The sequence below is a fragment of the Callorhinchus milii genome, unplaced genomic scaffold (assembly GCF_018977255.1).
Source record: "Callorhinchus milii isolate IMCB2004 unplaced genomic scaffold, IMCB_Cmil_1.0 Scaffold4, whole genome shotgun sequence".
NCBI lineage: Eukaryota > Metazoa > Chordata > Chondrichthyes > Chimaeriformes > Callorhinchidae > Callorhinchus > Callorhinchus milii.
In genome coordinates, this window is record NW_024704745.1 from 13,022,784 (window position 1) to 13,311,141 (window position 288,358).

The following is a 288,358-nucleotide window of genomic DNA, read 5'->3' on the forward strand; positions in this document are numbered from 1 at the left end:
GAAAACTAAACACTTGTTCACAGCAGGCCTGTGAAGACATTGTGGACTGAAGAATCGTTCTTTTAACAGCACACCAAGGTTAAGCATTTCCGCATTGCATTCGCACAATGATAACCCTTTAGCGTCAGTTTCAGCCTTCAAATTGTGGCAATGTTTTCTTTTACGTGATTATGTATACAGTGATGTTGTGAGGAATATCGTTCTGAGTTACAATCAGAGGAACACACAGAGAAATTGTTTCAGAACCTAAAGCGAGCTTACGATAATAATAATCCTTGTGTTTGATATAGCACTTTATTACATCTCAAAGCACTTCATGGGACATACTGTAAAGTGGTGTTACTGATTGTGAGTATTTTGTGGGCAATGAAATAAACATTAATAAATCCACAGATTTTAAGTTTGCTGCAGGAATGCCGAGGTCACTGTCAAAGCATTAAAGTGACAAAGGTCTTGTTGTTCACAAGATCATAAGATTGGCCTGGTTGAAGAAGGCCCTTTGGCTCATCCGATCTCATCCCTCCAGCACACCCACCCTACCATCCCTCCATCACTCCAGCCAGCTGCTGTTTAAATGAGTCCAATGTCCTGGTATCTAACACCTTTCCTGGCAACCTGTACCACTTGTTGATTATAAAGAAAAAAAATGCTGTTTTCAACTCTAAACCTATTTCCTCTTGTTCTACTGCCATGATACATCCTGAAGTTATGATCTGGCTTTACTTTTCCAATCCCGTTTCGAATCATTGAAGAATGAGCACGAAACGTGAAAGAGCCCATCCATCCATTCATCCATTAGGGTCAGCTCTTTTCATAAACTATTACAAATGGTGCCCTATTGTGGACCCCACCCCACCCTTTCTTTCTCTCTCCTGAGGAGAATCTCTGCACAGGAAACCCCTTGATCCCCAAGTATAATTTAGCAAAATCTCAGGCTATTCATCCATCCTCACATCTCTACTGCTCAGCCCTGGCCTCCTGCTCTCCCCTGCCCTTGTGCCCCTGGAGCACCAAACCCACTCTCCCGAGTCTGCACTAAACCCTGTACCTTTCAGTACTGTTCCCTAGCGCATGCTTATCCGGTTCTTTATTGAAGGAGTTAATTGAACCAGCACCAGTGGCTGTTGCTGAGAGCCTGTCCCACGTGTGCACTCTACTCTGGGAGGGAAAGAATTTCTTCTTATCCCTAGTCCTGCTTGGGACTCTTTTGTTTTAAATCTTTGCACTTTACAGTAAATCCCGTGGAATGCTTTGAAATGTGAAATGCACTGTATCAAATTCAAGAATTATTAAACGGCTTTTTGTGGGACACTGCTGTGTGCAATTGGCTACCGCGTTTCACCCACAAAATATACAGTCAGTTAACTTTACAATATATTCTGCAAAGTGCTTTGAAACGTATCGACAACACAACAATGCTATATCAAATGCGAGGATTATTATTATTATAATAATATTATTATATATCTATGGGCAAACTTGTTTTTCAGGAAGTTTGGCACTTATCGCATTTCACTCACATCTCCGCATTCCCAGAACTGTTTCACCTTTCCAAACTACATACTGGTATGAAAATGAGTTTCTAACTGGTTTGATGCTTGGCCTACCAACTGAGAGAACAGCAGCCAGTACAAGCAAGAGAGTAACTCCCCAGGAAGCTGCACAGTGAAAGGAGAGAGGATGTTGCTTTGTCTTTTTTGTTACTCCAGTTACTAACTCGATTTTCCCCTCTGCCAAGCAGTTTATTCTCATAAGCATTTCTTCTGACTCTGCTGATGTTGCCTCAACATAACAAAGTTATAAGTTACACGACAAGTCTGTCAGGTACTCGATGTACACTGTGCCAGCAAGTGTCCGTCAAATTTCAATGCAATTAGCAAGATCCAGCGTGGAAGTTAGACTCGGGATGTTCGTCTACAAGAACCTAACCCTTCTCAGAGCAAAAATACTCAATATTGCAACAATGCAGTAAAAATAATATATAGTAAATAAAATTTCAATGGCATTTGTATGTCTCTACAGGTTCGACCCCCAACTATCCTTCCTCCTCCACATCCGGTCCCTCACCAGCACCGCTTTCTTCCACCTCCAATGCATCGCCCGTCTCCGCCATTACCTCTCTCCGAAAGCCGCTGAAACCCTGGTCCATGCATTTGCCACTTCTCGGCTGGACTATTCAAATGCCCTCCTCGCCGGTCTCCCTTCACTACCATTCATAAAATCCAGGTCATACAAAACTCTGCTCCCGTATTCTTACCCGCACCAAACTCCGCTCCCCGATTACCCCATTCCTTGCCAGACAGCACTGGCTGCCTGTCCCAGAGAGGATCGACTTCAAGATCCTCACCCTTGTGTTCAAATCCCTCCACTCCTCTGCACCCCCCTACCTCTTTGACCTCCTCTATCCTCACAACAGTGTCCGTTGCCTTCGCTCCACAGGTCTGGCCTCCTCTTTGTCCCTCGAGTCTTCCACTCCACCATCGGCGGCTGTGTCTTCAGCCATTATGCCCAGAGGCTCTGGAACTCCCTTCCTCACTCCCTTCGCCTCGTGCCCTCTCTTCCTATTTTCAGGTCTCGGCTGAAGACCTTTCTTTTCAACCGCGCCTTTGGTCACCTTCCTCCCCCTCCCGCTAGCTCGACCCCGGGATCCATTACTGTGAAGCGCTCTGAGATGCCATCTAGCATGGGGCGCTATATAAATCCAAGTTGTTGTTGCTGTAGAAGCATTCTCACATTCTCTGAGTCAGAAGGTTGTGGGTTCAAGACTTGAAATCACATAGTTTGAGCTGACACTCCAATGCAGAGCTGGGGTGTGTGACACACTGTTGTAAGTGCCATCCTTCAGATGAAACATCAAACCAAGGTCCCGTCTACCTGTTCAGGTGGATGTTAAAGATCCCATGGCACTATTTGAAAAGAGAAGGGAATTTCTTCTAGTTTGCTGGCCAACAATTGAAATTGGTCCTTCACTTGATGGCAGTTTGTGGGACATTGGTGTAATGTTATCGGTAATGGGCCAGAACATCTGTTAATTCTTGTGTAGAACACTAGAGGACACCCCCTGTTACCTCACTGCACTTCACTTTTAATGAAATGTCAGCTTTAAATACAGTAAACCCTGGCTGAATGCACTCCAGGCATCCAGAATTCGAACCTAGCCGGATTTGGCCCGAAACTATTTTTTTAAAACTCTACGGAATAACACACATGTAGACTCCCCCACTTCCTATCATGCGCCTCCATCTCACTGTCCTTGCTGGCCTTCAGTGGCAATGGATATCCACTTTGACTTAGTTCCGTGTGCAGAAGATGACTTAGTCGCTATCTTCTGCTAGCAGGATTCAAACAATTACAATCACAGTGCCGGTATTTACCAGACTTTTTTGTCACTGATAAAAGCCGGCACCAAATAAAAAGCTGGTAAGTGCCAGTTTTGTAATTACACATAGCCGGAAATTCAGTCTCAGCATTCCAGATCATGCCCAACACCACCACCATTTCCCCAGCCCAATCCCCCCTCACTCCCCCCACCTGCATTAGTCCGCTAGCCGGGCTTTAAGTGCAAGTGCATTACATTTTTCAGATAGGCATTTACTTTTTGTGTAAAATAAGAAATTGTAATGTCAATTTTGTGGTATTTCTAAAATAATTTCTAAACTAATTAAATTGATTTGTTAAGTATGAAATCAAAGTGCAGACTCCTAGGCAGTGTGACAGTTCATCACACACATTATCCTGCCTGGGTACACCCACTGCCCTCAGTAGACTGATGGGGAAAACTTCCATTGAACATTATACATAGTAATGGGTAACTAAAATGGGAAATCGAAATAGTGGCCGCATTGGCAAAGGCAATGCAGTGAATGTAACACTCATTGGAATTCCCCCCCCCTCCAAGTTGGAGCAGTGTTCCTGCGAGTCAATGTCATGGATTTCTGAATCTTTTAAATTAAAGAAATCTGTTAAGAATAAAGAAACATGCAGAATTGAATATGAATATTATACAGTGTGAAAGTAACACATTAAATCTTTTTTCTATAAAAGATTAATACAATTCCTTAAATCGTCAGCTAGGCAACTCATTGAGGGATTTGTAAAGTATTTCTAGGTTCAGGAGCGGTTTATAGAAGAGGGGAATTCGAGAGGGAGAAAGCCTTCAGTCACCTTTCTTCACATGTGAGAAATTGTTACCATGTTATTTCTAGTTAGAATAAATATTTAAGCTGCCATGCATTGAGTTTTCTATGGAGTGAATAAGTTGACCTTACAATAGGGACATGCGGTAGAATCTTGTTGGATGTAAAAATAAATAAATATTCCTCGCATTTTGGTATAGTGCCTTTTACATCAGAAGGATGTCCCAAAATGTTTCACAGGATTTATTGTGGAGTGACTGCATATTTGTAGGCAGCCCAATTTTGTACAGCTATGTCCAAAAAGGTTGAATAAAATCTTAAAAATCAACTCATTTCGATTTTGACAAGTCAGGGAGAGGCCCTTGTTTGAAGTGATAGTTTTAACCAAAACAAATGACAGGTTGCAAAAATAGATTACCCATGTGAAGTGGGTTTGTTTTGCACAGCAAATCGCAATAAAAATAGCTCTGATATATTAATATGGTGAAGCCATTTTCCACTGTGTAAGGAAAAACTTCCACAGTAAATGATATCATAGGTTAGAGCACTCGCTTTGCAAGTGAGAGACCTGAGTTCAATTCCAGGCAGAGGGCGAAACCTTGGGCAAGTTTCCTTACTCCACACAGAGCCTAATAATAATCCCTCCAAACCAAAAACAATAATAAATTGGTCATTTTCAATCTACGACTGTTTGTGGGACATTGCTGTGCGCAATTGGCTGCCGCGTTCACCCACAAATGTACAGTCAATTCACTTTACAGTGTGTTCTGTGAAGCGCTTTGGGACGTCCTCCTGACGTGAAAAGCTCTATATCAAATGCAAGGATTATTATTATTATTATTATCATAGCTGCCCTAATGCATCAAAATAGAGCAACGATTCCCGTGTAGCAAGACGTTCCCAGGAATTTGATTTTCTGAGAATTGCATTTGCACAGAGTCTAGTTTTAGAATTACTAAATATCTCCTGAATATTTCATGTCTGATTCCTCACTTATAGGGAGAGAGGGGAAGAGTCTAATTTGTTGCCACATTCATAAGTAGGAACAGAAAACAGTCAGTTTTGAGTTTCAGAGATGGATGTGTAATATAGCATAAGGATGTCACAATCATAATAATAATTTTTCTGGAGATAATAATTACTTCAAAAACAAGTTGGTCACTTCAATCTACAACTGTTTGTGAGACACTGCTGTGCACAATTGGCTGTTGAGTTTCACCCACAAAATATACAGTCAATTCACTTTACATTCTGTTCTGTGAAGCGCTTTGAGACGTCCTGAAGATGTAATAAGGTGCTATATCAAATGCAAGGATTATTATTATTATTGTGTTTTTTAAAGAGTTGCAGATACATAACTAAGTAATCTTTAGGCAGAAGCTTTTTCTATGAAAAGCTCAACTTTTAAAATGTTCAAAAATATTATTGCTTCAATGATGAGAGTGGACCTATTTTGCTGTCCACAAGTGTTCCAGTTCAGCTTGTTCAGTGCCACTAATGGCTCAGTCTGCGTACTGAACCAAACTGACCAGAAGGTCATAGGATTGATCATGTCCCCTGCATCAGTAAGAGTGCTTTTCACAATGGGAGGACATCTCAAAACGCTTCACAGGACACACTGTAAAGTGTATTGACTGTGTATTTTGTAGGCAATCACTAAAGATAGATAGATAAACACACCCAGTGGCATTGATGTTTTTTCTTCTGAAATAACACTGTGCTAAATGATGAATATCACTCAATTTGATTAGGAAACTGGCAGACATTATCTCCCACTGTGACCATCATTGGTTTGGTTTGGCTTGGCATGCAGAGAATTCCAAAGTTTAGAGAAATATACTTTTTTGTTGTAATTTTATACTTCACTGAAACTCATGTTCCATGAATGTCACACTAGGCAGATTTCCTTTTGTACATTATATATTATTTTCTCTTTCTTTTCCCAGCATTTCATTCATGTTTCCAGCCACATGTCAATTTGGACTTGAGCCCTGTGCCTCGGATTGCTGCTTTTTCTAGTTGGGTCTGTTTTTTTTATATATCTTTCTCTTCCAATGGATGTCAGTCAAGGATTATTGGTCTTGAATATAAAGTTTGGATTTCATTATTTTTATGGTCTTCAAAATGAAACAGGATAAAGTTAGGAAAAAGAAACAATTTTTTATATAAGCTCCTTATCGTATGAAATGTCAAGAGGAGCTTCACAGTGAATTACTATCAAATGTAGTGACTGTTTTTGTAGGATAACACAGCAACCATTTGTGCCAGAATGATCCCGCAAACAGCCGTGATCATTTTATACATTTTCCCCATGTATCCAATATCCTTGCATGTGTGAGGAACAAGGGTGTTGATGGGTGGGAAGAGGAGGGTTTGGAGCCTCATGTAGAATATAAACACCAGAATGGTTGAGTTGGGCCAAGTGGCCTATTTTGGTGCTGTATTGTTTAATTTCGCCAGGACACCAGGAGAAACTTCCTTCTCTTTTCCAACAGTGTCATGAATCTTTTAACATCCACCTGAAGACGTAGGCTGAAAAGCAGGCTCAGTTTGACGTTTACCTGTATAATCCAGATTGAGATCCAGTTGATGGAATAAAAGTCATCTCAATCCGTATTTCCGTGCAGGTACCATCCAGTTCTGAATCTTCTTAATTTCAGTGGACCAAAATCGTATTTGTGTATATAGGCACTAAGGGTAAGTATAGTGAAATGTGGGGCCCGATTCTCCAGCAAGCATCAGCCTGTGAAACCATTTTGTTTCAAAATATAATATTGTGCTGCAGTATGGAAACTTTGGAAGCCGCTTATTTTAAGGCCTGCAGAAAACTGATTCCTGAATAAAGCATAAATGTAATAGGTTTCCTCCCTTCTGAGATCTTTAATTTTAAGGAAAAATTATCTTATTAGGTGGAATTTCAGGCTTCATTTACAGAAAATTCTACTAGTGAGGTCTAGTTGAGGTCTGATTTCCATCTCTTCCCTTGTGTTCTGCTTGTATTTAACTAACCAGCCTCCTCTTTAAATGTCTAAATATCCTAAATGTAATCTAGATAACCAAAAGTCTAAGGGGAAATACATGTAATTTGCTGTGATAGTAATCACATAATTCTCATTGCTCTGCTCTTTTCCTCCATAATATTTTTTGTTTAAGTGTTTATCTAAATCATTAAGTGCTGCCATGCACTTGTTTTCAACAGCCATTTTTGCAAAGCATTCCATATTCTAACAACTCACTGTGTAAAATAAATTCTTCAAACCTCCCTTCTCTTTCTTTCTTTCTGGTGATGATTCTAAATTTATGGCCTTGATCCAGACTTGCTGATCATTTGTCAATAAATTGAATTTTCTCTAGGTTTTTTCCTATCAAAACAATCCAGAATTGTTCTAACCTCCCCCATCCCTTCTTTTCCTCTGGTGATAATTCTCAATTTAACTCCCGTTGTTACTGATCCATCTATCAGTGGAAATAGCTCAGTAAACCTCGTTTAGATCCACCCTCAACCTTCACTGCTTCAGGGAAAACATTTGGTCTGAATCATCTTCACACTGAATAAACTGTACTGTATACACGTCCTCAGTAGCTTTTTATAAACGGTGGGCTTTCAAAGCAAAGCTTCCAGATAAGTCTATTTTACAAGTTTGATACCTTTTTATTATTTAAAGGAAACCATGAAGGGTCTTGGAAGAGGCTCATTCAATAGTGAGCATGAGTCCACTTTATCTTACTCAAACACAGTGCCTGGACATTAGACAAACACACACGCTTATGTCTGTGAGGTGAGGTGCTGGGCCGTGTCATTGCCTGGTGCCTGGTAACTCAACCTGGGGCAGAATTTTCTTTCATTGCTTGAATATCGCTCATCAAGACATCTGGTTCTAGAGTCAATATAGCCTAATGCAGCCCAACCTTTGACCTCTATGAAGCACACTTGCGCTTCCTGGATCCTGGGCTTGACAACTGCGGAATTTTTGTGTGAGTTGGAGGGGGAGCATTTGCAAAGGCGTTTTTAATATAACCTAAATAATGATTCACCAGAGTTGTACAACTTCGGGAGCAAAAATGCAATCAACATTCTTTCACAGCACTGTATTTACAATAGACATATAATAATAATAATCCTTGCATTTGATATAGCGCTTTTCACGTCGGGAGGATGTCCCAAAGTGCTTCACAGAACACACTGTAAAGTGAATTGACTGTATATTTGTGGGCGAATGCGGCAGCCAATTGCACACAGCAATGTCCCACAAACTGTCGTAGATTGAAAATGACCAATTCATTATTGTTTTTGGTTTTGGAGGGATTATTATTAGGCATGTGGAGTAAGGAAACTTGCCCAAGGTTTCGCCCTGCCTGGAATTGAACCCAGGTGTCTCGCTTGTAAAGCGAGTGCTCTAACCACTGAGCTACAGGACTCCTCATAAAGAGGAAGTATCTATTTGATGGAATACTAGATACACTCAAAACATTACTGCCTCCCTCTTACCCGATACACAGCCCGCCTAGGTCTAAGGTCTAAGAATACCATGTTTATTCACATTTTATTATGAAATAATCCCTGCATTTGATTTAGCATCTTAACATATTGGAGAGACTTCCCAAAGCACTGCACAGAAGTTACTATGAAATGCAATGACTATGTATTTGTAGGTGAATGCAACAGCCAATTTGCGCATGGCAATGTCCCACAAACAACAATGACCAAATTTATTTGATGGGGATGGTTGGTCAGGACACTGGAAGAATCAACCTTTACCTTTAAGATATTGCCATGGCATCTTTAACATCCACCTGAACAGGCAGATGGGACCTCGGTTTGGCATTGCATCAGAAGGAAGGCACCTCCAGCAAAGCAGCATACCCCCAACACTGCACCGGAGCATCAGGATGGACTATACAAATTAATATTCCCGATGCAGGGCTTGAACTCACAAGCTTCTGTCTCAGAGGTGAGAGTGTTATCAACAAAGCTAGGCTAACAACTTTATTTGTTGAATAAAGCACAAAAAAATGCTGAATGAGTTCTTATTATTGCTGAAATCTCCCATGAACATGCACTATTCTTGATCAAATCTAAAATGGACAAGTGAACCCAGATCAATCCTTGAGTTAGATGATCCTGAATCAGTTTAAAAATGTACACCAGTCGTTTTCTCTTTCCTACATACTCATGTTTTTCCATTTCTGGTAGTTGCTTGTAATTCTGTAGCAATCTAATACCTTGAGTTATTCGCTTTGATTTACAGTGTAATAATGAAGCGGCTGTTCAGATATGACTGCAAATTGTATAATAAGGGAGAGGAGTCTTATTTTGTCTGAGGATGAGGGAGGATAAGCACCACATTTCTCCTTAATGGAAACACTTATCTTGAATCACAAGACACTCCAACGATAAAGATATCTGGTGTATTCTGTAAAAACATCAACTAATGAGGTGTGTAGACACATTTTACCAATCTTAAAAGAATATAGCAAACACTATCAATTACAGTATCAACTACCAATTTATAGTACCTAATAGCAAAAACTATTAACTATCTGCATCTTTAACAAAGAAACATGACTTACAATATACTTGTAGGCCAAAAGATGCACAACTGAATGAACAAATTCTGAACCAAGCATTCCTCCCACCCACCCCCTTCAAAAAAAAATCTGCATCAATACAGGTAGCAATAGAATAGTAGTAATTGACATTAGGCAGTAGAAAGTACCCAGAGAAAAAAGGGCTGAGGAAATTGCATATTTAATGCTGATAAACTACCGTGCGATCAAATAATAATAAATAATAATCCTTGCTCTTGATATAACACCTTATCATATCTTTGGGACAACTCAAAACACTTCACAGAATATACTGTAAAGTGAATTGACTGTATATTTTGTGGGTGAAACACCTACCATGAGCAAGGGACATAAGACTGTCAGAATCTTAAGGCCCTTTATGCACAGCTAAGATTTCTCATTTCTATAGACAGTAACATGTGAATGTTTGGACACAAATTTCGGTTCAGTCAATAACTGCAGGAATTACAGACAGAGGAAATGATGGGCTCCCAAAAGACAAATATGAACCTAATTCTAAGAGAAATAGAAGTGCCATTGTGAGCAGTAACATCTGTCACATGTCTACTATACTGGTATATTTACGCTTCCTTAAAAGAATAATAAATGATCCTTGAGTTTCCTATGATGCTCACATTTCCAAAACCTTAACAGGCAATTGTTCATCTTACAGAACCTCTGTCAATGCAGTTGCTCCCAGGCCTGCACTAGAGGTACAGCCTGAATCACATATATGGGATTTGAATCCACAACCTTCTGACCCAGAAACAAAATTGGTACCAACTGAGCCATTCTGGTGCTTTTATTTGACCATACGTAATATCTGTGGACAGTGGTCCTCCATTTCGCCATACATGGATTTCTAGGTAGATTCCATGCAGAATGGATTACATTTTGTCAGTCTGTTGACCATGTCATCTACTTGCACATTGAAAGTATATACAAAACCATGCATCGGTAGCACTTTCTTGTTAAGGAAATCCTGCTGAGAAATACTGTGTTGTTCGTGTTATATGAGTGTCCTTATTGTTTTTCATGACATTTATCTTATGTCTTCTTACGGTTAGTTAGCATAATATAGTATATTTCCCATTACCCTAGATATGACATGTGTGTACGTTATTCATGTGATGTGCTTTGCAATGTAATATACTGATGCACCACAGCACCTCCACATTGCACATAGTATTGATGATCCAACTCTTGTTGGAACAATAGGAATTTGTGAGAGACTGGTTGGAACCTCTGCTTTAAAAAGCTGAGGCCTAACCAGCTGAGTCTAGTTAGGCCTCAGCTAGAGTACTGAGTTCAGTTCTGGGCAACATACTTTAGGAAGGATGTCAAGGATTAGAGAGGGTGCAAAAGAGATTCACTAGGATGGTACCAGGAATGAGGGACTTAAGTTTTCGGGAGAGCCTAGAGAAGCTAGGATTATTCTCCTTGGAGCAGAGAAGGTTAAGAGGAGACTTGATAGAAGTTTTCAAAATTATGAGGGGATTCGATTGGGTGAACAAGGATAAACTATTTCCACTGGCGGATGGGTCAGTAACCCGAGGACACCGATTTAAAATAGTTGTTAAAAGAAACAGAGGGGAGATGAGAAGAAATTTTATCACACAGCGAGTTAGAATGCATTGCCTGAAATGGTGGTGGAAGCTGATTCGATAACAACTTTTAAGAGAGAAGTAGATAATTGTTTGGGGAGAACAAGTTTGCAGGGCTATGGGGAGAGAGCGGGGGATTGGGATTGATTTGGATAGCTCTTTTAATAGAGCCAGTACAGACATGATGGGCCGAATGGCCTCCTTCAGTGCTATATAATTAATTCTATGATTCTATGAAAAGGCTCAGCGTAACAATCATTGGGATAACTAAATGCTCTAAATCCACCATGACAGTCAGGTGACTAGAGAGTTTTCTCAAGTCTGTCTAATCATTGTGGCACTTGGCATCTACTGTGTGCTAGCCTGAGAAACAGTCTTATGAAACATAGAAGAACTGATTTGTGACAGGATTAGTAGAAGCAGTGTGGCTAAAGTGGACACGCTTAAGTAGACAGTCACAGATCCAACCAAACATGCCTCTCAAGGGACCAGATACCCAGCCCTGCACAGGTCCCCTTTTGCCTCCAGTTCATTAGGGGTATGAAATTGGCCAGTTGTGAGCCTCATAAAAATAATTTAGATTAGGTTCCCAACCTGTGCTTTTTTTACAGTTCACCTTTTTTACACTGTCTCTTCAGTACTCTTCATTGTCTTCTGCCCCATGTTCTCCTTTTTTCTCAATCTCCATTTCATTCTAGAGCTGGTTTCTTGTCTGACTTTGGCCTTTTCCTGGCTGGATTGTGAAGGTGCTAGAGGTACATGTAGACATTTGCTTCTCCAGCTGTTCTCCTTCTCTGTCTCGGTCATTCTTTACATGCTGCCTAAATGACCAGGTGGCTGGGAATCACATCTGCTGTGCTTTGTTCTGTAGTACAACTACATCATGTGGGCAGAGTGCAATACTTGTGATATAGTGCTCCCTGGATAAGTAACTGGAACAATATTACATTTGATGTATACTCATATGCTGAATTTATTGAACTAATACTGAACCAAACAGGTAGCGCCTGTTCAGAGAACAATGGAAATTATTAACAGTCTCATAGTTGGAGCCAGTGACTGATTAACTCACAATTTGCGCTTTGATTTCTATTGTGAATGTTGTGAGTTAAACCCCAAAGCATGGGTGGGATCCGAATGTTTGTTAATACAATTCCCCATTTTGCACATTTGCCTACAAAATACACAGTCAGTGCAGTTTACAGTAAATTCTGTGAAGCAGTTTGAGACATCCTCCCAACGTGAAAGATGTTATATGTATGGAGGGACAGAATTTCATTCAACAGGCTTTTTCAACACTGTCTAGTACTGAAGCATATTTTAATCCTAGGTTTTAATCATTTTTCTCTACTATTTATCTCTCCCTCACTTTCATAATCTCTTTCCCATGTTTATCTCTTTGTTCTGCATTTGTACTCCTATTCTAGCTCTTATTATTCCTACTATTCCCTTTTCCCTGGTGCTCTCCTATTTCTTTCCTGTCTCTAGTGCTACTAAAGCCATAACATCCCAGACACGCTGTTTTAAGGCAGAGACAAATCAGCTTCAGCAAAGCATAGTAGCACCCAGAGCATCCTGTAAAAATAAACCAATCTTGCAGGAACGAAAAAAGTAAATGACACCACAGCACAGGGTCAGTGACCACTTTTGACAACTTGTGGAATGGAGCCCCACAGCATAGCCTCTGACCTGAACTCTAAACCAGTTTGAAAAAAAAGCTGCCAACAATGCACGTTGCAGTCATTCATCAGCTAACCAGGGGTGAGGAAACGGATAGAAAGATGAACAGGCAAGCAAGCTACTGGCAACGAACACTGCAGCCATAGGTGATCAACCATAGCACAAAGCTATACATTAGCAGATGGACTGTCTTTAATGCACACTGCAGAACAATGGGATCTAAAACATTGTGCCTTCCAATCGGATTACTTCATATAAAGAATCCGGATGGAGGAACCTCTTCGAGCAACCAGAAAAACATCACTACACATCTCGCTAATTATCGTAACTCCTCTTTGAGTGTTCGCCCACAAATATACAGTCAATTCACTTTACAGTGTGTTCTGTGAAGCGCTTTGGGACGTCCTCCCGACGTGAAAAGCGCTATATCAAGTGCAAGGATTATTATTATTAGATTGTGCCGGTGGCACTTCCAATGATTCAGTGTGCAGTACGTCTAGATTCATTGATTAAGCAACCTCAATTGAAAATTGCCACATATTAAATGCATTGGCTTTCAAGCACAGAGACTGAGGGAACAGATGTACCAATATTTGGATGGGCTGAATGCCAGCACCAAATACTACATGGATCAACTGGAAATCTTGGAGTACGGCTGAACAAACAAACAAAAAGACTTGGAACATCCAGAGAAAGAAATATAGACATTTCTTGCTATCCATAATCTCAAAGGATAGGTAAACCACATTCACCAGAGCTGCAAGTGTTTGGCTCTGTTGGTATCACTTTTGCATCTGAGTCAGGAGGTTGTAGGTTCAACTCCCCATGTTGAGACTTTAAACGCATAGACTACAACAACAACAACAACAAGTCGCATTAATATAGCGCCCTTCACGTGGGGTAGAGTCACTGAGCTCTTTAGGCTAGACTAACATTAGTATTAGGGCTGTGCACTGTCAGACATGCACAATGCAATTTTTTTGGATGAGATGTTAAAGCTGAGGTACTGTCTGCCTTTCGAGGTGGATACGAAAAATCCAATGCCAACATTTGAAAAACAAAGTTTCATTTGGCTACATTTACCTACATATACACACACCATCATGTTACTTGATAGCAATAACTGTGAGGTTCTTTGAGAAGTGTCAATTTTGTAGACGCTATATCAAATTCAAGGTTTATTATTTTTGCATAATGTGATACATTGGTGGCCTATGAAGTATAGGCGGAATTCAGTAAGATTGGCAGGGAATTCAGAATGACCAGTTATAGTGCCATTTTGTAGCAACTGTTGTGTCAGTGGGCCAGGAAACTAAATGTTCTTGAGTTTGAAGCATCTGTTATTTTTTTATTGAAGTTATCAACCTGGCAAGGCTCTGATGGATAGTAACATACGATCAAATAGGAGAAGAAAACACTATTTCAGTGCATCTGGCCAGTCCTAAAGTAAAAAAGAATCCTAAACAAGTCAGTTTACCCTAGTTTATCTTAATGCTTTTGTTGTTGTCTTTACAATGTAGCTATTTAATTCCCTTTTCAATTTGCTGACGCATTCTGCCTCCGTCTCTCTGGATCATTCATTCCACATATTTGCCACTCTCTGTAAATTTATTAAATTCTGTACACCTTGCCAGCTTCTGAGCTGGAGTTAATGTGCCTTTGTAGATTGTTTTGAGATCAAGTTGAACATATTGCAGGAAACACAACAGCAACACATGTAGAACCACAAGCTTAAAACACTAATGGATCTGCCAACACCAAAAACATAGCTAGACATCTTCAATGACCTATTTAACTACTAGCCCATCGGTGTATGTTGCATCTACCCATTACCAATAGGTAACTGCCCAAAAAACAAAAGACCTTCTGATGATGACCGGTAAAAATCAATCCCATTACATTCTCCGGACAAAGTCCATCCCACTGTAATTTGTTATTGGTCACAATATATAAGGGTGTGTTTTTTTAGAGACTAGCTATTGGAGAGGAGATTGCCAACTTAGACATTCCATAATGACGCAGTACATCATAGTATTCGGAACGTAAACCCACTTTAGAAAGTGGTTAGTGCTGAGCATGAGACTGAGAGATACTTCCTTAATGTAATGCTGGTAGGATTGAACTAGTAACTGAGACCTAGTGTTATGCATATTCACTTGTCTTCTTAGAATAGGAATATTACAAATGGGATGTTGTCTATAGCAGAATTCATTTGCAGTTAAAACTGAAACACGCCAAGCTCCTGCAATGAATACACAAGATATACAAAATTGTGTGCAAAATGTCTAATAGCTGTGTGTGTAGGCAAACACAACAGCCAATTTAGGCACAATAGTGTCCAACAATTGATTGTCTGCAAATAAGTTTACCCGACTTGCCTATAGTCACTACACTTGACAACAATTACCTCTAAAGCACTTTGAGACATAATAGGAGGCTGTATCACATATGCAAGGATTATTATTATGATGCTGATTTTTGTTGTAAATGCATATTGACTGGGCTGGGCTGCCCATCAGCAATCGTCACATCTGAGAGAAGCATTGCCTCATGAGAACCAGCACATTAAGCAGTTTTTGTTATTGTTTCAGTAGTACCTGGATAAGGCTGATGATCTACAAGTAGCTTGAGTAATTCCAGTGCTGAGAATACAGATGGAATTCAGAACTCAACACAGCCCCCAAAAAGTTCAGTTAAGCTGCCACGCGTCCTTTATAACTTTTGAAGAGCTGACAGTAACATGTTATAACTTAAAATCTGGGCTTCTGGCGGAATTTTCGACAACTTGCGTTTCCCATTCCTCGTCTGAAACCTGACAACAGCCATTAGTAATTTCACTCAGCACTCAGGCCTATTGGATTCAGCTGTTTACGCTAATTACTCAACATCCCCGAAGTGCCCTCCTCATAGCTCAGCTTTCACTTAATGATTAGTTTCTTGACTATATCCGTCAACAGCGAGCGGACGTGGAAACCACAGAGCTGGAGGAGAGTCAGGTCAGGCCCTGAGACAGGGAACAGATTCAAAACAAAACCAGAGCAACACAATGGAGATACTGTATGATTAGCAGTCTCAGCAAGGTTTCCATCCTGACAATCTAATCCCAGTTGCGTCAATGTGTGGCATCACTTTGTACAATGTGTGACGCGATAATCTCAGTCCTGTCACTGGTGTATTCTTGTCAATTGCTTCAGTGGTGCAGCTCATTTAACATTAAATGATCCTTGGGAAATACATTTTGCAAAGATTGCATATATGATACAGAAAGGCTTTTGAATAACACTAATACATACACATCTCACTGAAATTTGTACGTCAAATATTTATCAATAGTCGTCAGCACTGTATATAATATTCATACCAAAGTTACACCCATTTGCTTCCGCCTTCTGCCGTACTTAAAAAAGCCACACGATTGATTGTTGCTATTTGTCTTCCTCTAAGATTTATGGTTAAGATAAACTCCAACAGCAACTTGCTATGGTGTACTGCAACAACAATTTCATATTTCCATTTGCCTTTCGCGTAATAGTATGGACCAGTGTTGGCGCGTAATAAAATCGCACTCTTTCTTTTGCGCAATTAAACAGACATTGTTTTGTGGCCTTTCTAACATAAGCCAAATTGCTGTTTTAGTCTGACATTCAGATATATATAGGCAGGTGGATAGGAAGGCCTGCACTCACTTTCTAGTAGATGTTGGGCTATTTTGCAGTGGATTCTGGCTGAAGAGGAAGGAGGTTAGGAGAGCTGATTGTCTATTCTGGCTGACGGTTAGTCATTAACCCGAGGACAAGTCCCTGATATGGAGACTACCTATTGAAGGTTATACTGTGTCATGTCTCTGGTGCACTGAAGGCAATTTGGGAAGTCAATACAAAAATATTGCCAGGTGAGGGGTGTGGTGTTGGAAAGAAAAAGAGCACGCAAATTTAGCAAAACGAGCTGAGGTCATGAGGTTAAGTGCTTATTCTCCAACCAAACTTTAGCAGGATATTTGCAAGTTTTTAAAAAATGTTATGGCTCCAAGGTTTCTTGGGATGTGGTAATGGGCATTTATTTACTTTTTATTTACATTTTTTCCGGCTCCCCTTTAGCTCCTCTGCTATCGGCCCCAGCTGCCATGTTGCTTCCTTCAAAGGAAAGGGTGATAAATGATACACTTCTGTGTAGGAGAGCCTCTCTCTGCCCTGAGGTGAAGCACTCAGCTATTCAATGCTCTGGGCAGGAACTGGTGAACTCTTTCTAACAAATGCAAGAGTGTTGAAATGTTAATCAAAGGCTACAACTGAAACTCACATACTGAATACAATATTATTCCAACAGCCTAAATTATGCTTTTGATTTTAATATCAGAACCCCCAACCTCCCCATCCTACTTTGTGTTTCACAAAACTACCAATACAACAAGTATCCCATCTCCATCTGGTTCAACTATTTTTTTAAAAGTACATTGTTTTAATATAATCAACTCAGTCTGCTGATTGTGTAGCCTGACTCAGTTGGTAGCACTCTCACCTCTAAGTCAGAAGGTTGTGGGTTCTAATCCCATGTTGGGACTTTAAACTCAGTCCAGGCTGACACATCAATGCAGTACTGGGGGGGGGATTGCATCACTGGAGGTGCTGTCTTTGAATGAACCAAGGGAGTTTCACCCAGTATCTTGCCAACAAGCACCCAAATAAAATTGGTTATTCACTTCAAGGTTGTTTGTCAGACATTGCTGTGTACAAATTGGCTGCCGTATTCACCTATAAATACACACTTTAAAGTAAAATCCTGTGAAGTTCTTTCACAGTGTGATAAGGCACTATATCAAATGCAAAGATTATTATTGTTGTTGGCATATCTGACTATTTAAAGCAGCTTTATTCCCTTTCTGTCACTCCAGACTGTCTTCACTCTTTTTGACTACAGTGTTTTACACGTTTCTTCTTCATGTCATTTTATTTTTGCACTAATTGTATCTAAATATAACAGTCCCTGGTTACAGGCCTGCAGGCAGCAGCTTGGATATACACAGCAGCAATTAGTCCCTATGGGGGCCAGTTGTTAAGAAATATTGTCAACAGAGGATAAAGTTAACACAGATTACACTGATTAATTACATGGGTTGAAAGTAGCGTGGAACTCCATTTAAAGGAGCTGTGTTGTTGTCCATCTTGCACTGATGAAAAAAATTGAGCAATGTCTTGGAACTGTAATGCTACACAGGGCAAAATTTTCACAACTCACTGGAGATTCAGATGAAGAAGATCCTTTGGCCCATTCACCTTTTACTCTCAGAATATCAATCATACCCAATTGCAAGATCAAGCTGTTTCTTAAATGAGTCCAGTGTCCTGGCCTCAAAAGCTGTTTTTTACACTGATGGCCGACGTGGTGACTTCCCAGTCATGGCCATGCTTTTGGGAGGTACTGAGAGCCACTGGGTGAATCAACCTCGGCCACTGTGCATGACTCATGTGCTGGCACCTCATGCACATCTGACTGACCCCATGAGAACTATTAAGGAAGCTTGTCACTTAGACCACACATTACAATTACAGTATTGTACAACAAGAAAGGTCATAGTTTGAGAACTGCTAAAGAATCTTCATTTGCCCAGATTGATGAGATGGGATTGTATTGATACAGATGCGCAGGCGGTTATGGGGATTTACTGAAGCACTCCCTGTCCCATCGTGTCTTTTCCACCACAGCTGGTCAACCCCATCTGTCAACAAAACTATTGCAGTCTGCTGTCTGGTCTGAGAACCAAGAGTCCTTGAACTGGAGCTCAGTGCATTGCATCTTCCTTTCCATAATAAAACCACACAGCCTGCATCTGACATAGGAATGGAATGGCGCTCAGTGCCGAACACTTGATCTGTCCTCAGTAACACGAAATAAATTCTATCCATTTACAATACGTAAGGTTTGTGTCCTCCTGATCCATTGCTGGATAAAGACCGGGTAACTCCAGTCACGTGAAATGTACAACCTTTGAGACTGTGGGTAACCGTGGCCATCATCTCTTATTGATCTACAGCACCTGGTCCACCAACGCACCTTTTGCCACAACTTTGATAAAAATTAAAAGGAGCATTGCGTCTGTGCAACAGAAAGTATACACTATGTGATGCAAATAACAAACAGCTGTCACTGAGTCCAAGGCAGCAATTCAATCTCAGGCTTAGGCTGACATGTGCAAAGGTAGCCAGTCTTTGATGTTGCGATTTATGTTGCACTCGGTCTGTTTGAGCGAATAGCTGCTCTGTGGCTCACTAGAAGCCATCTATTAATCCTGCAAAAGGTGGTATGGTGTTTCTTCTGATTTTTAAAGCAGAATAAAAATGGATCAAATCATTAATATATGATGAAGTTAAGCATTTAAATAAGTCTACAATATACACAGCCACTATGCTTTACAGTAAATCCTGCAAAGTGTTGCTTGATACAATCTCCTGAAGCAAATAAGCGCTATACTAAATACAAAGATTACTGTTAATTTAAATAAATGAATTAAATGTTTGGTACAAGAAATGATGGATAAGATTTGACATGCATAATACTCGATCACTACAATTTACAGTGTAACCTGAGAAGTGTTTTGACACATCCTTCCGATGTAAACCAAATGTGAGGATTATTATTATAAATGTAAAGTAATCCAAAAGGAACAGGGACCAAGTGCACACAGCGGATCGATGTTCATTAGTAAAGATGGAGAAGTTGGAGGACTTAGTTGTGAATATTGATTATTCTCTGATAACATTCAATCAATACAAAGCTGTTATCACCTAACTTTAGCATTGGGAAACAATGCAAAGTTATCATAACCACAGGTTTATAATAATATAATCCTTGCATTTGATAGAGGGTTGTTCACATCTTCTAGACGTCTCGAAGTGCTTCACAGAATATACTGTAAAGTATATTTGTGGGCGAAACACAGCAGCCAATTGCGCACAACAGTGTCCCACAAACAGTTGTGGATTGAAGTGACCAATTTTATTATTTTTTAAGGGTTGCCCTGAACTTAAAGCAGATGCAATTGGCACAGATGAAGGAGTAAAAGCATAAGGGAAACAGAGAACCAAATGAGAGATTATTGATTTGGCCCCAGGTCAGTAAGATGTTAATGCTGGAACCTTCAAACTTAAAGCAGTTGTGTGGTCTGTGTTTCCTCTGGTTACCCTGACATCCATTTAGAATTAAGTAATGACTGCTACTGCATATAAGCAATCACATACAAGACATCAGTGAAACACTTCTCTTCAATCACTCCTGTGAACGGTTGGCACATCTTTGTGAAAGTATTTCAGAGCCAAGCATGCAAAGCGATTGGTATCAAAGGAAAAATGTGGCATGTGATATTATCATCAATGATGATTATCACTTTGGCCAAAATACAGAAAATAACTTATCATTAGACTTGGGGACTGGGTGGGGGAAAATCATTCCCTCAACACAATGCCAACTATGGACTGTTTTTAACTGCATTTTTGGTCCATGTGGTAAGCACAATGGTGATAATATCATATGCCATGATTTCCTCTCATGATAATAATAACATAATAATGATCCTTGCATTTGACATAGCTCCTTATCATATTTTCTAGACAATAACAACAAGATTACATTTGTATAGCGCCTTTCACGTCGGGAGGACGTCCCTAGGCGCTGGACAATATACAGCATTTCAGACCCGAGCTGGGGTCAAGGGGGGAGAAGGGGGTGGCCGATAGCATGGTCGAAGAGGAGAGTCTTGAGGCAGGACTTGAAGGAAGCTAAGGAGGGGGCGAGGCAGAGTGATTGGGGAATGGAATTCCAGAGGTTGGGGGCAGAGTGGCTGAAGGCTCTCCCTCCAGTGGTGGGGCGGGTGGGTCAGGGGACATGGAGCTGGCTGAGCGGAGGGAGTGGGCGGGTTGGTAGGGGTTAAGAGGTTGCAGAGGTAGGGTGGGGTGAGGCCATGGAGGGCTTTGTAGATGAGGACCAAGATCTTGAACTGGATCCTCTGAAGGAGAGGGAGCCAATGGAGTCAGATTATCTGCAGCCTGTGGAGGGAGGAGTTGGGAAGGCCGACAAGCAGGGCATTTGCATAGTTACGGAGGTGAGGGAAGGCATGAACAAGAGTTTCAGCGGCCTGAGGGGTGAGGTAGTGGTGGAGTCAGGCGATGTTACGGAGGTGAGGGAAGGCAGAACGGGTCATGGCTTGAATGTGGGGGGGACAAGACATTTGAGGGTCTAACAAGACACCCAGGTTCCTGACTGGTTTGGTGAGTTGAAGTGTGCAACCATGGAGGTTGATGCTGCCAAAGTCTGAGGTGCTGAGGCGCTGGCGCGAGCCAATCAGGAAGGCCTCAGTCTTGTTCACATTCAACTGTAGGAAATTTGCCCTCATCCAGGACTTGATGTCTGACAGGCAGTCTGTCAGTGCGGGGGTTGGAGGAGAAACCAATAGCGGCAACAAAGTGCAGACGATGAGAGAGATAGGATTCGATCCAGGCAAGGGCAGGTCTGCGAAGATTAAATAAAGAGGAGAGGTGGTGTATGAGGATGGAGTGGTCAACAGTGTCGAAGGCGGCAGAGAGGTCGAAGAGGACAAGGAGGCAGAAGGAGCCCTGATCACAGATGTTCAGAATGTCATTAGTGATTTTGACCGGGGCTGTTTCCGTGCTGTGGGCAGCGCGGAAGCCGAATTGGAGGGGTTCAAAGAGGGAATGGCAAGAAAGAAAGGAGCGGAGCTGGGACTCAACGACTCATTCCAGGACCTTGGAGAAGAATGGGAGGTAAGAGATGGAGCGGTAGCTGGAAAGAAGGGATGGGTCCAGGGAAGGATTTTTCAAGATGGGGGTGATGATGGCTGTTTTTAGGGGGGTGGGAACTGAACCAGTGGACAAGGAGAGGTTGATGACTTCGGACAGGAGAGGGTGGGGATGGGATCAAGGGAGCAGATGGTGGGTTTAAGTTTGCGGACAGTCGTGGTGAGGGAGGAGGGAGAGATAGGGTCGAAGGAATATAGGGCGTCTCTCAGTGCTTCACAGAATATACTGTTAAGTGGATTGACTGTATATTTTTGCGGGCGAAACGCGGCAGCCAATTGCACACAGCAGTGTCCCACAAACAGTTCATCGATTAAGTAACCAAATTAGTATTATTATTCCTTTTATGTTTTTTGTTTTTTGAAGGGATTATTACCCCCGGAAAAGTGATCTGCCAATTAACTAAGCTGGGTTCCTACTTATTGCTACATTAACAGAGGTATGTAGAGTAAGGAAACATGGCCAATGTTTCACCCTGCCAGGAATCGAACCCAAGTCCTCTTGCTTGCTAGGTGAGTGCTCTATGATGAAGCCTGGTGCTAGCAACTTCTCTCTGATGTTATCAAATTCTTTGCCTACCAGCTTTGGACCTATAACTTTATTCAAAAACTCCTGTGGAGATATGTGTGTGTGGGTGGGTGGGCGAGTGTGTGAATGTGTGTGGTGGGGGGTGGGTGGGATGAGTGAGTGTGTGTCTGTGACTGTAACTTTGGATGAGTGGCTGGGTGTGGATACGTATGTGTGTGTGGACGGGCATGTAATTGGGTGTTGATTTGTGAGTGAGGCTGTGGGTATTGTGAGTGAGGGTGTAGGTATTGTGGGTGTATGTGTGCAGGGAATGGTGTGGATGGGTATGTGTAGGGGATGGGTATGGATGGGTGTGTGGGGGTGGGAGTATGTGTGTAGGTTTGGGTGTGGACAGGTGAGTGTGTGTGGATGGATAAGTGTAGATGGGTGAGTTTGTGTGTGAGTGTGTGTGAGTGTGGGAGGCTGAGTGTGTGTGGGTGAGTGTGTGGGTGAGTGTATAGGCGTGAGTGTGTGTGGGTGTACTTGTGTGTGTGGGTTTGGATGAGTGCGGGTGTTTTGAAAGGAAACTCTCCAAGAGAAAGAGTGCAACAACTATGACCTTCAGCTACCCAAATGCTCCCTGATTTATCAAGATGGCATCTCCCGGGCTCAGCAGTATCAGCAGGTGGCAGCTTACAGAGATCTCACAGCTGCTGTCAATTGCTGAACAGACAAACTCTCGCTTTCACATTCTACTCCAGCTGTAACCTCAGCACAGCCATCGAGCTGCCTTGAGTCGGGGCAATCCAAACCCAATACCCGGAATTCAAGGAACGATAGCGTTACAGCAACATGGCCACTTCGAGCCACAGGAATTTACATCCATTGGTGCTAGAGGCGATATTTTCGATTGTGTTTATGTGTTGGCGCCCTGGTGTGAAGGGTTTCCTATCAACTGCATATTAATCTTGTCAACATTTTCTGCTGGTAATTTATGGTCTCATCAGCTTTGTTTTTTAAGAGTCCAACTCAATGTCACTTGAACTGGCACCAGAGAGCACCGTCGCACTAAACCTTTGCACCCTGAATGGCCATCTGAAATTTCACACATTCAAATTATATTTAAACTCCGCATGACAACTTTGAGACTGTGGAAGACCTACAGACATCTGAATTGTCAATTACAACAAGCTGCCATTTAAAAGTTAACCTCCCTCCCCATGATCGTTCTGCTATCCTGAAATGTCAGCCAAAAAGACAGCAACGTAGAAAGATTAGAATCAGTCACAGGTCTGGTATAATCGAGTCACACTGACACATCGGAAACCATGGAAGAGATCTTGAAATACGTCCGACTTAAGGTTATATTTCTCCGAAGAATGTTCTATAAATGCCAGGTGTTTCTTTAATTAGGCACATGCAATGATCAGCAGCAAGGTTTAGACTGGAAAGGAGAGGGTGAAACATTGCGAGGAATAAATGCAGCCTTTTACAACACAAAGCCAGCCTTGGGAACTCACTCCATTGGTTTCATCTGTGTTTTTTTTAATACTGGGGTCTAACTTCCGTTATTTCTTAGACTGAGGAATCTCCGTTGAGCTTCCTTGTTTGACCTCTCACCTCATTTATTTTCTCTTATTTGCTTTCTATCGGTTGCCCTTAAACAATCCTCATTTATTATTATTATTTTGATTTGCCTAGTTCGTGTTTTTTTCTGCTGTGAAATATTTTCTTCCATTCTTTTATTTTATTTCTTGTAACTTGCTCACTCGTTCATTCAGGTTTCTATCCTCTCTTCTGTTTAACTGCAGCGGGAGAAGGAATGAAATCTTAGTATGCCAGCTCTTGGCCCACTTTCCGGGGATACAGTGGTAAATCTAAAAGTGAAACACAAAAAGATTTTACCATGATTGATAAAATGTTGGGAAATCCTTCCATGAACAACAGGATGTTTACAGAAACCAATTAAAACAAGACTCCGTTCATTCAGAATTCAAGCACGTTCATGATCATGGAATAATAGAAAGATATCAGGAGTTATCCTTACAGTTCTGTAAACTTTCTCATAACTTGTTAAGAGATATTCTATCTCTTATCTCTTGTCGCATCTCTATTATCTATCTGTCTCTCTAATATTCTATCTCTTATTGCTGGCTAAAACCAACAAATGTGATCTCAACATATTTGAGTTACTGCAGGCCAATAAAGAGGTTTACAGATGTTGAAGTACAAGCGCTCCAAGCCACTGTCCAGCATGAAGGGTGCTATATTGTTGTTATTGTTACTTTACCTGAAGCCAATAAATATTCAGAAAGAATTGTTTGCTCACTGTGTTGGAGGGAATGTTCTCCAGTTCACAGGTGCATTTGTGATCGGGGCTTGTGGTTCCCAGGTTAAAATCTCCTAACTGACCACAATGAACCAGCTTCTACATTCAGTAAGAGATAAGAGATAGAATAAAAGAAATGCGACAAGAGATAAGAGATAGACTATGTACAATCAGTTCTTCACTTTGAGACCAGCAATATGGATGACATTAGTATTCTCCAAGCCTGCACATTCCTAGTGTCCCTGTGTGACTTGATAGCAGATTTTTTTCAAAAACACAAACTTTAAAGTGCTGAAACAATGCAACAACACTATTACATGAGAGCACCACCTGTAATAATAACAATCCTTATATTTTATACAATGCCTTAACACATCATCAAACCATTCAATCCCTAATTTTCTGATTTGGGAGAAAGTGCTACCAACTGAGCCAGCCTGACACTTAATCCTAATCCTGATCCTTCATTCTTTCCCCATCACATTCCATGCTTTCTCCCAGGTACTGTATTCCCTTTTAATAACAATCTAAAACCATAGGGCCGACCATAGTCTACGCAATCAAATTTGTATGGTGTGGATTGGTTTCCAACCCAGTTGGCTGGTTCAGCAATTCGGCTGATTTCCCCACTTTGATATCCTCTCAGCTTTGCTGCCACACAGAGCTTCCAGGAAAGACGGAAGGTGTTTCCCTGCCATACAGCTGTCACCATCTTCAACTTGTTGTGGTTTTAAAAATATACTGAACCATTTGACAAGGCCTGCAATGGGAGAATGGTGTCTCTTTAACTGGTGATAAACTCCAGCCTGTCTTAATGTGTTGCCGTCCATCTCTTCAATAAGTCTGACTTGGCTAACACCTGGAGCTGGAAGCATTTACATCGCCTTTCAGTAAAGATGTGCAAATCCTTTTCTACCACAAGTGTGTCTGCTGCTCCTGTTAAGTGTTTTCTCAAGTATTTTGAGAAGGGAAATGTTGTTCTCATCACAAATAGTGCATTTGATATTGTGTCTATAACATCAAAATGTCTCAAAAATGCTTCACGGGTAATTTCAGTCAATCACAATGATTGTTTATTTGTAGGGGAATGCGTTATGAAGAGAATAACCAATTTTTCTGGGTGATTGTTGGCAGGCCACCAGAAGAAACTCCCTTCTCTTTTTGAGATAGTGTCACAAGATCTTTAATGTCCACCTGAACAAGCAGACTGAATCTTGGTTTAACGTCTCATCCAACGGATGACAATGCAGAGTTGCTCCAGCATTGCACTGGAGTGTCAACCCAGGCTTGAACTTCTAACCCAGAGGTAAGATTGCTAACAACTGAACTATGCCCCTATCCTGAAAATTGACAGCAGTTGAATACTGCAGTGTTGCACTGTTGAACTGAGGATTACTCCAGAAATCAAGTTGTCCTGCAGTATCCAAAGCTCAAGGCTCAGCCCATTCTTGCTCATGTATCAACAATGGTCAGTTGTGTGAAGGTATCGGAGGGCAACCAGCGATTGTGGAGAACATTAAAAATATAATAGGAAGTACTAAATTTACATATGAAAAAGTTCTATGAAGAAATACTGCAAAATAGACAATAATTAATGATAAAGCATGCATCTGATGAAGTGTCATGTATCTAAATGGAATTGCTATTGCCACTTAACCAAATGCAGCACTTAATCTGTGTCAGGAATGCCCATTGTTCTTTTGCAAGCCCCATTCTTCTGCAAGCCATTGCTTTTTAAAACCTTAAGCTCCCTCTCGTCCCTGCTGAAACTCCATGTGCCAGCAAGTCGTCTGCTCAACAGCCACCACTGGAGACTCAAATCAACAGAAGGGAAAGATTGTTTCCTTAGATCCAGATCCCAGATTGTGTGAGGTAAAGCCACCAGGAAACCTGACAATCATGTTTGTTTGAACAGTTTCTGTCAATTCACAAAGAGTATTTAGTGTTACACCAGTGAAAGCTAAATCTTCACTGATACCTCAGCCACAGCATCGAAAGTAAAGTGAAAGTCTTGAGTGTTATGGGGAGGTGGGGGAGGGTTATGTCCATGTGTTTGTGTTCGATGAGGCAGGATTACTGGCACCAGAGCTCGGGAAATACTGTCTCATCTTGATTCCCAATTGTGTACTCTACAAAGACAGGGGAGAGGGGGGAATTAACTACTAAAGCCGAGGATATTAACTAAACTAAAATAATAAGAATACCAGGACTCATCATTACCAGGGGAAAATAGGGAAAAAACACTTCCCACGGTTGTAAAACAAAATCTGATGGATTGCACGAAAATTGGATTGTATACTGAAAACTGGGAATACTGTAGTTGAAAAATGAGGCTATCCACCAATATTGAAAGGTGATTTTTGTCATGTAACAAATATTCTCAGCAAAATATAGCTTTTAGCTCACGAATAAAAAACAGCTATAATAAAACATATCCTCTATAGATGATTGTGATGTAAACCATTCACTTCCATTTGCAGCGTTCATTCATACGAGAGCTCATACTCATGTCCATGTTACACAGCACAGCTGTCTTTTCAGAAAGTGAATAAGGTGTCCTGGCCAACAATCCCCCAAATAAAATTGGTTATTCACGTCATGGCTGCTGCATTTGCCTACAATTACACAGTCACAAGCATTTTGAGACACCTCAACAACATGATAGGGGTTATATAAAAGGATTCTTATTATTAAGTTCCGCATTATCCATCACCTCACTCCTTCCCTTGCCTCCTTCAAGGTCCGTCTTAAGACCTTCCTCTTTGACCTTATCTTCACCCCCACCCTTCAGCCTCCACCACTCTCACATCGAATCCCCAGCTCAGGTGCAAACCCTCGACTCCAGTGCCTTGGGATGCCCTCCCTGAGAGGCACTATACAAACGCAATTTTTTTGCTCGTAAAAGATTTATAATTATGGGAATATGCTTTGCAAACTACTGTCCAGAAGTAATCATGTACTAGCTCGTGTCATCCTAGCAGGGTTTGTATACATGTCTCAATATATCTGCTTGGGAGGAAGGGAAGGAAACAAGAGAGAAGGATTACAAAACTTTGCATTTGGTATAGTGCCTTATTGCATAGTCGAGACATTTCAAAGTGCTTCACAGGATATACAGTAAATATTGTATATTTTGTGGGTGAAACACAGCAGCCAATTTTGACAAAGCAGTATCCCACAAACAGTCATGGAGTGAGTGACCAATTTTATTTGGGGGATTTTTTATTGGCCAGGATGCTAGGAAAAACTCCCTTCTCTTTTCAAATAGTGCCATGGGATCTTTAACATCCACCGGAACAGGCAGATGGGACCTTGGTTTAATGTCTCATCCGAAGGACGAAACCAATAACATCTCTCCTGCTTTTCTCCGTGCCCCCTTCCCCCTCCCCCTCTCGACTTTGGTGCAAGGAATTTGCTGAAACCATTAGGGCTTTGTTTTTGCTGACCACGATCTTTGCCTTTCAGTCTAACCACATGGATCACCAACGCAGCTCAATCAGAGTGCGATTTATCATGTCTCATTTCATATCGGTCACCCCCCCCACCCCCATGAGTGGAGAACAACAGCCACAGCTCGAGGTTTGCTCTCTGTGCACCACCAGTCACCAAGGTATATTTTGTTCACATGCCAGTGATGATCCATTTAATGCTTCTTCAATTTCAGATTCATTTATAACTTTGTCCTTCAGCGATTTGACAGACACCATCTTGTGCAGCGGTCTGAAGGCAGCAAAAAAAACTGTAATGAAAAAAAATTGATTTAACATCTCTCCAGTCTTTAATAATAATAAGATTCCTTGCATTTGATATAGCGCCTTATTTCGTCTTTGAGGCATCTCAAAGCACTTCACAGAATACACTGTAAAGTGAATTGACTGTATATTTGTGGGCCAAACGCGGCAGCCAATTGCACACAGCAGTGTCCCACAAACAGTCGTGGATTGAGTGACCAATTTATTATTTTTTTGAAGGAATTATTACCCCCGGAAAAGTGATCCGCCAATCGACTAACATCCAGGTTCCTGCTTACTGCCAGGTAAACAGTGGCGTGTAGAGTAAAGAAACTTGCCCAAAGCTTTGCCCTGCTGGGAATCGAACCCAGGACTTTCACTTGTGAGATGAGTGCTCTAATCACTGAGCTATAGGACTCTTTTGCTTTTATTTGCAAAAGAATTTGCATTTTTGAGCCACCTCAAAAAGCTCAGTAAGTAATTGCGGTGAAGTAAAGTGGCTGTTCTGGTATAATCTACAGTAAAGATCCTTTAATTAAAATGACATGCATTAGGAAGGAATAATTAAGAACACAAATGCCTAGTTTAGAGTGAAATAACTGTGATGTCTCAGTGGACGCATAAACCACCAGTACTCTATACGGTGAACATGTTTATTACATATAATGTGTTTTTGTTCGTTCACCAACTAATTAAAACCCTAAATCCAGTCCATATGTGTGTACAGGTGTCAGGCTGCCTCAGTTAGTAGCACTCTTTTCTTTCAGTTTAAAGCCTGTGAATTCAAGCAGCACTTTGGAACTGTAAGATTATGGTCTACCTTGTCACTCCAATGCGTTACATTGTGAGAGGCATTATCCTTGGAAGTGATGTTAAACCAAGCTCCTGTCACTTCATTCAGGTGAATGTTAAAGATTGTGTTTTTTTTAAAAAAGTAAAGGGAGTTTCTCCCAGAGTCCTAGCCAATGAACCCTACGGATACAATAGGTCATTCACTTCACGCCTGTCTGTGGGACGTTGTTGTGCGCAAATTGGCTGTCGCTTTCACCTGCAGAATACACAGTCACTACACTTTACAGACGCTTTGAGATGTCATAGATTCCATATTAATATAATTATTATTGTAATTTTTTTTACATAAATCCTATAACAAATTTTATATTTGATCTCTCCTGCTTGGAAGGTGTTGCACCCTTGCATTCTTAAGTGTGACTTACAAAAATTCTGGGAAAATAGGAACTTAAAAATAATTCTGTTGACATGCAATTTGACTGCTTTCATGGCATTTCTGAGTAGCTACCTGTAGCCTAGAAGGGTGCAGAGTGCCCCCTTGAGGCAAATGTTCTGCACTTCTGTTTGGGTGTGTTGAGTTCCTATAAGTTTATCTAACAAGAAATATAGGGTTAAATGATCCCAGTAACCTATTTGCCTGAGAGAGATGATTTTTTTCTTTTATCGATGAAAATATTCTCCCTTCTCTTCTCTCTGAACCCTGTGATATCTTCAAGAGTTAGGAGCGTGCCCAAGTTTTTATTTTTTGGTTGTGGGGGGAGGGGGGAATAATCCTAACGGCAGGGGTTGGGAGGAGAGAAAAGGGATTTAACTTGGAGTCTGACAAATATGGAAACTTCTTGCCATGTTTAGGAGTGTCCATTTCTGGCTGTTGTGAATTCACAGGGAGGAGAGTGGGTGGTAAGGCACTGGGACATGGCTCACCACTTGCCTGTGCCCAGAGAACAGTGTTATTGATCGGCAGAAGGAGAGGTGTTAAGGAGCCAATTAGTGAGCACTGGATAGTGCTACAAAAAACACCAGCCAAATAGTGCTATGTCCCAGTATGAGATTACCTGGTAAGAAAGGCACTGGTAAATGTTTCACTACTTGATGAGTGCAAGTTTGAGCTCTCACTAGATGACAAGCCAGAACTAGGAACTCCACCAAAGAAATACTGTGAGCAAGACAGAACACAAAGTGTGCAAGCTCAGTACCACCATTGTCCAAAACCACAGCTAAGACACGCAATACAACTCATCGAACCTAGTTGTTCAGTGCCCTGCTCACAAACACACACTCCAGGTAATGCCTTCCAGCAGCTATCACCCTTTGTCATTTTTCAGACAAACATCCGCATTCCCAGCTCTCAATACAGTAAACGCTTGATAACTCAAACGTGTCACTACCACTTAAGTCATCGTGCTGTCAATATCTCAGCCGCATTTATTTATGCATTTATATATGCATTTATGCCTAACGCACCCCTCCTGAGTCCTTTTCCTTTGCCGATGAGTTATCAGGACTTTACTGTACCATTATACATAGGTCTAACCAGTGCCTACTGTTTTCCTTTAGCCATCAGGTAAATGTGGGCTAACCAAACAAACCAGAAACCTACCTACCCCTTCTGCTTTTTATATAATAATAATCCTTACATTTGACATAGCACTTTTCAACCAGGAGGATATCTAAAAGCACTTCACGGGATATATTGTAAAGTGTGGTGGCTGCATGTTTTAGAGGCAAGCACGGCAGCTAATTGGCAACTTGCAATTTCCCCAAAACAGCCATGAAGTGAATGACTTACAGCATTTTATTAGGGAGAATATGGGCCAGGACACCAAAAGAACTTCCCGTCTCTTTTTGCCCACACAATACAGTCAATCCACTTTATCGTATATCCTGCAAAGTGCTTTGAGAGGTCTGGACAATGTGATTCGGAGCAAAATCAAATGCCACAATTTCTATTGTTAATAATAGAGTGTTCACCTGAATAGGCAAACGGGGCATTGGTTTACTGTCTCATCTGAAAGACAGCACCTCTGATAATGCACACCCTTAGCACTGCATTTGGAATTTCGGTATGGACTATATGAGCTCAAAGTCCGGACATGGGGTTTGAATCCAAAGCCTTTTGCCTCAGAGGCAAGAGTGCTACACACTGAGCCAGTCTGACATGCATGTTGTGATTTGACCTGTTTTGAACAAGTTTTCTTTCCTCCTTCTCACCTTCTCTCTTCCACACCCCCTCCTTTCCCCGTTTCCCCCACCACACACCCCTCCCCCCCCACACACACACACACGCACACACAGACACACACACGCACGCTGCTTTCAATAAAAATGTCCTTTTTTAGCAGACTATCAGGTGTCTGTTTGTTTGAAAGTGCTTGCTCACTTTGGCACTAATTGCTAATTATAACAGGACAGGGAAAGGAGAGTGCCCTAAAAAAGTGAAACCCGATCTCCAGAGATTTGCAGCTCAGATGGAAGATTGATCTGTGACAGTCGACAGCTGACAGGAACACACAGTGCCTGGCTCACAGCTGCTTTTTCTGAAATGCCTGGCTTTTTCCACAGTGCCAGTGTGAAGGGCAATCAGAAGAACTCAGGAAATAATATGGCGTGCCGACAACACATACCATAATTAATTGGGAAACTGGGATAGTCTACAACGAGATCCTGGGATTCGAGTCCGCACCCGTAGGATTTGCATGGATGTTAAATTTAGGAAAGGCAGTAGCAGGGAGGTATAGGGGCCTGCCACTTCACAGCCCAATTATACAGGCCAGGCTCATGCCAACACTCTGCGGCGCAGAGGATATCAAATTTCAGCGTTGTAAATGGCTTTATATATAAAAAAGAGCACAACGAAAGGCACCTCTATACTCTTAAAATTGTTCACTGTGGTTTTGTTAATTATAATTCAGTTTATTGCTTGCACTGTGATTTTAAGTCCCTAGACATTTTTTATGTGTGTACATGTGTGTGTGTGTGGTGTGTCAAAAAGCAGACTGAACTGTTAGGTGTCGGGCAATGCACACAAATATAGAATTAACGTTACTGTGTTGAAAACTAGAATTCACAGAGATTGATTAAGATAATAAGATGTTAATAGAATACAATACTAAAATTACATTTGTGTAGCACCTTTCACGTCGGGGGGACATCCCAAGGATCTGCACATACACAAATGCATTGTACATACTGTATATGGTTGGGATGAGGAGGGGTTGGGAAGAACACTGAAGCAGCAGACAGAGATCATTGCCCTTGCAGGATAATTTTCTCATACACATTGAAATTCCCTGAATGCATTACAAAATGATTGTTAACTGAGATCTCTGACAGCCAGAGAACCTCACACTGTCTGCAAATCCAGTCTTAGTCCCCAAGCACCACGCCACTTACTAATCCTCCCTCATCGTGAACAGTGAAGTGGTGTGCCATATATTTTTATTAGCGATAAAAATGCCACAGTGGTCCCCCAATAACAATTAAAAATAACTTGCGTACCGACCATTAAAAGTACTCGTATATTGCCCGCTGAAACCAACCTAATTGGAAAATCATGGTCAGTTAAATTGTGCGGATCTAACATTATTTTATGTGTCTGGCGGATTACTATGGACCAAGAGCCAACTGGTGAAGTCCCCAGACAAAATAAGATACCATCACAGTTAACAGCAGGGTAATTGCCAGGCTAGGATCACCCTATTCATTAAGGTTCTGGTGATGGGACATGTATGTAACTCCACGTTTTATATTTCATTATTTCAGCTCCGCTGGTCTGCCAGGCTGGCTGGTCTCATGGTCAAATAGTCAGTTAAATAACAATAATCCTTGTATTTGATATAGCGCCTTATCATGTCATTAAAACGTCTCAAAGCACTTCACAGAATGTATTGTAAAGTGGATTGATTGTGTATTTTCTATTTACGTGGATTTCTGAGCTTGATCTTATACCACGTGACACAATTATAGAATCTATTACTAAACTTCTCGTCTTTCATCCCATTTCTTTTCAACAGGAGTATTTCAAAACTTTAAAAAACTTAATAATAATAAACCATCAATTTCCCACAGTTTGGAAGACATCCTAAAGCACTTCATAGGATATACTGTAAACAATAGTGATTATAATAATAATCCTTGCATTTGATATAGTGTCTTATCACATCTCAAAGTGCTTCACAGAATATACTATAAAGCGAATTGACTGTATTTTGTGACCGAAACACAGCAGCCAATTGCACACAACATTGTTCCACAAACAGTCGTGGATTGAGTGACAAATTATTTTTTTTTTTGAAGGAATTATTATCCCCGGAAAAGCAATCCGACAATCGACTAACAAACCGGGTTCCTACTTACTGCTAGGTAAACAGAGGCATGCGGAATAAGGAAACTTGCCCAGTGTTTTGCCCTTACGGGAATCGAACCCAGGTCTCTCACTGCACATTGTTAAATTTGCATTTACAGGTTGCAACCAAGAATGTGATCCTGATATCCTCCTGACTCTCAGGATTTGAGGAGAAGTGACACTTGCTTAATGCACTTACAAAACACACAGTATATCTTTACAGTATAAAACTTTATATACTTTATATGCAGTATATACTTTACAGTATATCGTGTAAAGCCCTTTGAGACATACTCCTGATGTAAAGGATGTTATACCAAATGCAAAGATTTATTATTATTATTATCATTATTAATAATGAGTGCTTTGGGACATCCTCCCGACGTGAAAGGCGCTCTAAAAATGTAATTTTGCTGTTGTATTATAATTGTCATGATATTATTAACATCGTGGTGTTATATTAATATATTACAAGATTACTGTAATGTCATGATATTATTATCAGCATCATGTGAACATTTTCAAGCACATGCCCTTTGGGTACACAAACTACATGTTCAAGGTTACATTTCACTGCACTGATTAATGAGTGGATCTTTTCTGCAATTCACAGCGCCATCGAGGGGCTGCCGGCTAACATGGCAGCAGCAGGGAAATGTTTGAACTCCAGTATTTAATAGAAAACATTGCTCCATTTAATCCAGTATTTGATAGGAAACATTGTTACATTTCTCACACTGCACGTATGTCTGAATGTGCAAATGTGACCGGAGGTGTTTATAAATATGTATGCATTCATCTACAAAATAAGTGCTTTGATACATCCCCCTGGCGTATACCAAATGCAAGGATTTTTTACGTGTGTGAAAATACTGTATGTATGTATTTGTGTTTGTGTGTGTGTACAGCAATTTGTGTTAATATAGAACTGTTTTAACATATGTGTTTATTTGCTGAATAGATACACAAAATAATAATTCACAAGAGTTTGTGGTCTCACTCACAATCAATATTAATAATAATACTTGCATTTGATATAGCATCTTATCATGTCTTCGAGACGTCTCAAAGCGCATAACAGAATATTCCGTAAAGTGAATTGACTGTATGCTTTGTGGGTGAAATGTGGTAGCCAATTGCGTACAGCTCCCACAAATAGTCATGAATTGAATGACCGAATTATTATTTCCTTGAAGGGAATATTACCCTCGGAAGAGCAATCTGACAATCACTAACAACCGGGTTCCTACTTACTGCTAGGTAAACAGAGGTGTATGGAGCGAGAAAACTTGCCTACAGTTTCATCCTGCCAGGAATTGAACCCAGATCCTCTCGCTTGCGAGGCAAGTGCTCTAACCAATTCGGTACAGGACTCCACATAAGTGGGTGTTAAAGCACAGTAATTCCAAAATGAAATTCACACGGGATTCGTGAACACTGAATCGAGTCAATAACCAGACGTCTAACCCACTGACCTCCAGGAATTCTACGTCTGGTCTTTTGCAAATTCAGTTCACATCCAGGTCCTGACTTTTAAATCCCAATAAGTATTTGCTGGGTTTAGGGAGAGAGCGGGAGAGGAAAGCATTTTTATAGCACCTCATATATCTAAACGTCTCAAAGTGCTTTTATAGCAATTAATGTTAAGTGTAGTGATTTTTGTGGTAGACAAACGTGGAGGTCATTTTGTGCACAGCAACATCAAACAAACGATTGTGAGGTGAATGACCAATTAATCTGGAAGAATGCTGACCGGGATAAACTCCCTTCTCTTTTGCAAATGGAAGCTTGGAGTTTTTAATGTCTAGCTTCACTGGCACATGGGATCTCAGTCTTTAACGTCAGATTCAAAAGATGGCAACTCTGACAATGCAGCATTCCCCAGGACTCCACTGACATGTCAACCTGGATTATGAGATCATATTCTTCCATGGTGTTTAAACGCACAATCTTCTGAGCAGGAGGTAAAAGTGCGACTGCTACCTGAAGCAAGCTGACAAGTATAACAGTACAGCACAGGTGTACAAAATAATATTTTGCGAGAGTTCAGGATCTCATTCATTTACAACATGTTAATAATTTGGTCCATAATATGTTGAATTAATAAATTTTGAACGATGTTGGGAATCAGAAGTGTCTTGTGTCACCCTGTGGGAACACCATTCTGATCTACTCCTGATCCTTTATAAAAATCCAGGTTTTAGATATCAATAAGATTGAATTCATTGGTGGGGGGGAAGGAGTCGGGAAAGGATTCCATAACATCTTAATCGCTAAAAATAACAATCTTTTGGTAGAATTGGAAAAGATCCTTGATTTTAAGTGATCAGGGAATGATTAAGCCCCAATATAATGTCATGCAGTGGGTCAATAAGAGCATCACCAACTCTCCTGACACCTCAATAACTTTTATTATTAAACAGCTCAACCAACGGCAGTGGATCACAGCGACAGAGCCAAAAATACAATACAATTTATGTTTACATAGCGCCTTTCACACAGAAGTACATCTCAAAGTGCTTTACAGTCCCTGACAAGCACACAAATTTGGTGTGGGAGCCAAGGTAGTGTGGGGAGGGGAAAGACAGATAGTATGGTCAAACAGATTATTTTGAGATGTGCCTTGAAAGAAGGGAAGCAGGATAGAGATTTAGGGAAAAGGTCTAAGGAGACAAGTGTCTTAACAAAAGCACAGTCTGCCTTTTCATGCACAGAGAGTTTGATGGGACAGGAAGATGGCATTAATACTCTTGAGTACCCACCGAATTATCAATCTCACAAAGAATCGTAGCGTTTTATTGAAACATAAGAAGGCCTCACTGTGCTTCTGCCAGATCTGTAAGAACCCTACTCCCTTGCCTTTCCGCTATATCCCTTTTATTTATTTTTATTTTCAGATATTTGCCTAACTTTTAAAAGCTTTTACGAATTTTGCTTCAACCATTGTTTTTGGTAGGACATTTGGATGGTTGGTCTGGTAAAGTATCACACCGTACCCAGTCAGGGTTCCTCTCCTGCGGTTGGGAGGGTGAAGGCACACTGTAATCTGCAGCAATCCTTGCCTCACCTGCCCTGAGAAATACTTGATGTGGATAACGCAGCCAACAGCTTCCTCTCACAGTTAGCTGTAGCGACTTTGATGGTGTTAGAGTTATAATTAAGAGTTCAGTAGCAAGTGGAATTTCACCACCACCCACCCACACCCCGCCCTCCAACTCCCACGGTGCCTGAAATGGGAAGTGTTCCATTCCCCACCGCTCACATCCTTCACATTGATGAGCACGACTTCATCAAAACGAAATGCTGCTTTATTACAAAGGGTTTAACAGATCTAATTTAGCGCATTACAAGCTCTTAAACGATCGCTATTGGCTTACATTTTGCTTCGCCCTGACCACCAATGGTAGCAATTAACTTTCCAGCGTGTTTGATCCTGGAATATAGGACCTCAAGCTGATTAAAGCCCTCATTTACACCTTGTGCTTCAATCAGCTCTCTGTTGACTAGACCAGACTAAAACAGCCTGGAATGTTCCTTTAAAATAAAGTGTTTCTTTTTATTTTTGGATGGTTGAATAAAATCCAAGACCCATTCTAAAAAAAACCACCTTAATGCCTGAGCAATTGGAATGAAGAACATATTTGAGATGTTTAAAAACTCCATATAAAAAAGATCAAAAGATCAAGGACGTTCTGAAAATAAATACAGTTATTTTCAGCGGAGGGGCAGGAAAGTGTAACTTCTAACACAAATCTCACAGTAGCTACTTGCAGACTCTGATGATTCGGGGAGTGGATAGGTAAAGAGGGAAGTTGGGTGGCATGGGGCTGGGAGTAGGTGGGGGTGGAGGTTGCAGTCTTGAATGTTATGGCCTCAGTTCTTTCACTCACCACCTGTGCACAGACGTGGCATTTTCCGATCAGTAGCGGAGTGATTCACAGGGGCAGGAAGTCCATTTGCCCAATCAGCGTACAGACACAATAGACATTTAACACCTTCGCAATGAGCCTCTTAACACCTCCAATATGCCAGGCAGCTGCTAATCCAAAAGTGCTGATCAGAAAAACTGTACCCCTGATTTTGTTTTGGTCAGCTGGTTGTCTGGCACGTGCAGAAACCCATCACCGTGCTTAAGAGTATCCAAACCAAACTGAGATTTCCAAGCATCCCAATTACACATGGAAATTCCAGCGATAGATTCTTGGAATGGAATGCGCACTCCCTGGAGGGACAGATCCTGTTTACCCAATTCCAGAAACTTCCAAGTCCAGGTTGGCAAGAGCCAAAGCTTGGGGACCCCAGAGTGTGTGTTGGGGTAACCGCTGGTGTCTCACCAGCTAAAACTGCATAGCTTGCCATTCAGATTGCTATCTGGCAAGCTTTCCCACTGCCTGTCCAGCTAGGACTACCAAACCCGCTAGGGCTTTGGCTTACAGGGTTAACAGGAGCTGAGTGGGATGACGCCCTGCCCCCAGTGACTGGTCTGTTCCGGGCAGATACTTAGAGTGCAAGGCAGAAGAGCTGCTGCTGAGGAAGGGCCAAAAGAATAACAAAATTTAATTTATAAAGAGCCTTTCTCATCAGGAGGCCATGATTGTGAAAGCAATCTTCAGGGACAGAGGAAGGTAGATGCCTGTCACTACACATGGCAGTCTGGGAAGACATAAAAAAAGCACCTGAACATTGGACAGGTTCTGACAGGTTTGAATGAGTAAAAAAAATTTACTGGTGGTTGTGCAGCTTACCAGTACAAAGCTGGTATATTTCACAATACGTTGTCCATCCAAGGCCACCCTACCTGTTGGGGCTTTAATTCACAGGGCTAAGAACATGCATTCACCTCTTAGCAAATTTTATATGTACATTAAATTTTACTCACAATCCTAGCAGCCTGGTTGTTAAGATGAAGAAAGCCTTTTGGCTTACTTTTTATTCTTTCAAACATCCAGCCCAGTTGTATTCCTATTACAGAATCCAACTGCTTCTTGAATGAATCCAGTGTCTGGACTGTACTGTCCTTTGATGAGCTGTTCAAGTAAAGACTCGTCCAACTGTTCTGATGGCTTAGGGCAGTCCCCAAGGGAGGTGCACATGCGTAGACTCCAACCAAGGGCAAGATCTTGGTACGATGGCCCTCACAGTCAACTATCTTCCCTGACCTTCACCGTCAAACCTCACACATGTATAATAACTACTTATGCAAGCACCCCATGTGATAGTCCTGTAAGTGGGAAAATGAGTCTTTTGGGGAGAGGGGGAAATGTTGCAAAAAAAAATAGGTGAAATTAAAAAATAGTGGCTTATCAGTTTCATCACCTGCAAAGGAAAGTGTCGCTCCTTTGTACAAATCCACTTACCAATGCAAGGTATAATAGACATACACATACTCAGTATTGCCAAACATTATAAAAACAAAATATGTGTATTTTGTGGGTGAATACAGCAGCCAATTTCCACACAAGCAAGATCACACAAATAGCCATGAAGTGAATGACCAATTTGATTTGAAGGATTGTTGGCTGGGACACCAGGTGAAACTCCCTTCTCTTTTCAAATAGTTTTATAGAATTTGGACCAGCAGGAAGGGCCTTGATTTAATGTCTCATGTGAACGACATAGTTTTAGACCGTTTTTTTTAATCAGACATATTACCATATAATCCTCCAATACTCGTATTCCTCAATGTATTTTGAGGGATGAGTTTCAATATATTTTGAAACACATTCTTTGCAGGAACTCACATTTTATCTTGGTAATCCATCAAGATTGCTGACAAACCATGTACTGTACTCATTGGAATTCAATAACATCCTCCCGATGTTTCCAAATAACTTGGATATATAGACAACAAAATTCCAATTCTTCCTGTTCCGGAGTCACAACATCCTGACTTAGGCACAGAGCAAATGTGTGAGTGTCTTCTGGAAGCAGCCAGCTGCAAGAGACCAAGTGTTTTGTATTGACTTACTATCCTCCACACAAGTCCTTTTTTTCCCATCAGCTGGGTGTCTGACACATGTGGAAACTCATCACTGTGCTTAAGGATATCCTGATCAAACCAAACGTTCCACATATATACGCCATCTACACCTGGAAATCTCCCTGTGTTTGGAATGGAATGCGCACTCTCTCAAACAAGAGTACACCCTGCAATCCTATTTCTGGAGAGTATTAGGCACAGGCAAGAGAAAGGACTTGGGGATCCCAGAGCCTATGTTGAGAACTCTAGCGTTTAACCAACTAAAACCACGTTGTTTGCCTTTGAAAACACTGGGTGGTAAGCTTCACCCTACTTGACCAGCTAGGACTACCCTACCTGCTAGGACTTTGGCTTGTAGGGTTACCTGAAGCTGAGTGGGAAGAGTCCTTGTTTCCAATGACAGCTCCCCTGCCCCCCCTTCCACACACACCCGCACCCCAACCCCAGTTCTGCCAAGAATACTGCAGACCCACATGGCTCAGGAACTGGATTACTGAGCCTGCCCAGAGGGCTGACTTGATTCTGATATTCCGTTGGCAAAAACATGTACTTGGAGCCAGCACAGCTTACTTTCCCAACTCCCTACCACTCCCAAAAGGAGGATAGACACCACTGTGTCATATGCAGTTTCTTCGAATCAGTCAGCAGTGATGTAATGATCTATGATTGACGTGACATTGCTTCACTTGCCCCATATCCACTTGGAGAGAGACCAGGGATGTGAGTGGCCATTTTGTTCCTTCCTTTTAGTATTCATTTTCTCCCTTAATGGAGCCTCACGATTCAAAACATGCCCGTTTTGTCACATACCAACACGTACAGTATAGCAAAATTCACTCAACTCGTAAATAGAGACTTTGTTTTCTTAAAACAAACAAAAATCCGTCACTGTTCGAAGAGTTTTGGACTAAAATGACGGAGCCAGCTTCGACTGTCGATGGGCTTCCTAGCTATCTGAGACGAACACTAGTGGAAAAATTTGTTAATGATCAAAGGACAGCGCTGCAAGCGAGGCTGCTTTCTTCATTGAACATGTGTAAAACAAATTCTTTACTTTGGCAACCTCCTCCCTTTTTCTTCTCACTCAGCCAAGATGCTGTCTGCTTCAGCTTGACTGTAGCCGGCCTCTGAATGAGGCCTGTGAAAGGGTTGCACCTGCCTAGACCTGCGTGGCTCTAAACAGCAGGTAACCGGAATGATGTCATGTCCTTTCTCCCCAATTGCCTGGTGAATACGAGTTGTAGCATTGGTCTTGTGGGAGATATTGAGAAAAGAAACAGCCCCATAGCCAAAGAAGAGGTTTTATTTTACAACCACATGAATCGTGATTATATATATTAAAAAAGCCGCATTTTGAATTTTTATTGGATGACCAATATTGTGTGGGGTCTGTGTCACGTATTCACACGCTGTGCCTTGCAACGTTCAAATAGGAGCTCGAGGGAGACGGACAAGCTACGCAGGAGGCTGCAGAGGGCAGTGTGGAGATACATTTTACCCACCGCTGCCATGCTTATTGCAGCGTTAGTATCCCCCACATGAGCCGGTAACTGGAACGACTCCAGTACAGTTGTATCAGAATCCAATACAAAATTACATTTGTGGATTGTGGTACAACTGTACTGGAGTCCTCCCACCCCCACACACACAGACACGCACACACTCAAATGTTAATGACAGAAAAGAGTCAAATCATCACTTTCTTGTATCACATACAGTTGGTAGGACTCCTGTGTCTGAGTCAGAAGGCTGTGGATGATGCCCCACGTTGGGACACTGAGCTCATTGTCCAGGCTGACAAATACAAGGACTCTTAAGTATCCATCCATTGGCTACAGTGAACCACACCTCCCCCCCACCACCGCTTGGGTCCAAATCCCTGACTGTCCAGCGCCTCGGGACATCCTCCCGACGTGAGGTGCTATACAAATGTAATGTGTTGTGGTTGCATACATGTCCCCTCTTGGTCCTCATATAAGTAGCTTTTTTCAAAGAGACAAGCCTCCTGTTAAACCAACTTCAATTCACAGGACAAATTTGCTGCAGCTCTTCTTCCCTTTACTGTGCCCTTGTTTCTCAGTTGGGTATATAGCACAGGCAGAACACCCATCACTATGCTTAACAGTATCCAAACCAGACTGAGAGTTCCACGTATACATGGAAATTTCTCTTTCTGGAAGTGGAGCGTACACTCTCCCCAGAGGGGAGCACTTTGTGTTTACATAATCCCTATGTGTATTCAGCACAGGTTGGCAAGACCCAAGGCTTAAGGACCCCAGTGTGTGCCCTGGGGTACTGTTGGGAGTTTAGCCAACTAAAAGCACCAAGACAGCTTGCCTTTGTGAACAGTGTGTGGCATACTGGGATGAGAGCAGTAATGACTTAGTGAATTTAGAGAAAGAGTGTATGTGTAATGTGCGGAAAGTATTGCAACTAAATGGTGGGGAAGGTGGAAGAGGGTTCAAAATTATGCTATAAACTGTAACTATTAAAGTGAATTATCATTATCTGAACTCCCGTATAGATATCAATTCCTTTGCAACCTAGTTCCTAACCTCTGAAACTCCCTCCCTGCTGTGAAATGGGATGTTTGCGTGTTTGTGTGCGGACATGGCGGGGAGAAGGGTGGGAGGGAATTAGGCACTGAATTGTCTTTCTCAGGGAAAAACATTTTGGGGTGGGGGGGGTGGTGTCAACTGGGTGTATGACACATGCAGAAACCCATCAAGAATATCCAGACATTCCATGCATCCCACGGAAATCCCAGAGATACCTCGGTTGTTGGAAAAGGAAAGCACACTCTGCTTACCTAATTCCAGAAAGTATTAGGCACTAGACTGGGAAGAGCCGAGGCTTGGGGTCCCCAGCGTGAGAGTTGGGGTAACTGCTGGAGCCGAATCAACTAAAACCGCAAAACTTGCCATTGATAATAAAGATAGTAATAATCCTTGCATTTGACATAGCGCCTTATCGCGCTTTCCAGTCGTCGCAAACGCTTCACAGGACGCGCTGTAAAGTGAATTGACCGCACATTTTGTGGGCGAGACACGGCAGCCGCTCGCTCACAGCAGCGTCCCCACAAACAGTCATGGATTGAAGTGACCAACAACAACAACAACAAGATTCCATTTATTGAGCGCCTTTCACGTCGGGAGGACGTCCCAAGGCGCTGGACAGTTGGGTCAGGACCCGAGCATAGGGGGGAAATGGTCAGGGTGAGGGGAGGGAAGGGAGGGAGTGAGGAGGGGAAATGATCAGGGTGAGGAGGGAAGGAGGGAGCGAGGAGGGGGAAATGGTCAGGGTGAGGGGAGGGAAGGGAGGGAGCGAGGAGGGGTAGAGAGTCGAGAGGGGAGCTGAAGGCACGGTCGAAGAGAAAGGTCTGGAGACCGGACTTGAAGGAGGAAAGGGAGGAGGCGGCGAAGGCACTGAAGGGGTTGGTACCCCCCCCCCCCCACCCCACCCCACCTCCACGCCCCACCCCCCCCCTCCCCCTCACCCCGGAAACACAGAATCCAACCCGGGGTCTCTCGCACGCGAGGCGAGCGCTCGAACCAATACTCTACGCTTAGAGAGCGCCACATCTTGTTGTCCGGGAAGCTTTCCCCAAGGTGGATGGAAGGACATTGATTGCATTGCGGTGCCATTGTGGTGCCAGTGCTGCTCTCCTGAGGGGTTGGGGGGGGGAGGGTGGGGGGGGGGGGGGGGGGGCGCTGGGCTGATCAACTCCAAGCTCCTCCGCCGGGGGGCGCTGTCCGTGGAGCAGGAGGACGGTGGAGCCAAACCACCCGCTGCCGTCTCGACCACAGTTCCTGGTTACCGGACGCCATGGCCGTTGCCAGGGAACCGTTGCCCGGGACATCGATGTCAACTAAACGGAGCGAGTGCGACGAGGGGAGAGGAGCCGGAGAGAAAGGTGGGTAGGAACCTCCCCCCCCACCCCCCCCCCCCCCCACACACACACACAGAGACCCCCCCCCCCACACACACACACAGAGACCCCCCCACACACACACACAGAGACCCCCCTCCCCACCCACACACATCCCCCCCCCCCACACACACACACAGAGACCCCCCCCACACACACACACACACAGACCCCCCCCCCCACACACACACACAGCGACCCCCCCCCCACACACACACACACATCCCCCCCCCCCCCACACACACACACCCCCCCACACACACACACACCCCCCCCCCCCCCACACACACACACACCCACACACACACCCACACACACACACACACAGAGACCCCCCCCACACACACACACACACATCCCCCCCCCCCCCACACACACACACCCCCCCACACACACACACACACACAGAGACCCCCCCCCACACACACACACACACAGACCCCCCTCCCCACCCACACACGCACGCACGCACACACTGAAAGAGACCCCACACACATACACACATACTGAGAGACGCCCCCCCCCACACACACACACAGATCCCCCCCACACACACATACAGAGACCCCCCTACACACACACACACACAGAGACCCCCCCCCACACACACACACAGACCCCCCCCACACACATACAGGACCCCCCCCCACACACACACACAGACCCCCCCCCACACACACACACTCAGAGACCCCCCCGGCACACACACACACACAGACCCCCCCCACACACACACACACTGAGAGACCCCCAACCCCGCACACACACACTGAGAGACCCCCACCTCACCCCCACAGACACACACATAGTGAGAAACCACCCCCCCACACACACAAACACTGAGAGACCCCCCCCCCCACATACACACACACACATTGAAAGACCACTCCCCGATACACACACACTGAGAGACCCCCCCACACACCCAGAGAAACCCCCCCACACACACACCCACTGAGAGACCACCCTCCCCACCCACCCCCTCAATACACACACAGACCCCCCCCACACACACACAGAGACCCCCCCCCCACACATACACAGAGACCCCACTCCCCACCCACCCACACACGCACGCACGCACACACTGAGAGAGACCCCACACACATACACACATACTGAGAGACCCCCACCCCACACACACATGCAGAGATCCTCCCACACACACACACAGACCCCCCCCCCCCCCCCCACACACACACACAGAGACCCACACACACACAGAGACCCCCACACACACACTCAGAGACCCCCCCCCCTCCCCGGCACACACACACACACAGACCCTCCCACACATACACTGAGCGACCCCCCAACCCCGCACACACACTGAGAGACCACCCCAACCCCCCCCACAAACACTGAGAGACCCCCCACCCCCACAGACACACACATAGTGAGAGACCACCCCCCCACACACACAAACACTGAGAGATCCCCCCCCCCACATACACACACACACACATTGAAAGACCACTCCCCGATACACACACACTGAGAGACCCCCCCACACACACCCAGAGAAACCCCCCACACACACACACACTGAGAGACCACCCTCCCCACCCACCCACCCCACACACACACAGACCCCCCCACACACACACAGAGACCCCCCCCACACACACACAGAGACCCCCTCCCACACACACACACATACTAAGAGACCCAGAGATCCAGAGGGAGCCACACACTGACCCAGAGAGAGGGCGACCACACACTGACCCACAGAGAGAGACACACACACAAACACTGACCCAGAGAGAAGGAAAAGCCTCTCAGATCCCACCCTTTGGAACTCCATCTCACAGTACCTTTGGTCACCCTCCGACACCTACCCTCCCTACCCTCCAAGCCCTCCTGATCTCAACTCCCAGCTTGGGTTCAAATCCCTAACTGTTCAGTGCCTTGGGACGTCCTCCCGACATGAAAGGCGCTATACAAATGTAATTTGCTGTTCTTGTTACTTCGACGAACAAAAAACTGATCAACCACAGCAGCAGCAACAACAACTTGCATTTTTGCACCTGTCATGAGGCGTAGCATCTCAGAATGCTTAACACTGGCGGAGAGAGGCGAGAGGTGACTTTAGGCATGGTCAAAGAGGAAGGTCTTAAGGTGTGATCTGAAGATAGGCAAGGAGAGAGCAAGGCAGAGGGATTGAAAACAAATTGTAGATGTAGATTGACATCTGGTGGCAAAGTTTAGGAACATTTCTTGGAGTTTATGCATCAGACAGAAGAGCAAATGAGATTCTTAAATTAAAGAGGCAATTTCACCATCAAGTCTGTTTTTAAACATTGTATAATTACAGTTTTACTTGAAATACCTTTATTTTGGGTCAGCTCAAATCAGTTAGCAGAGCGCTTACTTCACTTTTGAGTCTGAAGATTATGGATTCCAGGGGACTTGAGCTCATATTCATAGTGACACTCCAGGACAGTAATAGGGGAGTGCTGTACGTTAAACATCTGTCTGTTGAGGTGGACTTTAAGGATCTCAAGAAACTATTCAACAAAGAGAAGGAACTTTCTCCTGGCATCATGGCCAAAAATCATTGAGATTAATTCATCATTCATTTCCTGACTTTGTCCTATCTTGCTGTGTGCAAATTGTCTGACATGTTTGCCTATAATCACACGATCAACGCACTTTGGCAGCAATTCCCTATGAAACACATTAAGATGTTGCAATATTATAGATGCTATATCCAACACAATAATTATTATAATTCCTTCCCTTGCCTCTTTCAAGGTCTGCCTCAAGACCTTCCTCTTTGACCACACTTTCAGCCAGCTTTGCTCTTACCCTCCACCCCCTCGCTCCCACCCCGAGCTCAGGTGTGAACCTTGCATTGTCCAGCAGCTTGGGATATCCTCCCAATTTGAACGGCACTATATACAGGTAAATGTAAATTTGGATTGTATTGTATATCGTTATGCCAGGTTATGCTGCTGGAAATGAAGTAATATCACTTTCAACACCAAAGTAATTGGGAGCAGAAGCCTGATGTATACATTGTGTTCCCAATTATATTGGCTAGGGTTGAGAACGATTCTGCTCATTCACACGTATAATCATCTCTGTACTACAAACAGAGCACTTCCTTGACTTCAATCTGCATTGTGAAATCTCAGGTAGGTTACATTGAATGAAAACATTGCAAAGGGACAAACTCTAATAACAACAACAACAACAAGATTGCATTTATAGAGCGCCTTTCATGTCGGGAGGATGTCCCAAGGCGCTGGACAGTTGGGTAAAGACCCGAGCAGGGGGGAAATGGTCAGGGTGAGGGGAGGGAAGGGAGGGAGCGAGGAGGGGGTAGAGAGTCGAAAAGGGAGCTGAAGGCACGGTCAAAGAGAAAGGTCTTGAGACCGGCCTTGAAGGAGGAAAGGGAGGAGGCGGCGAAGGCACTGGGGGATGGAGTTCCACAGCCTAGGGGCTGAGAGGCTGAAGGCCCGGGCACCGATGGTAGGGCGGTTGGGGCGGGGGATGTGGAGCAGACCGGAGCCAGAGGAACGGAGGCTATGGGCAGGTAAGTAGGGGGTTAGTAGGTCGGAGAGGTAGGAGGGAGCAAGGCCGTGAATTGCCTTGTAGGTGAGGATGAGGATCTTGAATTTGATCCTCTGGGGGATGGGGAGCCAGTGGAGGCGAGCGAGGGTGGGAGTGATGTGGTCGAAGCCTGGTGCGGGACAGTACACGAGCTGCAGAGTTCTGAATGACCTGCAGCTTGTGGAGGGAGGTGCCGGGAAGGCCGGCGAGGAGAGAGTTCCCATAGTCCAGCCTTGAGGTGACAAAGGCGTGGACCAGGGTTTCAGCAGCGTGAGGGGTGAGGTAGTGCCGTAGTCTGGCGATGTTCCGGAGGTGATGGAAGGCGGTGCCAGTTGTGGCGCGGATATGAGGGAGAAAGGACAGCTCAGGGTCGAACAGAACCCCGAGGTTCCTGACTGGCTTTGAGAGGTGGAGAGTGCAGCCTTGGATGCTGATGGTGTCAGCGCCTGAGGTGCGGAGGCGCTGACATGAGCCAATCAGGAGGGCCTCGGTTTTTCGCACGTTGAGCTGAAGAAAGTTGTCTCTCGTCCAGGACTCGATGTCGGACAGGCAGCTGTCAGGACATCGGTGGTCGTGGAGTTGAGGGTAGAGGAGGAAAGGTAGAGTTGGGTGTCATCCGCATACATGTGGAAGTTAACCCCATGTCTGTGGATGATGTCACCAAGGGGGAGCATATAGAGGGTGAAGAGGAGGGGACCGAGCCAGAGCCCTGAGGGACACCGCACGAGACAGTGCGGGGGCTGGAGGAAAAGCCGTTTGTGGAAACAAAATGAAGGCGGTGGGAGAGGTACGACCGAAACCACTCAAGAATAGGGCCTTGAAGGTTTAAGTGGGAGGACAAGCGGTGGAGGAGGATAGTGTGGTCAACCGTATCGAATGCTGCCGATAGGTCGAGGAGGACGAGGAGGCAAAGGGAACCCTGGTTGCAGGTGGTCAAGATGTCATTGGTGACCTTGACCAGGGCGGTTTCTGTGCTATGGGCAGCACGGAAACCCGACTAAAGGGGTTCGAATAATGCATGGGTATCCAGAGAGGCTCTAAAGCCTCTCTGAATACATTGGGAAACTTTAACTCTTCAATATTTAGGGTGTTATTGAAATGTATTAGCTGCATAGAGAAGGGGGGAAAATTATGTATCATCCCCTGAGTTGCTTGTTAACTCACTGCACTGTTCCTTTCACCCCTAGATTGCCCCACATAAGGAGAACTACACTGTCACAGGTCACATGGAAGCATAAGAAGACAACAACAACAATAAACAATAAAAAGACATGCCCGCAAAGAAGTTAAAATCTGCTACTTCATCTAAGGCACCACCAAGCTCCAAAGGTTGGGAACCAGGGCTGTTGGCAGCTCAGTTTGAAGAGGTAAATTCAAAATTAATTCTTCAATTACAAAACACTAGTGCATTCTAATATTGTTAGTGATGTTATCACATCATTCATTCAGCACAAATAGTTATAAAAAGGCATCTGTTGAATAGGCAATTGTAAGTAGTTCTAATTGGGTTTCACCAAGGAAGTAGGACTACTAAAATAGTTTCCTTGGCATCTCACACATGCATCATTTGTCCAATCATAAAAGGTGGCATTTGTAGAGGATCTCATGGACTGAATTTCTCTGCATGTGGGATACAGCTTGGAAACAACAGATTTACACAAGGAAAAACAAAACACAAAATACTGCAGATACTAGAAATATGAAAACAAAAACAGAAGTCGCTGGGAACACTCAGGGAACACTAGATGCTGCCTGATTTGCTGAGTGTTCCCAGTGACTTCTGTTTGTTTTCAGATTTACACAAGGGACATTTTGTGAGAAATTAGATGAAAATGGTGATCACATTTCCAACTTAATTTGGATTCTTTAATATATTTTGTCTGGTGCTGCAGGAACAATGGAATGCAGCTGTCTACTTTGTTGTTGGTGAGAGACAAGAAGATGAAATCTTTACTGAATCTCTGTCCACTGCAATCCGAGTTCCACAGCGCAAGCTCTTCAGTGTCATTTCTTGGGAAGAAATGATGGTGCAGGTATGTGCATACACCTCTACGATATATAGAGTTAGAATGGAATAGTTAGAATATTGTGTCCAATGTTGCTCACCCCACTTTAGGAAAGACGTCACCATGATAGAGGGGGTTCAGCTGAGATTTATTTCCATGTGTTTACTTAATTAAATTATAAATGTCGTAAACAATTCTGTTTCAACAGCTGCCTACGGTAGCTCATTTCAGATCCTAATAACTGTTTGTGAATATTTATACATATATTTATAAAATATATAGAAATGTAAAGGGGAAAAAAATACGAATGCAAAAATCCAACATCATTGAAAAGGGACAGCATTAACTTGACAACAATTGATATATTTGAACATGTTACCTTTGTAGATCAATGCACTTGGAAACCCCAAAAAGTCGGATGAGATTCCTCTGTTTTATGAGGTAAACATTTCCACCTACCTCTGCAATTCTTAACATTATTCACTCTTCAAATTAGACTGGTGTCAACCTCGCTCAGTTGGAAGCTCTCTTGCCTCTGAGTCAGAAGGTCAAGTCCCACATCGGGACCTTGAACTCAGATTCTAGGTTGTCACTTTATTGGATGCACTGAATTGTTGGAGATGCCATCCTTCAGATGAGATGTTAAAACGAGGTCCCATCTGCCAGTTCTGGTGGACATTAAAGATCCAATGGCACTATTTGAAAAGAGATGAGAGTTCATCCCAGTGTCCTGGCCAAAAAAGTACCTACAGAATACTCAGGCACCACATTTTAGAGTAAATCCTGTGAAGTGCTTTGAGCGTCTTCCCAAATGCACACTTTTTTGTCAGATTTTTTTTTACTCTTTTGAGTGACTTTTATGAACTATGACTTGTTAGATATTAATTCCTTACTATCTTTGCTTTATGGGAATTTCAGATCACAGAAGCAGCAAGAGCAATACTGAGTAAAGACGAGGAGCTTCCACTACCACTGATTGGGAAACTGCTCAAGTTCCATCTACTGTGGATCAAACAGAAAGATATGCAAAGGAGAGAAAATGAAAGGAGAGTAAGTTAGTTGAGATTTCAGTAGCTCCTATGATTTCTTTTATGTGTGTTGCAAAGATCCTCAATTAATCAATTAATTGTCATGGAAAATTGTTTTACACAAATAAAATTCTAGTTAAATAACTGGAACTACCATTCATTCTTTATTTCTTTCATTCAAAATTTCTAGAATTTTGTATTTATTAAATAAATATATATTTTAAGAATACACTGTACAATTGATCGCAATGTGACTGGTACGGTTTTGTAGAATGTTGTACAAAAGCTTTTTATTGAATTTAAGCTGTATTTATTTCACTTCCCTTGTTCTCTTGCTCCAGGAAATGGAAGAAAAGGATGAACCAAAAGGGTCAAGTGCTGGAAGCAAGAAGAAGGGAGAGAGGAAAATTTCAAGCAAAGGGAAAGGCAAGGCAAAGAAAACTCCAGAACCTCCTCCCTTTAAATTGAACACAAAGCTGAAAAAAGAGACGAAGAAGAAGTTATATTGAAATATATTGGTAAGTTTAAATTTGTATTTTCTTGCAAGCCTGAGAAGACAGCAGCGCAGGTACATCACTGATATGAAACTAAACACTTTGAAGTATAGGGTTCTTCATGCTGAGGGTGCGACTCATTGATCCTCATCTTCAATTATCCGAGGATATTTATTTAATCATCTCCCAATGTCGCTCTTTCATCATAGGTTTCCCAGCAAAAACGTGCTTGACACTGTTGGCAACCTGTAATGAAAAGAATCAGAATTTCCCTAGCCCCCTTTTGGCATCAGGTCTCCCTTCTGTAACTGGAATGAAAAGGAAGTGGTGCTGGTAGACACAGTATGCGGATGTATGATGTAGGATTGCCAGTTTATATATTTCAGAGTTCAAACCTGGTTCAAAAACAATGGCTAACAGATATGCAGGGGGGTTTTATAAATGAAATTTTAAAATAGCTTTAGAGGTACAAAATTCCAGATGTATTCTGTGGTTGCAATTTTGTCCCTGTTTTAAAAGTGTGGAGAATTCAATATTTTATTTTGTGTAAATTGGAATGGGAATACAGGATTACAAATGCTCGGTTCCCAACAAGACTATCTTCCGCTAGATAAGGATAAGATTCTTGGCAGCCTGGGTAAAGAGGAAGTAATGGAGACGAGCAATTTTTGTGGTGGTGAGGGAAAACCGAGCAAGTGAGAGTCTGGATGTAGAGCTTGAAGGACTGTTGGGGATTGAACAAGACACAGAAGTTCTGCATAGGTTACTTGAGGCAGAGCAGCATTAAATGTTGTCTTAGAGAAACATACGTCTAGAATACTGTGCTCTGTTACTTGAAGGAATGTAACTGACAGAGATAAAACAATTAATAAAGTTGGCAAAGACTGTAACATTAAAATTTGCTTTGCTTTAACAATAGATGATGAACCTGATGATGGTCCACAACACTACATCATTATCATTGGCTTCCACCAGCTTCAGCTGCTATTTATCTTGGCAGAGCTCGGAATTAATATCACTGCTATAATAAAGATCTCTTCTGAGAGCTCTGAAGTTCTTCCAAAACAGGACTCTGTACTTGAATCAGATGCTTTTTATGAAGGTATATTAGCTAGTCTTATTAATAAAGAAAACCATAGAGCACTTAATCTAATGGATAATCCAATGTACATACGTAATTGTTGATGGCTTTCTCTTAATAAGGATAATTCTATAAACCGAACAATTGTTTAATATGCATATCATATGATTTTGAATACCCTCTTTGCTATAAGTATAGAAAGCTTTTACTGTGCTGCTTTTTCATTTGTCACCCACCCATACATTCAATTGCCCATCTATCCACAATTATTGCCTGTCGCTTCTATAATGTACAGGCCAACTCATCAAAGGCAGACTCCATGGGTGAATTCTTCTCACCAAATACTGAGTTTGTTCAAAAAATGGAGATGCTGGAACCAAAAGTCTGCCTGACTTGTGTCCATAAACATTGATTTATGAGATCAATAACTTGAAGAGGCAAGGATCTATAATTGTGACCCAACTTTTGTGTTTTTAAGGAATAAAATTCTTTTAAGTGGCACTTTTTTGTGTGTATGTACATGCTTGTCCTTAAACACTTACCAACTAAATACCTTAGTTTTGTTTAGATTGCAAACAGATATCACTTCACTTTCTCTTGTGTTTTTACAGATGATTATCCTTATTCTAATAATACTTTGTCATTGAAAATCCCCTTCCATTTTTAGGGGATGATTTAAGCCAAATTTAACTAAAAGGTTTGTCAAAACCTAGATCGAAGTGTACTTCAGGATAAAACGAAACAAAGGCCTATCTTAGACTATTCCTTCAAAATGTGTTCCCGGGGCATTTCATTTTATATCTGTTAACATTTAAAAGAGATTGTTGGCTTTCCAATCAGTGTTGGATTTTTTAATCTGATTTTCATTCTTGACAATGAGATACAATGTTTAAGCACTCAGCTCCAGCCTCCTGCCCACATCTTTTTCGGCCACTCAATCCATGACTGTTTATGGGATCCTGCTATGCGCAATTGGCTGTCGCTTTTCGCCCACAAGTTATACAGTCAAATCATTTTATAGTATATTCTATGAAGCGCTTTACGACATCTGGAAGATGTGATTAGGCGCTATATCAAATGCAAGGATTACTATCTTTCATCCCACTCACCTTCCTCTCTCTCATGTGATTCTGCGCTGAACACACTGTCTCTCAGCTCCTGAGCCACTTAGATAATTGCAGTATTTACAGACTTTTGTTTATTTACAAAACATGAGATCAGTTGTAATTCTTTATAAAATTCTTAATAATTTTATCCCTACAGTCATAATCTAGCAATTAAAATATAATAAATGTAATGTAATAAACACAGAATGTATTCAGACCCAAACTTATCTGTACCCTATTTTTACAGTCAGCTTCAATGCCCAGTTCTAGAAACTGAGCACTGAGGTTTTCATCAGGATGCTGGCAATCGCAGCGTGCTAATTATTTAAAAGGTCTTAATTTATTTTAAATCTTTGGTTTACAGCTAATGACGCAGAGGTGCAGCAGAGGGAAGCAGAGAAGCTGAAGAAGGAGAAAGTCACCAATGACCTGAATATTTTCTGGAAGTATCTTGAGCCTGTTTTGAATAATGACAAACATGAATTCAAGCTGTTTGATGTAGCCAGACTGCAATATACAGTAAAGGAATCCATTTCCCCACAAGACTGGACCAATAATGAAATGATGGTCAGTTTTAACCCAAGACTTTAGTGAAAACTTTAACTCTTCTAGATCTATGAATTATGAATTATGAAAAAATCTGTAACAAATTAATGATGTAACCAGGCCTCAATGCTTTTTCTTAACTCAGATAAGCCTGAAAATGGAAGGCATTGTGATGTGGTAGTAAAGTGTTTAACACTGGTGATCCTTGAATTGGGTACACTGGGATTCATACATTTATCTGTCTATATACTTATCTGTGATACTGGCTCTTCATGACAGGCAGTTGTTAATCTAAAAGAGTGAAATCCAAATATAGTGAAAATGGCATGAGAAAGAAATGAAAAGATTTTAGGATAATAATAATCTTTACATTTGATATAGCATCTACTCACATTATTGAGACATCTGTTTTTAGTGGATATGCCGTGTATTTTGTAGGAGACTACATTGCTATTGTGAACACCATTCATTAGCTACTTGCTAATGGGATGAGATATCATAGGTAAACAATTTGAGAATGTAAATTCCACCAATGTGCCATATCTGCGCTTGAAGCACATATTCCGTGTGTCAGCCTGGCTCAGATGGTAGCTCTCTTGCCCCTGAGGTAAAAGATTGTGGGACCAAGCCCCACGTCAAGTGTTGAACCCATATAGCCTATGCTGATACTCCAATGCGGGATGGGGATGTGCTGCATTGTCAGAGGTGCTGCCTTCAGGATACAACATAAAACTGAGGTTCCGTCTACCTGTCCAGGTGGACATTAAACATCCCATGGCATGACAGTATTCAAAAAGAGAAGAGAGTTTCTTGTGGTGTCATGGCCAACAATCCCCCAAATAAAATTGGTCACTCACTCCATGTTAGAGCACTCGCTTTGCAAGCAAGAGACCTGAGTTCAATTCCAGGCAGGGCGAAACCTTGGGCAAGTTTCCTTACTCCATACGCCTTATAATAATCCCTCCAAAACAAAAAATAATAATAAAAAAATTGGTCATTTTCAATCTACGACTGTTTGTGGGACATTGCTGTGCGCAATTGGCTGCCGCGTTCGCCCACAAATATACAGTCAATTCACTTTACATTGTGTTCTGGGAAGCGCTTTGGGACATCCTCCCGACGTGAAAAGCGCTATATCAAATGCAAGGATTATTATTATTATTCTGTGAAGCGCCTTGGGACATCTAGAAGACGTGAAAAGCGCTATATCAAAATGCAAGGATTATTATTATTATTATTATTTTTATTTGTTGGACATTGCTATGTGCAAATTGGCTGCCGTGATCATCACAAAACACACACAGCCACAAGATACACACAGCTTCATCACTTTACAGTATATCCTGTGAAGCGCTTTGAGATATTTCGCTGACGTGATAAAGCGCTATATCAAACGTAAGGATTGTTATTATGTTATTTGCATGGCATCTAATGTACTGCTATTCTGAACCATGACTGCTGTCAAATGGAAATACTTCATCCACAGAACCATCAATGTGAAAGATCACAATGTTCACCAAAATAAAAATCATTTACAAGCAAGATAAACCAGCTACAACCATTGTTTGTTGCTCCAACGTACATCAGGTGGTTCTGAGCATTAAACATGTGTGTCAACTGGAGTAAAGAGCACTGAGCAGTAGAATAGCTTTTTCTTCCAAGTGATAATGGCAAGCACATGAAGGTCAGGCGTAACATGGGCCAGGTACAACATGCTTGTTATGTTTCTTTAAGTATGTACAGCAGTCTCATAAAAGCATGATCAATTGCAGCAGGATGGTATTTCCATTTCAATAAATTTAACCTTATTGCCCTGTGAATTAAGGTCAACTATATCCTCACACGTATATTTCTGAGGACTGTGTTATTTCTTTCCTGGCAGTTGGAATTTGCCACTCTGCTATTTGAAGACATTGCCTGTCTGATTTATGACTGCATAGATTGGAAACGACAGTATCTAAACTACATAAACAATATGCAGATGTGTGCTGTACCAGAAGCCTTCAAAACCGAGCAGGTAAAGCAACAAATTCTACATTGTGATTTTCTACAAAGATATTTCATTAACATGATAACATTGTGACTAAAAACAAAAACTTTATGGTCTATTTTTAAGCTTTATGTTTCACTGAAACAAATAATCTGAATAAAATGAAATGTGAAAACACCCAAAACTAAATTGAGTGAAACGTTTCAATTCCAGGAAAGATTATGGGGTAATGAGAAGCTGTATTATCTGGAGAAATTATGCTGTGATATGCCCATTTTTATTAACATGTAAGATTGATTTTATTCAGAACATGACCTAATTAATAAGTAAATAATCTTTACCTTGGAAACATAAACATCTTAAAGTGCTTCCTAGGAAATTGTTGTAAAATGTAGTCACTTAGAATTTTACGCAAATGCAAGAACCAATTTGCACATAGCAATCCCACAAACAACCATAAAGCGAATGATCAATTTATCTGGAGCACTTTTGGTCAGGCCACTGGGAGGAAACTCCCTTTTGTATTTAAATAGTGCTGTAGGATATTTAACACCCTTCCAGAGTACATCACCTCTGAAAATGCAGAACTTTCCAGTACAGCATTCAGATTGAGATTGGTAGAGCATACTTACATGCTTCTGACCTTTAAGTTTTTGTGTTTGAATCTCTGCAATAGGTGCTCGAACAGCAGATCCAGCCTGTCAAGAAGAAGACCCCACCATCAGGACAAGTAGTAGGACAACCAGTTCATACTGAACAAGGTAGCTGATTTGTAAAATTACACTACATATCATTACAATGTCTTTAATATTTCATGTGCAACTTGCCATTCATTCTCTTGCAATCCCATTCTGAACTGAAGTTCAATCTTGTATCCTGCTGTGGATTTAATCAAATTGCTGTTTTTTCTGTCTGTGGAGGACGACAGAAACATGAGATGACATTCCAGTGAAAATGTCAACATAGGCCTCAATCTAAGCACATTAAAACAACAACAACAACAACAACAAGATTGCATTTATAGAGCGCCTTTCACGTCGGGAGGACGTCCCAACATGAAGTGTGCTTTTTGGATCTGAGAGAGGTGGATGAGGAGTAAATATGACTTGTAGTACTTAAGGGCATTTTAAATTCAGATTGCAGACTAACTTTGGATAGTTTAACTGACTAGCTAAATATAAAGTGTAATTGATATTAAGAAGTGCATCAAAGAGAATGTACTAAGTTGAATGCTGCCCCCTGAAGCACGAGTACCCAGCTTGCTCAGTGTAGTACAGCTGGCACCATTGTACTTTACTGCCTTTAATCTCACGGATTTACCTATATTTGTGAACAATAATCAACACTTGATCTTTATCTTTAGAGGAAGGGGAGTTGAAGGCAGAAAGTAAACATGTTATATATTGTCAGTAACTTAATATTGGAAAACCCAAACTGGTATTTGATGTAGGAATGGAGCCTGTGAACGAAATTGTCCGTTAAATGGCAAATATCTGTGTTTGCCTACAGAAATACGCAGTCACTAGGCTTTACAATAAATCCTGTGATGATGTACTCCCAACATAAAATAATAGTATAATAATCTTTGCATTTGATATAGCGCCTTAGCATCGAAATGGCTTCAATGTGCTTTATAGGATATGCTGTAAGGTGGTTTTACTATATATTTTGTGGCCAAAACGCACCAGGCAGTTGCGCACAGCAATGTCCCAGAAACAGGCATGGAGTGAGTGAACCACTTTTATTTAGGTGTTTGTTGGCCAGAACACTGGGAGTGTCAGCTTAGACGATATGATTTCAAGTCCCAACGTGGAACTTAGTTCAGTTCAGGAAGGTGCCTCAAATGACAGCCTTCTCAATCCACAACCCTTTGTGGGACACTACTTTGCGCAATTGGCTGCCACGTTTCGACCACAAATTATACGGTCAATTCACTTTACAGTATATTCTGTGAAGCGCTTTGAGATGTCTCGAAGACATGATAAGGCGCTATCTCAAATCTATATCAAATGCAAGGATTATTATTATTATCTGAGTTGTGATCAAGAGGAAGCAGCACTTCACATGGAGGACATCAGAATTCTGTCGTCAGGCATTCTACTGACAGTAGCATCATCATAATATGTCTTTTACCAATACTATTGCAGCACACACCTCCGTTCTTTAAATTATTGATGAGTTTGGTGTCAGAATTCCAAAGCATACATTCTCTGCTTTATGCTGTCTTCCACTTATACATATTTCTTTTCAATGAGCAATGCATCCGTTTCATTCACATCAACTGTGAAATTTTATTGGTTCTTTTTTTTCATAGAACCTACTCCTGCTGAGGTGGATATGAGATACTACAATGATCTGATGAACGTTGTGCCCCTGGAAAGCCTCTCAGTACCTTTAATATTACACTGTATCCTGGAACAGGTTTGTATATCTTTGTCTGTCCTGTAATAAACTGACAGCCCAGTCCCCAACCACAATACTATCTTTTGATGTACTAAATACTGTTTACCATCATATTATTGGTATATTGTTAGAATATTGCTGTGGGAATATTAGAATAACCAATCTCTTGCTAAGGTTTTTTCTAAGAGCTTGCCACTACTAAGACCAAACGAAAGGGCCCTAATATCATGGGATGAATTTCAAACACTTTTTATAAATACTGATTGTTTTCTGGATATACACAGGTCATTGCATCAGAAGAAAATAGAACTCCTCCAAGTGAGTTTATTCCTGAACCACGAGAAGATGGACTAAACGCCAACATAGTTGATCATATCATCTCAGTTGTGCTCAAACTGTCTGTGTCTGAGAAGGAAAAAAAGGTACTTAAAGTCCTTGTTACACCAAAGGACAGATCGACAACATTAAATGCATGATTACATCTGAAAAATTTATGCATTTATCCAATCAAAATGTATGCTAACATAAGTCTAAATGCACAGAGAAAGCCAAAATATATAAACTGTTCATAAAGTTTAGACACACTGCATGTTGAGAGATGCGAAAAGTTGAATAATAATAACAATGCTTACATTTGGTAAGGTACAGCTCCTTTCACATCGGGAGGATGTCTCAAAGTGCTTCACAGAATATAGTTTAAAGTTTAGTGGCTGTGTGTTTTGTGGACGAACAGGTTGATATGCAGATAGCCATTTGTAAGGCTATCTGCAAATGCAGAAGGTTACTGGATAGCCATTTGTAAGTTATGAGACTGTGAATCAAAACAAAGAGCTTCAAATGATACAAAAGGTTTAGGATGTGATACATGGTATTAGATTGTGATACTCCATGTAGCAATACTTATAGAATGCATTCTGATCATATCCACTTATATCGCCATATCCAGTTTTCCAACCACATCATCAAAGTATGATTATACCTATCTATTATTACCTACCACTTAAAGCATCACCTGTTAGGATGCTGCCTAATTTTTGGATGAATCTTTTGATCAGAGTTGACAGTTTTCAGAATGGAATAGTTTTCCACTTTTGTGACTGTGAAATTCATCTTCCACTAAATGTAGAAACATTGTGCACATTCATATGGCATGAGATTTTCCCTTTAGAAGTGCACATTTGGGTCTAATTCACAGTATGTCTTCACAGATTTTTTAAGAAGGAATGTTAGGTTAGTGAAGCCTGGCAAAGACAGGAGTGATGGGCATACAAACACTTAGTGCAGGTAAGGTTGCGGCAGACACATTTTGGATGAGTTGAGGTTTGTTGGTACAACTGGGGAGGACATTGGAGAAATCAATTCTTAAAACAGGTCATCCTGATTCAAATGCAACATTAATTTACAATTATTTTTTTTTGCACACAGAAAATGATTGAGGATTTGGAAGACCCCAGACATAAAAAAGAGAATGAGTTAAACCAAGAGAGTGAGTTGCGCAAACATTCACCATCAAAGGAAGATATCAAGTCACAAAATTCAAGTCTGCTAAAGGTAATAATGATTTGTATTGTGTTTGGATAGCAGGTACCAGGAACTCCCTTCCGAATTTCCTGGTGAGCAACACAGCCCCCCCATCTTTCTACCCACAGTTCGAACCCACATCCTTACTCATTGAGCGATGGTTCTACCAGATGAAAGTTCAGACCTATAGCAGCAACTGCTTACCTCTTTGCATATCACTCAAGTGGATACAAAACAAAAGCAAAATACTGCAGATGCGGGAAATCTAAAACAAAAGCAGAAGTCACTGGAAACACTCAGCAGGTCAGGTAGCATCTATGGAGAAAGGAAAGTGAGTCAACGTTTCGGATCCTGAAACGTTGACTCTTTTCTCCAAAGATGCTGCCTGACCTGCTGAGTGTTTCCAGCGACTTCTGTTTTCGTTTCAAAGTGGATACTAAGGCCTAGATATCTGATATTTCATATTTGAAATAGTTGGGAATAGAGATATTTCAAATATGTAATTTTTACAATAACAACTTGAATTATTCTAGTTCCCTTCAGGCAGAGTAACATCACAGAAAGCTTCTAAGTGGCAAAAGTGAGTCAATATGAATGTAACTTTAGGGGGGAAATGGATTGTTACATGATAATTATCATCAGGATAATTATCACACCATGCCATATTCTGGGTCTGTAGATGTCCCAGTGGATAATTGCTGCAGGAGGAATCTCTACCTTTTCATTTACATTGTTCAAATGCTATAGCTACTAAGCTTCCTGCAGCTATTAGGCCAGCAAACAGATCCTTAGGTTCTACCTCAGGAAAGGCCCCTCTTTTCATTGGCAATTCAGGGAATATTAGTTGCGTAGTTATGATCACTGAAATAATGGACTGAGATGGGCAGTGAGGTGGACTGTTGCCACTCTTAATATACCGTACAAATGTAGATATGGATATGCCAGAAAACATGATCTGATCCACTAAGTATTCATACTATTATCCTCCTTGTCCCACTTTGCAGTATCAAGGACATTTTGCAATGTGATTTGAACCCAAGGGTAAGCATTTTGGGAGGAAATTGAGTTGAACACCAACCCCAGTAGCACTTCGGATGGACTGCTGTGCAGCGATTGTCTCTTTAATCACATTAAAAACAAAAACTTTGTTTCATTGTTGTGCATAAGTCACAGAATGTCAAAATTGTGAGCTTTGGCATTCTGTGACTTATGCACAACAATGAAATGATGTTTTTGTAGTTATGATTACTGAAGGCACAGTGGAAGATAAAGGTCTTTAGATGGAACCTGAAGGAGGCAAGAGAGGGTGTGAGGTGGAGGGATTTCGGGATAGAGTTCCAGAGTGTGGTGGCAGAAATGCTGAATGCCCAACCACCGATGGTGGAGCTGGAAGTGCGGGGGACCTGAAGCAGGCCGGTGTCCCCAAGTGGAAGGAGCGAACAGACTGATATGGGGTTAGTAGGTCGGAGAGGTAGGGGGAGCAAGAACGTGGAGGGCTTTGAAGGTGAGAACAAAGGTTTTTTACTCGATTTCTCTGAGGGATGGGGAGCCGGTGAAACCGGGCAAGAACGGGGGTGATTAGTTTTGCGGAAGCTGGTGCAGGAGAGGACACGAGCTGCAGAGTTTTGAATAATCTGCAGCTTGTGGAGGGAGGAGTTCGGAAGTCCAGTGAGCAGGCAATTGGCGTAGTCAAGCCAGGACATAATGGAAGCGTGGATCAGTGCCTCGGTGGCCTGTGGTAAGGCAATTACGGTGGCAAGCAATGTTGCGGAGGTGGGGAAATGTGGAACGGGTCACGGCACCAATGTGGGGTTTGAAGGATAGCTGGGGGTTGAAAAGGACACCAGGGTTTCTATCCATGAATAGTAATAATGTCAGTGGCTGAGGTGCGGAGGCCCTGACGGGAGTCTCACAAGAGGGCCTCTGTCTTGCCAACATTGAGCTGGAGGAAATTGGCTCTCATGCAGGACTTAGTTTCACTAATTTTCAGGCCACTTGCAAAGTTGCTCAGAGAGGGTTGTATAACTGGCACTTTATTGAGAGCCCTATGCAGCATGGGAGAAGTGCAATGCAACGAGAATTTCAAACACTTTTCTATTATTATTTCTTGTTTTGATGTGCACAGATTGTAGTTGATGGAGAGCTGGAGAAACAGGATTCTGTTATTTCCAATTTCACAAATTCCCTTTCACTTGCTAAATCCCAAACTGCTCAAGATCTAGAGGTAAGCTGGTGTATAAATAAACAACATTTCTTTTGCGATTAAGCATGTTTACCTGTTTTGTAAGTCAAATGTTAATGCAGTTATCATAGCGGAATTTGCAAATCAAATTTATCATTGAACCCAAATCTGATTTAGCTGCTCTGCCTCCAGTAAGTTTCTGTAGCTATGTATTTCTCAAGCAGAACAGTATTACCTGCAGTTCTCCAATTGTAATATAATATCTGGAATAGGCATAACCTCCAGAAATCAATACATATTGAAAGCATCCTATTTATTTACTCTTCCTTACAATTTAGTAAAATTTAGATTAGATTGAGTGCTTCTTCCAGTTTTGGAGAAGAACACCAATCCACAGGCATTATATATTCATCCCTGTGTTTGAATAGTAGTCCTCTGAGAAATGAGCACCATTGTCTACGGTTACTATTGTGAATCTACTGTGTGAGACAGTATCGACCAATGCATCTCATTTTGTTTCCAAAGCTAATAGTGTAGCAAGTGCATATATTTTATTGGAATGTTTTATCTTGCACTTGCATTTTTTCTCTTGTATTGACATAAGGTGTGTGATGGGTTGAATCGGGTGATCCATAGAAATAACAGAGTACAATCATGGAACAACTGAAGGGACTAATAGATCTTAAGCAGAGCATAGCCAAGCTCGAGCTTGACCTTCTACACAAGTAACTTCCAGTAGAGGGCCTCCAGATAGCGATCAGGGATTGAAACCCAGTTGATTTGTCCCTCCCGAAGCAAAGATATTAAGGCAAATTGTGGCACCCAAACTGCCGTTCTTGTTGAGATCAGTTGATTCTAACCTGTAATCAACTGGTTAATATGGCTTAGTGCTGCGCTAGAGGTACCTTTACCGTCCAGTGCTGCAATAGGAAGCCTGTAAGTTTAATCTGAAGCCTGTACATAGTATTTTTCACTGTAAACTAATTTATTTTTGTTTAAATACAGTCTGCTGTAATCGACGAAAATATTCCTCTCACTCAAGAGGTACTTTCTGAAACACAATTTGAATCTGTTGAAGTAAGCCTAACAGGCGAAGTCTCTACAGTGGCTGATACCCCCCTACCAAAGGATTCAAAACAGGTATCTGTTTTATAGATGAACAACATTTGTCTCTCAGTTATACTTTTCTCTAATCCATGTGTTTACAGTCTGTAACTCTGTATGTCCAGCGCCTTGGAACGTCCTCCTGACGTGAAAAGCATTTTACAAATCTAACGTTGTTGTTGTTGTTACTGAAACCGTTTTTCCTCTAGTAATGAGATTGGGGAGTCAACTTCCAGTTATATATTCTGTGAAATGCTTTGAGATGTCTCAAAGACATGACAAAGCACTATATCAAATAAAGGATTATTATTATTATAACTCTTGTTTTTTCTGGTTGCCACAGCAACATTTTCGAAGACAAAATGGAAAAGTGGGATCTTGCCAAATCTTTGCTTAGCTCCCCATTTAAAATGATTGAGCTGTTTGAGATCTCTTATAAAGTTATTTTGCAATGGATATAGCATATAATTAAAAGACAATTGTATCTCTTTCAGCCATGAGCAATATGGAGTTTCTCATTCACCACTACATCCAGCTCACTCTCAAAACTTGAGAGGGAAGTTTTGTTTACCATGCCTTTTCGTTTCTTTGAACTTTTCCTCTCCCTTTTTCTTGCCTCCAGAACGTGTTTCTCTATTGCCTGGAGCAAGCGCACAAGGTTAGAGTGGGGTGGTGGGGAGTTGTATTGTTCTGAACATTACAATATTACAAGTTGTATTGTGGAGTCCTGAAGATCAGTGGTTAGAGAGCTCACCTCACAAGCAAGAGACCTGGGTTCGATTCCCGGCAAGGCAAAATGTTGGGCAAGTTTCTTACTCCATATCCCTCTGTTTACCTAGCAGTAAGTAGGAACCCGGCTGTTAGTCGATTAGTGAATTGCTTTTCCAGGGGTAATAATTCTTTTTAAAAAAATAATAATGAATTGGTCACTTCAATCCACGACTGTTTGTGGGACATTGCTGTGCGCAATTGGCTGCCGCATTTTGCCCACAAAATATACAGTTAATTAACTTTACAGTATATTCTGTGAAGCGCTTTGAGATGTCTAGAAGGCGTGAAAAGGCGTTATACCAAATGCAAGGATTATTATTATTATTCTCCACCAATTTTCCATTCACATTCTTGAGATAGATTGTTCACATGTGTCATTATCGGGTGAAGCACAAAATACTTCAAAGTCTTTATCCTAAGACCATTTTCATAACATTTAAGATCATGCATATTTTTGGGAAAATAATTAAATTCTTAATCTTAATTTTGAATTGTTTTTCCCGTTGTTAAAAAGATGGCAATAACAACTAATACAATGAAACATGGATGTTCTTGCAGCTAACACTGGATAAACACAAACCAGATGCTGGCAAAATTCTTGTTGGGCATAGATTTTCTTTAACCAAACAAGGTGTCCATAGCTACTTTTGTATGGAATTTCATATCCAGGAATACGCCCAGTCCATAATCCTGATATGAATATAAGGTTCTACCCAATTTATATTGCACAGAAAGTGACCGGGGATATGAATGAAACTGTACGAAAGAAGTCACGTGAGGAACCCAGTCAGCCTCTGCTCCTTAATCACCATGACAACTTAACATGGCGGACGCACCATCTGAAGGTAATTGAAATTTCAGACTGTCCAGAATTTGTCGAGTTCTTAAATACAGTCTTAATGTTGCAGCTAATTTTCTCTGTTCTGGTAAGAACCACAGAAATCTCCTTGAAGGTAAAACAGAACTCAATAGTTTACTGAAAAGCTAAGAAAGTAGAGTAAATCTAGACCCAGGTGGAATTTCTCAATTCTTAAGCATTTCTCCCTTCTGGTCAATCTTGGCTTCAAGAAAGATATATGGGCATTTGAGTAAGGGACAATTCACCAGAGTGCCTAGGATGAAGCAATATCAGCTATGAATAGCTATAATAACATGCTGTAGATTGGTGTTGTATTCCCTAGACTAACAAATAGATTGGGAAGAAAGATGGCAGAAGAAATTTAACTTCAAGAAGTGCAAGGTTAGGATGTGGAATGTCCTGCCACGAGCAATGGTCGAGCGAGAATCAATATTATCTTTCAAGAGGGAACTAGATCGATAATTATAAAGCAGTAATTTGCAAAGCGTATAGGGAGGTGGGACTGATTGGATTGCTCTTTCAAAGAGCCAACTCAGGATTGGCCGAACGTTTTTTGTCTGGCGCTGTAAAATTCTATGGTTCTAAAATGTTAAGAAGATAATTAGAATGAAGTCATCAAAAAATAATCAAATTGAAAGTAGATAAGGAACAATTCTTCCTTCCAACAGAGAAATCAAGAATAAGAATAAAGTTGTTATAGTTAAAAATGAATTCAGAAAACATTACTTCACACAAGTGTTTACGGCGTTCTGGAATACCTTGTCTCAGACTCGAAGAAATAGAATAATTTGGGATGATTAAGATAGAAAGATAGAGAATCTTGATGAATAAAGTCAATAAAGAAAAAAGCAAACAATAAAATTTGCAATAAACTAATATAATAGCAGAGCAGGTTCAATGGCCAAATGTCCTGTTCCTACACTTGTAAGATTGACATCATGGCCATTTAAATTTCAGATTACTGATAAGCGCTCCGAGACTCTACCTGCGTGAAGGGTGCTATATAAATGCAAATTGTTGTTGTTGTTCTGATAACAACATTAAACTTGCATTTATATAGTACTCCTCAATCTCTCCAACCCCCCACCCAGTCCCCCCTTCACCAATTGATGAGACAGCACAGAGTTAATAGAAATTGAATGTCTGCCTTCTCTGACCTGAACTGTGTTGTTGTTTTAGATTTGTGAAGGCTTTGACATTGCTAAAGTGGAACAGGAAATGATGAAAAAGCTGTTCGTGGCTCAGGCTCTTAATTTTTCTCGTCCTTCACCCGAAGATGATAAGAAACGTCTGGCCGGGATCCAAGAACTTATGTACTATTGCACCAATGGTTAGATATTGCAGTCCATTTACCTACCTCATTACAGTATTATTGTTCAGAACTAATAGTTGTACAATGTGCTGTGTTGGAGTCCTGTAGCTCAGTGGTTATAGCACTCGCCTTGCAAGCGAGACACCTGGGTTCAATTCCAGGCAGAGCGAAACCTTGGGCATATTTCCTTACTCCACACACCTAATAATAATCCCTCCAAAAAACAAAACAATAATTGGTCATTTTCAATGCACAACTGTTTGTGTGACACTGCTGTGCGCAATTGGTTGCCGAGTTTCGCCCACAAATATACAGTCAATTCACTTTACAGCATATTCTGTGAAGTGCTTTGAGACGTCGAGAAGAGGTGAAAAGAGCTATATCAAATGCAAGGATTATTATTATTGTTATACAGCATTTGTGTTATGATTTCCCTCAGATACTAATAATCCTTGCACTTTATTACATCGTCAAGATATCTCAAAGTGCTTCACTGAATACACTGTAAGTTGCAGTGACTGTGTATTTTGTGAGCGAAACGCGGTAGCCAGTTTGCGCACAGCAATGTTCCACAAACAGCCATGAGTGACCAATTTTATTTGGGGGACACCGGGAGAAACTCCCTTCTCTTTTTTGTATATGGCATCTTTAACGTACACCTAAACAGACAGATGGGACCTACGTTTAACGATGCTCCTCTGACAATGCAACTAGCCCTCCAGCTCTGCACTGGAGTGTCAGCTTAGACAATGTGATTCCAAATCCCGACGTGGGGCTTGAACCCACCATCTTCTGACTCTGAGATGAGAGTGCTACCGCTGAGCCAGGCTGACACACGTGATACCATTGTGTTGAGGTCATGTGGTGGGGAGGGAATTCAGCAGTAATTATTGCAAGGAATTGGTCAATGTATTCCGCCTGGATTCGATCTAAATTAAAATCTGTATTTTACAAAATATTTCCGAGGTTCCTGATCTTAAGTTAGAATAATTTATTTGTTGTTGTGACTGTCACTAGTTAATTTCTACAGGTGGGGAGTTGAGGGGCTAATCTCACTATGTAACTAACAAAAATCCTGATTATTGTATTTAGAAAGGATGACAAACTCTGAAGTGGAAAGAATCTTTAAGCAATTTGTCTTTGAGAGCATGAAGTTGACTGAAGTTAAAAAGAATGGAGAGCTGGAGAGGCTTGATAAACCTTTCTTTCAACAACCTGAGTCAGAATCATCATACATTCCATGGGATGACCCAGTCAGGTTCGCAAAGGACATGAGAGATTTTTTTAGTGTCAAAAAAATCGATAGCATACATGAGGAACAGAAAGATGAATGTGCAGGTAATCCACTGCTACCTTTTCCTTTATGCTTATGGTCACCTTTCTCTTCCCCGCCCCATCCCACCTGCTCAATTTCCAGCACTGTATGGCAGACCGAGATATTACTCTACTTGAAGGGCACTAACCTGTTATCCACAGACTCTGTTAAGAGCCATTTTGGGGATATTAAACTTGTGTTCTCTCATCATCTGCTTAGTATTTGAGTCAGAACTGGCTTTATAGTTGCACCTTTAAAGGGATTCTTGATTTCTTGTATAAAATAACAAGTATTCTTCGATTTATTTAATCAAGAAACAAATTGTCATAGGTTCTGAGGTACTGCAACCGAACCATTTTCTCGTATTTAATGTTGCATTTTTCGTTCAGATATAAAATTACACTTGTAGCCCTCAAAAGATGAAATTAACCTAAGAGTCCTAGTTTAATTTTGTGAAATTTTGAAGATCATCATGTTGCAGCCATAAATCTGAGTATTATCCCCAAATTCTACTAATCATTTATATTCTTATATTGAATAGTTGTGAGCCTTCAATAGTTTAGCATCATGGGATGTTTTCCCGACATGAAAGGTGCTATACAAATGTAATTTTGTATTGTACTGTGGATAAGGCTGGGGAAGAGAACTGCAATCATTTCAAATAACAATAATATTTTTTAAAGAATCAGTTTGCCTATCAGTTCACTTACACAAATGTAAAGTGTATTTATCTCTTTGCTAATGCACTGATAATGTTTTATTTAAACCAGAAGCTACTGAAGAATCCCAAACATGTCCTTTCATTTTTAAAAGCAACACTTTAAAAGATAGCAGAAAATCTTCAGGAGAACCACGCACCTCAGGTATCACCCACTGTAGTTCAATGATTAGTTCATGCAGCAGAGGATGTTAAGTGTATGCATGTTTGAATTTGTGTGTTTATTTTTCTGTTGCTGGTATTTTCTGAATTTGTGCAAATACAACTATAGAAAGCAGAATGTCTCCCATATTCGGCTGATCAAGTCCAGAAAGCAAATACTGCAGCTCGTGGCCTCTCCTGTACCAAGCTCCACAACTGATCACCCCCATCCTTGCTCGGCTCCACTGCCTCCCCATCCCTTAGAGGATTGAGTTTAAAATTTTTTTTTACTTTTAAAGCCTGCCAAGGTCTTACTCCTCCCTACCTTTGCAACCTATTAACACCGTACTAATCTGTCCCTCCCTCCGCTCAGCAGGCGCTGACCTGCTTCAAGTGCCCTGCCCTACTCGCCTCACCATTCGTGGGTAGGTTTTCAGCTTTTCTGCCACCACCCTTTCGAACTCTGATCCGGAATCCTTCCACCTTGTCCCCTCCCTTGCCTCTTCAAGGTCCGTCTCGAGACTTTCCTCTTTGATCATGCTTTCAACAACTCTCCCAACCCTCCTATCCTCCACCTCTCTTGATTCCAATTTCCAGCTCAAGTGCAAACCCTTAACTGTCCTTCCGACGTGAAAGGCATAGTCTAAATAATTTTGTTGTTGTTAACCAAAAAAAAAGCTGTGCAGTAATTACATTTTTAAGTAATTAAGAAATTATTATATTTTCTCAGAGGAATCAAAGAGATGAAAAGCAGTATAAATGCAAATTGTTGTTATGTTGTTGTATTGAGAGTCCAAGGTATGGAGGTTGGCCTTACATTGAAGGACTTGCATTCGGTTTCCTCACTTCTGTTTTCGGCTCAGTGTCAAGCCGTTCTTAAGTGCTCCAAGACCCAACCCGCATAAAGGGCATTAAATAAATGCAAGTTGCTGTTGTTGTTGTTGAAGAATGACTAAGTATTGTGTTTGTAACTGACATGTTTAATGTAGACCAAAATACAGCTAAGACTTTATTACATTTATTTTTCAGTGCATTTTCAAAATTTGAATGAAATGATTGCAGAAAGAACGTTCAATAAGAGTGTTGCAAACAAGGTACACAAATCATAAACTTAAAATTGGCTAACTTTGAGGTCTTCAGGTCACTGTTGACATTAATTCCTACATATCGCTACTGACATAACTGCTACTGACATAAATTCCTGCACACGCATTCTATGGAGAGGAAGTGCCAGTGATTTCACATCCTGCACTCCCTTTCTGCATCCAGTACACATTACTGTCTTTTCCTTCACAAAGATGCTTTGTACCTTTGAAGCGTTTTGAGACTTATGTATTGGAGTCTGTGGCTTGGTGGTTAGAGCACTCGTCTCTCTCTCTCGTGTTCGATTCCCGGGCAGGGCAAAACCTTAGGCAAGTTTACTTCTTCTCCTCCAGGCTACACCTTCCACCACACCCCCCATCCAAACCAACATGGCGGCAGGGTGGCCTTCATTTCTAAAGCCTCCCATGATCTTAACCCCTACTCCTCTGGCTGCTTCGCCTTCTTTGAGCACCTCACCCTCTTCCACCCCTCTCTCCCATTGAAAATTCTCCTTGTCTACCGCCCCCCCTAAGCCCCCTGGCTCCTTCCACACAGACATCTCTACTCTCCTCTCTTCCCTGTCCCTCTGCTCCAAGCGCCTGCTCATAATGGGCGATTTCAACCTCCATCTAAACTCCCCTTGCACTACTTCTGCTGACTTCACTGCCCTCCTCTCCTCCCTAAACCTCACCCTTCATATATATTCACCTACCCACAACCGTGGTCATGCCCTTGACATTTCCGACCTCAGCATAGTGGACAAGGCCAGCTCGGACCACTTCCTCTCACATCCCTCTCTCCTCCACCAAGCCCTCAACCGTCCTCGACCGCCCTTGGAAAAGGCTATCCCCTGAGACCCTCACAAAGACCCTCGCATCATCAAACATCCTATCCCTCTGGCCTTCCACCCGCAGAGATCCTGAAGCAGCCATCCAGCTGCTCCATGATTGCCTCTCCTCCACCTTCAACTCCTACATCCCCCTGAAATCCAGGACCATATCCAAACCCACCCGATCCCCCTGGTACAACAACCATCTCCGCGCCTAAAAACCCAAACCCAGCTGCTCGAGCGCAGATGGTGGAAAACTGGCCTGACAGTCCCACCACCAATTGTGGCTCGAGCATCTCCACAGCTACCGTCATTCTTTGACGCACACAAAAATGGCCTTCTACTCCAACATCATCTTGGAGACTAAACCCAACCCTAAAATCCTTTTTTCCACCACCCACTACCTCCTCTGTGCCCCACTCAGGCCTCCTCAATCTTCATATCAAATGCCAAGTGCAAGGAGGTCATGGACTTCTTTTTATCTAAAATTCACAACATCCGCCAGGCAGCCTCATCCACCTGCCTCTTGTCACCCACCACCATGCCCTCTCTGTCACCCTCACCCTCCCCATCATCTGCTCCTTCCACCACCCCCACCCTACATTCCTTCCTCCCCATCTCTCCCTCTCACCCACCATCACCTTCATGAATTCCACCACCTGCTGCCTCGACGGCCTCCCCACCAAATTGCTGGTCACCCAGCTCCCCCTCCTCTGCCCACTCTTGGCTGACGTCATCAACCAGTCTCCACCGCCCTTTGGCCTTCTCTCTCTGTCATCACTCCCCACCTCAAAAAACCTTCCCTGGATCTCTCAAACCCCAGCCTCTACCGCCCGAGAGAAGGCCAAAGGGCGGTGGAGTCATAGAACGGGTTGTTGCCAATCAACTCCGTGCACACCTCTCCTCCCACTCCCTCTTCAAACCCCTCCAATCCGGTTTCTGCCCTGCCAACAATACAGAGACTGCACTTGTGAAAGTTACAAATGACACCCTCTCTATCTGTGACCAGGGCTCCCTCTGACTCCTTGTCCTCCTGGACCTCTCCATGGCATTTGACACAGTCGATCACGCCATCCTCCTCCCCCGCCTTTCCTCCGTCATCCACCTCAATGGGACTACACTCGCCTGGTTCGAGTCCTACCTCACAAACCGCCAACAGTACATCTGCACAAACGGCTTCTCCTCCCATTTTCACCCATCCTTGGCCCCCTTCTCTTTCTGATCTACGTGCTCCCTCTTGGGGATGTCATCCACAGATTTGGGGTTCATTTCCACATGTATGCAGACGACACCCAATTCTATTTTTCCACCTCTCTTTGCGACCCCCGGTCCCCTGATGTTCTGTCAGATCTCAGGGGCTGGATGAGCGCAAATTTCCTTCAGCTGAACGTTGACAAGACAGAAGCCATACTCTTTGGCTCTCGTAAACGTCTAAAATCTCACAGCTCTCACCTCCTCACCTACCCGACCTGCCGCTAAAACTCTCCGAAACAGTACGCAACCTTGGCGTCAGGTTCGACCCCCAATTATCCTTCCTCCCCCACATCCGATCCCTCACCAGCACCGCCTTCTTCCACCTCTGACACATCGCCCGTCTTCGCCAATACCTCTTTCCGAAAGCCGCTAAAACCCTAGTCCTTGCCTTTGTCACCTCTCAGTTGGATTATTCTAACGCCCTCCTTGTCAGAGTCCCATCCACTACCATCCATAAAATCCAGATCATTCAAAATTCTGCCGCCCGCATTCTCACCCGGACCAAACTCCGCTCCCCAATCACCCCAGTCCTTGCCAGACTGCACTGGGTGCCTATTCCAGAGAGGATCGACTTCAAGATCCTCACCCTTGTCTTCAAATCCCTCCTCTCCTCTGCACCCCCCACTACCTCTCTGACCTCCTCTCTCCTCAAAACAGTACCTGTTGCCTTCGTTCCTCTGGGTCTGGCCTCCTCCGCGTCCCCCAAGTCCTCCACTCCAACCTCGGCAGCCGTGCCTTCAGCCACTATACCCCGAGGCTCTGGAATTCCCTTCCTCACTCCCTTCACCTCACCCCCTCTCTTCCTATTTTCAGGATCCTGCTGAAGACCTTTCTTTTCAACTGCACCTTTGGTCACCTTCCTCCCCATCCCCCTGGCTCGGACCCAGGATCCGTTACTGTGAAGCGCTCTGAGACGCCGTCCGGTGTGGAGGGCGCTAAAATAATACAAGTTGTTGTTGTTGTTGTACTTCACACGCTTCTGTTTACCTAGCACTATGTAGGAACCCAGTTGTCAGACGATTAGCAGATCACTTTTTCCAGAGATAATAATCCCTCAAAAAATAATAACAATTTGGTTCCTCAATCCACGACTGCTTGTGGGACACTGCTGGACACAATTCGCTGTTGCATTTTGCCCACAAAATATACAGTAAATTCACTTTACAGTATTCTGTGATGTTTTGAAATGTCTCGAAGACATGATAAGGCACTACATCAAATGCAAGGATTATTATTATCAGGATTATGATAACTCTGATAATCTACCGTATAGCCATGAGTTTATAAAAATGTTCTTTTCCTCTTAAAAGCTAAGCAGAATGGTAACTTCTTTATTTCCTTTCCTGTTAGGGTGAATGCAAAGAAACAAAAGAAAATCTCATGGTTGATCTGGAAGCTATACGGCGGCTGCAGCTCCGATCACTGAATGAATGGTGCTTTGCTGAGCACCACGAGCCATATGTTCTTCTACAGGTACCCTAAGACACTGCATAATTTTAAGAGATCTCCAGTTGAAACCAGTATTCAAAAGGTTGTAATGTTTCCAAAAGCTTCTAAATCTAAATTCTGCCTCCAAAACAGAGAAAAACCCAGAAATTAGAAGGTTTTTATGGCTAAACCTTGTACTTCATATTTAATTCCGTCTTTTTTCCCTGTTCATTTTGTCCCTTTGAAAGAACTCACCCCAAGCTTCTTCCTCCAACTTGAGTGGCTTGTCCTGTTGACTTTAATACTGTGCAGGTATCCAATAGATGGCATGATTTAATTGGTGAGCTGACATGGCTTATTATTTCCTCTTTCTGAGACACACCACATTCCCATGCAACAATCCTGTGTTAGGTTACTTTACAGTGACAAATAGATACCTGGATTAGTATCATGTAGAGACATGGTTCCCTTTCCAAAATGACCTCTTTTTTCCACCCTCTTTCTGTAAAGTATGTAGTTGTAGACATTTGACAAGAAAAGCTTTATTACTTACAGTTTGCTAGAACTCGCTCTCCAGGCTCACACACCAAGAATATCTACCCTGAGTGGGTTATTACAGAGTGGCAGGCATATTAGGAACCCGTACTCCAACTTGAATCAAATGAGTGAGGAAAGAACCAGAGGTAAAAGAGAGTGACAGTCCCAAACAGATCTGTAGAACATATGCTAGCCAAGGTTGTTAATTACTGTTATAATCTCTAAGAGTCTATCAATAAACAGGTTTGTATTAAACAAAATTGTTGCCATAATTGTTTCTTTAACAGTGTAACAGTGTTGGACATTTTTGGAATGTTTTCAGGTCCTTGAGGAAGCCATTAAATTTTACAGATATGTGGATACATATTACCACAGGCAGGACAACTCATTACTGCTCGTCCTCCATAACCCTATGAACAAGCAGCGCCAATGCCAAGAATCCTGGAATATAGCTCTTCATTCCAATGTTGGATTCAGGTGAGTATTTATATGGATGCTGTGTGTGTAAACTGCAGTTTACTCGCTTGCTCAATCTTGTGCCATGCTTGTCTTGAACTCTCTAGCAAACGCCATATTGCTATGGAGCTCAAGACAAGCACAACACAAGATTGAACAAGGCAGTAAACTGCAGTACATTGATTTAGCCACCACTAGACTAACTTTTAAATATATGGAACACAGTAAACCTAGATTAAACAACCTAAGGGCAAATTAGATTTTGTCTCCTCGTTCCCTTTCATCTATGACATATATCATTTAAGGGCTTCCAGTTTTTGTTTGCCGATTGATACTGTTGTCATCTAACCTGATTTTAAAATATTGGTTAAAACATTTTCCCATGCTTATGAAAAACAAGCTTGTGAGTATAGACTTTACTTCTCATCCACAAGGAATTTACAGTGTTGGTGTGTCCTTTGTCCTTTTCCTGCAGAAGTTACCTGGAACATGTTGCCAGTTCAATCTCAGACTGGGTGGCAGAGGAGGAAGTCAAATACAAAGCTGAAATGTTAATAAAAGAGACAGAAGGCTTGAATTCTCTGAAGGCTACACCTGAAATACCATTGTTTTCCCAAAGAGAAAATATTGTGAATAGGAAAAAATCCCCAAAGAAATACAGTAGTACGTAACACTTGATTAATTTAAAGAGATTACATGTTACCTCTATTTTCAGGAGTCATTATTAGCTCAGTTTGTTTGCTGTCTTTCTACTGTTAGCACCTCCTCTTCCAACTACAGTACCAGATTGTGTAAACTTATATCTTGCATTCTAACAACCTGATCACTAATAATAGTGATCTTTCTATTATGAGGATTGCTAAAAATGGTGATCTTTTTGTTGCAGGTTAACAAAAACATCAGTATGTTTAGCAATCTTCCAATGATAGACTACATTATCACAATTTTCTCTACATTCAAAATATTTTACTCTAATGACCAATTCTATTCTATCAGTTGGAGCTTTTCAGCCTTGAAAAGATATCTCATAGCAGGGATATGTAATATTCTAACTCTGATTTTAAAAAAACTATTAGTGCTGTAAGTATGTTTAATCATCAGAGTGGAGATCTTTACCTTGTATGTCTTTGGTCTCAGGTAAAATCAAAAGCCACTTTCTACAGTGGTTTCTTTATATATGAAATAATGTTTTCATGGTAATTTTTTTAAGGGAGTAGTGCTTCTAGCAAAACAGAAGAGGATACACAGGAAGATAAACCCGGTGAATTATTCATGCGGGAAGGATCGCTTAAAGTAAATATTTCATGACTTATTTTAACAAAAATCTAAGTTTATTTCACACTTTGGTTGCTTTCATCATGAACAAATTTGTATGGTTCAAACATTTGCTTTTTTTTAGGATTTCAAAGATTTATATGCATATAATGTATATGCATTACCTAACAGCCACAGTCAGTTTGCATTGTGTTACATTGTACTTATATTAATATTTTACACAAGTACATTCAGTGTATAGGCAAAGTTTTTTTTCTGATGCGGTGTATTTCTATAATAGAGGGTTGGAGTGAGCTATCTGCCATTGTGCTACAGGAACAGAGGTACGTAGGGCTCTCAGGCTAGGCTACTTTCAACAGTGGTTTCTTTTCAGCTACTCTAGATCTGTTCAGATGTTCCCTTTTTATACCAGTGTTGCAATATTCCTAGGGTTAATTGAAACCAGTCGATCTTCGAGAAGGGGGTATCTGACATTTTCCCCAGTTTCACACAGAGGCTAAATATTACATAGAGTGGTTCAAGCATTGTTAAGGGATGAAAGAAAGAGTTAAAAAAACAAGAGAACTTAATAATAATAATAATAATAATCCTTGCATTTGATATAGAGCCTTATCACGTCTTTGAGACGTCTCAAAGCACTTCATAGAATATACTGTATATTTTGTGGGCAAAATACGGCAGCCAATTGCGCATACAGTGTCCCACAAACAGTCGTGGATTGAATGACCAAATTATTTTAATTTATTTTGAAGGAATTATGACCATCGGGAATGTGATTAACAACCAGATTCCTATTTACTGTTAGGTAAACAGAGGCGTGTGGAGTAAGGAAACTTGTCCAAAGTTTCGCCCTGCTGGGAATTGAACCCAGGTCATCTCGCTTGCGAGGCAAGTGCTCTAATCACTAAGCCTCAGGACTCCACAATGGGAAAATGGAAAGTTAGAAATGCTTTTACATGTGTCTTTATGAACATTCTATTAATTGGACTACAGGCTTGGAAGTTGGAGCAGGAGAGGCAGAAAGAGGAGGAACAGAAGAAAGACAAAAAGGGAAAGAAAGGCAGGATGGATAATAAGAAGAGGTTAGAACCCAAGGAACGATCTGATTCCATTGGAAGTAAGCGTTCTGTAGTTTCATCAAAGAAATCACCAGAAGATGGCAAAGAGGAGCAAGAAAAAAGTTCAGATGTTGAAGGAGAAGCTCAGGAATCACCATTGCCAGCTGAAAAAATCTACAAGGTTTATTATATTTGCTATTCTTACTTCTGAAAGCATTTTTAGCACATAACCTGGAAAGAAAACCTCAAAGATGTGACATTGTTTTAAGGTGTTAAAAATAAGAAACAGAAAGATCTACATTGGTTTTATTTGAAAAACAAACCTTTGTGTTTTATTCATTGCAAACGAATGTCAAAATTGGATTTATTTTGCATTGATAGCTAAAAATAATGATATATTTGCAAAGAAACGTAACATAGGATTGCCATTTCTAGCCATTGGCATATCATAGACCTCAAGATCAGCACTTTACTGAACCAAAATCAACGTTACTGAAGGGGCAATATATCTCAAAATGTTCAACATCACCTTTTTTTAAAAAGTTTTGTTCATATATCAAACTGGTAAAATGGCCTGTCCCAGGTTAGGTAATAAGGTAGCAATAAGGCTTACACGGTAAGATCTGTAAGAATGAGCTCCTGGTAGCAAGTGTAACAGTAGCTTATTTGTGAATGAATCTGTCTTCTGTTTATCTTTGTATGTCATTTTGGCTTTCGCTCCCTCATTCTGTTCTCTTTGTCTCTCCTTCCCTCCCTCCCTCCCTTTTACTCACTGACACTTATTCCATTCCTGCTCTCTTTCCCTCTCCCTTCCCCACATCCCCACCCTCTCTCTTCCCATCTCTCTCTTTCCTACTCCCTCTTCCTCACTCTCTCTTCTGTCTTCCCACTTCTCTCAACTGCTGTCAATGGAAGAGGAACAAAATCAAACAATAGGTGCCTATGCTAAAATTCTATCTAAACATAATTGTTATACTTTTTTTTGCAGTTCATTGGTTATGATTTGGCAAATGACATAATTCAAGTGTCTGGTCAAGTCAAGTCTCTTTTTCCTGCTGATGGAGGACATATTCGAGTGAAAACCAGGCAATTTCTATATGGTAATTAGTCAATAACCTTGATTGTTCTACTGGTCTTATACAACATCGCAGAGATCAGTGAGCTCAGTGGAGACTTAACCATATGTCTATGGGTAAAGCCTTATAGACATATTCTTTCTTTCCATTGATACCAAAAACAGAAACAGATTTCATGATGTGGCATATATTAGTCTGATTCAATAATCTTTACAAAAATGGAGGCATTTACCTACCCCATGTATGAGATGTGATAATCATTGATTCACATACTGCAAATTTCCTCCATTGCTTTTTGCAACAAGGTTACATTGTAGGTATATTATTTGTAAAAAAAACTAATGAAAAGATGGGAATTTGACCTCAGATCTCTTGCTGTATTGAATATATTATAAATAAATTAACAAAACCATCAACCCAGTGCTTTGTAATAGTTTAAAAAAACAAATGCGATGGTGGTTTGGATTGGCAGAAGGATAGAGAGCAAATCAAAAGGAGTCACATTATTGTTGTACAAGTCATTGGTAAACTTCATTTGGAAAACTACTTGGGGTTTTTATCACCTAATCTTAGGAAGGATATTTTCGCACTTGAGAGAGTACAGAAACAAGCAACCAAAATCATATTAGTACATGTGAATCTGAGACATGAGGGAAGAATAAGGAACTTATTGTTGTCCAGTTTGGAAAAATGGTAACTTTGAGGGGACCTGAAAGAGGTTTTCAAGATTATGAAGGAAATTAACAAGGTTCACTGCATAAATTGTTCATTTATAGTGATGCTTTCAAAATACAGGGGACATAGTTGAAACAAGAGGAAGACCGACAAAACGTTTTAAGACAAAGTGTAAGACTTGTGGAATAACTTATCAGCGGAGGCTATTATCACAACATGTCTAAATGGGTTCAAAAGAAAAGTTTGAAAATATAATGGGAAGACAGTTAACTGGAGATGAGAAAAGGATTGTCAATCCTAATGATCTTTTTCTGGCTTAAAATGTATTGGATTTTACCAAATGATTGCACATTAACTTAATGGAAAATACTGCAAATGCTGGAAATCTGAAACAAAATAAGAAGTCACTGGGAACACTCAACAGGTCAGACAGCATCTATGGAAAAAGAAAAGTGAGTCAACATTTCGAGTCCACGACCCTTCGTCAGAGTATATAAACTTATTTGTTTCAACAGGTTCATTCAACGTTCAAGTGTGTGTGATGAAGGACAAGCATCTCTTCTTCGTTTACATTACAAACCCCTTAAAAAATGTGGATGAAGGGAAAGAAGATACAGCAGAGAACCTAGAGAGTAAATTATCTGAAACTGAGAAAGAAGGTGAGAAAGAACAGAATTGCGTTATCACCTCTCTTATTTCCCTCTTAATTGGGGGAGAAATTCAAGATGGGAAATCGGTCCACAAAATACACAGCTGTTCCACTATGCAGTGTGTCCTATGAAGGGCTTTGAGAGGTCCTCCCGACATAAATGAAGCATATGAAATTCAAGTATTATTATATAATTAGTTTTTTCTTCTGAGCTTATTATTTAACACAGATTATCTCTCATTAAAACTTTAGAATCAACTAGTACTTTTACTGGTACAGAACCACATTCACCTGGAACAGGACATTTTTCTGAAACGGAAGGCTCAAAAGGTTCCTCAGCAAATACTGCCAATAGCAAGAGCCTTCTTTCAGAGGTAGTGAACACAAAGTTAGGTGAGTAAATAATTTAACAAAGATACCAGGGATCTGTTGATTTTAACAAGAACTGTTCCAGACCAAACCTCTATCCTTTGCATCAATGACATTGTCATTTGACCCAGCTTGCAGCCAGAAGAATACCCTCCTAGATATCTTCTGCGACATCCTCCCGACGTGAAAGGCGCTATACAAATGTAATTTGTTGTTGTTGGGATGTGCAAAGATCCAAAGATTTTAATGTACTGTGTTCAGTGTAGTCAATAAGATGACAGATAAGAAGATAACCACTGGACATGATATCATATCTATTGGGTGTCCTTCCTGATACTTCTGCCCCTTTACTGGAAGGCCTCTCTGCTGATCCAGTCAAACAGTATACCAATCTGATAGACCCTGCAAGAGAAGGTATAATAGTGTGGGGGACAAGCCCAAGGCCCCGGGTTTGCAGGCACTGTTGTTTCCCTCTCCTCTGACTTCAGTACTGTCCTCATCCTCCTTTTGAAAAAGACCTACCATCCATTTGTCCCACAGTGTGAAGGCTAACCACTCAGATAATAGTATCATATAATGGCCATCAATTTAGATATATCCAACTGCATAGTATCTGTTAGCTCTGTACATAAAAAGCTTGTAAGTAAGACTATACTATTTTGTTTGTTTATTTGCTTATAATTCTGTTTTGGTCTGTTTTAGATACAATATTATGAATAAAAGAATTCTAGGATAACATTTTTTATTAGCAACTATTTATTAAGGGAAATCATCTAAATACTGTATGTTTCTGTGATTATTTGCACAAGCAACATTTATTTATTTGCTTTCCAAATAATCACATGTCAGTGTTTATCAGCTTTGGTAGAGAAGTCACCAAAGGCAAATCAAATACTGTAAATGGAGGTTTTACATTGTACAACTCAAAATTTGTATACATGTATGTTTGGTGGGGGATGGGAACATTTTCAATGATCAACACCACAAATTCTGATTTGTTGCTTTCCAGGTTCATATTTAAATCTTTGTATTTTTTCTTACAGCAGAGGTAAATGTAAAGAACCCAAGGATCAGTGAGTTTGGATCATTCTCTGCTGTTCTTGATGATGGAATAATCCTGACTCTTAGCAGACCCATGTCTAAAAACGACACCAAAGGTGAAGTAACTAAAGCAAGAAGGGAAAATACATTTAATTTCTGTTAAGTGAATGTACCAGTTGACATGTGTAAAATATTAAGATATCTAAAGCTGAATTACAGGACTAATCCAATTAAAATAATTATTTTGTCAACAGCAGGAACTCATAAATGTCTAATACGTATGTCTTTTTTAAATTCAACTTTTTGTACAGCTGAAGAAGATCAAATTCTAGCTTCCATTTTGAATTCGCCATCAGTACAGACACCTACGTCACTTCCCCTTGCCAATGACATAAGCACTAAGAGTACCTTGGTGACTAAAGCCATCAAGATTACGAAAACACCTAAATCAGGGAAAAACAGCCAAAAGAGGGAGTTTAATTCTCTACCGTCTATAGAGATACTAGAAAAACTGGAAGAACCAAAGGTATGTCCTATATTTATATACTATGGATGTTCTGTATCCATATACCATGTATGGCTCCGTTTTGGGGACAATGTTAAATGCAAATTGGCTGCCGCGTTCCCCTACAAAATACATAGGCGCTGCGCTAATAGCAACTTCCAATTTGCTACTGAAATTGCAGGTTTCACTGCCATATTTGCAGAAAAAAAATCACAAATCCTGATCTCTGGAAAAGGCTATTTTGCTTTCCAGTCATTCCTTAATCTGTTTGAAACCTTTTCCTGTCCAAAAAAGGTAAAAGAAAACTGCTGGCCAGTTTGAGAACACTATATTTTTAAACCCAATGTTGGGTAATTGAAAAATCTTTTTAATTAATGACAACCTTGAGTTATAGTATGCATTGGTCAGCCTGTTGCGATTCTGTAAATGTAATCCATGTTTTTTATTCAGCTAGAGGTTGAACAACCTGAAGCAACAGTTGAAGGACCAGAACCTGTCCCAGAACTCCCTACCTTCCTGTGTCTGAGTGCATGCTCTCCTGATGGCCTAGTGGTAACATTCTTCACCGAGAGCTCTATAGGTCTGTCCTTCTAATGTATTCTTTTTATTTAGTTATAGTTCTACACCTCTGATGTTTCACTTTAATAAAATGCAATCTGGCACCAAATTAAACTATGGTACTTCAGTACTTAATAATCTTTCACTTTTATCAAAAACCTATTGTGTATTTTACAAGGAAACTTTAAGGACAGAACATCAGAGAGATTGCGAAACTCCTTGTCTAGCTAGGATCAACCTAGCTACTGGGGTTTGAGCTTGCAGGTTGACAGGAGTCAAGTGGGAAGAATCCCTGCCTCCAGTGACTGTTCTTTGTTTCTTTCCTTACCTAAATAGAGATCTTGTTAACAATTTGATGATCACTATGGAGTCCTGTAGTTCAGTGGTTAGAGCACTCACCTTGCAAGCGAGACACCTGGGTTCAATTCCAGGCAGGGTGAAACCTTGGGCAACTTTCCTTATTCCACACGCCTAATAATAATCTATCCAAAACAAAAACATTTCAATCCACAACTGTTTGTGGGACACTTGTGCGTAATTGGCTGCTGCGTTTCGCCCACAAATATACAGTCAATTCACTTTACAGCATATTCTGTGAAGCACTTTGAGACGTCTAGAAGACGTGAAAAGCGCTACATCAAATGCAAGGATAGTAATAGATAATCACAGGCAATAAAATCTGATGTAGTTGCTGTTAAGCCACCTACAGGTATATCAATTAACAAGGAGAGCTTGCATTATAAATTATTATAATCCTCAGTGGCTGATGCTATCAAGGAAAGAGGGGACTTCTCTTTCTCTTTAGGTAATAATAGGTACCGTAATAGTATGGAAAGAGATGAGAAAAGTATAGTGAAAGGATTTTTAAGATATCTTGATGGCTATTACTAGCAAACTTTTATTTCAAAATCCAACAATAAGCATGAAACAAAACTTTTGTTAATATTAGCACAAATAGCACATATTTAACTCCAATAAACTGTGCATTAATTGCCTTAAACCTAAAGAGATCACAAGTGATGAGGCAAACCCTAAAGAGAAAATACTGGTCCGTCAGAGTTATCCTATCAAAACCAATGGCTCCCAACCCTGTGAGGCTGCACGGAAATGGCCTGCTATGGAAGAGATGTCAAGGGTCATTACATCTGATGGAACTGTGGTAAAGTACATGATGGATGGATCCACTCAGGTAAAGTAATTGATGTTTCATGTACAGGGCCTTAACATTTTAAGCTGGCAAAAGGACTTTCTCAAATAAAATAAGTTAAGCCAACACTATCTTAAACTTGTAATATTTAATGATTTTTGCACAGGCAGTTGTCTTTATTGATATTATTTATTGATAACGTTAATAAAATACTACAAAATTACAAATTGGAATGCAAAATTGCCCAATCCAAAGGATGTCTTGAGCATGTCTTGTATTATCTTTCCAAACTAAGTCTGCTGAAGATTGACATTCAAACTTGGAATTGTTCCAAGATAAGACAAATTTGATTGAAGAAGGGCCTTCAGCTCGTTTGATCCCATCATTCCAAGATACCCACCCTACTATGTTCCCATTCACCATTTAGTTTTAGATTATAGTCCTATAAAAAAGGACTTCCTGTCATTTGTTCTGAATTTACCATTCACAACCCTGAACGTGTTAACTCTCGTCCTGTTGCCTTGACATCTCTGAAAATATTGTTCTGGGTTTACATATAGAATGTTATTTTTCATCATCTCAAAAACAGGGCAATGGGAACATAATGAATAGTTGTCAAAGGAAACTTAAAATTATCTGATTAGTATTTGAAAACAGTGAAAAGAATCCCTGGTTTGATTACCTTTAGGGAGGGGTTTTATGCTTCAACAACAATGTGAGGCAGCCATCACCAATGCTAACCAAGTACAGAGATGTATAACACTGATAATATATTACAAATCTGAAGAGTCTATTTTGTTACTGTGCCTGACTCTGGTACAACCGCATCTCAAGCACTGTGACTGCTTTTTAGAAATATCAGGCTAGAAGTGAGGAAGCATTCCTTAAAAATACACAAATGTACCCAGTTTTGCTTTTATTACTCTCTAACTAGGTTCTGTTTGCTGATGGAACTGTGAGCAAAAGTCCGGATTCAGGTCCCGTCACCATACCTATACCAACTCAACCAATCCCGAGCCAGTCTGAGTTACTGTCCCAAGATTCAAAGGACACAAAGGAATTGAGACCCGAGACTAGTGACGAAGTTCCTAAAAGAGGTAAAAAAAAACCTTAGTGACTAACTGTTTACGTTACTGAGAGTAAACATCCTGAGCTAAACAGTTATACAACACAATACAATTTGCATTACAAAAACAAAAGTCGCTGGGAGCACTCAGCAGGTCAGGCAGCATCTACGGAGAAAGGAAAGTGAGTCAACGTTTCGGGTCCACGACCCTTCGTCAGAACTGGGGCACGTTGGAGGGAGAGGTTTTTAAGGGCTAACAGAGAGGGAAGAGGTAGCGCAAGAAAGACATAGGAGAAAATGGGGTGGAGGATAGTGGATGATGGGTTGAAGAGGTATTAATAATGATGCAAAACAAAGGAGGGGGCTGCAACAAAGCAGGGGAAAAGAGGTGTTAATAATGCAGAACAAAAAGGGGAAAAGATTGCAACAAAATAGGCATACCAGAGAGGGAAAAGGTGTGTCTGGGACCCAGATGATGTGGTAATGGTCACAGAAGAGGGGAAGTTGGAAAGTGAGCTGTTATGGTCTGAAATTGTTGAAATCAATATTCGGACCAGAGTGCTGTAAGGTCCCTAGTAGATAAATGAGGTGCTGTTCCTCGAACTTGCGCTGTGACTCATTGAAACAGCGTAGGAGACCGTGGATGGAGAGGTCAGAGTGCAAGTGGGAAGGAGGGTTGAAGTGGTGGCAATTTGCATTATGTCGCATCTTTCACATGGGGAGGATCTCAAAGTACTTGATACGCGTTCTGAGATATTACCCTGCGTGGAGGGTGCTATATAAGTGCAGGTTGTTGCTGTTGTTCTTATACAGCCATCACAGAATCCAAATGAGGGGAGGGGTGGTTCCAGTTACCTTCCCCCTCCCTCCCTCCCCACCGCCACCAACCCCCTACCTCCCTCCCACTGCCAATAACCCTCTTCAGATGGTCGTTATTGCTAAATCAGTTGATTTCAAATCCCAGACGTCACATTCAAGCGGTATAGTTCAGCTATGCTGGCTGTGTAAAGCACTGTGTACAGTTCTGATCACTGCATCATAAGGGGACTGTCCAGGTCGAAAATGCAGTTCAGAGGAGAATGATGAGGATGATCCTAGTGGAAGAAGGAATGAACAATTAGCAATGAATAGATAAACTAGGCATTTCCAGTCTTGAGAAAAGACATCTCAGAATGGACTTTATAGAGGGGTATAAAATTTTAAATGGGATTGAAAAAGTAAACCCAGAGTAATACTTTAACACCAAGAACAAGACATATGTTTTGAGTTACAGAGATACCGGGAACTTTTTCAGGACAGATATCAGGAGTTTTTTCTTTACCCAGAGAGTAATTAACAACTGAGGCGAGGACACTGACATTTTTTTTAAAAAAAAGCTTGGTCCTGTGACGGGAGGACGGTAGAGTGGATGTTCCTGGAAGAATGAGATCAGATGGACCAAATGGACTTCATCCAAATATTGTGATCTTGTGATAAATGTAAATTATATTTAACACTGATGTAAAGTAACATTGGTATGAACCACAAGGTGGCAACAGGTACCTCCTAATTTCTTTGATTCCAGGCCTTGATTAATCCATCAAGCAGGGCCCAAAGCCACCTCTGTCTTTAACCAAACAATGGATCGGCTTAAATGTCTTTGGCTTGACTCCCTTGATCAATAAAAGTTAGTTCCGGTTATTCGTTTGTGCAACTTCATTACACATTTTTTGCAAATTATGGAATCCTGTTAAGAAATACTGCAAAATGAACCTATTTATATAAAAGATAAATGTACACATTTGATAAGTTTAAACTTTTTTTTTTGGTGCTGGAAGAGTTGATACATGCACCCCACATGTAATAATGTTGTTGTAAAATAATTATCCCTAGCTTTCGTATCATTTCATTAAGGAAAACATGCCCGGAAGAGTATTTCTGTGCCGACTCCCAGTGATACATTTTTATCCCAAACAATCCCATTGGAAAGTACACCAGAACAAGAACCTGGTACCTGGTTAACCACCACCCCAGATGGTCAAATCATAGGAACAAAAGGCAAGGAAATTCTGGATACAAAACCCATTTTGTTCTATAAAGCAACAGACCTTGGGACAGAAGAGGTAAGTAGATTCCTTTCTTTTAAGGCATTTACCCACCCCCTTAAAAACAGCAGTCCTGACCCTCAAAAAACCTTCCCTCGACCCATCTACCATCCCATCTCCAATTGTCCACCTCTGCCATTGCCTCTCCCCTCATTCAAGCATTCTTGCATCCAAGCTCGACTATGCTAAATCCCTGCTTAACGGACTTCCCAATTCTTCCTTCCACAAGCTGCAGATTATTCAGAACGCTGCAGCTCGTGTCCTCTCCTGTACCAAGCTCTGTGAACTGATCACCCCTATCCTCGCCCTGCTCCACTGATTCCCCATCCCTCAGAGGATCGAGTTTAAAATCGTCATCCTTTTAAAGCCCTTCACAACCTTGCTCCTCCCTACCGCTGCGACTTATTGACACTATACCAACCTGTCCGTTCCCTCCACTTGGCAGGCATTGGCCTGCTTCATGTCCCTGCCCACCTCACTATTGGCAGTTGGGTTTCTCTGCCCCTGTCAACAACAACAACAACAACAACAAGATTTCATTTGTAGAGCGCCTGTCCTCTAGAACTGCATCCCACAATCCCTCCACCTCCCCCCACCCCCCATCTTCCTTGCCTGCTTCAGGGCCTTTATCAAGACTTTTCTCTTTGATCTTGCTTTTGGCCACCCTCCCACTTCCCCTATCCTCCATCACTCTTGATTCCAACCCCCAGCTTGGGTACAAACCCTTAACTGCCAGCGCCTTGGGTCATCCTTCTGATGTGAAAGACAATATACAAATGTAATTATTTTTTGTGCCCTGAAACCCTGGAACTCTCTGCCTTAATCCCTTCTCTTTGCCCCTCCATGTCCGTCTTCAGATTGCACCTATGGTCACTTCCTCTCTCTCCCTGGCTAGGTGTCAAGCTGCACCACTGTTAAGAACTCCAAGGTGCTACCAAGTGTAAATGCGCTATATTAATGGAAGTAATTGTCATTGTTTATATTGTTGAAAAATGACATTTTACAGATTAATGTATTTTGTGATGTTGCAATGCAGGTAATGATTACAAGGCAGGATAAAGTAATAACTGTCCTTGGGAATAACAGCATTATAGTGGAGCATGCTGATGGAACCAGGATTAGTACATACTATCAGGATGTCAAAGTGCCATTCTTTGAGGGAAGACATGAAGCTGGTAAAACAAATATTTTTATTTTACTTTTACCTCAATTAATCAGACATTCTCATCAAACATTAATGTTTGGTGCCATGTCAAAATGTATATACCTGCGTATGTAAGTATATCATACTATATACATACGCAGGTATATATATTTTGTTATATTTCTAATGCAATTGAGTATTTAAGGCAAACAAGCCATAGTTCACGAACCAAACCAATTTTCTTTAAAATCCATTAAAACATTGCGAAAACGTGAATACTTCAAGATGTCTTTCCGACGTGATTAGCCGTGAAATCTAATGCAATATTATTATTAATATTACTGTAGTTTGAAAGGTTATTGATTACTTCACAGAGGATACTGAAGAGACAACCAAACAAGTTAGCTACATAATGGTGGAATGCGTGGGTTTTGCCACTGTTATAATGAACTTGGAAGAAAATAGCTGTTGTACAGTGTTTGGGAATGGTACAACCATTGTTGCCAAGCCACAAGGGACATACCAGGTAATATATCACAGATACAAGTTATTTGTTTTTATTTACCAAACTGGGTATTCGTATTTGTAGGACACTGCTGTGCTCAATTAGCTGCCGTGTTTTGACCACAAATATACAGTCAATTCACTTTACAGTATATTCTGTGAATGGCTTTGAAATGTCTCAAAGAAGTGAAAAGTGCTATATCAAATGCAAGGATTATTATTATTTCTCCTTTTTTATTTTGAGCATTGAACTAAAGCACACTTCTTGTGCTGAAATCAAGCAGTCTTTCTGTACATGCAGTCTATGTAAGTTAGTATATTTTTCCCTTTGAGGCTAAAGATTGTGGAATTAACTTCCATGTCAAGAATCAAGTTCAGACTCAACTGACATCCCAGCACAGTGCTGAGAGAGTCCTGCTTTTTTAGAGGTGATGTCCTTTAGTGATTATTTCACAGAGGGTACTGAAGAGACAACCAAACAAGTTAGCTACATAATGGTGGAATATGTGGGTTTTGCCTCTGTTATAATGAACTTGGAAGAAAATAGCTGTTGTACATTATTATTATTATTATTATTAGTGAGGTTAAAAGTTGAGCTCTCGTCTGCCTGATAAGATGAATTTTAAGGATCTCATGACTCTTTTTGAAAAGAGAAATGTGTTTCTCAAACTTACTTACGATTTTGAGGTTAATTGGCCTCCTGACTGTTGCGAGCTGTTGCTAGGACAAATTATGACATTTGCATTTGCTTGCAAATATAGTTACTGCACCTGATAGTAAATACCTTGAGATCTATCCATGTTCAAAGATGCAATAAAAATGTTAGTTCTTATCTTCATTTATACAATTTGGTACTCCCGTACATTTATTATTGTTGTTTGATCATTGGTTTTAAGAATAAGATATAACATCATACTTCATAAATTGTAAAAATACATGAAGAAAAATTAAAAATCTTCCAGGGGAAAGAGCAAGGGAATCAGCTTAAGATAATTGCTCCAGTGTGGAAGCAAACCACGCAGACATAATAGGCCAAGTGACCTTTATGCTTTTAACATTCTGTCATCATTCTGCCTTCTTAAAAAATACAGTTTCTTGCAGTTGTGATCTGATAAGGTAAAATGAGTTATTTAAATAATTTTAATAAAGTTTATCAAAAAATAGAATTACTCAAAATGTTTAGGAAGGAAGGAGTAAAGACATGTCTGAGAACCATGATTTCTGATAATAAATTGGGTTCATTGCTTGCTTTCTGGTATACTGTCTTGTGCAGACAGCCTTCTGGTGTACAACCTTGTGCAGAATTCCTTCTGATGTTCTATCATTCAGACAGTCTTGCCCCACTGAACTCCCTTTGTCCTACTCCCACACCCACCTTTCCCACTCCACCAACTTTGGTTGGTCGAGTGAGAAACCATTAATGAACTCCAACCATTAGTGAACGAGCTTTCAGATATTTTTGTCCCATTCTCTGGAACTCTTTTCCAAAATCCCTCTACCTTGTTCCCTCCTCCTCCATTTTCAAAATCCATTTAGAAACCTGTCGATTTCACCGCGGTTTCAGGCATCTCCTCCTATTCTGTCTCTTAATTAGCTCGAGCTCCCACTCTGTCTCTGAAAAGTGATTTGAGATATTGTCTTGCATGAAAAGCCCTATTTAAGTGCAATTTATTGTTGTATATTTATACATGCTTTCTGGTAGATTACCTTTTGTGCAGACTTATGGAATAAACTACTGCAACAGCAATGGCATTGAAGTAAAAAGAAGCATCCAAAAGTATTTTGGTCCATTTCTGTTGGTGTACAGTATTATTCTTTTTGACTCAACAGTACAAAAGCTGAAACAGACACATTAAAGTATTTGCACCATAATAAGTCATTTAACAATATTATGGATTTAACATTTCCTCGTAGCTATTGAAAACACATTTACCCAACAATTTGTACCATTAGCACACAGAGTTCATAGCTCTGTAGTAGAAATTAATCTGCTGTAATGTTGACATACAGAAAGATGAAGAGATCGTCACATTGTAGTTAAATTAGGAATGGATCTGTCTGTAAATTGATGTTTTCTTTTCTGTTTTGAAAAAGCAAACATTCCATAAAACTTTTTATGTGGGTCAAAAATATGAAAAAGGATTGAATCTCTCCAGAGTTTGATTTGTTTCTGCTGTTTGTATTTCAGATTTTTCCAGCAAGTGTGGGATCCCTAAGTATTGATCAGGAAGGCTGTGCTCTATACTCATCAATTTCAAGCAACAATGGCCCTATGGATCTCCAACAAGGCACCTATATCATGAAATATACTTCCCAGGTCATCTGTGAGGTCATCGACCAGGAGGGAAATGAGTTCCAGGTAACAAGAATCCATTTCATAGTTTATACAGTAACTCTATTCAATCATCGGTTCCTTGGGATATCCTCTCGATGTGAAAGGCGCTATATAAATGTAATTTGTTGTTATCTGGGTTCAAGCCCCATGTGTGGACTTTGAACTCTCAATCTAGTCTGACTCTCCAATGAAGTTCTGCTTTGTTGCAGGTGCCAGATGAGACACTGAAACCAAGGTCCCATCTACCTTTTCAGTTGGGCATTAAAATCCAATGGCACTATTTGGAGAGAAAAGCAAGTTTCTCCCAGTGTCCTGGCCAACAATCCCCCATTTACATCATGGCTGTTTGTCTGTGGACTATGTCTGCTGTCCACACAATGCAAAGTCTACAGTGAATCTGGTGAAAAACTTTTGAGATGTGAAAGTAGCTATATAATAATAATAATAATCCTTGCATTTGATATAGCACCTTACCACATCTTCGAGATGTCTCAAAGCGCTTCACAGAATATACTGTAAAGTGAATTGACTGTATATTTTGTGGGCAATAAGCAGCAGCCAATTGCACACAGAAGTGTCCCACAAACAGTCGTGGATTGAGTGTCCAAATTATTATTATTTTTTTGAAGGGATTATTACCCGCAGAAAAGCAATCCGCCAATTGACTAACAACCGGGTTCTGCTTACGGCTAGGTAAACAGCCATGCGGAGTGAGGAAACTTGCCCAATGTTTCACTCTGCCCGGAATCAACTCAGGTTCTCTCGCTTGTGAGACGAGTGGTTTGGTCAATATCTACAGGACTCTATCCTATATCAAAAGGATTATTTTATTATTTTATTAGAAATATTTACAGATTGTATTTTATGTATTTTAAACTTTTTGTAGGTAATGGTGGATGGCACAACACTTCCTGTTCTCACTGACACTGAAGAGATTGAGCAAGAGGATGAACATTTTTTGTTGCAGAGTCATAGTCAAAAAAGTGAACCAGTCAAATATGAAAAACATGCTCCAAGGTTTGATTTTAATTAACAAATATTCATTTATAATTGTATATTGAACCATTAGCAAGTGATTGCTATTGAAAATTCTAATCTATTTAAATAACACATTGGGAATTTAAATTGTAGGTTAAACTAAAATGATCAGTTAATCCATAGATTGTGCTTCTGGACCAGGGTGGGTCTCAAGTCTAGGAAGGACAGTTGGCCAGGACTAAATGTAGGAGGAATATAAGAGGAACTTCTTCATGCAGAGGGAATGTGAGCATGTGGAGTTTGCTTCCTGAAACAGTGGTTGAACCAGATAGCATGGATGCATTTAAGAGGGAGCTAAATATACACATGAGGGAGAAGGGCAACTCTTTGGATTACATGTGACAGCAGCCAAAAAATTATTGCACCTCGCCACAGCAGTCTGACAGAGGCTCAACAGCATACATAGATACAGAAACAGGAGTAGGCTATTCAGCCCTTCGAGCCTGTTCCACCATTTTATAAAATCATGGCTGATCTGTACCTTAAGTCCAGTTACCCGCCCTTGCCCCATATCCCTTAACACCCTGACGTAACAAATATTTGTCTACCTCTGTCTTTAAAATGTGAATGGATCCAGCATCCACATTCTTTTGGGGGAGAGAGTTCCAGTTTTCTATTTCCCTTTGGGTGAAAAACTGCTTTCTAATTTCACTCTGAATGGCCTAGCTCTAATTTTAAGATTATGCTCCCTTGTTCTGGATTCCCCCACCAGAGGAAATGGTTTATCTGTATCTACCCTATCGAATGCCTTTATTACTTTAAATCCTAGATTTTAAATCATGAATCTTGGAACTTGCTCCCCACAGCCACAGTGCACTAATGCTTAAGTATACAGAACCGTCATACCTAGGAACCAGCCACCCTTCTTTGTGTACCTGTTGACATATTTACAACTTAACATTATCACATTTTACCTGCTAGGTTTTTTATCCTGCATGATGATCTCTCAGGTACTGAACTGCTGCGATCCAGCGAAGTGGAAGAATACCTGTTCCGGGCATACTGCAATCCAGCCACCGCCGTCCTGAAAGAACGACTGCCAGAATTTCCAGGTTAGGAAGTGGAAATGTGGCAAGTGACATGATCCAAGGCTAGATTCAGAATCACATTTACAAAAATGTTTTATAGCATAACAGAATACATTAATTTTCTTAGTAGTAATAATTTTGATGGCTATTTTTAAATATTATTTTTGATTTCACCTTCCCGTATTTTATGTCCCTCCTCTCGCCATCTTTCTTCCTTTAGCTAGGCAACTGAGATAGTCAGTGCTATTTTGTGATGTGTTTACTTATTTCAATCAATGCTGTCGATGTATTGTAGAAATGCCATCTGACAACCATGCCAGCAAATGAGAATACTCATTCAATAACAACTGCTATACATTGCTTTGAGAGTTCAGTGACTCACTCGTGGAGCTACCAGCATTTTGTAGCAGTATTTATAATAAATGTACAGTGTAATCATAATAATCCTTCCATTTGATATAACGCCTTATCAAGTCTTCGAGATGTCTCAATGCGCATCACAGAATATACTGGAAAGTGAATTGACTATATTTTGTGGGTGAAATGCAGCATCCAATTGCGCACAGTAGTGTCCCAGAAATAGGTGTAGTTTCTTATAATAACTTCCCTGTAACTTTATATACTTTTTAAGAATATAGTAATAAGGTATTTTTGAGCCTCCCATTCATCACACACTTTCCCCATATAATTATCCTTGAAGGGATAAACCACATAGCAACTGAAACATGGAATTTTATATTATTAGATGGTTGTGAAATACACCATATTTAACAGAAACATCTTGATACTATTCTTTTACCTTTGAGCCTTCCATCTGTTTCAAACAGGGGTCCTGGGTATCACTTTTCTCCAGCCAGCCACTGAGGACATTGGATCCCGCTGGTTAATTAAGAAAGAAATAGACAACATTGTACCTCCCAACCTTCAGTCAAGAAAGTGGGACAAGTTTCCTTCAGTAGAGGTACCATCTTCAACTTCATGGCTTATCTCCTCTCAACGTGAAAAGCACTATTTAAATGTAAATTTGTAGTCCATTGTGTCTGCTTAATTGATCCAAATTTTCCTGAATGCTATTTGTCCTCCTGTTATTTACCTGCCCATCCAATAATGTTTTGGCACTCACTGTCAACACAAGAAGTTCATCCATAAAGAATAATAATAATAATAATCCTTGCATTTGATATAGCGCTTTTCACGTCTTCTAGACATCTCAAAGCGCTTCACAGAATATACTGTAAAGTGAATTGACTGTATATTTGTGGGCGAAACGCGGCAGCCAATTGCGCACAGCAGTATCTGGGTGCCACATAAAAAGTTGTTACATAAGATTAGGGCTCATGGAATTAAGGGTAATATATTAGCATGGATCGAAGAGTGGTTAACAGGTAGAAAACAGAGTAGGGATAAACGGGTCCTTCACAGATTGGCAGATTGTGACTTGTGGAGTGCCGCAAGGATCAGTGCTTGGGCCTCAACCATTTACAGTGAACATCAATAACTTAGATGAGGAAATACAGCTTAATGTATCTAAATTCGCGGACGATACAACAACAACAACACAAGATTCCATTTATTGAGCGCCTTTCATGTCGGGAGGACGTCCCAAGGCGCTGTACAGTTGGGTCAGGACCCGAGCAAGGGAGAAATGGTCAGGGTGAGGGGAGGGAAGGGAGGGAACGAGGAGGGGGTAGAGAGTCGAGAGGGGAGCCGAAGGCACGGTCAAAGAGAAAGGTCTTGAGACCGGCCTTGAAGGAGGAAAGGGAGGAAGCAAGGCGAAGGCACTGGGGGATGGAGTTCCAGAGCCTGGGGGCTGAGAGGCTGAAGGCCCGGCCACCGATGGTAGGGCGGTTGGGGCGGGGGATGTGGAGCAGACCGGAGCCAGAGGAACGGAGGGTACGGGCAGGTAGGTAGGGGGATAGTAGGTCGGAGAGGTAGAGGGGAGCAAGGCCGTGAATGGCCTTGTAGGTGAGGGTGATACAAAGCTAGGTGGGAAAGTAAGCTGTGAGGAGGACACAAGGAGGATGCAAAGCGATATAGGCAGGTTAAGTAAGTGGGCAAGAATTTGGCAAGTGGAATATAATGTGGGAAAGTGTGAAGTTATTCACCTAGGTAGAAAAAATAGAAAAACAGATTAATTTCTAGAGGGGGAGAGACTAGATAGTGTTAGTATTCAGAGGGATTTAGGTGTCCTTGTACACCAATCACAGAAAGTTAGTATGCAGGTACAGCAAGCAATTAGGAAGGCTAATAGCATGTTAGCCTTTATTGAAAAGGGGTTAGAGTACAAGAGTAGGAAAGTCTATTGTGTAGGGCCATGGTGAGACTGCACCTGGAATATTGTGCAGTTTTGGTTTCCTTATCTAAGAAAGGATATACTCGCCTTAAAGGGGGTGTAATGTAGGTTCACTAGGTTGGTTCCTGGGATGAGGGGGTTGACCTATGAGGAGAGGTTGAGTAGACTAGGCCTATATTCTCTAGAATATAGAAGAATTAGAGGTGATCTTATAGAAACCTATAAGATTCTTAAGGGTCTTGACAGGATAGATAATGTGAAACTGTTTCCCCTGATTGGAAAATCTAAAACTAGGGGCTCATAGTCTCAGGATTAAAGCTCAGCCTTTTAGAACTGAGTTGAAAAAACATTTCTTCACTCAGAGGGTAGTGAATTTATGGAATTCTCTACCCCAGAAGGCTGTGGATGCTCAGTCATTGAACATATTCAAGACTGAGATCAATAGATTTTTAAAAACTAAAGAGATTAAGGGATATGGGGATAGCGCAGGTAAATGGAATTAGGTTAGAAAATCAGCCATGATCTTATTAAATGGTGGGGCAGGCTCGAGGGGTCGAATGGCCCACTCTTGCGCCTATTTCTTATGTTCTTATGTAATTGTGGAGGAGAGTGACCGAGGAGGTTAATAATAATAATAATAATTCTTGCATTTGATATAGTAAAGTGAATTGACTGTATATTTGTGGGCGAACGCGGCAGCCAATTTCGCACAGCAGAGTCCCACAAACAGTCGTGGATTGAAAATGACCAATTTATTATTGTTTTGTTTTGGAGGGATTATTATTAGGTGTGTGGAGTAAGGAAACTTGCCCAAAGTTTCGTCCTGCCTGGAATTGAACCCAGGTGTCTCATTTGCAAGGCGAGTGCTCTAACCACTGAGCTACAGGACTCCACAATAGCCTCTTTTAGTGAAGTACTTTAAAGCTTCTGGTATATATTCAATTGCATCACTGGAGCAGTCACCAATTTCACTTAGGTTTACTTTAGCTTCTAATTTTCTAGCTTGAATGCAGAAAAAGTCTACAGCTTTATTGAATGTCTTCTCAATAGCCCCTTACTATAAATTTCAGCAGCCCCCGGCATCATTCCTTCTCTGAGACATGCACTGATTATGTAGTTGCAATCAAACTCAGATTAACCCAGGCAAACAATAAAGCACTGGGAAATTGCTCTTCATTTCTTCACAAACATGGGTTTCACAACTTTCCAATTTTAAAATATTGTCACACAGATGTTTAGTTACTAGTTTTGTGTTTCTGTCTCTAGGTTTTGCCAATAAAGCTTCTCAAATCCAAAGCTAACTCACCATAAGTATAATTTATAACACATCCTTGTAAATCATATATATTCCTCTTTCTATGTTTAATATTTACAGCAGAAGACACCCGGACCTATTTTTGGCACAAACATCTGTGACTTGTCACTTCAGAATGTACCACGACCTCCTCTTCCTGTCTTAAAGTGCCCCCCTGTTCTAGAAGTCCGTCAGCTCTTCCAGTATGAACCTGTTCGTGTAGAACTCCGGCATCAAATGCAAAATTCTCTTAAGGTATTTAGATTTTGAGAGTAGAAGAGTACATGTAATGTAAAATTCTTGTGGTGTCAGCTAGGTTTTTAAATTAAATGTGGTCCTAATATTTCTATCTTAAAACAAAGGGCACGACTAATAAAAGTAAGGGAATTTCTTTAGTTTTATATTTTCCTATGTATTTTGCAATATTTAAGGTAATATTTCTTTCATGTTAGGAGTACATAGAGCAAATTCTGCAGAAGGAACAAGAAGTGAATGAAATGATAATTAAGGAGCCACGCAGTGAGGAAGAGCGTATGCAAGCTGCTGATCTGTTTAAACTAGTTCTGGTATGAAACCACCTTTCTAATCCACACTGTAACATTTCTTATTCAACCAGCAGAAACCAATTACTCAGAAATGCAGGGTGAACATCAATAAAGATCGTTATTTTTTTGGAGATAGTGGGGAGATATTGGCAGAACACTATATATGTATATAGGTATATATGTATCAGTGCATACATTTCTCACAATATCTTCAACTGATGTTTTTAACCAGTTTTGGATCCTCACAAATTGTACCCTATTAGGTATACCAAAACCTAATAAAACATGTAGGAAATGCATAGAAGTCAGACAGCTCTCCTTACTCCCATTTCCATATGACCAAGTATTTGGCCTCTTCTTTGAATCTCCAGTAACATCACAAAATGAAGGGAAAAAAAACAGTGCAGAGTTTTGGTGCTATATTGAGGATCCCTTTAAAGAATAATACTATTCAATTCATATTGCTTTCTTATTGGATGCTCAGTAGGCTGCATTGTTTATCTATTTAGTCTATCTTTACATCATGCATCCTATTTGTCTTCTGACTAATGTACTGAAAATTGGAAATACAGTACCTTAAATGTAACACTGTGACTCTTCTGCAGTCCTATCCTGACAATGAAGAATCACAAATAGAAGATAAGGAAGCAACTAAAGGTACATTTTCATTTTTTACTAACAATCCAGCCTACATAAAACTTGCTTTCATACCCTTTTATACTTAATACACTTTTATCAATAAAGTACATATATACAAAAATAATCATTAACTCCATAGTAAACAATGAAAGTGAAAGAAAATAATTAAGTGAATTAAAATGCACACAATTATTAACAGCCCTAACAATGAACAAAATAATGATAATCTAAAATGGAAATAATATATGTATTAAGTTCATTTTTATGTATCAAAACACAGGATATCAACTCAGCATGTGGATGTCCTTACAGAGAATGCTCAACAAAACCCAAACAGATTAATCCATCATTGCAAATCTATCAAAGATATTAAATAAAGATACACTGAATATAACATAACATAACATGTAGGAGCAGGAGTAGGCCATTCGGCCCTTTCAGCCTGCCCCGCCATTCAATCATGGCTGATCTTCTAATCTAACTCCAGCTAATAACCTGACCCTGCCTTATCCCCATATCCCTTAATCTCTTTTGCAATAAGAAATCTATCTATCTCAGTCTTGAATGTGTTCAAGGACTGAGCGTCAACAGCCCTTTGGTGTAGCGAGTTCCATACATTCACCACCCTTTGAGTGAAGTTCTTCCTCAACTCAGTGCGAAAGGGCTGGCCTCCGATTTTAAGGTTGTGATCCCTGGTTTTAGTTTCTCCAACCAGGGGAAACAATCTCCCACTATCTACTCCCACTACTCTATCTACTAGGTTTCTATAAGATCCCCTCTAATTCTTCTATATTCTAGAGAATATAGGCCCAAATTGGTCAGCCTATCCTCGTAACTCATCCCCTTCATCTCTGGTACTAACCTAGTAAATCTACGCTGCACCCCCTCCAAGGCAAGTACGTCCTTCCTTAAATGAGGAGACCAAAACTGCACACAGTATTCCAGGTGTGGTCTCACCAGGGCCCTATACAGTTGCAGCAAGACTTCCCTACTCTTATACTCTAATCCTTTCATAATGAATGCTAACATACCGTTAGCTTTCCTAATTGCTGCTGCACCTGCAGACTAACTTTCTGTGATTGGTGTACAAGGACACCCAAGTCCCTCTGGACGCTAACACATTCCAATCTCTCCCCTTCTAAAAAATAACTTGCTCTTCTATTTTTGTTACCTAAGTGGATGATTTTGCACTTCCCTACATTATACTTCAGCTGCCAACTACCTGCCCAATCACCTCACCTATCTATGTCACGCTGCATTTTTTTAATGTCATCCTCTGTGTTGACACTTCCTCCTAGTTTTGTGTCATCCATGAATTTAGATATATTAACTTTGATGTCCTCATCTAGATCGTTGATGTAGATGGTAAATAGCTGAGGCTCAAGGACTGATCCTTGTGACACTCCACTAGTCACATCCCGCCAATCTGAAAAGGACCCGGTTATCCCTACTCTTTGTTTGCTACCTGTTAACCTTTCCCCAATCCACGTTAACATGCTCCCAATTCCATGGGCCCCTATCTTTTGGACTAACCTTTTGTGCGGCACCTTATCAAATGCCTTCTGGAAGTCCAAATAGACCACATCCACTGATTCACCCTTATCTAGTTTACTCGAAATATTCTATGAGATTTGTCAAACATGACTTCCCTTTTGTGAAGCCATGTTGACTTGGCCTAATTATATCGTGCTCCCCTAAATACCACAAAACCACATCCTTAATCAATGATTCTAAAATTTTTCCTATCACTGATGTGAGACTAACTGGCCTATAGTTCCCCATCTTTTCCTTTCCACCTTTTTTAAATAGTGGTGTGACATTTGCGATCTTCCAATCCATGGGGACTATTCCAGAATCCAAGGAATTTTGGAAGATCAGATACAAGGCCTCCACTATATCATAAGCTACCTCTTTTAAAACCCTGGGATGCAAGCCATCTGGACCAAGAGATTTGTCACTTTTTAGTGTTAACAGTTTCCCTAGCACCAATTCTCGACTAATAAAAATTTCCCTAAGTTGCTCCCTGTCCTTATCCCCTTGGTGCATCTCTATTGTTGGCAGACTTGTGTTTTCTAGGGTGAAGACAGATGCAAAGTATCCATTTAGGGACTCTGCCATGTCCTTATCACCCATTACAACTTCTCCCGTCTCTGACTGAAGTGGACCTACATTTACCCTCACTAGCCGATTCCTCTTAATGTATTTGTAAAAACTTTTACAATCTGACTTAATGTTCCTAGCTAGCTTACCCTCATACTCCTTTTTCTCGCTCTTAATGAGTTTTTTAGTTTTTGTTTTGCTGGTTTCTAAAACTCTCCCAATCTTCAGATTTGCTTTTATAAGCTTTTTCTTTTAATTTGATGCTTTCCCTAACTGCTCTAGTTAGCCACGGATGAATTGCTTTCCCTGTGATACTCTTATTCTGCAAGGGAATATGCGACCGCTGAGAATTATGCACTACATCCTTAAATATTTGCCACTGTTGGTCTACATTTTTACCTCTTAATCTGATTCTCCAGTTCATTTTACCGAAATCTTTCTTCATACCTACAAAATTAGCCTTATTTAAATTCAGAATACTTGCTTCGGATTTAACTATATCCTTCTCTAACTTAATGCAGAATTCAATCATATTGTGATCACTCTGCTCTAGAGGAGTCTTAATACCTACACTGCCGACTAGCCCTGTTTCGTTAAACAAAACAAGGTCCAGGATGGCCTATCCCCTAGTTGGTTCCTCGGCATGCTGCTCTAGAAAGTTATCTCTCATATACTCAATGAACTCTTCTTCTAACCTACTTTTGCCAATTTGTTTTTCCCAATCTATGTGGAGATTGAAATCACCCACTATTATCGCTTTACCTTTCCTACATGCTCCACTGATTTCTTGATTAATACCTTGTGCTATATTGTGATCACTGTTTGGGGGTCTATAAACCACTCCCATTAATATTTTCTGCCCCTTGTTATTTTTTATTTCCACCCATATTATCTCTACCTCCTGGTCATCGGATTTCAGATCCTTCCTCTCCACTGCTTTTATTTCATCCCTAATTAACAGGGCTAACCCGGCACCTCATTTCCCACAGTGCCTACCTTTCCTGTAAACTGAGAATCCTGGAATATTTAACTCCCACCATAGATCTCCTTGTAATCATGTTTCAGTGATATCTAATATTTCAAAATAATCAAGAATAAGCAAAACAGATTTAAAGTCACGAGAGAACATCCCATATTTTCTCAAGCATGGTGATGAGCCTGAACCCCCTCCCCACCCATGTCTGTCTCCTTGTTGACCAGTACCATTGTCAGCCAGTGACCATCTCCTCAACTTGTCACCTGTATTTATTCAGCGGACAATGAAGTTGGAAATCATCCCCTGGTCCAGATGCAGCCCACAGCCACCAGTTGGACCACCCTGATCTAGAATACCATTCAGTGGTGATCAGTCTTTTTGCTCAGCCAACAAAATACATTTTCTTGATTGATTGATTATTTCTTGATTGATGGCATAAATCCAGACACATTCAATAAAGAAAGAAATGGAAACAAAATATTGATTCGAAACAGACTCACCTAGACTAGTGCGAAAGTTCAGCAGGGCACTTCTTGACGGCCCCACAGGCTCTTCCTGCCCGCGGGCCACGGGATGGCCACTTGACAGACCATAGAAAATAGTAATCAATGTCATTTTGTGCAAGGGTATGAATGTGAACGAAAAGGCATGACAATCTTAAATCTCTACATATCTGTCTAATTATTTTCTATGTAATATAGTGGATGTAGCCTCAATTTATGAGCACGCTGTGGCACCCCCAATACAGATCCCAACCGAGATGACTAAATGTGAAGAGTTGTTTCGAGGCAGGTACGCAAATCCAATCTCAGCAGAATTCCAAATTTTTTTCTCTCCCATCTTCATTTTTATTTCTGTTTCATGGCACTAGCATTTAATAATTGAAAAATATTAAATCAGTTAGTTGAAGGTGATAATTTCTGGTACTTACCCAAATGGACTATGTATAGTATGAAATGTTAAATTGCTGAATATGAAAAATATTGTTAGTCAAATGATTTCACATTTAATGGGGGATTCTTTAATAGCAAAATCATTTTGGTTCCAAATAAATTCAGCCAAATAAATATTAAAAAATGACTGCAAGCTACAATTACTTTTATATTAGAAAAACAAACTATCTTTACTAACAGGTTAAAATAATGAAGGTTTTTTGATAAAATAACTGATTTTAGAACTTATTCTACTGAATGGTCTGACTTTTTTTAAAAAATGGATTGAAGCACTATACCGTATCACATGGGTTAATGTGATCCCAGAACCTACATAACAGAAACCAGATTTTTTTTACTGTAGTATTAGTTAACTGAAAGAAAAACAATTGTTATAGTGTAAGTGAACATATCAGGAATTTTAATATTCTCTATTTTTCTCTTAAGTGAACACAAGCATGAATCTCAATGGCCCCAAAGATTAGAAGAGTACAGGTAAAAAAAAATACTCTAAGAAAGAATAAATGAATGTAAGAAGATAAGGGAGATGCTAGTTTAAATAGAATACAAAGACTGATTGGGAGGTGTTCCTTCGAAGTAAAGCTGCTGTTTCCCAGACTTTCATTTTAGTTGCATTTAAAATAACAAACTCAGGCACATCGTCTGATACATGGAGTCTGGTACCTTGGGATCAAAACAATTTGCCCTGAGTTCCATCCTGAAGCCAAACCACTTGTCACATTCTACAACTGTCTTGCAGTAAATTTCCCCATTCTACTCAGAGGTTGTAGTACACAAAGACTATTTAAGTAGGAAGCGTCATGACGTTTCTTACTTAAAAGAAACAAAAATGATACCAGAAGCAACTTCAAGAAATAATAGAACAAGAGTAATATTACAGGTGAAGGCAGACCATTCCTCCAATTTACCCCTCCTCCTTTCCTGAAGATATTTGGATACTTTTTCAACACTGCTAGATCCCGTCTAGCACCTAAGCCAAATCTCAACCCAACATTGACCCAAACATTCATCCTCTGTTCCTACTCCGAGCTAAAACAAAAAAGAAGGAACGTAATCCTTTTTACTGACTTCATGGAGCATAAGTAGTGATATTCCAGTGTGAGAGAAGCACCTAGCTGGTTACTTTGTTGAATGGAATGAATGAAGCTAGAATTTCAAAGGCTTGTTATTTCCACTGTAATTGTAAACATTTGATATGTAGCTGTGATTGTTTCTTGTGGTTCAGAACTGCTGTATCTATTTATTAGGCAGGAGCTTTGTGAGGCAAAAAACTCTCAATTAGCTCTGAAGAACATGATCATCCCCCCCTACTTCCAGTCTGAGATGGGTATGGCTTTTATCTCGAACCAGGTACTAGATAATTTGTTGTTCAATGTTTCAGTGTAAAAATTAGTGCTTTTTTTCATTGTGACTCCCACGACACTGACTGTGATACCAAAGTGGAGGTACTGATGATTAAACGGCACTTTTCTGTATCTTAGTGGATAGAGCACTCGCCTCGCAAGTGAGAGGACCTGGGTTTGATTCCCGGGCAGGGTGAAACGTTGGAAAAGTTTCCTTACTCCCTTACTCACGCCTCTGTTTACCCAGCAATAAGTAGCAACCCAATTGGTAGTCGATTGGTGGATCACTTTTCCAGGGGTAATATTTCCTTACAAAAAATAATAATTATTTGGTCCCTCAATCCACGACAGTTTGAAGGACACGGCTCTGCACAATTGGCTGTCGCGTTTCACCAAACAAAATACAGTCAATTAATTTCACAGTATATTCTGTTAAGCGCTTTGAGATGTCTAGAAGACGTGATGAGGCACGACATCAAATGCAAGGATTATTATAATTACTATTCTTCCCTATTTTTGCCTCCGCAATTCAAATTCTGAAGGGCTTTTGCAGCATGGTGATCATTTGTTATCAGTGGAATATAAACCTACACCAAACACAGTCACTCCACTTTACAATATATTCTGTGAAGCACTTTGAGCTGTCTCAATGACATGATAAGGCGATATATCAAATACAAAGATTATTATTATTACACATACAGAGTAAAGGACTGTTTGTCGATATCCAGATTACAATAGCTAGGAAAGAGTTGTAATACAATATTATTATGCAATATAATAATATATAATATAACACAAACATGATTCTCAATACAGTATAATAATATAACACAATATAATGTATAATTATACTATAATAATATTATAATATAACTCAATATAATAATATAACACAATACAATAGCTAGGAAAGAGTTGCATGCAATCAGTTATCAAGATATGTTCCTTTGGACATGCCATGCCATATTGACTCACATAATCAATACAATACAAATTTCCGTTTGTATCATATAATGAACAGCCAGTATGAGCAAAATATTGGAGCGTTGCAAGTACGTGTGAAACATGAGCCTATGTCTCAGGAAAGAATGATGACAAGGGGAGGAAACATGGTCTCATTTAAATAATTTACTGCAAATTTGGAGATTCAGAAACATTATCACAACAACAAAAATTGTTAATCAATCCGGTCTATAACTATCGATACATTTGGAATGTACTCTTCTCCTGCCCCTTCCCACTGTACCACAACGGCTTGTTCCAAAGCCTGTTTTCAAAATGTTTTACCTTCACTTGGATTCCTTGCCCTCCAGCAACAATTTTCTTTATCTCAACACAAGACCGCTGTTATCAGTGTTGCTTTACACTATACTGATTGAGGTAAGTCTATTAACAGAAATACCTCTCTCCACGATCAGAGAAAAGCAATGGGAGCAATCTTTAAAGTTTTCAACCTTCCATTTGACCTGTGAAGCAGCTGTCAAACACTGGTTTGGTTTGAAAATTAGAACCATTAAGCAGGAATCCAAGACGGTAACATTTGTCAATGGACTAAACCATTGTGCCAAAGTCACAATTGGTTCATGTCCAAAACCTGTCGATAGTTACACGGGTCTGGATTTCCAATTTTCAGGAAATCAATAATTTTTTTATTTCATAGCCCCAATTTCCCCAGAAAAGATCAATACTTTAGTAGAGTAGCCTGCATGGAAACAATATGCTTCAATTCTTGCAGCAATCTGAATGGTATGCAATGTTCAAGAAGTGTATATAAAAAATATTCTGCGTATAATATTTATTTTGCATAGGCGCCTGATGTGAATTGTTACTCCAAGCACGTGTCAGGATGCCCAACGATGGAAACTCATTGCTCAGGACTAATTCAGAATAATTCAGCTTCAACTTCTTGTGATTCAGATACAGGTAAAGTCAAAATGGGGTTGGCATTCAGTGAGTTACCTCAGGAATCTGTGTAGAAGAGTTGAGATCAGTACACTCAATTCATTTTACACAGTTTGATGCCATAATGTTGGACTCCTCTTATTGGACAGGAAGAACGAGGTGGAAGGAGCTTATATATACAGTATAAACCTCTCTTGTGAGCTTGGGTAAAGTTTTACTAAAAGCAAGTGCTCAGGTTATCAATGAGGATTCCTCATGATCCTTCAGTGTCCCCATTGGTTAGAGAAGAGAAGGTCAACCAGGATTTGCATTCTTGGCTGCTATGCAGAGACCAAAGCTGGAAGTGTGTACAAGTATTCATCGAGTAATTGGACTTGGCTGTAATAAAATCTATGGAAGAATAACCTGCCAACAGTAACTTTCAAAATTCAGAAATAATTATTGGTCACTTGGACTAGGTTCTGGGCAGGTGATTAGGTCCCACACAACCATGTCCCAGTGGAAGGGGAAAACAAGTCAAGGGGAGAAAGTTGTAAAAGAAAAATTGACAAATAGAAAAAGTGACTGGACTGGATTTACTTATGACTTCACAATGGGCAGATTTAAATGAAATTGTCTGATTTGATAATGCATGAGATACATATATTTCACCTGCCTGACAGAGAATGATGAATTGTTCCATTTCCCCCAAAAATCTTGAATCCTTATATTAACAAATATTTGCACCAACAAGAATGAAAAGATGAAACCTTTTTTTTCAGTTTTAGTATCAGATGTTTGTAACCGACCTCCAAACCCCACCCCTATTCGTGCAGCACAGAGAGGCAATTGTCTAAAGAGGTCATCTGAATCAACGCCACAAATTCAGTGTCCCCATCACACACAAGGTAAGAAACTGGTTCATTTATGAGCCAACCCTCATGTTAATAAGAATATACAAGGCAACTGTTCATTGACCACACTCTTCTTGGTTGTGAACAGAAATTTCACTTACACTGCAGTTTTTCCTGTATTTTCCCATGTTGCTGAAAAGGATATGCATAAAGGATACCACATAATATCAAATATACAAATAATTGATTTAAAAAAGATCCAAATGTGTATATAAATAACAATATTTTGGTCACTGAATCCACAACTGCTGTGCTGCCGTGTTTTGCATACAAATTTATTTATTTATTTTCCTTGCATTTGATATAGCGCTTTTCACGTCAAAAGGACGTCCCAAAGTGCTTCACAGAACACACTGCAAAGTGAATTGACTGTATAATTGTGGGCGAACGCGGCAGGCAATTGTGCACAGCAATGTCCCACAAACAGTCGTAGATTGAAAATGACCAATTTATTATTGTTTTGGATTTTGGAGGGACTATTATTATTAGGTGTGTGGAGTAAGGAAACTTGCCCAAGGTTTCGCCCTGACCTGGAATTGAACTCAGTCTCTCACTTGCAAAGCGAGTGCTCTAACCATTGAGCTACAGGATATATAGTCAATTCACTTTACAGTATATTCTGTGAAGCACTTTGACACATCTCTAAGAAGTGGTAAGGTGTTACATCAAATGCAAGGATTAATATATCTGGGAAAATATCCAAAGAAATAAAGAATACAGTAAACCCCCGATAACTGGCTTAACTTATCACTTCCACTCAAGCCAATATCCCTTCTGCATTACTTCTGTAACCATTACCACATCATCTTGGTCCCAGGCACACCTTTTCTCTTCCTAATCTGCCTGATTTGTTACAAGTTCTCTCTCCCATCCCACCCCACTTCATTCTGCAGTATTAACACCTCTATTCCCCTGTGTGTGGCAATCTCCCCTTTGTTTCACATCATTAACACCTCTTTAACCCATCATCCCCTGTCCTCTACCCCACTTTCTCCTTTTCCTTGCCTTGCCTCCCCCCTGTCTGTTCACCCTTAAAAGCTCCTCCCTCTCAACATGCCCCAGTTCTGGACCTGAAATGTTGACTCATTTTCCTTTCTCTATAGATGCTGCCTGACCTGCTGAGTGTTTCCAGCAACTTCTGTTTTTTGTTTCCCTTCTGCATTTATTTGTGTTTATACGTATGCCTAACTTGCCACTTTGGATAAATCGTCACTGAGCTGTTTTGTAATAATAATTGTTGCATTTAATATAGCGCCATTCAAGTTGTAGAGATGTCTTAAAGTGCTTTACAGGACATATTGTCAAGTGTGGGACCCAGATGAGGACAGCAGTGTCCGAAAAACAGCCATGGAAGGAGGGAGTGACCAATTTTATTGGGAGATTGTTGGTCAGGAGTGTCCCTTGGAGTAACGAGGTATCAGGAGTTTACTGTACAGAAAGCATTTAGCAACAATCAAACTTTTTATTTAATATTTTATCTAATCTTGCTTTACTTTATCTTTTGCTCCCCAGTTTCTACTTTTCTCTGTTTCTTATTGCAGTTTTCTTTTATTGGAATGGTTTTATTGGGGATTTTTCTTCCTTGTTCTGTTGTTTGTTTCTTTTATCTCTCAAGCCCTGTTGATTCTTCTCTTTTATTCTGTTTATCTTTTGCTGCGTCTCCGCCTGTTTCATATCTGCAGATTCTTTTGCTTCATGTTTCTGTCTGTCACCATTCAGTGGAACTCTGAAGGTAACAAGGCAACCACAGCTTTTCAGGTTCTTGGAAACCTCAAAAGGCATTTTGAAATACAAGAGAAAAATAAAACCTTTTGGGGGAATTTCCCATTTCTGTTCTTGAAATTTGGGAATGCTAACATTTATAGAATTCTACAGATTTATTCCATAGAAGCTTTATAAAACCACGCTAATCACCACAATATATTTTGATGCAAAATTAATATGACCGGGATTATTTTACCCTAACTAATCCAGCAGCACTGTAATATTTTTAAACTTACATTTCATTTGTTCATAAAGCTAGAACAAAATTTCAGGTCACTAAAATGCATCAAACTCCTTTTGTAGCAAACGGTTGGAATAAATGTATGGTGTGAGTAGTGGTATGATATTAAAGCTTTGTTATACTTATTGCTTCATAGCTTGTTTCTTTCAACCAGTTGCACTGAAGTATTGGCTATTATGTTTAGTTCTTGTAATTTTGTGGAGTCCTGTAGCTCAGTGGTTAGAGCACTCGCTTTGCAAGCGAGAGACCTGAGTTCAATTCCAGGCAGGGCAAAACCTTGGGCAAGTTTCCTTACTCCACACGCCTAATAATAATAATCCCTCCAAAACAAAGCATTAATAAATTGGTCATTTTCAATCTACGACTGTTTGTGGGACATTGCTGTGCGCAATTGGCTGCCGCGTTCGCCCACAAATATACAGTTAATTCACTTTACAGTGTGTTCTGTGAAGCGCTTTGGGACGTCCTCCCAACGTGAAAAGCGCTATACCAAATGCAAGGATTATTATTATTATTATTCCACACGCCTGATAATAATCCCTCAAGAAAAAACGCAATAATAAATTGATCATTTTCAATCCACGATTGTTTGCGGGACACTGCAGTGCGCAATTGGCTGCTGCATTTCACCCACAAATATACACAATCAATTCACTTTACAGTCTATTCTGTGAAGCACTTTGAGACGTCTAGAAAAGCACTATGTCAAAAGCAAGGGTTATTATTATTATTATTTAGCACTTTACCATGTTGAAATGTTTTACTGCCTTGCGCAGTAAGTTGTTTTGAAACAATGTGACCTTTTTATTATGGAGTCTTTTGGGTGATGCTGCACAGTTGATAAACAACAAATAAGAGATACAGTAGTTGTATCGGTTACATTGCAGTTAGTGCATTTCTGTGAATTTGTTCCAAAAGCTGTAGCAACAACAACAACAAAATTATATTTATGGAGCTCCTTTCATGTCGGGAGGAGTCTCCCAAAGCGCTGAACAGTTAAGTGTCAGGGCCCGAGCTTGTTCAAGGTAGCTTGTGTAGCCATTGGAATCCCAACAATCTGTGACCTTCAGTAGACAGAATCTATGTGACCTTCAGCAGAATTTATGTGAGCTTCAGCAGATCAAATCCATGTAATCTTCAGTAGACAGAATCTACATGACCTTCTTCAGCAGATTGAGCAATAGAAATTCCTACATTTCAGAATGCCCAGAATTCGGAGACATTAACTACTGTCTTAATTCTGTAACTTTTTTTATTTTCTAGAGTATTCTAAAGTACAACAGAAAATCAGCTTGAAGCTCTTGACTGAATTCAACAATTTGGCAAATTCGACTCTGAAATTCTGAGAAAATCAAAATTCAGCAGAGTAAATCGTTTTGTTGTGAATCTTCAGCAGCCTTGATCACAACATTTTCAGAATGCTTTATTAAAATAAAGAGTGTGAAAGAGGCTAATTTTAAGTTTGACATCTTCAATGCCACAATCAGTTTCTGTTACCACTCCATAACATAGCACTATGGAATGTATATTTGAATGAATGAGGAATATGGACTTTTATTGTCAATATTTCAATGAAGTATAAAATAATATGGAAATAAAACAGTTATACATTGTTATTTGAGTTAAGTGTCCATTTAATTGAACCACATCCACATCTATTCAATCCATTCCACACTGGAATTGAATCAGATCAGCGTTCAAAAAAGTGAGAAATTATTTCTTGAAATGATTTGTACCTCAGGACAATGGTTTGAACTGAAATGAAAGGGTTCTTGTTCAGCAAGGGAATTGTCTGTCGGGATTTCAGCACATTATTTTTAGTTGTACACTAATAAAATCGGAACATGTTATGTCCCTTCATCAAAAGGAGGATGTGCAAATCAATTTCCTCAGTCAAGTTGCAAAAATACCTGTAAAGGATCACCTGCTTCATCATCTGGTGGCAAAACTGTGTGCTGCCCAGAGGACAGTGAAAACCTGCAATGCGGTAAGGGAATGATCATTTTGTTTGAAGTGAGATGTGGAATTTCATTACATTACTTCTTGCTGCTTTATTTTTAATCAATGTATTATGACCAAGATTGAGTCTGGATACCTAAATACATTTAACAACATCAGCATAATGTCAAGGCATGTACCATTCTTAAACCATTAGTTTTACATGATTCAGATAAGGTTTTAAGGTGTCAGCCTAGCTCAGCTGGTAGCACTTTCGCCTATGAGTTAGATGGTTGTGAGTTCAAGCCCCATGTCTGTGGGCTGTGAGCTCATAGAGTAAAAGGTCACTCCAATACAGTTCTAAAGCAGTGCTGCATTGTCAAAAATGTTGTTCTTCAAATGAGACATTCAACCGAGGCCCCCTCTGCTTGTTAAAAAGAAGAGGACTTTCTCTTGTTGTCCCAGCTAACAATCCCCAGATAAAATGGATCATTCATGTCCTGGCTGTCTGTGAGACATTACTGTGCATCAATTGGCTACCACGTTCGCTAAAAAGTTCATAGTCAATATACTTTACAGTAAAATCATGTGAAGCGCTTTGAGATATCCTGACATGAGAGACTGTATTTCAAGATATTATAATGTATCAGTCTCTTTAATTTTAGTTTTCTCAGAACAGCTCTGTTAATTTATTATCATACTCAATCTAGATCCATATACTGACATGCATGCACAGTATTTGATGTTCACCCATTATTATTTGAAGAATTACAAATTTAAAAAACTTAACTGTTCTTTTCTGATGATCATTATGGATATATTGAAAAAAAATTGAGAGATCAGAAGCTGAGGTATTGAATTGTGCTGATGAAACTGTAGCCCAGCAAAGAAAGAGGTGAAAATTGAAGGAGGAAAAAAATGCAAATTTCTTTTACATCTCTAATAATATGTAATTCCATTTTCCCTTTAATAAGAATATGGATTTCTGCTGTACAAACCAGAAGAACTGCCTACCCATGGAAGCAACCTCATCTTAAATAAACACTTAGTGATTGATCCTTTAGGCCAGCCAAGGAAAACCAAAATCAGACTCCCATCAGCTATTCTGGGTTCAAAACCTGGTTGTCTACGGAACCAGAAGGTAAGGGTTCAACACATTAACAGTGTTAACTATGCCAATATCACATCCTTGTGTTAAATTTATTTTTTGTTCAGCTGCATATCTGACATATGTGGAAAGGTATCACCAAGCTTAAGAGCATTTCAGTACTTCACTTACACGTGGAAATTCCCATTTATGAAATGGAATGCTCAATCTCTTCCTGAAGGGATACATCCTGCTTACCTCATTCTGGAGAGTATAACAAAATGGAGAATGAAGCAAGTGTAATACTAAAATCCTCAAATGCTTTAGATTCCATAAGCAATTCATGAGGAGGGGAATTTATTCCTAGTACATTCAGTGAGTTGAACAGGTTAATTTCCAAAAGTTAATTTCTGCAAAGGCAGCAAACTATAGCCATATGAGGTGAAAGAACAGCCACAGGGAATTGGAAATTGAGAATAAAAAGAAAAAATGCAAAACAGCTTAATTGGCATCTGACAGAGAAAGATTGGTGTATCATCGGGACTGTCTCTTTAATGCCAATTGATCTGCAGCTCATTGCCAGCATATCGTGTTTCAGGAACTCCTGGATGCAGGGGTTGAGGGAATAATATATAAATTTGTGAATCTAAGTTTTATTAATCTGTTCTGAGCTAAAATGCTTAACAGTACAATTATCAGAAGTAAGACATTACATAGTCGGAGGTGCAGGGGGAGAGTGAAACGAAAGCAGTGATTGAAGTAAATAGCATAACAACCTTCCCAAATAGCATAACACCTTTCACTGCATTGCTGGTAATGCTGGGTATGGGGAAAAGGCAAGTAATTTGGGACTCAAAGGATTGTTTTTAAAAGAGATAACACAGACAATGGGCCAAATAGTCACATTCTGCACTGTAAATTTCTGTAATTCCCATTTGAGTGACTCTGGTTCAAATCATTCTAGCTTGTCAGAACAATTAACAAGGGGAGAAGAGAATCGGTAAAAATATTCATTCAAAAATGAAAAAAAACATTTTTTTTTTAGTTTGCTGTAATAGAAGACCCAGTCAGAAGAAAAGTAAACACTGTATCAATTGCTGGTCCCTTAGCAAGTGGTTTATTAAGGGAACCAGTTCGAGGCTTCGAGCTGTTTCCAAGAGAAGTGAACTTTGGTGTTCTCCGAGAGGGTTTTACTTACGCCTTCACTGTCCTGGTGAAGAATGTTGGTGTAGATTCCTGCAGGTAATAATAATAATAATAATCCTTGCATTTGATATAGTGCCTTATCACGTCTTTGAGACGTCTCAAGCGCTTCACAGAATAAATACACTGTAAAGTGAATTGATTGTATTTTGTGGGCGAAATGTGGCAGTCAATTGCGCACGGTAGTGTCCCACAAACAGTCATGGATTGAGTGACCAAATAATTTTTTTACTCTACTTTGTGCATCTATATGCTTATTAAGCTGAAAAATAATAATAATCGTAATAATAATCATTATCTTTTTATGTCAGGAGGTCTCAAAGCGCTTCATAGAAATTACTATAAAGTGTAGTTTCTGTGTATTTTCAGGGCAAAGAATGATTATTTTTCTATGTAAATCAGGTTATCCACCTTAAGCTTCAGTCAGCCACAGCCATCACAGAGATTTTATCCATCTGCGTCTAGGGCTTCCTCTGCCTCCTTGTCCTCCTTGACCTCTCTGCTGCCTTTGATACCGTTGACCACTCTATCCTCCTCCACTGCCTCACCTCTCACCTCAACTTTCATGGTCCTGTCCTTGACTGGTTTAGTTCGTACCTCTCACACCGTCTCCACTTCATCTCCACAAATGGCTTCTACTCTAGCCCCCACACTTTCTTGTGCAGCGTTCCTCAGGGCTCTGTCCTTGGTTCCCTCCTCTTCAATATCTATATGCTCCCTCTTGGTGACATCATCTGTAGACATGGCGTCAACTTCCACATGTATGAGGATGACACCCACTCTACCTCTCTGCCTCCACCCTCGACTCTAGGACCACTGCTGTGCTGACAGAACGTTTGTCAGGCATCAAGTCCTGGATGAGAGCTAACTTTCTACAGTTGAACTTCAACAAGACCAAGTCCCTCCTGATTGGCTCCGGCCAATGCTTCATCACCTTAAGCGCTGACAGCATCACCATCCAAGAATGCGCACTCCACCTCACTGAGCCAGTCCGGAACCTTGGCATCTTGTTTGACCTTCAACTATCCTTTCTACCCCACATCCATGCAATGACCCACTCTGCCTTCCCCCACCTCCACAACATCACCCAGCACTGCCACTGTCTCACACAGCAGACCACCAAGATCCTCATTCACGCATTCATAACATCCAGGCTTGATTATGCAAACTCCCTGCTTTTCGGCCTCCCCAACTCCTCCCTCCATGAGCTGCAGATCATCTAGAACTCTGCAGCCCATGTCTTCTCCCACACCAGACTCCACGACCCTATCGCCCCTATCCTCGACCGACTCCACTGGCTTCCCATCACACAGAGGATACAGTTCAATATCCTGGTCCTCACTTTCAAAGCCCTCCATGGCCTTGCTGCCCCCTACCTCTACGACCTCCTAACCCCCTACCAACCTAACTGCTCCCTCCACTCAGCAGGCTCTGGCCTGCTTCACGTCCCCCCCATATCTGCCCCAGCACTGGTGGGCGAGCCTTCAGCCACTCTGCTCCCATCCTCTGGAACTCCATCCCGCAGTGCTTCCCTCCACCGTCTCAAGATTCTCCTCTTAAATTATGCCTTTGATCACCCTCCTTCTCCCCCTGCCCTCCACCCTCTCCGATCCCGAACCCCAGCTCGGATCCAAAACACTGATTGTCTAGCACCTTGGGACATCCTCCTGATGTAAAAGGTCCTGTACAAATGTAAATTTGTTGTTGTTATCAGAATGTTGTAGGGATACACCACCACCCTTCTTGGCAAAGTGTTTATTCCTATTTCTTTAGGAACAGTTAGAGTTGTGCAACTCTTATTGAAGGTATCCCTGGGCCACTATCTGAAATGCAATGAATTAGTTGTAGATTATTACTGGACAAACCTTCAATGTATTCTGCTGTCTTTCTTTAGATTTCGAGTGAAGCCTCCTCTGTCCAGCACTGGACTTAGATTGTGTTTTAAACCAGGACCTGTAAGTACAGTGTTTCACTATCAATCACTTGAACACAATTTCCCAAAAAGTCTAGGTCTAATCTGTTCATCTGGCAACACTAACAGAGTTAAACCAAATGCTTCTGTTATTCCATTAACTCCATGATTGTCAATATTATGTATTTTTTAGAGCTTTGTTGAAAGGGGCAGGAATTGCAACTACTCCCTGGTTTCTGCCAACTCAGGCAACAGATGCACAGAAACAGCTCAATGTGCATCTCTTGATTTCTTGAAAAGCTTACTTTTAAAATTGAAAGACTAGTAAAATTGAAAAGATGTGTTCTAATGCACAGACAATAGGCAGTGCACTAGCTGATAAACCAGCCAAGCAGTAGCATACCAATGCCTGAACAACTGTTAGGACCCCTTTTCAGTTTGTTGCAATGTATTTTTCTGCTAATTAAATGAATTTCTTTCATGCAGGTCGCAGCAGGGCTGAGTACTGAGTTGGAAATAGAGCTTTACGCCATGGCAATTGGTTTGGAGGCAACAGAAGGCGTAGGCTATCTTTGCCATCATCTTGAGATCCAGACTGAAGCTGAAGCAATGTTTCTCCCCATCACTGCAAATATCCTTTCACAATTTAGAACAATTATTTCCCTAACCTAGACCAGCACAGCTCACAGTATTATTGTTTGATGTGCTTCAGAACAAATTTCACCACTGTATTCACTGTATTAAATTGTTAACTATGCAAAGAGTAGCTATGAAAAATAAACCATTCGCTTTCTCAATTGGAAGAGTCTATATCACCGGAGTAAAATAATATATATTTATATATGGACGCTATTCCTGCTTGCTTTTCAAAACTGGAAATAGAAATTGATTTAAAATATATAGATAAGGACTTCATTTCTTCATCAGTTGTTGGCCTGAATGAAATGATATCCATTTTTAGTTTATATTGTAGACTCCATCTAAAAACACATTGAAATGAAATGTCTGGAAATGTTAGTAGCACTCTTGCCACTTGGTCAAAAGGCTACAGGTTATTATTTTACTGTTTAAAACTCTGCAGTGGGCTTCTTGGTCTACTTCCTTTCTCAGCTCCTCTCCTGGTAGTCAACATATGTGGCAACCAACATATTTGGCAGCTATGAGAAGATAGGTCAGAGTTGGCAGTGACGTCTTCTTCAGTGTTGACATACCAACACTCATTGCCAAGGCTAGGCTGATACATGTATTAAGGCTGAGGTACTGGAGGCCAACAAGAAACTGAGAAGCTGAGGGCTTTGTCTGTGTGTGTGAAATGTGTCAATTAGATGGATCTTAACAAAACCTTTTTCCTGACTGTCGAAAAGTTCCCTTTAATGAGAGGTTTTATTAATCATTAGCTGGGCCAATAAAAAAGTGCAGCCACACTTTTTCCGCTGAATCCACCACAAACACCCTCCTCCGCCACCAACACCCTCCTCAGCTACCAACCTGCTATAAATGTAGTTTCATACCCCACGGGCCTCACAGCTGTTGCAAATCAACTCCGCGCGCACCTCTCTTATTCCTTCTTCGAACTCCTCCAGAGCTCCCTCTGCCTCCTTGTCCTCCTGGACCTCTCCGCCGCATTCGACACAGTCGATCATGCCATCCTCCTCTACCGCCTTTTCTCCGTCATCCACCTCAGTGGGACTGCATTCGCCTGGTTCGAGTCCTACCTCACAAACCGCCAGCAGTACATCTGCACAAATGGCTTCTCCTCCCGCTCTCACCTGGTTACCTGCGGGGTACCCCAAGATCCATCCTTGACCCCCTCCTCTTTCCACAGACATGGGGTACACCTCCACCTTTAGGAACAGTTAGAATTTTTATTTTTATTTTTCCACCTAACTTTGCGACCCCAGTCCCCTGAGGTTCTGTCACTCTGCCTGTCAGACCTCAGGAGCTGGATGAGCGCAAATTTCCTTCAGCTGAACGTTGACAAGACGGAAGCCATACTCTTTGGCTCTCGTCAACGTCTAAAATCTCACGGCTCTCACCTCCTCCACCTACTCGACCTCCTGCTAAAACTCTCCGAACCGGTTCGCAACCTAGGCGTCAGGTTCGACCCCCAATTATCCTTCCTCCCCCATATCCGGTCCCTCACCAGCACCACTTTCTTCTACCTCCAACGCATTGCCTGTCTCCGCCAATACCTCTCACCAAAAGCCGCTGAAACCCTGGTCCATGCCTTTGTCACCTCTCGGCTGGGCGATTCAAACACCCTCCTCGCCAGCCTACCCTCTCTGACCTCCTCTCTCCTCAAAACAGTACCGCTTGCCTTTGTTCCACCAGGTCTGGCCTCCGCCTCGTCCCCCGAGTCCTCCACTCCACCCTCGGCGGCCGTGCCTTCAGTCACTATGCCCCGAGGCTCTGGAACTCCCTTCCTCACTCCCTTCACCTCGTCCCCTCTCTTCCTATTTTCAGGTCTCGGCTGAAGACCTTTCTTTTCGACCGCACCTTTGGTCACCTTCCTCCCCCTCCCCCTGGCTCAGCCCCGGGATCCGTAACTGTGAAGCGCTCTGAGACGCCATCTGGCGTGGAGGGCGCTATATAAATCCAAGTTGTTGGTGTTGTTGATGAGAGAAGCAAGTATTTTTTTTTGACAAATGAAAAGGAAGGATTGCAGCAGATTCATCTTTGGCACATTCTAAGGAAAGGCGTTCTTTATTCATAAATTGTTTCTTGACTCACACCAATTCAGTGACTTGTTAGCATCAGATAAAGGATCTGCATCTCATTTATTTCCAGCCAAACGCAGATAATGGGTCAAAAACACAAGATGAAACAACATATTTAACTTTTTTGTACCTTAACCAAAATCCACCTATTTTAACAGATTGCTTTTACGAAAATAGACCAGAGCATCTACCAAAAGGCGGACAAGGTCCTGGTGTGCGGCTGATTTGTACTAACCCAGCCACCCGCATGGGTATCATGCAGATCCACAGACCTCCAACAAAAGGTATAGTATTGTTAGGGTCAGATATTAACCCCACACACAGCTGGTCTAGCCACAACCTTAACTTGGTAAAAGTGGGATCTAGCTTGAGCATACTTGCAATAATTTAACACATTGATTGATCCTTTTTTTCAATGCTGAATGATTTTCAATGATTTTCAAAATACAGTCTACACTTTACAGTATAATCTGTAAAACCCTTTGAGTTGTCTCAACAACATGATGAGGCGCTAAGTCAAATTTGCTGTGTATTTCCACCGACCCTGGCCCTATGAACTTTATATACTGCTAACATTTAGTTGAACAAATTCTTCAATTCAGGTAGTTTTGACTTATTGCAGAAGTGTTTTTTTAACTGTGTTCAAAATCAAATTAATATTCAGGAGAAAAATTAATTTTGTTTTCTTTGCTTTCAGGTTCAACTTGTTGCCACAATATGTGTGAAACGTAAGGATTATATCCCATCCTATAGCTGGCCATTCCCAGTGTTTCAACTTTGCCTGGTTATTCGTATTAACATATAATTAGTTTGTTAATGCTGGATTACAGCCAATCTTTGTAAGAACCACATTTTAAGTGATTTCTTTTGTGTACCACAGTACGTTTTATATGTATTGACTAATAATAAAACTGGTGTAATGTGTTTTGATCAATTTTTTTGTTATACTTTTCTCCACCAATTTTGTTGTTGAAGTTATGGAACAGTGTTACAGTGTGAGTCAGTGTTTTCTGAAGAGGTGGCGAAAGTTAGAGGGGAAATGAGCAGTGAGTTTAGATGATACTGTTGAAATGAACAATTTGAAGAGTTATTTTAGTTAAAACACAAGTGGAGGCAGGGGTGGGGCATTGTTTAAGGACAAAGTATTTTCCTGCAAATCTCCATTAAGAAAAATAACTAAACTTAATATTATTCCTTCCAACATCCAAATGATAGCATTAATTTGTCAAAGTGGGAGCTTCAGGGAGATGTGCTAGTTCCATGCGGGAGATTTTTGATGACAGACATTTGAGAAGTGCAAAAGGCAAACTGCAGATACTGGAAATCTGAAATAAAAACTGAAGTTACTGGGAGCACTCAGCAGGTCAGGGAGCATCTATGGAGAGTGGAAAATGAGTTAATGTTTCAGGTCAGAACTGGGGGACGTTGGAAGGGAACAGATTATAAGAACAGGCAGAGAAGGCGGCAGGGAAATAAAGACAAAGAAAAAATTTAGATAGAAATTTTGGAATGCACTATGGAGAGTGAGTAGGTTTCCAAGCCAATATCCCAGTGTTGTCAGCACTCAATATTAAAAATGAAACATTTGATCAAAGAACAGAGAGGACAAAACAAAACAGATATTCCAAGTTAATTGCAGTTCTTTTCCATTGCATAGTCACTAGTTGGTCGTTCAACATCTGACAAACGCAGATTTGAGCCCTTACAAGGTGGGTGGTAAGTACCAAGAACTCCCTGCGAGCTTCCTGATGGGCAACACAACTCAGTATGAAATAAAGGTGATTGAATTTCTGCATTTGTCAGCCAGTTAGAGATTGGCGTGCACCGTGTGTGTTTTTGTGGGGATTGCATTGTATAAATAACACTCACACATTTTAACACTAAATGTCTTCCAACTCCTCTCATAGTCATGTTATATTATTACTGTTAAAAATCTAATTGTAGCTTTTTAATTGTAAAAATATAACAAATTTGAAGCCTGATTTATTGATTGATTGCATTGAAACGGTAACAGACCCATAAGATCATTTTGCCTCCCCTTTAACATGTGGCTAACAACAACAGCAACTTGCATTTATATGAAACCCTTCACTCAGGATGGCAACTCGGAGCTTCATACTATGTAAAGAAATATCCATATTTTATCATTGACATTTACAGAAATAGGGGAAGGAGGAAAAAATTGTCATGCGATATCACTATTATTATTACATTTACCTTAAACACAGTCAATACAGTAGTTATCACTGGTCTCAGACAAGGGTTCAAACCTGTTTTACAGGATGGTGCCTTTACCTACAAACATACCAGACAAAATCTTTCTTCTTTCCCCAAATTCAATTTGAAAAAAATAGTTTAATTGAATGGGGAAGGAAGGAAAGTTGTTTTTTTTCCACACAAATCCTTGAGAGAGAAGAAATGCTGACTGTCAGCTGTAAATGCAATATGGCAACCCATTAAGAATCACTGTGAATCACTCCAATGACACTTCCTGTAAACACAACAAAACCGATATGAAGTCAGGATAAGATATCAAACTGCACTAGATTTGAGATCCAACGTACAAAATCAACGGAAGTTTGACAATATCTGACGGTGGTTTATCAAAAGTACAACATTTAGAACTCCCTGCGAGCTTCCTGGTGGGCAACACAACTCAGTATGAAATAAAGGTGATTGAATTTCTGCATTTGTCAGCCAGTTAGAGATTGGCGTGCACCGTGTGTGTTTTTGTGGTGATTGCATTGTATAAATAACACTCACACATTTTAACACTAAATGTCTTCCAACTCCTCTCATAGTCATGTTATATTATTACTGTTAAAAATCTAATTGTAGCTTTTTAATTGTAAAAATATAACAAATTTGAAGCCTGATTTATTGATTGATTGCATTGAAACGGTAACAGACCCATAAGATCATTTTGCCTCCCCTTTAACATGTGGCTAACAACAACAGCAACTTGCATTTATATGAAACCCTTCACTCAGGATGGCAACTCGGAGCTTCATACTATGTAAAGAAATATCCATATTTTATCATTGACATTTACAGAAATAGGGGAAGGAGGAAAAAATTGTCATGCGATATCACTATTATTATTACATTTACCTTAAACACAGTCAATACAGTAGTTATCACTGGTCTCAGACAAGGGTTCAAACCTGTTTTACAGGATGGTGCCTTTACCTACAAACATACCAGACAAAATCTTTCTTCTTTCCCCAAATTCAATTTGAAAAAAATAGTTTAATTGAATGGGGAAGGAAGGAAAGTTGTTTTTTTTCCACACAAATCCTTGAGAGAGAAGAAATGCTGACTGTCAGCTGTAAATGCAATATGGCAACCCATTAAGAATCACTGTGAATCACTCCAATGACACTTCCTGTAAACACAACAAAACCGATATGAAGTCAGGATAAGATATCAAACTGCACTAGATTTGAGATCCAACGTACAAAATGAACGGATGTTTGACAATATCTGACGGTGGTTTATCAAAAGTACAACATTTAGTAGCGGTTGCAGTCATATTATTTGCTAAACATTTTATACTGCCCTTGAAGTCAACTTTCACCCAAATCACATTCCAGCTTTCTGAGCTTTTCGGGGAAATAGGAGGTGTAGAACAATCGTAACATCGCAAGCAATTTTTTAGAATCCCTGCTATGTTAACCCAAGATAAGCCCATAGACCTATCAACTTTCACTTTTAGCTTTGATGTTCAAAATAAAACCAGGCACTGTGTCCACTTGTGCAAAGTAAGTGCACTTTGACTTAGTGTACTGTTGAGGGAAGTGTTCCCGATGATGATTGTTTGCTAGTGTACTGTTGAGGGAAGTGTTCCCGATGATGATTGTTTGCTTCCACTCCAGCTCATTCTCTCACAACCTCTCCAAAAACATGGTGATAATTATAATAAATGCAAAAGTTGTGGTGGTTTTGTGTCCTGCTTTTAATGAAAGATTTGGGAGTAAATAGCCCTCCCACCCTGGCTGGTAAAATGGGCAGACACATGGCAGATGAAGTTTAATGTGGAGAAATGTGAAATGACGCATTTTGGGAGGAAAAATGAGGAGAGACAATATAAGCTGATGGTACAAGGATGTCAAAGCATCAGAGATGGTGCAAAGGAGATTTACCAGCATGGTACCAGGAATTAAGGACTTCAGTTTTCGGGAGAGGCTAGAGATACTAGGATTATTCTCCTTGGAGCAGTGGTTAAGAGGAGACTTAGTAGAAGTTTTCAAAATTATGAGGGGATTCGAGAGGGTGAACAAGGGGAAAGTATTTCCACTGGCAGGTGGGTTGGTAACCCTAGGACACTGATTTAAAATAGTTGTTAAAAGAAACAGAGGGGAGGGGAGGAGAAATTTTTTCACGCAGCAAGTTGTTCGGATCTGGAATGCATTGCCTGAAAGGGTGGGAGGTGGAAGCTGATTCGATAACAACTTTTAAGGGTGAAGTAGATAATTATTTGGGGAGGACAAGTTTGAAGGGAAGAGCGCGGGGGAGTGGGATTGAATTTGATAGCTCTTTTCAAAGAACCGGCACAGACACAATCGGCCAAATGGCTGTATAATTCTATGATTCTATGACTCCTGTGGGAGGACTCCTTTTGAGAGGGCACAGTAGGAGGACTCGGCATTTTAAAAATGTAATTTTGTTGTTGCAGAGTCTTAACTTTGCGTTCTTTATTTTGTTTCCCACAGCTTGGCTACGTGCGTGCTATGTGATGCAGGATGCCACAGAGCCACCGTCAACTATCTGGTGAAATCCAGACTCCCTGTGGCTTGATTCAAGATTTTTCTTTATAAGTTAGACTTATTACTGTTGGCCTCAGCACCCCTAGGTTAGTAAAGTGCAAAAAAATTTCTAGTAAAGATTTTAATTTTCATATTATCATTTTCAATTTAGTAGCAGAATACATAATGCATAGTATCAGAAGGAAAATAGTACACTCTATTGAAAGTGACATCATAATAATAATCCATGCATTTGATATTGTGCCTTATCACGTCATTGAAACGTCTCAAAGCGCTTCACGGAATATATTGTAAAGTGGACTGACTGTGTATTTTGTGGGCGAAACACAGCATAATTAGACATTTTCCTAATGGAAACTACCCCCATCTGCAATACTCAATTGCCTTTAATACTGTTTTATACCTTAAAGCTGATGGTTAGAGCAAATAATAAAATAAAAAGATTGGTATTTTAGCAATCTGCCTAGCATAAGCCTCAGTGCGTGGACACGATTTGCTACGACTGGATATCTAAATGAGTTTCACAGTCTCTGAGTATCATGGTATGTTTTGAAGAAAGAAAAAGTTTCTGGATACAATTGAGAGCGAGACACTGGTTGACTGATTTTGATTTTAATCCTTGATATTGGAAAAGTACAGTGCAACAACAAAACAACTTGAATTTATATAGCGCCCTTCAAGGCGGACGGCGTCTGTAATGCACAGTATTAGATTCCCTCACACTAAATAGTGGTGGGGCAAGAGGCAGTAAATTATCCTTTATCACGTTACATGGAAATCCACAGTAATCTACGTAACCTAGAGGTTTCTTACATAATAGTTTTTCAGCTTTGTAATAACATCCACAAATTGTATTGGGTTTTCCAAAAGCTCTCCCACTGTTTGTTTGTAAAGTTTTACATCCACCAAGTCCTTTGATTGTCAAATGTGGAACATTTGGCCGGATTGTGCCCTGCAGCCAGCTTCTGAGTTTATTGCACTCTGAGTTTATTGCACTGGATGTGTTTAGATTCCCATAGCAAAGCGGTTAGCGAGCTCACCGCGCAAGCGAGAGGACCCGGTTTCAATTCCCGGCAGGGTGAAACCTTAGGCAACATCCCTTACTCCACATGTCTCTTGTTTACCTCGTAGTAAGCTGCAATGAAGATGATGTACCAGAAGGGAAGGCTACTGGTGACCTGATGTTGTTCTTAATAACTCCTGTTGCAAATCACTACTATTCAGATCCCTGTGATAAAATTATGCTGAAAATCATACACCATAGTTGCAGGGGGTTGCAGTATTCATCTACGTCACTAGATGGAGAACTGTGAGAGCCAAACGTGGTCAGTATTAATAATAGTCCTTGCATTTGATATAGCGCCTTGTTGAGACGTCTCAAAACGCTTCACAGAATATATTGCAAAGTGCATTGACTGTATTTGTGGGAGAAAGACAGCAGCCAATTGCACACCTTGTCCCACAAACAGTTGTGGATTGAGTGACCATATTTTTTTTCTTTTTATTACCCGAAAAGCGGAAAGCGATCCAACAATTGACTAACAACCGGGCTCCTACTTACTGCTAGGTAAAGAGGCATATGAAGTAAGGAAACTTGCCTAAGGTTTCGATCCGCTCGGGAATCGAACCCAGATCCTCTCATCGTGAAGCAAGTATGCTAATCATTAAGCTACAGGACTCTACATTATTGAATATGTTAAAGTATTAAAGAGATTATCATTTATTACTCAGTATGCCAAGTATCGAATAATCACTGATATTTTCACTAATGCTAGCAGGCAACTGGTCCAATGATAAGTCAGAAACGGCATATGAACTATAAATTCTGTATAAAAGTTTTGTAAGCCCTGGAGTAATCAATGGTAAATTTATAACCAAAAGATTGAATGGGAATCTATATTTTGAAGGGTGTACGGGGAGTTTACAGTGTGTGATATGATTCCCCTCCGGCTTCCAGAGAATGGTTCCAAGTTCCCATCAAGCTGTTCATCACTGGATCACCAACAATGTTTTTAAAAATATGCACTTCATTTATGTTTTTAATTTTAGCTGCTAGAATAGTGTTATAATGGTGCCTCGCTTCTTCCCACCATCGGTCACTAGCTTTTCAGCCACAAAGCCCCTACTCTTTCTTCAAAAGCCATTCATTTTGTATCCGCTTTCCTTGCTTTCAAAGCCCTCGTCAATATCTCTTTGATCTCAAATTTTGTGATCTGTATTATAACTCAATTTACATTAATATGTCGGGAGGACATCTCAAAGGGCTTAACGCATACTTTCTTTGTACAGTGCTTTGAGAAACATCCATGGGCATAAGAAGGGTACAAGCTCACTTGATCACACACTTCATTTTCAGTATGAATTTCAGAACATGAAAGTTGAGCCTTGTTTAAGCAGGAGGCATCAGAAAAATTACCACAAAACTTATAGCAGCAAGGGTATCTAGGCCAACTGGACAGTCCACGAGGAAATAAGAGAAGAAATCTGGGACAACTGGATGGAAACATGCTGGTATTTGAAGATGGATTGTTTGTAGACAGCCTGGGTTCACATTGAGATGTTTATAAATCAGTGATGAACAAGTTTCAACTCAAAGTAAAACTACTGACACCCAGAGACACAAAGCACAGCCAATAATCATTATTTCAGTTTATTTAATTCTAATAACCCAGAAAAGTGTTTTACAGGAAATACAATATGCTTCAATCAAGATTATACTTATTCAATAATTCTAAAAACTATGAATCAAAATGTTTGTATCATTGTGCTTTGGCCATTCAGCAATAACATCATTATAATGATAATGTTATGGGAATATTCCCTTTTAAGTTATTTGAAGTTCCTTAACAACACCCCGAGATTAGTTGTCTTCCTGCAACTAACCACAATGTGTAAGACTGACTGAAAGATGTCTGATCTTTTCCTGCTCCCTTCCTCCACTGGCATTATTCTACCAAAGATCACAAACTCTGCATTGTGGAGATTCTTAAGAAGAGTCTGTTCAGCCCATTCAGCTCACACTTTCCACAGAATATGTACAACTAGTCATAATCTCATGAGGTAATGTTGTATCAGAATATATGCTGATCCTCCAAGGGAATCAAGCGACTTTTCTGCAGTGCTGTGTTGCTTCTTTATTAAGATGAACAACAGCAACACAATATTGTAATCGGCAATCACTAATATGTTCAAACTATGCAGCAGTCTGGAAAATTTACTTGTGATTAAATGCATTTTATCGTACTGACTATAACATTTGGCTAGTTGAAGGTGTTTGTTACAGTTGAATCAGGATTTTGTATATGTGTCCTGTGTTTTGATCAGGAATCCTGTACAGTTGGGAATGACTAAAAGTGGTTTGGAGCATTGACTCCCAATATAGATTATACTTTGATCGGCTATTTGCAATCAAAAGCTGCAGTATTGGACCGTGTATATTAAGGCATATGGGACGAAACCTTTTATAACACAATTGTGTGGATCCAATGTCTCAGGTCCCAAGTTACAAAGAAACTTCTGGGACATCAGTGACTGATGTCACTTTCTTGATTAAAATAGTGGTGCTTTCTGCACAGATTGAGCACTTACATTGCACAGGTTCTGACTTTAGGAGGAAGGTTCTATTGGTAACAACTTAACAACCCAGAAATTGAACATTATTTTTTGCTAGGACAGGAATTGGATGGTGTGATTTTGATTTTCAGCTCAGAAAATGCTGGAATTCATAATCTAATTGTGTTATAAGTGAACCCACATTATAGCAAGCCTTCTTACAAAGGTATTGTCCTGTAATTTACTTCAGCTCTTTCTGTGCAAAATAGGATTTGTACTCAAAAGTCTCCAGTACTTTAAACTTTGTGTTACATATTCGTAGTATATTTCTCACATATATAAACCTAAAGAAGAAATAAAAAAAAGTTTAAAATGGGCCTAAGTTGACCTTTTCACAATAAATCATTGTTGTTTTATTTGTTTTACCTTTACATTACTTTATATTTTGCATTTTTTATAAAATAACATGTAGGTTTGCATCAATTGCAAACTGGGTAAAACTGTAGCTCTCAGTCATTCTCCTTCATAACTTCAAATCTTCATCTGCTGAATTATCCCTCTTGCTCTTCTCTGAACTCTCCCCAACACGTCAATGTCATTATTAATAGAGAATATCTTAGTCTAAACATAATATCCCAAATAAGGGCTCAGATGTGATATTTATAAGATTGGCGACTAACGTTCATTTCCAATATACTTTCTGCTACATTATCTGTGACTTTCTATATTTTAACCTTGAGAATGTCTCCTGTCAATAATAACAATAATCTTAGCATTTGGTATAACCAATTTGTCCTTTCAATGAAAATCGGACGTACATCCTGAAATTACACCTAGTCCTAGCCTCTTTGATATAAAATTTAAGATTGTGCAGTTTTCATTTTAGAATTCATTCCGGTTTGGAAGCTGGTCTTTTTAAGAAATGTGGGAAAACTTCCAAGTTAAGATTGAATTTTGAATTTTCTACAATTTTACACAATAGTAAATTTAAAGACCAAATGGTCTGAAAGGTTAAGACTTGGGTTAGTTTCAATCTTCTGGAATCTCAATCTTTATAATAATATAATAATCCTTGCATTTGATATAGCGCCTTATCACATCTTCTAGATGTCTCAAAGCACTTCACAGAATATACTGCAAAGTGAATTAACTGTATATTTTGTGGGCAATATTTTAATCACTCTTCTCGGTACCCTCTCCAACATTTCAATGGCCTTTGTGAAAGTCAATGCCAAAAATAGCACACAAGTCTTGTTGGATAATAAATTCTATAGTGTTACACAAGGGATACATATATACATAGGAATTCTATACCAAAGAACAAAGAGTTATCTTATCTGGACAGCAGATGAAAGCTTTCCAAGTAGTGGATAAATATCTGACACCTCAAACTGCATTATATTAAAGGATGTGTCCACCATAGAATCAAAAAATCTTTGCAGTTCTGGCACGTGACTGAATTAAAACCTTGGAGCCAGGTTTTACCTGATCAGTGGCCATGTTTCTAAAGATGGTCCTACATGTAAAATAGACAGTGGGACCTAAAGTATCCCTTTAGCAGCTCTGTTTTGCTATTAGTGATCACTGTCATGCTTTTTCAACTTCAAAAGTATTTATTGTCTAAAACTCTGTATATTTTAGAGGACATTTTCTACTAAAGACAGGTCCTCCTATATTTTTCCTCCTGTAAAATCTAAATTTGTTTCCCAATCATAATTTCATTGCTTTCCATTGCGAACCCAACGCTATGACCTGACTAAAAACAAAAATGATCTAACAAACTTAACAAGAAGCAGATGAGGCAACTAAACACGTCTCTTTTAACTGAAATAAACTGGGGTGTGATTTTTTTGTTTTGTTTATATATTTGTTACGGGGAACTGCTCTTCATGGAATTATTGGCATTTAAGTGATGTTAATTTAAATTAACATCACTTTGGGTGCTTTGGGCTGCAGGGTTGTTGTTTTTTTTTGACAACATCTCTTCGTTCTTGTAAAATGGACTCCAACCAGGCAGTGGTTCTCTGTCTTGCCTCCTCCCAGCTGTAACGTGGAGTGTAGCCGAAATCTTTGTAAGCCTTGTGGCTGGAAAAGGTAAATTCTGTGTTTAACATTGTGATGAGTTGCCTGGGTATTTTGGGAGTATATTTGAAGAAAGGGCTCATCAAGAATTGGAACACCTCTTGTATGAAAGCTATAAAGTACGTAAGTATCAGAGGCATCTTTAGATGTGACTCGATCTGAATGCCCAGTGGCTTCATCAATTTGTAGTTAAAATCAGAGTAGCTCATGTATGTGGTGTCATCTGTGATGTAATAGAACTGTCCACCAACAATGTTCTCTGGATCCTTAAAGGCTTTGGCCACTAAGACATGAGCCCAAGCCACATTACCAACATAAACCGGATTCACAAGAGCCTCCTTCTTGGAGCTTCTCACTAAAACATCTCCATTGTTAATGGCTTCGTCGAGGTGTTGAACCAGAAAGCGGCTCATTTCACCATAAATGTACATTGGGCGTAAGGCACATGTTATCATCTTCTCACCATTAGGGAGGAGCCATCCATTTGATCTCAGCGTCAGTTGTTCAGCTCTGTGCTTTGTTTTGCTGTATTCAAACTTGAGGGTGATGGGATAGATTGTGTCTTCATCACCGTTCCTGATGGGATCACCTCTGGAATTCGGCCCCATCACCTCAACAGTGCTGGTGTAGATGAAAGACTTCACATTTTGTTGGAGGCAAGTTTCCAACAAGAGTCGAGTTCCTGCCAAATTCAAATGAAACACTTTCATTCACGCTCAATCACAAAAAAAGACAGGTTGTATCATTTACAGAACAAATAATCAACATATTATTTTACTGTGAATAAAGAACACACAAGAAGGCAAATTTTATCATCTTCACTTGAAGTCTTGAACGGTTAAAGATACACAAATATCGTACCAATTTATTGTACCATAAAACCTGCTGTACACGTGTCATCTGAATAAAAGTTGCTTGTGTATTCTTAAATGCTTGTGTCAATTGCCCATGTCATGTTAGTCGCAATCCTACATACTGAGGACTTAAAACTGGCTTCCAATATAGGAATGCACAACTTCATAATTAGTTCCTTGTGATGCATGTGTTGTGAAACAAAGTAAATTTCATTCTGTGAATCCATAGCTGGGATTACATAATATTCTGGCTGCTGAAACCAAGAGTACCAGTAACAACAGAGAGTGAAGAGTTCTGAACACTTCCATGCTTAAACCACTGAAAAGTATTTTAACCCACCAATGAAAACCTCAATAAAAGATACATAGGTGGCAGATTTCTGCTGAATTAAATGTACGAGATTCCTTCAAACAATTAATAAATGTATATTAAAACATAGAAACTGTGGTTGCTATGAAAGGTTTGGGGGTGGAATGCAGCATGTTTGGTCAATGTAAGGATTGATGATATTACAAAATTGATGATATTGCTAAAATTCTCTCCATTTTCATATCTAAAATAGGAAGTGCCCAAATCTCAGGTTCACTATTGATTGCTTCAGAAGATCATCTATCACCAGTATTCAGACAAACTGTCCCGTTTTGCGCTACAACTTCTCTGAATCCAATGGACTCGCTTAACTTCATCATATTGTTTAAGGCAGCATTCTGAATGCTACTGAGTGCAAAGGAGCAAAATACAAGAGTAGTTTGTTTTTAGTTGGGGCCATGAAACCCAAAGAGTGAAATCTGTTCAGATACGATGCAATAATCATCTGAAATGTGATAGTCAACATTCACACACTCCTAAACCTTTTCCTCTCCTTCACCTCAACCAAGCAGTTATACCTTCAACATTGATGGATTCAATTTCTTCTTTACTGATGTAACCCCAAACGTCAATCACAGACGCAGAGTGAATAACACAGGTCACCCCTCGGCAGGCTCTCTGCACCAGCTCTTTGTTTCTCAGATCTCCTTTGAAGAAATGTAAATGCTCTGAGTATCCAGCTCCTGAAAAAAAAGCATTTTAATGAAGGAAACAAATGTGCTTGCTAAGAGATAATGAGATTTTAAAACTTGCAGTTTGTATTCCTTACCACCTTCCTTGCCTTAAAAACTACAAGAAACACTAAGAAAAAATAAACGCAAATTGATTACTGTTTCTTACTTTGTATCACTCTTGCTAATCAAATAATAATAATAATAATCCTTGCATTTGATCTAGTGCCTAATCTTTTGTGGGACACTGCTGTGCGCAATTGGCTGCTGCATTTCGTCCACAAATTCAATTCACTTTACAGTCTATTCTGTGAAGCGCTTTGAGACGCCTAGAAGACGTGAAAAACACTACATCAAATGCAAGGATTATTATTAGTATTATAATCACGTCATTGAGAAGTCTCAAAGCGCTTCACAGAATATATCGTAGTGTATGTATTTTGGGGGCGAAGAATAAATTAAAACATTTATTAACATTTAAAAAAAATTATATAAATGTAACTAACTAGCTTTACTCACCTCACTGCTCCCAGCCATTTGATTCTCCCACAAATGGCTGGGAGCAGTGAGATCGTTTGCCAGGTTTTAAAAAGAGGACTATTATAAGGTCAGTTTCACAGTACAGGTCGGGAATGCCATTGTAATGCCATATGAGGTGTTTTAACACAAATGTTTTAAGGTAAAGTGGTCAAAGGAATTCAACATTTTAATTTTGGGTGGTGAAATTTACTGAATAATAATACTATCTTGCTTTTGATGTTTGTGTCATCACTTTGACCAAATATCTCAAAGTGATTACTGTGAAGTGTAGTTACTGCTACTACTATTACCGCTTCTACTACTAATAATAATGATCCTTGCATTTAAAATAGAGCCTTATCACGTCAAAAGGACATCTCAATGTGCTTCACAGGATTTAGTAGGCAAATTCTCCAAGCATTCCATAGAACCATTGAACTGTTGACACCACTATTGACACACTCCACTGTGACCATTCCCGTAGGTATGGTCGAAGAGGAAGGTCTTTAAGCGCTCTGGGAAGCTACTGCGCATGAAGGGCGCTATATAAAAAAATGGAAGTTGTTGTCTTTGTGTAATCTGAACACAGGCAAGGAGGAGGCAAAGCGGAGGGATTGAGGCCAAGAGTTCCATAGCTTCAGGACGGAGTGGCTAGAAGCACGGCTGCAGATGGTGGAGTGGAGGGGACAAGGCCAGAGCAGGCTGAGCAAAGGCAGATACTGGAGTGTGGTGTAAGCAGGTCCGAGAGGCAGGGAGGTGCCAGGGCATTCGGCCCATCGTGTCTGTGCTGGCTCTTTGAAAAGAGCTATCTAAATTAATCACACTCCCCCGTTTTCTCCACTTTAGCCCTGCAAACTTGTCCTCCCCAATGCTCGATTACAGATTTAGCCTCTGAAACTCCCTTCCTCTTCAAGCGCTCCAATATGCTACGTCACATGAAGGTCACTATATAAATGTAAATTGTTATTGTCTTGCTCCCTCTCTTTCTGTCTTAAGTCCTACCTAAAAACCTATGTTTTCAAACAACCCATGGCCACATCATCCTAAATTCTTCTCATCTCATTGTAAAGCACTCTGAAACATTGCCTTACGTGAAGGGTGCTATGTAAATGAAAGTGGGTTTTTCCTATAATGTAAACAAATCTCTGAGTATAGAGGTCTGAAATTTCTCACAATGTTAGCTTTACGACCATTGTCTTTAAAATTTTGGAAAACTCATCATTCAAGTCTGAATGTGAAAGCCAGCTTTCTGTAGGCCTACAGAATAAGGAATTTGGGCAAGAGTATTGCAGTTTTATTGTTCCAAGAATGAAAAGTTCAATGAAATGCCCAAAACACATTCCGCTGAAACTGATATTAGGTCCAGGTATAAACGTGTTATTAGATGTTCCTTCCTGTCTGCCCTCCAGCTATCTTTTACTATGTGTTATCTCCTTATTGTACTCTCTATAATATCTATATAAATGATATTGTCTATAATCCTGCCCAGTGCTTGGCTATTAATTTATTGTTTTGATTATGCCCCTTCTTAATTTACTCATGGTCAGTTTTCTGAATGATCTGTTTGCTTTTTATGTTTGCTTCAAGCAAATACCCTAGCTCGTAATTCTCCAGCTAATCAGTCATTCACATCTGTTTATAGAAACTTTCAGGCTCAAATTTGTACTTGCCTACAAGAGTCACTATACTTTCCAATAAATGTTTGCAAAGTGCCTCGAGATATTTCAAATAGAAATTAAAAATGCAAGTTATTCTCTTGTTAATAATAATAACATTAAGTGGAGTCCTGTAGCTCAGTGGTTAGAGCACTCGCCTTGCAAGCGAGCCACCTGGGTTTAATTCCAGGTCAGGGCGAAACCTTGGGCAAGTTTCCTTACTTCACACGCCTAATAATAATCCCTCCAAAAAACAAAACAATAATAAATTGGTCATTTTCAATCCACGACTGTTTGTGGGACACTGCTGTGCGCAATTGGCTGCTGCGTTTTTCCCACAAATATACGGTCAATTCACTTTACAGTCTATTCTGTGAAGCGCTTTGAGACGTCGAGAAGATGTGAAAAGCACTATATCAAATGCAAGGATTATTATTATTACTATTAATAGTCTGGAACTCTCTCCCTCAATCCTTCCACCTTGCCACTTTCAAATCCCGCCTAAAGACCTTCCTTTTTGATCATGCTTGTGGTCACCTCCCACCTGCCTCTCCCCCTGGCTCAGTGGCAGACTCCGCCACTGTCAAGCGCTCCAGGGCACTATCCTGTGTGCAACTTGTTCTTGTAATAATAACCCTTGCATTTGATATAGCGCAGTATCACGTCGTTAAGACAACTCAAAGCACGTCACAGAATTTGTATTGAATTTGTCGTATTTATTGTTTTTATTAGTATTGCCTCATATTTTTCATGGATTTTGTCTACTCAGTAATAATAAGCCTCACATCTGATATACCACCACTTGGAGGACATCTCAAAATGCATCAGGGTATTTACTGTAAAGTGTGGTGACTATGTATTTTGTAAGCAAACAACAGCCCAGAAATGTCCCTCAAACAGTCATGAAGTGAATGACTAATTTTGTCTGGAGGATTGTTAGCCAGGACACCAGGAGACACTTTCTTCTTTTCAAAAAGTGCCGTGGGATCTTTAATGTCCAGACCGACCCACCCACCCACCTACCCACCCACCCCTCGGTTTGATATCTCAGCTGAAAGACGGCATCTCTTACAATGCACCACTCCCCAACAGTACTTTGTCGGAGTCAGCCTGGACCATGAGTTCAAAATCCTGATGCTTCACCTCACCATGTTCTGATACGGAGGCAAAAGTGCTACCAACTGAGCCAGGCTGACACCGTTGCTGTTCCTTCAGATTATTTTCTATCTCGTCGGAATATCCTGTTTTTCTGCATAACTTTGTCTCTTCTCTACACTTACATATTATGCTTACAGTGAGTATCATTATCAATATTAATAAACAATAAGATGAAGGATTCCTGGATCAGTCCCTGCTGAAGGTGGGTAGTGGTAGGTTGGTGGGTTGGGAAGAGAGTTAAGAAGGGGAGCTCCAAATTACAAATGCCTAACTTTGCCATTGATAACCAACTTTTATTTCTTTTTTTTGGGTTAATTAATAATCTACTTTATAAATTTATTTTTGATCCCAAAGTCAATAACGTAACCGCTTAACCGCAACTTCTCTGCAGGAGAACTTATCAAATGTTTTCTGAAAGTCAACCTGTAGAATATCAACGTTTTATAATAATAATAATAATAATCCTTGCATTTGATATAGCGCTTTTCACGTCAGGAGGACGTCCCAAAGCGCTTCACAGAACACACTGTAAAGTGAATTGACTGTATATTTGTGGGCGAACGCGGCAGTCAATTGCGCACAGCAATGTCCCACAAACAGTCGTAGATTGAAAATGACCAATTTATTATTGTTTTGGGTTTTTGGAGGGATTATTATTAGGCTCTGTGTGGAGTAAGGAAACTTGCCCAAGGTTTCACCCTCTGCCTGGAATTGAACTCAGGTCTCTCACTTGCAAAGCGAGTGCTCTAACCACTGAGCTGCAGGACTCCACTTTTCTGTTGTATTCTCAAATAAAAATAATAATAATAATAATAATCCTTGCATCTGATATTGCACCTTCACACGTTATTGAGATGTCTCAAAGTGTCAAGTAAATTGACTGTATGACTATAATTGCCACCCCTTCTCCCTCAGTCTATCTCTGGAAGTAAGCATTCATGTTTAATTCAGCATCTGTTGGATAGTCTAAACAACAATGCAGCTCAGCTTTGGCATCAGAACCTCTATGCTGAAATTAACTCCCTCGGTCACACTTCAGAGAAATGTTCAAGGAAAACTGATATATAAATTTGTTTTAAGCTTTATTTGAAGTTTCTCCCTTTGTTCTGAGAGTGCGGTCTTACTTGAGAGCACTGAAGGAGGAATGAATTTGCAGAAAAACAACTTAAACAGAGTGGAAAAAAAGAGCTTCCACAAAGCGCTGACAATAAAGTGCACTGTAAAATCTTTGAATTTATTTTTGCAGCTTTCAGCACTGAAGCATTAAAGAGGAACTAGGGGAGGAAGTTAAAGTTAAAACTGAACAAACCTTCCAGAAATTGCACAAAGTCTTGGTTCATCAACTTGTCCAGTATTCTGACTTCTGCGAGATTCTCCATTTCTTTCATCAAGAGTTTCACGATCTGTTGTCCAAGAAATCCATTCCCTCCTGTTACCAAGTACACATCTCCACAGCGCTGCATTGTGCCAGGGCAGAAAATCTGCTGCTTGTCGATATAACAGTACTGTCAGCGCAAGCTCACTGCGTTGGATTGGAATCGTAGCGGCTCTGTGGTCTGTGTAACATGCTTAGCCATATTTATATACCAGTCATACACTTGGAACACTCCCTTGTACTGATAATATGATTTGACTGTTAGTTGACATGTCAGGGTTTTCTACGTCTGTTACATCTGCTTGCTTTTCTGCAGGTTATCAGGAAGGACAAATAACTTCATTCTTTTGTAAATTTTGTAGTCAGATTCATGGTAACAGTAATTTACATAAACAATTCATTCAAATAGACTGATTGAACCAAGGCAATCTGTTTAGTGATAGCACTTTTGCTCATAACTACACTGTTGGATCCACTGTAAAATAGTTTAATTTAAATGAAGTTGCTGATTAAAGATGCAATTTTCTTTTTCAAAAATCCTTATTGAACACTGCCATTTCCATTCCCCATAGAAATGGATACAATTAATCTTAAAAGACAACACTTAAGTTTCCTACAACATCGGCATTATTGCTCTCTAATTTGACTGAATGGATTGTGGAGCAGCACAGAATATAAAAGTGATCACATACAATTGGAATTAGCAAAACAGATTAAATAAATCCCCCACTCACATTTTAAATCTATTTGCTTACCTTTGGTTCCCCACGCGTGGCCAGAATTGTCACCCAGTCTAAGCCTGTAAAACTATATTGTCTTAACTTTTAAGATTCCTTAGAACCACGGAGAATTCTTAATTTCAGTCTTGACTTAATCTGAAAGTTGGTTTTCCGCAGTTCTTAGAGAAATGGTTTCCAAATTAACATAGAATTTAACAATTCTGCATAATCTTAACTTTAAAATAGGATGCCTTTACCAGGTACGATTAGGTGCAATTTCAGGATTATTAAACACTACCCTAAGTTTGATGATGTAGTTCTAATGTCACCTATTTTGATCACAGACCAGAGGTCACCTCTCCCCAGAAGATCCAGCGAACAGCAGCAGGGACTTGGGGGTCAGGCAGCTCATTATTCTACAGGGTGAATTAGAAGTCCTTACTCATAGTTTTTAATTATGAATTATTTATTTTTTAAAGACAACATTCATAAAGAGTGTGCAGCTATTACAGGAGATGTCTTTCATCATATTTGTTAACATTGTTGACACCAACTTGATATGTGTAAATGTCTACAAGGCATGCAGTTTGAATATCTCGCAAAGACACATGAGAAAGGACTTTTGATTCATCCTGTAGAATGACTGTTCGAACAGCATCTAGTTTATCATGGATTTTTAGGGAAGCACAGAGGTTAATTCCTTCAGCCACCCTTTAGTTACGTCTCTATTTTTCAGCGAGACTAACCTTAATCACAAACCAGTCTGCGTCTCCTCCAAAGCTATTCTTCATTAGTTGTCACAGCGGATTCAAATTCACCACTGGGTCTATTTATGCGATTAGGTGCAGAAGATCAGCGGATAAGCCAGCGCACAATGACTCTGATGGTTCATAGAGTTTGTGTCAAGCATAACATTTGTTGCTGTTTGTGAGCTAAACACATAGGTTGTGACTTGCTTTGTTCGTTTGTCACACCCACCCTAAGTAGTTGTCCAGGTCTTTGATTGTCTCCTTTTAATAAAAAGATAATGATAGAACCAGTTTCAAGCTGACAGGTGGATTCATGTGGGAATTTTCAAGTTGGTGGTAATTTTCGCCCACAAAATACCCAGTCACTACACTTTCCAGTTTATCCTGTGAAGCATTTGAGACGTCTTAATATAATATATCAAATGTAAATATTATTATTATTTCCACTTACCCTTGTCCAGTAGGAATCCTGGAACAATGAGCTCCGTATGCTCATAACAGGAACAGCTACCATTTTGTTGCATGGGGTGGAGGGGCCACTAAAATCACTACCATTTTCTTTCCTGCCCAAAAACCAAACATAGATACTTACGTGTCAATAATATCACACTAGCAGAAACAGAATAGAAAGCCAAAAATTCTTGAATTGACCATACATGTCACCATTCCACTAGTCAATCCTTCACACTCTCTCTACAATACAAAATTACATTGTATATGGCCTTTCATGTTGGGAGGACGTGCCAAGGTGCTGGACGATCAGGGATTTGGAGCAGGGGGCGCCTTGGGATCAGGGAATATGGGGGACAGGGAGGGTAGGGATAGGGGGGGTGGTTGAAGGCACGGTAAAGAGGAGGATCTTGAGGTGTGCCTTGAAGGAGGCAAGAGAGGGAGTGAGGCAAAGGGAATCTGGGATGGAGTTCCAAAGGGTAGGAGCAGAGATGCTGAAGGCCCAACCACCAATGGTAGGGCGGGGGACGTGGAGCAGGCTAGAGCCTGCAGAGCAGAGGGAATGGACAGGTTTCCCTTCATATTTCATTATCTCTGGAATAAGTTGGAACTTGTCATTCTATTCTTGAGGACTCTCTAGACTTGCAAGATCATCCCTGTGTGACAGACAATTGTCAGGTGTAATATACACTTTAGCAGATGACTGATACATATTTCTAAGTTGTATCTGGAGAAGTGCAGGAGGGTAAGATACAGGAAAGAAAGGCTATCACCCTGCACAGAGCATCAGCTCCACAACTCCACCACCTAAACTGCCCACACACCCTCAGAACCCCAACCACCCAGCCTGAGAGCAAAGATGACTGGGATAGAATACAAGTCAAGAGAAAAATAGGGCATAGTTTGTCCAAGACTTACAAAAAGCAGCGGTTCACTGTGACCTTCGTGAGAGGGTTGTAGGGATCTGTCCTTGCAATCCAACTGGGGATCACTGATATGCAAAGAATATCCTTGAAGCTGAGAAGGTTCTACACACTTAATTTGTATCTCCATGGTATGGCTCGCTCCCCCCCCTTTCAGAGTGTATTTAGCTTATTGCTAAGTGTTTCTTACTAATTGAATTTGTTTTACTAGGGGACAAGTACCACCAGATTGATCTTTAGTCAATGCAAATGGGATGCTTCAGTCAATCAGAGGTTTATTTTCGAATACCTCTAGGCTGAACCTTTTTTGTGTTTCTCCCTCTTATATTGAAAATGAACAGCGAGTTCGAACTTGAAGACAGGTGATGTAAAAGGGGTGACTGTGACATAGCAGATTGCATAAGAGAAATCCATGAATCAATCAATGCTCCCTGATGTACACTACCAAGGAGATTCTTATCACCAATTTAAGCAATAATAACCCTGGGAGGCCAGATCTACGACAGTCCCAGAATGAACGCAGATAAATTAATTTTGTGAGCACTCAGTTTCGCTTTGTTTCTTATACTTTAATTTTAGTAGTTTTCAGCTTTTTTTTAATGTCTTTTGAAAAGCAATGGAGGTAGAATATAATCATCCTCAAGTTCATTTGCATTTGCATATAGAGTTACATAAGAATAATACAGGAGAGAAACAGGCCAGTCAGCCCATCTAGTTCACATTTATACTCTACATGAGTCCCCACTCCTACTATTCCCCTCTTCTACACCCCTATTCCACTTTCTTTCACATAAGCATCGTGTTTCCTCTTTTCCTGGCTCATACCTCAGATTTACTGAACCAGTGTGCATCCTAGGCATCAGGTTCAAATCCACAGCTATCCTTCCTTCCACACATCCAGTCCCTGACCCGGACTGTCTTCCCCTACCTCAGTCACATTGCCTGACTCCGACCGTACCTTATACACAGCCAAAACACTTGTCCGTGCGTTCGTCGCCTCCCGACTCGACTTCTCAAATACCCTCTGTATCGATCTTCCCAGCTCCACCATGCACAGATCTAACTGATCCAAAACTCCACCGACGACATACTCACCTGTACTAAACTCTGCACCCCCATCACATCAGTTCTAGTCAGGCTCCTCTGGCTCCCTATCACTGAACAGATCGATTTTCAAGATCCTCACACTCGTTTTCAAATCCCTTCATGCCCCGGCAACTCCCTACCTCTCCAACCTGCTTAACCCCCAACCCACAACCCGCTGCCCCCCCTTGACTGGCTCCTTCCTTCTGCATGCCCCTTGAGCCCTTTCAGCCACTACGCCCCAAAACTCTATAATACTCTTTCTCTATCCCTCCGCCTTGCCCCTTCCTTCCCCATCTTCAGGTCGCACCTGAAGACCTTCGTATTTGACCATACCTACGGTTACCTCCCTCTCCCCCCAGCTTGGCGCCTTGCTCCGCTACTGTCAAGCGCTCTGCGACGCTGCCTTGCGTGAGGACCGCTATATAAAAGCAAGTTCTTGTTGTTGTTGCTACATACATTGATGGTTTCTGCTTCAACCACAGTTTCCAGCACTGAGTTTCACATTCTCACCAAGCTCTAGTGAAAATGTTCCTCCTAAACTCCCTGTTTGATTTCCTGTTAGCTACCTTATATTTATGCCCAGTGGTTTTGGAATCACGAACAAATGGGTTAAACCTATCAACATCTACCTTATTGAATCCTTTCATAACTTTATATACCAGGTCCCCTCTCAATCGTCTCAAGTTAAGATAAAAACACTGCAACCTGTCCAGTCTTTCTTCAGAACTGAAATCACGTACCTCGAGTTAACCTACTTATACCTGGTAACATCCCACTGGAGTTCTCCACTCCAATCCATTCTCTGCTCTCTCCCCATTGAGTCTGTGCTGGTTCTCACTCCCCACTGGAGCTCTCTACTCTAATCCCATTCGCTGCTTTCTCCCCAACTTTATTTTCTGGTTTGTTGATCCAAGAAGTTGCTCCTTTACAGTTACCATTTTTTTTTGTGCTCATGTTTCATGCTATAAAACTGCTGGTGAGAGCATTCAGGGCGAAGGCTTTGTGGAGAAAGCCAAGCTGCATCATGGTCTTGCTACATATTTAATTATCTCTGAAATAAGTTGGAACTCGCCTTCTATCCTCAAGGATTTTCTGGAGTTGCAAGGTCCTCACTGTGTGACAGACAGTTGTCGGGTGTAATGCACACTCTCTGCTCTCTCTTCTCAGACTTTCGCCCACAAAATATACAGTCAATTCACTTTCCAGTATATTCTGTGAAGTGTTCTGAGGCGCATCGAAGATGTAGTAAGGCACTATATCAAATGCTAATGTAAGGATTTTTTAAAATTTTAAATGGAATTAGTGTCCAAATTTGCGGACAATACGAAGATAGGTGGGAGTAAGCTGTGAGAATGACACATAGAACGCAAAGGGAAATAGACAGGCTAGGTGAGTGGGCAAGAAAGTGGCAGATTGAGTATAATGTGAGGTACTGTGAAGTTATTCACCTAGATAGTAAAAATAGAAAAGCGGATTATTTTCTAGAGGGGGAGAGACTAGGTAGTGTTAGTGTTCAGAGGGATTTGGGTGTCCTTGTACACCAGTCACAAAAAGTTAGTATGCAGGTACAGCAAGCAACTAGGAAAGCTAATGCCATGTTGGCGTTCATTGCAAAAGTGTTAAGAGTACAAGAGCAGGGAAGTTTTGCTGCAGTTGTATAAGGCTTTGGTGAGACCGCACCTGGAATATTGTGTGCAGCTTTGGTCTCCTTATTTAAAAAAAAACATATTTGCCTTAGAGAGGGCGCAGTGTAGATTCACTAGGTTGATTCCTGGAATGAAGGGTTGTCCTACGAGGACAGGTTGAGTAGACTAGGCCTATATTCTCTAGAATACAGAAGAATTAGAGGTGATCTTATAGAAACCTATAAGGTTCTTAAGGGTCTTGACAAGGTAGATGTTGTGAGACTGTTTCCCCTGGTTGGAGAATCTAAAACTAGGGGCAAAGTCTCAAGATTAAGGGTCAGCCTTTTCGAACTGAGTTGAGGAAACATTTCTTCACTCAGAGGGTAGTGAATTTGTGCAATTCTCTACCCCAGAAGGCTGTGGATGCTCAGTCCTTAAACATATTCAAGACTGAGGTTGATAGATTTCTAAAGGATATGGGGATAGGGAGGGTAAATGGAATTCGGTTAGAAGATCAGCCATGATCTTACTAAATGGCGGGGCAGGCTCAAGGGGCCGAATGACCTACTCCTGCTCCTATGTCTTATGATTTTATGGTAATCTTCGGATGGTCCTCCAGACTAAGATTATGATTAAATATCGAATACTGAAGGAGTGTTGAATTGTTGGAGGTTTCATTTTTTGCATAAGGAGTTTAAGAAAAGATACCATCTGCTGGCAGACGTGAGCAGCGGAAGCTGAGAGCAGACGTAGAGCAGGAGTAGGTCACCACTCCCTGATCCCAATCCCCCCACCACCGCCCCCCTCCCCCCATCCTGGCTGTTCAGCGCCTTGGGATGTCCTCCTGATGGAAAAAGCATTTTACAAATGTAATTTTCTATTGTATTGTAGCAGATGGAAGTTGCTACAATACAATTGCTCATTAATATCATTGATGTTTTCTTGGTATTTATTTGCTGCTTGCTAGGTTTGACAACACAATAACAAACCAAAGTAACTCAGTGTGAAACTATTTAATATGTTTCAACATGCCCTAACAAACAAAAGCAACAGCATAGTGATCAACAGAGCAAGTGCACACTCACAGAAACCATGAAGCCTGGTAGGGGATTTCTGTGAAATCGGGAGGACACATTTCAATGGAAGATTGATAGTTTAATACATTTTCATTCCTGTAGATGGTAAATTTTAAACAGGGGACCTTCCATGCAAATGTGCCATAAGATAAATGTGTTGGGCAAAGATTTGTTGTCAAGCGATTAATTAATTTTAACGGTTATGACTACATGTATCATATCGCTATTTGAAGATGTTTTCTTTCACTTATCTGTTAGGACTGGCCTGAACCTAACACTCTGAGCAATTGCACTTTGTGCAATCTTTTCTCACCATGGTAGATGTGAAATCATTGACACTTAACCATTTGATATTGGGCCAGGGACATTCTCTACTAGAGTTCTTACTTTAGAGTTAGCTGCCTCTGACCTGTGGTTTTGAAGCATAAACTATGAGAGGACTGAGAGATCTGGTTACTGCCATCTTCTATCATTATAGGAACACAACATTTACTCTCTCCGTGACCTGATTATAGATTTTCCTGACCCGTGTGAAGATTACTGATAACTGATCTTCAACCGTGCTTATGGTCACCTCCTCCCTCCCTCCCCCAGCTTGGCATCAGGCTCCGCCACTGTGTTGCACTCCGAGACTCTGCTCCACCTGAAGGGTGCTATATAAATGCAAGTTGTTGAGGTGTCTCTCCTTTCTCATTACCACAGCAAGAGAAGATTGCTTTCATTCCTGTGCTCCGACCTTACCATAAGAAGGTGGGAACTGGGTATATTTCTCCGATCATGCAAAATTAAAAACAATTGAATTGACTCAAAGATACAACAAGGACAGAATCAGGTGCCAAATTTTATTTGAAATAAAGGATCAGTGAAAACATACAATAATTAATCTTTGAGATTTTGTTCTCTTGGCAAGTGATAAAGCTTGACCTTTATTAATTTGTTGGAAGGTGCATGTGTGCACAATTTGTTTGCAAACAAAGTACTGGGATGAACAATAATCTACAGGAAGATTGCATTATAAAGACATAGCAGCAAGATCTCAATTCTCAGCCATCAGTGTTGATATATTACAGCAGTGAGAGAAAGATATGTTTAAATCCTGGGCTCCAATTCATTGAATAAGAAAGTAAGAACAGGTTGAGTTTTCCCAATCATGTGAAACTAAGTTTTATGAAGCGATAACAATATAACTACAAAACGAAATATCAACAGCAATTGAAATGTTACTACTACTATTATAAAAGTGTTATATTTCTGGGGGTGACTGATTCCCTGCCTTACCACCAGGCAGCAAACACACTGTATCTAAAATTAGGTCAAAGAGGGCCCCCTACAGGCAAGAGAAGTGTAATGCTGGAACTGTTCAATTCATCTCTTCGCCTGTTGTAATTTTCTTAGTGATTTGGGTCAGTTTATGGGTTGCTCGTTAATCTGTTCTTCTTGAGGCATGTCTTGTAAGAAGAACTGTTGTGCGCAACTGGCTGCCAGGTTTCGCCCACAAAATATACAGTCAATTCACTTTACATCACCGAATGATTGACTTCGAGATCCTCACACCCATGTTCAAATCCATGCACTCCCTGGCACTTCCCTACCTCTCCGACCTGCTCACTCCCCAATCCACCATCCGGTGCCTTCGCTCAACTGGCACCGGCCTCCTGCTTGTCCTTCACACCCTCCGCTCCACCATTGGAGGTTGTGCTTTCGGCAACTAGGCTCGGAAACTTTGGAAAACTCTCCCTCAATCCCTCCGCTTTGCCCCCTCTCTCCCCTTTTTCGAATCCCGCCTGAAAACCTTCCTTTTCGACTATGCTTACACCTCCCCCCCACTCTCCCCCACCCCCCGGCTCGAAGTCAGGCTCCGCCATTGTTAAGCTCTCTGAGACATTACCCTATCTGGAAGGCGCTACATAAGCACAAGTTGTTGTTGTTGTCCAGGGACTTGGGATGTCCTCCCAACATGAAAAGCATTATATAAATGCAATTTGTCATTGTTATTGTCTACTTGTGGAATAATAATTAACTTGAGGAAATACATTGGTGCTCCTCTTCTCCAACAGGCACATTCGTATCCAGCCAATCTGTGACAATGACACTTGGGGGAGTGCCATTACATCGTCTGCTCTGAGCACATTGCAATGGAGGAGGAGAGAGACAGATTATCTTGGATTCAATTTTGGAAAAACAATAATCCTTGCATTTGATATAACACCTTTGCACATCTTCAAGACATCTCAAAGTGCTTCACAGAGTACACTGCAGACTCTATATTTTGTGGGCGAAAAACCTAATCAAACATCAGTTCTAACCAGTTGGGGTGGGTGGATTGGCATTCTTAACCTGAACTCCTCAGTCATCAGACTATTAATAATTATTATTAATTAATAATATTATTAATAATAATCCTTGCATTTGATATAGCGCCTTGTCACATCCTAGAGATGCCTCAAAGCTCTTCCCAGAATATACTGTGAAGTGAATTGACTGTATATATTGCTACGCTCTTTAGCATCAAGCCAGACCATGATAGTGACAGTGGAGTAAGGATGTCAGCAAAACTATCTTGAAAAACCCTACCAAAAGTATCAGTTCTGACGAGCTGGGGCAGGCAGATTGGTATTGCCACTTGAGCTCTCGCATAACTGCTGAGTATACACAGCCACGCTACACTTTACAGTGAACTTGTGAAGTGCTATGAGACCTTGGTGATGTGATAAAGTGCTCTATCAAATGCAAGGATTATTATTGTTTATTATAACTTCTCACAAGTTATCCTTGTATAACACATTACAACAATAACTTGTATTTTTTTACGGTACACGGCATTACGGTATAGTAGCAGGTCTGTTTATAGCGTAAGCACACAATACTGAAAGTGAAGTAAACGTCTGACTTCCGAAGCTAACTGCCCAGCTTCCTGTGTACAACATACAGGCACGAAAGCCTCTCAGCGTCTGGCAACTTCTCTACAACCACTGGAAATGTTCGCGAGAGGACGTGACATCAGCAACAAACTGACACCCGGCAGCCATTTTTATAGTGTTCCCGCTTATATTATGCTTCAAACGCTCTGGGATGTTACCCTGTGTGAGGGGCACACTATATAAATGCAAGTTGTTGTTATTTATAGACCAAAACCAGTGCATTACGATGGGTTCAGCCAGTAATTTGTTTTATAAAATAAAATAGTTTGGGATGATCCTTGGGACACTCAAATCTTTTAACTTCATCTTTCTTAATGAATAATCTTTTATAATACCTTTTTTTGGTAATGTCCCCTTTTTACAATTGTTTGTCATCCAATGTTACCATTGTTACCATCCAATGTCATCCAATGACATGGTAATGTCGCACAAGTCTTTCCATTTTTGATTTCACTTTCAATTTACATCAATAAGCATGAGCAATTATTTTGTCAGGCACAGCCAGCCAACACAAAGTTAAAATATGCAGCCGCTTGTCCTTGCTGATAGCTCTGTGTGAGATATGAAAATAGCTGGCGTTACAAACCTGGACATATCACTCACAGCTGAATCACCACTCCTCAAGTCGTCAAATTTGAAAGCATGTTTGTTACCTTGGTGGCTCAGATTACAACGGTATTGCCCTGTGCAGAAATAAGTGGAACTTATTCCACTTTTGATTCTTGTCTGTATTGAGTGAGCTGATCTCAGCTAAGGTGGTGGCAGGATCTTACAGTTGGTTCAGTGCAATTTGGAAAATATCAGTCAGGGTCATGAGGAAAGAGCAAGAGAATTCTATGCACCCATTTAGACACAATACGCTAAATGGCCTCTTGAACTTCCTTGCTGTAAGTGTTCCATCATTCTACAGTATAATTTCTTGTTGAAAGCTCGTCAATGCCAGTTTTTGTCTTGCTCCATAGAAATCCATCTGGTGTCTCAGCTGAGAGGGGATGGGGTTCACTCAGCTTAAGTGAACAAATTCAAGCGAACAGCTACTGAAAGGTCACTGCATGTTACTTGGGACTAAAATACTTGAAATTCCACACTTTCTGTGCTTACACTTCACTGTGTATTGCAGGAACGTTTACTTTTAACAGAATACAAGCTGATTACCACTGGCAACTCTTCGGGTTAATAACTGGTAAGACCTATGTCAATAAAATGCATTCAAAAAATTATTGTCATGTTAATATTTCTGCTCCTGTGTGCTTTATCCACATAACTGCAGTCAAGTGACTTGGGTATCTGAAGGCAAATTGACTGCTATTGAATTTTATTTGGAGACATCAAATGTATTACCCCAGATTGAAATTACAAGTACTCCCCAGGCAATTCAATATATTTGGTAGGACACTGTACTGAAATGGTAAAACACCTGTAGGCTACTATATCTGAATTTTGTTTATTATATGGAGAGTACTAGAGCCAGAGAAAATGTTCATTTTAATTTAAATCCACACATTCATCACATCTAGGCGCGACTACGCCAACTCACTGCTTGTCAGCCTTCCCAATACTTCCCTCCATAAGCTTCAGATCATCCAGAACTCTGCAGCTCATGTCCTCTCCTGCATCAGGCTCCGAAACTCCATCACCCCTACCCTTGTCTGGCTCCCACCTCCCAGAGGATAGAGTTCAAAATCCTTGTCCTCATCTTCAAGGCCCTCCATAGGCTTGCTCCTTCCTATCTCTGAGACCTGCTGACGCCAATATCTATCTACTCTCTCCGTTCAGCAGGCTCCGGTCCATCATCGGCGGTCGGGACTACAACCTTTCTACCCCCACCCTTTGGAACTACAACCCACATTCCCTTCGCCTCACCTCCTTCAAGGCGTGTCTCAAAACCCTCCTCTCTGACTGCGCCTTCGTCCACTTTCCTACCCTCCCTGCCCTCCATCCGCCCCAATCCTGACCTCCAGCTCGTATCCAAATCCCTGACGCCTTGGGATGTCCTTCTGACGTGAATAATACAAATGTTAGATATGTATTGTAATTGAGATCAAAGATGCAATCTTTACAATATGATACTGAGAAGCAAATGACTTTCCAAAGAAAGCTGGTATGTTTCCAAATGTGATATATTTATGACTTGAATACTTGCCAACCGATATATGGTTTGTTAGGGTATCAGCCTGGCTCAGTTGGTTGCAACATCTTGCGCTTATATAGCACCCTCCTCGCAGGATAGCATCTCAGAGCGCTTAACAGTGGCGGAGCCTGACTCCGAGCCCCGGGGGGGGGGCGCGGGGGGCAGAGACCATAGAGGCATTTAAAGGTGAGGGCGATGGTCTTGAACTCGATCCAATGGGGCAAGTGGCTTTAGACGAAGCGGGGCGAGGAGGGGGGTATGCAGAGCAGGGTGAGGAGGGGTTATGAGAAGCAGGGCGAGGAAGGAGGTATGCAGAGCGTGGCAAGGAGTGGGGGGTATGTGGAGCAGGGTGAGGAGTATGAGGAGCGCGTGGAGGGGGGACATGAGGAGCAGGACAAGAGCGTGCATGAGGAGTGGGGTGAGGATGGGTTAAACAGAGCAGGGAAAGTGCGAGAGGGGGTATGAAGAGTGGGGCGAGAGGGATATGCGGAGCAGTAAAAGGAGTGGGGTATGCGGGGCAAGTGATACGCAGAGCGGGGCGAGGAGCAAGATATGCGAGGGTGAGGAGGGGGCACGTGGAGCGGGGCGAGGAGGGGTGTATATGGAACGGGGCAAGGAGGGGGGTATGTGGAGTGGGGAGAGGAGGGGGGAATATGGGGCGAGGATGGGGGGATACAGAGCAGGGCGAGGGTGAGGATGGGTGTATGTGGAGTGGGGAGAGGAAGGGGGGATACAGAGAAGGCTGAGGAAGGGGTTATGTGGAGTGGGGCGAGGAAGGGGTATATGGTGTGGGGCGAGGAGGGGGGATACGGAGCGGGGAGAGGAGGGGGTAATGTGGAGTGGGGAAAGGAGGGGGGTATGTGGAGTGGGGTGAGGAGTGGGGTATGTGGAGTGGGGTGAGGAGTGGGGTATGTGGAGTGGGGCGAGGAGGGGGTATATGGTGTGGGGAGAGGAGGGGGGTATGTGGAGTGGGGTGTGGAGGGGGGTATGTGGAGTGGGGTATGTGGAGTGGGGTGAGGAGGGGGTATATGGTGTGGGGAGAGGAGGGGGGTATGTGGAGTGGGGTGTGGAGGGGGTATGTGGAGTGGGGTATGTGGAGTGGGGTGAGGAGGGGGTATGTGGAGTGGGGTGAGGTGGGGGGATGTGGAGTGGGGTGAGGAGGGGGTATGTGGAGTGGGGTGAGGAGGGGGGTATGTGGAGTGGGGTGAGGAGGGGGGTATGTGGAGTGGGGTGAGGAGGGGGGTATGTGGAGTGGGGAGAGGAGGGGGGTATATGGAGTGGGGTATGTGGAGTGGGGTGAGGAGGGGGGGATGTGGAGTGGGGTGAGGAGGGGGGATGTGGAGTGGGGTATGTGGAGTGGGGTGAGGGGGGGTATGTGGAGTGGGGTGAGGGGGGGTATGTGGAGTGGGGAGAGGAGGGGGGTATGTGGAGTGGGGTGAGGAGGGGGTATGTGGAGTGGGGTGAGGAGGGGGGATGTGGAGTGGGGTGAGGAGGAGGGGATGTGGAGTGGGGTGAGGAGGGGGTATGTGGAGTGGGGTGAGGAGGGGGGATGTGGAGTGGGGTGAGGAGGGGGTATGTGGAGTGGGGTGAGGAGGGGGGGATGTGGAGTGGGATGTGGAGTGGGGTGAGGAGGGGGGATGTGGAGTGGGGTGAGGAGGGGGATGTGGAGTGGGATGTGGAGTGGGGTGAGGAGGGGGGATGTGGAGTGGGGTGAGGAGGGGGTGAGGAGGGGGGTATGTGGAGTGGGGTGAGGAGGGGGTGAGGAGGGGGGTATGTGGAGTGGGGTGAGGAGGGGGGATGTGGAGGGGGTATGTGGAGTGGGGTGAGGAGGGCGTATGTGGAGGGGTATGTGGAGTGGGGTGAGGAGGGGGGATGTGGAGTGGGGTGAGGAGGGGGTATGTGGAGGGGGTATGTGGAGTGGGGTGAGGAGGGGGGATGTGGAGTGGGGTGAGGAGGGGGGGTGTGGAGTGGGGTGAGGAGGGGGGATGTGGAGTGGGGTGAGGAGTGGGGTGAGGAGGGGGGGATGTGGAGTGGGGTGAGGAGGGGGGATGTGGAGTGAGGTGAGGAGGGGGTATGTGGAGTGGGGTGAGGAGGGGGGATGTGGAGTGGGGTGAGGAGGGGATTGATGGGCTCACGGCGGAGTCTGGCTGCGGGAAAGGACCCGCAGTGTCTCTCTGTCTGTCTCTCTCTCGGCCCACCATTGCCCCACTGCCGTGCCCCGGTGGCAGGCGATGCCAGTCAGGACCAACGCTCACTTCCGGGGGCGGGACGTCGGCAGGGGACAGCCGGGAGAGTGAGAGAGAGAGACCGGAAACCGCCGCGACTTACTGACTGACACTCGAGTTGACCAACCAGCGGGCCGGAGAGGACCCGTCAGTCAGTCAGGGTTTCCGGCCTCCCACACACCTTTGGCTCCCGCCCATTGGCGAGGCCGCCGATTGGTTGGGGCGGGGCTTCCGCCCAGCGCCACCGCCGCGTTTTTGAACCGACTCAAACAGCGCACAACGACCAAACGCGACTTGTCGGAAGCGCGGGCCGACGGGCGGGCGGCGCGGCCAATGGCCGCTCGGGTTCGGGCCCGTCCGTCCGTCCGTCCGCGTCACGCGCGTCGCGCGCGCGCGGGGGGGGGCGGGACTTCCGGTAGCGAGCTGGGTTGCGCCGCAGGTTGACACGGATCGCCACGTCGCGCGTCCAGCTGATACCACGGTGCGTGGCGGTGCGGCTGCTGCGGCTCCGGGACACATTTCTTCGGGGGTGGGATTTTTTAAACCCCACAACCCCCAGTCCCCGCACACACTTTTTTTTTTAAAAAAAAACTTCGAATTTTTTTGTGGGGGGGGGGCGGCGGGGAGGGAGGGGGGCAACAAAAAATACTCCTTCCCCTCTCTTTTTTTTAAAAAAAAAGTGGGGTTGCTGTGGTGGTGGTGGGGGGTGGGTGTGAGCACCGGGAAAGGACGGGCGTCGAAGCTTCTGTTCTCCCCCCGAGTCGATGGTTGTGAAACGGTCCCGTTCCCGGAAGATTAATGTGTGAGTTGGAGCGCGTTGTTTTTGTCCTCGACGGCTCCTCCCGTCTGTGCGCCTCTCTCTCTCTCTCTCTCTCTGTCTCTCTCTGTCACCGAACCCCCCCCCCCCCCCTCTCCCTCTCTTCTCTCTCTCTCTCTGACCGAAAAGTTTCTCTCTCTTTCTATCCGAAACTTATTATTATTTGAGAAGTAAAAGTGTGCGGTGTGTGTGTGTGTGTGTGGTGGTGGTGGAGGGGGTGGAGGAGCGGCGGAAAGAGTTCATCTGTTTTTTTTTCAGTCTCTCTTCAGAAACGGGGTTCAAAATGGTGGTGGGGGTGTGAGAGGGGTTTTTTTTTGTGTGTGGTGGGGGGCGGTGGGGTGGGGAGTGAAAAAAAACTCGTTTGAGGTGGTCGTGCTTTTTTTTTAAAAAAGGTTTGGAGAGGAGAGGTTTTGTTTTCGGGGTGTGGTGGTGTATTGAGAGAGGGTGTCGCGTTTTTTGTGTGTCTGTGTGTGTGTGTGTGTGTGTCTGTGTGAGGAGTTCAGAGTGGAAGGAAGGAAGAAGGTATATGATGTGATCTGTGCCACTGGTTGTAATTTAACTTCACTCAAAACGTTTTGCAAAGAGAGGGAGAGAGAGAGAGAGAGAGAGGGGAGGAAAGAAATGCAAATGAGTCCCTACACTGTAGAAAGAAAGGAAGAAAGAAAGTTTGCTTTTTCTTCAACCCAATAGAAAACGCCACCTGTTCGTTGTTTTTTTTTTCTGTGTTCACTGAATTTGGTCACACACGTTTCCCCATTTCCAAACCAGTAATTTCACTCTTGTTAATTGAAAGGGGATGTTTCAATCGGGTTTTGCCCTCAGTGGTGAGATAAATGTTGAAGTCCTACAGAGATATTACATTTGGGTTTTTTTTTCTCTTAAAACAACAGGTGCCATTTTGCCTGTGTGTTTTTTTAAAAACAAAGTTATAAAAGTTAGTTGAAGCTTATAGTACTGCATGAGTGATGGAAGTCATTCACCTTACTTCCCCCCCCCCACCACCACCACCTACCTAGCAGTCGAAGACTCTGCATACATTCTTGCTCGTACCATAGATATTCACTGTGCAACGTGTAGCTTATGAACTCAGGCCACAGATCCTCCCAAGTTTGCTCTGATCACAGGTGCAGAATCCAGGCCTCCAGTTAGAAAAGTCCATAACTCATGTTTTCCTACAGATGAGCTAAACTGCTTCCTGTCACTTAATGCGATCGTTTTTTTAAAAAAAAATGAGGCAACAATCTTCAATGGATTTTTTGTACAGCACATTGGTACTTAAAGGCTATGTTATTGTGATAAGAGTTATTTAAATTTTAAGTCTTGAAAAGCTGCAAGATACTGAATGTGGCATTAGCTTTGCAACAGCCCTCACTGTAGGCCTATGTTCATAAGTTGTGCAGATCAAATTTAACCAAATTGTTGAGCAGTTGGTTCATTGATTCTTTATTAGACTGAGTGGAAATGGTACCTTGGAATTCTGTGAATGAAGCTGTTCCTATTTGTGCAGGACCTGGTCGTTTTTGCACAGTGTACCAGGGAAATAATTAAAATCTTTGTATTTGTTATAGTATGCACATTATCAGGTTGTCGAGACATCTCAAAGTGCTTCACAGGAAGTACTGCAAAGTGTACAACTTCTTATTATTGATTTCACCCACAAAATATAGTCAATTCACTTTACAGTATATTCTGTGAAGCGCTTAGAGACGTCTCAATGATGTGATAAGGCGCTATATGAAATGCAAGGATTATTATAATTATTTATTCAGAATTCTGCAGCTCGTGTCTTCTCCCACACCAGGGTCCGTGAACCCATCATCCCATCTTTGCCCGGCTCCACTGGATCCCCATCCCGCAGAGGATCAAATTCAAAATCCTTGTCTTCACTTTCAAAATCCTCCATGGCCTTGCACCTCCCTACCTCTGTGACCTGCTAACCTTTACTGGTGTGTCTGCTCCCTTCGCTCGGTAGGCTCTGGTCTCCTCCACGTCCCCCGCCCTGCCTTCTCCCACTCTTTGGAATGCTCCTTCTCCCACTCTTTGGAAACCCACTGTCCCTTGCCTCCTTCAAGGTACATCGCAAGAATTTGCTCTTTGACCATGTCTTCAATCACCCTCCCTTACCCTCCACCCCTCCTGATCCCAGGCCCCAGCTCGGCTGCACAACCTTGACTATTTAGTGCTTTGGGAAATCCTTCCTATGTGAAAGGGCCATACAAATGTAATTTGTTCTTGTGACTGTATTTGTAGGTGAATACGGCAGCCAAATTGAGCACAGCAAAGTCCCACAAATAGCCATGGAATGAATGACCAATTTTATCTGGGTTGGCCAGGACATCAAGATTAGCGCTCTTCTCTTTTTGAATAGTGCTATGGGAACTTTCACGTACTCCTGAGCAGGCAGATGGGGCCGTGGTTTAACATCTCATCCAAAGGGTAGCACCTCTGGCAATGCAATGATGTCCTCAACACTGCATTGGATTGTCAGCCTAGACCAGGGTGATCCAACCTTTTGGCTGCTGAGGGCCGGATGTGAGAAACGTCCGCGGGCCACATAAGCAATATTTTTGTGTTTTCCTTCCAGAAACATAATCCATAAGAATCGTATAGAAATCCTATGTTTTAAATTGTTTATCTGTTTACTTAATTTCAGTTTTTTTTAATTATAGTGCAAAGTTTAATTAAGCAATGTAAAAATTCATACAAATTTCAAAACAATAATACAGCTAGAGACGAAGTATCTGTCTGCGTCTCTTTCTGTGTGTGTGTGTCTGTCTGCTGTGTCTCTGTATCTTTGTATCTCTCTATGTCACGATCTGCCGGGCCTTCAGCCTCTCAGCCCCGAGGCTCTGGAACTCCATCCCCCAGTGCCTTCGCCTTGCTTCCTCCCTTTCCTCCTTCAAGGCCGGTCTCAAGACCTTTCTCTTTGACCGTGCCTTCAGCTCCCCTCTCGACTCTCTACCCCCTCCTCGCTCCTTCCCTTCCCTCACCCTGACCATTTCCCCCTTGCTCGGGTCCTGACCCAACTGTACAGCGCCTTGGGACGTCCTCCCGACGTGAAAGGCGCTCAATAAATGGAATCTTGTTGTTGTTGTTGATGTGAAGTCCTGTAGCTTAGTGGTGAGAGGACCTGGGTTTGATTCCCGCCAGGAAGAAACGTTGCAAAGTTTCCTTACTCCACACGCCTCTGTTCACCTAGCAGCAAGTAGGAAATTTGGTTGTTAATCGATTGACGGATCATTTTTCCGGGGGTAATAATTTCTCTCAAATAATAATAATAATTTGGTCACTCAATCCACAATTGTTTGTTGAGCATTACTGTGAGCAATTGGCTGCCACGTTTCACCTATAAAATATACAGTCAATTCACTTGACAATATATTCTGTGAAGCAGTTTGAGAGTCTCAAAAGACGTGATAAGGCTCTATATCAAATGCAAGGATTGTTATCTGTCTGTTTCTCTCTCTGTGTTGATCTGTTTGTGTGTATCTCATCTCTCTATATGCATATGTCTCTCTCTGTTGCTGGTTTGAAAGTGTTTGACAAGTTTTGCACTTGATGTCACAGCTTTTCCCACTGGGTCAGACCAAGCCTGGACTCCAGACACAGTACAACTGTGTTCATGGGACAAATGAAAGCATCCCCCGGGTAGGATGCGACCAATAAGCCACCAGTTGCACCATGCCAACCTAGACTGAGCTCAAAGTCCCGATGTGCAGGTTGAACCCATCTCACTCAAAGGCAAGAGTGCTAACAGCTGAGCCAGGCTGAGCTTATGCAGGAACGTTTAGTGTCTACTGTTTTAGAAATGTTCAGGTTAAAGATAGTGTCAATTGTTCCTTTACCCAACATTTGTAATTTCAGAACTGTATGTCGTCATGATGACCTGCCAACAAATCTTGCAACTGATGATATTTGTTGAAAGCAGGTGTCTTTATTGATCATTCGGTTTGAACCCCCACCCCAAACAGTAGCTGAGTGAGAGGCAAAACCTAAGCATTTTTACCACTCTGATTTTGCATTCAATATTCAGGTTCCCCTGAGGATTTGAACTCCACAAACTCCCTGGGCTCTCCTTCAGGCTCACCAAACCAGTGCGCAATCTAGGCGTCCAGTTCGACCCCGAAGCTGCCCTTCCTTCCCCACATCTGGTATCCGCTCGGCTATTCAAAAAATCCATCTCATTCAGAACTCTGCTTCTGCATATTTGCCCGCACCAAACTCCATATCCCTATCTCACCAGTTCTGGCCAGGTTCCACTGGCTCCCCATCACCGAACGGATCAACTTCAGGATTCTCACACTCATGTTCAAATCTATTCACTCCCTGGCACCTCTCTACCTCTCCGACCTCCTCACTCTCGAATCCACCACCCGGCGCCTCCGCTTGACTAGCACTGGCCTCCAGCTTGTCCCTTGCACCGTTTGCTCCACCATTGGAGGTCATGCTTTCAGCCACGATGTCCCGAAACTCTGGAACACTCCTTCAATCTCTCCGCCTTGCCCCGCCCCCTTTTCAAGCCCGCCTGAAAACCTTCCTTTTCGGCCATGCTTGCGGCCACTTCGCCCCACTCCCACCCCCCAGCTTGGAGTCAGGCTCTGCTACTGTTGAGCGCTCTGAAATGCTACCCTGCGTGGAGGGTGGTATATAAGTGCAGGTTGTTGTTGTTCTCTTTGTTGATGAAACTCCTATTTCTGACATTGCTAAGGATAAAAAAAAAGGATGGTATGGCTGTGATATGCATATGATTTCCTTTGGATATGTCTTCCCTTTGTGTGGCTTAGTGCAGTTATATAAAAGCGAATGGTGGACATCCATATATTGTGCATCTAGATTCACCAACCTTATCAGTACTTAATGGAAATATTGTGCCTTCTTGGTTCAGAATGGAAATGTACAGAGATAACCACAATCAGACTACTCTTCAAGTTTTAACAGCCTTCATTTTTTCAAAACCAGACAGACTCTACCACTGTGTGTTAATGCCTGAAGGTAGCAGTCACTGAATCATTGGGGGATAATTATAATAATTGCATTTGATATAGTGCTTTTCACGTCTTCTAGATGTCTCAAAGCGCTTCGCAGAATATACTGTAAAGTGAATTGACCGTATATTTGTGGGGATGTCATGGTAGCTTTTTATGCCTGTGAAGAGTTGTACCACCAACAAAACTTCCAAGCATGTAAAGATTTCAAACTTTTTTGACTTATAATAATAATCTTTGCATTTGATATAGTGCTTTATCACATCGTTGAGAATATACTGTAAAGTTAATTGACTAATGTTTGGGCCAAAACACGGCAGCTACATAGCAGTGTCCTACAAACAGTTGTAGATTGAGAGACCAAATTATTATTTCTTTTTGAAGGGATTATTACACCCAGAAAGCAATCCGCCAATTGACTAACAACCGAGTTCATACTTACTGCTAGGTAAACAGAGGTGTGTGGAGTAAGGAAACTTGCCAAAGATTTCAGCCTGCCCGGGCATAGAGCCTGGGTCCTCTCGCTTGCAAGGCGAGTGCTCTAACCAATATGCAACAGGACTCCACAACTTTCCTACAAAATATTGTATTAAACCGAACAAAGGTGGGTGAAAATATCTCCCCTAAGGGCAAAAGGACAGAAGCAGAAAGCTGGTTCCCTGGTGGCAACTATGTTTATTTACTACAGTAAATTCCTCTGTACAGCTTGACAACATCCATCCTTCAGATGAGAAGTTTAACCGAGGCCCTGTCTTCCTGTTCATATGGATGTTAAAGATCCTATAGCATTATTCGACAATAACAACTTGCAATTATAAAGCGCCCTCCATGCAGGATAGCATCTCAGGGTGCTATTTGTGGGACATTGTGCACAAATTGGCTGTCATGTTTGCCCAACAAAATGCACATAGCGCTGTGAAGTGCTTTGGGACGTCCTCCCAACTTGAATGGCATTGTATTGGGAATAAATGATGCAGATCTTCTCGGTTGTGGCTAGCAGGAGCTGAATAGCTAGAGTTTGTGCATTTTCATTCCCACTTACCAAAAATAAATTACAATATTGTGAAGGCCCTGTCTTTCCAATAGGTAAAGGTTTTTGCCCTAAATGTGCACAAAAGCTTTGTTTATGTTGGTGGTAGCTTCCCCCAATAGCCTAGTGGGAATCCAGGACTATCCAGAGCCACCTGAGTTGTCAGTGTTTGAATCATTTCTGATCTGCATCATATTTTGCCCACCAAGTAGAATAATGTAAGGTTGATCTAACAAAGACTATATCCAGCCTGCGTTTCTGCACTGAATGTATGACGAATAATTTGCCAGTGGTGGTTAAATCTGCGAGTATCAGGTGTAATCCCCCTCTCCTTTCACCTAATCCACCACTACACTTTTCAAAATCAAACAAAATAGCAAGCGAACACAGTGTTAAAACAATGTAAATTCACACTCTGTATAATGTGGACTTGACATGAAATTCCAATAGGGAAATATTCTGTTTGAATGAAAATGCAGAACCGGATCACCATTTTACCTCCGGCTCAGTGCACATATTTTGAAGAACTATTAGCTTTTCACCTTACCCTCTCTCCCATTTCTTCTACTCCTCTCCCCCCCCCACAACAGAGTAGATGAGATTGGTAACCAGACCAGGAGCAAAATCTAGCTTGTGGCTCTGCATGTAATTACTTGACGCTTGCTATGCTATTGTCCACGATGTATGGATTTCTGTATGAGTTTTATGTTTGAGGAAACAACTAGACCATTTTGGGTCCTCGGGGTGCTTGGTGTGTGAGTGTGAGTGTCTTGGTGGAGGCAGGGTTCGTATGAGAGAGAACAATGAAGTAGTTATAGTGCATTAAAAAAGCTGGGCTGTTATTCAGGGTTTTGTGTGGGGACAAAACTTGCAGCAGTAAGTTATAAGATCTGCTGGAAAGTCTATTGCTGGTATTGTATTAACCCATAGTGTGCTACAGAAGGATCCTTAACAGACTAAATGTTCACGAGACTGATTCAATCTTTAATCATTGTTGGTGAAAAGATCTGCAGGAGGAAGATAACTCGCCCCCAGTTCAGCGAATGCCCTTAGGACAGTACATAGATCCCACTGGAACTGCTGTTGCTCTGTCCTACATGTAAGCCACCTTAAATTTGTCTATGGTGCTTTATAATTTTAGGTAATGTTAGCTTTTAAAGCAATTGCACAGTGGGTCTCGCATGGCAGCAATGAAAGTCAATTAAATAATTTCTAGTTACAAATTACTCGTACTTAAAGCTTACTTGCCTTTCTACGTCATGCCATACGTAGTGAGGAATCCTTTCTCCCCACATTGCTTGCTGAAATATCAGAAACCAAGTACAATAGCATTAGTTTGGATTCCTATAACCACATTCAACATCTTAAATATTTGCAAAACACAAAATACTGCAAATGTTGGAAATTTGGATTTGCACTTTCCAGCATCTTAAATATTTATCCTGATTCTTGAATATTTGACACCTTTTTTATTCCAAATATGTTTAATGTAACATTATTATACCATTGATTTCTGACAACACTGACAAATCCTGCTTCCTCTTGTTTCAATCATAATTGGAAGCCTGGGGAACAGTATTCTACATCTAAACCGGGATCAGGGTGTCCCTTAACCAGACTCCCACTTTACAGAACGTTCCTACATGGATTGATATTTTGAAATGTGGCCTATTAACTATGTTGTCATCTTACATCAAGTGGAAATAGTTTAGGGTGTTTTATTAAAGTCCATCTGATTCATCCTGTCTTTTCCAACAATCGTTGCAAGATTTAGTGAGTGAGGAGAAGGTCAGGCTAATGGTTACTGGATTTGTTGTCCAAAATGGCTTATAGCAGCAAATTGGTATGTTGCTTAAGGTTATAATCTGCAATGTACACCATATGTATAGTTATTCTATCTTAATAACCAATTGTTGTTTAATAATTAAGAGCAATTAATGTTGCTGACTAGATAGAAGCAAAGGATGAGTATCATGTCTCATAGACTTCAAAGCTGCAGAAATAAACAGTTGGCTGATCTTAGTGAGGTCAGCAATAATAATAATAATAATCCTTGCAATAAAAACAGAAATTGCTGGGAACACTCAGCAGGTCAGGCAGCATCTATGCAGAGAGGAGAGTTAATTAACGTTTCAGCGATGATCTTTCATCAGTTTCATGTTGATGATCGTTTTGACGAAAGGTCATTGACCTGAAATGGTAACTCACTTTCCTTTCTCCATAGATGCTACCTGACCCCCTGAGTGTTCTCAGAGACTTCTGTTTTTATTTCAGATTTCCGGCATCTGCAATATTTTTCCTTTTATAATAATCCTTGCATTTGATTCAAAGCCTTATCACGCCGTTGAGACATCTCAAAGTGCTTCACAGAATACACTGTAAAGTGAATTGATGGTATGTTTTATGGAAAAGTCGTTTAGCTTCAGGGTCTCTTGAGTCATGAAGGGGAAATTCATCAGCATTCAGCAAGTTGTTGTCCAGAGACCTCGGTTAGAATGTAAGTTCTCAAAAGGCCTCCAAGCATCGCAAAATGTTCCTTTTTACGCATTAACTTCCGCTGACAGATGCCATTATAAGTATGTGTGCATTTCCTAAATGGTACTGTCACAGGACATGTTCTTGGATCTATTTCTTAACCTTTGTACGAAACAAGAGTGGAGTTAAGCTCTGTAAGATATCCGATATCAGCGGCAAGAAGCAAGATCACGCTCAAGTATCCTGTTTTTTTCAATGTTTAGTGGATTCAGTGATGTGGTTATGTGACACATTTGTGCCATGTACACCTAAAGCGTGGCAACCATCCACAAGTATGATTGTAGATCTTGCCTTTTTAAAAGTTGGGAAAGAAGATTTTGCACTATGCAGTAACTATACTGAGGGAATAGGTGGTTAGAGATTTATGTTGGTTGAGCTGGAAAAGATGAGCTTGGAACATTACAGCAAGTAATATTTAAGTTAAACTCAAACCTTTTCCAGCTCACCATCATCAAAATGTTTTGGCTTAACTGTGCTTTTTATACTTCCCCTAGTACACACAGCGCTGCCAACCCCCCCCCCCACCCACTTTTCAGCAATGAAGCACTGCTGGTTTATAGACTCACCTGAATCAGCAGTGGGTCCTCTGCTTTATAATAATAATAATAATAATAATCCTTGCATTTGATGTAGCGCTTTTCACGTCTCAAAGCACTTTACCGGTTATTGTCTTACCTTGTACAGAGAGCCACTTGCTACAAAAGCATTGTTGGCTTCCAGCGCCTTGAGACATCCTCCCGACGTGAAAGACGTTATACAAATATAGTTTTGTTGTTAATGGCTAGATTAAGAGCTCGGCCTACCCGTAGCCAGAAATATAGCCGGGTGGACTGGTGGCAGCTGGATTTATATTGATCTGCTGGGAAGCTTTGAAAACTACTTGTTTACATAATTTGCAACTCCCTGGAGGTAGCAGTGCCCTCTTCGTTTTACATTGAAGTGTGCTACAACAAAATAATACGCAAAGCCTTTGGATGAGGTCCCATCTGCCTGTTCAGGTGGACGGTAACAATCTATTGGCACTATTCAAAAAGAGAAGGGAGTATCCAGGAAACCCAGCAAATTCCCCAAATAAAATTGGTCACTTTATGGCGGTTCGTAGGACATTGCTCTGTGCAATTTGGCTGCCATGTTTCACCCACAAAATATACTTTATCGTATATCCTGTGAAGCACTTTGAGACATCTCAAATGAAAATGTTATAAGAGAATCATTCCAGCCTTACAACTACTGCCGGCTGTTCCAACTAGTCTTTTATCCAGGAACCTAGCTGTGCACCAACCATTTTTTCTAAAGAGTATTTGATCATCTTAATCTACCATACTCCCCGGCTCCTGTCAACGTCTTTACTCCTGCGATCTAAACTCCTCAACCTCCCTGGGCTCTCCCTCAGATTCACCAAACTAGTGAGCAGTCTAGGCGTCCGGTTCAACCTCCAGCTGTCCTTCCTCCCCCACATCCGGTCCCTGACCCGGACCGCCTTCTTCCACCTCTGCCACATTGCCCGACTCCGACCGTACCTTACGCCAAATGTAGCCAAAGCCCTCGTGCGTGCGTTTGTCACCTTTCGTTTGGATTGCTCAAATGCACTCCTCGCCAGTTTCCCCAGCTCCGCTATTCAAAAGATCCAGCTCATTCAGAACTCTGGCACCCGCAAACTTACCCATATCAAACTCCATACAAACATCTCACCAGTTCTGGCCAGACTCCACTGGCTCCCCATCATTGAATGGATCAACTTCAAGGTCCCCACACCCATGTTCAATTCCCTGCACTCTCTGGCACCTCCCTACCTCTCTGACCTCCTCACTCCCCAATCCACCACGCGTTGCCTCCACTCCACTGGCACCAGCTTCCTGCTCGTCCCTCGCGTACTCGGCCCCACCATCGGAGGTCGCACATTCAGCCACTACACCCCAAAACTCTCGAACACTCTTCCTCAATCCATCCACCTTGCCCCCTTTTTCAAGTCCTACCTGAAAACCTTCCTCTTCAACTGTGCTTACAGCCACCATTCCCCCCCGCCCCGGCTCGAGGTCCACTCCACCACTGTTAAGAGCTCTAAGATGCTACCCTGCCTGGGGCACTATATACGTGCAAGTTATTGTTATCATTACACTTATCTTCAATGTCATTCTTAAACTTATATTTATCCAGTTCATTTTTTCCATTAATCAACATGGTATTTAATTATACATGTAATTTGATGGAGTGGGGGTAATCTCTTGTTTTGATCTAGATTTGCTGATTTTGTTCTTTTTTACAAACAGTCTAATTTAAGAATCACATTTGGATCTACGTTGTTTATGCCTCATTGTTTAAAGATCTGAAGCAACAACAACAAATGACATTTGTATAGAGCCTTTCACATCAAGAGGAGGTCCCAAGTTACTGGACAGTCAGGGATCCGCACCTGAACTGGTGGTTGGGATCAGGGGGTCGGAGAGGGTAGGGGTAAGAGGGTGACTGAATGCACGGTCGAAGAGAGGGTCTTGAAACGGGCCTTGAAGGAGGTGAGCGAAGGGATGAGGGATGGAGTTCCAGAGGGTAGGGCTGAGAGGCTGAAGGCCCAACCCCTGATGGTGGGGCGGGTGAGGCAGGGGAAGTGAAGCATGTCTGTCCTGCCCCCCCCCCCCCTCCATCCAAAAAAAGAGAAGTTACCTCCTTTCTTTGAGTCTTTAAAAATTTAGAGCTCATTACAATTTTTGCAATCATGTCCTTTACATCTCTCATCTCTCTCCTGACTGAGATAACTCGCCCTGATATCCAGTCTTAATTAACGAGTATTGATCAGCACTATTCATCAACTGGGGTCTAATTTTGACCCTTTTTGGATGTTCAGATGTGGAGCAGTACCCTCAGCGCAAGTCACTATATTCTAAAGTTACGATGTTCTACAGCATCATATTTTGTTGTATATATTTTTAAAAAGGGAAAATTCCAGAGAAATGTATATCCCAAAAATAAACTGGAATGATTGTGGTCCTCCACCTGTTAAGTCTCGCAAAATTAGACATTATGGGAAAGATTCGCTACATACTGCAGCAGGGCAAAACATTGGGCAAGTTTCCTTACTCCACACGCCTCTGTTTAACCAGCAGTAAGTAGGAACCCGCTTGTTAGTCGATTGCTTTTCCAGGGGTAATAATCCCTTCAGAAAAAATAATAAAAAATAATAATGGATTGGTCACTCAATCCACAACTATTTGTGGGACACTGCTGTATACAATTGATTGCCGCGTTTCGCCCACAAAATATACGATCAATTCACTTTACAGCATATTCTGTAAAGCGGTTTGAGATGACTCAAAGACGTGATAGGGTGCAATATGAAATCCAAAGATTATTATAATCTAATGTAATATTAATACTTATTACATTTTGTATAGTATCTTTCACATCAGGAGGACATTGCAAAGCATTTCACATATATTCTGTAAAATGTAACGACTGTAGGCAAACACGGCAACCCATTTGCACACAGCAATATCCCACAAACATATGAAGTGAAGGATTGCAATGGATTAAGAGGAGATGGTGCAGTAAATATTAGCTCATAGCTCATGCTTGTGTAGCCACACCAACTATTAGTGGTCAACAATACTGGGAGAAAAATGTGAAGTTATTTTCTCTCCATCCACGCAATTTTAGATTTCTTGGTTACTGTAGTCTCTCCAAAGCTCAATCAATAATTCGTACTAAGGCTATATACTGTAATGCTCAAGTGTTCCTTACAAAATTCTAGCATAACAAGATTGCATTATTATACATCTGTTTTTTTTTAAAAAAGCATAAAAAGCGTAGCTGCTTGGGTGAGGTGTGTAATGCTGTAGTGTAACGCTCATATGGCGCTGAAGTGCTTTGACTTTCTGTGGGAGCCATGGCACCAAATCAGCATGAATCACTGCCAGGGAATGCATGCTTGTATGGCTTGTTTTTCTGCTACACCTTAGCAATTAAGGGTTAAAACGCTTTATTCTTTTAAAATTTATGAGCAATTATTGAGGGATTTGTGAAATGTTCCCAGTATTTCTAAGACTGAAACATGTTGGAAAATGGACCTTGTTGAATGTGCTCAGTGCAGCTAAATGAAGAATTCTATTTTAGTATTCCCTCCTTTCCTGATCTGTGAAATGACATGAGAATGATTGGCTGGTCCGAAGGCCAGCCATATAGGATTTTTAAAATATTTTTATTGTAAATTGAGAGTCAGAAACTGTTTATATGAAATAATCCAGATGTGCAAGATACAGGAGACATTGTGATGTTTTCTACAAAAAATAATTTTTGGAACCAGCTTTGTTTTTTTTTAAAAAAAGCTTGGGGAGCATAAAATAAATAATAGCAAGATGGCTTCCGCCATGAGGCCCTTTATCCCCGGGATTCCCTGCATCACTCCCCTTTTATCTTTAAATCTCACCTGTAAACCTACCTCTTCCCGACTTGAAAGGCGCTATACGAATGTAATTTTGTTGTTGTTGTTAACAGTTCAACAGGAAGCAGATTAATTCTGAAGAGTGGTGAACTTGGAGGGGGAGAGGAGGGTAGTTTGGGGGCATAAACAAATTTTCAGTGACATTCCTCCATGCCATGCTTGTCTGCTGAATTTTGAATGATTACAACTGGTGGATGAAATTCTTCAGCAAAAGATTGCCTATTAATAAACTCGGTGGGGTTAGGGTTCCCTTCCAGTCTCTTAACTGCATTGTTCATTTTGTTGCAGAGTACAGGACCTGCCAGTGGTGTTGACTTGGGGCAGACTGTGCTGGTGCTTGAAACGGAATTGGCCCACGCCATGCCCGGTGGACGGCGGGGCCCAAGTCGGCAGCAGTTGAGCCGTTCAGCATTACCTTCCATACAGACCATTGTGGGTGGGAGCTGTGGGAATGGGACCGGGCTGAGAAACAGGTAGATATTCTCACACTGGATATTTCTGAATGAAAGAATCAAGTTTACAACTCAGTGCACTCATTACTTTTAAACACCAGGTCCTGAAATGTCTACGGTCCTTCGTCTTAAAACCATCAACTTAAAAATGTAAGGTCCTGTAAGGTTTAGATTGGGAGTCGATTTTCCAGATAACTTAAAAAGAAAACCAGTTTCTAATTTAACTCTTGATTTCTAAAAATCTTACATTTTAAATCTGCATACTTAAAAATACAAGACATCCTACTTATTTAATTTGCTGGTACAAAGAGATTTGCATCATGCCATACTGAGAGAATGCTGGATCCTCCAATGACTCAATTGGCTGTTGAACAGTGTATTGGTATACTGAGATACATAGGCAAGAAAGATCTTGGATCCAGTCTGTGCTAGGTAAGCTGATTTCAGGCAGAGTAGTTATAGGAATACTACATTTGGGCATGTCTTAAATAGATCCGCCAGGATTCCTGCTCCTTCCTGATTGATATCCAGTGACCATTTTGTGGATGTAGGGTGAGGACAGGATTTGACACTGCTGTGATGTTCCCTGGTAATGCATCTGTGTAAGTTACTGCCTTGTGGAAGGGAAGCAGAAAATTGGGAGAGAGCAACAAGTAATGAGCAAATCTCTATTGTTAAGTTTTGCCCACGGAATATACATTCAATTCACTTTACAGTACATTCTGTGAAGTGCTTTGATAACATCTCGAAGGCATTGGGGGATGGAGTTCCAGAGCCTAGGGGCTGAGAGGCTGAAGGCCCGGCCACTGATGGTAGGGCGGTTGGGGCGGGGGATGTGGAGCAGACCGGAGCCAGAGGAACGGAGGGTACGGGCAGTTACGTAGAGGGATAGTAGGTCGGAGAGGTAGGAGGGAGCAAGGCCGTGAATGGCCTTGTAGGTGAGGATGAGGATCTTGAATTTGATCCTCTGGGGGATGGGGAGCCAGTGGAGGCGAGCGAGGGTGGGAGTGATGTGGTCGTGAAGCCTGGAGCGGGACAGTACACAAGCTGCAGAGTTCTGAATGACCTGCAGCTTGTGGAGGGAGGTGCCGGGAAGGCCGGCGAGGAGAGAGTTCCCATAGTCCAGCCTTGAGGTGATAAAGGCGTGGACCAGTGTTTCAGCAGCGTAAGGGGTGAGGTAGTGCCATAGTCTGGCGATATTCCGGAGGTAATGGAAAGCAGTGCCAGTTGTGGCGCGGATATGAGGAATAAAGGACAGCTCAGGGTCGAACAGAACCCCGAGGTTCCTGACCGGCTTTGAGAGGTGGAGAGTGCAGCCTTGGATGCTGATGCTGTCAGCGCCTGAGGTGCGGAGGCGCTGACGTGAGCCAATCAGGAGGGCCTCAGTTTTGCGCACTTTGAGCTGAAGAAAGTTGTCTCTCGTCCAGGACTCGATGTCGGACAGGCAGGCTGTCAGGACATCGGTGGTCATGGAGTTGAGGGTAGAGGAGGAAAGGTAGAGTTGGGTGTCATCCGCATACATGTGGAAGTTAACCCCATGTCTGTGGATGATGTCACCAAGGGGGAGCATGTAGAGGGTAAAGAGGAGGGGACCGAGGACAGAGCCCTGAGGGACACCGCACAAGACAGTGCGGGGGCTGGAGGAAAAGCTGTTTGTGGAAACAAAATGAAGACGGTGGGAGAGGAAGAACCTAAACCACTCAAGGACAGTGCCTTGAAGGTTGAGGTGGGAGGACAAGCGGTGGAGGAGGATAGCGTGGTCGACCGTATCGATTGCGGCCGATAGGACGAGGAGGCAGAGGGATCCCTGGTCACAGATGGTCAAGATGTCATTAGTGACCTTGACCAGGGCGGTTTCTGTGCTATGGGCAGCACGGAAACCCAACTGAAGGGGTTCGAATAATGAATGGGTGGAGAGGAAAGAGCACATCTGGGAGGCGACAACTCTTTCAAGGACCTTGGATAGGAAGGTGAGGTTGGAGATGGGCCGGTAGCTTGATAGCTGCGACGCATCAAGGGAGGGTTTTTTCAAAGTGGGAGTGATGGTGGCAGTTTTTAGGGGAATGGGAACAGAGCCAGAGGAGAGGGACAGGTTGATGATGTCTGTGAGAAGTGGGGCAAGGAGGTGGAGCTGGGAGATATGGAGTGGGGATGGAGTCAAGGGCGCAGGTGGTGGGTTTCAGGGACAGGATGAGGTTGGTGACAGAGAGTGGGGAAACGGGTTCGAAGATACTTAATGAATAAACGAGCTGAACCATTGAGTTCTTTTTAAAAAGCTGAAGTAAATTTGTTGAAGTTGCATTTTGATTGCATACCCATTAAAAAAAGCTGTGATATTTACCGAAGAAGTTTATAAACTTATTGCAATAAGCACATATTTATGGCTACTTACGAAACACTTGGTGGAGGTCTGACCCCAGAGTGAGAGAGATTGTTTGTTTAGCTACAGTACATAGCTATAGTACATAACTTCAGTACATGCCAGGAATGGTCTTCGGTCATCTTGACCTGATCCCAGTGGACAAGTAAATGCATAAAGTATGGAATACTTGAGGGAATTTAAGCCCATCAAGCCCATCCCTTCCATAGAATATGTACAGCCTATCATGACCACCATACCTTTTTGAACTTTGAAGAGAATTTTGCATTAATACTCTCTCTTCCCCAAAGATAATTGAGCAAATCCTGCAGAATATTCAGTCATTCATCCATATATCTTCCAATTGAATCCAGATCTGATCCCTTCCATAGACATTAGAACATAAGAATTTGCAACGCGAAAGAAGACTAAGGTCCATCTAGTTCCCGTTCCACCATCCTGGCAGTCGCTAGACACGTCGTGTTCAAAACTATATTCTGTATCCTGAGTTATTATTTTCCAGCAGAAATCTATCTAATTTGTTCTTGAAACAACACAACACATAGCTCCAATAGCACAGAAACCATGTCCCATAGAGTATTACTTATGGCAATTGTCTGAATCTTGCTTTGGTTCAGTAAATCTAGGTGAGTTGAGTGAACATCTAAAGTGAATAGCCTCAAGCTAACGTGCTATAATCAATGAGGCATGGATAGTATTATCTTAATTGCAGAATTCCACTTTCTTCATAATTTATTCTTGCTTCCTATTCAATCCGTGGAACAAATATTTAAATTTAGTACTATCTACATTTGTCATTGAATTGTCCTGTTACAAGGGTTGTAGCCAAGAAAAGAGAGGATCTGGGGGTTGACATTACATTATGTACCAGCAACTCAAGGGTCTGAAAGGCAAATAGGCTGCTTCCTGATGTTTGGCATTCATTTAGTTTTGCTGAAATTCCTTTGTTTACTATTCCCAAGTTGATTCCACGTTGTAATACATAGAACTAGAGTGCACAGTGGGCACCCAATTAAGATATAAAGATGGCAACCTAGTTTGGATATTTGAGCTATCAGATGGTTTGAGTTGACTGTTCAATCAATACATATTGGAACATCACGATAGACGATGTGTGACCAAGCTCTCGAACCTAAGCTAACTACAGCTTTGAACTTTAATTTCAGTCAGTGAACTATGACTGATTGCATAGGAGTGTTGAGAAATTTGTCTATAAAATCTAAATAATAACAATCCTTGCACTTGATATAGCGCCTTACTACAACAACTTACTTATGTAGCGCCCTCCACACAGGGTAGCGTCTCAGGGGGCTTATCACGTCTTTGAGATATCTCAAAGTGCTTCACAGAATATAACTTAAAGTGAATTGACCGTATATTTTGTGGGTGATTCATCGCAACCAATTGCGCAAGCTATTTAATTGGGTTAAATAGTTGCTTAGTGCATTATCCTTTGAACTTGACTTTGGATTTGAATACAACCCAATCTGATGCAATGAAGGTCTCTTTTTTTTCCCCCGGTTTGAAGCTCCAGAGTTTGAATGGTCACAACAACAAAATTACATTTGTGTAGCACCTTTCATGTCGTCAGGACGTCCCAAGGTGCTGAACAGTCAGTGTTTCAGGCCTGAGCTGGAGGTCGCGATTGGGCAGAGGTGGACGCAGGGTGATCAAAAGCACGGTCAACGTCACAGTTCACAAGTTAACACTAATGACAGTCACACTCAGGACATCAGGGTGGCTTTTGTGGAAAACTAAAAATATTGCATTGCAGTTAATGCTCAATGTTGTAGCAGCGTGGAGGAGGCTATGCTATGTATCTGACCTTGGTGTGCTTGATCTAGAAATGTTTAATGCAACACTTGGCCCTGTATTAGAGATGTGAGAAAAGAGAACTGCTCATTTGGGCTGTGAACCCATTTCCTTGCTATTAGATATTTTTCACATTGCATTCAAGAAAACTAATCTCTCACAATATTTGCACCCACGAAGTGTGGTGCCTTACTCAGGTAGAAATCAGGCGTATTTTAGCTTATGTTTTAGGAATGTTTCAGACTGTAATCTATATGTAAATTTTACTGCATGTGCTTAGTATAACCTTTGCGAAAGACTTTATGTAATTAGTTTTGTAGATGTGAGGATGCTCCACACCTTTCCTTTTAATTAGTGCAAAGCCCACATCCTAACCTTCTGAAAGCAGTTTTGTATTAAATTTCCATTCCGTCAAATAATTGCGCATATGGTGGTGGGGATTGTTGAGTTTTAGTTTACAGTTTAGTCTGTTACCTCCTCCCATCATATTCGGAACTGCTTTCTCAGTCTGTAACTGAACTTCATGATTCTTTTATCATCTGAATTTAATTTGACTACAGTTATCTGTGGGATGTTGTTGGAATAGATTGGCTGCCACGTTTGCCTCCATAACGTTTGATATATTATTTAGTTATTTATTCATAATCATATTTGGAGTGAGTATTAATTTAAAATCGATCTGCATCATAAATCCAGTAGATCTTGAAGGGGAAACCTCAACCCCCATCGTTATTTCCTCCCAGACACCTTGATATATGTTATCCCTTGTCCATATCCATCCCCAAAATTGGAATGGATTAGCTACTCATTACATTGTTTGTACAGTGTTACTGGCGAGGAATCAATCTCATTCTGTAAAGCACTTTTGAGACGTTTATTTTCCATGACAGTAAATGAAATTGTTGAAGTGAGTGCTCCACCCAATCTGAAGAACAAATTAAAATTGATGGATTCAAGGAGAGCCCCTTTCTGTCCATGTGTACTTTCACTAAACAGCATCTGTTTGGGAAATTCCTGGAAGAGCCCTGATCTCTGTTCAAAATATAATGCAAGACAAATCCCACAAAAGTTTTCTAAGTGGTAGGTAACAGTATGTTGTGGATGTTCTTTTAGAAGCCACTGTCGCTGCTTTGAACCATTTAGTCAAAAAACGTTTCCCTACTCTTCCCTCGTGTCTTACTGTGTGTTTTTATTTCTTCCCTTAGGAATGGTAGTGCCATTGGTCTGTCTGCCCCTCCCATCACTGCCCTGATTACCCCGGAACCTGTCCGCCACTGCCGCATTCCTGACCTTCCTGTGGACGGATGTCTTGTGTTTGAGCTCCTGTTTTTTGTTTACCTGCTGATGGCTCTGTTTGTTCAATACATTAACATCTACAAAACAGTGTGGTGGTTTCCATACAGTCACCCTGCTGCTACTACCTCACTGGTGAGCATGTCTTTTCTAGTGGTGGAGGATTTCAAGTGTATGAGTGATTGGGTGAAAATGCATTGGTAAAACGAGTGCTTTTTTAGTGCATCGTTACAGAATAATATAATCCAGGCTTTGATTTTCCCCTATAGCACAGGATAATGCAGCTTTCCAAATTACATACAGTAGTGAAGTGGGGCTTCTATTTTCTAGTCAAGTTAGTTAACTATTGAAGCCTTTATTGCTATGATGTTTGTCAAACAATATTTCAAACCAGAGAAGCGTTGTTCTCTGTTCTGCATAATATATACACAATATTGCTACTGTTTTCAGAGTTTCCTTTAAGTAAACAGCTGAGAGTAAACACATTCCAAGTAGAAAATCATAGGTGAAAACACACATTTTTCTACTTTCTCCATGCCATGGATGTATTTCTTAATATGTCAGTCCAGTAATTTTCTTAAGAACCCTCGTGTACAGTCAATCTGGGCTAGTGATTTGTTTTTCTTAAAAGTCTTCAGATTATCTGTTATCTCAATTCAAAATATCTATCGCACTGAGGATCTGAGTTGTTTTGTAACTTCCACCCGTACAGTCTGCATTTTCCACCAGTTTATTTAAGTTGTCTGCATTCCCTTAGTTATTCACTGTTATGGTTCTTGTCTTTACTCCCTGTTTGGTATGGGTTTATCAATAACAGCTAAGGAAAAAGAATGAATAGGGAAGAAGGAGGCATTGGTAATGCCAAAATTCTGATGAAATATTTTTAAAGTAATCCATAGAAAATAGAAGTAGGCAGAAAGAAGGCAAGGCGGGAGAGTAGCAACGCTGCAAACAGAAAGAATGGGATATCTAAAAATAATATTCAGGAGGGACACATTTATATTATGGATAAATTATGTCTCCTCTGACATTGTTTAATAATGGAGTCCCGTAGCCTAGTGGTTAGTGAGTTAGCGAGCGATTCCGGGGCAGGACAAAACCTTAAGCAAATTTCCTTACTCCTCTGTTTACCAAGCAGTAAGTGGGAACCCAATAGGTTAGTCGATTGGTGGAATGCTTTCTGGGGGTGGTTATCCTCAAAAATAATTGGTCAGTTAATTCACGAATGTTTGTGGGCCACTGCTATGCGCAATTAGCTGCCGCGTTTCACACACAAAATACAATCAATTACTTTACGATATATTCTGTGACGTGCTTTGAGACGTCTCAAATGCAAGGATTATTGTTATAGACTTGGTGGCCATGTGCACTATTAATGTGATGCACAGCAAGAGTTCAATGGCTGCTGATGAAAGCGCAAGCCGTCCCATTTAGAGGCCATAATCTGTACTTGCTAATTGGAGCTTTGTAATAGATGAATCATCATTAAAGCTGTTTTTGAAATAAAAGTTAGCTGCTAGACAAAACCAAATAGTATCCAGTGAAACGTTCTGGAGTATTTTGTACAGTAATAATAATAATAATCCTTGCATTTGATATAACGTCTTATCTTGTCTTCGAGACATCTTAAAGCGCTTCACAGAATAATCTGTAAAGTGAATTGACTATTTTGTGGATGAAAATACAAATGAGACTGAAATGAATAAACAACAAAGTCAAAATAATTTACTATATAACTAAAATGTTAGGGTCATCTGGGTTTAGAGCAACTACCAACTCACATAGCTGCTTGGTAAAAGTCATTGTTGTGAATGGGGTATCTCACCAGTATATGAATTGGGATCTAAAGAATGTAGAAGCCCTACAAATAAGAAACATCCTATTGGAAATTGGTTTAACCTTATCTCTAAATCCACAAGCAAAAGTAACTTGAACCATGTAATCTGAATACTGTTTAACAAATACACATATCAGACTGTATACATTAACTGGTGTGTAAAACTTTAGACAGTACAGTATAAATGTGTACTTATAGATGTTTACACGTAGGTAGATTTTTATTTGAATAGCAGATCTGCTAAGCTTTCAACCACTTTCTGACATACTATTTTCACAGAGTGAAGTGGATTACTTTTTTGTATTTCCCAAAACAATTGGTAAAATGTTGCCACTTAGGGTGAGGATAACCGAGGGTGAGTCATAAGCTGGGCCGATAGAAAAGCACGGCCACAATTTTCTGCGGAATCCGTATAAGCTATACCATCCACCTTAAACCCGCTAAACAATGTGGTTTCTGATCCCGGGCCTCTCGTGCTGTTCACCCGATGTCACTGGGAGGGAGGCTGTGGACGCGCATGCTTGGTGCGGCGCAAGCGTGAAATGGGCTTCACTCCACTCAGAGCCCCGCTGTTGTGATGCTCTGTGTTTCTCTGTGTGGCTCTCCTCTGTATGCATTTGGGAGTGTCTGTGTGTCTCTTTCTCTTTGTGTGTTTGTGAGTGTCTCAGTGTGAATGTGTGTGTGTCTCTCTCTCGCCTGTCTGTATGTGTGTGTTCTGTCTTTCCGAGAATGTGTGTGTGTATCTTTGTCTCTCCCTGGGTCTGTCTCTATGTCTGTGTGTGATGCGAGCCTGAGAGGCAGGAGGTGGTGAGCTAGTACAGCCCCGCAGTCAGGTCACTGGTCCTGAGTTTCTGTTTGTGGACCTCCAGACCCTTCAGGCTTGTGCTGGTTTCCCCCATTTCCCCCCCCACCACCAAATGGGCTACCCAGTTTTTGTTAAAAAAGAAATTAAGTTTTTTAAAAAAATTGCAGCAATCTAATATGTGTTATTTCCTCATGTTTAGTTTTTATCAATAACATTTTTAAAAATGTAGGTTGGCAGTAAAATGTACCATAGCACCAGTCAACTCCTCACAGTTGCCCCCCAAAATTGCCAAATTTCTCTGCAAATTTTGGCAAATGCTTCTGCAATTTTCTACTGACTCTGGTCATAAGATCTAAGCAGCTAGTATGAGCAAGGGTTTGGTAAGAAATGCTTGGTCTATTGCCTCCTCTATGTCACGAGAAAGCTAAGGAATTAGAAGAAAATAACAGGGTGGAAAGAAAGCAGCTCGCTGTATTTAGTTAATTATTTTAATCGCATGTTTAGTGTAAGGTTTTGTGCATTGTTTTATTTAATGATCAATATTTGCTTTGAAAAAAATTGTATTTAGCTGTGCGGACATCAAGTAGGGTTTCATTTCCTTCTCTTGTTTGGAAAGTATTTTTTAGCTTTCATTTGTAACCACTGTTAAACCTACATACATTATGCCATGTAGGGAAACATACCGATACTGAACTCAACTGGGAAACACCCGGAGGTTCCCACAAACCTGCCAACTCCTGTTTCAATAAGCTGACAGGGAGCAAGAGGTGTTTGTAGAAGTATCTTAGCATTCCACAAAATTGGGGCTCGGAAGACAAAAGTCTGAAGTACAATCAAGTTTACAATCTAAATGTTTGGGATGTACCGGTTGAAATATATGCCACTCAGTAAATGGATTCCTATTCGCATTTGTGTAGGACAGATTGAATAGTTGTTGATACAGAATTCAAATAATGAGACAGATTTATACAATTGGTAATTGTATAAATGTTTATTTTCTCCCGATAGCCTCTTCATTACTATTCAACCTGTTCCCATATCTTTGCACATCTGCTCTGACTGGCTGCTGACTCGGTATGTGCCAGCAGCCTAAATGAGTCGTCCTTTGGTTCATTTTCTTCTTATTCTGGGTGCAAAAGTGGCTTCTGCTTATGCAGAAACATATTTTATAACGGAAGCCAAATGAAGGGTGTTGGGGGGAAACAACTTTGAAACTACTATTTTTAGTACCTCTTTTTACTGGTATACCGTGCTCTTTTGAAAGAGCAAAATGGATAAACCTATCCATGAATAGTATAATAATAATCCTTGCATTTGATATAGTGCCTTATCATGTCTTTGAGACATCTCAAAGCACTTCACAGAATATACTGTAAAGTGAATTAACTGTATATTTTGTGGGTGAAACATGGCAACCAATTGCACACAGAAACAGTCGTGGATTGAAGTGACCAATTTATTATTATTATTATTTCAATCCGCCAATCAACTAATAACTGGTCCACCAATCAACTAATAACTGGGTTCCTACATACTGCTAGTTAAACAGGCAGGTGGAATAAGGAAACTTGCCCAACATTTCACCCTGCTGGGAATCAAACCTAGGTCTCTAATGCTAGCCTCTTGCACATTTTTAAAAAAAATTCATCCGCAGTACTTCAATGTCTGTGTGCGTGATGAGGCATTATTTTATAGATATCAGTCATGTTGCACTTCTTAAATTGGAAAAACCCAGATGAGGAGTTGTAGTGTATCAAGTCACCAGGATGATTGAAAGGAGTTGGGAAAAGGACTACATACATCAAGATATAGTAATTAGGAAATTTTGTTGTGGTAGGAAGAGAAAACTGAAGAAATTAGAGTCCTAGGGAATTTATTATTGTACTTTGGATATCAGAATTGTAACTCAATGACATCCAAAGTATGACATTTGAAGCTCAATTTTTCAGTTGAAATCTGCTTTTTAATTGAGCCCAATTCAAGGTTGCTGATTTCAATACAATCTAATCTGATAGCAGATGTGATCTTTTTCATTTTCCTTAGTCCATACTTTACACAAAGTCCTATTTCTTTTGTATTTGTTTTGTCCGTTGTTGCCACAAAAAAATGCTTATGTGTATTAGATTGTCTGCTAAAATCTCCTTGGGCTATATTCTTTAGAATGTAATAGGAGTAGAAAATAAAGCCTCAAACGAGACATGAGCTCATATGAAAACTTGGTGCTTTTAACTATCAGTTTATACTTTCATTCTTTTAAATGAACAATGATTTCTGTTAGATTTATTTCCCAGGAATTTACAATAAAAACACTGGCAAAGTCTCATAGAATCATGGAAATTACTGTACAGAATACGACCATTCTCTCTGTCAAGCCTATGCTAATGCTAATTGCTTTACTGGGGCTATAATAATAATAATCCTTGCATTTGATAGAGCGCCTTATCATGTCTTCTAGACGTCTCAAAGCCCTTCACAGAATATACTGTAAAGCGAATTGACTGTATATTTGTGGGTGAAACACGGCAGCCAATTGCACACAGCAGTGTCCCACAAACGGTCGTAGATTGAGTGACCAAATTCTTATTTTTTGGGAGGGATTATTATCCCTGGAAAAGCGATCAGCCAATCAACTAACAACTGAGTTTCTACTTACTGCTAAGTGAACAGAGGGGTGCGGAGGAAGAAAACTTGCCCAACATTTCGCCCTGCCGGGAATAGAACCCCGGTCTCTTACTTGCGAGGCGAGTGCTCTAACCACTGAGTTACTGGATACTGTCAATGCTCATTCCAATTCCCAGATCATTTCCTTTACCTTGTGTATTGATTGTCAATTTCTCTTGTGCTTCTTTGCAGTGAAAGATTGCTTTCAAAAAGGTTATTGGCCCTATTAAGCTAATATATTTTTGAGCAGTTTAAAACTACTACAGTGTTTACATGCCACATTTACCAATATTTTTTGGCTTGCCAGAATCCAAATCTTTTATATGTGCCTGATTTAGTACCTAATTTGCCAGTTAAGCTTATATCCAATAAAAATTGCACATTGCATGAGAAGCTGGTGAGAAATGCAGAATGTGTTCAAATGGCAATGATAGATCAGAGAATGAATGAAAGAAAATGAATTCATAGGAATGGAAATTCATGGTGAGGTGGCTGTTAAATTGAATTGCATCTCAAAAATGTTGGCAACTCTTAAACTTTCAGTGGATGATATGATCTGTTGACTGATCGCTTTTCACTAAGATGAAGTATTTCTGGTATTATGATGCCACAAAAAGAGTAGCCACTTTTAGTTTTGATGACTATAACAATGTGTGCATGAGACCATTCTCTTGCAGTAGAGACATGTTTTTATCTTGAAGACCACAGCTATTAAAATATATTAGAATTGATTTAACTTCAGTCATAGGCTAGGTTGGAATTTGTATACAAGTACTCCCTAAAAATGTGAAGTCGTCGGGATGGAAAGGATCCAAGGTGTGTTAATGGAAGAAGAGAAATACTAAATCTACTTGATTTGGACGAGTCTACATTACTTTTACAAGAAGTGTTTAGAGTACTGGTAGCCAACTTTTTGGTCGACCAACCAAATACATTTTTCTTTATTGAATTTTTCTTCTGCTCAGTAGCTACTGGAAACAAGGTATTGATTTTGTGCGCACTTGCCTGGACTGTTGCTGGTGTTTGGCGGCCATTCTTGTGGCTCGAAGAAGTCAATCTCGATCGACTCATTGGAGACCCTTGGTTAAGAACATTGTAAATCTATTAAAAACAGTGGGAGAATAGTCGCTAACTTTTGTAGCATGCAGCAGAATTTCTGTCCAACATCACTCGCTTTATTTGATCATAAACCTCTTTACACATGATTCATCTTCTGGACTAAATTCACTTTGCAGTTTCACTCGCGAGAGGCTTGTAATACCAGGCTGTTTGTTTCAAGATTCAATTGTATGCCCCCTATCCACAGCTTAATATCTCAGCAGTTATTCCAGTCTTTGAACAACAACAGCAACAAGATTTCATTTATAGAGCGCCTTTCATGTCGGGAGGACAGTGTGTGTATTAGGATATTCCCAATATCTAGAGAGTAGAAGCGCACCACTGAATGTTGGGAGATTGCAGGTTGTGAGTTGCCTTTGGGATAACCTGTGCAATTCCATTCAACATTTTGCTAAATTAATAGTGCTGCTTGCTTAATAATAATAATAATCCTTGCATTTGATATAGAGCTTTTCACGTCGGGAGGACGTCCCAAAGCGCTTCACAGAACACACTAAAGTGAATTGACTATATTTGTGGGCGAACGCGGCAGCCAATTGTGCACAGCAATGTCCCACAAACAGTCATAGATTGAAAATGACCAATTTATTATTGTTTTGTTTTTTGGGCGGGATTATTATTAGGCGTATGGAGTAAGGAAACTTGCCCAAGGTTTTGCCCTGTCTGGAATTGAACTCAGGTCTCTCGCTTGCAAAGCAAGTGCTCTAACCACTGAGCTACAGGACTCCACACTTGTAGGCCAAGTGAAAATGAGGCTTCCTGTGTGTTATCTGATGCATCTCCCTGATCTCCAATCTCTCACTGTCTCTTCCTTGATCCATGCACCTGTTGTGGCTTTTACCAAAGCCATTTTTGGATCAGATTCTAAGGGCTCCATGAGAACAAGAACAGGCTGGGATTCAGACCAACAACTCAGTGACCTGAAGAATTCTAGTTTCCATCCTCCATTCCTGCAATACACATTAAAGCTCATTACCACAGTCAAGTACCAGTAAACCCACATAACTAGTTTGGGCCCCTTTAGCAACTATTGTTTGTAATGAGCTATTGTTTTTTCATGAAGCACTATGATCTTATTTCCAGTAGATGCTGAAAAAATTTGGGGGGGTGGTGGTCAGTCGGAGGCCCATCACCATGTTTAAGAATATCCAGACCAAGCAGAGATTTTCATGCATCCCACCTATACATGGAAATCCCAGAGATAGATTGTAGGAATAGAATGCACACACTCCCAGAGGGACTCATCCTGCTTACCTAATTCCGGAAAATATTAATTGCAGGTTGGTAAGAGCCAAGGCTTGAGGACCCCAGAGTGTGTGTTGGGGTATTGCTGGAGTCTAACCTGCTAAAGCTACATAACTTGTAATTGATATTGCTGTCCGGCAAGCTTTATCGCTGCTTGTCCAGCTAGGACCACCCTACCCGTTAGGGCTTTGGCTTGCATGATTAACAGGAGCTGAGTGAGTTGACTCCCTGCCCCCAGTGACTGGTCTGCCCTTCTCGGTTCTGCCGATGAGCGAAGCTGGCTGTGCTGTCATCAGCAGTCCCCTGGAATACTGCGGACCCGCCTGGCTCAGGAACCACACTATCGAACCTGCCACAGAGGGCTGAAATTCCAGTGCCAAGCATGTCATTTTGGAGCCAGTTCAGCTACAAGGAAACCCCACTTAAAATGCTTGAAAACGATGAGTTAAAACAGCAAAAACGTCTTTAGTTTTACTGCCAAATATCTTGTATGTTAAGTTAAATGCCAAGTGGAGAACAATTTTAAATGGAGAGCTGAAGTACCTGTGACTACACATTCCTGGCCATTTTACTAGGATGAAGTCTCTATCAGGTCTGTCATTTGACTTGGCCTCGAGATAAGATAAGATAGTGGGAAAGAGGAGGCCAATTCTGTTTGTCATGCACTGGTCCAAATATTGATAGCTGAAAACGTACTGACAGAGGCAATTAAGATATTATGCACTGAAAAGAAGGGACGTCTTTTTGACATGAAGGGCGCTATACAAGTGTAATTTGTTGTTGTTGTTGATGCATGACACTTTAATGCAGCATTCAGTTGATGCAAGGTTTTGTTTATTCTCTGGTCAGTGATGATAACTTGGCATTTGCTTTTCATTGATTCTTCTTTCTTTTTGAAGAACTTCCATCTGATTGATTATCACTTAGCAGCATTTATTACTATAATGCTGGCCCGAAGACTGGTGTGGACCCTCATTTCAGAGGTAAGTCAAATGCACAGAAATGTTTGCCACCTAAAAATGGTCTTGTGAGTTATTGCAATAACTTGATTTATAATGCTGACTCAGAAGAAGCCAGTTTGGACCTGAAACATTTAAATGTGATTTTGATCTCCCTGCCTCTCTCTCCCCCCCTCAACCCTCTCCGATCCCGAGCTCGGGTCCGAAACTCTTGTCTGTCCAGCATTTTGGAATGTCCTCCTGACATGAAAGGCCCTATACAAATGTTGTTGTTAAAATAAAACTGTATGAATTGCTTTGGTGCCATCAAAGGAGGATCATGTTGCACCAGGTTGACTTGATCTACTTATTCAAAACTTGAATTGATGTAATGTACTTCTCTCTTGCAGGCCTCTCAAACTAGTTCAACAAATGTAGTCCGCTACACTATGTTGATAGTGGCTCGCCTGGTACTCCTCACATTGTGTGGTTGGGTTCTGTGCTGGACGTTGGTCAATCTCTTTAGAAATCATTCTGTATTAAATCTCCTATTCCTCGGGTACCCGTAAGTATTCACACGTTCGAACCTGTCTCCCCCCACACCCACCTCCACATGAAGCCGATCACCTGCTCCCTCGACCTCATCCCTACTCCTCTCCTTACCTCCCAGCTCCATCTCCTTGCCCCCCCTACTCATAGACATCATAAATCTCTCCCTGTCCACTGGCACTGTTCCCACCCCTTTAAAAACAGCCGTCATCCCTCCTATTCTTTAAAAAAAACCTGGACCCACCCCTGCTCTCAAACTACTACCCCATCTTCAACCTCCCTTTCCTTTCCAAAGTCCTAGAACGATTTGTTGCTTTGCTCCTTTCTCTTCCTCACCCGCCACTCCCTTCATGAACCCTTCCAATCGGTTTCTGTGCTGCCCACAGTACAGAAACAGCTTTAGTCAAAGTGACAAACAACATTTTGCCCATCTGCAATCAGGGCTCCCTCTGCCTCCTCGTCCTCCTTGACTTCTCTGCTGCCTTCAATACTGTTGTCCACTTTATCCTCCTCCACCGCCTCTCTCATATCAACCTTCATGGTTCTGTCCGTGAATAGTTCAGATCCTAACTCTCACAACATCTCCACTTCATCTCCACAAACGGCTTCTCCTTTAGCCCCCGGATCATCTTGTCGGCATTCCTCAGGGCTCTGTCCTTGGTCCCCTCCTCTTCAACATCTATATGCTCCCTCTTGGTGACATCATCTGCAGACATGGGGTCAACTTCCACATGTATGCGGATGACACCCTACTCTATCTCTCTGCCTCCACTCTCGACTCTGGGACCGCTGTTGCCCTGATAGAATGTCTATCAGACAACAAGTCCTGGATGAGAGCTCACTTTTTACAGCTGAAAATCAACAAGACCAAGGCCATCCTGATTGGCTTTCGTCAGCCCCTACACACCTCAGAAGTTGACAACATCACCATCCACCTCACTAAGCCAGTCCAGAACCTTGACGTCATATTCAACCCTCAACTGTCCTTTCTACCCCACATCAATACCATGTCTCACTTTGCCTTCCCCCATCTCTGCAACATCACCCGGCTACGCCACTATCTCACACCGCAGGCCACTGAGACCCTTGTACACGCATTCATAATATCCAGGCTCGATTATGCAAACTCCCTGCTTGCCAGCCTCCCCAACTCCTCCCTCCATGGGCTGCAGATCATCCAGAACTCTGCAGTCCATGTCCTCTCCCGCACCAAGCTTCGCGACCCCATCACTGCTGCCGCCTCCATATGCTTGACATCACACAAGATACTGTTTAAGATCCTGGTATTTACTTTCCAAAGTCCTCCATGGCCTTGCTCCCTTCTACCTCTGTCAACCTGCCCTCTCCCTTCGCTCAGTGGGCTCCAGCCTGCTTCACGTCCCACGCCTCACCCACCCCACCATTGGCAGGCGATCCTTCAGCCACTCTGCCCCCACCTTCTGAAATTCCATCTTGCAGTTCTGCTACCTCGGCCCCTCCCTTGCCTCCTTCCCGTCTCAACTTGTACAGTTTTCTTTGCTATAGCAAATCAATTAAAAGATTTGTACAGTGTAAGAGTGCAATCTTGAGTTTCTTTCCTCGAATGAGATGGGGTGATCCTGTAAAATTCTGTTGTATATGAGTGGGCTGTATCCTCAGTGCAACACAGTATAAAATCTCCAGTTGCAATTTTAAACTTATCCTGCCAGATTGATTAATTGATTAATTAAAAATCCATTACATACAAAGATTCTTGTACATTAATGGGAAATTAAGTGTTTACCTTGAACCTCAAGACTTCTTTTAATAATTTTTTTAACCCTTTTTGCTAGTAAAAGCATTAAAAGGCATCTGAGCTCTAGATACCAACCCAAAGTTGGAATCTGGCGACTGAATAAATGAATGCACAGGGATGTTCCTAGCTCATTCAGATTACACACATTTTCAAATACTACAAATTACAGTTATCTATACAATTCAAAACTTTGGCATTTACATTCATTTTGTAATAAGTCCTTTCATTTGATATAGTGCTTTTCATGTCTTCGAGACATCTCAAAGCGCTTCACAGAATTTACTGTAAAGTGAATTGACTGTACATTTTGTGGGCAAAACGCAGCAGTCAATTGTGCACAGCAGTGTCCCACAAACAGTCGTGGGTTGAGTGATTGTTTTTTTCTTGAGGGGTTATTATCAGGCCTGTGGAGTAAGGAAACTTGCCTAAGGTTTTGCCCTGCTGGGAATCGAACCCAGGTCTCTCGCTTGCGAGGCGAGTGCTCTAACCATTGAGCTACCGGAATCACAATGTCACCAGGATGTGAATTGCTAGCTTTTGTTACAATATGGTACCAAGTGACTGGATATATTGGTTGAATTCTTGTATTCCTGCAACCCCATAGTACCCATAGTTATAATTCATGGTTTTGACTTGAGTAAAATTGTTGGTTCAGTCATTGATGCTGGTTTGCTCATTTCTCTTTCAGATTTGGAGTTTATGTGCCGCTGTGTTGTTTCCATCAGGAAAACCGGACTCAACCTTTGCCAGCGGAATGTGGCTTCCTCTTAAATGAGCAGCTGGAAGCTGCCGTGGTCAGGCCAAAGGACTTCTTCACACTCCTCAGAGAATCATTCAAAGAACAGTTCAATAATCCCACTTCCATTCCTTCTCACACCTGCCCGCTCTCGCCAGACCTAATTCGAAATGAAGTTGAATGTCTGAAAGCAGATTTTAATAAAAGGATAAAAGAAGTTCTATTCAATTCACTGTTTAGTGCCTACTATGTAGCATTTTTGCCGCTTTGTTTTGTTAAGGTAAGTTTATTTCAAGGGCTTTTCACCTTCCCCCAACATAACTGACCTTTCAGCACTGTATAGAGCTATTTCAACCAACAACATTTCAGTGAGAAAAGCAAATGTATTCAGAAGATTTTTCGATTAGGTGAAATGCTGGTATATTTATATAATATTTGATGCTTATTAGACCAAAATTCCAGTCCTGTTAGATGAAGCCAGTTGGGAGAATTCTGCTTTAAAACACTTCTGGCTCCTGCTCGCCGGCCAGATCAGACGTCCGTGCCAGGCAGTATCCTGCCAGTATCATAGTTTTTAAGGCATCTAGTCTGAATGCTGCCGGTATGATCTTAAACTTAACTGGGACATAGATCTGGCTTGTTTCTGCAAGCTCCATAAACGTGTCAAGACTTTAGTATGAGTACTGCAGACAATCTTATCTATGTTTATGGACAAGCTTCATTAAGTCTTTGTTAATGGTGCTATTTTGTTCACAGTGGGAAACATTTTTTCTGAACCGAATGAACTAGCATGTACTGGAACAAGATCTGATGCACAAATTGAGATTTCCAGTTTTTATTCTAACGAAACTCCAGTCCTGTCAGATGAAGCCAGTTGAGAGAATTCTGGTTTAAAACACTTCTGGCTCCTGCCTGCCGAAAGCAGACCATTTTACTCAAATGCATATTTTTTGTACATTGCCAGCTTTTGATGTTTGCAAACCAAATTGAATCTAGTTTGCAAATGAGAACACTACTGTGTACAATCATTTCATTATTCTGGGTTGAATTAATATTGTTTAATACTTTGTACAATACAACATTAGAATTAATACTTGATCCATTATCCTAATGGCTTACTTTACCAGGCATCTGTTTCCTGGACTGTTATGATAAACAGTCTGTTTTTAAATAGACCCAAAAAGATGGTTGAAAAATGTAATGACTAAACACTTGACTTTTGTTGTTGAGTTGCTCTTAAATTTGAGGTTTAACAACTGATTCTAATTTTCTGTTTCTCACAGAGCACGCAGTACTATGACATGCGGTGGTCTTGTGAGCATCTCATTATGGTGTGGATAAATGCCTTTGTGATGTTGATGAGCCAACTGCTGCCACCCAGGTACTGTGACCTCCTCCATAAATCAGCTGCTCATCTGGGCAAGTGGCAAAAGATGGAACATGGTTCATACAGTAACACACCACAACACATGTAAGTGTTCTGTACAGTATTGATTCAGTCACACTGTAGCTTAAATATGTTTTTGAAGATCTACAACAGCTCCTTATATAGCGCCTTTCATGTCAGGAGAACTTCTCCAAGTGCTTCACACAGATGATTGGAGGGAGGGAGAAGAAGATAGCTAACTGCTACCATTTTCTTATTAAAGATTCTGAATTAAACTAATATGGATGGGATGTTTTGCTGAACTCTAGTTCTCTCTTGGAAATTTAAAAATAGTGTAGTATTTAAACTAAATAGTCTGTGGAAATTAAACTTAAACATCCAATCCTTTGACGAGCAGTGAGAGGCTATTTGTATATTGTCTTTTACTTTTAGTTGACTTATCTTCCATTGTGTTAGATATTACTCATGCACAATTGTGTGCGTCTCCAATTATTGTTTGAAGACAATATGGTGACATTTGCCCCAAAATAGAGCACCATGAGCTCCTCAGACACGACTGATACAACAGGAAAACACATTTCTTGCTTCTGAAAAATGTCTGACCAACAACAACAAGATTACATTTGTATAGGCCTTTCACTTTGGGAGGACATCCAGGGTGAAATAAGCAAATTATTTAACTTGTTATTCATAGTTAATCTTGTAGCATTTTATTCTGCTGCAGTAGGTTGAGAGACCCTTATCTAGTAACTCCAAAATGGCAATTGCTTCCCTTAAATTTTTGATACACATGAACCCATATCCACTGGTGGGATTTAAATCAAACCATCCAGTGTAGAGATTAGGAGAATTCCAGGCAAAAGTTGTAGAAGGACAGGTGCAAAACGGGAGAAAAAAACTAAACATTACTTTTCTTTTTCAGATGGTCCGAAACAACAATTTGGCCACAGGGTGTGTTGGTACGACACAATCGATGCCTTTACAAAGCTGTAGGGCCTTACAATGTAGCAGTGCCTTCTGATGTTTCACATGCCAGATTTTATGTAAGTAAAAATTGTTGAAGTATGTTTGTAGGAAATTATTTATTGTGAACAGGACTTTGTATTTAAATGATTTCACTAATTTCCCAATCTACCCTGCAGTAACATCCAAGACGTCTCGGTCAAGCAATTGGTCGGTTTGATGATTTTGCCTCCTGATCATTTCTTTCTCCTAAGTATTTTGACTGCATTAAAAGGGACAGTATTGAAACATACTGTACCACTTAGCACCAATAAGATACTACCTTAATTCTCTTTTTTTAATCAGTGTGTTCCAGTAGTAAAAGGACTGTTCTAACATCTTTCCCTTTCCTGGATCCATCCCTCCTCTCCAGCTACTGCCCCATCTCTAGCCTCCCATTCCTCTCCAAGGTTCTGGAACAAGTCGTCACGTCCCAACTCCGCTCCTTTTTCTCTCGCCCTCCCTCTTTGAAACCCTCCAATCCGGCTTCCACGCTGCTCGCAGCCAGGAAACAGCCCTGGTCAAAGTCACTAATGACATTCAGAACATCTGTGATCAGGGCTCCCTCTGCCTCCTCGACCTCTCTGCCGCCTTCGACACTGTCGACACTATCCTCATACACCGCCTCTCCACTTTACTTAATCTTCGCGGATCTGCCCTTGCCTGGATCGATTCCTATCTCTCTCACCGTCTCCACTTCATTGCTTCTAACGGTTTCTCCTCCAGCCCCTGCAATGTCACATCTGGCGTGCCCCACGGCTGTCCTTGGCCCTCTCCTCTTTCATATCTACGTGCTCCCCCTTGGTGACATCATCTGCAGACATGGGGTCAACTTTCACATGTATGCGGATGACACCCAACTCTTATCTTTCTGCCTCCACCCTCAACTCCAGGACCACTGCTGTCCTGACAGACTGCCTGTCGGACATCAAGTCCTGGATGAGGGGAAATTTCCTACAGTTGAATGTGAACAAGACTGAGGCCCTCCTGATTGGCTCACGCCAGCGCCTCAGCACCTCAGGCTCTGGCAACATCAACCTCCATGGTTGCACACTACAACTCACCGCCAGTCAGGGACCTGGGTGTCTTGTTCGATCTTCAACTGTCTTTTCTTCCCCACATCCAAGCCATGACCCGCTCTGCCTTCCCTCACCTCCATAACATCGCCCGAGTCCGCCACTACCTCACCCCTCAGGCTGCTGAAACTCTTGTTCATGCCTTCATCACCTCCAGACTCAACTATGCAAACGCCCTGCTTGTCGGCCTTCCCAACTCCTCCCTCCACAGGCTGCAGATAATCCAGAACTCTCCTGCACCAAACCTCCGTGACCCCATCTCCCCACTCTCACCCCATTCCATTGGCTCCCTATCCTTCAGAGGATCCAGTTCAAGATCCTGGACCTCACATACAAAGCCCTCCATGGTCTCGCCCCACCCTACTTCTGCGACCTCCTAAAACCCTACCAACCCGCCCGTTCCCTCCGCTCAGCCGGCTCTGGCCTGCTCCATGTCCCCCAACCCACCCCCCCACCATTGACGGGAGAGCCTTCAGCCACTCTGCCCCCAACCTCTGGAATTCCATCCCCCAGTCACTTCGCCTCGCCCCCTCCTTAGCCTCCTTCAAGTCCCACCTCAAGGCCCTTCTCTTCGACCATGCCATCGGCCACTTCCCCTCCCCTCCCCTCCCTTACCCCCGCAACCCCATCTCGGGTCTGAAATGCTGTACTCTGTCCAGCGCCTTGGGACGTCCTCCCGACGTGAAAGACGCTATACAAATGTAATCTTGTTGCTGTAACATGATTCTAAGCATTTATCTCGGTAGCTCATATTCTTCCACTCTCAATGAGTACAGATTCAGTTTCAATTTTGTTTCCACAAGAAAAAAAACTATTTCTTTGTTTAACAAAATTGTTTGTAATGGTCAACATTGTCCAAATTTACTTTTGGCGATCAGTGCTACTGATTGTCTGCCAATTTCTGTTGCCGGGTGACTTTGTATATTCTGAAGCATAAATGTTTGTAGCATCTAGTGGCAGAAATGAATTACTACAGGACCTTGGTCATTATTTTACTACACAAATAGCATCAGAGATCATGAGTTGACTGGGTTTTTAAAAAAATCAATGGTTTCTGCTTCCCACTGAGTTTAGGACTCAATTTGAACCCTTGGATCATGTTGTTACCTTAATGTTGTCGCTTAATGTTCAAGCTTGTTCTGTGTATATGTATATCTCAATTATGAGACCTTACATTGGAGGTAGAGTTTTGACACAATTGTACTCAGGTTTTCTTTTTCCGTTTTTTAACAGTTTTTATTTCACAAGCCATTACGGATCTTGAATCTCCTCATCCTTATAGAAGGCAGCGTGGTGCTGTATCAGCTTTACTCTCTGCTCCGATCAGAAAAATGGAACCACATACTTTCCTTGGCTTTGATACTGTTTTGTAATTACTATGTCTTATTTAAACTTCTAAGGGACCGGATAGTTCTGGGAAAAGCATATGCTTATCCTCTGGGCACCATTGGACTAAAGTCTCATTAGCTAGTCTTAAAAGGGGGGGAGGGGGGAAAAAAGGATTTAAAAAATTATTTTGATACGGTTTCTATTTTTCATGCAGTGTTTAAATATTTAAAATATTTTATATTTTGTATACTTAAATTTTGAAGAGCTACTGTTTGCAAAAGCAAGTTGTATTTTTCGTCTACTTAGCTACTTCGCGAGCTGAGAATGTGCGCTTTGCTCCATACGCCAAGTGCCATTTATAATCGCAATAATCAACACGTGTAGTATTGATCGAAGAAATAAAGGATGACGATATGAAAAGTTTATTTTTCTTTGCTTTATGTTGTCACCTTGAATGAAGGGGTCGTTTTTAGGCTGTTGGTTTAAACATTTACATGAATGGAACTACTTCATGTTCATAGTAAATGGTCACATTTACTGCTAAATGTTTAAATGTGTAAACTTGTTTTAATAAATGGGGGTTTACAAGATGGTGTCTGTGAAAAAAGCCCATTCTGAATAAATTTTTTGTTGTATTGTTTACATGACCCCACTTCCCCCATAAAATAAATAAAAATGAACATCCCTGATTTGCCTTTTTAAGTGTTTAGTCATGACATTTATTTTGTTTGTATGTATTTGTAAAGGTGAAAAAGGAACTAGTATTAAATTATCTATCATTCTGTAGAATTTGTTTGTATACTGGGTACAATGTTTCTTCTACATGGATATCATCAAAGGTGGTTAAAATGAGTAGAAAGAAGATTACTGCCTGGCCTGCTCTCTGCAAACAAGCTCCCAACTGTGGAGATTTGTTAAATGAAACATGTATCGTTGTTATGATCTACAATCTATCACAGGATGGAGTCCTGTAGCTCAGTGGTTAGAGCACTCGCTTTGCAAGTGAGAGACCTGAGTTCAATTCCAGGCAGGTCAGGGCGAAACCTTGGGCAAGTTTCCTTACTCCACACAGAGCCTAATAATAATCCCTCCAAAACCAATAATAAATTGGTCATTTTCAATCCACGACTGTTTGTGGGACATTGCTGTGCGCAATTGGCTGCCGCGTTCGCCCACAAATATACAGTCAATTCACTTTACAGTGTGTTCTGTGAAGCGCTTTGGGACGTCCTCCCGACGTGAAAAGCGCTATATCAAATGCAAGGATTATTATTATTATTACTGTGAGCAATTGGCTGCCGTGTTTCACCCACAAAAATAGTCAATTGAATTTACAGTAGTATCCCGTGAAGTACTTTTAAGACATCTAGAAGACGTGAAAAGCACTATATCAAATGCAAAGATTATTATTACAATGGATTGATGATTGAAAGGAATAAATAGCACCCCTGTAACACCCCTGCATTAGCTAGGATTGAGAGGAAAATGACAGCAAACCCTCAGTGCAAAGTGTATGGTAATATTTGGGGCTGTAAAATCAAGGCTTGAGCAATTTACAGTTTGGTAGATCTCGAAGCGTGAATTATAGTCTTGGACTTCCTCCAAGTGATCAATCAAGAAAGGAAACGCAAAATACTGCAAGATGCTGGAAATCTGAAGCAAAAACAGAAATCGCTGGAAGGAAACACTCCGCGGGTCAGGCAGCATCTACGGAGAAAGGAACATGAGTCAACGTGTCGGGTCCACGACCCTTCTTCCCTTGGTCAGACCTGGGGCAGGTTGGGAGGGAGGGAGAGGCTTTTCGGGGCTAAGGGTGGGGAGAAGGGAGGCAGGGCAAGGGGAGACAGTAAAGGAGTGGAGTCCTGTAGCTCAGTGGTTAGAGCACTCGCTTTGCAAGCGAGAGACCCGAGTTCAATTCCAGGCAGAGGGCGAAACCTTGGGCAAGTTTCCTTACTCCACACACAGCCTAATAATAATAATCCCTCCAAAAACCCAAAACAACAATAAATCGGTCATTTTCAATCCACGACTGTTTGCGGGACATTGCTGTGCGCGATTGGCCTCCGCGTTCGCCCACAAATACGCAGTCGGTTCACTTTACGGTGTGTGTTCTGTGAAGCGCTTTGGGACGTCCTCCCGACGTGAAAAGCGCAATATCAAATGCGAGGATTATTATTATTATAATAAAATAGGGTACAGGGGTACAGGGGTGGGGGGGGGGGGGCGATGGGTTCAAGACATGTTGATGAGGCAGAACGAAAGCTCAGCTGCCTGACCTGCTGAGTGGTCCCCACCCACTTCTGTTTTTGCCACTGACTCAGACCTCAGACAGACAGACAGACAGACAGACGCGGGTTGTCTGCCATTGTCAAAGACGTGAGCAGAGGAGGCGCTGTGTCATCCGCGAAGGATCAGCAGAAACAGCAGCAGCGGCTCTGGAGAGAGAGAGAGAGAAAGAGATGGAGACGGAGAGAGAGAGAAAAAAATGAGTTAACGCGCATGCGCGTAGGTCACCTCCGCGTGGAGGGAGTATTTTGTTTAAAAAAAATAGCTCGATCGCTTCCGCCTGCGGTTGTGAGGCTGCGCGCGCGCGCGCGAGAGAGAGAGAGAGAGAGGGCCGCTGGGAAATGCAGGCGGCTCGCCGCGGCGGGACGCGTGACGAGGCGGAAGAGGGGGGGTGGCGGAGAACTCCATTACCCGGTCGACACCGCGGCGGTGGGGTGGTGGTGGGGGGGAGGCGAGAGAGCATGCGCTGTCCGAGGTAGGGAGTGTGGTGATGGGGGGGTGTTGGAGGAAAGTGATGATCCCGACCGTGATAGCCGGGCGGTGAGAGCCAGCGAGCGAGCGGCGTTCAGAGGGAGGAAAAAAAACACACACACACACACACTCCCGACAATATCATCGACATTCAAGCGGAGAGGAGAGGACTTCACGCGGTGAGTCAGTGGGCGTGTTCTGCTTTCGCCGAACCTGCGCCGAGCGAGTTACCCTCCGCGTTTACCGGCGGGGCCGGCGGGGGGGGGGGGGGCGGTGAAGCGCCCGCTTGGCCTCTCTCTCTCGGGGAGGTGGTAAAAGCCTACGAGAGGGAGAGCGGGGCCTGGAGCCGGGAGGGAACCGGGTGACGGCGTTCAAACGGCGACACGGCGTCGTCCTACAACCATCATCGCTGTCATTTGATGTACGACGTAGGTTGGTGTGCGGGGAAGGCTGGTAAACCAGAGGCTTGGATTCTTCTAGATTGTCGCCGTCGTCCTCCCTCCACTCTCCTCTCCCTCCCCTCCCTCTCTCCTCTCTCCTCTCCCCCCTTCTCCTCTCCCCACTCCTCCCCTCCCTCTCCCTCCCTCCTCTCCCTCTCCCCTCTCCCTCCCCCCTCCCCCTCTCCCTCCCCCTCCCCTCTCCCTCTCTCCTCTCCCCACCTCCTCCCCTCCCTCTCTCCTCTCCCCCCTCCTCCCCTCCCTCTCTCCTCTCCCCACTCCTCCCCTCCCTCTCTCCCTCCCTCCTCTCCCCTCTCCCACTCTCTCTCCCTCCCGGAAGGCAGGCGGGGAGGGGCCGTGTAAGAGACAGACCGAGGTTGGTTGTGGAGAGGGGAAGAAGGCGGCGGCGGCGGTGGCGGTGGAGGATTACAAGTCATGAGGAGAGAAGTCACGTCGCCCTCCTTTTCCGACCTCTCTCTCTCTCTCTCTCTCTCTCTGTCTTGTCTTTTTTTAATAGATAGATAGATAGATAGATATATAAAAAAAAAGTTTCCGGGGTATTTTGTTTCCCCTTTCCCCTCCGCTCCCCCACCCAGTCAGTAGTCATTGCGACCATTGGTTTATTTTCTCGGTCTCGGGTCGCACACGGACACGAACGTGTACTCGTCGGGGCTGTGTGTGGTGGGGGAGGAGGAGGGGGAAGGGGGGGGGAAGGGGAGGGGGGGGAGGGGAGGATGGAGGACATTTCAGATGTGGCCGCAGTCACTATCGTCGGAATTAAATTTCAGGTGGTTGGGGGGTTGGGGGGAGTTCAAATCAGTTCACGCCCCTCCTTGTGGTAGATGTCAGTCCTGTTAGACAGACGTCGTTAAAGGTGGTACAAGGAATTGCTCGTGTTTTTCCACACGCCTCCTTCCCCACACCAGCAGCAGCAGCAGCAGCAACAGCAGCAGCGCTGGACTTGGCAATGGATAATAATATCATAATCATAATAATAATCCTTGCGTTTGATGCAGCGCTTTTTCACCTCTTCTCGGGGTCTCGAAGCGCTCCACCAGCGCAGGACCGCGAAGTGAACCGGCCGCCTTGTTACTTGTGGGTGGGCGAAAGAGCGGCAGCCGGTTGGGCGCAGCAGCGTCCCACAGCACAGTCGTGGGATTGAAGTGGCCAATTTGTTATTGTTTTTTGGAGGGATTATTATTAGGCGCTGTGTGGAGAAAGGAAACTTGCCCAAGGTTTCGCCCTCTGCCTGGAATTGAACCCAGGTGTCTCGCTTGCGAGGTGAGTGCTCTAACCACTGAGCTACAGGGATCCCATGATGTCAGCAGTGCACACTTTACAGTACTTGCAGTACGTCAGTGCAGATAACTGAATTAGGATTTCGTTTTGTAGGTAATCTCTTGGTTATAGAGCAGCAGTTATCAATAATTGTAGCGAAATCGTTTTTTTTCAGTAAAGGGGGATTTTTTTCAACAAAGAAAACTTGCGGGGAAACGCTTTTAATTGAAGACACATTTTTTCTGCTGAAGGCTGTTCTTTTGTGGGGCTTTTATCAGTTTCCTTGTAGATTTGTGTAGTTAATGCAATTACCGATGTCAAGCACATCACCTTAGACCAGCTCAGCTCCAAGGAGACCCAATTTACCTCTGTCTAAAGAAGGTGAACTCTCTTGGAGTTCTGTCATATTGTAATAATTGTTGTGTTGACATTGCACCTAGAATGATGAAACATCACAGAGCACTTCACGGGTCATTGATATCAAGTATAGTGATTGTGTATTTGGAGGCAGATGTGGCAGACAAATTTGAAGTTTATCTGATGGATTGCAGGCCAGAAGACCAGGGGAGACTCCCTTTGCTTTTTAAATCATGGACTAGAATCTTTAACATCAACCAGAACAAGCAAACTTAATTTACAGTTTCGTGCAAAAGGCAACGCAGCCCCCGATTAGGTGCACCTCCACTGTCGCTATTGAGCAGACTTGTTACCAGAATACCATGAAAGTGTATTCTGAATCTCTAGTGAAGAAACATATGAATGAATCCCTTTAGGTTCTAAAATACTGATCAAACCGTCACGAAGGAGTGATTCAGAGGACACTTCAAAAAGATGTCCCATTCCCACCTGGCTTTCACACGTTTGAATGCTGTAAACTGTCCAGCGCCTTGGGACGTCCTCCTGACGTGAAAGGCGCTATACAAATGTAGTGTTGTTGTTTGCCTATGCAAAAGGTAGTAACAGACCTGAAGCAGGATCATGAATTCTGAACCACCTTCTTTCCCTTCTTAGGAACTGAGATCAACTATAATAAGAATCCTTGTATTTGGTGTAGTGGCTTATGTCATCAAGACGTCTCAAAGCAATTCAAAGTTTATACTGTAAATTACTGCGTCCTTTGGGCGAAATGTAGCTTGGACACAACAGTGTCCCACAAACAGCCATGGAGTGAGTGACCAATTTTATTTGGGGGATTGTTGGTCAGAACACCTGGAGAAACTCCCTTCTCTTTTCACATTTTGCCATGGGATCTTTAACTTCCATAACAGCAATACCTCAGTTTAATATCTGATCGAAGGAAGGCACCTCCAACAATGCAACACACTGCGTTGGAGTGTCATCTTAGACTATGTGATTCCAAGACCCGACGTGGGGCTTTAACCCACAACCTTCTGACTCCGAGGCAAGAGTGCTACCAGTGAACCAGGCTGACACATTATTGAAGCCCAATGTTTCCTTGGATGAGATCAGTTAACTTTTTAAATGGAATTTTTTTTTTGAATGAGCATATAAAGATTTGAAGAAAGTCTTTAGTTGTTGTAATATAAATGTAAAGTAAGAATCAATTATACAGGGAGAGATGCAGACATCACTGAAACGAGATAAGCTAGCTATAACTACCACTACTGTTAAGAATTTGGGGTTGAACTATTGAAGTATGTATCCCATGTGTTTAAATTAACTCATATAGCAAGTTCAGTAGAAGTCGCCAAAATCACCTGAAACTATTTCTGTACAGTATAGCAATTTAGATGAAAAGAAAATTTAGATTAAAAAATGGCTTATAGATGAAAAGAAAACGGAACAGTTTTTTGGCACCACAGTGATTGCATGATTTCAGTCATTCTCCACAATATTCGGAGCAGGACAGGAGTCAGCAAAAATTATATTTCACAAATGTTTCTTGCATCCCTCAAGTATTCAACTAATTTCTCCAATCTCCATGGGTAAAATTAATCTATTGTTTTAGGACTGCAGTAACAAACTAAATTGAAACAGACAAATGTGGATTCCTACTTCTTCCTATTTCTTCCCCTGAAATTTTTCCATCAAATGTTTCTCATACAGTTGCTATTAAAGCCCGACCAGCCTAAAATATGTTTTGCTGAAATTGAGCAATTTACAATATAGAAGGAACATCAGTTTTTCTCTTATATAAACTTCTCTATTGCAAAGACTGCAATTTGTGACATCAGTATCTTCACTCTTGGTAGTGAATTTTCTCTTATTGATTCATCAGAAGCAGCTTTTGTTTTTTTAACACAGTACCCATTTGTGTGCTGTTTTGACAAATTGTCCAAGTTACCGCTATTAATTTGTGCCTCAATGGTGCAATTCATTAGGTCATTAGACTATTAGGGGGTGGGAGTGTATCACAATCGAACAATATTCTGTTCTCACCCAACATCCACATGTGCACTTTCCAGCAGGAGATTACTGATAGCTGCCCGTAGTGGGAATTCTACAAGATTTCCCTCTTCTACCAGGTCCAGGGGCACTGAGGCCAATTGCTTCCCTGGCCGAGATCAGCAACAACTTGCACTTGTGTGCGGTGCCTTTCACCGAAATGAACGTCTCGAAACACGCGGCACATATAGTGGTGAGCACTGAACAGGGTACGGGGATATTTTAAGTACATAAAAAAAGAAATGTTCTTTAAAGGTAGGGAGGATGGTGGCATAGCAGTGATTTTAGAAGAGTTCAAGAGCATGAGGGCATGGTGGCTGTGGGCACAGCTGCAGTGGTGGAATAGAAGGAGTTGGGAGCAATAAACCAGAATCGGCAGAGTAGGGTAAACAGACAGGAGAATTAGGCTGGAAGTTGATAACAAGTTGGGCGGCAACAATTGGAGCTTAGCGAGAATTAGGGTAATTTGTTTGGCAAATATAATTTCTCATGTATGGATGTGATCAAGTTAAAGCTGGTAATGCAAATAAACCAGATCAAATATCAACAACAACAACAACAACAAGATTCCATTTATAGAGCGCCTTTCACGTCAGGAGGACGTCCCAAGGCGCTGCACAGTTGGGTCATGACCCGAGCAGGGGGGAAATGGTCAGGGTGAGGGGAGGGAAGGGAGGGAGAGAGGAGGGGGAAATGGTCAGGGTGAGGGGAGGGAAGGGAGGGAGCGAGGAGGAGGAAGAGAGTCGAGAGGGGAGCTGAAGGCACGGTCAAAGAGAAAGGTTTTGAGACCGGCCTTGAAGGAGGAAAGGGAGGAAGCGGCGAAGGCACTGGGGGATGGAGTTCCAGAGCCTCGGGGCTGAGAGGCTGAAGGCCCGACCACCGATAGTAGGGCAGTTGGGGCGGGGGACGTGGAGCAGACCGGAGCCAGAGGAACGGAGGGTACGGGCAGGTAGGTAGGGGGATAGTAGGTTGGAGAGGTAGGAGGGAGCAAGGCCGTGAATGGCCTTGTAGGTGAGGATGAGGATCTTGAAATCAATCCTCTGGGGGATGGGGAGCCAGTGGAGGCGAGCGAGGGTAGGAGTGATGTGGTCCCGAAGCCTGGTGCGGTCACGGAAGGAAAGGAAAATCGAGTTTAGGCAAAATAAAGACAATATTGGGAAATAAATTGATGGATATCATAAAAGATAACATATCAGAAGCAAGATGATAGTCAAGGAAGAGTAGGACTTTAAGCTGTAAAGGAAGAGCATTTAATAGATGTGAGAAAATGATATGGATGCTGAACAAGTATTTTACCTCTATCAACAGGAGATTAAAGGTTTCAGGAGTAACAGATGTAGTAAAAAAAATTGAATGATTAAAGGGATTTTTAAGTTTTACAATTTCTGCTTATTTTTAAAAAGTAATTTGTTCAAATGTGCAATCAAAATTTCCTTGGGATTTCTTTTGCAGCTTTGCTTTTTGGTGCAGCTAATATTTGGAAAATATTTGCTGCACTAAGCTCACTCATTTGAGAGGCAGGGATGTTACGTGTCACTCGATGAAGGTTAATTTTTCATGTAATCCTCTCTCTCCGCATTTAGTCTGACACCATGTTGAGTACCGGAAAGGAGAATTTCCGACTGAAAAGCTATAAAAACAACTCTCTAAACCCTGATGAAATGAGAAGACGACGAGAAGAGGAGGGACTGCAGCTACGGAAACAGAAACGCGAGGAGCAGGTACTAACTATCTGCAGGGACTGTGATGTAGTGGTGGTGGTAAAGACCGGAGGTGTCATGTTAATGTGCACAATTTAATTGGAAAATGGTTTCTCTGTTTTTTCCTTTACACAAGTTTCTGTGAAGTTAACATTTTATCAACTGCGAGCATGGACAATGCTTTTGAAATGAATTATTTGGTAAAAGGAATCACGTTTCTAAACTTTCAGACGTGTACTATCTGTGCAACACATTTTCAGACGTGTACTATCTGTGCAACACCCTCGCAATGTGGGTAAGCACTCTGGGACATTACCCTGGGTGAGGGGCACTATATAAATGTTGTTATGGGATGCATAACCCCACTCCTATAATTTAGTGGTATTGCCAAACTTTTCTTTTACAATATTTGTCATATAAAAAAAAATCAGGTGTCTGGAATATTTGTGAAAAAGACAGCGTGGGAAATTCTTGAAATTCTACTATCTGCCTGGTTAGTAGTTCTGTGCCTGGCTGTGAGGAGTTGATATGAAATGAAACCAAGATAATTTTATCATAGCTACCAAATCTGCATGCCGCCGTCCATCACAGTATTTCGTTTTCAAATCCCTTCATGCCCTCACACCTCCCTACCTATCCAATTTGCTTACTGCCCCCCACCACTCCACCACCCGCTGCCTCTGCTCGGCCAGCTCCAGCCTCCTGTTTGTCCCTTGTCCCCACCGCTCCACCATCAGTGCCTGGCCACTCCGCCCCAAAGCTCTGGAACTCCCTCCCTCAATCCCTCTGCCTTGCTCCCTCCCTCCCCACTTTCAAATGCCGCCTAGACCTTCATTTTTGATCATGCTTACAGTCACCTCCCTCTCCCCCTGGCTTAGGGTCAGACTCCAACACTGTCAAGCCCTCTGGGACACTACCCCGCGTAAAGGGCACTATAGAAAAGCAAGTTGTTGTTGTATTTTCTCACAAACGGTGTTCAGATCAATTGTAGTTCTCTTTAAGTGCTGACTTAACTGAGATCAGCGAACTCAACACAGATCAGATTTTGAATCTGTGATCTGATTGACTTACTGTTACAGAGGGGTACACTCTTAGTGTGGGGTGGGGAAATGTATAATTTAGTTTAATTATACAGTTTCTCCCTCTATACTTCAACTGTATAGTTATTTATGTGTCAAATAAATGTTGCATGTATGTATTCCAGGTTCAAGAAAGTGAATAACGTTCAGAAATATTTTTCAGTAATTTTGGGACAAGCATATTGTACATTTGTTCTCATCTCCATCTTCTCATCATGCTATACTGTTGCCCTTGTGCTTTCTGTCTCCAGTTATTCAAACGCAGGAATGTCACAAACACAGAGCCAGATGAAGAGGATGAAGAAGTGATGAGTGATAGTGGGTTTCATGAGTCGCAAGTAAACATGGATATGGCTTCGGTGAGAAAAATATTATCAACCACTATCCTGCAGCATGCTCCCTCTCATCAGAAGGAGAGACTTTGTGGCTTATGTATTCTCCAGTTCAACCTAAATAACCACTAAGTCAAAAAGTTATAAATTAAGGGTGAGGTAATCTAAGTAGTTGCTGCCCTCTTCAGCTTTGCTATCAAAGCAAGTTGGCAAATGATCTATAGGGGTTCTTTAAAAAAATGGCTCAGATGTTGGGAGACAAAACTGTCATCAATCGATCTGTTTCTCTGATGTGGGTAACAAATCAGCCACCCTGCTTTTCTGAAATTGTATCAGAATTGTATTCCTGCAGAATCTAGGCAGCTTTATTGTGCATTTAACCGCGCTTGCCTGACGTAGGAATATTAGATCCTGTTCCGAGTATCCAAAATAGGATATCGTGGTGAAAATCACCCAAGGTCTCATTCCTGATTGTTGCTTGGTGATGTGTGGTGACAATATTTAGAGTTTTAAAGTGCAATCAGAAATGTTTAGGATTAGACTGAATGTTGCAAAATATTGCTCACTTTAGAAATGACTCCAGTTAAGATGAGCATAATGACTATTTTGCTGTTTTTCTCTGATTTTCTGTGCTCTTGCCTTGTGTTTAATCAGACTACAGTCATCACCAACGATATGGTGCAGATGATTTTCTCTGATATTCCTGAACAACAGCTGGCTGCGACCCAGAAATTTCGGAAACTTCTGTCCAAAGGTGAAAATGTAGTTTTGTGAACATATTACTGTTATTCATTTTAAATTTTACTGGTATAACTTTTAATTTTGAATGAATCTTGCAGTATTCAGAATACAGTTTCTATCATAACACGTACACAAGTAAGTAAGCTTCTGGTGCTCAATGTTATAATAGTAGCAATGTCTAAATGTGGACATACCCTCTCCATTATTCTGCTACGAGCAATATGAATGGTACTGGAATTGGAATGCGTTTGCTTATCTATTTGATAACTGTTATGGTAATAGAAGTGAAACAGGACGAGCTTCTTTGGAGAGTTCTTTCTTGCTTTGATTTAATAAGGAAAATGCTCTTTTCAAGGAAATGCATGAATAAAATAACATTTCCATATGATGCTCAAAACATCAGTTTTTTTACCAGGCTAAATTTAAAACTGAATCTCAACGTTCGGTGGTATGTTGTCTTTGAACAGAACCAAATCCTCCTATTGATGAAGTTATCAACACACACGGAGTGGTGGAGAGATTTGTGGAGTTCCTGATAAGGAAGGAGAATTGTACATTGCAGGTAATTCTCATGGTCAGCGTGGATTACCAAATATAGTCATAATACTTCTGTTAAAAATGTAACGCATTGCAGTGTATCCATGACAACATCCTGCAGCTCATTGTTTTCCCAACCAGTCTAAACATTTCTACGTCTCAATTCAGTGGTCTTTTCGTAGGTGAGTGAGAATCGTCCATTGCTTATCTTGTATACAGCTAGAAAGAGCTATACATAATCCTTTGTTTATCCTTTATTGTATAAATTTCCATGTTGGTAAGACAATCTTAAAGTTTTTAAAAAAACTCGCAATCCCAATTCTTGTGAGGCTAACTGGGGAAAATGTACTTTGGATTCTTAGATTTATCCCTTGCCTACCTTTACTGCTTAAAATATCAATGACAGCATTTCTGAAGTGTAGTAATGATCTAATGTAATTTTGATGAATTATTTTGATAAATTTATAGGATTACGGTACAGTAGTAATATCAATTATAGCTTTCAGCAATGGCGTAACCAAATATATTTGGAGTGTGTCTTAGAAGCAAGTCCCTTCCGTATATAGATTCAGAGGTAATTAGTGGGAAAAACAAGTTAAGAACAAAGGGCAGTTTAGTTTATTTATAAGGCGGGTGTCCTATGAACCTATGCTTGTTTTACTGTGTACATCGTGATGAGTATGCCCTTTTATCCACAGTTTGAAGCAGCATGGGTGCTTACAAACATAGCATCAGGAAGCTCACTACAGACCCGTGAAGTCATCAAGGCTGGTGCAGTGCCCGTCTTTATTGATTTGTTAACATCAGATTTTGAAGATGTGCAAGAACAGGTAACATTTTTAAATATTATTAGTTTTCAAAATTTCTGCTCCCCTGCCGTGTTTTCCCCTTCCTCCTGAAAACTTCAACTTGCTTTATTTTGGTCGGTCGAGTGTCTAATGCTTGGGAATGTCCCAGTATTGAGGTGATGTCATCAGCTGAGTAACTGTTTGGTTAGGACATACTAATGTGCAAATATTGCAATGTTTCATTTTTTCACATATTTTTGCACGTTTAGCTTTTATTATATTCAGGCAGAGTGTGCATGGGAAAGCCTGATCATAATTGAGGAGCGATAGAATACAATAAAGTTGCAGTTATGAATCTTGCAAAATTTGGGCATGGTTCCAAGGTTTTTTTCTCTCCATTGCAATGCTCTAAATGCCAAATCCTAATTGGTCGGGAACAACAACAATTTTACATTTATATTGTGTACTTCTTGTCAAGAAGAAACCTCAAAGCATTTCACAAGAGCTGGCTGAAAGCCCAATTTTGGGGAGGGGGGTGGTGAGCAAAAGCACAACTGAAAGGGCAAGCCTTAAAGCAAGCTTTAAAGGTGGGCAGTGGGGGAGGAAGTATGATGGATGAATGTACAGTAGTAACGAACACACCCAGTGCTAGTTGTGCCGAAAAGGGAAGGAGCAAGTGCATTGAGCATATTGTGTAATGATTGGGTTAGGAGGCTGTATTCATCATCTTTACTAGGGCAGTCGCATTATCCTCTTATCTCATTAGCTTTCTATAATTCTTTATCGCAGATCATTTGTTGCACATGTTCCTTTAGTTGAATCCAGCGGTAGTCCAGAGCAACTCTGGAAATATTACATGAGACTCTCTAGAAATCAGAATTATGCTTCTAATTAACTTGTTTTATATTTTAATTGCAGGCTATCTGGGCCCTTGGAAACATTGCAGGTGACAGCACGGTCTGTAGGGACTATGTGCTAGACTGTAATATACTGCCTCCTCTTGTACAGTAAGTCATTTAAAAATTTTAAAAGATAAGATTTGCCAATCCTGATGCAGCATCACTCATTAGAATTGGCAAAATATTTCTTACTGACGTCAGGTTTGAGTTTTTTCAATTTTAATGAAACTTCAAACTGAACTGTGTTGCATGAAAAGTTTTTAAATATTGTTTGGAAATGCATTTTAAATTGCACCTTCCAAGCATTTGCAAAAGTTTGAGGATTACAAATCCTGAATCTTGTAGTTTGTTCATTCGTAATAAGCCTCAAGAAATTACCCTTTATGATAATTGTACTGAGTAATGGTAGTTTGAAGTTAATATTTCTGCTATCTATTTGTAAATTAACTTTTTTTAATTTCTAAAGGCAAAGCGCTCAAAGTTTCTTATAGTATATAAACTTAAGAAACTTATAGTAACTTAGTATAAGATATGTATAGTGTATGAACTGATAAGCTTATAAACTTAAACTATAAGCCTATAGGACCACTTTTATCTCAAAATTCTAAGTGCACAGAACAGAACTGTAGAAAATTCTTGAATTCAGTCTTAATTTAGAAGCTGGTCTTTTTTAGGATCTGCAGAAAATAGCTTCCAAAGACTCAATTTAAGAAATTTTCAAAATTCTGCACAGTCATAAATTTTCAGACAAATGGTCTTAACACTTAGAAGACTGGGTGGAATTTGGGGGAATTTTAGACACGCTCATCCTGGACTTTGTGAATTTGTTTTTATTTCTAACCTGGCTTACTTGTCTTTAATGTGCAGGTTACTTTCGAAACCCAACCGATTAACAATGACGAGGAATGCTGTCTGGGCACTGTCAAACCTGTGTAGAGGCAAAAATCCTCCTCCAGACTTTTCAAAGGTAATAAGTTTCATGTGTAGGCTGCAGTGCACATGAGTGCATGTGTTAGGAGCGAGTAAAGAAATGCAACAGAAAACAAGGTTTCAGTTTTATTCATTAAGCCACTGTTTCTTTTCCTCTGTTTCCCTTTCAAATGGGAACTTTGACTTTCAGGATAATCAGCTGAAGAGTCCCATCCTAGCAACCTGCGACCATAGTTTCTGTAATAGATTTTGAGGGGAAATTGTTTTGTTTATCGTCATTTTTTCAAATAAGAACATAAGAATTTGCTAGGTGAAAGAAGACCAAGGTCCATTCAGTTTGTCTTCCATCATCCTGGCAGTCGCATGGACATGCTATGTCCCAAACTATGTATTGTATCCTAAGATTATTTCTAAACAGAAATCTATCTAATTTGTTCTTGAAAGAATCAACGCTTTCTGCTTCCAACGTCACCCTAGGGACCATATTCCATACGTTTACAACTCGCTCACTGAAATAGTGTTTCTGCAGATTTGTTCAGAATTGACCCCCTTTTATTCACAGGCCATGTTCTCTGTTCCCCTGTTCAGTACAAGATAAAACAGCTTATCATGGTCTACATTATCTAGTAATCGTATCGCCCCTCAATATTCTCTTCTCCAGCGTGTGCATACTATCTTCAAAAGTGTTTCTGATCAGGATAGCTCTTGACAATTTTTTTTGAGGGGGAGGCTAGGTTGCACAATCAAGCCAAACCAATGTATTCTGATTTGCTCTTTCTTTCTAGGTATCTCCCTGTCTCAGTGTTGTATCCTGGCTTCTGTTCCTCAATGATGTCGATGTTTTGGCTGATGCCTGCTGGGCTTTGTCATATTTATCTGATGGACCCAATGATAAAATCCAAGCAGTAATAGATTCTGGTGTTTGCAGAAGATTAGTGGAACTATTGATGTAAGTTTTTTTTCAATAAATTAGATCGTTTACAAGAAGTGGGTTTCTGGGGAATACACACATTTATAATTTACGATGGGAACATTATTACAATGGGAGAATTTAACAAATAGGCAGAAAATTGTTAGAAACCATTGCTTCTTGATAAAAGCAAAGCTGAGTTTTAAAACCAAGGACTTTGTTTGACAAATGCTTTTCTATGGTTATAAATCGTTCAGATGCTGAAGTACTGTCCTACTTTCTGTACAACGGGAGAAATGAAAGGAAATGGAAATAAGAATGCTAGATGGCGGCAAAGGGAGATCAAAGGCAGAGGTTATGAGTGGAATTTAGCAGCTAAACTTTTTTTAAGCACTGTAAGGTAGTTTTACAAACCTCACACTGACCTTACTAGTTATAGCATTTCCGCCACTCTCTGCATCTAGGATTAAGATACAGGTTCTACTTTGTGCTCTGCGCCATGTTCTGAGGTTTAAGTTTGGGGTCTCAAAATGTGTAAATTGTGGTTCTCAAAACATTTCTATTTTCCTGTCAGGCACTCTGACTATAAGGTGGTCTCTCCAGCACTGCGTGCAGTAGGAAACATTGTAACGGGAGATGATATACAGACTCAGGTATGTGGGAGGACAGAATGATAGACAGATTTGAATGTGATTCAGGTGACACAGTGGCATAAAGAAAACGTGCTTATTTCATTTTCATACAATTTCTTATTTGATTTTCATCCAATGCCTTAGTGCCTTTAGGGTCAATAGCACAAAGATAGTACATGAGTGTAAGTCACTTCTCATCAAATTTAAATGCTCTAAGATCTGTATTGAAAGCCGTAAAGTGTTCCTGAAATAGATGGATCTTTTTACTTCCTCTATTTCAAATTATTTAAAGATCTGTCTTTTTTCCTTCCAGGTAATTTTAAACTGCTCTGCTTTGCAGAGTTTATTGCACTTATTGAGCAGCCCAAAAGAATCAATCAAAAAGGAAGCGTGTTGGACCATCTCAAACATTACAGCAGGGAACCGTGCACAGATACAAGTATGTTTCATATTTTATGCTTCACTTGCTCACTATTTGGGAGTGTGGATGTTCTCTTGCATAAGAATCATTGATACTTATCTTATTTGGCCATATCTGTGTTCATGTTTGTTTATGTCAGCGCCTTGGGACGTCCTCCCCACGTGAAAGGCTCTGTACAAATGTAATCATGTTGTTGTTATGTCATCATGCCATATTGGCAGCACCAGAGGCATGATTTCTGCCAGTAGAGTAGCAGAGTGACAACTTCCTGTGTTTGTTGTCTTGAATGCGTTGCTCCATCAGAGGAAATCCGTGGCCACTTGTGTCCCAACAGTATCTGAGTCAGAAGATTATGGGTTGCAGACCCAGATTGGGACTTTGTAATCACAATCTGGGCTAACGGTCTTTTTTTTCCGGCACAGACTAGTGGAACCAAATGGCCGTCTTCCGTGCTGTACATTCTGTGTAAATGATATGTGCCCAGGCGATGCTGTTGCATGCTGAAGTAGAGTTCAGGCTAACCCAGTCGTTTCTGTCTCGAGATTTACGATATATACAGTTATAACACAGGTTTGCCTAAAGTGAGATTGAGCTGTATACCCTAACATTTACTTACCAAAAAATGCAAATCGCTGTAGAGCCAACCAAATCACATTGTCTCCCTTCTTGCTGTGTTTTTTATTTTTTAAAAAAGACCTAGTTCTGGCTTGTTAGCTTGCCTCTAATGTTAATTCATGCTGAAGTAATGTTGGTGATGGCTTGAGGACCTGGCAGTCTGCCAAATGTTATTGTGGGAAACCAGCCAGCATGTGGTTTCTGTGCTTGTGCGATGAGTGAAAGTGCTGAGCAGTGAGCATGCCCCACTATAAAGTGGGCTAGAATTTAATAGACTCGCTCTCCCCCCACAGTATTCCCTAAACCACCACACAACAACAGGGTTCTATTGTAGTTGTATAACTTTATATATCCATGTTTCACTGTGGCATAAACTGGGTTTGATAAAGAGTTATGGACGAAGAAGGCTGTTTCAACTGTAGAGCGAAGTTGATAGGAACATAGAAATATTCAAGAGCAAGAGACCACAACACTCTGGCACATCCCTTTATCTAAGCACCATTACTTCCTCCCTTTTCACACTCCTCATTGCCAGCATTCAGTCTGAATTCTCTGATGACATGTGTAAAGTAATTGAATCTAAACTGACAAAATTATTGAAACTGCGTATTCTTGCCTATTGTTATTGGAACCTTTTCCATGTGTTGGGGAGTTTATGTTTTTTGTGACCTTTTAATGTGTTACTTTCATCTTTTTACAGGCTGTGATAGATGGCACCATCTTTCCTCTCCTGATATCCATTCTACAGACAGCAGAATTCCGGACGAGGAAAGAAGCCGCATGGGCCATCACCAATGCAACATCTGGCGGAACTTCTGACCAGATCAAGTAAGGGCTTTCTTTAGAATCTTTGTTATTGATAATCAAACGTTCTTCACGTCTTAATATTTTTCTAGTTGGGTACCGTTGATCTTATGGATGACATTGAGTTCAGTTTTAATTGTATTCTCTTTAGGTACTTAGTGGAGCTCGGTTGCATTAAACCATTGTGTGACCTGCTTCCTGTTATGGATGCAAAGATCGTGCAAGTATCACTGAATGGTTTGGAGAATATCCTGAGACTGGGTGAGCAGGAAGCAAAACAAAATGGAACTGGCATAAATCCTTACTGTGCACTAATAGAAGAAGCTTATGGTAAGTTAAAATGCTGGAATCATCAGGAATGGTTTGGTGTAAAATTGACAACTAAGTGGCACAGGTTTAAGATTTTCATTCCACTGCATTGTTCAGTGGTGAGTAGAAATGGATTGTGAAAAATAATAATTTTTAAGATTTTACTCGATATATTTTCTAAACAAGGAAACTTGCAGCATTGTAGAGAAAAACACTGAGCTACAAAGTGCTTCCCTACCAACAAGCACCCTTCAATGCAGCTCTCTAAATTGATCTGCAGTTAGGTTATCTACATCCCTGCCAAAATATATATTATATAGCGTATATTACAGTTGCAAAATGCGCTTGAAACTCAGGTATACAACATGCACTTTTTAAAGTAGAATACGATCCATGTTCATATTGTGAATGAAAATAAGGATTTTAAAAAAATTAAATAAACTTGTGTTCTAATACCAGATACGAGGAAACATTCCTAGTTTACCATCAGTAATGTATTTTAACATCCAGGGTTATTCCTCTGCCATCATAAAGCAATTACTTCAATAGTACTGTTCCATTGCAATGAAAAATAATAATAATAATAATCCTTGCATTTTGATATATCGCTTTTCACGTCGGGAGGACGTCCCAAAGCGCTTCACAAAACACACTGTAAAGTGAATTGACTGTATATTTGTGGGCGAACGCGGCAGCCAATTGCGCACAGCAATGTCCCACAAACAGTTGTAGATTGAAAATGACCAATTTATTATTGTTTTTGGTTTTGGAGGGATTATTATTAGGCTCTGTGTGGAGTAAGGAAACTTGCCCAAGGTTTCGCCCTGTCTGGAATTGAACTCGGGTCTCTCACTTGCACAGCGAGTGCTCTAACCACTGAGCTACAGGACCCCAGAAATGATTTACCACCTGATGTTAGGGCAAATGTGAAATTTTTTAAAGTTTGGTGTTTGTGTGGGTTAACTATGGCCGGTCAATTTGAACAGAGACTCGAGGGCTGCTTTGCTGATCAGTAGTAGAATAGTAATCCTTACATTTGGTATAGTGCCTTTCACATCTTGTGGACATCCAAAGCACTTCACAGGATTTACTGTAAAGTTCAATCAGTGACTCTTTGCAGGCGAACGTGTAAGATTGTCCTACAAGTCGGTTATATGATTCTTGATATTGCTCATCTTTACACTATTTTCAGGTCTGGATAAAATTGAATTCCTGCAGAGCCATGAAAACCAGGATGTTTATCAAAAAGCATTTGATCTCATAGAGCATTATTTTGGTACAGAAGAGGAAGACACCAGCATTGTCCCACAAGTCGATCTAAATCAACAGCAATACATCTTCCAGCCACATGAAGCTCAGATGGAGGGCTTCCAGCTGTAAACTGAAAGGCGGGTCACAAAAAGGACTGACTCCACTTGACACGCGCGCATTCACGCACACACACTTCTCCCCAGGCTGTAGTGACCAGCAGAAATTCTGGGGGGAAGGGAACAGGAAGGTCTGCACGTAGACATAACCGTCTACCTACACCCGTACAGATGAGCTCTACTAGTAAGAATGTGCTACAGTAGCTTGAATGGTTCTGATTGACCAAAGGTTGTATGCGGTCTATACAAACACTCATATATACATACATACAGTACAACTATAAAGCTGTTTAGGAGCCACACCAGAAGTATGTTATATATGAAGGTTGTATTCTTGCGTGTATAATATGTATATAAACTTTGAATTGGAACTCCCCGATGGTCTAGTGGGTAAAAGCACCTCCATGTAGCACTAAGCCATAGAACAGAAGGTTGCAGGTTCGATTTCTGGTCTGTGCTAAGTTAGCTGATAGCAGCCAAGGCAGAAATTGAGATGCTACTCAATTAGCACCTTTAGACTAGGGAGGGAAAAATCAGCCAAGCTCCCATTCCAGATCACTATCCAGTGTCCTCTGCTGGAAATTGTGTGTGACTATCAGATGAAACCCAAATCAGCAATTACCTCCACAGTCAAGTAGTCTCATCACTTACTGTCTGGGCTCATATATGAAAAAGGCCCACTTAGGTAAAGTACTGGAGGGCCGCTGGCACTTGTGGAACTGTAGCCAAGCAAGAGTTGGAGCATTTAATAAAGGCGGAGGAACATTTCAAATGGGTTTAGGAAAAACAGCAAATTTGCACCATCAGACTCTTCCACCTTGAATTCTTATCCTGTGTTAGAGCTGCCTCTCTCCATTGAGTTATTTATAGCTGGAAGAATCATTCAAGGTCCAGAACCACACAAATATGTGACTGGAACTATTGCAGCGTAAACTTAGGTAAACTGACTATCTGCCCAACCTATGTGTTGTATTAACTCTTTAGTTCAGTTTTCCTCCAATTAATGACCAATCCATATGGAAGGCTGAGTGTTATGATTTTTCCTTACTGTGGTTTAATTGAGAAGTTATCGCTCTGAGATTCAGAGGCTGACACTGTTTAGAAAAGATTCAGAGGCTGACACTGGTGACCAGTAAGGGTGTAAAAAAAGGACCAGACCGTTTAAAAAACGGCAGGTGGACACCCTAACACTCCCCTGCTGGTGGTCTGGCAGCTAGTTTACCCCCTCTGAGTTATTGTTCACTGCTGCTTGGTTTCACCAATCTGGGGAACGGAAACAGTGATCGTCTACTGGATTAATTACAGTATGTTGTAAACTTCCAGTTCCATATTTAAGCTGTTTTACACTGGATTGGAGATTTTTTTGGGGGGGGATTGTGAAGCTCAGACATTGAACTTCATTAACCAAGAAATCTTTGATAAATATTAGTCTTTCTATCCGAGAGACAATCAGCAATTCAACAGTGCAGTATAGTTTATCTTTACCGCCACCAGATCAAAGTATTGGTACGCCATTCTGTAACCAGGCAAGGGTGATTTTTGGATATCCTGCAACCTACAGAAAATCTTGTTTGAAATGTGTCCTGGATAATAAATTCCTGCCAATATTTTCACAATCAAGCTTATTTCCAGTCTTTTACTGGAGGCTTTTTAAAAGGAATGAAAAAAACATTCCAATTTCCCTTACCCTAGGTTATCTGTCCTGAAGCTTAATGGGTAAAATTAATACAGAACTGACTTGTCTTTTAAACTTGTCCTTTATTGTCCTTTAAACATCGGTTGCAACACTGTAGATTTGGAGTGTCACTAGAAAAACACATAAAATTCAGTTCTGAAGGGCCATCACATTATATTCTTTGGGTGAGTTTGCTTGAAGATTGTTCACCAGTCTGTCCACTTTGCCTTCCACCTTTTTCAGATCTAACTGGCATCTCTCACTATTCAAATTCTTGTTATTGCTTTCTAGTGAATATCCCATTCACGAGAAAAACAAGTGGTATTCAGGCTGGCTTGAGTGATGAGAACCTGAATTCCTACAAACTTTGACATTGAATGGTGTTACTTGAGCTGGGCATATTAATAGGAAACAACTACCATCGTGTATCATAATCTTGGTTATTACAGGTTTTCTAACCATTACTTTTGGTACTTTGGCCTGGATAGATTTTCTATTTCTACTATTGGGGCAAGCTGAATAAATAAAGCTTCCATTCTTCCCTTTTTGAAGGATTTTTTGGGTGCCATTGCACTTCCTGGAACTGAGACTGATTTTTTGTTTGTAAGTATTGAGTCTCAAGTCACATAATTCAGTAGTAACTCACTCTGAAATCCTCCACACTCCTGATGGCAGAGACCGGGTAACTTGCCCCCACGCCCTTGCCACCTTCCCAACATGCCTGCTGCCTCCCCTTGCCACCTTGTCCCACCCCCTTGCCACCTCCCTCCCCCTGACCTCCCAAGGGAAGCACAGCAGAGAACGAGAGCTCACCTGAGCAGCAGGATTGAATCTCCCCTTCATTTCACAATGCTATGTGGTACTCTGATTTCCTGCTCTAATACATTTTTATTAAGGACACAATTGCGAAATCCAGCTGGTCCCACTTCACCTCTTGAGTTTCAAACCCAGCTAGTGTCAGCGACCATTTATTTCTGCCGCAAAACTCAGCCAGATTTCAGATTGGCCAGTCATGTGCCATGGCTTGCTCGGCTGTGCCATGTGAAATTAGCCAGTGTGCTACTTCCCTTAAATTCAAATCATATTGTCTTGTCAGATTGTTGGTGGCACAATGTTAACACTGGAAATAATGCCACCAACAATGCTACATTCATGTTTGATTGGTCTTTGTAAAAGCTCAGACTAAAGCCAAGCCTGTCAGATCATTGGAGAATCAGTTTGTAGTCTTAAAACGTGATTATGCTCTTAGGTTGCGGCACATGGGCAAAACAATTCAATCTCGACACAAGGTCTGGTTCCAATTTTTTGTTTCTTCCATTTTTAGATTGCCAAGTTATGGTTGTCCAAAAATGCCCAATTTTGGAGAAGTATTTATATGTAGGGTTGCTAAGTGCATCGTGTGGAAGAGGATTAAGAGGAAATACTATTAGCTGGTTCATCAGCAAGGTGCTTCAACATAGCCAAATAGTATTTCTGCACTTATGCCAGCTTAAAGAACATTTTCAGATTCTAAGATTTGTATTTAAAAAATATATATATTTTAAAATCTTACTTTTGTAAATATTGGTTTAAAGAAAGTCTCATTTTTATGTTGCGCTCTTGTTTGTTAGAATCACAGTATATTTCCCAGGCCGTTGGCTCAGTTTTGATCTATTGTGAACAACTTTTATGATTGACAGATCATTGAAGTCAATTTGTGGTTAAAAAGGTAAACCTGTATTATTTCTGTATGGTAGTTTTTTTGTATTCATAATGAGTGTTTAGGGGGAGAAAAGATTAAGTTCATGCCAGGGAGTTTAAGATTAGTCCCCAGTTAAATGAGAAATAACTTCATTTTCTGGCAAGTATCCTAAACTATGATGCTGCAGAGTTTGGTCTGCATACATATCACTCAGACTATTCAACTTGATGTTGTCGAGCTCCCTTCTCTCACTTGTGGAATAGTTTATAAGCAAATTTGATTTTTGCAATAGCTGTAAGTGTAGATTTTGAAGGAGTTTTTATGTTTAAACGTGTAATAAGAACCAATTAAAGTAAAGTGAGGTGGTCAGTCATGAAGACTGCAGTAAAGATTTAATACCATATATTAAATACTTTTGTTATCTTCAATATGCTACAATTGCAAACATATGTTTACAGCAATATGAACTACCTACTTGTCATTGGGCATCCTACTTGCAAAACACTGAAACGTGGAGACTCTTGAGCTTACACTGATAGTCCAGCAAGTAAATGCACTGCTTGATGTCGTATGAAATCATACAACAACAACTTGCATTTATGTAGCGCCCTTCATGCGGGGTTGCGGCCCGGACCTCTAGTCTTACAGACTAGCGAGTTGAGTTGTAAGATTGATTCTTGGTCTGCTGTATGGGCTGGTTTCTTTTTGGGGCTTGAAATTTGGGAGTTGTAAATCAGACAGGGTTTCTACTCCTGTGGAGTGTGGATATCTGTGGTTAGGACAGGAGCAACCTCGGTTGTGATGACTGCCATGGTCACAACCCATCACGACTTGCATTCTCTAGCTCACTTGGGCAAGGTCATGGTACTGAAGGATTTGTCCATGGAACTTTGCCCAGCAAGAACTTTCAGGAGAAGGAAGAAAATTGACCAAAACAAAAGTATGTAGAGAGATTAGAATCGTACAGTACAGAAGGAGGCCATTTGGCCCATCTTGTCAGTCCAGCTCATTGAAAGCTATCCAACTAGTCCCACTCTTACCCCATAGCTGCAAATGAAAAATAAAATTCTTCCTATTTGCAAATCCATAATATTGAAAGTCACCCACAATTTTGGTGGGGGCAGTCAAAAGTGGACAGAAAGATGAGAGGTAAGTAATTGAAACCTTCATCTGGTAGGCAATATAAAGAGAATCTGGAGAGCCTCCATCTGAGACCCATGGTAAATTATAAAGTTGCATTCCCTTTTACTGTCATTCCACACCTTGATGAGCACATGTCCACACAAAATAAAACTTGAAGGTTTTAACGCCTTGCACAAGCGTCTTTCACGAGCTGATTCAAAATGGCCATCGTGCAATGTTTTATTGTGTGTGTTTTGAGAATTTCACATTTTAAACAGCTAGAATTGTTTACAAACCTCTGTTTTGTTCCCATTGTGGGCATAATATTCAGAACTTGTTCTTTGATCATTTTGAGATCTAGCAGTATATATCTGCACCATGTTCAAAATAACCTCAGATATCTCAAAGGTGGACCTCATGTTGTCATTCCCATGAATGTGCAGTGCTCATACCTCAAGTGCTGCAGGTATGAATGCATTTCTAAAGGCATGTCCGAAAGTCAATAGTGCATATTCATCTATTGAGATGTTTTACGTATTTGTGAACATTGGTAAGGTTTTGTTTGAAATTCTTTTAGAATCCTCCTGCAGGACTGTTAAGCTATTGAAACATGCGACATTTATTTTCACCGAGAGAAAATTCTTACTCGGGTATCTGAGATTGAAATATGGTAAACAAACATTAAAATACATGGCTGGTGATCTGTGTTTCCGATACTTGTGAAAGCCCCATACGGCAGCAGTGCCGTGGCTCAAATGAGTTGTAATGGTCCTTGTGTATGAAAGCGGTGGCAATGTTCTGGCATTTGATATAGTTTTCCATGGAGGGTTTGGATCTGAGTTAAAATTGCTCTAGGACGTGATGCATTATGGATCATTAAGTGTTATCTCACACAAATGTGATCTTTCCATTTCACTGGTGTGAAATATCACTGTTTGAAAGACTGTGATAACACCAGCAATGCATGTAGAATAAAAGTACTAAAAAAAGACCTGGTCAATTGTCTAATTTCCTATTTGTAATGATTTCTTTGCATCCTGCATCCTCCTCCCGTACGCCCCTACAGTCCCTACCACTCCCCGCTCCCTACACTGCTTTGCCCTGATTACTCTCCCCTCCCTCCTAACCACCATCTCTCAGAAGAAGCCCACCAAATGTTGCTGGAGCCCTTCCCCACCCAGCTGCTGGTCAGCAAACTTCCCCCTCTCCCCGCTGCTGGCTGACACAGTCAACCAGTTGCTCTCCTCAGATTCTGTTCCTCCCTCTTAAAACCACTCATCACCTGAAAAAACAATAAAACACCCTTGACCCTCCAACCTCACAAATTACTGGCCAATTTCCAACTTGCCCTTCCTTGCCAAAGCTGTGGAACACTTTGTCGCTAACCAGCTTTCCTCACACCTCTCCCTGCTCGAGCCCCTCCAGTCTGGTTTTTGCCCTGCATATAGCACAGAGACGGTGCTTGTTGAAGGTCACAAACTATGTCCTCTCTTTTGTGACGAGCTCCCTCTGCCTCCTGGATCTCCCGGTGGCATTCGACCACTCCATCCTCGTCAACTGCCTCTCCTCCCTCATGCACCTTTGTGGGACCGCACTAACCTGGCTCGAGTCCTACCTAACAACCCGCCTTCACTTTGTCTCTTCAGCGAAGACTACAAGCTCTAATATGAACCTTCTGATTCCGAGGTGAGAGTGGTACCAATTGAGGCATGTTGATTATAGCACCCCTCAAATTTAGCAGTGACTAGGAATTTAAAACCCAGGCTCTTCCTGGCTATTAGGGCAGCTCAGGAATGTTTTCATTAATAAGGAGCATTGCACACAATTCCACAACCTGCTTGATATCTTACAGCAGGGTGGGTGCATTTCAATCTGGGTTTTTTAAACTGAAGATATTATGAATGTATCATTCAAGTGCACTCTTCCTAAAGCATTAAATCCCATGGTCTCAAGATATTTGCTGACTGGCAGGTTACACAAACATTTAGTTTGCCTCTGAGTCAGGAAGATGGGGTGGGGTTCAAGCTAGCTCCACCTCAGCCCAAGGTTGACACTCCAATGCAGTGTTGGGGAAGCGCTGGATTGCTATATTCGAGATGAAGTTTTTTGGATAAGTGATCAAGCTGCAAATTTCCCCGTTTAGGTGAACATTAAAGATCCCAATGGTTCTTGGGTAGCCCTGCATTGTCAAAGTTGATCTCCTTTAAAGAAAAGAGAAAGGAATTTCTCTCTTTAACAATCTCCAAATAAAAATGGGCCATTTACTTCATGGCTGTTTGTGGGACATTGCTGTGGTAAATTAGCTGCTGTGTTTGTCTACAAAGTACATACACAGTATACATTACATTATATCCTGTAAAGTTCTTTGAGATTTCCTCTTGAGTGAAAGACGCTAATAAGTGCAAGGATTATTATGCATATAAAGGCTGGTAAAATAGCTTAATCCCTTGCTGCAAAAGGAAAAACTGTAATTTGTCTCTACAAATCACATGATAGTAAACTTACCCTTGCTCACATTATAGTTTAATCCATAAATCCTCTGATTGATGTTTCGCATAGCTCAAGAGTTTGGAGAAGCTCTATATACTGGAAAAACATTGGCAATTTTCAACACAAATGAATAAAAATAAATGAATTAAAAAGTGTGATTGGTTTGCAACATGGCAAGTTCTGATGTGTTGCTTGTGTGTATTCAGCTTTGAGTGCAATTAGAGTATTGCAGCGGGATTCGTTTTAAGAAAAAAAACTATTCAATGAAGTAATTTATATTCCGCAAATTTTAATTGTCCGTTGTTGATGTAAGTTTCTCATCTAAATGAGACTAAATAAATTGGATGAGCAATTGATGTCAATCAATGTTTTCTTCCATTTCCAGTACTCATATTCTCTTGCAGGCTGGTAAAATATGCTAACTCTTCAAATTATAATCAACTACATTTTGGTTCACTCAGTTTTGTAAATAACTGAGGGCAAGATGTGGCACTAATGCCAGTTGGCAAGGTTACAATCCAGTTCTGTACACACATCTCCTTGTTCGCATCCACTTTCGTGTGAGACAGTTCATTGTTGCAATAAAGTGCAAACACTGAAATTTTCAATTCTGCTTTTCAGCTGAGTAATAGAAACAGAGAGACTTAAAAACCTAATATGGCTGAGCAGGCGTTCAATCAGGCAGGGCAACAAATTATGATGAAAACATTTAGTCAGGAAATTGTAAGCAACACGTTGTAATATCAAAGATTGTGTTCCATTGTTTATTATTGGGATATTTATTGTTTTTGTTTTCCAGAATGTATTATCTTTTAGAGAATTCCAGCAACTTAATATTAATTTGCTCCCGCTTGAAGCCCTTCCTCTTCGACTATGCTTACAGCCACCACGTCCCCCACCCCTGGCTCGGAGTCAGGCTCTGCCACTGTTAAGTGCTCTGAGATGCTATCTTGTGTGGAGGGCGCTATGTAAGTGCAAGTTATTGTTGTTGTAATTTCTGTATGACATTAGGTTAAAAATCTTAGTGGAACACTTAATATAATGTTTGGATTTGATATAGCGCTTTTCACGTCTTCTAGTGTCTCAAAGTGCTTCACAGAATATACTGTAAAGTGATTGTATATTTTGTGAGTGAAACGCAGCACCCAATTGTGCACAGCAGTGCCCCGCAAACAGTTGTGGATTGAAGTGAACAATTTTTCTTTATTTTTTGAAGGAATTATTAATCCCCGGAAAAGCGATCAGCAATCGACTAACAACCGGGTTTCTACTTACTGCTAGGTAAACAGAGGTGTGTGGAGAAAGGAAACTCGCCAAACATTTCACCCTGCCAGGAATTGAACCCAGGTCTCTCACTTGCGAGGCGAGTGCTCTAACCACTGAGCTACAGTCTACTTTGTGGAGTCCTGCAGCTCAGTGGTTAGAGCACTCACTTTGCAAGTGAGAGACCTGAGTTCAATTCCAAGCAGGGCGAAACCTTGGGCAAGTTTCCTTACTCCACACGCCTAATAATAATCCCTCCAAAAAACAAAAACAATAATTAAATTGGTCATTTTCAATCTACGACTGTTTGTGGGACATTGCTGTGCGCAATTGGCTGCCGCGTTCGCCCACAAATATACAGTCAATTCACTTTACAGTGTGTTCTGTGAAGCACTTTGGGACGTCCTCCCGACATGAAAATCGCGATATCAAATGCAAGGATTATTATTATTACAGGATTTCAGCGACTGAGGTGCACAGCTTTGAATGACTAGCAAAATTAGCAACCATGATAGATACAAAACTCTAGATTGCAATTGTACCATAACCTAGCATTATGGATGATGGACACTCACTGTGTATCCAAACCAAATAGCAAGTGTACTGAATTTCATATTCTGGGTATTACATAATGTTTGTTTTACAAACCACCACTTTATTTCTATGTTTGTACACAAAGAGTTTCAAACATCTTTATGCTTGTGGTCTGAAAGCATAGTACATAGAACTAAAGAAATCTATTGCCATCGTATCTGTGGCCACTTTTGAGAGCAATCCTTTGTCCCCTTTACCTGTGCTTTCCCCATACCCCATTGAAATATATGTACATATTCGCAATACTACTGATAAATTACTGTAATTGCTGCATTGCAGATGAATGTGACATGCATGGTAGCCTCTATCTCATGTCAAGTAGGCATATCCAGTTCATTATAAGTGAACATGGAAGTGCATTCAATAACCTGAAAATTGTGATCTCTCATAGACGGGTACATATGCTACCAAATCCTCTCAATTCCATTATTAAACTACAAACAATATGCAGTCACGATTGTTGTTTCTCAAAGTATTCGGCCCAAAACAAGTCAATACTTAAATCAGCACTCAAATCTTATTAACAACAATCGGTATGTTTATAATATCAAGTACAGTATTACACCAAGCAAAACACTTAGCTTTTAGTTCACCTACAACTAGAAACAATGGTTTACTGACAGTGTATAGTGAAGCCTGTACTGATGATAAACTACCACAGAACAATACAGCAACACATTTGCATCCGTGAATTTACAACCAACTGTACACTTGTGATCACAGCAGGTAAGATTCATTTTAAGTTAATGAAAGAAACTTGTAAACCACAGCTATGTGTATGTAAGATTACTCATCCCAGACACCTTCCATAAATTATTTACAACACCCTTTTTGAACGAGTTCAAATGAGAATCCCTACAGACTTTGCCCACCACAAGCACTGATGCCTGTTTATGTGTGTATTTCTCAACCATTTGATACTATTTTTGATCTGGAAAGATACGAAATAACAATGAATGTTGAGTAGCCAATGCTCTGTAGAGTTCTTACAACTAATATTGTCCTGAGATTTTGTGAATGATTTTTTTTTGGTCAGCCGCGTGTCTGACACGTGGAAATCCATCATCTGGCTCATCCAATTAGGCTGAGACATATGTATACTACCTACATATGGAAATTTCTGTTGTCTGGAATGGAATGCACACTTTCCCTGGTGAGCATCTGCTTACCTAATTCCAGATGACATTAGACATAAGTTGGCAAGATCCATGGTTTAGGGACCTGGGTATTTGTTTATGTACAGGTGGAGGTTAATCAGCTGAAACCATAGATTGCTGTTGAGAGCACTGTCTGGCAATCTTGCCACTTGTCTAGCTAGGACTACAATTCTCTTTAGGGCTTTAACTTGCAATTTTAACAAGAGATGCGTGGGACGAACCCCGTCCCTCGTGTCTCAGGAACTAGACCTTTGAGATCACCAAAAAGGGTTGAATCGATTCTGACATTCTCATCAAATATATAAGTTTTCCCAACAAAATACTTTACAGTGTATTCTGTGAAGCGCTTTGAGACGTCTCAAAGACGTGATAGGGCGGTATATCAAATGCAACGATTATTATTATTATGTAAGAAACGGGCATCTCCTGCAATCTTTGGAAACATTCAAAATGTTTTGTGTATGTAGATTAAATAAGTAAATAAAATTCTTAATAAAACAATACATAAAAGTCCTTCAAGGTGAGTATTTTGTCAACAAACGTCTACAAAAGCCCACAGTTTTCTTTCCTTCTATCGGTTACAAATTACAGATGTCTGGAAACAGCAATGTAGTGATTCCCGTTCGATAGAACGCTTCTCTGCAGGGAATGAGATTTTGTCATGTTGATGGCTACTTCCACTCACTTGAATTTAAGCAGCCTATATAAAGTGGCAGTGGTTTTAAATAATCTTTATTTTCTTTCAAACTCGTTACATTTTGTGGGATCCTGGAGCCTCTTGGACACAGACCAAAGTACTGGTGTATCACACACACAAGCTGCAAGTATGCATCTGAGCCCTATTTAACATCAATTCTTGTTTCAGATCATGTTCAATCACTGATTTTTGGAAGCCTCTAATTCTCTTTGAGCCTCTTCTTTCCACCTGGCTCTTTTCTCCATGTTCATGGCCGTCAATGACTCCTGTCTACCAGCAGCCTGCAAACGTGCATTAGAAGGGAACAAAAATTGAAGGTCAGAATTTCTAGGAACCAAATGAGTTTTGGACTTGAAACTTTTGAACCAGTTCAAACCTCGCTTGTTTCGCACAACATAAATCTTCCCAAATGCAGACACAATCGAAGAAAAATTGAAGTGAACAGTATCATGCAATTGTAAAGTGATCTTTAGCATCTGAGCTTTATCTGTTCTGGCAGAATAGTCAAGAAGCATTAGATTTCTAGGTTGACAGAATCTATGCCACTAGCGATATGGAAAGGGACTTGTTGAGACTTCTAACTGCTCACTCAAGATAATGCATAACTCATCCCTTTGGAATATTCTATTTAAATGCCTTCCTCCTTATTTCTCCCTCCCTGATCTCCTGAAGTTGTTGGCTGCACAGATATCTCACCCAAGTCACCATTCTATATATGTGGCCCTGAATCAGTAGTGGTGTAAGGCCTTTCAATTCTGGGTGAGAGTCTCCCCAAGCAGAGCCTCCTTGGCTTTAGAAGCAAGCCTTGAGGTAAGCACCTTTTTAAATTGGTGAAACTGTGTGGTTGAGGGAATTGCATTAACTTCACTATTTAGAACCAGAGAGCTGGTTGCAATTTGCTTCCTTTGCTCATCCACAAAGATCCAGTTCAAAGACTTTTCCACGATTGCCACCAATAGTACTCTGAATTGCCCAACAGACGCACTTGTTGTGAGATGAGCATGCCAAATAGCTACACTCCACCCTTATTACATACATCCTTAGACACCAGTGTCTGGCACGTTAAATAAGGTTTCTGCTATATTTAATGCCCTATAAACAAAGCAGAAAATACAACAAACACAGAAGGAAAAAAATTAGGAGCTACGATCCATAGCATAATAGAGGTAACACTATCACAAAGACATTTTAGTGAGAAATGGAATGCTTATTTTTNCTTCCCCAAGATGGAATACTTTATTATCTTCAAAGGGAACACATTGAAGTTGCGAATCCCAGTGACAGCTCAGCTTTTATAACTTGACAGCATAGCGCCATCTAATGTGAGTAGGCAAGAATTAAGAGTTTAGACTGGGAATTACTTTTTGGATTTGGAATATAAAAATGATACCATAAATGGATAATGAGGCAAGGAAATCTCAAGACTGGCTTGAATTCTCCAGGGCCAAAGAACATGCAAAAGCAGTTGCTTGATTTCAAATTAAGTAATTCTTACCACTGCTTCATGCATTTTTAACATTTGTTGTATCATAATCCAAGCAAGTATAAATTATTGCTCAAGTGACTTATAAGAAATCTGTGTATTTAGGTGAGTTAAAAGTTATTCATGTATTACCGGAAGTACTTGAGTAATTAGGAATATTTTTCTTGAATCCTGATTTTTTTCCCCCTGTTCCTGAACTGCCTAATAAAACAGCTTCTCACCTTCTTCCCTGCAATGACTGTTCCAATGCAGGCTAAAACTGTCAAGAGTACCATAGCGTAACAGGCTTTCACTCTCATTTTGTTCCTTGCAGCATCGATCATCTCAAACCTAGAATAGAAATAGATTCAAATTTATCAGCAGAAAAATCAACCTGTCAACTCTCCTTGACCAATGATTATACAACAGTTTGTCTGTTGCAGCTCTACACCAAATAACTTGTGTGGTATTTTCACTTAATTTTCCACACTACCTCCATGAAATAAACTCTCAGCAAAGTCCACGTTCACATTATTTGTACAGCAATTCTATTTAACATGCTTTTGAGACATTAGGAGAGAAGAAAGGATTGTATATTAAACAACAAGCCCACTCTTTAAAACCCAAGAAGTGTCTCACTTGACGGCAGTATTTAAGTCTTAAATTTAATATTCTTGACTATCCTGCGATGTCCAAGTGATCATGAAATTACAGGTTATAAAAATCTCGTATTTACATTAGCACCTATAATGTCAAAAACACCTCAAAGCACTTCATAGGTACTTGCTGTCAAGTGTAGTGACTGAGTATAAGTAGGAAAATGCATGAGCAAATACATATAGCAAAGGCCCCCAAAGAGCCAATTGAAAGACCAATTCATCTGCAGCATTGCAAGCCAGGAAATAGGAAGAAACTCTTCTCTTTATGAATACTCTGATGAGATTTTCAATATATTAATAATTAAACTTAAATTTGATCTAGCACCTGATCACGTTGTTCAGATGTCTCAAAGTTCTTAGAAGGAATTACTATAATAATGTAGTGACTATATTTTGTAGGTGAATGCAGTAGCCAATTTGTGGTCAGCAATATCCAACAAAAAGCCATTAAGTGAAAGACCAATTTTAGTTGGAGGATTTTTGTCCACAACACTAGGAGAAACTCCCTTCTTGTTTCGAAATTTACCAAAACAGGCAGATTGGGTTGAGTAAGTGCCTTTGGGAGAAGAAAACAAAGATGGGGGGAAGAAAGTGAAATAGAGAATCAACACTGAGACCCACATTTGAAGCCATGAACTCGTACAATTGCATACCCTGTTTAAACACTTACGAAACCACAGCTGGTATGTCCTCTTCACGTTTGAATCGACCAGCCCATAGGAGCAATCTTTTATCCATATTTGAAGGTGTGAAACCAGGCAGTTTGTACGCTGGACGTTCTGCAAGAAAGGAGACGAGATGTATTTTCACTGAACATCAAACATCAGAAGCATGTTAAACAAAGATGTACTCGGTGAGCAAGAAACCCCAACAGTATATTGTTAATAAGTGTATATATCTGCCAAATAGCAGTGAGAGCTCCAGGAATGAAAATGACTATGATCTTTGCAGTCCATGAAACTCGCTAACTACTTTTATTCCGTGGCTGATAAGAACTGAACATGTTAGAGCCTCCACATCCTGAAAGGTCAGGTCTCCTTGGAGTTAGCACAATTTTTTTATATTCATTTTATATTTTGCATATACAGTATATTATTTGCATTTACACAAAGAATGCACAGCATGGAAATAGGCCAATCGGCCCAACCAGTCTGTGTAAAAATATATATTACTCTATACTAAAGTTTTCTTTTACTGAATAAAATTCTAATTATTGAGAAACTGAGCAAGCGCAAAAGCAGCTGAAATATCAATGGTATTGCCAATATCTTCATAGGGCCTTAGGACATACTCCCGACGTGAAAGGGCTATACAAATGTAATTTTGTATTGTATATTGTATTGTATCAGCAACAGGTACAAGGAACACTCATATTTTTCTATAGTTCTTATCGTGTATTTGGTCACTCAATCCATGGCTGTTTGTGGGACACTGTTGTGCGCAATTGGCTGCCAAGTTTTGCCCACAAAATATACAGTCAATTCACTTTACATTAAATTCTTTGAAGCGCTTTTAGACATCTGAACAACGTGATAAGGTCTACAACAAATGCAAGGATTATTATTCTTAGTAGTAGTAGTATAAATGAAAATATTTTCAGTTTTTTCCCTCCCCCAGTTAATGGTCACCTCTGACGATACTGGTAATACCATCTCCATCTCACACGGTCCAGAAATCTTCAATATCTAAACCAAATCAGAGTGTGTGAACTTATATGACAATCTATCGGGGAGGGAAGACACATTCTCACATTTGCATTGCCACCTAAAACATAATTGCTGTCAAGTGTATTGACTGTGTCATCTCTCAGCAAATGGGGTATTCATTTTGCACACAAGGTCCACACACAAATTTTATTTGTGTGTGGAGAGAGAGGTGTATTATTGGCCAGGACCCCGAGAGAAACTCCTCGCTCTTTTCCCATAGTGGCATGGCGACCGTTAACTTCCGCCTGTGAAAGGGTCCTTTTAACGATCTTTTAAGATTTTTTTTAAAAAAAAGATCTTTTGCCTCCTGTCTGGGGCGAAACACTGCTGACGCTGGCCATCTGAAACAAAAACACAAGTCGCTGGGGACACGCAGGTCAGGCAGCATCTATGGAGAGAGGAAAATGAGTTAACGTTTCAGGTCTATGACCTTCCGTCAGAACTCAAGCCAGGACCTTGGACCGAAGGACTTTTGACAAAGCAGTGCTGCCCCCGGCCGTGTGCCACAGCATCGACCCGGATTGGAAAATGTGGTCACTCAATCCACGGGTGTTCGCGGCGACGCCGCCGCGCGCGACTGGCTGCCGCGTTTCACACACACACACACACGCAGTGAATTCACTTTACTGTATGTAATAATAATAATAATAACAACAACAATCCTTGCATTTGATATCGCGCTCTGCACGGAATAGACTGTAAAGTGAATGGACCGTACATTCGTGGGCGAAAACCCGGCGGCCGATGGCGCACAGCAGCGGCCCATCCCCACAAACCGCCATGAGATTGAAAATGACCGATTTTTTTTTTTGTGACCGTTTTCTTTCCCCTGGAGGGATGGCTACCGGGCGGGCGGGGGCGGGGGAGGCGGGGGCGGGCGGGGAGGAGTAAGCAAACGTGCCCAAGGCTTCGCCCCCACGGGGAGCCGAAGCCCAGTGGGGGGGTCTCCCTCTCGCAAAGCCTCCACCGTTACTCTCACTCAACCGCAATATCCCGCGCGGACGGCTCGAAAGACGCGGTGAGAGAGGCGTCGGATCAATGACTATAATTGTTTTATTATTATTATTATTATTATTATCGTCGTCGTCGTCGTCGTTGTTGTTTGCACCGGGTCAGGGTCCGGCCTCGGGGCTGGACAGCCCCTCTCCCGCTCCTTTACCTCCGCCCTCAGGCTCGGGCCGGGCGGGGCGGCCCGGCTCAGGCACCAGGTTGCTGCCCTGAGTCCTGCCGCTCAGACACCTCCTCCGGCCGCCCGCGCCGGGCGCCCTGCTCGGCCCCTCCCCTCGGCCCAGCCCCCAGGTCGCCCCGGGGCCCGGGAGCCGCCGCTGAGCCGCGGCAGAGACACGGCTCCACATCCTCCACTCGGGCCAAAGCTGGCCGAGGGCAAGCGCACGGCGCATGCGCGGCGCCCGGGCATCGGCGCCTGCGCAGAGTCAGCTACTGGGACCCCCAACCCCCCCCAGCCATCAGCGCCTGCGCAGTGCCACCCAGTCATCGGCGCCTGCGCAGTGTCAGCTACCGGGATCCCCCCCCCGACCAGCCATCGGCGCCTGCGCAGTGTCAGCTACTGGGCCCCCCACCCCAGCCATCGGCGCCTGCGCAGTGCCACCCAGCCATCGGCGCCTGCGCAGTGTCTGCCGCTGCGACCTCTGTGGAGGCGGTGAAGGATAGAGAGCGCGCGGTCGGCGAGGGCCCGACAAACAGCTCATTACATATGATATTAAAGCGCAGGTAGAAATAACACACCGTTTATTGTGAGGCTGTGAAAGTGTGAACACCAGACGGTTCAACGGCTGTCAGTGTGTGTGAGAGTGAGTCTGAGAGTGAGTGTGTGTGAGAGAGTGAGAGTGTGTGAGTCGTGAGTGTGAGAGAGAGTGAGTGAGTGAGAGTGAGTCTGAGAGTGAGTGTGTGTGAGAGAGTGAGAGTGTGTGAGACTGTGTGAGAGAGTGAGTGAGTGTGTGAGTCAGAGTGTGTGTGAGTGAGTGAGAGTGTGTGTGTGTGAGAATGAGTGTGAGTCTGAGAGTAATTGTGTGTGAGTGAGTGTGTGAGTGTGAGATTGAGTCAGAGAGTGTGCGAGAGTGAGATTGAGCGAATGTGTGTGTGTGAGTGAGCGAGTGTGTGTGAGAGAGTGTGAGTGAGTGAGTAATTGTGTGCGTGAGTGAGTGAGAGTAATTGTGTGCGTGAGTGAGTGAGAGTAATTGTGTGCGTGAGTGAGTGAGAGTAATTGTGTGCGTGAGTGAGTGTGTGAGGGAGAGTGCGCACCTGTGATGATGGGGAGGGAGGAAAAGCTCGAGATCTTAAATTTAAAAAAATGCGGCAAATGGCGAACCCAATGAAACACCTGGAGGAGTGTGTGGGCTTCCAGAGCCTGGTGTGTGTCTGTGTGTGGGTGTATAATAAATAATTAAATAGTCAAACGGCACAGATTCGAACCAACATTGGGAGGACAAGTTTGCAGGGCTATGGTGGAGAGAACGGGGGAATGGGATTCATTCGGATAGCTCTTTTCAAAGAGCCGGCACAGGCGATTCTATGATTCTACGCACATCACTAACTGCCTTTGCTAAACAACGAGACTGGGTCTCCACAAAGGTGGAAAGGCATTTTAAGATAGTCTGCACAGTGGTCAACAGCAAGGACTTTGCGGCCAGAAATTAAATGCAAGATGGTGTTTTTTTTGTGTGTGGAGTCCTGCAGCTCAGTGGTTAGAGCGCTTGCCTCGCATGCGAGAGACCTGGGTTCTGTTCCCGGGAGGGCAAAATGTTAGGCAAGTTTCCTTAAGCCACACGCCTCTGTCCTCTGTTTATCTAGCAGTGAGTAGGAACCCGGTAGTTAGTCGGTTGACAGATCGCTTTTCCGGGGATAATAATTCCTTCAAAAATAATAATAATAAATTGGTCACTTCAATCCATGACTGTTTGCAGGACACTGCTGTGTGCAATCGGCTGCTCACAAATAATACAGTCAATTCAGTTTACAGTATATTCTGTGAGGCACTTTGAGACGTCTCGAAGGTGTGAATCAAATGAAAGGATTTTTTTTGTGGTGTGACTGAAGACTGTTCAATTGTATTCCTTTATGTTTGGTTTGTGTGTGTATTTGGTTGGTTGTGTGTGTTTGGTTTGTATTATTTATTTGGTTGCGTGTGATTGTGTGAAGTTATTGTGTGTGATTGTAGTGTAGCGTTTCGCCCACAAATATACAGTCAATTCACTTCACAGTATATTCTGTGAAGTGTTTTGAGACGTCTAGAAGACGTGAAAAGCGCTATATCAAATGCAAGGATTATTATATTATTAGTGGTTATGTGTGTGTAACTGTGTGTAGTTATTGGATATGATTGTGTAGTTATTGTGTGTAATTGTGTGTAGTTATTGTGTGTAATTGTGTGTAGTTATTGTGTGTGCAACTGTAGTTATGTGTGTGTTTGATTCTGTGTAGTTATTGTGTGTGTGTAACTGTGCAGTGATTGTGTGTGTGTGTGTGTGATTGTGTGTAGCTAGTGTGTGTAACTGCAGTTATTGTGTGTAACTGTGTGCAGTTATTGTGTGCAACTGTGTGCAGTGATTATGTGCAGTTATTGTGTGTAACTGTGTGCGGTGATTGTGTGTAACTGTGTGTAGTTATTGTGTGTGTGATTGTGTGCAGTTATTGTGTGTAACTGTGTGCAGTTATTGTGTGTAACTGTGTGCAGTGATTGTGTGTAACTGTGTGCAGTGATTGTGTGTAACTGTGTGTAGTTATTGTGTGTGTGTGACTGTGTGCAGTGATTGTGTGTGACTGTGTGCAGTGATTGTGTGTAACTGTGTGTAGTTATTGTGTGTGTGTGACTGTGTGCAGTGATTGTGTGTGTGTGTGACTGTGTGTAGTGATTGTGTGTGACTGTGTGCAGTGACTGTGTGTGTTTGCCGCAGGCGGGCTCTGGGCAGACTCGGGTCCTGAGAGGCGGCAGAAGATGGCGGCGCCCAGTGAGGAGCTGAATTGCGAGGATTTCTCGGAGTTTCAGGTGAGGAACCGGTGACCGACCCACCAGCCAACCCCAGCCCAGCCCAGCCCAGCCCCGGGGCGGCCTGGACCCTGACTCACTCGGGCCAGCGGCAGAGTGCGGGCCGGGGGCGGCCTCGCTCGGGACAGAGAGATGGCAGCGCTCGACCGTGTGACCCTCATTGACGAACCCGGAGAGACAGGGCCCGGGGAGCGGCCCAGCGACAGCTATCCCCATCACTACCCCCATCACTATCCCCATCACTATCCCCATCACTACCCCCATCACTACCCCCATCACTATCCCCATCACTATCCCCATCACTACCCCCATCACTATCCCCATCACTATCCCCATCACTACCCCCACCACTACCCCCATCACTATCCCCATCACTACCCCCATCACTACCCCACCACTATCCCCACCACTATCCCCATCACTATCCCCATCACTACCCCCATCACTACCCCCATCACTACCCCCATCACTATCCCCATCACTACCCCCATCACTACCCCCATCACCACCCCCATCACTATCCCCATCACTATCCCCATCACTACCCCCATCACTACCCCCATCACTACCCCCACCACTATCCCCACCACTATCCCCACCACTATCCCCACCACTATCCCCACCACTATCCCCACCACTATCCCCACCACTACCCCCATCACTACCCCCATCACTATCCCCATCACTACCCCCATCACTACCCCCATCACTATCCCCATCACTATCCCCATCACTATCCCCATCACTACCCCCATCACTACCCCCATCACTACCCCCATCACTACCCCCATCACTACCCCCATCACTATCACTATCCCCATCACTATCACTACCCCCATCACTATCACTACCCCCATCACTACCCCCATCACTATCCCCATCACTATCCCCATCACTATCCCCATCACTATCCCCATCACTATCCCCATCACTACCCCCATCACTATCCCCATCACTATCCCTATCCCCATCACTACCCCCATCACTACCCCCATCACCCCCCATCACAACCCCCATTACCCCCCATCACTACCCCCATCACTACCCCCATCACTACCCCCATCACTACCCCATCACTACCCCATCACTACCCCCATCACTACCCCCATCACTACCCCCATCACTACCCCCATCACTACCCCATCACTACCCCCATCACTACCCCCATCACTACCCCCATCACTACCCCATCACTACCCCCATCACTACCCCATCACTACCCCATCACTACCCCCATCACTACCCCATCACTATCCCCATCACTATCCCCCATCACTACCCCCATCACTACCCCCATCACTACCCCCATCACTACCCCCATCACTACCCCCATCACTACCCCCATCACTACCCCCATCACTACCCCATCACTACCCCATCACTACCCCATCACTACCCCCATCACTACCCCCATCACTACCCCCATCACTACCCCCATCACTACCCCCATCACTACCCCCATCACTACCCCCATCACTACCCCCATCACTACCCCCATCACTACCCCCATCACTACCCCCCACTCCCCATCACTACCCCCATCACTACCCCCATCACTACCCCCATCACTACCCCCATCACTACCCCCATCACTACCCCCATCACTACCCCATCACTACCCCCATCACTACCCCCATCACTACCCCATCACTACCCCCATCACTACCCCATCACTACCCCCATCACTACCCCCATCACTACCCCCATCACTACCCCCATCACTACCCCCATCACTACCCCATCACTACCCCCATCACTACCCCCATCACTACCCCCCCCCCATCACTACCCCCATCACTACCCCCATCACTACCCCCATCACTACCCCCATCACTACCCCCATCACTACCCCATCACTACCCCCCATCACTACCCCCATCACTACCCCCATCACTACCCCCATCACTATCACTATCCCCATCACTATCCCCATCACTACTCCCATCCTCATCACTATCCCCATCACTATCCCCATCACTATCACTACCCCCATCACTACCCCCATCACTATCACTACCCCCATCACTACCCCCATCACTACCCCCATCACTATCCCCATCACTACCCCCATCACTACCCCCATCACTATCCCCATCACTACCCCCATCACTATCCCCATCACTATCCCCATCACTACCCCATCACTACCCCCATCACTACCCCCATCACTACCCCATCACTACCCCCATCACTACCCCCATCACTACCCCCATCACTACCCCCATCACTACCCCCATCACTAGCCCCATCACTAGCCCCATCACTAGCCCCATCACTAGCCCCATCACTAGCCCCATCACTAGCTCTATCACTACCCCCATCACTACCCCCATCCCCATCACTAGCCCCATCACTAGCCCCATCACTAGCCCTATCCCCATCACTAGCCCCATCACTAGCCCCATCACTAGCCCCATCACTAGCCCCATCACTAGCCCCATCACTAGCCCCATCACGATCCCTATCCCCATCCCTATCCCCATCCCTATCCCCATCCCTATCCCCATCCCTATCCCCATCCCTATCCCCATCACTATCCCCATCACTATCCCCATCACTATCCCCATCACTATCCCCATCACTATCCCCATCACTATCCCCATCACTAGCCCCATCACTAGCCCCATCACTAGCCCCATCACTAGCCCCATCACTAGCCCCATCACTAGCCCCATCACTAGCCCTATCACTAGCCTTATCCCCATCACTATCCCCATCACTATCCCCATCACTATCCCCATCACTAGCCCCATCACTATCCCCATCACTATCCCCATCACTATCCCCATCACTATCCCCATCACTATCCCCATCACTATCCCCATCACTATCCCCATCACTATCCCCATCACTATCCCCATCCCCATCACTATCCCCATCACTATCCCCATCACTAGCCCCATCACTAGCCCCATCACTAGCCCCATCACTAGCCCCATCACTAGCCCCATCACTAGCCCCATCACTATCCCCATCACTAGCCCCATCACTAGCCCATCACTAGCCCCATCACTAGCCCCATCACTAGCCCCATCACTAGCCCCATCACTAGCCCTATCACTAGCCTTATCCCCATCACTATCCCCATCACTATCCCCATCACTAGCCCCATCACTATCCCCATCACTATCCCCATCACTATCCCCATCACTATCACTATCCCCATCACTATCCCCATCACTATCCCCATCACTATCCCCATCACTATCCCCATCACTATCCCCATCACTATCCCCATCACTATCCCCATCACTATCCCCATCACTAGCCCCATCACTAGCCCCATCACTAGCCCCATCACTAGCCCCATCACTAGCCCCATCACTATCCCCATCACTAGCCCCATCACTATCCCCATCCCCATCACTAGCCCTATCCCCATCACTATCCCCATCACTATCCCCATCACTATCCCCATCACTATCCCCATCACTATCTCTATCACTAGCCCCATCACTATCCCCATCACTATCCCCATCACTATCCCCATCACTATCTCTATCACTAGCCCCATCACTAGCCCTATCCCCATCACTAGCCCTATCCCCATCACTAGCCCTATCCCCATCACTAGCCGTATCCCCATCACTAGCCCTATCCCCATCAGTATCCCTATCCCCATCACTAGCCCTATCCCCACCACTAGCCCTATCCCCATCACTAGCCCTATCCCCATCACTAGCCCTATCCCCATCACTAGCCCCATCACTATCCTTATCCCCATCACTAGTGGAGTCCTGTAGCTCAGTGGTTAGAGCACTCGCTTTGTAAGCGAGAGATCTGAGTTCAATTCCAGGCAGAGGGCGAAACCTTGGGCAAGTTTCCTTACTCCACACAGAGCCTAATAATAATCCCTCCAAAACCAAAAACAATAATAAATTGGTCATTCTCAATCCATGACTGTCTGTGGGACATTGCTGTGCAGTAATTGGCTGCCGCGTTCGCCACAGAATGTACAGTCAATTCACTTTACAGTGTGTTCTGTGAAGCGCTTTGGGACGTCCTCCCGACGTGAAAAGCGCAATATCAAATGCAAGGATTATTATTATTATTATCCCTATCCCCATCACTGTCCCTATCCCTATCACTATCACTGTCCCTATCACTTTCCCTGTCACTATCACTGTCACTATCACTATCCCCATCACTATCCCTATTGCTGTCCCTATCCCCATCACTATCCTTATCACTATCCCTGCAGCACTTCAGTCAACAGGGTCGTGTGGATAAATACCCAGTACCTGGGGTTTAGCTAAAACCTTAAAATTCATTGTACCCAGGTTCAGTGGAAATACTAAATATCTTGTACCCTGGATTTAGTGCAGCAACAAAACAGTTAGCATTTATATGGGGCCCATGTAGGGTAATGTCTCCAAGAGGTTTGCAAGGACAGGGTCGGACACCCAAGCAAGGGAAGAAAGGGGTTTGGTGGCCATAGATGTGCTTAAAGAGGAAGGATTTGAGGTGGGACTGAATAACAAAACGAGAAGGTGAGCCAAAGTGGTAGAGGGAAGGAGTTCTAGAGGGGTAGGAGCATAAGAACTGAAAGTTCAGTCATAGTCACAGAGAGGTCAGAGGATGCGCAAGAAGCTCAAGTTACCTGAGTAGATGTACCCTGGGTTTAACGGCAATGATACATACCTTTTACCCTGGGTTTACTAGCAATTGATATTTGGATTTAATGGAAATATTAAATATCCTACAGTCTGAGAAGAAATTTAAAAATATTAGCTATATGACACCAGTCACTACATCTGAGCCTATCCTGTTCATCTCTAACTCCCATACTTGTTTACTGTTCATCCTGGATAGTGTTCAGGAGTGTTACATTTTGCTGTGTTTTCATTTTTAAAAATCTGTATGACTTGGTGCTCCAGCAGGTTTAAAATGTATTAAATACATTATATATTGTTCTCTAATGTAATATATTGTGCATTATTTATGTCTCATTCATTAACTAAATGAATTTCAACTCACTTTACAATATATTCAGTGAAGAGCTATGAGATGTCTCAAAGATGTGATAAGGCGCTATATCAAATGCAAGGATTATTATTAACAGGGGAGGAGGGATAGGCTGGATAGACCAGAAATTGGAAGGGTTTGATTTCATTATCTGAACTCAATTGTAACTAGTATTTCAAGTGCCCCATCTTGATCTTCTTCCTTTCATTAGGAGGTACTGAAGATGATGCGACAGATTGATGACAGGATAGTCCATGAACTGAATACCACTATTCCCACAGCATCGTTTGCTGGAAAGATCGATGCCACACAAACATGCAAGCAGCTTTACGAGGCTGTAAGTAAATGTAGATTTCCATTGTTTTCCCCACTCTTCTACTTTAATTAATGTTTTTTGCAGTTTTCAATACAATTCGTATTCTTGGAACCAATATTGGCAGAATACAAAAAGCACAGAACTCTTACAATGAAGCCATTTAACGTAGTAAATAGTTTTATAGAAATGACAGTCTAGGAGAAAGCCATTCTGCCTATTGATTTTAATCTTGCATTAACTCATTCAAATTGAACAACAAGACAAGAACGCAATAGAAATTCAATGTCTATATCTATCATGTTAATATTTTGTTGAAACTGGAATTTATCACAAGGCTGATTAACTTTCTTGTTTCAGTTAAAGCAAGCTCACAACACTAGGGAAAAAGCCATAAAATCCTGCATAAATCAGTCTTCTGCTGTGGTGACTAAGCTACGAGAAGAGAGAAATAAAAATATGGACAATGTAACACTTCTAAAGTGTCTTCGAAAAGAACAAACACATGTAAGTCATTGAATTCTATTGGACATCTTAACTTATCTTTTTCCGATCCTCATTAATCTGTTATACATTTCCAACATTTTCTGTTTGTTTCAGATTTCTGCCATAACCACTTTATTCTTTTACTTGTGTTTAATTTTGCATGATTAATGATTCCCAGCAAATGTAACAAAAGGAATTTCACAATGTTTTTTTGTTGGGAGGCACTTATATCAGTTGTAACACCTCAGGTATTATACTGTCTTTTAATAGGATTATGCTACATATAACTGCAGCATCGTTTAATTACATGCTTGTGTGCATGTGTGGCGGAGGGTGGATATTATGTGTGTTGTCCCCCGCCCACCCCCCATGATTCTATGCCAGTATTACGAATGTCTGTTGTATTTGTTTCAGCTGAAATTGATGCAGTCTGAATTGAATGTTGAAGAGGTTGTCAATGACAGAAGTTGGAAGGTAGAGTTTTTTAAAACTGCCTTTATACCAAATACATGCAAAATCTAATTATGATTGTTTCACTGATAAACTTAATCTAATGTTCATCTAACAGGACTGTCCGATTATATTTCAACAGTGTGAATCTGAGAAGGCACCCGGATAACATCTGAGAATCAGACTGTTTTTACATTTAAATTTTGGGCTAGTTTTCACATAGACCTGACATTTATAGAGACCAAGGATCTTATTCCAGAAAAGGAATAAAATAAACACAGCCATTGATTCTGAAGTGTATTTGCAACAAGGAAGCTACTGATGCCAATTACTTATTGCCTCACCCTCACAGTTGAGGGGCTATGGAATAAAATTAAATTTTAAATATAAACCGGCTGGATGAAGGAAGGGAATTGAAGTATGAAGGTTTTCAAATAAATTTATTTTTCAACAACAGCTTGTATTTATATAGCTCCATCATGTAAAATAGACCATGCTATTCAGCCAATATTGGTTCCAAGAACACAAATTGTATTGAAAACTGCAAACAATATTAATTAAATTAGAAGAGTTGGGAAAACAATGTAAAACAATGGAAAGTACTTTACCTAATGAGATTAGGAATCAAATTGAGCTGCTGAGGAATAAACAATCCTAACAATGAGTAACCAATTCATTAAGAAATTTTAGAGCTGAATTTGGATGGAAAGGGAATATAAGTCAAGATAGCCAAGGGAACAGAAAAACTCCACTTTTCCTTGAAATAGCGGCAGAGAGTCCCATCTAAATTCAAAAAGCTGGCAGAATGTAAATTAATGGCTGAGTCAAAAAAAGATTATGATCTGGAAAGAAGAAAGCAATAAATTTGAGTTTGAAATATAAGTTTTTAAACTTATTTCTATTTTTCTTTTTAAAGATCTTCAATGAACGTTGTCGGATTCACTACAAGCCTTCAAAGAGCCTGTGACCCTGAGACATTGTGACCATAGGGCAGTCTTTGTCTGCCTGTGGCTTGAGACGAATAAATTGGAAAGTGTTGCTCAGAGTTTAATGCAGTGGACCATCATAGGGACCGGATCGATCATAGGGTTAAGCAAAAGGTTTTTCATTTGACAGGTCCCTTGTATTGGATTTTTCTCCGAACGAGGGCGAAGGCAATCTAACACGGCCTAAATAAATGTGAGTGAAAATGGTGCTGTTCAACATGGTGCAAGTCTGCTGTGATCTGCTCAAAGACAATATATTTTGAAGTTTAGACTGCGCAATCCTTGCACAGAAGTGACTTTGTGCAGTGTGTAAACTTTTTCAAAATCACACATAAAATAGATCGCATCTGTTGCTGCTATGTTTACAGTAGAAATTCTTGATTGAAATTGCAAAGAACCATGTTGCTTAACAAGTGTGAATATGTGACCTGTGTCATTCAAATTTGTTTCCTTTTCTCACAGTGATCACCAGAAAATCATTTTTTACATAAATCTTCCAGTGTCCATTGGGTCAAAATTAAATAGCACAGAGGAAAACAAATCAAACTTCTTGTTTGAATTCTGTCTTTGATTGTATTTTTTAAAACTTGTCATATTGAAAATGACCGGGATTGACCCACACCGATAATTGCAATGAAGTTGCTGCATCACTTTCCAGGTGGGTTGTCAAGGCAAGCCAAAAAAAAGGAAAAAATTGACTCATCTGCATCATTCCTGCTGCTCCGATTTGTGCTGATTGTAGTATGCCATTGATCTAATCTGCTGCCTAGCTGTGCACTATTGAAAATCAATCTGCATTAACCCAGTCAGTAGATATAATGAGAATTTTAAGACATTCCCAACCAAGACGATCAAGTTTGCCTCTGGGATTTGTACCTATAGCTTTCTAACTGGAGGAAAGTGCTTAATCATCTGAGCTACACAAAGTTCATCAACAACTAACCAACCTGTCAAATTAAAATCTTTTGCAAATCTCTTTATCAGTTTGTTTAGGAAGCTGGTACCTTTCTGTCAGCCTGCCCAGTGTGCTTTTTAGAATTTATCTGTATGCACAGAGGTACATTGTTCACTGATCACTTCAAGTGAGAATCTTTTCTTTGCGTCTGAGTTGCCATAAGAAAAATGTAACCAAAAGATTGTTGCTTTTAGTAGTGAACGCATGAGTGTTATGTACTCGATTGTGTGTGTGTGTGTGTACCATCTCCAAAAGCCTGTGTTCTACAAACGTTCTTCCTAGTTTAAAAGGAATTGTGATTTTTCTAAAGAGCTATTTGTCCTGTCTGGATGAGGTCAGTCTGTGCATCCATTTTCCCCACAGCTACCACCAATACATTTCTGCTTATATGAGTGACAGAGGGGTGTTTACATTAGGGCAAAGCATCTGTTGAATATCCAACTCCATCTAGTGGTCTATTTGATAACTGATAAAGTATTTTTTGACAAAAAGTGTTTTCAGCTCAGCCTCTTAGCTCAGATTTGGATTTGAAATTTTCTGACACCCATCCAGATTCATCAATATCACATGGACATTCAGGTTTTTACTTGATTTCAGGGTTTATATGGTACAGCCATAACAAAAGTCGTATACCTATCCCCTACCCCCTCTGGTAGAGACTAAACCTAACTATTGAATTCAGTCCTTTTGTTACACTGCACACTCTGTTGTCTCACTTTCGTGGCCAAAGTCGTATCTAGAATTCCTGTAATAAATATCCCATGATATCACCAGGAAAATGTTTCTATTATAAAATATTATTGTGAAATTTAGCGAGGTTATGCAGAGGAACAGTGAGAATAGATCACATTAGATCACAGAAGCCATCTGAAAAAGGGACAAAACACAAAATAATGCAGATGCTGGAAATCTGAAACAAAAACAGAGAGAGCTGGAAAAACTCAGCAGGTCAGACAGCATCTATCGAGAAAGTGAGTCAACGTTTCGGGTCCCGAAACATTGCCTTACTTTCTCCATAGATGCTACCTAACCTGCTGAGTTTTCCCAGCTTTCTGTTTTTGCATCTGAAAAGGGGATTCTGCTGTAATGTGGTGTCCACACGTCCTCATTTTTAATTACCACATCATGTTTCACCCCAAATTATTTTTAAGCATCTAGAGAGGATATGTGTAAAGTGGCTGTGCAGTTTATGTGCATTCGTTTCTGTCCAGGAGCACTTTTAAATATTTTACAAGTGTTCGGTTCTTACATGCGGGCTGGAGATTTTATTTCTGAAGACATCACACTGTGAAATTATGTGTTACCTTTCTGAAGATTATACAATAAAAGAAAATCCACTGGTGCTTTTTAATACTGTGCATGTGAAGTCATGTGGTAATTCTGTGTGTTAATGATAAAAATAGGTAAAATAATCTACTGTAAAGAAAAGGTGGTAGAAAATATAGAGGTAATCTCAGATGAGTCAATTATATGGGCACAACCAATATTGAGCTAAATGATAACATAGGCATGGAATGAACAAAGCAACAGATAATATGTCAATGTAGTAAAACGTGGAAACTGTTAAAATCAATATTTGAGCCAGCAGGTCAAAGAGGTTCTTTGGTATTGAGCTTGGATTTAAAATGGAGCCTGTATTAGATGCAAAATTAATCACAAGATTGGTTCTAAGAAGCCCCTTTGGCACATCTGATTCCATCATTTCAGAATATGACAAGTATTGTTGTCAGCCTGGCTCAATTGGTAGCGCTTTCACCTTTGAGCCAGAAGATTGTGGGTTCCAGCCCCACATCAGGATTTGAAACTTGTATTGTCTAAACTGACACTAGTGCAGTGCTGGGGTATGCTGCAATGTTGGAGGTGCTATCCTTTGGATGAGACCCCATAATGAGACCCAAAACTGCCTGTTCAGGTGAACATACAACATCCTATGGCACTGTTCAAAAAGAGGAGTTTCTCCCGATGACCTTCTCCCAACAAAATGCATCCTAACCTGTCCTTAATGCTATATCTGCCAGCTACTAAAGCACGGTTTATTCAGTCTTAAAAAACACACATATACATATATTATCTATTATCCATACAGTTTATGTAAATAAAAGATTTGTGTTCAAGTGGCTTATTTTATAAAGTAGTCTGAGCATCTCCAGAACTGTTGTGGCAAATGGGCCAGAGTTGTGCAATAACTGGCTATAAAAACAATTGGTGAAGGAACAAAGGAAGAGGTGGTTGCAGTGATAAGTTGTATGTACTTTAATTGGGCTACAGTCGTGGAAACTTTGTAAAGCAACAATATGGATTGTTCTGAAACTGCGGACAAAGAGAAGCCAGCTAACTGCAGATAAAGATCACTGATTCTGTTAGAGTATAGCCTTGTCATGAAAAGATTTGCTTGAATTTACTATTTACCAAGTTGTGCAACAGTCACTCACCGTACCTTTTTTTTCTTTTAATTGGACCAAGGAAAGGGTTATTTAGTACAGGTGTTTTAAGAACGGGGTTTTAAAGGGTGAAGGCTTTCTGCTGGTGGTGAGTTGAGGACAAGAGTTTTAAGTTTATAGCATAAAAGCATTAAAGATTTGTTTTTCTCTCCCAAAACGCTACTGGAATATGCACTGAAATGCCAGAAAGGTGACTGTTACAAAGCATTGAAAAGTGAGTTAGAGAATAAAATCAGACAAAAGTAATAAAGCAAAGTTTAGTGACTAATATTGGTTGGATTTGTCTTTGCAAATTGAAATGTAGAAACAGAAAGTTATCAGCAATAATAGTTACATTTGGAAATGTGCCCTTCACAGGATCTACTGTAAGCTGAGTGACAGTTTTGTAGGCACACAGATAAACCCTTCCGACGTGCCCCCCAAAAATACAAAGAATAAGGCTCAATTTTTTTATTGTAGTTATTTTATTGTGTGGTTTTCTCATCAACAAGGATAGATGATACAAATAGTATTTACTTAATAATAATCCTTGCATTTAAAATAGCGCCTTGTCACATCTTCGAGGCATCTCAAAGTGCTTCACAGAATATAATTAGTGAATTGACTATATTATGTGGGCGAAACACGGCAGACAATTGGGCGAAACACGGCAGACAATTGCACACAGCAGTGTCCCACAAACAAGATGAGTGACCAAATTATTATAAATTTTTTGAAGGGATACAACAGGTTACAATAGATAAATAAAAAAATTCTAATGTATTGCCTGATGACAAATTTGTAACTTTACAGAATCATTTGCACTTCTTCTCCCAAGTTGCTTTTGAAGTTCAAAGGTAACTTGCATTATACTTAATAATAGTTGCATTTGATAAGAGAGCCTTATCACATAATTGAGACTTTTCAAAACACTTCATAGAATATAATGGGAATTGAATTGACTATTTTGTGGACGAAATGTGGAATTGCACTCAGCAGTGTCCCACAAACAGTTGTGGATTTATATATATATATATTTTTATATATATATCACATCGTTCAGACGTCTCAAAGCACTGCGCACACAGAATAAGCTGCAAAGTTAATTAATTGAAAATATTTTGTAGGCAAAATAGTTTTGCATAGTCGAGTAATATACTGAGATCATTCAAATAAATGTTAATTAAAAAAATAAGAATACATTTTTCTATTAGAACCATCCTACAATCATGTCAGGAAACTAATTAACATTTTTAAAAAAATAGTTTTGTATCAGAAAAAGTGATAGAATACCAGTGTTCCACCCTCCCATTAGAAGCATATATATTTTTTTGGTATTCAGACCAGACCAGAGTTAATCTGTACCACCTACACACCACTTCTCATCAGAAGCAGATATATAAAGGCATCAGCACAATAAAGAACTTTAAAAGTAGCATATTTCATCCACAGCCGTCTTCTGCATCAGTAAGTCATGTAATGATATTTTACCAGGAGGTAAAGATTTGTACACTCTTGCATGCAGATACTCATCATTGCCAACATGGATCTAAAAAAATCACACACAAAAAAGAGGAATTAGGCCATTAGACACACATACGTTTTCTGATTAGATAAGTTCAACTATTAGATAACTTCAACTGAAAACCTTTAGCAGAAGAGTATATACAACACAAGAAAGTTCATGAACAAAATGTGTGGGTAAATATTACAATACATCCTAGTCTTGCCTTTCCGAATTCAATAGATCCTAATCGTCAAGTTAAAACTTATTTCTGAAGCTGTGAGAATTTTTGTGGAAGAGGAATCTAGTATCTCTCACTGCATATTCAGGCAGAGTTGGATTCAATATCAAATTCAAATATTACCTAACCCCACGGAAGTGTCCAGTCACTCTAACACTGTTCACAATCCAATTCCAGAGAAAAAGTCCTGTTGTGTATTGGTTAGAGCGAGGAACCTGATTGTTAGTTGATTGGCAGATTGCTTTTCCAGGGATAAAAATCCCTTCAAAAAAATAATAAAAATTGGTCACTCAATCCACGACTGTTTGTGGGACAATGCTATGCATAATTGGCTGCTGCATTTTGCCCACAGAATACATAGTAAATTCACTTTACAGTGTATCCTGTGAAGCACTCTGAGACATCTCAAAGACGTGATAAGGTGGTATATCAAAAGCAAGGATTATAGTAATAATAATCCTTGCATTTGATATAGCACTTTTCACATCTTCTAGACATCTCAAAGCGCTTCACAGAATATACTGTAAAGTGAACTGTTCGTATATTTGTGGGCAAAACGCGGCAGCCAATTGCTCACAGCAATGTCCCACAAACAGTCGTGAATTGAAAATGACCAATTTTATTATTGTTTTTGGTTTTGGAGGGATTATTATTAGACGTGTGGAGTAAGGAAACTTGCCTAAGGTTTTGCCCTGCCTGGAATTGAACCCAGATTATTATTATTGTAAAGTCAAAATGTAACGGGTCCCTACCAAAAAGGTTAACATTTACCTTAATGAAAATTAGGAAACTAATTCGACAATTTTTTCAATACAGATTTTTAAAAGTTCAAAAAGACATCGGCATAATTAAGTGCTTTAAAAGGGGACTATTTAATCCAAAGCCTTCTTATTCATCTGCAGGCCATCAATTGATAATTTACAAAGAGGAGGTAAACCTTGGAAAATGTTTACATGCAGGTACTCTTCATTGCCAACATGGATCTAAAGAAAAATGGTAGTTTTTGTTCATATCAGATGAATTGACAATTTTTTAAAATAAAAATCCTAAAAAGTGAGTTGGGTGCTCCGTCCTCCCTGAAGAGAAAAAATCCTTCCTCTCGCCGTATGTTTCAGCCATTTCAAGTTGGATTTGATATCAAAATCCAATATTATCTAACTCCGCAGAAGTGTCCAGTCACTCTGCAGCACTGATCAAAATCTAATACCAGAGGAAAAAGTCAGAATGTAACAGGTTCCTTCCAAACAGGTCAACATTTACCTTCATGAAATAGTTCACTCCAGCTACAATCTGTGTCTTGAAGCTTTTGACCACAAACACAGAAAACTGTTTTCCAGCCTTTGTTTCAATCTCTATCTTCAGCTGAAGAACAGAATTAAGGCAATGACATTATTAAGGGAAAAAGCAAAATACTGCAGATGCTGGAAATCTGAAATCTGAACAAAATCAGAAGAGGGGACTCCTGTTTTTATTACATTATTTAGGGGACTAGTAAGAATGTGGCAGGGTAGAAAATCGCAACAGTTCAGATAGGACAAGAGGAGATATTAGATAAATTATACAAGCTTGAAAAGGACAAGGCATCTGGCCCAGATGAACTATACCCAAGGATCCATAGGGAAACTGGGAGTATCATTGGCTCACCTGCGGGGTACCCCAATGATCCATCCTTGGCCCCCTCCTCTTTCTGATCTATATGCTCTGTCTTGGGGATGTCATCCGCAGACATTGGGGAACACTTCCACATGAATGCAGACGACACCCAACTCTATTTTTCCACCTCTCTTTGCAACCCCTGGTCCCCAGATGGTCTCAGGGGCTGGATAAGCCCAAATTTCCTTCTGCTGAACGTTGACAAGATGGAAGCCATACTCTTTTGCTCTTGTTAATGTCTAAAATCTCACGGCTCTCACCTTCTCCACCTACCCGACCTCCCCCTAAAACTCCCCATATGCAACTTAGGTGCCAGGTTCGACCCCCAATTATCCTTCCTCCCCCACATCTGGTCCCTCACCAGCACCGCATTGCCCGTCTCTGCCAATACCTCTCCCTAAAAGCTGCTGAAACCCTGATCCATGCCCTTGTCACCTCTCAGCTGGACTACTCTAACGCTCTCCTCGCCGGTCTCCCCTCCACTACCATTCATAAATTCCAAATCATTCAAAACACTGCGGTCCACATTCTCACCCGCACCAAACTCCGCTCCCCGACTACCCCAGTCCTCGCCGGACTGCACTGGCTGCCTATCCCAGAGAAGATCGACTTCAAGATCCTCACCCTTGTATTCAAGTCCCTGCACTCCTCTGCACCCCCCTACCTCTCTGACCTCCTCTCTCCTCAAAACAATACCCGTTGCCTTCGTTCCTCTGGGTCTGGCCTCCTCCTCATCCTCCGAGTCTTCCGCTCCACCGTCGGCAATCGTGCCTTCAGCCACTATGCCCCGAGGCTCTGGAACTGCCTTCCTCACTCCCTTCATCTCGCTCCCTCCCTTCCCATTTTCAGGTCTCTGCTGAAGACCTTTCTTTTCGACCGCGCTTTTGGTCACCTTCCTCCCCCTCCCCCTGGCTCAGCCCCGGGATCCGTTACTGTGAAGCGCTCTGAGACACTGTCCGGCGTGGAGGGCACTATATAAATCCAAGTTGTTGTTGTTGTTGTAGACTACGTGGGTCCAAGTCCCACAATCGTCTGACTCAGATACGAGAGTGCTACCACTGAGCCAGATTGATACACAAACTAGAGAAGGGATATTTAAGTGCGGACCTGATAGAGATGTTTAAAATGGTAAAAGGTTGCAGTAAGGTTAGCATAAATAGGCGGAGTCCATAATCAGGTGACATAAGTGTAAGATAGCACAGTGGGGATTCAAAAGACAGTTTAGCAGGAACTCCTTTACACAGAGCGTAGCGAGAATGCGGAACTCACTGCCAGAAGCCTCTGGAACTCCATCCCACAGTCCCTTCATCTCGCTCCCTCCCTTCCCATTTTCAGGTCTCTGCTGAAGACCTTTCTTTTCGACCGCGCTTTTGGTCACCTTCCTCCCCCTCCCCCTGGCTCAGCCCCGGGATCCGTTACTGTGAAGCGCTCTGAGACACTGTCCGGCGTGGAGGGCACTATATAAATCCAAGTTGTTGTTGTTGTTGTAGACTACGTGGGTCCAAGTCCCACAATCGTCTGACTCAGATACGAGAGTGCTACCACTGAGCCAGATTGATACACAAACTAGAGAAGGGATATTTAAGTGCGGACCTGATAGAGATGTTTAAAATGGTAAAAGGTTGCAGTAAGGTTAGCATAAATAGGCGGAGTCCATAATCAGGTGACATAAGTGTAAGATAGCACAGTGGGGATTCAAAAGACAGTTTAGCAGGAACTCCTTTACACAGAGCGTAGCGAGAATGCGGAACTCACTGCCAGAAGCCTCTGGAACTCCATCCCACAGTCCCTTCACCTCGCTTCCTCCCTCGCCTCTTTCAAGGCTGGTCTCTAGACCCTTCTCTTCGATCATGCCTCTGGTCGCCCTCCCACCTCTCTGCCTTCCCTCACCCCTACCACACCCCTCTCCCATGCTCGGGCCCCGACACCTGACTATTCCAACGCTTTCGTACGTCCTCCCGACGTGAAAGCCGCTCTCCAAATGTAATTTTGTTGTTGTGGTGGCAGTTGAATCATATAGTCCAGATGTGCTCAAGAGAAAGTTAAACTTTCACAAGACGGAGAAGGAATGGGAGGAAGTAGGTGGAAACTCAATAAAAACCAGCACAATCTGTTTCGGGCCAAAAGGCCCGTTTCCACGCTGTACCATTCTTTGTAGACCTTCGCCCGAAACACCGATCGTCCAGGACACAAATGTAATTTTTTGTAAAGAGTTCCACCAGTGTTAAGCACTCCGATACGCTGCCCCGCGTGAAGGGCGTCTTATAGACGCAAGTTGTTGTTGTAAACAACAAAGCAGTTTAGGACATCATCTGCACTTCAACAACAACAACAACAACAAGATTCCATTTATAGAGCGCCTTTCACGTCGGGAGGACGTCCCAAGGCGCTGGACAGTTGGGTCAGGACCCGAGCATTGGGGGGAAATGGTCAGGGTGAGGGGAGGGGAGGGAGGGAGCGAGGAGGGGGGAAATGGTCAGGGTGAGGGAGGGAAGGAGCGAGGAGGGGGTAGAGAGTCGAGAGAGGAGCTGAAGGCACGGTCGAAGAGAAAGGTATTGAGACCGGCCTTGAAGGAGGAAAGGGAGGAGGCGGCGAAGGCACTGGGGGACGGAGTTCATTCTGTGGAGGAGTCTGTACCAGGAAGACGCAATGCTATGATCGACAACGCGTAGATTTTTTTCGCCGAAGACACAAATGGAGATTGTGTCTGAGGCGAAAAAGATTCCACTTGGAAAGCGTAATTTTTCTGAGAATAATTATACTCACGGAATCGGCGATCTGCTGCACCTCCTCCGTAGCGGACATGGCCTCGGTGCCCATGCCACCGACCATTTGGACAGCCATAATGTAACACTGGTTGTGAGTGAGTGAGTGAGTGAGTGAGTGAGTGACACTCAGCTGTGCTGAAGCCTCTGATCACTTGTGAGAGTGAGTGGGTGGGTGTGTGGTGGGTAAGTGAGTGGGAGTGAGAGTGAGTGGGTGTGTGAGTGAATAAGTGAGTGGGTGTGAGAGTGAGTGAGTGGGTGTGAGAGTGAGTGGGTGTGTGAGTGAGTGAGTAACACAGAGTTGGGCTGAAGTCCCCGATGGCTACAATGTAACCGCCGCCGCCCCTCTGTCCCTCTCCTCTGTCCCCGCGTCTGTGTGACCCTCTGTGTGTCTGTCTGTGTGTGTGTCTGTGTGTGTGACCCTCTGTCTGTGTGTCTGTCTGTGTGTCTGTGTGTGTGACCCTCTGTGTGTGTGACCCTCTGTGTGTCTGTGTGTGTGTGTGTGACCCTCTGTCTGTGTGTGTGACCCTCTGTGTGTGTGTGTGTCTGTGTGACCCTCTGTGTGTGTGTCTGTGTGTGTGACCCTCTGTGTGTGTGTCTGTCTGTGTGTGACCCTCTGTGTGTGTCTGTCTGTGACCCTCTGTCTGTCTGTGTGTGTGTGACCCTCTGTGTGTGTGTCTGTGTGTGTGTGACCCTCTGTGTGTGTGTGTGTGACCCTCTGTGTGTGTGTGTGTGACCCTCTGTGTGTGACTGACTGACTGACTGACTGAGGTCCCGCGGAACTGGAGGCGCCGCTTCCGGTTCACCACTACATCCGCGCAGTGTTTTTCTCTCTCGGCAGTGAATCTGATCAGTGCGGAGCTGCTGTCGGCAGTGATGGGGTCGGACTGAGCTGTTTTTTTTAAAAAAAAGGGAAGTGAACTCCATAACTCCCGAGAAACCCCCTCTCCCCCACACACTGAGGTGTGGGCACACAGTATGAGTTGTCAGAGGGCTCTGTGCACTGTGTGTGCGCTGTGTGTGCGCTGTGTGTGTGTGTGTGCGCTGTGTGCGCGCTATGTAGTGTGCGCTGTGTGGTGTGTGCTGTGTGTGCGCTGTGTCTGTGTGTGTGTGCGCTGTGTGCGCACTGTGTAGTGTGTGCGCTGTGTGCACACGCTGTGTGGTGTGTGTTCTGTGTGTGTATGCTGTGTGCGCTGTGCGTGTGTGTGTGCGCGCGCTGTGTGGTGTGTGCGCTGTGTGTGGGTGCGCACGCTGTGTGGTATGTGTGCAGTGTGTGTGCGCTGTGCGTGTGCTGTGTGTGTGCGCGCGCTGTGTAGTGTGTGCGCTGTGAGTGTGTGCGCACACTGTGTGATGTGTGTGCAGTGTGTGCATGCTGTGTGTGTTTGGTGTGTGTAGTGTGCTGTGTGTGTGCGCACGCTGTGGTGTGTGCTGTGTGTGTATGCTGTGTGCGCTGTGCTGTGTGCGCTGTGCTGTGTGCGCACGCTGTGTGGTGTGTGTGCTGTGTGCGTGTGTGTGTTTGGTGTGTGTAGTGTGCTGTGTGTGTGCGCACACTGTGGTGTGTGCTGTGTGTGTATGCTGTGTGCGCTGTGCTGTGTGCGCACGCTGTGTGGTGTGTGTGCTGTGTGCGTGTGTGTGCTTGGTGTGTGTAATGTGTGTGCGCTGTGTGTGTGCGCACACTGTGTGGTGTGTGTGCTGTGTTTGCCGTGCGCATCCCCACTCAGCTCCTGTTAACCCTGCAAGCCAAAGCCCTGACGTGTAGCGCGGCGGTCCCAGCTGGACAGGCAGCGGGGAAGCTTGTCAGACAGCAATATCCATAGCAAGCTGTGTGGTTTCCGGATGGTTGGTCTCCAGGGTACCCCAACACGCACTCTGGGATCCCCAAAATCTTGGCAACCTGTGCCTAGTACCTTCGTATTAATTTTTGAAATATATCTACGGCTTTCTGCAACAGCCTGATTTGGTAGTACGCTCGCCTCTTAAGTCAGATAGATGTTTGGGAGGTCAAAACCTAAGTCAGGACTTTGAACTCACATAGTCTTAAGCTGACGCACACAATGCAGCGCCAGGGCTCCGTGGCACTGTTGGAGGTACCTTCCTTCAAATGAGATTTTTAAATCGAGTTCCTGTTCTGCCTGTCCAGGCAAACATTAAAAGATTCTTCGGCATCAATCGAAAAGAGAGAGGATGTTTCAAAGATAGTTGGGTCTCGGTCAGTATCCGGGCGGCAGAGCTCTGAAGGAGCTGGATTTTTTTTGCAGTGGAGCTGGGGAGACCGGTGAGGAGTACGTTTGAATAATCCGGGCGGGAGGTGACAAACGTATGCACTAGGGTTTCGGCTGCATTTGGGGTAAGCTACAGACGGAGGTGGGCACAACATTATCCTGCTTTTCTACTGTCTTGGTGCATAGGTGTCAACTGGCTCAGTCAGTAACACTCTTGCCTCTCGAGTCAGCAGATTGCGAGTCCAAGCCTCATGTCAAGACTTTATTGATTCATAGTCTTAAGGTGACACTCCACTGCAGATTGAATTGTCAGAGGTGCCATTGAGACATTGGTAAGGTCCCAAAACCTATCGCCAGAAGTTGTGTAATGCCTCTGGCTACAAAGTACTAAATTGCCCAGCTCAGTTATTAGCACTCCTGCCTCTAAGTCAGAAGGTGGTGGGTTCAAGCTTCACGTTTAACTGACTGAAGGAAGGTACCTCCCAACTGACTGAGCTACTAACTGAACCAGGCTAGCATGCAGCAATTGGCTCTACAGGTGAAAATAATGCCCCAAAGTAAAAATGACCACTTGATCAAAGTACTGTTGCCCTTGGAACAGTACAATGGCAGGAGTCAGCACCTTCAGGAGGAGAGGAATGCGTTGAGGGCAAAATAAACAGTGAAACATACATTTGTGCTGACAATATAACGTGTTCCACAATGAAAGCACAGCAGTTGTAGTAACCAACCAAACCATACCCACAGTACTGCAACCAAACAAATATATCAGCTTCAGTGAATCAATCTATAGAAATTGCCCTTCAAAATGACTTGATTCAACATATTTTACTTTTGCTGTTTTTTTTGAAACTTGCCAAGTACAATATTCTGTGCTGCGTCCCACCTCATCCCCTCCCTAGATGTGTTATTGCCATTAAGCTGGAGGCACATCATGACAGGTTATAACATGATTTGAATCTGATTATTAATTTCACTGAAACTCTATAAGTAATCCCTTTCATTACTACTTAAATCAGCAGGAAAGCTAACTTCAACATTTAAATATCAATCAATCATTTAAACAAAATCACAAGGTTTCAATTGTGACAAAACCAAACCTCACTGTGTAAGTTTACTGCGTGAGTAAGAACCCATTCCCAGAGCATTCCTATTGCCCCACCCAACTCCCATCCACTACCCCACCCCACCCCACCCCCAGTCACACATTTACCTTCCAAACCTTCTTGTTAGTATGCTGACTGGCATGTGGGACAAGGAGCAATCTTGAGACGACAACATTTCAGGTCCTATGCCTCAAACCATCTCCTAATAAATGGCACGCTCTGCAGGCGCCGAGGCCTACCCTATGCTTACATCATTGGTTCTTACACAAACCTTTAGTTAAGCATGGAATACAAGTGGTTTTGGTTCCTCTGATCCCACATTCCCAAATCCATACATTAGTTTACCCAAGTAGTTAAATCAAAATAATTTGTCCTGAGCCCTAATGGGGAAGCTCTCACCAATAGTGAAAATTACAAACCCTTCTAAAATTACAAACCCTGTAGAGAAGGAAAGCAGAAGCCAAAGGAGAAAAATATAACTTAGGTTCCATTTCCTGTACTTTATACAGTTTGGTGCATTTTCACATTGACAACCACCTCAGATGACCTAGTAGCTTGCCCTTCAAGTAAGCATCAAGTCGCAGATCTGTCTGTCCATCAACACACTGCAGCCAATTTGTTCAGCAAAGTTCAGACAGTTCTCAATTAGACCACTGGATGGAGGCTCATGGACAATTTTCTTCTTTCTAAGGTTGTAACTCAAATCAAAGGAGTGAACCACAACAATTTTCAGGGTGAAATGTTGGGCAAATCTCCTTACTCCACACGCCTCTGTTAACCTAGCAGTAAGTAGAAACCCGGTTGTTAGTCGATTGACGGATCGCTTTTTCGGGGGCTCCCTCCCTTACCTCCTTCAAGGCACGTCTCAAGACCCTCATCTTCGACCACCGTCATCTTTGTTCACACTCCTGTACCCTCTCTGCACCTCTTGATCCCAACCGCCTGTTCGGTTCCAAATCTCTGACTGTTCAGCGCTTTGGGATGTCCCCCCGATGTGCAAGGTGCTATACAAATATAATTTGTTGTTGTTGGGACCAATTTCTTCTGGGAATGCAGGTAGTGTGTTCCATGCTGGATCTGGTAGTGATGAGAGAGGAGGGGGAGACAGGTTCAAAAATGTGAAGGGAGGGATGGGTAGGGGTCGGAGTGTGGGGGGGATGGGGAGGGAGTGGCGGTTGGGAGAGCAGAGCTCGAGGCAGCTGAACAGATCCCCCAGTTTACAATATATTCTGTGAAGCGCTTTCAGGCGTCTCAAAATTGTGTTCAGGCGATATGTCAAATGTAAGGATTGTTATTGTTGTTATATGGTGTCTCACAGTAAAAGTCTCGAGCGCAGTGCAAGGTGCAGTCGGCTAAAAATAATAATAACAATCCTTGCATTTCATGAAGTGCCTTATCGAGTATTATTATTTATTATTATTATCAAGTCTTCAAGACATCTCAAAGCGCTTCACAGAATATACTATAAAATAAATTGACTGTATATTTTTGTGGGCGAAATGCAGCAGCCAATTGCACACAGTGGTGCCCTCAAAAACAGTCGTGGATTGAGTGACCAGATTAAATAAATATGAAAGTGAATTTTGTTATAATAGAAGCAAATGCGAAAGCAAGTCTGTGCCTGTGACCCAGCACAAACAACGCTAACCTGTTTGATGTTTAAATTTGGTGAGTACAAATCAAAGGCGCCACTAAGTGTTGTGTCCCTTTCAATTGTTCTAAGCAATTGTCAAGCACTGGGTTCATCCAAGAGCTTTCAGTTCTTTGATGCATGCGTGTATCCAGGGATGCTATTGAACATTCAGTTAACTTTTGTGTCATGTGGGTCTCAAGTCATAAAGGTATATGGCTCCATCGGCAAAGAAAATATAAGGAGATAAGTTTGCAACATTTTAATAATTTGAGATAAGTATCAAGTTGAATCTTTCATGAAATGTCACAATGTATTCCCATAGGTTCCAAAAAAATGTAACCTCCTTCTGTTTATTCCAATCTATTTTTAGGATTGCAACATTCACGTTAACGACTAGAATCATATTACTGGGAAAAATATTTCACAATAATCTGGAATTGTAAAACAGATGAATTTACGCAACAATAAGCTTACTGACGTGTGCTGAAATGTACCAGAAATATTCTTTATCTAGCTCCAATTACACGTAACCAAACATTTCCACATATTGGATGTTGTCATTGCTTCAAACACATCTGCTATTGATTATTTTGGAATATCTATTCCCTCTATGCTGCGGAGCCTTCCGCAGACTAATACGTCTGAGCCTCAACCTCTCCCCGGTGTTGGTTTGAAGCATTTTTCAGTCACTCTTTTCCTGTCTTATATCGCAACATGGCTGCTTCTGTTCCTCGGAGTCCTGTAGCATAGTGGTTAGAGACTCGCCTCGCGAGCGAGAGGACCCAGGATCGATTCCCAGGCAGGGCAAAACGTTAGGCAAGTTTCACTGCTGCATGCAATTGGCTGCTCTGTTTCGCCCCCAAAAATATACAATCAATTCACTTTCCAGTATATTCTGTGAAGCACTTTGAGATGTCTCGAAGACGTGATAAGCCGCTATATCAAATGCAAAGATTATTATTATATATTTGCCACTGCCGCTCATGCTATTCTCATCCTCACAATCACAGCAAAACGGGAAGCAATTTGACAATGGGGTTAATATGGCACTTTCAAGTGGCCAATCCTTTTTTCGGTCAGTCAGGATGTCAAAGATAATTTTACTTTGTAGAGATTGAATACAAGAGCCAAGGCAGTGTGTCAGGATTGCAGCCATAGAGGGAAAGATAGTAGCAAGCCTTGCAAAAAACTGTCAGAAAGAGGCGAGCAGTATTTCTGACATGTACTATAATAACAATAATAATCCTTGCATTTGATATAGCGCCTTATCACGTCTTCGAGACATTTCACAGAATATACTCTAAAGTGAATTGACTGTATATGTTATAGTATTAGCCTGAAGAGCAGAGGTACATGGGGCAGGAGCAGGAATATATATGAGCTGCTTGGTTCTACGAAAACAAAATATTTCCCATGACTGAAATGAGTCAATATGTGTAATGTGCCAAAGACTTTTCCATTACTGTTCCCTCATTTGCACATCAATAGATAATGATTTGGCTGCAAGCCAGTTCTAAGCCTGGATCATCCAGTCAGCAAAAATGTCACAACTCTAAAATGTGATGAATTTTATGATTGCTTTGAGGTAACCTTGCCTTTCACTGGGAATGCAAAGACATGGGGGAGATGGGGGTGAGGGGGTGAAAAAATTTACCACACAATAAGTAGAGAACGGATATTTTATTGGATTGTTTATTCCTAATGCTACTACAAGCCTTTTAACGTTAATAAATTCAACATATACACTATAAATTCTGAACTCACACACACGCGTCCAGCAGCTTGACCCTGTGCCACAACACAATACCAACAGTCTCACCTCCTGGTCACAGCGGACCGACACCACAGTTTGGAACTAGCGCAACTCGATCCCAACTCTGTCCTTTACCCGGCACCGATATGACCCTCAGCCCCTGAAATTACGTTCCAAATGTAGCTGACCGCTATCATACCTTGCAGCCTTTTTAACCCTGAATATTCCTGGTCACAGAGAACAGCCTGGCCTTCATTGAAATATAGAGCATGCACCGGTACCTTCCACTATACCGACTAGCCTATTGACCGAGTCTTAGAACCAGGCACCCGTTGCTGAAACCTATCCTTTCCTGCCTGAAACAGAGCAACCAAGAACATACTACCTATTCTCGTAGTGTGGACAAAAGCCACAAACTGAAGATTCTTGATTTCCGCCATGAGAGATCCACCAATTGACGAACAACCAGGTTCCTACTTATTCCTAGGTAAACAGAGGTGTGTGTGTGTATGTGGAATAAGGTTAACTTGCCTAAGGTTTTGCCCCACTATTGGGCGATCTTCCCATCATGGCTTTTTGTGGGACATTTCTGGCGCAAATTGTCTGCTGCGTTCAATTACAAAACACACAATCTGTTTACTTCACTTCCTGTGAAGGGCTTTACATCTGTACAATGTAATAAGTTGCTAAATTAGATGCAAGTATTATTATTATAATTCTCAGATTCCTTTTGGCTCCTTCTTTCCTTCTCTACAGGGTCTGTGGAGAGCAATGTTGGGTAATTGAAGTTGAGGCAAAGATCAGTCATTATCTAATAGAATGGTGGAATAGACTTGAGGGGCTGAATGGCCTCCTCCTGTTCCTGTGTTCTTATGAATGCTGCTCACTGCCAGGGTTGGACTCTGATCAAGAGCTCGTGCTGTTTCTCTAAAACTGAGACCATTCCGTACTTTTCTTTCCCCCGTCTTCAGTTCTAACAACTTGACTTGGGGGTGGGTGGTTAGCACGTGGCTCACCTGCTTTTTGTATTTCTGAGATTTGTAAGGTTATATTTGTGATGCTTTTTGTTTTTTGAGGTTTTCAATTAGTATATCTTTAAAATATAACCAAATGCTTATAATCTTTTTTAACATAGCATTCCTTACTTACCAGGACAAGGCTGTGAGTTTTTAATGACTAACTTAGGAGTCCTGTAGCTCAGTGGTTAGAGCACTTGCTTTGCAAGCAAGAGACCTGAGTTCAATCCCCGGCAGGTCAGGGCGAAACCTTGGGCAAGTTTCCTTACTCCACATGCCTAATAATAATCCCTCCAAAAAAAACAAACAATAATAAAAAATTGGTCACTTTCAATCCATGACTGTTTGTGGGATATTGCTGTGCGCAATTGGCTGCCGCGTTCGCCCACAAATATACAGTCAATTCACTTTACAGTATATTCTGTGAAGCGGTTGGGACGTCCTCCCGACGTGAAAAGCGCTATATCAAATGCAAGGATTATTATTAGGATTATTATTAGGACCCCTGAGAAGGTACGTGTGCCAATTAGCATTAGCAAAGGTAAATATGTATTGGCTTGACCCCAGCTGAGGTCAGGTTCTGACAACTTTCCTTCGTCCGGTGTCTGAGTGGATGTCATCCTCCCATCTAAGAATTGAGTAATAATATCCTTGAGCACAGATGTGAAAACAAGGGAGCTCAGGGGTAGAAATACACTCAAGGACATCTGCTTATCTCAAGACGAAGGGGGCAGAATCCTCCCAATTAGCTGTCCACATCTCTTTCTCCTTGTCAGTTATTTTCTCATTCAAAAAGAACCTGCCAAGATCGCTAGCAGCCTGCGAAAGGTGGGGGCTATCTCTGTGACAAGGGGAGGTGGAGTTAGAAACATATAAAAGAAAGATGTAACTTTGGAATAGTTGGAGTCATGTAGTGGGTCAGCACACTTCCCAATGGAATCGATATTGATTCTACTGTATCTATGGTCTCAGTTTTAAGAACACGTTAAGCTATTTGTAATACTTAATAAACCTTGGATTATTGGACGTCTCAATCTGAATCTCTTACAGGTTTCACAATAATAATTTGGACGGCACTGATGTCTCTGCCAAGCGTAGCAGCGTTTGTTTTCTAACCTATCAGAACCAAAGTCAGGAAATGGTGCTGACAGGATCCCAAATTTCTAAATGCATTCTTAACCATCGCGGTCAATGATTAAGTCACGGAATGTAGAATGCTCGCAACGATTGGGTACGTGGGGAACATGGATTTTGCAAGAATAAATTAAATCAGGGATCAACCAACTTTGTGGAGTCCTGTAGCTCAGTGGTTAGAGCACTTGCTTTGCAAGCGAGAGACCTGAGTTCAATTCCAGACAGGGCGAAACCTTGGGCAAGTTTCCTTACTCCACACAGAGCCTAATAATAATCCCTCCAAAACTAAAAACAATAATTAAATTGGTCATTTTCAATCTACGACTGTTTGTGAGACATTGCTGTGCGCAATTGGCTGCCAATTTACTTCACTTCCTGTGAAGGGCTTTACATCTGTACAATGTAATAAATTGCTAAATTAGATGCAAGTATTATTATTATAATTCTCAGATTCCTTTTGGCTCCTTCTTTCCTTCTCTACAGGGTCTGTGGAGAGCAATGTTGGGTAATTGAAGTTGAGGCAAAGATCAGTCATTATCTAATAGAATGGTGGAATAGACTTGAGGGGCTGAATGGCCTCCTCCTGTTCCTGTGTTCTTATGAATGCTGCTCACTGCCAGGGTTGGACTCTGATCAAGAGCTTGTGCTGTTTCTCTAAAACTGAGACCATTCCGTACTTTTCTTTCCCCGTCTTCAGTTCTAACAACTTGACTTGGGGGTGGGTGGTTAGCACGTGGCTCACCTGCTTTTTGTATTTCTGAGATTTGTAAGGTTATATTTGTGATGCTTTTTGTTTTTTGAGGTTTTCAATTAGTATATCTTTAAAATATAACCAAATGCTTATAATCTTTTTNAACATAGCATTCCTTACTGACCAGGACAAGGCTGTGAGTTTTTAATGACTAACTTAGGAGTCCTGTAGCTTAGTGGTTAGAGCACTTGCTTTGCAAGCAAGAGACCTGAGTTCAATCCCCGGCAGGTCAGGGCGAAACCTTGGGCAAGTTTCCTTACTCCACACGCCTAATAATAATCCCTCCAAAAAAAACAAACAATAATAAAAAATTGGTCACTTTCAATCCATGACTGTTTGTGGGACATTGCTGTGCGCAATTGGCTGCCGCGTTCGCCCACAAATATGCAGTCAATTCACTTTACAGTGTGTTCTGTGAAGCGCTTTGGGACGTCCTCCAGACGTGAAAAGCGCTATATCAAATGCAAGGATTATTATTATAACCAAAATGATTTGTGCCTCAGCCTGCTTAGTTGGTAGCTCTCTTTTTTCCAAGTCAGAAGGTCCCACGTCAGGACTAGTCACACAAGGCAAAGATGTGGCCTTCACCATAGCGATTGTGCATGATACAGCGTTCCTCCTTTCCCGTCTCAATGAGCATCGTTCAACTGCGTGATTTGGGAAGCAGCGAGGCCATGCTGGAAAATTGCAAGTTGGGAATGAGTTAAAAAAAACACATGGCCCTTGGGGAAGAAGTAATGTACTGTGTGTGTGTTAGTACTTGGGGATAATGACTCAAACCAGTTGCATGCTGTTTGTGCTGCTTTTCTATATTAACAACTGTGTCAAGGGTGTAGCAGTGCCCAGAGGACATTTATGAGCAAACAGCAAATTAGTGCAGTAAGTTACTGGTGAATGCAGAAAAAACCCACCGGGTAACATGTTGTACTAATCTTTTTGTATAATATTCAGTGAGAGCAGATCAGTTCTGATGATCAGTACCATTGATGAAGCTGTTGATCTAATCTGCATAATCTCACCTTTAAGACCATCCATGACCCCTCCTACCTCTCTGACCTGATGACTCCCTACCAACCTGCCCGTGCTCTCCGTTCAGCGGGCTCCGGCCTGCTCCATGTCTCCCGCCCGACCCGCCCTACCATTGGTGGCCGAGCTTTCAGCCTCTCTGCCCCCACACTCTGAAACTCCATCCCACGGTGCCTTTGCCTCGCTTCCTCCCTCGCCTCCTTCAAGGCCGGTCTCAAGACCCTTCTCTTCGACCGCGCCTTTGATCTCCCTCCCACCTCTCTGCCTTCCCTCACCCTTATACCACCCCTCCCCGATGCTCGGGCCCCGACACCTGACTGTTCAGCGTTTTGGGACGTCCTCCCGACGTGAAAGGCGTTCTATAAATTTAATGTTGTTGTTGTTGATGAATCCTAGCTGATTCTGGATGAATTTTATATTCGTCCCAAACACAGTTGCAGAAGACATGTTTTGAAGGGCTAAAATGGATTCCCCACTGTGATTCCTTCTGTTAAAACGTAGACCTGACTCGATTTGGGAAAAGATGATTGCACTTTCAGACATCATTCCCTTCCTGTCTATCTCCCTCGGCTTTCACTCCCAGCTGCTGTCCAGCCAGGTCAGTGGTTTGAGGTGCTCTCCCAACTTGAAAGGCCCTGCATAAATGTAAATTGCATTATATTGTAAGTGCTTCAGTAACACAGAAATTTGCTGTATTCAGAAACGAAATATGCAGTTCAATGGATAACTTGAAGAGAATTAGCAAAAACAAATCTTACGCTTCAAGTTTTTTGTAAGGAACATTCATCTTCATAATCCATCCTTAATAGCTCTTCCGGAGTAATAATCCCTTCAAAAAAAGATAATAATAATTTGGTCACTCAATCCATGACTCTTTGTGGGACAGCTGTGTGCAATTGGCTGCTGTGTTTCAGTCACAAAATACACAGTCAATTCACTTTACAGTATATTCTGTGAAGTTCTTTGAGATGACTCAACAACGTGATAAGGCACTATAATCAAATGCAAGGATTATTATATTGTGGCAAAACTGGCTGTCATATTTGCCCACACAATAAACACAGCCACATCACTTTACAGTATATTTTGTGAAACACTTTCAACGACATGATATGATGCTACATCAAATGCAAGGATTATTATTGTATTGTTTACACGCCAAACACTGACACAGCATTTCAAGAGGGTATAATCTCTTAAAACGCCTAAAAACATGAAATGAAGGGACTGGCTTATTTGGACGTAATAACCTGTCGTGTTCCTTTGTATTCCACTTTCACCTTTGGAAAAGGTACTTTGAACTATCTTTTTTATGTTAAAAAGGGCACAATATAAATGTGAATTGTTGTTTTTCCAACAAAGCACTTCATCATAAAGCATGTCAAATCCTCCCATCACAATCAAATTTCCATTTTTTTTAAACTTCAAAACAGTGCACATGAAGTCCATTATTGTTCAGTCACACTTGAATTTTTTAAAAAATTGTCACGGCTGTAATTGCATTTAGGAATTTGCCTAATTTTCCAGTTTATTCATTGAGTTCTTCTGCACTGCCTGTGGTTGAGTGGAGATTGACACTGCACGCCTTTCTAATGTCATTACGGTTACACCATCAAGGTGACGTTACTCAGTGCCATGGCAATAAATAATCAGACCTTTAGCTTGAACAATTTTTAGCATTGAAAATAATAATAATCCTTGCCTTTGACAAAGCGCCTTTCATGTTGGGAGAAGATCTCAAAGTTCTTCAAAGTGGAGTCCTGTGGCTTAGAGCACTCGCCTCGCAAGCAAGAGTATCTGAGTTCGATTCCCGGGCAGGGCGAAACACTGGGCCTGGTTGTTATAGTGGATGGCTTTCCTGGGGTAAGAATCCCTTCAAAAATCAATCAATCAATCAATAAATAAATAAAAATAATAATTTGGTCACTCAATTTATGACTGTTTGTGGCACACTGCTGTGCACAATTGGTTGCCTCGTTTCGCCCACAAAATATACAGTCAATTCACTTTACAGTATATTCTGTGAAGTGTTTTGAGATGTCTCCTAGACTTGATAAGGTGCTATATCAAATACAAGGATTATTAAAGTGGAGGTAGTGCAAAGTGTAATGACTATAATTTGCAGGTGAAAAGAAGGGTGGCTGCATTGTAGATTGCAAAAGTTCATCTTGGGTAAAAATCCAATTCAATCTTTCTTGTCAACTCTCCTGTTGTTATTTTCAATGCCACTTTTCAGGTCTTTGCCAGCTATCTCTTCTGAAAATGTTGATCCTGCCTTTCCCTGTTTCTAACCCCTGTTGACATCCACTAGTGTTTGCATGCCGTCTTTCCTGAAGTGGCAGGCTCTTCTGACTCACACAAAATCTATACACAGATTCAAGCCACCTTCTTTCTCCCAGCTCCATTATTGTCACCACTATAGCGTACGATATTGGCAGCAGAAACACAAAATAATAACATAACTCTTATTATCAATGTTGAGGCTTTCATCAGACCTGGAGATCTGTTTGCTATGGAACAATTCAATACTGATGACTTAAAAGCAGTCATTGCTCTTATTGAACATTTGCTTATCATTTTTCTCTTTTATCCTTTTATACAACACGTCATAATTTGATTTTGTGATCAGCCACGGGTGTCTGACACATGCAGAAACCCATTGCCTCACTTAGGAAGTTCCAGACCAGACTGAGAGTTCCACATATGTAATTCACCTACACATGGAAATTTTCGTTTGTCTGGTATCGAGTGTGAACACTCTCTCCCCAGAGGGACGGACCCTGCTTAACTAATCCTGGAAAATATTTGTTGCAGGTTGGCAAAATTCAAGGTTTGGGACTGCAGGGTATGCATTGAGGATGCTGCTGGGGTTTAACCAGCTAAAAACATGTAGCTCACCACTGCGAATACTGGCCAGTTTATTGCTGCTTGTCCATCTAGGACCATCCTACTTGTCAGGGAAGAGAACTTCACAAATGGAGTCCGCAACTAAATTCATTATTTTCTGTTCTCATGTTCCTAAGATTGTGGTTAGTTAGGGCAATAATAGCTTTGGAACTTCAAACCTGACCTGTTGTAGAGGTTGCAGGATTTCTGACTTGTTAATTATTTGCAACCCAAACTTTGCTCATTTCCATTATTCAGATTTCACTTATTCTGGGCATCCAGATATTGAGAAAAGAAAGATGCCTTCAGTAGAGTTTGGGTTATTTACACAGTAAGTGAATCTGGCATATATGAATCCACATACAGAACTATCTGCGACTTAGTCAATGTCCCTACTGGCCACAATTATTTTGAGTTTGGACCGTTTGTTCCTGGGCTTGGTGTAAAATGTAAATTTTTTTATAGCCCTTTTTTATAGTCCTTGAGGCACATTTTCATCATGGCACAGATGTTCCACTCCAAAGAGATATGTGCAGCTTGATAATAATTAATCATTTGATATAGCGCCTTTGACGTCAGGGGGGACGTCTCAAAGCGCTTTACAAGACTTTACTGTGTATTTTGTAGGCGAGTCCATCAAACAATTTGCGCACAGGGATGTTTCACAAACAGCCATGATGCTAATGACCGATTTTATATGGATTTTATATTGATGTTCAAGGCACCTAGAGAAACTCCATTCTCTCCTCGAATTGTGCCATGGATTTTTAATGTGAGACGGGACCGCAGTTCAATGTGCCATTTCGCATGTGTGTTTCTAAAGTTCAATGAACATTTTAGCAGCACAACCTAGAACGAAAGATAACGCTTGAGAGACAGAGATGTTTTGTTTGGTAGTCCTTCAGGCGTTGACTTTATGATCAAGCAGCAGTTCATGTGGGAAGGTTAGATATGTCACCTAGATATTCTGCTGGATAACATTCAGCAACATTGCTGCCAATTGAACAGTAGCTCAATGAGAAGCATACTTTTCCAAAGCACGTTATTTAGATTACAAGCTCCTGCTGACAATGGATCAAAACTGAGAGGCTTCTGATGATTCACAAGTCAGTATGGCCAATGTCACGTCCCCAAAAAAATATAATCCTCAATCTCTAGAGTTGAGTTGGCGCAGTAACATTCATGGGAAAAATTAAAATTTTTCCCAATTCTGGCCATTTTTTGATTCAGGGTTACTTTTTTATGTACAAATGCTTCACATTGAATGCTGGGAAGCGCTTTGAGACATTGCCCTGACGTGTAAGGATCTATAACAGATGTAAGGATTATTATTATAAAATAAATATTGTGCACCAGGGCTGACATGTCTCATGTTCTTAGCCTAAAGATGATTGTCCTTACCTTTAAGATAAGTACAGGTTTTTTGTAAAAACAGTCTTACATCCCAGTTTCACGAGGAAACCAATTTTCTGCACTATGGAATATCAGCTTCCAAATTAAGGCTGAATTTAAGAACTTTTCTAAAGTACTGCAGAATTTTAAATACTAACATAATAATCTCCAAGCTAAAACAAGAAATTTTGGGGCCCAGGATGTAACAATAATTATAATAATCCTTGCATTTGATGAAGCACCTTATCACATCTTCAAGACGTCTCAAAGTGCTTCACAGAATACATCGTATAGAATTGACTGTATAGTTTGTGGACAAAATGTGTTAGCCAACTACGCACAGGAGTGTCCAACAAACAGTCGTGGATTGAGTTACCATATTATTATTATATATTTTTTAAATTTTGAAGGGATTATTAAGCCTGGAAAAGTGATCCGCCAACCGAGTTCCGACGTTCTAGGTAAACAGAGGCGTGTGCCATAAGAAAACTTATGCGTGAATCAGAAGAGCCTGCCATTTCAGAAAAGATGAACATTTTCAGAAGAGATAGATAGCAAAGGCCTGAAAAGTAGCATTGAAAATAACTGCAGGAGAGTTGACAAGAAAGATTGAATTGGATTTTTACCCAAGATGAACTTTTACGATCTAAAAAGCAGCCACCCTTCTTTTCACCTGCAAATTACAGTCATTACCCTACCTCCACTTTAATAATCCTTGTATTTGATATAGTACCTTATCAAATCTAGAAGATGTCTCAAAACGCTTCACAGAATATACTTTAAAGTGAATTGATTGTATATTTTGTGGGCGAAACGAGGCAACCAATTGTGCACAACAGTGACCCAAAAAAAACCGTCATGAATTGAGTGACCAAATTATTTATTGATTTTTTGAAGGGATTATTACTCCAGGAAAGCCATCCACTAGAACAACCAGGTTCTTATTTACTGCTAGGTAAACAAAGGTGTGTGGAGTAAAGAAACATGCCCAAGGTTTCGTCCTGCCCGAGAATCGAACTCAGATCCCCTCGCTTGCGAGGTGAGCGCTCTAACCATTAAGCTACAGGACTCCACTGGTGCTTGTGCAACCATGTTCTCTGGTGAAGGATCTGAGTAGGATGGGAGTGCTGTTTGATTGCTGTTGCATCTAATGGCATCTCATTTCATTTCAACCAGCCAAACATTTCTCAAAGGCTGCAGGATTGGACTACGACAACAGTGAAGAGCTTGGGTTAAAGCTTCCTGAGCTTATAAAAATATTCGAAAATATTTGTGGTTTGGCAGTTTTGGTAAAGAAGGAAAAACTCTGTTCAATCGTAAGAAGAATTCCTTCACTCCATCACTCATCTGGACCAGTGAATAATTTGAATAGGTCATCTTGGGTTTCTCACATAGTTTCCAGCAACATTAAACCCTTTTTCTTCTTCTGAAACACAAGATTCAACGACTTCACTAACAGGAGGACAATGGGATCAATCATAAACCAAGGTTATTTAACTTTGACCTTTCTTAGAATTTAGCGTGCATTGCATTAATGTGCCACAGACTAAATTACAATGAATTAACCCCAAGGAAAAAAACTTAGCTGTTAGCTGAACTTCCCCCAATTGCAAAACTAATACTACTGGTTGCCATTACAGGAACATACAGCTGGGTTAATGAAATATATCCAGCTATGAGAAGGTTATTAAAATATTTCTCTAAGGATGCCCTCAGCTAAGGAAGACTTTCTGCAAGTTTGACGTTTGCTTACTATTGTCATTTGCATGAAGATTTGATCACATTTTGTTGCAAAGGTAAGTTATTTGTTTCAATCGCCCTTACAGTTCAGCTCAGTTTCTTTACCCTCTTTTCCAATGGATTTGTAATGTCAGTAGCTAGTAACCTCTGTGCAATAGGGGTGGCAATTTACCTTTCTCATTAGAAAATGGGTAAGCAACCCAAAATTAAAAATTCCAAACCTTATTTAAGCAGCGAGACACCTTCTCTCGGTACAGTTTGCAATAGCACTTAGCTGTAGAATTATGCCATGCAATGGATGAATAGCAAGATGGCTAGAAGGTGTTTGCTGTTAGGGAGATGAAGGGAAATGACTATTCTATTTTTTAAATACTGTTTACAATAGGTACATTTAGCTGTTAATGAAAGAAGTCAATGTTGTTAGCTCTTAATTAAAATAGATCAGTGTAATGGGTGAAGATCAAAGTATCCCATTGTATCTAATGAGAGGATGGGCTCTCATTAGATAAAAACAACAAATTCCATTTATATAGTTCCTTCACAGGGAAGGCAAAGGGATTCAATGATGGAGTTCCAGAGATTGGGTTAGATTAGATGACTAAAACATAAAATCTGTATCCTTGTTTAGGTCCTATGAGTGGGGTATGACATATTAAAGTAAAGAATCTGTTTCATGGTCTTCAAAAAACAGCAAATGCTTCAAAAATCAATCAGTCCACTTCTGCTAATTGCATACATTGAAAGTTGTTTTTCCGCATGTTGAATGCCAGAGCTGAATAATGCTTCTAACTGAGTACATGACACTTCACTCTTCACCATCCTGAAAACGACATTACATTACAGGCACACGTAGAGTACATTTTACTGCACAGTGAAAGGAGAAGTTTGCTCGCTGACCCTGTTATTCAGACAAAATTTACTGTGCAGACATCATCCCCATCCTAAAAGGAAATGACAATTTACAATCTACAGCATCGCTTTGCTGATTTTCTCTGAATGGTAAAACTCACCAAACAAGAATTCATAGTGGGTTTCCTTTCCGTTTTCCAAGAGACTACTTTTAGTAGTGAACTGAAACGCAAGTAGCATTGTAATTACCCCATAGTTGGAGTAGTTTGGACTGTGATTCCAATATCGCACATAGTCTGGGCAAAGCAGAATTATTCCATAAAATTGGATTAAGTTGAAACTAATTACAGAACTACTACTATTTTAATTTTTTATGGAAATGACAAACATGAAACTCTTCTATGTGATTATGAATGAAGTCTAAAATGTTTTAATACTGTCTATAGGTAAAACTGGGTTGGGACTGCATTGCTGAATTGCTGCATTTTGTGTTGCGTCTGAAAAGTTGTGAATTATATCCACAGATATTTTCCAACAGAGAAAGCTGTAAGATGTTAATGCTTTGAAAAAAAAGAGATTTATTATAAAGTAATAAGAGTTAGGGTGTTACAATCTCATCAAGACCAGCAAAGTAATTCTTATTTGGTTCTATTGAGAAACAAGCTACTTTGACTTACTAGTATATCTATGTGGACTAGAGAAATCGCCTAGTTAGAACTAGAACATGTACAAGAACAGAATCTGTAATAAGGATACGAAATAATGAAACTGCCCCAAATATGTGTGTGTGTGTATGTATTACTATCCTACAATTCTACAGTAGAAGGGTTTGTTGCTGTAGTACAGACTGTAATTCAGATTGACCCACATTTGTACTAAGGACCTTGAGAATGGAAATAAAGATTTCTAAAACACTTGCAGGCAGTTCCATCAATCAACATGCCTTCATATTTCTTCATACCGTTGCTTTCACCACTTCAGTCCTGATCAGTTAGTGGAAATGTAGGTGTGGTCTTTTCTGGTCCTGTACATTCCTATGTTTCTATCCTACTTGTCAGATTTAGATCAAAGCTCGTGGCCCACAAAGAGATCATCATTTCCACACCTACAATAGAATGCAATTAATTTTGGTTACCAACTGTGCCTGATTTTTATTTTAATTCAAGCTTACATAACAGAACACACAGTCACTACACTTTACAATAAATTGCGTTAAAGTGCTTTGAGTTTGCCCTTGTGGTATGAAAGATGATCTACCAAATGCAAGGATTATTTATTATTATTATAACAGAAATGACATTCCAGATCTATTGAAACACCAATGGACGTCACCTGAGTACTGGAAAAATTCAGATTTCAATTGTAATTTCATAGCCTCTACAGGTCCAAAGCAGGGACAGTGTTTTGCCAACAGTCCTTGTTGCCAGGAGTTGCTTGTGGATTGTAGGAATGTCTGTAACAGGATCTGACCATCTTAGACCACAAGATGTCACTAGCATGTCTCACCTTTCCTCACTGCTCCAGCAGCATGAAGTGGCAGATGCCATCAGCAACATATGGCTGCTTGTTAGCAACAGGTCTGTGTTTAAAGTTGACTCCGTTAAAGGAATCTACATGTAGTGTAGTCTGTGGCCATTATACTAAGAATTTAATTCATCTCTGATGGGGAGAGATGATTGTTTGAGCAACACTACACAAAAACAGATAAAGAGAACAAGTCCAACATTATCTTAATCCCAGCCCCGAGCAATAAAACATCAGCAGTTACATCCACGTGGATCAAGGCTAATGTTTCAGATATAAAAACAGTCTCTGCACTTTATAGTAATTTTTGTGAACTGCTTTGGGACATTCTCCTGACATGATTATTATTATTGTTATTCTAAACATTGACTTCTTTCATTGTTGACACAATTTATTGATCTACTGATTCTCGAAGAACTCCCCCTCCTTTGAATTGATTTCTCATATACCTATAACATCATTGAAAGTTTTCTTTTATGAATGTCTCAACTTCTTCCTCTGCACCATAAAATTACTCAGCTATGGATGCAAAGGTGTGTGCAGCAGGAGATTGCTCGGGGATACACGGAAAAGGAGGGGAAAATCTTTGCAATGATTAACACAAAGTTAAAATATAATCACATTGTGATCATTTAAATTCTATTAGCTTTGATCTGCAAGAAATCTGCATAATTTTTTGTACGGTCTAAAAAAAAATCTTTGCATTTGATATAGTGCCTTTCATTTCGGGAGATATAGCAAAATGATTCGTAAGATTTTACTACAAAGTGTGGTCTGTGTATTTTGTACTTTTTGTGCTCATGTTAATCAACAATAATCCTTGCATTTGGTATAGTGCCTTATCACGTCATTGAGATGTCTCAAAGCGCTTCACAGAATATATTGTAAAGCGGAGTCTCTTCTACATGCAAGAGGCAACTTCAATATCTTTTCAAAATTATATGAAATTGTATTTCAATAAAAATAATAACTAGACTTTTAGTGGATAATTGAAAATATTATTACAATGCTATGCTTTTGTAATATTACATGTGGGAGAGTTACCCTATGGAACAGGCAAATGTTCAAGAGAGAAAAAAAAGTTTTTTATACTCTACATGTATTCCTAATTATGATACCTGCACAAACTTGAGGCTATTACATGATCTTATAGTATAAAAATATGTGTTAGCCTGGCTCAGTTGGTAGCCCCCTTGTCACTTTGTCAGAAGGTTGTGGGTTCAAGCCCTATGTGGGGACTTGGAACCATGAACTGGCACTCCAATGCGATGCTGAGGTGTGTTGCAATGTCAGAGGAGCTGTCCTTTGAATCAGATGTTAAATCGAGGTCCCCTCTGTGTACATTAATGATTCCATGGCACTATTCAAAAAGAGAAAGCAGTCTCTCGCGGTGTCCTAGCCAACAATCCCCAAATAAAACTGGTCACAGTCTCCATGGTTATTTGTGGAACACTGTTGTGCGCAAATTGGCTGCCGCATTTGGCCACAAAATGCACACAGTCACACCAATTTGCAGTATACCTTGTGAAGATTTGTATGGATGAAGAAGGCCCTTCAGTCTATTTGATCTCATCCTTCCAGAATACCCACCACCCTACCGTCCTCTCATCACAGCATCAAGCTGTTTTTAAATGAGTTCAGTGTCTGGCCTCAAACACCCTTCCAGTTCCAGTCGTTAATTACTCTCTGTGTAAAGAAAAACTTCCTGGTGTCTATCCTGAAATTGCCCTTTTTTGGCTCCAAACCTATATCCTATGTTGCAAACTCCCAGCAGGAAATCTGTCATGGAGTTTCTAGATATCATCCCAAACTATCCAAACACATACTGGCAGTAAATATTTCTATACAGTATAGAGTATATACATGTACATGTCGATTCACTGTGAAGTGGCCTCTTACAGTTTGTCTAATTGTCCGGATACAAACTATTTTGTACTTACTACTGTAAGTATGTATTGTTATTTTTTATATATAAAGGCACTGAGCACATTCAATGTGTACCAAAATGGACCAAATTCAACTGTGAGTAAGCAAAGTCTAAATTTTTCTGTACAGGTCACTACGAATACATTCAGAACAAGCAATACTGAATGTGATATCTGGCTGTCCCATAATCTCCATACTATCAGTCAAGAATTTTAAAGACATCTACATATGTGGATTTGTATGTCTGCTTATGTGTGCAGTTGACATGCAAAGACAGTAATATGATATCATGTATTTGGATCTTAGTCTGTCAAAAAACCCTGTTAAATCCAGCCCATTCAACTTCTCAGCCCTGAAACACCCTGGTCTCCATGAGCCTGTAACGAACCTTGTGCAGATGTTTTTCACAGGGTGCTCGCTATGTTGAGACTGCTTTGGTGTCAGAATAAAACATTCCATTTGGAAAACTTCTATTCACACAGGCATTGGATGGTAAGACAATTCTGGGCTATGTTTGGTGAATTGATGAAGAAATTGAAGCACAGTTCAAATAAATTTGTCCATGGGATTAGTCAAAGTGAAAAAGACTCAAATCTCAGTAATTTGAAAATCATTCAAGCAAGGCTCCAGGAAATGAGAACAGTTCCAATACACTTTACCTATTTTATCTTAGTTTGATGGAATATGCTGCTCAGTGCATAGATACGAAAGTCAGTGATAAAGGAATTTGATGTGAGCAACTTTGCAAATGGAACAATCACTCAGGCATCAAAACAACTTTACATTCGGGCCCGGTCTATTATGACTATCTGTACAATGCTTGAATAGGCTGACACAGAATAAAGTGGCAGACACAGGGCTTACAGCGGAGAAGTTCAGTGGATTAGCTACAATAAGTCTCTCTGACAGACTGACCTCAGCCATCCCCAGGTTGGGACGAAGTGCAGATCATATTTGTAAGAACAAAAAAATGTTTATGAATACAAATGCCCAACAAGGATTTAGTTTACTAACATTACACGGTACTGTGCAAGTGATTTATTTGGTATGCTAAGCTATGCATTGGTTAACATGATTCCCAGCCGGTCAGTTGCCTCAGGCATGATTACCATATTAATTAATACTAGGAACAGGGGTGAAAAGTGCATTAGAACTTGTTTCATTTGTTCAAGCTGTAATTGATACTGGAATTGATTCAGTCTCTGACATCTTAAGGGTCCTACCTGAGAAGCACATTTGAGCAATCGCAGCCCAGTCCTCAGTGTTTACTTCCAAGACACAAAATCATTCACAAAACAATTCTGAATCACGACACTAAATTGGCATTTGGACTCAGAGATCATGATGATAGTGTAGTGTAGAAAATAGGGATGTCCACATGAATGCAATGGAGGGAAGTGCTATTGTGGCATATCACTGAATTACTGAGGTGCTCTCAATGGCAAGCTATGCAGTTTTAGATTGTTTCATTTTACCTGTTTCAAGGTGCGCTACTACGCACGGTACATATTAACAACATCAACTACTTATATACCCCCTTCATACAGGATAGTGTCTCAGAGCGCTGTTAAAACCTTTAGGCCATCCACTTATGTGTGTATTTTTCTCTTCATAAAACCAAGCCCCCATACACTATGCAGTTAGTTGGATGCCACCAAGCAAGATTCATAACGTTACTGGAAGTAACTTATCAATCCACGTTAATCAGCTCAAAATTAGATGACCCGGAAACTCTGGCAAGTCTCTATAGCCTGAGACAGAGTCTCTTTTATTCATTGCCATATCTTCACCCTATTGCCAAACCACTTTCAATCTAGCTAGTTAATTAAAAGAGTGTAGTGACTGTATTTGTAGGCAAACAGAGTCAGATCCATCAAAACCCTTCAAACAGCAATGAGGTGAATGATAAATTAATGAGCAGGATTGCTAAGTGGGGTTAAAGGAAAAGTTCTTGTCTTTTTTGAACAGTGTTGTGCGACTTTTAACTTCTGCCCGAAGAACAGTCACAGGATTGACATCTGAAAGAAGTAGCATTGTAGCATTTCCCTTGAAATCACAAAAACGATCCACTCAGAATTCTCAGACCATACTTTGGGATGCAACAAGAAATTTTAAAGGGATTTCTGGGAAGAAGGGCTGATACAAATACACAGCCACTGAGATTATACTGCAGCAAAGCAAATCAAACTCTTCCAGAGACTGTCTCAAAAGTGTGGCTTTCACATGACATGGCTCAGTACTACTGATTTATTGCAATGCAATAAATGGCAATCCAACATTAGAGATTGCAATACTCGTTTAGTTAACCTCGTCTGAATTTATGTGAATTTAAGCAATTTTTACGTATCATGGAAGCATAATTGCAAAACCTTTTGACGCAAGGATCCTTGGGAATTTTACCACTGTGTTTAATTAGACAAAGCGTGGTCCCTCGTCAATTGAAAAACAGGGTAAATGGTATTAAAGCATCTGACAAATTTCTACTATTCAGTTCTGAGTTCATATGACAAGCGGGTACCACAATCATAAAAGTTTTCTTTGAATTACCTTCAACCTAATCATATAGAAAGAAGCCATGGCTGATTCCACCTGTACTGAAGTTATCCTGGAATAAGATTGATTCATCTAAACCTGTCTTGTCCCTTCTGCTGATGTTTCAGGCACATGGATGGAAGAATTTGCAATTGTAATGTTTTAATTAGCAACAGTGCTAAGTAACACATCCCATGTCGCAATTTTCATTCTTAGATCTCTTTGAGTCAACACAAAATAAATAATAGGGTGGAAATTAGGGTGGAGTTGTGTTAATTATCAACTATCTGTTTCAAACCCCCCCAACATCAGCACAATGGTTGGACTTGAAGACACTACATAGATCCCAGTTCAACATTTGAATGTCAGTTTACAGCATACTGCCTTAATTCAAATTTACAACAATAATAATCCTTGCATTAGATACAGTGACTTATCACATCATTGAGACATCTCAAAGTGCTTCACAGAATATACTGTAAAGTGAATTGACTGTATATTTTCTGTGGGTGAAACGCAGCAGACAATTGCGCACAGCAGCGTCCCACAAACAGTTGTGGATTGAGTGACCAGGTGAGGTATTATTACCCGCAGAAAGTGATCCGCCAATCGACTTAACAACCAGGTTCCTACTTTCTGCTAGGTAAACAGAGGCATGTGGAGTAAGGAAACTTGCCTAAGGTTTCGCCCTTTCCGGGAATCGAACCCGGGCCCTCTCGCTTGCGTGGTGAGTGTTCTAACCAATATGTTACAGGACTCCACTTGAAGCCCACTTGAATAGGATTGTGATTGCAACAACACATCTTCAGCAGGGTAAAACTAACCTGTCTCACCAGCTCGTGTTACCTGTTGTTGGATAAACAATCCAGCGCTTGCTAAATTCTGCTTCATGCTGATAAGAAGAGCAGACATTGAAGAATCAAAACGTGACGTCGCTGTGAAAGCTAGGCAGCCGCAAGCCAGATATTTCCAGCAATTTCTGTTTTTATTTCATATTTCCAGCAATCCTAGGTTTTCACTTTGGCTATGTGTTTAGTGGACAATATCAGAGCCTGGATTGTGCTTATGGGATGGGTTAGAAAAGGGAGTTTCTCTCAGTGTCCTGGCTAACATTCCCACAGATCAAATTGGTCATTCACTTCATGGCTCTCTGTGGGAAAATTCTATGGAGTCCTGTAGCTCAGTGGTTAGAGCACTCGCCTTACAAGTGAGACACCTGGGTTCAATTCCAGGTAGGGTGAAATCTTGGGCAAGTTTCCTTACTCCACGCGCGTAATGATAATCCCTCCAAAAAAACAAAACAAAAAATAATAAATTGGTCATTTTCAATCCATGAGTGTTTGTGGGACACTGCTGTGCGCAATTGGCTGCCGCGTTTTGCCCACAAATATACGGTCAATTCACTTTACAGTCTATTCTGTGAAGTGCTTTGAGATGTCGAGAAGATGTGAAAAGCACTATATCAAATGCAAGGATTATTATTATTATAAATTGGCTGCCGTATTCGTCCACAATAAAGTTACCACACTTCACAGTAAATCATGTGAAGCAGTTTGAGACATTATGAAGCCATGGTAAGGTGCCGTTCTTATATCAAATGCAAGGATTGTTATTGCATAGAATTACATTAAATGTTTCAGCACGGAAACAGGCCATTTGGTTGAATTAACCTGTGCCAGTGTTTATGCATGAGCTTTCAACCCTACTAATCCCCTCTCCTAGATCCCTCTACTTCCATCTCCCTCATATGTACATTACATTTATTGTTAAATACATTGTTGCTTTAACCACAGCTTCCAGCAATAAGTTCCACATTCTCACCGCACTCTGAGTTATAAGTCCCTCCTAAACTCCCTATAGATCTACTTCTGGCTATCTCATATTTATGCCATCTCGTTCTGGACTCACCAACAGGTCCAAGCAGCCTGTTAACATCCAGCTTATTGAATTGTTTCATAATTTTAAACACCTCTATCATTTATTATTCTTCCTATGATATATTTTCAATGATTACCATGCTGAAGGTTTTGACGTATTCCAAGTTTAGCGTGAAAAAAGTGTGATCTGAAACATCACATTTTACACCCCTGGAGCAGCAGAAAATAAGAAAAGCCAGGAACAGAAAACAAAGTCACTCAAATATGCATTAAGATCCAGCTGGTAAGGCCAGTAATTTTATACAGATGTTCACTTTGTGAAATACTGTAGTGTTCTTTTATCTAATGTTGCTGAACAGTGCAATTCAGTGACAGTACGTTCTTCAATTGTAGTCTATGCTAACACTAAAAATACAAACGAGCGAGAATAATAGTCATAACCAAGTGATTCAAGGCCTTTTACGTGGATGGAGCTGAATACGTGTAACCTGTTGCTGTTATAATTTGTTCCATTTATAAGTATTGGATAATAAATAATAATAATCCTTGCATTTGATATAGCGCCTTATCACGTCTTCTAGACGTCTCAAAAGCGCTTCACAGAATATACTATAAAGTGATTTGACTGTATAATTTGTGGATCTCTGATCCTGCAATGCATTTTCTGATCCCCTATATTCTTGACTGCAATATGTGTCTGTTCTCATATCTCACATATGCGTTGTGACTCAGGCAACGAGGGTTTGTTTTAACGTAAAGCGATACCAATAAATATTTCCTAAAGCAGATGCGTTGTTGCTGGACTGACTGTTCGATTAATTATTCAAATAACTACTATTTTCTAACTGGGCAAATTCACTAAAATAGATGCACCAGTGAATAACACCTATGTAACAAAGTTGACTTTCTCACGGACCCTTTAAAAATTCCATTCTTCTATCAGTTTCCTTCTATGAGTCTATTCCAGTTCCTTCCTTTTTCCTGTAAAAGACAGATTGCTAGATTTCTCGTAGCAATGGGCCACAATATTTGGCACAAAACCTAGTTTGTTCTAGCCAAGGCACACATGAACCATTTTCCAAGGTCACATTTCTAAACTGAAATAAATGGCCTAAAGCCAGGTGTTTTCTAACTGGATTCTCAAACAATGGCTCTCAGTTGTGAATAGTGGCTCCTTCCAATTAACCTGGAGCAGAGCAGGCCAACTAGCAACAATTCTTCCCTGGAACTACATTGTGTCTTGAGTGAAGTTCCTGTGTGATGCACTCACACTTACTGAAAGGAAACTCAGTAACCCTTTTCCTTATTCAAGATTTGCCACTCGCAGTCCTTATTCAAGAATCCCATTTGAAAATACCACGTTTTACACCCCATGCGGTCTTCCGACACATGCAGAAACCCATCACCGTGCTTAAGAGTATCCAAACCAAGCTGAGAATTCCATGCATCCCACCTACACATGGAAATACACAAAGTATTTGGCACTGGTTGCCAAGACCCATCGCCTTGAGCCAGCTAAACCTGATTGCTTGCCATTGATTGATTGCTGTCTGACAAGCTTTCCTGCTGCTTTTCCAGCTAGAACCATCCTATCTGCTAGGGCTTTGGCTTTCAGGGTTAACAAGAGGTGTTAAGATCATAACATTTTGATTTTAAGGTGATTTCTCTTTGAAGGTGAGCTGTCTCATGCAATTTCAGTGAAATTATCTGACCTTAGAAATGCTATCATCCCAACGAAATAACACTCTCGATGTGAAAGGCACTATATAAATGTAATTTTGTTGTTGTTGTTAGTAGAGAAGAGAAGATATACCTGAAAATCAGGTGACATTGCTCCCAGTTTTACTTGGCAAGCAAAATCACAAAATCATTCTGATGCCACTTTGTAAAGGCACTTTGCATTTGTAAAGGTCTTGATCTCACTTTGAAAATAATAATAATAATTCTTGAATTTGATATAGCGCCTTATGGAGTCATTGAGACATCTCAAAGCGTTCCACAGAATATACTGTAAAGTGAATTCCCTATGTATTTTATGAGAGAAAGACAGCAGCCAATTGTGCACAACAGTGTCCCACAAACAGTCGGTCATGGATTGAGTGACCCCAATTTTTTTGGGGAGGGATTATTACCCCCAGAAAGTGATCCACCAATTGGCTAACAACCGGGTTCCTACTTATTGCTAGGTAAGCAGAGGCGTGTGGAGTAAGGAAACTTGCCTAAGGTTTCTCCCTCCCCGGGAATTGAACCCGGGTCCTCTTACTTGCGAGGCGAGTGCGCTAATCACTATATCACACAACTCCAAAAGAAAAGAACAGAATAGAAGAGAGAGTTCAACAATAACCCCCACCAAAAAAAATTGTTACAGATATTAGTGGAATATTGCTGTGCACAAATTGGATGTCACATTCGCCTATAAAATACAATCACTGGAGTACTTTGAAACATTCTCTCAACATAAAGGCACTATATTAGATATTATACTATTATTAAATACTATATTAAATGTAAGGATTATTTTATATAAATGCCTATGAATTCTCTAAGGATAAGTGTTTACTGAAATGAACAAATGCTATACTTCTCGCAGACCTAGCCTCAAACATGCGTTCCCCAAACGTGTGATGTAAGGAAAGCTAATAAAATGGCATTGACTTGTCCATCATGTAGCTACCCCAAAACAGACCCAGAGAAATCACAGATCAGATGAAGAAGGTCTTTTAGTCCATTTGGTTTCATCCTACCAAAATACCCACCCTACTTTTTTTTCCCCATTACAGCATCAAACTCTTGCTAAATGATTCCTGTGTCCTGGCCTCCACCACCCTTCCTGGTTCCCAGTTCCAGCTGTTGATTTTATCTGTGTGAAGAAATACTTCCTGGAGTCTGTCCTAAAATTGTACTTCGCAACCCTGAATCTGTGCCCTCATATCCTGCTAGTTTGGTGAATCTGAAAGTATGTTCTGCAATTGCTTTCTCTTTCCCATTTACCATCTTAAATATTTGTGTATAAGGTTCTCTCTTGCATTTGCTATAGAGCCTTATCACGTTTGTTGAGATGTCTCAAAGTGCTTCACATATACTGTAAAGTGAACTGATTGTATATTTTGTGGGGAAAACTATAATCATGCAAAACCGAGTACAAAATAGCGTAAGTGACTCAACAACCCTCAGGCCTCAAATAGACAAAGCCTCAACAATTCAGAGTTGATAACAATTTGATGTAGACAAGCGCTCATACAGCCAGATACAATAAACAGGATTGAGGAATTGAGGGCCCATCTGTAACAAATATATCAAATTTATAAGCAGACTTCAACTGAGCACTACAACTGGGTTTTTGATGCTATTTTGACATTGGGCTCCACTGTTGAATAAATATTATATCTAGTGGTTTCCTTGAGGTTGTTTCAGAGAATAAATATTTAGGACTCACTGGGGCTGGTAAATAGCAAATAGAATTTTACAGCACAGAAGAAGGCCATTCGACACATCGTGTCCATTTGTGTAATAATAAAAGCAAAGCTGACTCAAAGCTCGAAACCAATTAAAATAGTGAGGCACACGGTGATGTTACAATGTCAGGAAGAGATGTGTTTTGAATTATAAAGCAGATGGAAAAAATCATTGGTTCTGTAGACGCAGCCAGCACTGTATATGAGTGCAGAGACTGTTGCCATTGAGCAGTTTAAGTATATATGGGTGACTCTTTGCTATGCGCATTTCAGTTGGTGCTTGATTCAGTGTAGAACGTGGCTGACCTAAACACATGTTATTAGCATTTAACCAGTGTGCATGAAATGTTATTATCTATATTTGGGGGGTGGGGTAAAGTCAGTCCCAAAAAAAATACCGTTAAGTATTATTTTCCGGACTGAACACTGTATGAGTAAGGCACCGCAGGAAACAATGCACTCGGAGTATTTCAGGGGGGTTGTTTTTCTTTGGACACAGTGCCTGCTGGCCCTGATCTCTTTCGGTTTAGGTGGAACCTTGTTGAAGTCGAAACCGCAGAGGTAAGTCGTTCTGCAGAAACTCTACTGCATTTTTGCCATTGTTATCTGTTTTAGGTCATTTGACTGGACTCTGTTCTCCTGATCCTGATGTTCTTGTTACAGGAATTCCAATTTTGGTTTGCAAGCATTCTATTGCTTTACGAGGTCGGTGGGATTTGTCCTTCGCATTGGAGCTACTTTTCTCTGCTGAGTAATAGCTTTGAGTCTCGATACAGTTTGGAACTCTATGCCAGAGTCCCTCCACCTCACCCCCGCGCTTTAAAGCTCACCTTAAAACCTTTCATTTCAACTGAGCTTTTGGTCATCATTCCCCCACCCCCCACATGCACGCACTTTTATCAGCTGATCCTATCCTCAGCTTGGACTCACAGTTGGCTTTGTGAATGCTTTGAAATGTGAAAGGTGTTATATCAACATAAAATTCTTATTGTAGTTGTCGTTCATAATTTGATTTGTTCTAATGCTTCATTAGGATTGTAGTAAACAAAATGTAGCGATACACAGATGGTCTGTCTCGTTGCCTTACGACAGGATCTGATGGGTGGGGAGGGGAAAGAGTTGAGATCTAATCATTTTCTTTTAGTGTTCCATTTCAATGCCATTTGACAATTGCGTGGTCCTGTCTCTGCACAGTGCAGTTTTTTAAAGAAGTCTTGTTTTTAAGTACAAATCCATTACTGGATAGTGTGAAAATACAGTGGGACCAAACAACGTGCTGCCTTTACTCCAGACATCCCTTCAATGGGTTTAGATGTTGCTTTTGGGCATAGCTTTGCATGGATGGGAAAATGAACCATTCACACACTTAGACATCAACAACAATAAAAACAAAATGATATTTATAAAGCACCTTTCACATCAGGACGATGTCCCAAAGCCCTGAACAGTCACGTGCTGGAGCCCGAGCATAGGGGAGGGGTGGGGTAGGGGTGAGGGAAGGCAGAGAGGTGGGAGGGAGACCAAAGGCACGATCGAAGATAAGAGTCTCGAGACCGGCATTGAAGGAGGCAAGGGAGGAAGCGAGGTGAATGGTCCGTGGGTTGGATTTCCAGAGTGTGGGGGTAGAGAGGCTGAAAGCCCGGCCACCGATGGTAGAGCGAGTCGGGCGGGAGACATGAAGCAGACTGAACGGAGGAGGCCAGCAGGTTGGTAGGGAGTCAGTAGGTCAGAGAGGTAGGATGGGGTATGGATGGCCTTCAAAGTGAGGAAGAGGATCTTGAACTCGATCCTCTGGGGGATAGGGAGCCAGTGGGGTCGGGCGAGGGTGGGAGTGATGGAGTCACGGAGCCTGGTGTGTGAGACTACACGAGCTGCAGAGTTTTGGATGATCTGCAGCTTGTGAAGGGAAGAGTTGGGAAGGCCGATGAGGAGGGAGTTTCCGTAATCGAGCCTTGATGTGACGAATGCGTGGGTGAGGGTTTTGGCAGCCTGACGGGTGAGGCAGTGGCAGAGTCTGGCAATGTTGCGGAGGTGGTGGTAGGCAGTCCCAGTCATGGCGCGGATGTGGGGGTGAAAGGACAGTTCAGGGTTCGAGACACCCAGGTTCCTGACTGGCTTAGTGAGGTTGAGTGTGCAGCCATGGATGCTGATGCTGCCAGCGCCCGAGGTGCGGAGGCGCTGGGGCGAGTCAATTAGGGAGCCTCGGTCTTGCTGACGTTGAGTTGGAGAAATTTGTCTCGCGTCCAGGTCTTGATGTCGAACAGGTCAGTATGCCAGTAGTCCTGGAGTTGTAATTTAAGCAGTTCAATAATGATTTATTTATTGGATGTACATTAGAATACATTAGAATATACAGCACAGAAACAGGCCATTCGGCCCAACTGGTCTATGCCGGTGTTTATGCTCCACATGAGCCTCCTCCTGCCCTTCCTCAACTAAGCCTTCAAACATAACCTTCTATTCCTTTCTCCCTCATATACCTATGCAGCTTTCCCTTAAATACATTTATGCTATTTGCTTCAACAACTCCTTGTGGTGGCATGTTCCACATTCCCACTACTCTCTGTGTAAAGAAATTTCTTCTAACTTCCCTATTTCATCTATTTGTGACTATTATATTAATGGCCCCTGGTTTTGGTCTCCCCCACAAGTGGAAACATCTTTCTTATGTCTACCTTATCAAAACCTTTCATCATTTTAAAGATCTCTATCAGGTCACCCCTTGCCCAACTCTTTCCAAGAGAAAAGAGTCCAAGTATGTTCAGCCTTTCCTGCTAGGTATAACCTCTGAGTTCTGGGATCATCTTTGTGAATCTCCTTTGAACCCTCTCCAGTGCCTCCACATCCCTTCTATAATGGGGGGACCAGAGCTGCACACAATATCCTAAGTGTGGTCTATGGAGGTTTACTATAACTTCCCTGCTTTCATTTCTATCCCTCTGGAAATGAAGCCCAATGCCTGGTTTACCTTTTTATGGCCTTATTAACCTGCATTGCTACTTTTAATGATTTGTGTATGTGTACCCCTAGGTCCCTTTGCTCCTCTATCCCATTTAGGTTTTTATTTTCCAAGATGTATGTGACTTCCTTATTCTCTTCTACCACTTCACACTTTTCTACATGGAAATGCATTTGCCATTTAAATGCCCACTCAGCAAGTTTATTAATGTCTTGCTGTAATTTGTTGCATTCCTCCTCTGTATTTACTACTCCACCCAATTTGGTGTCGTCCGCAAATTTTGAAATTGTATTCCCGAATTTTGAATTTTGAAATTGGATTCCCAAATCCAAATCATTAATGTATATTGTGAACAATGGTGTCCCAATACCGATCCTTGTGGAATACCACTGCCCACCCCCTGCCAGTCTGAGTAGCTACCTTTTACCTCTAGTCTCTGTTTTCTGTTTTGCAGCCAGCTTCCTATCCATTCTGTTATTTTTCCCCTGACTCCATACGCTCTGACCTTATTCATTAGTCTATTATGGGGTACCTTATTGAATGCCTTTTGGAAATCTAAATATAATACAACTACAGCATTACCCTTGTCTATTCTTTCTGTTACCCCTTCAAATAATTCAATGAGGTTAAGCATAACCTTCCTTTTTGAAATCTGTGCTGACTATTCTTCATTATGTTTTCCATTTCCAGATGTTTTTCTATTACCTCCTTCAGTAAGGATTCCACCAATGTTAAGCTGACAGTTCTATAGTTCCTTGGGCTTGTTCTGTCTCCCTTTTTAAATATAGGTATAACATTAGGATCCTCCAGTTCTCTGGCACTACTCCCTTTTCTAATAAATTATTATATATGTGTAATAGTGCCTCTGCTATCTCTTCCCTCGATTCTTTTAACATATGCGGATGCAATCCATCTGGACCAGGGGTATTGTCCTCTCTGAGTTTTGTTAATTTTTCGATTATATCTCCCCTTTGTATCTTAAATGTATTTATATTATTTTCGATCTCTTCTTCTACTGTCATGTCCACCTGATGCATCTCCCTGGTGAATACTGAGACAAAGTAATTATTTAATATTTCTGCCATTTCGCTGTCGGGGCCTGTGAGCTTATCTTGTCCATCCCTTAGTGGCCCTATTCCTATTTGGATTTTTCTTTTATTATTTATGTCTGTAGAATATTTTACTATTTCTTTTTATATTCCTTGATAATTTAATTCATAATTCCTCTTTGCCTTCCTAATTATTTTTTTGACTATTTTCTTGACCTCTTCGTATTCTTTTTTGTCATGCTCTCCCTTGTTGTTTACGTACTTAGTGAACATCTCTTTCCTGAGTCTCAACTTTGCCCTTATGTCTTTATTCATCCATTATTATTTAGCTTGGTCTTGCTTTTTAGCGGAATATATTTATCCTGGGCTCTATTGATCACTGTTTTAAATGTTTCCCACTGCTGCTATATCTCTTTGTTTGCCAATATTGCTTTCCAGTTTATTTTCCCAAGGTCCATTCTCATCCCCTCAAAATCAGCTTTTTTCGAATCTAATACCCTGGTCTTTGTCATACTCGTGTCCTTCTCAATCTTTATCTTAAACCTTATTAAGCTATGATCACTATTGCCTAGACGTTCCCCATCTCATACTTCTCTTATCTGTTCTGGTTCAATTCCCATTACTAAATCCAGCAGGGATTCCTCCCTTGTTGGACCTCTTACATACTGGGTAAGAAAGGAGTCCTGTACACATTGAAGGAACTCCATTCTCTTATCCCCTTTATCTACCTCTTCTAGCCAATTTATTTGGGGGTAGTTGAAATCCCCCATGATTATTACTCTATGTCTTTTACTCATTTCCCCAATTTGTACACTGTCCAGCGCCTTAGGACGTCCTCCCAACATGAAAGGCGCTATACAAATCTAATCTTGTTGTTGTTGTTGCTTGCACATTTCTTCCTCTACCTTCCTTCCACTGTTAGGTAGTCTGTAGAGTACCCCTATTTGTTGATTGATCCCTTCTTATCTTTTATCTCTATCCACAAAGATTCTGTTTCTATCTTACTGTTGACTATGTCCCTTTTTTCTACTGCCATGAGGTTATCCCTAACGAGTACAGCCACTCCACCATCCTTTTTCTCATCTCTATCCTTTCTAAATACGTTATACCTGCAATGTTTAGTTGCCAGTCCTGTTCTTTTCATAGTCATATTTCACTAATCCTAATTATATCTGGTTCCTCACTACAAATTATCGCCTCCAGTTCTCCTGTTTTATTTTGGATGCTGTCTATGTTGCTGTTCGGACAGTTTAATTCATTATTATTAATTGTTCGTCTCATTTTATTTTTGACCGTCTTTTCACGCTACTGTTCTACAATTGTATTAATTCCCTGACCATTCTCCTTATTTTTTACTTTTGTCTGGCTTGAGTAATTTTCTTCTGATCCCTTCTCACCTTTTACTAGTTTAAAGCTTTTGCCACAGCCTTATTTATCCTTTCCGCTAGGATTTTGGTCCCCTTTGTACCTCAAATCTAGTTAAACAGATTGGGAATTGATTCTGCATCCATCAGTCAGAGGTTATTCTTAGTAATCCGGAAAATATGCTGATTTCTGAACTGCAGGAAATTATTCAGTTTAAAAAAAAGATAAATCGCTCTGAGCAACAGGCCAAGTATCTGACAAATTCATTTGGGAATTACTGAGGTAGCTTCAGTTAAAATGACTGTAACCGCATTTAACAAAAGGCCAGTGTTGCAAATAAAAGCCCATTTATAATAATGGCAAGCAGAGGTCAGACTTATTCCTAAATCCATCCATCTATTTGCACTATAAAATGCCCAGGTTAAACAAATGTTGAATTAACGCCTGCATGAAGCAGACCACTCTCAGAGGCAGGCCCTTGTGTTGGAGTTCATTCAGCTGTGAAGGCGAATAGAAGCTACCTGCAGCTCCTGTTTCCTCACATGGGGCAAAATATTTTCTCTTGATGATCACATGTAAACACTGATGGTCGTTATGGGGGGGAAGGAAATGTTTTGAAATACACATTACAAGGGCTACTTTTATTTAGTACATACAGGCAGCTGGTACAGACGAGTCTATTGTGGGTTATTTTGCTGGCAACAAGACTGTGACAGCAGGTCTCATCATCATTGGTAAAAGAATCAATTGGGAATCTTAGTTCGAAATCAGCCTGTTACTGGCACTGGGCTGTGAGTTGTGAAACTGCTAAAACAAAATATATCTCAGAGATGGCATTGCTAATGACACTGCTGATTAACCAAATGAGCTCTTTAGCTAATAAGCTAATAATGCATTATTGGGCAAAATGATAATCCTTGCATTTAATATAGGGCCTTAACATTGAAAGATCATAACGTGCTTACAGTTAGGTAATTATTGTCAAATGTAGTGACTTTTTTGTACACTGGCAAAATATCGTTTAGCTCAGTTTCTAAATCCTACCTAGTATCTCAGTCATTTGCAGAGCTGCCAGTTGTACAGGTTAGCAATCACTGGTTATCTGGCATGTTTGTGGGTGGGTGGGTGGGAGAGGGAGAGAGAGAGAGGGGGTGGGGTACTCTCACCCTCTTCATAGTGTAACAGGATTGATCTACCAATTGATGCATTGGTCATTTTCAATCCACGACTGTTTGTGGGACGCTGCTGTGCGCAATTGGCTGCCGCGTTCGCCCACAAATATACAGTCAATTCACTTTACAGTGTGTTCTGTGAAGCGCTTTGGGACATCCTCCCAACGTGAAAAGCGCTATATCAAATGCAAGGATTATTATTATTATTATTGGACAGTTCTGAGTGGAGCCAGTAGATGGTGCACAGTGTTACCAGCTGAAACTCAGAAGTAAAGGCACAAGCTTGATGATCATGGAGCGAGATGGATGGGATATGTAGAGAGAGAGAGACACACACACAGATCAAGCCCAAAACGAAGACTACACTCATTCATCCTTCCCAACTTTAAGGATGCAGGAAAGATGCAACTGACGACCTGAAAAGTGGAAACCTCAAGGGTAGGGCAAGGGCTCTGTTATTACTGTTCTCTTTTTAAGGTGCCTATTTCTAGTAAGATGCAGCTACATGTGTATTTAATTTGAAAAAAATCTGCTGTTTGCTTTTACGCGAACATAATACGAACGAGTAAAATTATAGAGTCAGAAATATAGCTTTTTTTCTTAAAAAAAACTGTGAGTTAGTTGCAATTGCTTTCATTTTTGTCCATTGCCCTGAACTTTAATGTTCAGGGCAGGCAATGGATTGCTGAGGCTACAGAGAAGTACGTTTCTTCTCTCTCTCCTAATAGTTATAAAGTACAAAACTGATTAAATACAAATTTATTTTGAGGTGATGGATCTCAGTATCAATCAGCACAGAGTTTATTCCAGAATTTGGCAGGTTGATGCAGGACTGACTATTTTCCCAGGTCAGAAGCATCCTGATCTGTGTCTAGCAGTCTCAGTTGTTGTTCCATGAGATTCCCTATGGATTTTCCCGTATCTATTGTCTGCCAAGTGTGAGATTGGACTTCTGAAATTCTGTGAGATAAATTGAATTTTTCCCCCCCTCCCCCAGCAATCCTCATGTGGGAGACAAAGCAATGCTTCACACAGATAGTGAGTGTGCAGTATCCTATCCTTGTCTGGATTGCCCAGTTGGGCATCTGAATAGAACATATTTCAATAAGATTAAGATGTATTGAAGGAAGGCTCTCTATTATCGATACATACATTTTCTTCAACGTTGTACTTTTCATGCAGTATAAGTCGTAACTTAGTGACAGAGGGAATGGCAAGACAAAAAGCTAGCAATGTAGCATCAATGGGAAGAGAACAAATAAACCTCTTACCCCCCATCCACCCCACTACCAACCATCAATGATTCTACCTCAGAATCTTTGTCCTGGGTAACAGAGAAACAGGAACCAGAGGAGGTTATTCAGCTATTATGTTAATATACAATTTAACAGATCTTTCAATCCCAATCATTTGCCCTCTTGCCACGCTGTTTAACACCTCTACTGTATATATGTATTTTACTTGCTTGCTTGCTTTCGTTCTTTCTTGTTTTCTTTCTTTCCAATACATGGCATTGACAGTCTAACTTGTGTCTGGTCTATGAAAGGTGCAGCATTTTCCATTCTTTGATGGAGGGAACAGTTCTTGAAGAAAAGATCTGTGCTCAGCACTGCACATGAAGCCTGCTCTGTATCTAGTTTAGGAATTCACCTGGGTTTAGATTTATTCTATTTGTGTAGCATTTGACAAATTGTTGAATTCAGGCTAATCTTTGAACCCGGGTTTTCTGTACTTCTGAAAGAGCTTATAGAAAATTGGCTTCGAAATTGAAGCTTATATTTGAGAACTTGCTAAATGCTGAACACTCGGAAATGCTACATAAATAAAATAAATCTAGATCCGGGTGGTTTTTTGAACCCCAGGTTTTTATCTGTTGCAGAACTGTGTTTTATTGAGAGAAATTCCACCTGGGTCTAGATTTACTTTAATTCATGTAGCATAACAGAGTGTTGTATTTGGCAAATTCTTAAAATACAGCTTTACAGTTTCTTTTTAAATTCAACAATTTGCCAAATTCTGGATGCTCTAAATTGCTACACAAATAGAGTATATCCAGAACTCAGGTAGAAATTCTACCAATATGTTCTGTATTGTCCCAGCCACCAACACCTCTAAACTCTACCTTTGATGAGCTTTGTGGTTAAGGCAAACAAAACCTTTCAAAATAAGCTATGAAATTAATGGAGCTAACGACCTGAGCACTGGATTGATGGTTCTGTTATTGTTTCTTTGCCTATGTTGCGTATTCCCCAGTTATAAACAGCTACAGGTTGCATGCGTATTTAATATAGAAGATAATGTGTTGATATCACAGCTGCTTAGATGCATATTATATCTCAATCCTTCTCTGCTCTCCCTCCTGCCTTGCTTGACAACTGACCCCATCTTTGTGAAGCACTCTGAGACTCCTATCCGATATGAAAACTGTTATTTAGGTGTCAAATAAATCTGTTCGGTGGACACTGGCCTGCTTCAGGTCCCCCGCATTTCCCTCCCCACCTTTGGCGGTCGAGCATTCAGCATCTCTGCGCCCACACTCTGGAAATCTATCCCATAATCCTTCCACTTCACACCCTCTCTTGCCTCCTTCAAGTCCTGTCTGTAGATCATTGATCATGCCTTTGGCCACCCTGCCCCCACCCACCACCCCAACCCTCGCCTTCCTCCCTTTCTGAACCCAAAGCAGCTTGGGTCCAAAACTCCTGATTGGCCAGTGCCCCAGGACATCTTTCCGACCTGAAGGGTGCTCTGCAAGTGTAATTTGTTGTTGTCAACTTGGCTCAGTTGGCAGCACTCTCACTTTTGAGTCAGAAGGTTGTGGGTTCAAGCCCACATTGAGACTTGATTGCACAAGTCTTGGCTGATAGTCCAATGCAATAAATGGGGTGTTCTGCAGTGTCGAAGATGCCGTCCTTCAGACGATTCGTTAAGCCAAGGTCCCATCTGCCTATTCAGGTTGACATTAAAGATTATCATGCCACTATTCGAAAGGAGAAGGGAGTTTCTCCAAATAAAATTGTCATTTCATAGAAATTTGTAGCACATCGCTTGGCACCACATAGCTGCTGCGTTTGCCTACAAAATCAGTCACTACAACTTTAAAGTGTATCCTATGAAGCGCTTTGAGACATCCTCCCAACATGAAAGGTGTTATACCAAATGTAAGAATTTTTCTTTTATTACTTATTTTAATGCTGAAAATCCCAGTGTCCGTGTGCTTATTATTGTTATTCCTTGTCCGTCATGCCCATGATAATAATAATAATGATAATAATAAATGATAATAATCCTTGGATTTGATGTAGCACCTTATCATGTTTTCGAGACGTCTCAAAGTACTTCACAGAATATACTGTATTTTGTGGACGAAACGCGGCAGCCAATTGCACACAGCAGCGTCCCACAAACAGTTGTGGATTGAGTGACCAAATTATTTTAATTTTATTATACTTTTGAAGGGATTATTAACCCCGGATAAACGATCCGCCAATCAACTATGATGAACTGCACAAATGGCTAACATTTCCTCACTTGCATCCAATGTAGCAACTCCATCCCTAGCATTTACGAGCTGCTAGAAATAACCGCAATTGACCGCTGGCAGAACTATATTTACCATCCCTGTTATTCAAGTTACCACACTCCACTGAGCCCAGCATAATTCCCAAAATAGCTGTACGAATAGCTGTGGTAATGCTTATGCAGAAATGATTACATATAAGATAATGTGTGCCTTGGAGCGGGGTTACTGGCCGCTGACATAATAATAATTCTTTAATTTGATATAGCGCCTTATCATATCTTCTAGATGTCTCAAAGCACTTCACAGAACATACTGTAAAGTGAATTGACTGCATGTTTTGTGGGCGAAACGCAGCAGCCAATTGTGCACAGCAGTGTCCCACAGACAGTCGTGGATTAAGTGACTAAATTATTATTATTTTTTTGAAGGAATTATTACCCCCAGAAAAGCGATCCACCAATCGACTAACAACCGGGTTCCTACTCACTGCTAGGTAAAAACATAGACACGTGGAGGAAGGAAATTTGCCCAACATTTCGCTCTCTGGGGAATCGCTTGTGGTCTTTTGCTTGCGAGGTGAAGCTCTAACCATTGAGCTATAGGACTGCACTGAGGAGTTCAAATCAGATCACTGTCCATCAATCTGTTTTGCAAATTGCTATTTGGGAGGTTTAAGTCCCAACACTAATATTTGACTGAACCATAGAGCAAAGGCTTGACTACTATTTCAGTCCAATCAGTGGGGTTCAGTATATGGGTTTCTTTTCACTTAAAACTGTTGTGTTAATTTTTTCCCATGCAAATTTACATTGTGTGATCATGATGACAATGTAACTGGTCCAAGGCAACACAACAGGGAGAGAAAGGGTGAGAGAGCGAAAGAAATTCCAACTGGTTCTAAATTTATTCTATTTATACAGCATTTGGGGAGCACAGAATTTGGCAGTCGTAATTTTGAAGCTGGTTTTCTGCAGTTTCTAACAGATCTTATGGAAAATTGCCTAAAAATAAAGGTTGTGTTTAAGAATTTGTGAAATTCTGAACGTTCTCTTCATGCTAAGATCATGCTAAGATAATAAAAGTAAATCTAGACCCAGCTCGAATTTCTACCTGAAATTCTTCTGTTTGCCTTATTCTATTGGTTAGTGTGTGAATTTTCGGCGAGGATAGGATTAGGGCTCAGCTGTGGTGATGCCCCATGATCTAGTGGTCTGTCAACACTGCCTGTGAGAACTCATGTATGAATCATGGCCATTGAGTTGGGTTACCAGAGGGTGCCTGTGAAATCGTAACCCGGCAGAAAGATAAAATGAGGTAAACACCTTGAGGAGGGAAGTGCGTCGGGGTGGGGAGAATGGGAATTACACTAAATTGTCTTCTGCTGGATTAGTGGATTAGAAACGTCTCCTCTGGAACCTTAAAGGATTTAAGAACGTAATAATGTGCTTGGCGAAAGAACTTTAAGGTCCATCTAGTTCGCCTTCCACCATCCTCGCAAACACATGTCATGACCCAAACTATATATTGTATCCGAGATATTATTTCCTAATAGAAATCTATCTTAATTTATTCTTGAAAGAATCAACACCTCCTGCTTCCACTATCTCCCTAGAGAGCCTGTTCCATACGTTTACAACTTGCTCACTGAAGTAGTATTTCCGCAATTTGTTCTGAATTTACCTTCCTTCAGTGGCATGCCGTATCCTCTGGTTCTACTTTCTGGACAAGATAAAACATTTGATCATGGTCCACAACATACTTCATACATGTATTAAATAGAATGGATTTTTCACCTCTTGAGCAGCATCTAAATAGCAGAGTACTAGCGTAGCACAAAAAGCGCCTGAACTTTTTTCTTTGTCTCATTCTATCACGCACACACGTGCTTTTTTGAAGCAATTGCCCCATTACCTTGACTAAATGAGCCATAAGGCTCTCTGCGTCACACCATCTCCCAGGCGATTACTTGTATTTCCCTATAAATCGAGTTTGAGAGCTTGTTGGAGCATGACCCCAGTGTTTTCATGTCCCATGACAGCCCTAGAAAGATCACCTTCATGTTTGAGCTGAGACAGTGGCTGTATTTCAGAAATTCACAAAACTCACAAGTCATTGAGCATAGATTATAATGATGTTGAACAAGAAAAATAAATTATAATGCGTGTAATTAAATCACTCTCTCGTGTCGTGGCTTTCCCAACACCATTCCCAATGAGTTTTGTCTTTAGAACCAGTCCACATCTCTTTACTTTGTGTCACTTGAGATTTTGTTCAATTTAGCTTCACGGTAGCAGTATGACAAGAAAGGAATATTCAGAATTTTCTTCAAATCATCACAGAATATACTTAGTGCTTATTGAACGTTCATTCCAACCAATAACTTGGGTCTGAAAGGCTGAAAGTATGAATGGCATTGAACTTTATTAAACTTCGAAGGATTGCTAGGGAGTTTCAGATGAAGAAGATTCTTCAGTCTATTTGATCTCATCCTTCCAGAATATCCACCCTATCATCTGCCCATCGCAGTATCAAACTATTTCTTAAATGAGTCCAGTGCTCTGACCAATCCTTCCCAGTAACCCATTCCAGCTGCCAATTACTCCTTGTCTAAAGAACTAAAACTTACCTTTGCGGCACTGAATCTATAAAACAGAGATTTTTGGCTCAGGCAGAAGCTATTCAGCCCATCATATCTCTATCTCTGCTTCCTGCTTGTTTTTAAGTCACCCTTTGTATTAATCCCATTTCCCAGCTCTTTCATTTGTGCTTTCTTGCTTTGCTGCCTTGAAGTAATTCAAAGTATTCTTCTGGGTTTACTTGTTATCTACACAACAATAAAAACAACGACTTGCATTTATATAGCATCTCTTAAGCAGGGTAGCATCCCAGAATGCTTTATCCCATTTAACTCTAATACTCTATCCTGTTTAACATGCCATGCTGAAAGATGTGATGTCAAATGCAAGGATTAGAATTATTTTATTTTATATACCTATTGCTAAACTGAGGATATTACATAAGTTTTATTTTAAACTTGTGAGACCAGAAGGATTTTCTTTTCTCAAAATACTGCACTTGGCTGTTGTGAAGGTGGAAACCAGTTTGAGCAAAGTTATGTTGACAGTCACCAGATAATAGTTGGCTGAATTTCGGGCGGTGGGGGTGCTGAGTGAGTACAAACAGGATACTCATAAAGGGAGTCACAACTGGGAAGAAGTTGCAAATAACATTTGCTGGTATGTCACACTGACCCCTAGGAACTCTGGAAGTAGATTGCATCAGTGTGATTTCCTTCAGGTCAGCATGATGCACTTCATTACGGTCAGCAAATACTCTTGAGTCGTTATTTACAACAGGTTCCCTGGGGAGCCTATTCTGTTATGAAATAATATCTCAGGATACAGTATATAGTTTGGGATATGACATGTGCATGTGATTGCCATAAGAATAATAATATTGTATTTGATACAGCGTTCTCATTTCGTTGAGACGTCTCAAAGCGCTTCACAGAATATGCTGTGAAGTGAATTGACTGTATATTTTGTGGGTGAAACAATGGTGGAAGGTGAACTGGATGGAACTTTGTCTTCTTTCGCCTAGTAAATTCTTATGCTCTTACAACTTCAGGATAGAAATCCCAGTTTGTCTTTTTTTATCTACAGCACCACTTTACTAAATATCATGCAAAACATTAACATGCTATCACATAATGTTGAATTCAGAAAAGGTAGCACTCTCGCCTCTGAGTCAGGAGTTTGTGGGTTCAAAGTCCCAAGTTGGGTCCACGACAAGTCTGCTTCACCCGCCTCCCCGCAGATAGTCTTTGAGTGACGTCAGCAATGGTCATGGAGAAATTCATGGCCTTGACTGTCCCATGTTTCCACTGAAGGAGGTCGTGTGTAGAGGTGAGTGGCTTTAATTGGGTGGGGGGATAACAAAAGAGGGAAGAGAAAGCTGAGGACAATTTTTTTTTAAAAAAAGTTTTTTTTTACATTTCCAAACTTACAAGTTTACTATACATACAGAATTCATGCCTTTTGTTTTTCCTCAAAGGTACCTGTCAATATGGAGCCAGGATGAATGGTATTTCCATCACCTTTTGGACCGTGCTGTCAACTCGTTCTGAGATGGAAGACTTCAAAGGAAAATCGTTGTTCATCTCTCAAAGTTTCTACAACAGAGTCAGCCCCCACCATTACAGAGACAAGCAAAAAGGCTCAGACCTTCGTCTCTAAGCTAACTCTTGTGGAAGCTGAACAGTCTGATTTACTGAAGGCATTGGGAGAAGAGGACTGTACGATGGGGGGGCACCACTATGGACTCTTAATCCTCGGATTTACTCTTCTTCAGTCTTACTGTGTTTCGGAATATGGTCCCAACCAAAGGGCACAGAAAAAGGGAGACATTATACTCGGAGGTCTCTTCCCAATACATTTTGGAGTAACTGCCAAGGATCAAGACTTAAAATCTAGACCAGAAATGACTAAGTGCTTTAGGTAGGACTTTTAAACACCACAATCTTTCTCCATATGAAATGTTTACAAATTTGTTGTTTTGCATGTGTTAGGAATATTGTGAGTGGTTTTGGGAACCCAACCTTCAAAAAGAGTTGAAGTGTCTTACGGAGTAGTCAGGAAGTATGGTTAGATCAGAACACTAGATTCATTTAAAAAAAAACTCAACGTTGTGATGGAATGATGGTAGGATGTACACTGGAGGGATGAGATGAGCTGAAAGGTCTTCTTGATCCTCACTAGTATTGTGAAAAGCCAAATGGGAAGTTTTTTAAAATGGCACCAGGTAATGTACTAATGATAATAATAATCCTTGCATTTGATATAGCGCCTTATCACATTGTTGAGACGTCTCAAAGTGCTTTACAGAATATATTGTAATGTGAATTGATTGTATATTTTGAGGTTATAGTGCTAAGGACAATTTCTGCCTGAGAGCACAGGTGGGTTGTCTAGCGAGAGGATGAGTATTGGCCAAGAAGCACAGAGGCTACAGGAGCCACACAACTCACAGCATTAGATTACGTGGTTCTTGCGGAGAAAATGGGCCAAATGGACTATTTCTGTGCTGTAATAATAATAAAATTCCTTGCATTTGATATAGAGCCTTATCACATCATCAAGACAATTACATGCAGCAGTCTCACACCAACAGTTGTAACATGATATAATAATATGATGATAATAATGACCCTTGCATCTGATATAGCGCCTGATCACGTCATCGAGACAACTCAAAGCGCTTCACAGAATATATTGCAAAGTGGATTGATTGTGTATTTTGTGGGCAAAACACGGCAGCCAATGTAATTCTAGAGCTGCAAGAGCAGTACCCAGCCAGCACAGCTTTACCAGTGGGTTTGCCTGTTTTTTTTTCCAATCAGCAATTGGGCATTAATATTTTCACATGGAGATACTTAAAAAACATTCATGTGAAAACAGTAACTCAAGTTATTTTGTACTTACAGTCACAGTCCTGCTGTTTGACATCTCCTTTTACCATTTGCCACAACTGACCCTTTCTTCCAGCCATGATAAAAAAACTACAGTTAGGCTAGGCTGCAAGATGCAATGAAATGAATGTCACTTTATTAAGCTATGGAGTGCTAGACTTGTCAATGATTAATTCGCTTTGCTCTACTGTTTGCCCTTGTGTGTCACTGTGAACTGCTCCGCGTTGCTTGTGTATTCATTTGTCTTACTAAGTACTGTACTTCCCTGGTTCAAGGAGCTGCACTGGCTGAAGACTGTAGTGTAAGGTACAGGCGTACCACAGGCAACTAAACCTGCAGCAATATGAGGCTACTCTGGTTTGGCAGTTTCTGTGGTTTGGGTGCTCTTAAAGGTGACACCATTTGCACCTTGTGTAGGAATGAAGGACTTTCACACCTGAAGACTTTCCTCTTCGACTGTACCCCCAGTCACCCCAAACCCCTTCCCAGCTCGAGGTCAACACATCCTGCTGTTAAATGCTCCATGATGCTACTTGAGTGAAGGGCGCTGTGTAAATGTAAGTTGTTGTTGTTGTTGGCTATGAGTTGGGATGGAGACGCAGCTGACATCAATGCCAGCAACCCACGCATGTCTCTCTCTGTTGGAGGTTATCTTCTGAAGATTCCCACTAGTTGTGAGCAAGCATGGAACATTATCCCCATTCTCGCCTGCCTGCCTGCCTGGCTTCCTGGTACCTCAGTGGCTCGACTTCAAGATCATCTATGATCTTATTTGACAAATTGAAATCAAAGCAAGTTGAAGCCAGCCATGACTCCATTTAGGAGTTTTACAATGCAGCACAGTGTGAGGGTTCATGAAAGAGATTCCTGCTCTGAATTTATTGTTGCCATATCTTCAACATAAAATTGCGATACTGTACACATAACTGCTTCTCCATATCATTCATTGTGGGCGAATGGATGACAGATGTTAGCACAGAATATCTGCGCTGGATTCCTCTATAAAACTCAAATCACTGTCTAATGATGTCCCAATGGAAGAATGTAACTATTAGAATAATTTAATTGCGTTTTTTCCCCATGTGCTGGCCAACAACCCTCAAGTTTAAAAATTAGTCATTTACTTTGTGGCTGTTTGTAGGACAATGCTGTGTACAAATGGTTTACCACGTTTGCCTACAAAAATACACCACCTCTATACATTAGAATAAATACTGTGAAGCACTTTGAGATGTTTTGATGAAGTGATAAGGTGCTATATGAAATGCAGGGATTATTTATGTACTCACATCACCATGATGAAGATTTTTATCGCTTCAAGGAGATCAGGTCATGATGAAGAGGCAGGGATTTAATGATAACAGTCTTACAGTGGAGTCACTTGGCAATTTGCTCGTAAACAGATTGCACTTAAATCTAATATTTATTTCTAACCTGTTCTTATAATTTTATTTATGTGGCGCAAACAAGGGGTCTGGGAATGTGATTGTATCAAGCTTGTCCAATTGATCCTAAATTACTCATAACTTTGTTATTCATGAGTTTGTGACTCACACATGAGCAATAAATCGTAGTTCACAGCTCTTCGTCTTGTAGGTAATCTGGATATAATTTAGATTCATACCAGGTTATGTGGTCAAACAGAGGTCTAGCCAAGGTCTTTCCTAAGATGTAGTAAAGTCTTCTCTTTGGTTTACTGAACTGAGATTGGGTCACATTGTAATTTAAAAGGTCATGGAGATTTGAATAATGTCACACTAAATGAGTGAGTAACTCTTTGAACTTAACCTCTCGTCTGGCCACCCCATTCCCAGTTACAGAAGAGGCAATGCTGTTACCACATACAATGGTTCACAGATTATGTTGTGCTATAGACTATTGAGCTAGAATTGCGATTTTACAGTTATGATATAATTTACCACAATTAATCTGAGATCTCACGGAGCCTGATTTCCATTTATTGAGGTTCAATTGAGATTTCACTGTTTTTTGGGGCTGTTAAAACTTGAAGTTGGTGTCATAGAATCATATAGCACAAAAGGAGGCCATTCAGCCCATCATGCCTGTGCCAGCTCTTTGAAAGAGCTATCCAACTAAATCTAATAGTTTTTTCTTGACTTATCCCAGTTCTCTCTGCTTCTCGTTTTAAACTTCCCTGTGCTTTTTTTAAAAAATTGTTAATGTTTTGTTAAGGCTCTGCATCAAATGCAAGAGATTATAGTTTTTTTTATATAATATTCACTTTTTTTTACTAGAAGTAGCAAACACCAGCGTTCTGTCATGGCCAGTGTATTTTACAGTGTAAATTTATACTGAATACATTGAACATTACATAGTTTTTTTTTAAACAAAAATCTAAAGGAGATATTTTATAAAAATGGACTGATGTTTTCTTACAGAATGTGTTGAAAAAATAGGTGGTGGTCATAATATTACCCAGATAAATTAATACTCTACTGGTGCTTGACAGTACTGTAATTCCTTGCCAATAATCTGGTAGGTCTTAAATGTTAAGGCAATTGTCATAAGGCTAATAGGATGGAGACTTCTGGGTGTCTGATGTACTTTTCTTTAAAAAATAATAATTGGCCTTATTTTTTTCTGACTGTTGTTTTTAATGGATTGCAGGTTCCGAATCATTGTACTGTTCATCCCAGTTATGCACTTGTATGTGGAGTCCTGCAACTCAGTGGTTAGAGCTCTCGCCTAACAAACGAGAGACCTAGGTTTGATTCTCGGCAGGGCAAAACATTGGGCAAGTTTCTTTACTCCACACGTCACTGTTTACCTAGCAGCAAAAAGGAACCCGGTTGTTAGTCGATTGGTGGATCGCTTTTCCAGGGGTAATAATTTCTTCAAAAAAAAAAAAATTGGTCACTCCACCTATGACTGTTTGTGGGACACTCCTGTGCGCAATTGGCTGCCAGGTTTCGTCCACAAAATATACAGTCAATTCACTTTACAGTATATTCTGTGAAGCCCTTTGAGACATCTCAAAGATGTGATAAGGAGCTATATCAAATGCAAGGATTATTATTATTGTTGTATCTTTCCTGTTTAAAGGGAAAGTTGTAATACAGGATGACTCCATTATATTCAGGTAAAAAACAGATAACAATGTAATTAAGCTAAATTATATTTTTGTTAACAGGTATAATTTTAGAGGATTTCGGTGGTTGCAGGCAATGATATTTGCAATTGAGGAGATCAACAACAGCATGGCATTTCTGCCAAATATCACCCTCGGATACAGGATATTCGATACTTGCAACACAGTGTCCAAAGCTCTAGAAGCAACTTTGAGCTTTGTAGCTCAGAACAAAATAGACTCACTGAATCTGGATGAGTTCTGCAACTGCTCTGATCACATTCCATCAACCATAGCAGTCGTGGGAGCAACGGGATCAGGGATTTCTACTGCTGTAGCCAACCTACTGGGTCTATTTTACATTCCACAGGTCAGTACGATGAAGTGACAATGAGCTGTAGGCTAGTTTTGTAAGTACTGTGGAAATAAGTACATAGAGTCAACATGGGTGTGTCTATTTGTGTGTGTGTACAAATAGATGTGTGTCTGTGTGTTTCAATGTGTGTTTTTGTATAGGCACGTAGATGAGGGCAACTCCAGTTGGGGAGCATTGCACTGTCCGAGGTTCTAATCTTCAGATTGGAGATTAAACTGAACAACAACAGCTTGTGTTTATATAGCGCTATTCGTTTATAGGATAGCATCCCATCTGCCTGTTCAATTGGATATTAAAAATCCCATGACACTATTCATAAAGAGAAGGAAAATTGCCCTTGTGTCCTGACCAACGATACTCCAGTTCAAATCATGAAGACTTGACGGAACGAATTAGTTCTTACAGTCACTATCGGATTCTTCCAATGGGTTTGTTAAACAAAATTGCTTGCGGTTACAGTAATTTGCAAACAACCTTTTTCCCCCAAATTTGCTGGAAATTCAGGTTGGGGGCTTTCAGAAGTTTTAGCAGTTAGAGGAAGGACGGTGGTTTAACAATGTGTCATTTCTATTAAAAGGTCAGCTACGCCTCTTCGAGCAGGCTGTTGAGCAACAAGAATCAATACAAGTCTTTCCTTCGTACAATCCCCAATGATGAACAGCAGGCCACCGCAATGGCTGACATCATCCAGCATTTCCAATGGAACTGGGTGGGAACTCTAGCAGCCGACGATGATTACGGCCGCCCAGGGATAGAGAAGTTTCGAGAAGAGGCAGAAGAGAGAGACATCTGCATAGACTTCAGTGAGCTGATTTCTCAATACTACACACAAGAGGAGCTGCAGCATGTCGCAGAGGTCATTCAGAATTCCACGGCCAAGGTCATTGTCGTGTTTTCAAGCGGCCCCGACTTGGAGCCCATTATACAGGAGATTGTTCGGCGAAACATCACCGGGAGGATCTGGCTGGCGAGCGAAGCGTGGGCTAGCTCCTCGCTGATAGCCAAACCCGAGTATTTCCACGTCGTAGGCGGAACCATCGGATTTGCCCTCAGAGCAGGACACATCCCGGGATTCTACGAGTTTTTACAGCGGGTGCATCCCAGCAGGTCCTCAGACAACGGGTTTGTGAAGGAGTTCTGGGAAGAGACGTTTAAGTGTTACCTGACGGAAAAATCTCTGACGCAACTAAAGCAGTCCAAAACACCTGGCCACGACGGCAGCACTGTAGTGGGGAATATCACAAGTTCAAAGTTACTGCCTCCGTGCACAGGGGATGAGAATATCATGAGTGTTGAGACCCCTTACCTGGATTATACTCACATGCGTATCTCATATAACGTATACATGGCAGTGTATTCCATTGCACATGCGCTGCAAGATATCTACACCTGCACACCTGGGAAGGGCATCTTTGAAAATGGATCGTGCGCTGACATAAAGAAAGTTGAAGCTTGGCAGGTAATTGAAAACATCTTTTTAAGTCCAAGCTACCTGACTATCTAACCCAGAGCTGCGTAGCATCATACTAGTTGAATGGCCCACTGTGCTTTTACCTCTGGAGACCTTGTCCATCACAAACTGATGGTGTGGTGTGGAAATCTCTTGGCTGTAATTGCTAAACAATCTCATCCTTTTCCCAATGGATCATAGAATCATCGACATTTTAGGGCAGAATGGAGGAATTCACCTCAGCCGTGCTAGTGTGTACCATGCTAGCTCCTCCTCATCAGCTCGCTTTCCTGCAGAGAGCTGCCTAGTCTAATTCATTTCCTTGCCCTATCCCCGCATGCTTCTAAGTTTTTATTCTTCAAGTATTTGTCTTATTTATGTTTAAAGGAAGTAATTGACTTGGTTCCAATAGCCACAGTAGACATCTACCCATAATCTGGCAGCCATGCCATTGAATTGTCACTCGCTCTCATGAGGATATTTGGTGTGTAAAGAGAAATCCCCTTAGTTCAGGCTAGGGAACTCTTCTGTGGTAGGAGCTAGGAATTTTAGGTGCTCTTCTGCTCAACTGCTCTACATAATAATAATAATAAATATATTGATGTACGTTTATAAGGCTGAAGTCTTAACCTGTAAGACTAAAACATTTTACCTTAAAATTGCAGATTGTGCAGAACTGTGGAAACTTCTTTAATTCAGTCTTAATTAGGAAGTCACTTTTCTGCACCACTTAAAACGAACCAGCTTCCAAATGTAAAGGTAAATTTCAACACAAAATGGTCTTGCAGACCAAGACTGACACCAGTTTCAAGCAAAAAGTGAGAAACCCTATTGTAATCGCACTGATCCATGGCACCTGGCATTGAATTCATCAGCAGAAAGCATCAACGTATTTCAGAGGAAACTTGATGCATGAACGACTGAGGGGATTAGAGAAGAGGGGTGTGGGAGAAGGGATAAGAAAAGGTTAGGCTCATGTGGATTACATGTTATTTAAAAATCAAATACTTGCTAAACAAAATAAATTCTTCCTTAAGAATCCTTCCTTACAAAACTGACTCGTACAGTAACAGGAACATCTAAGTACAAGGCTTCTTCACCTTGTGATCTTGTGAAGTGTTTTATATTCTTAAAAAGAGAAGAATGATTTTAGCTCCTGCTGTGGCTTCCTGGGTAAATGCTTGCTTTTCCTGGTATGGTACCACATCATCCATATTAGATAGCTGATCTATTTTGAGAACATTGATCAGTCAAAGCAGCAGTAGGGGCACAACAAAAGCAACAATTTACATTTACAGGATGACCCTGTTATCATGTGCGTCCCCCAGAGAATTTCTTCATGTCTCCCACAGGCAGCTGGTCAGACACAAATGATCTTGTGAGTGTTTCTTGCACTAGTTTCTAGCCTGCTGGAGATGGCCACAAGAAGCTGGAGCCTTCAATGGCAACCTGATAACTCGGAAGTGGACCAGTGGCTGTTTATTTCATGAATCAGTTATTAGTTGAGTGTTAAATGTTATGGACCCAAGGCACTGTGCTATAATCGGGGAGGGGGGTCTCCCTGTATGTAGAAACTTTCACATCCCAAAGAATGTCCCAAAGAAAGGGGAATAAATTGAAATTAAGCAAATGCCTTTATGTTGGCAATTGGCCTTGAGAGTTTCTGGGCTAGGGAAATCAGCTAGGGCTTGTACCATGAAGTGCAAAGTGTGCAGACAATGACAGCAGCAGGACTAGGCTTGGCTGTGATGCCCTCCTTGGACTGGACAGGCTGCTGGAGCTCAATGCCTCGGCTCACACCTGAAAAAATGGCCACTTGGTCAAGATACTGGGTGCTGCCAACACAGCTAAAGCACAGCCTAATCATGAGGAGTGGAAGAGAAGAAATTGTGAGGAAAATGGGTGATTAATTACGATGAATTGTTTGTATCTCTGCTTTAGGTCCTCAAACACCTCAAGCACCTGAAGTTTACAAACAGCATGGGTGAGCAGGTCGACTTCGATGATCAGGGCGATCTCAAAGGAAATTACACCATCATCAACTGGCAGCTGTCCTCTGAGGATCAATCCGTAGTCTTTCAAGAGGTTGGGAACTACAATGCATATGCTAAACCAGGGGAAAGACTCTACATAAATGAAAGCAAGGTGCTGTGGAGCGGATTCTCAAAAGTGGTATGAGATTGACTTCCATTCACTTTCACTGTGATCATTTTTGGACTTAAAAGTTTGTCTTTCACAACGTATGTTTACAAGGGGTTACACTGGTACGAAATATACAGTCAATTCACTTTACAGTATTTTCTGTGAAACCCTTTGAAACATCTCGAAGACATGATAAGGCGCTATATCAAATGTAAGGATTATTAGTACAACATCTATTTGCATTTGTGTAGCTTTATAATGATGAAGGGGGAGCTTGATCTGCGTGGGAGACACAAGTTGTGGGGGGGAGGTGGGGAGATGATAGGAGGTATAGTCAAAGAGATAGATCCTTAGAAGTGTTTGGAAAGCAAAGGAGGAATTTCAGAAGTGTTATGGACAGAGGTAGCAAAGTGGCTGAAAGCTCATCCGTTGGAGGTGAGTCAGAAGTGAGTTGAGGATTGAAAAAACAAGGGGATTTTGTAATAGGTCTATGAGTCGAATTGAGGTTGATGCAGTCATTATCAAAGATGAAGAAGCATGGGAGATAGGATAGAGCCTTGGATTGAAGAAATTGAAGAAAGTTAAGGGTCATTTAGGTCTTGAGATTTGATGGTTAGTAGGCTGCAACAGTGACCCTGGATTAAGTCCTTACGCGTGTAAACATCTGCAAAAAAAAAGCCTTGCTGATAACAATCCCTCTAGTCCAGGTGTAAGAACAATCCCTCTAGTCCAGGTTTAAGAACATGTGGCTAGAAAAGCTCATGTGGTGGAAACCATTTAAGATTCTGTTTCATGGTACTGACATTTCCCCACACAAATTTTGTGTCTGTGCCTAAATCTCTCATCCACACATTAAAGATGGAGCACAGATTGTGATCATAATTCATACATGCAACAATCCCCTGATCAGCCTACCTAAGACAATGTTCTGTCTGTATGTCAGCCTGGCACAGTGATTGCACTTTTGCCTATGAGTCAGAAGTTGTGGGTTCAAGCCCCAAGTCAGGACTTGGAATCATAAAGTCCAACTGACACTCCAATCCAGTGCTGGGGGAGATTGGATTGGTGGAGGTGCTGTCCTTTGGATGAGATATTAATCTAAGGTCCTGTCTGCAGATTCAGGTGGACATTAAAGAACCCATGGCACTATTCGAAAAGTGATGGGAGT

At 41.5% G+C, this 288,358-nt stretch overlaps 8 protein-coding genes, 1 long non-coding RNA gene and 1 other non-coding gene across 15 annotated transcripts in view; 6 read left to right on the plus strand and 4 right to left on the minus strand.

Annotated features, from left to right (window-relative positions):
- Positions 1-8,483: 8,483 nt before the first annotated feature.
- Positions 8,484-8,555, minus strand: trnav-uac. Its single transcript has one exon. It is a non-coding gene; the product is annotated as a tRNA-Val (tRNA).
- A 34,763-nt stretch (positions 8,556-43,318) lies between these two features.
- spag17 (sperm associated antigen 17) lies at positions 43,319-115,393 on the plus strand. Its single transcript, XM_042334043.1, is given in 55 exon segments — positions 43,319-43,392; positions 48,150-48,329; positions 48,855-48,995; positions 49,356-49,409; positions 49,887-50,018; positions 50,338-50,476; positions 50,479-50,514; positions 51,410-51,592; positions 53,042-53,244; positions 55,106-55,240; positions 55,890-55,974; positions 57,528-57,634; positions 57,901-58,038; positions 59,042-59,167; positions 61,263-61,361; positions 62,325-62,459; positions 63,926-64,039; positions 65,233-65,383; positions 66,458-66,703; positions 67,451-67,543; positions 68,569-68,633; positions 72,056-72,178; positions 72,993-73,147; positions 73,602-73,789; positions 74,337-74,419; positions 75,395-75,640; positions 76,448-76,559; positions 77,726-77,869; positions 78,112-78,252; positions 79,272-79,385; positions 79,581-79,795; positions 80,225-80,354; positions 81,340-81,521; positions 82,414-82,576; positions 84,439-84,647; positions 85,666-85,804; positions 86,148-86,299; positions 88,466-88,636; positions 89,499-89,629; positions 90,572-90,702; positions 91,506-91,639; positions 94,347-94,520; positions 94,718-94,831; positions 95,416-95,467; positions 99,227-99,317; positions 99,905-99,952; positions 100,726-100,828; positions 102,633-102,747; positions 103,488-103,613; positions 108,537-108,703; positions 109,695-109,891; positions 111,747-111,807; positions 112,251-112,395; positions 114,628-114,765; positions 115,179-115,393. Coding segments are annotated over 54 exon segments (7,107 nt in total). The 5' UTR covers positions 43,319-43,392; positions 48,150-48,233; the 3' UTR covers positions 115,214-115,393.
- On the plus strand, positions 107,498-109,723 carry LOC121848927. Its single transcript, XR_006085071.1, has 3 exons — positions 107,498-107,611; positions 108,537-108,703; positions 109,695-109,723. It is a non-coding gene; the product is annotated as an uncharacterized LOC121848927 (long non-coding RNA).
- Positions 115,394-123,920: 8,527 nt separating the features above from the next.
- hsd3b1 (hydroxy-delta-5-steroid dehydrogenase, 3 beta- and steroid delta-isomerase 1) lies at positions 123,921-131,656 on the minus strand. The gene is made up of 3 exons (XM_007895878.2): positions 131,418-131,656; positions 126,624-126,788; positions 123,921-125,563 (listed from the first exon to the last, which is right to left on the minus strand). Exons 1-3 carry the CDS (start codon positions 131,569-131,571, stop codon positions 124,731-124,733), a joined length of 1,152 nt encoding a protein of 383 aa, XP_007894069.1. The 5' UTR covers positions 131,572-131,656; the 3' UTR covers positions 123,921-124,730.
- A 14,418-nt stretch (positions 131,657-146,074) lies between these two features.
- tmem39a (transmembrane protein 39A) lies at positions 146,075-182,364 on the plus strand. Its single transcript, XM_042334319.1, has 9 exons — positions 146,075-146,190; positions 159,479-159,663; positions 165,040-165,262; positions 173,694-173,777; positions 174,143-174,297; positions 176,744-177,071; positions 178,075-178,262; positions 179,101-179,221; positions 181,490-182,364. Exons 2-9 carry the CDS (start codon positions 159,551-159,553, stop codon positions 181,721-181,723), a joined length of 1,446 nt encoding a protein of 481 aa, XP_042190253.1. The 5' UTR covers positions 146,075-146,190; positions 159,479-159,550; the 3' UTR covers positions 181,724-182,364.
- Positions 182,365-184,408: 2,044 nt separating this feature from the next.
- On the plus strand, positions 184,409-205,996 carry LOC103190952 (importin subunit alpha-5). 6 transcript variants are annotated; one of them, XM_007911875.2, is made up of 15 exons: positions 184,463-184,521; positions 188,487-188,656; positions 190,047-190,184; positions 191,494-191,601; positions 192,229-192,328; positions 192,783-192,877; positions 193,551-193,682; positions 194,559-194,647; positions 195,407-195,506; positions 196,255-196,418; positions 196,954-197,032; positions 197,325-197,450; positions 198,748-198,875; positions 199,003-199,181; positions 200,353-205,996. In XM_007911875.2, the coding sequence occupies exons 2-15, from the start codon at positions 188,624-188,626 to the stop codon at positions 200,538-200,540; spliced, it is 1,659 nt and encodes a 552-aa protein (XP_007910066.1). In that variant the 5' UTR covers positions 184,463-184,521; positions 188,487-188,623; the 3' UTR covers positions 200,541-205,996. The 6 variants fall into 6 exon arrangements, with proteins under 6 accessions (XP_007910070.1, XP_007910066.1, XP_007910065.1 ...); XM_007911874.2 differs by having other exon boundaries at positions 184,464-184,521; positions 188,484-188,656; XM_007911877.2 differs by lacking the exon at positions 184,463-184,521 and adding an exon at positions 185,125-185,155.
- A 5,229-nt stretch (positions 205,997-211,225) lies between these two features.
- Positions 211,226-216,420, minus strand: fam162a (family with sequence similarity 162 member A). The gene is made up of 4 exons (XM_042334732.1): positions 216,193-216,420; positions 213,998-214,106; positions 212,911-213,019; positions 211,226-211,487 (listed from the first exon to the last, which is right to left on the minus strand). Exons 1-4 carry the CDS (start codon positions 216,386-216,388, stop codon positions 211,386-211,388), a joined length of 516 nt encoding a protein of 171 aa, XP_042190666.1. The 5' UTR covers positions 216,389-216,420; the 3' UTR covers positions 211,226-211,385.
- A 246-nt stretch (positions 216,421-216,666) lies between these two features.
- Positions 216,667-228,552, plus strand: mix23 (mitochondrial matrix import factor 23). Its single transcript, XM_042334572.1, has 6 exons — positions 216,667-216,764; positions 218,948-219,039; positions 224,216-224,341; positions 224,678-224,824; positions 225,218-225,277; positions 226,170-228,552. Exons 2-6 carry the CDS (start codon positions 218,989-218,991, stop codon positions 226,218-226,220), a joined length of 435 nt encoding a protein of 144 aa, XP_042190506.1. The 5' UTR covers positions 216,667-216,764; positions 218,948-218,988; the 3' UTR covers positions 226,221-228,552.
- A 1,528-nt stretch (positions 228,553-230,080) lies between these two features.
- Positions 230,081-235,984, minus strand: LOC103188649 (cystatin-B). Its single transcript, XM_007908699.2, has 3 exons — positions 235,779-235,984; positions 232,620-232,721; positions 230,081-231,163 (listed from the first exon to the last, which is right to left on the minus strand). The coding sequence occupies exons 1-3, from the start codon at positions 235,854-235,856 to the stop codon at positions 231,041-231,043; spliced, it is 303 nt and encodes a 100-aa protein (XP_007906890.1). The 5' UTR covers positions 235,857-235,984; the 3' UTR covers positions 230,081-231,040.
- Positions 235,985-271,427: 35,443 nt separating this feature from the next.
- Positions 271,428-288,358, plus strand: part of casr (calcium-sensing receptor) — a 21,977-nt gene continuing 5,046 nt past the window's right edge. The window contains exons 1-5 of the mRNA XM_007908700.2: positions 271,428-271,582; positions 278,721-279,163; positions 283,286-283,592; positions 284,176-285,057; positions 286,990-287,220. Of these exons, the coding sequence (XP_007906891.1) occupies positions 278,748-279,163; positions 283,286-283,592; positions 284,176-285,057; positions 286,990-287,220 (1,836 nt within the window). The 5' untranslated portion in view covers positions 271,428-271,582; positions 278,721-278,747. The remainder of the gene's footprint in view (positions 271,583-278,720; positions 279,164-283,285; positions 283,593-284,175; positions 285,058-286,989; positions 287,221-288,358) is intronic.

Coding starts and splice junctions, on each gene's coding strand:
- hsd3b1 (XM_007895878.2), bottom strand. CDS start 131,571: ATGCAGCGCTGTGGAGATGTGTACTTGGTAACAGGAGGGAATGGATTT. Junction 126,789..131,417: donor CTTTGTGCAATTTCTGGAAG/GTTTGTTCAGTT, acceptor CTTTTTTTTCAG/GAGCTGGATACTCAGAGCAT. Junction 125,564..126,623: donor TGAATCCATCAATGTTGAAG/GTATAACTGCTT, acceptor TGAATTTGGCAG/GAACTCGACTCTTGTTGGAA.
- mix23 (XM_042334572.1), top strand. CDS start 218,989: ATGGCGGCGCCCAGTGAGGAGCTGAATTGCGAGGATTTCTCGGAGTTT. Junction 224,342..224,677: donor GCAAGCAGCTTTACGAGGCT/GTAAGTAAATGT, acceptor TTCTTGTTTCAG/TTAAAGCAAGCTCACAACAC. Junction 224,825..225,217: donor TTCGAAAAGAACAAACACAT/GTAAGTCATTGA, acceptor TATTTGTTTCAG/CTGAAATTGATGCAGTCTGA.
- fam162a (XM_042334732.1), bottom strand. CDS start 216,388: ATGTGGAGCCGTGTCTCTGCCGCGGCTCAGCGGCGGCTCCCGGGCCCC. Junction 214,107..216,192: donor GCCCGAGCCTGAGGGCGGAG/GTAAAGGAGCGG, acceptor CCTTTCTTGCAG/AACGTCCAGCGTACAAACTG. Junction 213,020..213,997: donor GACATACCAGCTGTGGTTTC/GTAAGTGTTTAA, acceptor TTTCTATTCTAG/GTTTGAGATGATCGATGCTG.
- LOC103188649 (XM_007908699.2), bottom strand. CDS start 235,856: ATGGCTGTCCAAATGGTCGGTGGCATGGGCACCGAGGCCATGTCCGCT. Junction 232,722..235,778: donor TGCAGCAGATCGCCGATTCC/GTGAGTATAATT, acceptor TCTGTTCTTCAG/CTGAAGATAGAGATTGAAAC. Junction 231,164..232,619: donor GAGTGAACTATTTCATGAAG/GTAAATGTTGAC, acceptor TGATTTTTTTAG/ATCCATGTTGGCAATGATGA.
- tmem39a (XM_042334319.1), top strand. CDS start 159,551: ATGCCCGGTGGACGGCGGGGCCCAAGTCGGCAGCAGTTGAGCCGTTCA. Junction 165,263..173,693: donor CTGCTGCTACTACCTCACTG/GTGAGCATGTCT, acceptor TTCTTTTTGAAG/AACTTCCATCTGATTGATTA. Junction 177,072..178,074: donor TGCCGCTTTGTTTTGTTAAG/GTAAGTTTATTT, acceptor TGTTTCTCACAG/AGCACGCAGTACTATGACAT.
- LOC103190952 (XM_007911875.2), top strand. CDS start 188,624: ATGAACGTCTCGAAACACGCGGCACATATAGTG. Junction 191,602..192,228: donor TAAACATGGATATGGCTTCG/GTGAGAAAAATA, acceptor GTGTTTAATCAG/ACTACAGTCATCACCAACGA. Junction 196,419..196,953: donor AGATTAGTGGAACTATTGAT/GTAAGTTTTTTT, acceptor TTTTCCTGTCAG/GCACTCTGACTATAAGGTGG.